This window comes from Grampus griseus (genome assembly GCF_964374135.1).
Source record: "Grampus griseus genome assembly, chromosome: 7".
NCBI lineage: Eukaryota > Metazoa > Chordata > Mammalia > Artiodactyla > Delphinidae > Grampus > Grampus griseus.
Genome location: NC_139001.1, coordinates 6665444 through 6899440, shown reverse-complemented (window position 1 = coordinate 6899440; position 233997 = coordinate 6665444). Strand labels below are relative to the sequence as shown.

General features: G+C 47.5%; 3 protein-coding genes and 1 pseudogene across 9 annotated transcripts; all 4 read left to right on the top strand.

Moving 5' to 3' along the window:
* The first annotated feature begins 27163 nt into the window (after positions 1-27163).
* ATG16L1 (autophagy related 16 like 1) lies at positions 27164-73803 on the top strand. Of its 2 annotated transcripts, none has more exons than XM_082658049.1 (18): positions 27164-27399; positions 31246-31339; positions 35593-35698; positions 36409-36482; positions 37344-37595; positions 41252-41317; positions 43703-43789; positions 44446-44502; positions 45390-45492; positions 48406-48511; positions 53155-53225; positions 53882-53953; positions 67752-67872; positions 68139-68244; positions 70176-70325; positions 70469-70516; positions 71366-71467; positions 72282-73803. In XM_082658049.1, exons 1-18 carry the CDS (start codon positions 27285-27287, stop codon positions 72373-72375), a joined length of 1824 nt encoding a protein of 607 aa, XP_082514175.1. In that variant the 5' UTR covers positions 27164-27284; the 3' UTR covers positions 72376-73803. The 2 variants fall into 2 exon arrangements, with proteins under 2 accessions (XP_082514175.1, XP_082514176.1); XM_082658050.1 differs by lacking the exon at positions 27164-27399 and adding an exon at positions 28088-28180.
* On the top strand, positions 38345-38905 carry LOC309824842 (large ribosomal subunit protein uL22-like; annotated as a pseudogene). Its single transcript has one exon. The product of its transcript is annotated as a large ribosomal subunit protein uL22-like (transcript).
* A 10510-nt stretch (positions 73804-84313) lies between the features above and the next one.
* SAG (S-antigen visual arrestin) lies at positions 84314-114593 on the top strand (the record flags this gene model as incomplete). Its single annotated transcript, XM_082658730.1, has 15 exons — positions 84314-84388; positions 88616-88676; positions 91729-91773; positions 93920-94113; positions 96246-96305; positions 99045-99121; positions 100072-100207; positions 101094-101178; positions 103067-103139; positions 105685-105822; positions 107231-107308; positions 108452-108475; positions 110296-110351; positions 113438-113453; positions 114461-114593. The coding sequence occupies 15 exons, from the start codon at positions 84314-84316 to the stop codon at positions 114567-114569; spliced, it is 1227 nt and encodes a 408-aa protein (XP_082514856.1). The 3' UTR covers positions 114570-114593.
* Positions 114594-121808: 7215 nt separating this feature from the next.
* Positions 121809-231777, top strand: DGKD (diacylglycerol kinase delta; the record flags this gene model as incomplete). 5 transcript variants are annotated; one of them, XM_082657812.1, is made up of 30 exons in its annotated part: positions 121809-121964; positions 151929-152039; positions 153582-153662; positions 195961-196065; positions 196320-196452; positions 197237-197343; positions 197670-197795; positions 197945-198047; positions 198730-198892; positions 201372-201480; positions 204086-204225; positions 205144-205228; positions 206341-206435; positions 206519-206618; positions 206695-206974; positions 209494-209655; positions 210462-210590; positions 211806-211902; positions 214119-214229; positions 215876-215972; positions 216114-216221; positions 217177-217290; positions 218306-218440; positions 218702-218853; positions 219798-219909; positions 219994-220086; positions 220995-221114; positions 227917-228034; positions 229158-229288; positions 230021-231777. In XM_082657812.1, 30 exons carry the CDS (start codon positions 121809-121811, stop codon positions 230108-230110), a joined length of 3663 nt encoding a protein of 1220 aa, XP_082513938.1. In that variant the 3' UTR covers positions 230111-231777. The 5 variants fall into 5 exon arrangements, with proteins under 5 accessions (XP_082513938.1, XP_082513937.1, XP_082513935.1 ...); XM_082657811.1 differs by having other exon boundaries at positions 219741-219909; XM_082657809.1 differs by having other exon boundaries at positions 219798-220086.
* Between the last annotated feature and the right edge of the window lie 2220 nt (positions 231778-233997).

Below are 233997 nucleotides of genomic sequence, written 5' to 3'. Positions count from 1 at the left end.
AGACCCCCACGTTCAGGGGCAGCTTGCACTGCTTACGGGTCAGGGGGCAGCACCCAGCCCAGAGGGCCAGTGTGGGTGCTGCCTGGCCCTGCTTCCAGGCTGCCTTGGTCTGGGCTGCTGTCCCCACCACCTCAGGCTACTCGGCCTCTGCTCCTGTTCACAGATGCCAGGCCTGGACTCCAGGCAGAGCCTGAGACAGTGGTGTTCTTGGCAGCCACGGAGCAAACCATTCACTGCCCTTCAATGATAGCACGTGGAGGCCGGCAGGGGCGGGGCTGAAATCCCAGCGCAATCGAGGCTCGTCATCCACTCAGGTGCGATACCCTCACCCCGAAGGCTCACTTCCTGGTCCCTACGTGGAACTTGACCCGAGTCCCCAGGCACCTGCCTTCTGACCCCATAGGCCAAGGGCCGAGGTGGAGGGGCAGCTGGAGGTACCCAGACATCCTTTAGGCCAGCCCTTCCTACACCCGCCACCCCACAGCTGAGGACCGGGCCACTGATAGCCATGGCATGTGGGGAATCCACCGCTGCCAGGGGGGGCTGGCGTGCTATGAGGGGCCTGCAACTCCCACCCCTACCTGGAATGGACACCCAGGCCCTCCTCACCATTTCTGAGGGGTCCCAGGAGAAGCGAGTCCAGGAGCAGCAGTGCTCTGAGTTCCGGCGGCCTGAGCAGGTACAGCGCCCCCCTCGCCTCTCCCCCAGGCTCCAACGCCGGCTGTGTCAGCACCAAGCAGGCTTGGGCTGTAGTGGGATGGACAACGGGGCCCACTGTGATGCCTGGAACTGGACACTGGAAATTGTGAAATTGAAGACGTTTTCCTCCTTGTCCTTCCAGCTGCTCAGCCCTGCGCCCACCCTTCGAGGTCCCTGACCACGTTTCTCCCTGGGCTCTGGTCCACCACCGTCTCTTGGGGCCAGATTTTTCCGCCATGTCTGCTTTGCTCCCAATCCTGGGCCTGCCAGACACCCAATTCCCCTTCCAACAGCAGGATGAGAGGGGAACCCAGAAATCCCCACCTCTTTGTCATCTAAGTAATTTACCTCTATTTTGTTTCCGCCTTTCTTCACCAAGCCCCCTAACCAAGTAGTTGAATTAATAAGATTTCCTCACAAAAGTGTCCCCTAACCCCGACAGTGAATTCCGTGGTCCCTGAGGTTACAGAAGCTGCTGGAATCACTTTTTCTTTAAGAAGCAAATTTTTCCTTCTTTGCATGACATGAAAGCTGGTTGAAAACAGCAGATTTTTGGGCAACAGAAAGGCGTTGTTGTCCTGATGGCCTTTCCCTAATAGCAGCCCGCGTTCAGCATCCCCAACGCCAGCGCAGCTGCTGCAGCTCCAAGCTGTCTGCCCAGGGACCGGGGTCAGGGGCAGCTGTGCCGCTCCTCCTTCCTGGGCTGTGATTCTTTTTCCACGCCATTTTTTCCACCCGATAGGAGGGAAATTAGTGAGTCATTCAGAAAAGCTCTCTCCCACAGCTACCTTCCCTACCCCAGCCTACAGGGTCTCTCTCTTCGCATGTCCTTAAAATAGTTTCTTTCTCTGGCAAACTAATTTCCATGGAGATCCAGCAATCTGAAGGTCTCGAAGCCTTCTGCAAGCCCCAGCTCGAAGCCTTCACTCTAGCAGAAAGAAACCCTTTATCATGCAAATGTCTGCTCTCAGCCCCACAGACACCGCCCCACCACCCCTCGACCCCCCACCCCACCAGGGTCCTTTTTGGGAAACCTGCACTGTGCAGGGAACAACGCCGGCAGGCAGAGTCCGGGCAGGGACAGTCTTCTTTGTGGTCTGCACTGGTCAGCTCTTGTCGCTCAGATCCCAGCACCCAGCCGCTGGGCCGGACTGGGAGTGGTTTTACACGGGTGTACACAGCTCGTGGTCTTCTCTCAACCGCGTGCTGATGGCGTGTGCTGGGCTTTGGAATCAGCACATTCATCAAGGGGGACCATGGCGGGGAGGGCTGGTATATCTTGGGCTGTGGCATCAGAAGGAATGGGGTTTAAATATCTTGTCTTTCATTTCCTAAAAATACGATTTTGTACCAGGCACTTAGCTTTTCTGAGCCTCAGTCTCCTCATCTATAGAACGGGGAGAAGGGAGCCTTCGGCAGGGTGTGGTCGTACGGATTTGGTGGGCTCGGGTCTGTGCCTGGCCTGTCACAGGCGTTCATTGAACCTCAGTCCCCTCCCTCTTCCTGGGAGACAAGACTGTGTGGGAGGGCCCCGTGGGGATTCTCCACACAGAGCAGGAGGAAAAGGTCCAGGCCTGCAGGGAAGTCCCGGAAGGAGGTCGGTAAAGGCCTCCCCCCGTGTGGGCAAGAGTATCACTGACAAAGAAGGACGGGAACCAAGGGGCAGGGCGAGCCTGGGCAAGCCTTGAAGACAAGAGACCTTGAGGCCAGATGGGCTAGTTGAGGCCAGGGAGACTAGTTGAGGCCAAGGGGACCAGTTGGGTCTCTTCAGCTACACAGACCAAGCTACTCCGAGAACCTGAACCAAGGGGAGTGGACCTGGGGACATGCAGGGAGCCCCTGAGCTGGCACCCGGCCGTACTCCACAGCGGTGCTGGCCGGGGCACCTGGCCACTGGGACGAGCTGGCAGTCGTCCCGGTCACCACACAGCAGCTCCGTGACCCACGCAGTCCTGGGCTGGTCTGACCCGGTGAGACTCGGCTCCGGCACGTCTGTTTCTCCCTCCATCGGCTTCTTCCTACTTCCCTAACCAAGTAGATGACTCATAGCCCATGCTTTACCCTGCAGGGACGCGAGCAGACAGGGACACGCAGCTGTTCACGTGTTTAGGAAGGTCAAGAGTGGGGTGAGGCAAGTGAGGGACCCAGCGCAAGAGGTGAGAGGCGCTCACTCTCAGGTGCCCACCTGGACGTGCTCCACCTGGAACTTAGCGTCCCAGGGCCTCGCTTGCCTCACCCCAGCCCTGGTCAGCAGAGCAGGTGGAGGAGGGGTCACCGGATGCCAGGAGGAGTGACAGGCAGCGACACACTGACCTGCAGCTCCGGCAGGGCCCCTGGGAAGGAGCGGGGGTGGGCAAAGGGGCAGCCAGGAGAGGCCATCCTCTGCATTAGGTGGAATTGGGTTTTAGTGCACAGGATGTAAATTGAATATTCGTACCTAATTTTGAGCCTATCCCCAGGAATGGTTTGTCTCACTTGAGTTATTTTAAAAGAGCGTTCAGTGTAGGTAGTGGCTGAGAGCACAGACTCTGGAACCGGACTGTCTAGGTGTGCCAAAGTGTGCCAGTCTCTGTGCCAGGCCCTGAGGATCTGTGAGGAATAAGGAAATAGCCCCGGCTTCCAGAAGAGGCAAATGCACAGGCCAGAGGTTATATTGCCACGTGTGCGGACAACGGGTGTGTGGACAAAAGACCACGCAATGATTTCCTCCAGGGGCTGCTGGGAGAACGTTTTATGATTTAGTGTTTAGAACGATCGCCGCCGTGGTGCTGAGGATCTTGGACTCTGGGGGACCCGCAGCCCCACTGACGACCCACTTTACTTGCCGACCCAAGTACTAAGTACTTATCTAAGTACTCAGCCTGCCATTGCCTCCTTTCTTCATGTGTACAAAGGAGAGAAGAATAACATCAACCTCGTGGGGTCCTTGGGAGGAAGAGAAGACCTACTAGTGATAACTAACCCCGGCTGCACGTCCACCCTCAGCAAATGCCAGTTGTGATCAATGTGCTCATCTGACAAAACCACATAGTTCTTCCCGTTTCCGTCTCAGCCTCGGATGCTGCAAAGGTCACAGATGTAGAAGCTGCTATGAGCCACTCAGAACTCCACCACTCCTGGCTTCTCAGGCCAGGTCCCGGCTCCAGATCTGACAAGCTGCATGGTGTTGACCAGGTCACTTCTGCGAGTCGCACCCAAGACGCCTGGGACAGGAGAACCCAAGCCACCAAGCCTGGCCTCGGCGCCAGCGCCCAGTGCCACAGAGGCCCCATCAACACCAGTCTCCTTGCTCTTTTCCCTGGTCCTCCTATGTTTTTTTCCAATTTGTCGCCGGGAATCTGTCCTGTCCAACCGTGGATGGACTCGAACAGAGCCACAGCAGGCCTGGCACAGACAGGCCTCCGTTTGCAGGTTGACTCCTGGAGAAGCTAACCCTTCTGGAGCTAAAAGTAGAGAAGAGTGCTGCTCACCACGGGGCCAGGCTCTCGGCCTTAGCACCATTGACATTTGGGGCCGAATCTCTCTTTGCCGGGGGCTGTTTGTGCATTGCAGGATGTTAGCAGCACCCCGGCCTCTGCCCACTAGATGCCAGTACGCCCCCCACACCAGACACTGCTAAATGCCCTCGGGGGAGGGGAAGGAGCAAATCACCCCCTGCCATGCCACGCTTCCCCCGAGACTGTTTTTTTGGGAGATAAGAACACTAACAACCACCACTAAAAGCAGGAAACTAGGAGGAAGGACGCGCCCCCAACAATATTATAGACGCATCACCAGGCCAGTTGGTTCCTTCCATTTCAAGGGACAAAGATGCGGAGGCCACCTCAGGGGGTGGGGTCTGCCACCAGGATGCATGGGAGGGGAGGGAGTCGCACAGCCCTGCACCAGGGAAACGGGAGCAACAGCCCCTGAGCGGACAGGGTACAGAAGACCCTTGTGAGCCCAGCGTCAGCCCTGGGGTCCCCTCCCTGATTGATGCACGTCTGCTGCTTTTTGCCTCTCCTTGGTCCACAGTCCTGGCCCTCACTTGGTATACCTGACATTCAAAACTTTCAGGGAGGCCAATTTAGGGTCAGCTAATCTCCATTAGCTGTCTTACGAGTTTGGATTCCCCAGAAACAGACTCTGAGACAAAGCTTCAAGTGCAAGGGAAGTATTTGGGAGTAACTCCCAGAAGCACTAGAGAGGGAGTAGGGAATTGAGACTAGGAAGGGAAGGAAGCCAGTAAAGGATGCTCTCAGAGCGGGTAGCCACTGTGGCCAAATGGGGCTTAATCTGCGGGTGCCAGTGTGGAACACAAGCCTGTGTTATCCCATCCAAAGAGGAGAGAGCTGGGTGCCTACACACCCTCTCTCATGAGCCACAGTTAAGGGCTGCCTCTGGGGGGTGTTAATTCCTCAGCCGATAATATAGCCTATGCAGCAAAGGCGTTTCCGACGACCAGAGAGCGCTCTCAGGCCCGAAGAGCCACACACGGGCGTGATGCGGGTGGGGTCCCAATGTGTCTCTTCTGCCACCTGATAGGATCAGTGCTACCGGACAGAGCTCTAGGACCATGCCAGCCCACCAGCACTGGCCTCTCCTACTTTTCTTCTGTGCTGAGATTCCCGAGTGCTCAGAAAAACGTCTCTGAAGAGACATTCAGTGTAAGTATGCCCCAAACAGTACAATGAGAGACTGAATATACACACAGATAATGGTCAGACCATGTATAAAAGCAGATCTCTGACCCACGACCTGCAGCAACCTGCCCGGGAAACCAAGCCCAGGAAGGCAGCCTGCTGTAAGCCAGACTTGGGGGAAGTGAGACAGCTGTCTCTGCTGACAATGCAGGAAGCCAAACAACAACTCCTGGCCCCCAACAGCCAGAAGTTGATTACTAACGGACAGCTTCCCAAAGTTTGTCCCCATTTCCAACTTCAGACCAACCAGAGGAAGCCAACTATGGAGCCCTAAGCCAGCCATGTAACACACCTCCCTCGTAGTTGGCCACCTCCAGCTTCCCCAGGCCCACTGTCCCCCATCAGTCCCCACACCCGAAGCCCTCCCTTTTTCCACCAGAAAGCTTTCCCACTCCTCTGTCTGCCTGTGGGTTGCTGCCAAAACACAGGTGATGGTGGCTGACCCTCTTGCCGTAGCCAGCTCTGAATAGATAGCCTTTACTTTTCTCATTTGATTGGTCTTTATTTCTACAATAAGTATGTCTCAAGTAAGTTACACTAAAAATTTATGGGGTTTTGTCTGATATTGAAATTGAACTGGGCATCCTGAATTTTATCCGGAAATGCTAACGCTGCTTCATCTACGTGAGGATCCAAGTCAAGGCTCCATCCCCTCGGGTTGGAGGACTGCTGTGTTTCCACAGCTGGAAGGAGGGACTTCATAAGGTATGTGTCTGTAGCAAGCAAAGAGCAGAGACAGTAATTACCACCAGCTGCAGACTGTCTTCCCATCAAAAAGAACCAAGTGGAAGCTAAGGGAGTATTTGCTTTAGGGTTGAACTTTTAAACATAAATGGAAACTTAGAGCAGTAAATATTCCCTGTCAAAGATGCATTTAACTCATAAGTTATCTAACACTAATTACCTATTGGCTGCATGACTTTGGACAAGCTACTTTACATCTCAGGGGAGAGAGGTTTTGCAATCGGAGTTCAGCCACATGAACTACCTCTTTTTAAAAAAAACAGTCAACACTCTTCAGGGGAACATAACAGAATTCTGAGGATCTGCAATTTATCGTTCACAATATCCAGGATACGATATCATTCATCATGTCCAGGATATAATCCAAAATTGCTTTATATAAAAAGAATCTGCAAAAAAAAAAAGAATCTGCAAGATTCTTAGAGAAAAGACATAGAGATCAACCCCATTCCAGATACTGGAATTAGCAGATAAAAATTTACAGCAGGGCTTCCCTGGTGGTGCAGTGGTTGAGAGTCCACCTGCCAATGCAGGGGACACGGGTTTGTGCCCCGGTCCGGGAAGATCCCACATGCCGCGGAGCGGCTGGGCCTGTGAGCCATGGCCGCTGAGCCTGCGCGTCTGGAGCCTGTGCTCTGCAACGGGAGAGGCCACAACAGTGAGAGGCCCACATACTGCAAAAAAAAAAAAAAAAATATATATATATATATATATGTATATTCACAGCAGTTATTATAATTACTCCCAAGGACATAAAGGAAAATATTCCTGAAATAAATTAAGAGATAGAAAAATCTCAGCAGAGAAATAGACATTTAAAAAAGTCTACACAGAATTCTAGTTGAGTAAAAATATCCTTCAAGAATGAACATGAAATACAGACATTTGCACATAAGAGAAAACTGAGAGAATTTGTTGCTATCAGATCTACAACCAAAAAAATGCTAAAGGAATTTTTTAGGCTAATGGGATATGATAATAGGTAGAAACTCAGTTCTTTAGGAAAGAATGAAAAGCATTGGAAATGTTAAATATATGGATAAATATAAAAGGCTCTTTTCTCTTAATTTCTTTAAAATATACTGTGTAAAACAATAATTATAACATGTTATTGTAGGGTTTATAAAATATATAGATGAAATACTTATGATAATTGCAGCTTAAAGGTAGCGGAGGGTGGGAAATGGAGCTATATGATTGCCAGGTTTAAACATTTCACATGAAGTGGTACAATATTAACTCTAAATAGACCGTGAAGTGTTAAAAGATATATGTTTTAATCTCTAGAACAACCACCAAAGAAGGGGATTCTAAGGGAGCTATGTGTCTTCCAGTGGCCTCCAATTCCGCCTCCATATTTCTTCCATATTTCTGGGTTTTGATCCTTTTCTGTCCCTTGCTGGTCCCTACCCCAGTTCATTCACTCGGCAAAACACCACCCATGAGTGAAAGCCCACGTGTAAGACGGACTTCACTGAAATTTGGGGGCAGTGTTTTGTTGCCACATCACAGACAACGATTTACAAATAACTATTATACATCTTTGTTCTTAAAATTCTTCAGTCACCTGGCCACCCGAAATTTCTCTCTGAGCTACTTTCTCTGGGGTGCCCCCGCACCCTGCACTGGCCCTCCCTCTGCTCAGAATTCTCCACAACCTTCTTATTTTGTCCTATGGAACCACATGGTTCTCCGTTGCATTCAAAGCCCATCCTTGCCAGGATTTGGGGGTCACTACTTCACAATAGCCATGACCTTGCAAGGTGCAAGAAGATAGTTTTCCCTTTGAAAAATTCCACTACTAACTTTTAGACACGTTTTCCTCTTTTTGACATATAGATACACAACTGAGCTGTCTCCCAGCTCCCTTCTCTATTACATAGAACAGACGAGCTCCAATCCAAACTTGCGTCGTCCACTCATCCAGGTTCTGAGCCAAAGAAACCTGCCCTCGACAGCCATTGTTACTGAAGTAACTTCTCCGGGGCCCCAGGCCCCACCCCACCTGGCTTATTTGCTCTGCCAGCATATAAATGTATTAAGCATGTCCCACATGCTAGGCACACAGTGCTTGTCGTAATATTGTCATAATATTACATATGTAACTCTCCCTAAGAGGGGTTTTTCTGCAGGCTGCTAAGAGTATAAAAAATCTTCTCTCCGTATCATCTCCTTGTTACTGATGGACACTGAGCCACCTTAAGGCCTGTTTGAGAAACCTTAGTCTGACCGTTGCAGTCATCCATTGCCACATAATAACACTCCAAAACTCGATGGCACTTATTTGGCTCATAAACCTGCAATTCGGGCAGGGCTTGTCGGGGACAGCAGAAACCTGCTTTAAAATCCTCAGTGCCGTCCTCCCCTACCCTCTCCACTTCCTGGTCCTCTCCTCTCTCTCCGTCGCCCTCCTTCCCCTCTCCACCACCCACCTCTACACCCATCCTTCCTCACTCCCCTCTCTCTGCCCTAGTTCGTGCAATCCCTTTTTTATCAAGTTAAATTTAGATTCTCACGTTTTTCCTTTCCCCGTGGTCCATTTCTATCTTTCCTCAATGGAACCAACAAAATTTTTCCTCGTTAGGAAGGTGGAAGAGGGTGGGTCGTCACTCTTTAATATTTTTCATATATATAGATTTGAAAATAAACCGAATAATTTTAATTCAGTAATTATATTTGCAAATTAACCTAGTATTTTGGGTAGACTAGACATCTTTGTATGTGCATAACCCATGATCGTAAATAGATGCACCTGAACGTATAGGCTATGGCACACTCAAGAGAGACATTAATGAAGAGATTATAGGGGTGCAGGCATCGAAGACAACTAGCAAAGGATGTTGAGGCACCCAGGGATTAGCAACAGCAGAAAGCCATCACTACCCATAGATCTGAAGCGGCGTGGTGTTACCCAAGGCAGTGAGAGCTTGAGCCGGAAGAGGGGTTCCTGTCAGAAGCTATAGTCACAAAAAACAAAACGAACAAACAACAACAAAAAACCCCACCAATAACAACAAAGAAGGACATGGGTTAAAAACACCTTGACTTCCCTCTTCTCCTGCCTTTTTATTCCCTGCTGGTTCTTCCCATTGGCCAGACCCAGCCAGAGGCCAGAGTGCAAGGGAGCTCAGGTGGTGATGCTGTCACAGGGGTCAGCCTCCAGACATGGAACACACTGAGAAGGGCAGAGAATGGGGAGGAGGGTGGGCAAAGGGAGAAAACCCAGCACAACTTGTTACAAAAATGTTAGATTTTTAAAATGTTAGAGTTTTAAAATGTTAGATTTTTAAAATGTTAGAGTTAGATTTAAAAATGTTAGAGTTAGATCACGGTAACTCTATGCATACATCAACTATGTATCAACTATGTATCAACTATGTATCAACTATGCATACATCAGGAGTAAAAGAAGGCGAGGGGAGGGGGGAGGCACATGTCCAAACAATTAAGAAAAATAGACATTGACAGCAATTGGCATGACAGTCATTCTTAATTACATGAGCTAACAAAGTGGGATTCCTGGCATGACTTACTACAGAGGAATTTATATTTGGCTTGGAAAGCAGAATGGTTCTTATAACAGATTCTTCTAATTATGTTTTGCTTGTGCTAATACGAAGATTTGCTTCCTCAAGTAAATACCACCTGATCACAAAGCAAGATGGCTCAAAAGTACACTGAACTCCAGGTGGAAGCCAGGCTGGGATTTGGCAATTTGCAGCAGATGATGCTCAAGTAAGTGGAAGTTGTTGCTTTGGTTTCATGGGGGCTGTTCTCTCCAGCTAGTCTGTCAAAGCACCAGAGGCAGCTACTGTATCTCGTGCTTTTTCTGGGTGCCTCAGAAATAATGGTACTCAAAGTTCACTAGGCATGAGAGTCACCTGAGGAACTTGTGAGAGTGCAGATCCGAGGCCCACCAGAAGGAAGGATTCCCTTGGTCTAGATAGTGCCTAAGAATCTGAATTTCAACATTCATTCCAGACCATTCTGATGCTGGTGGTCAGGGCATCACATTTAGGGAAACGCTGTTCCAAAGGCTGAACACACGATTCATATGCCAAGGAGACAAAGAGGTGTAATAGACAAAGTGGGTATCATAGATGATAAAGTGGGTATAATAGATAAAGTCAGGAGATGATTTGGGTCCAGAGCTGGGTTCAGATCCTAACTTTGCCCTTGATTAGTTGAGGCCAATTACTTTCTCTGATTGGCATTTTCAAAAAGAGTAAAAAACAGGGGCTTCCCTGGTGGCACGGTGGTTGAGAGTCAGCCTGCCGATGCAGGGGACACGGGTTCGTGCCCCGGTCCGGGAAGATCCCACATGCCGCGGAGCGGCTGGGCCCGTGAGCCATGGCCGCTGAGCCTGCGCGTCCGGAGCTTGTGCTCCGCAACGGGAGAGGCCACAACAGTGACAGGCCCGCGTACCGAAAAAAAAAAAAAAAAGTAAAAAATGTACCTGAGAGTACACTTGAAGGTAATAAATGGAAAGTGAAAATCATGATTAATATCCAGTGACACTCACCATTTGTACCCAGAAGCTCCTTGAGTGAGGTTTTCTCAAGATGACAGGGCTCTGGGGGTCCTACCACAAAAGACCCATGAGGACGGCATCTCTGAGGCCCAGGACTATGTCCTTGTGCCCACGGAGCACCATCCTGCAATACGGTAGTTCATACATTTCATAGATTTTTAGGCTTTGCTCTTTCCTTGTTTCCATTCAGGAAGTTATTATTCATCCTGCAGCATATGGATAACAGGTTTTTCTACCCATTTTCTCTCGTCACTGGCATTACACCATTAAACAATATGGTGTTAACAAAAAAATATTAAAACTAGCCATCTTAGTTTTTTGGTTCTGGGTCATAGTATAGCAAAATGAAAAGGAAAATCTTTCACACAGTCCCAGTGGTGCAGAAACATTTAGAAATGATTCTAAATATAGATTTCCAGCTGACAGAGGGGTTGTTTTATGTCATTCTGTAATTTCCTTTTCACAGCGTGTTCTGTGTGCCGGGGTAAAGATTTTTAATGAAGTCAGAATGCTAAATTTAAGTGAACCTTTGCTCTCCGTTCATTGCAAAAGCATTTCGTTACCATTTAATTGGCTGCGCATCTTGGCATCAGACGCCCGAGCAGCAAAACAGACATCAGACCTCGTAATGCAACAGTCTTGATGATGCCCAGATTCTAACTATCACTGTGGGTCTTTCCTAATCTTTCACTTAATAGACTTTCAGTGAATACATGTACAAAGAGTTTCCATTGTTCCTATTAAATCATCCTAATTAGACATGAATATGTGATAATATGACTTGAGGAATATTTTACATAATGTAATTACCAATATTAGATGACATATAATAAGCTCCAAATTTTGTGGTCAATGAATAGCCTACGAATACCGCTTATTGTCGGGAATAAATTTAAAACGCAAGCTGTCCCAAGCAAGCCATACAAAACGTTTACTTATAACTCAGGTCCCAAATCTACAGTCACCTGTTAGTGACTGTAAAATCTGATGGAGCTCTACTGGACCTTCAAACTTAGGTGTGCATGAGAATCCCCTGAGAGGCTTTTAAAAATACAGGTTCTGGGGCCACCCACGGAGGAGTTGATTCAGCAGCTCTGAGGGTGGGGGAGAGGTAAAACGTGCATTTTAAACATCTCCCCAGGTGATGCTGGTGTAGCTAGCTGGGAACTAACTAGTCCATTTTTCCTGGAGGCCCTCCTCTCTCCTTTGTTCCTACCCTTGGGCCACTCCCAACCCAGGTATCCTTTTCAACACTGGCCTGGAGGCAGGTGTGTATCTATGATCAAGGAATGTTCTTCCAGCTCTCCAACTCTTGGCTTGACCCCATGGCAATCTAATCACTAACAAGGTAAATTCACACAGATCCAACAGGTTACCCCCAGAGAACGCTCAGAGAGGTTCTGGATGCCTTTGGGCCAAACAAAAATGCACAGTCATGTGCGTTCTTTTCTTGATCCTCTCTACTCTGTAGGGTGGGTCTTATGTGTACTTTACAGAGGAAGAAGCTGAGATTCAGAGAGGTCAGGGCACTTGGCAAAGCTCACACAAGAAAGGTGGAGAATTCTGAGCCTGTCTCAGGCTCCAAACGTGTGCTTACCTTGTCAAGAGCTCAATTATGTTGCCAGGATATGTGGAGGTGGGTTAAGCATTTTACATAAAAGAATAAACCAATTACCTCTCGGAATTAATTTTCTATACAAGAGGAGATTACTGTACATTCACAGAATAGCAGCTACACAGGAAATGATTAAAATTCTAAGAAACATCTCCCTGTCTCTAGCTTCAGACCTTTTACAATGCTTCCATCTTATGGTTAGGTGTGAAAACAGAAAATTAAGTCCTGGTTTGTCTCCCGTTTTCAAACCCTCTATCAATGGCCCAAGGACATCCTGGCTTGGGTGGGGGCATTGCAGGAGCTATTTCCCAACAGGATCAGAAAAGTGATCTTCATAAACGTAAGGCTGGAATTTTCAAAGCTAACTTTTGCAGTTTTGATGGGTTTGCAGTTTTGATGGTATTCTCAGACTCCATAACAAAATAACATACCGTTCATTTTCTGGTGAGAGCCCATTTCCTGGTTCACAGACGGCTGTTTTCTCAGTCTTCACATGGCAAAGAGAGAAAGAGATTTCTCTCTCCCTTCTTTTTCTTATAAAACCTATTGGATTAGGGCCCCATGCTTATGACCTCATCAAAATTTATCTCCTGAAAGCTCTATGTCCAAATACAGTCACCTTGGATTTAGGGATTCAACATATGAATTTGGGGGGCATACAATTCTGTTCAGAGCAGATGGATTCAGTAATTTTCTAGAAAAGCAACTTTGGAGAGAGGCAAATAGGCAGCTTTTCCTAACTGAAGACAGTAAGCTCTGAGAAGGTACACTTCCAACGCTTTTGTGGAAAAATGGATGGTGTATCAGGAAGTCAACACGTGGGGTTACCAGGCCTTAGGCCGGAACCCTGAAAGATGCTGTGGCTGCTGAATCCGGTTCCATAGTGTCCGAGGCAGAATTGTATGCAAATACCTTTGAATATGGACATTTCTCAGGGAGGTATGCTCTAGCCACAGTGGCTTCCCTGCTGAGTTTTGGCAAGCTATGGTGTTAGGGCTGTCTTAGGCTGGGTTCCCTAGAAGCAGAGCCTGAGACTGGGATTCGTGTGCCAGCAATTTATTGACAAAATGCTCTCAATCCAGACATCAGGATAGGCATTGAGGAAAGGAGGATAGGTCAGGGGAAGAAATTAGGCAGAATTGTAGTTTTTGGAGAAGTCTGTCCTCAGTCTGTCCCATGGGGCACTCCGGAAGATATATTGCATCACAGAGAGTGTCCTGTTCAAAGGCAAGGGCACTGGGCACCCAAGCCTCCTCCTATCAGTTAGTCATTGACCACCTTCTAGGCATCTCTTGGAGGGGAGCTGGCTCTGGTCAGCCAAGGGCAGTCCTCCAGAGAAGGGGACAGTTGTGAGCCTTTTGCTGTCAACACCCACTTCAACACAGGACTGGGTGCACTGGCTGCTGCAGAGGACCAGGTGGGCTCCAAATGCACCTGCTACAGAGCCTGCTCTAGCTGAGCCCTCTGCCTGGATGCTCTTCCGCCAGATAACCTTTTAGCAGACTCCCTCCCCTCTGTCAGGTCTTTGCTAAAACCTCACCTTCTCAATGAGGTCCACACTGGCCACCCTGGCCACCTTACTGATGTGCAAACTGCACCTCCACCCCCTCACCAGCACTGTGACTCTGATCCACCCTTTCTTTTTGTTCACAGCTCTCATCGCCCTCAGACATACATAACTTACGTCTTTCATATGTTCAGTTTCCTTATGGTCTGTATCTCCCATTAGAATGGAAGCTCTTCATAAATACTGGTCTAGCTTTAGCCCCGAGAATACCGCCTGGCATATGCAAGGCACTTAATCAATGCTTGCTGAGTTAATTATTTAAGTCACAAAGGGACCCAGACCAAAGAAGAGAGGAGGTCAAGACTCCAAAAGAAGAGAGGAGGTCAAGACTCCAAAGAAAAGACGGTCTAAAAGTACAGTAGCCAATCCAGTAGGGTGCCTCTTGGGTCCTACAGGAGGGGTAACACCACCTCCATCTTCGGGTCCAGATGAATGTAAAGTGGTCATTAAAATGGCTCTGTGTGGCTGCTCAAAGCTGTCTGCCCAATACGGTTGCTGTAGTGGAGGACTTACTAGGCTACTACTGGCACTTCTGAAATAACTTTGTCGTATTCTCCCTCAGAAGACCACCCTGATGATAAGACCTTAGTTAGCAGAATTTTCATCCTAAGGTACGGAAATGCTAAGATATGGAAACACTCAGATATGACAGTGCTTCATAGATACCACATGAGGAATTTTTACAGCTTCCTTAGAAGATGCATGCTAACGTGCACACTCCCATTAGTTCCGTGACAAGGTCCACCACGTCCTATCTGCCTCATAAAGAAGAGATCTTGGACAAATCGTGAAAAAAATTTTTTAATCATCTCTTCCTTGCCTTCCCCCCCCCCAAAATTCACAGGAAATGGTTTATTCCTTGCCTAGACAAAATGGGCAAAAGATTTAGATAGAGATTACCCAAAAGAGAATGAATCATGAGTAACCAAATAGATGGGAAAAAGTTCAATTTTACCAAATTAAAACAACAGTCAAATACGATTGTCATCTATCAAATAGCAAAGTTGTTTTTCATTTTTCGTTTTTTTTTTCCTATTGTACTACCAAAACTGGCAAAGAAATGGTTCTACACATGGATGGAAGTATAAAGTCGTAAAAGCCTATGGAAAGTTATATGGTCAGATGTATTTAAAGACTTTGCTCTCTTCATAACCTTTGACCTGTGAGAGTCAGAATCCTGGTGGAACCCAATCCTACCAAAATAATCAGAAATTCTGGGAGAGAAGAGCCTTTTGAAACCAGCCATAGGGGTTTATAGCAGGACTAAAATGCCAGGAAGAGGAAAGAAGAGAAGGAGACTCCTTGGGTAAGATGCTGATAGATTCCCTCAAAATTTCTCTTTGGTTTAACTTTCTATCGCTAGGACAAATTTTCTTTAACAAACCTGTCAGTAAAATGTACTTCTGATAACAAGTGTGTTTTCAGGTCCCTAAGACATTTTACAAATCCCCACATAATTGTGTGATGAAAGGTCATTTACTCTGTCAAAAATATATTCTATTAACTCAGGCTGAAACGTCACGTACGCATTTTCTACATTTAACTTGACTTTGCCCATGAGTTGGATAATAGATCTGAACCCAACATCGAAATATGCAAATCATCCCACCTGGGATGCAAATGTCAAATATGCAGAGACAGACTTCAGAACACATTGTGTGTGTGTGTGTGTGTGTGTGTGTGTGTGTGTGCGTGTGTGTGTGCAAGGACAACTTTTGTCACATTTACCCTGTGGCCCAATAAAGAGACCACTGGTATTTAGTTTCATAGTTGTATTTGCTGCTTTCATGTGCTTCTGACTTGAATCTTGTTTCCGATAGTTCCCAAACCTTCCCTGTGCATGGCTCTTAGTAACTTGGAGCCATGTTAATAAATTTTATTTTCAAAATTCAGAAATTCAGAATTCAAAACAACAATTTAAAAAATTCTCTGTGGAAAGGGGCGGGGGTGCAATGAATTGGGAGATTGGGATTGACATATATACACTATTTATACTATGTATAAAATAGATAACTAGGGCTTCCCTGGTGGTGCAGTGGTTGAGAGTCCGCCTGGCAATGCAGGGGACACGGGTTCGTGCCCCGGTCCGGGAAGATCCCACATGCCACGGAGCAGCTAGGCCCGTGAGCCATGTCCACTGAGCCTGTGCGTCTGAAGCCTGTGCTCCGCAATGGGAGAGGGCACAACAGTGAGAGGCCCGTGTACCGCAAAAAAAAAAATAATAATAATAACTAATGAGAGCCTACTGTATAGCTCAGGGAACTCTACTCAGTTCTCTGTGGTAACCTAAATGGGAAGGAAATCCAAAAAGGGGGGGATATATGTATACGTATAGCTGATCCACTTTGCTGTATGGTAGAAACTAACACAACATTGTAAAGCAACTATACTCCAATTAAAGTTAATTTAAAAAAAAGGAAAAAAAACATGAATCAATAGACAGGATGTGTTCGTTTTGTAGCCTCAGCAAAAAGGACTCCTATGTCTTATGGAAATGATCACAAATTTCAAACAAATAAAGTGAAAATTAATGAGAAAAAACCAAAAAATTCTTTGGGGACTTCCCTGGTGGCACAGTGGTTAAGAATCTGCCTGCCAAAGCAGGGGACACGGGTTCAAGCCCTGGTCTGGGAAGATCCCACATGCCACGGAGCAACTAAGCCCATGCGCCACAACTACTGTGCCTGCACTCTAGAGCCCGTGAGCCACGGCTACTGAGCCCGTGAGCCACAACTACTGAAGCCCACGCGCCTAGAGTCTGTGCTCCTCAACAAGAGAAGCCACTGCAATGAGAAGCCCGCACACCACAACGAAGAGTAGCCCCCACTCACCGCAACTAGAGAAAATCCACACGCGGCAACGAAGACCCAATGCAGCCATAAAAAATTAATAAATAAATAAATTTATTGGAAAAAAAATGGAGATCCAGGCATCACCCACCTTCTGACAGCCCAAAACACTGTGGCTCAGGAGGTAGCCCGCATATCCTCTGAAGAGCACCCCTAGGAGAAACAAGCTTGACCACTATGCCGTCATCACGTTCCCCTCACCACGGAGTCAGCCATGAAGAAAATAGAAGACAACAATGCACTGGTGTTCATTGTGGATGTCAAGGCCAACAAGCACCAAGTTAAACAGGCTGTGAAGAAGCCCTATAACATCCACATGGCTAAGGTCAACACCCTGATCAGGCCTCATGGTTAGAAGAATGTATATGTTCGACCGGCTCCTGACTATGATGCTTTGGGTGTTGCCAACAAAATTGGGATCATCTAAACTGAGTCCAGCTGGTTAATTCTAAATATAAAAGTCTTCGCTATTAAAAAGAAAGAAAAAATAGCTTCAGCCCATAAAACACGTGCTCACCCAAAATGGGATTTAAGGGTTTTTTTTTTTTTTTTTTAATCTTTTGGCCATGCAGTGCGGCAGGTGGAATCTTAGTTCCCCGACCAGGGATCGAACCTGAAACCCCTGCAGTGGAAGCGCGGAGTCTTAACTACTGGACCGCCAGGGAAGTCCCAAGTTTTTGTTTTTTAAATTTTTAGCGGAAAAGCTGCTTAAAAGGTTGTTGGCAGTTCCCAGTTTCTGAAGGCGGAGCCTGTGCAGCAGAGATGTTCCCTGATTACTCCATGAAAGTATTTACCCAGACTTCATTTACTTTGGAAAAATTAATAGAAATGGGCTATTTAGTTACCCAAAGGTGAAGCAAATTCCCGCCCATTGATCTTGGAGATGCTGTGAAATCATAGCAGATGGGAATACAGGGTTGCTGGGGAGGAGCGGAGAAGATTCCATTCACCCCCATCCCACCACAGGAGACCTGCCTTCACGGCCCTCGTGTGAGAAGTCACATGGGGTCTGGCAGAGAGGGCAGGCAGGCCCCCCACGTTGCAGCAGGAGGGGCTGTCACCTCCCCAGTCATGAATCCGGGCCTGAGAAAGGACACAGCAAGGCCGTCTTCCCCCAGCTAGAAGCCCCCTTACTCCAGACCCAGGACCTGCAGCAGCGCTTGGTTCATTCCCTCAGATCCTGGCAAAGGCAGACAGGACCAGGAGGGAATTCCCTGCTTTGAGCCTCTGCCATAAAATTATGTTTAAGGGACTTTCCAGCTGTCGAATTCTGAATTTCCATTGTAGTCAAGGATCTCTGCTTACAAGGAAGAGAAACGAGCTACAGGTGGAGATGGAGCAATGGCAGAGGCCAGGGAGCACAGATGACATGCAGGCTCAGACACATGGTGGCGTGGGGAGTGGGGCTCTTCCCTGGCTGTGGTCTTCCCCAGACGTTTCCTCTGCCCACTTTCCTTGCTCCCCTCTCCTTCCTGGTCTCCCTGGCTTTGCTTTGGCTCCACATACCTGCTCGAACCCTGAAGTCCAGCTCCCCATGCCTGGACCCCTGGAAGAGGAACCTGGCCCATCTTGGGTGTCCACAGCTGCTCCAAAGAGCGATGGGTCACATAGGTCCATTCCCGTGGTGGAAACATAAGCACCCACACCCATGATGTTATTAGAGGGAAAGCAATTAGACTTGGGGGGTCAGGACCCCCAAAATGTCTATAGCAGAACTGGCAGCTCCCTCCTTCTCCCATTCTCTCCTGGTACTTGGGTTTCATCACAACCTCTGGTTCCCTGACGAGCACATGCCAAGGCAGGATTAGATGTAACAGATTTACTGACGGAGACACCTGGGAGAGGAGATGGAGGAATGGGGGTCTCTGGATGAGGCTAGAAGAGCTGTCAGACCATGTGCAGGCCAGACCCTGGGAAGGAGAGAGGGAGGAAGGGAGGTTGGGAAGGAAGGCCCTCAGCCTGCAGTGAGTTCTAGCAAAGTTTCAGCAGGGCTGATAGGGCGTCTGTCTTAATCAGCTCTGGCCTCTTTAACAAGATACCGCAGACTGGGCACTAAATAACAGATATTTATTCTTCACAGTCTGGAGGCCAGGAAGTCCAAGATCTATGTGCCAAAAGATTCTATGTCTGGTGAGAGCCCTCTTCCTGGTTTGCAGATGGCCTGGCAGAGAGAGATCATCTCTCAGGTGTCTCTTCTTATGAGGGCACTAATCCCATTCATGGGGGCTCCACCCTCCTGACTTAATCACCCCCCAAAGGTCGCACCCCCTAATACCATCACATTGGGGGTTAGGGCTTCAATGCATGAATTTTGGGAGGACACAAGATTTAGTCCATAACAGTGTCCTTGAGGCAAGGTCAGTCAGAGGAGTCTCACATGTCTCAGGAGTGACTTTGCCTTAGTTCCCCTGCTGTGCTTGGTCCCTGGTTGAGGTTTCCATCAGAAATGTGGACATGGCTTTATTGCAGCGGTGGATTCAGAGAGCAGCAGCAGTGGCTGTCAGTCAATTTTGATTCCCCAGTAGGAGATCTGAAGGGCATAAGTTCAAGGCCAACACACAGGCGCTTCTTTATTTTAAGAATGCAAAAACTCTCCTTAGCCTGAAAGCCTCACAAAAACAAATAGGCTGGATCTGGCCCACCTGCCATATTTTGCTGACCCCCCCCCACCCCCTGCCCTTGGTTTAAATTACAAGTTAAGGTTTCAGTTGTTTGCATCTGAAATCCTCCTAACTTCCACAAGTGGGGGAGTATTGCTGACACAAGAATGCTGACTTAAGGCTGCTTGTCCTTCTAATTCCCCTTGTAAATTAGTCCATTGACACTCAGACTTACTGCATCTTACTTTAATTCTTGCTTGCATGAGAGAATGAGTGTTTTCCTTTTCCTCCTGTCCACTCCTCACCTCCTGAAGCAGGTAACTTTTAAGTTTACAGTAATGGGTGTGGGGTGGGGGCAGGGCTTCTGTAACAGAAGTCAAGACCTGAGAGGAGAAAAATAATCTTAAAAATAATCTTACAGGTTTTTTTCCTTTTGTCCACGACGTTCAGCATGCGGGATCTTAGTTCCCTGACCAGGAATCGAACCTCTGCTCTCTTCAGGAAAAGCACAGAATCCTAACCACTGGACCACCAGGGAAATCCCAATAATCTTACGGTTTAATAAGGCACTGGAGAGGCACTAGCAAGAATCAAAGATCTGACAGTCTTTTAGATCCATCCCTACCAACCCCCTTCCCAGCCAGACCAGAGGGTCATTCACTCTTTCCTGCAACACCCGCCCCCCACACACACACACCCCAACTGACAGGAAATGGGTGGAGCGCAGAGTGGCTGACAAACTTAACCATCACAGGGGTGGAGCTCATATTGGACACCAAAGGGATGGGGCCTTGAGGGAAAGAGAGCTAAGAAAACTAGAGGGCGGGAGAGAGAGAGGTAGGGGGATAGGTTGTGGAAGGGAGAGGCGGAGAGGGTGAGGGCCACTCTGCCCCCAGGGTGTAATCCTGTGGTGCAGCCCCAAGGTCTAGGGCAAGGCCCAGGCCCACGGGAATCACAGGCTGTGTTGGAAAGACCAGAGAGGACACCCCTGACTCTCCACCTCAATGCAGACTATGTAAGGGCTGGACCGGATCACATGAACCTGTCGGGAAGGCCAGTTGAACGGTTTCCTAGGTGTACTTCATGGCCAGACAATTCTGCCTGGACTGGACTGCCCCACACCTCCAGAAGAACGAGGGCTGTGCTGGGATTACCCAGGCAACTGGAGAAGCCGTTGATCCAGCATACTCTTTGACAAAATTAAGGGAGCTCTGCAAGGAACCTTTGGTTGTGGGGAAGTTTAAGAGACTGAGGTCTGGTGCATGACCTGGCATAGAAAAATGTCCTTATTGGAAAGAAGAGGTTCAGAACCAAGAACTGGAAAGTGTGTGCAGTCACACAGCACACAGAGTGGCCAGCCCTGAGCCCCGTCTCTGCAGGACGCTGCATCCCTGGCTGGCCCCTCCTTATTTAGGGATCAGCCTCCCAAAAGCAAATTGTCTGGGCATCCGGATTTGCAGAGCAAGTTCAACACACTGCTGCTCCAATTGTTGGCTTTTTTAAAGACAGAACGTCAACTTGATGCCTCAGCAAGGAACCCCATCTCATGATATGCAATATTTATTTAGTTAGTTATTTAATCAAAATACTATTCCACTGCTGTGTGCTCTCTACGTGGTTCTACTGCATGAGGATGCAGTGGTGGTTAAACACTCTGAAAAACTATTAATATCCCATGAGTCATCGAAATGGTGCTTTTCCAAATAGTGTCCCTTCACTTTCCGATGAGGGGGAAATGACAATACAGTTCTAACATATGGCAACAGTATTTTCTAATATCCCCAGGCTGACTCTAATCACTTTGAGGTTATTAAAATTTTCTCTGACCAGCAGACACTATTATTTAGAACAGAGCTTCACTTAGACGTTCATGAGATCTCAGATCCAGAAACCTTTCCCCAAGAATTTGGAAATGGATTGCTGATGAACACAAAACATGCATGGTGAGAAGAGTGGGTTGACCTTCCTCCTTTTGTCAAGATTTTAAAGTGGAAAACCCAGCCTTAGTGACCACCTGTGGGGACACTACCGTTCTGTCTGCCCAGCCCTAGTGTTTTCTTGGGCTGGTCTGCTGTCTTCATCAGGACTCTTGGGAATTCCCTGGCAGTCCAGTGGTTAGGACTCTGCTTTTACACTGCAGAGGACACGGGTTCAATCCCTGGTCTGGGAATGAAGATCCTGCCAGCTGCATGGCGTGGCCAAAACCAACCAACCAACCAACAAAAAATCAGGTTTCTTGGGTGGCAAGAGAAAATAAAAGCCCAGAGTAAACCAGCTTTAGTGAAACACAGGAATGTATTAGCTCATGTAACCAGACTGGGAAGGTAGGGCTGGGCTGCTTTCAGGACTGGCGGGAACCAGGGACACTAATGCCGTCAGAATTTGGGGTTTCTCGTCTCCTCTTCTCCCTGTGTGTTTGCTCCATTTTTTTCAGGCTAAACTCTTCATGAGACCTGGGAGGGGACGTGGCTACTAGCATGGCCATGCATGGCCTCACTTCCTAACGGAAGGAGAAAAAGGGCCCCCCTCTCCCAGATCCAGTTTAAAAATCCCTGTGGAGGACAGTGATTGGCAAGGGTTCCTATACCCGCCCTTGGGACCAGTTTCTTGCCCAATGGGGCCAGGAAAAACCATGACTATAGTCAGGAGGGTGGATGTGTTAATAAAAGGATGGCGGAGGGGAGAACATTTAAGATCTACTTAATAAATTTCAACTTTCAACAGTCTGAACAGACGTGTTCTACACCTACCTTCTTCTGGGACCTGTCCCTTCCCCTCCATCCAGAGGGAACCACCCTGGGAGACTGACCCTGCCTCTTTGCCACATAGATTATTAGATACGGGCACCTGCCAGTCCAGTAGCCTCCTCTCCCAGAAATTTTTTTTAAGTTATTTGGGGTTTGGGGGGCTTTTTTTGTTTTTTAAAATTTATTTATACTTTATTTACTTATTTTTGGCTGCGTTGGGTCTTCATTGCTGCACATAGTGTTTCTCTAGTTGCTGCGAGCGGGGGGCCACTCCTTGTGGTGGTGCACGGGCCTCACTGCAGTGGCCTCTCTTGTTGCGGAGCACGAGCTCCAGGCGCGCAGGCCTCAGTAGTTGTGGCGCACGGGCTTAGCTGCTCCGCGGCATGCAGGATCCTCCTGGACCAGGGAGCGAATCCGTGTCCCCTGCATTGGCAGGCAGACTCCCAACCACTGTGCCACCACGGAAGTCCCCTCTCCCAGAAATTTATTAGACCTGGGACTTGGATATGCCAGCTTGGTCTGCTGCTGGCTTGTACTGTGGCGATGCTGGAGGAGCTGGACAAAAAGAGCTGGACCACAAGACAAAGGATGTGGTAATTTACAGAGGGAGGCAGAGGCAAAGAGGTGAGCATTCTGACAGGATCTGCATCTGGGTCCCAGTCCAGCCACATCCCTGCTGCCAGCCTGGTGCAGCACCCCATATCCATATAACCTCCCCTTTCCCTTAAGGAAGCTCAAATTGCACTTCTATTGCTTGCAGTCAAAAGCATTCTGATACTCTATCTCATCCTAAAAAACAAAAACAAAACAAAAAAACAGCCAGAACCTTTATACCCTGATCCACAGCAGAGGGACATATGGTCATATGGCTGGGTTCTGGCACCAGCCTTCCTCAACTGAATCCGAGTTCTGCCTCTTACTAACTCTGTGACATCAGACAAGCTACCTGACCTCTGCGTGTCAGTTTCCTCATCTGCAAAAGGACATACTAATAGTACCTACGTGGTAGTGTTTTGAGAATTAAATAAGTTAATCCATGTTGAGCAAAGTATCTGGCACGCAAAATCACTCATTTAACATTAGGTATTATTCATAGTAGGAGAGGGCAGTAGTGTCTGGGAGAAATTTTATCATCTCTTTAAAGAGCAAAGAGGCAAACCAAGGGAGATAACTTCCCACAGAGACACTCTCTCTCTCTAGCCATTGTCCCAGCTTGTTAGATGTGCCATGTTGAATCCTCCAGCCACCATTCCAGACACTTGGCTGTCAATTTATAAAAGGGATAACAAGGACTTTCTCTAAGAAAGTTAAAGTTTACTGTAATGCTTGTATTGGGGTACAGGGATAAAACCTACGTCAGACAGTCATTTTTAAAATGTGAAATCTAAGTGTCAACATATATGGAGTGGGTGATGAGACCTGTATGGGTTTTACTCCGCGTGCACAGAGAGTCTTTATAATGGAAATGTCAGGTGGTATATATTCATATGTCTGCAAACACAATAACTAAAGGAAACAAAGAAAAGCCAAGGGGTAAAAATGTCCAGCGCCAAAAAATGTGACATTTGGAAGGATCATCGGTGTGTCTGAAAATCCACGTCGGTTGGATTCTTGGCTATCCTTTCATTTACTCCAGCAGTCACTAGGTTAACTAGGTTACAGCAGTTAACACAGGAACATGGTTAGCTTATCTTACTTTCATTTTTAGTGATCTAATTTCGAGAACAGCTGAAAAGGAGTGGAAATAAAGATCGAGCCATATTTTTTTAAAACAGGAAATTATATTTTAAAAAAAGAATAAAAGCAAGAGAAAAAAAGAACAGAAGGGAATCAAAAGCCCTGGGCGCTGGCTGGGTCTTTTTGACTTTATAATTCCGTACATTCATACATAATCACATTCAGATCTCCCTTCCTGAAGAGTGAGCTCCTTGAGGCCAGGATCCAAGTCTGGCCATCTTTGTCTCCAGGCAGTGCTCACCCTGTGCCTGACCCACACCAGGACCCAGCTCTTTGACCACTTGCTGATTGAAAGATAAAGGAAAGCAGGGGGACCAAAAGGGAAAGGACAGAAGTAAATAGGACAGTTCTTGGAAGGTTGCACTTGAGTTCCTCAGAACTGGAGCATCACTTCACATGTATCTTACATCCATTACAGGCGGGCAGAATCCATTCCATAGATATCGCTATCCAGCAAAGCTGCTGCATCCTTTAGACACTCAGTATTTACCAGAACAAATAAAAACGCTTCTTTTAAGATCCATGATTTGTCTCCGGAATATTCAGACAACCTCATTTCCTCCTCCTTCCTATTACTCATTACTCATCCTCCCTCCAGCCAGTCCCCTCAGGGTCCGGGGAACACACCTGAGGCTTCCGAACCACCGACTTTGCTGACTTTGCTCTTTGATGGGATGCCCTCCCTATTGGCTAATTTAGGAATTGATTTCAAATCATTTCAAATTATTCTTTGTTTTACGTATTCTCGTTGAGCCAAACTACAATGTCAGCAGAAACAGAAACTGCACAATGGAGTGCAATAGTTAAGTCACAGATGCTAGAGTCAAACTGCCTGTGTCTGAAGCCAGGTCTGGCCAATAAATAGCCAGGTGTGCTCAGGCCAGTGACTTACCCCTGCGGGCCTCAGATTCCTCATTTGTAAATGAGGATAAAGATGCTAAGAGTAGCTAATAACAACCTTACTGAGGAGGGTTGTTGTGAGGATTAAGAGAGTGACAACACGTGAAATATTCAGAAGAGTGCGCGGCCCATAATGTTGTTAGAAGTGTTCCCGCTTATTAGTTATCTCCCACAGAACCTAGCACTCTGCTGAAGAAATGGTTTTATCGATAAATCTATGTTCGTTTCTATAACTTTTTCTTGCATATATAGTATGTATATAATGGATAACAATTAGAAAATGCATATAAGATATAGAAAATACATACAACAAAAGAACACCAGCAATGCTACTTCCCAGAGAAAATATTTTCATATATTCCATTCATTAATTAAACAACATTTACTGAGCACCTAATATATGAAAGACTTCACGCCCTTGCTGGAGGTAAAATGATGAAGAAAGACAGAAACGGCTCTTGCTGTGGAGGTTACAGTCTGTGGCGGGGAGACACGCCTTAAGCAAGTAATGATAAAAAACATGTGAAGCTGCAACTGTGATAAATGCTAGAACGGAGAGGTCCACGTGTCATTGGGCAATCTGACCTACTTGTGAAGGTCTGTTACTTGAAGGTTGTGAGGAAGTGACTACTGAGCTGAGAATTAACTCATAGGAGTTAACTCATAGAGGTCAGAAGGGAAGGGTTTGCCCAACAGAAGCACAGTGAATCCAAAGGCCCTGCACTGGGAGGGAGAGTGGTGAGCAGAAGAGAGGAGGAGTGCCCACGGAGGCTGCAGTGCTCACTGGGCAAAGCTGGCCGGGTAGGGAGAGGGCAGACCTACAGAGTTTAGTGTCCTTAGTTTAGAAATTATATTCTCTACTCATTCAACAAACTTTGCCTGTGAGATCCAGGGACATACTAATTTTACATCAATTAGATTTATATCATATACTCCTTTTATTACGAACTTTTTTGAACAATAAATATACAGTAATTTAATTCTCATTGGTGGAAATCAATAGATATTTCCCAACTCTCCATTATTTCTAACAATGCTGTGACAGTTTTCTCTGGGCCTTTGTCCAAATATTTGTTGACATACATTCCTGTAAGGGGAATTGCTGGTTCTGCAAATTTGTTAACATGGTTTAATCATAATCTTGTCTGGGAAATCAGCATATTCAACTGTCAAGATTTGATTCTAGGCTCTTTTGAGGTTGGTACCACTGTTACATTTAGAGGCATTCTTCGTGACTTTCAGAACCTGCTTCTTCATTTGCTTCAGTGTGTGAGGAAGTCCCTTTTATTTCTGATCCCCATGGGTCTTTCCCACAAATTCAGATCACTCAGTACTGGCTGCTGACAAAATATGTTTACAGGTCTAGAATCCTAACTGTCCTACTCCTGGGTTCCACAGGAGAGGAAAGGCCTTCTTCTCTGTCTGTGAAGGATCTTCCTCTGGACTTTAGACACATTGAAAGAGAAGGCAGATTCTGACATTCCTTTCTTCTCTTCTGCCTCCTGTTTTGTCCGGCTCCATTTTCATGCAATAAATTTACTAACTTGTTAAATGCAGATGGAACTCAGATGATTCTACTACAGACCAAGGTTTCCCATTCTACTGAGTTGATAGATGTCATCTTCTCCCGAGTCTGTGTTTCATCTTCTGCTTTCATCTACTGGCAAACTGTCCTTTTTCTCTTTCAAAATCCTGTTTTTATCCTAACCCTTAAATGACCTTCTAAGGACCCATTTACTTTTAGGTCATAGATAATTTCTAGGTTTCTGATGATTTACATAGCTAATCTATTCGCATTTTCTTTAGCGGTTCTTTGCATTCCATTTCTTTATTGCAAAAAAAACCCTTTTCGAAGGTCAATGGGTTGCTCTTGCTTAAAGCAACCAATCTTTGGTTAGGACTTCGACGGATACCAAGTGTCCAGGTAAGGTTAGTCTTACTATGTACAGGCGCAGTGTGAATTGCATTATACAGTTTATTACTTTTAATCCTCACGACAATCCTGTGGGATAGGTATCATTCCTTCCCCGTTTAGGGATCTTCCCCATTTTACAGATTAGGAAACTGAGGCTTAGAAATGCTGTCTCTCATCTATAGTCACACAGCTCCCATATGAGGAGTTTACTTCTGCTTGCAAACTGACATGAAGAAAAGGGAGGCAGGCTAAGAAAGAAAATATAAAACGGGGAAAAGCAAGCAAAGGAAACAGCAAGTGGGCGGAAGCCTCCCTTTTGCCTTTTCCTTTCTCCGCCCCCGACCCCTCAAGGCCGAGCCTCCAACGTGGCCCGCACGCCTCCTAGCGGCCGCATCTCTGCGGCCGGCACTTCCGGCCTCGGGATGCTATCATCAGCCAGCGCCCTGAGTCGGCGCCGGACATGTCCGTGCGTGTGGCGTAAGACGTCGGATGAGGAGGCGGGCTTTCTGGCTCTGTCCGAAGCCATTTCCGTCAGGAGCCGGAAGTCCGTCCTGGATTGCATCGGGGGAGGCCTGTTCGTGGACCTGAAACCTGGGGCTGCTGGTCCTCCCGCGCCCGCAGGTTGCCTCATGGTGCGGGCCGCGGCAGCCAGCCCCCGTGCGGATTGGCGGCGCTAAGGCGCCGGGGCAGCGCACGACATGTCGTCGGGCCTCCGCGCCTCCGTCTTCCCCCGCTGGAAGCGCCACATCTCGGAGGAGTTGAGGCGCCGGGACCGGCTGCAGAGGCAGGCGTTCGAAGAGATCATCCTGCAGTGTGAGCGGCTGGCGGGTCCCGGGAGCGGGCGGGTGGGCGGGTGGTCCCAGCCGAGGCATGCGGGGCGCCAGCGGGAACCCGAGGCCGAGCCCCCCGCGCCGCCCGCGCGCCTTGAGGCCGCCCCGGGTACCCAGCGCCTTGGACCCCCAAACGCCTTTTTAGATCTTTTCCTCTTTCACTTTATTCTTAGGTGTGACTGTGCTGGGTTTTCCTCCTCAATTGGGTATTCTTCACGGGCAGGCACCGTTCATGTCTGTGTTTGTGAATCCCAGCAGCTCACATAATGCTTGTGTTACTTAAATAGGCCGGTTCCAGAAACATCCTGTTTCGGGCATCGTGTTGTTACTGACACGGGCACTGACTTTAAGCAGTAACTCGCTCCGTTACCGTCGTCTTCAGAGTGTAGCGAAATGTTTGCCTTTCATTCCTGAAGATCTGTTGTTCTTCCTCCACTTTGGTGTGCTTTGACTGTTACATATTACACATCTTGAGTCTTAACGTACTTTTTAGTTGGGACATCACAGTCTTTACTGTCGTTGAAAACTTCAGTGTGAAAGAGGTGGCCCACACCCACCCCCGCTGCTGCAATTTGAGTACAAAAATGTTTGTGCCCTTAGATGTCTTCTAAAGAGCATTTCCTTGCCCCTCCGCCCCATTTTACCATAACTGACGACATATTTGGGGGAAGAAACGGGACACTCTTCGGACCTCTGGTTCTGTCTACCCCTTGAAGTAAGCCTGCAAATCTCAAATCATGTTGATGATGCAGTTCAGTGTAATGGTGGGTGCCCTTTATTGAATTCTGATTGTGCTAAATTTATGGTTCCTGAACTTACCGGCACATTAGAATCAGGTGGGGATCTTTTAAAAATTATAAAGCCCAGGCCACATCCCAGACCAACGAAACCCCAGTAGTAGAGGTGGGACCCAGGTGTCAGTATTTCTTGGTGATCCCCAAGTAATTCTAAGGTAGAGACAAGCTTGAGTGCTGTCGTAAATATTTGGCATGTGTCGTTTCACTTTATCTTTCCGAAAATTCTATGAAGCAGGTCCTGTTGCCCTTTATACAAATGAGAAAATTGAGACTGAGAGAGATTAGGTCATTTCTCTGGGGAGGTACAGCAGATTAATGATAGGGCCTGGATTTGGACACAGACTTGATGGCTCCTGACTTTTTTGCACTTTTGCCTTTCTCATTGGGTCCCCCAAGAAACGGCCGTCTTGCTTTCGCTGAGTCCATCCTCTTAACTAAAATGGGGAGAAAAGGGAGATGATGAATGTGCCACTCCTGTGCTGATTCCTTACACTCTTAAGAGGCTGGCAGCCCAGTGCTCTTTCAGAAAGCCAGAAGCACAGGAAACTCCTTGCTGAAACGATTCCTCATGGGTTACATAAATTCAGGTCATCGGGTATTTCATCATATGCTTATTCTTTAAAAGCTAATACACTGAAGGTCAAATTGGGTTGGAGGTCTGACGACACTCCCCTTACCAGCCTCACTTACCTGAGTCTGGTTTGCTGCATCTATAAAATAGGCGTGAAGCTCGCCTTGCCTATTTCATAAACACAGTGCTGTGCGTATAAGTGCTTTGAAAGCCATCTACGTAACTGTCTATAAATGGAAGGTGCTTGTAATCACATTGACACAATTGAGTGTTTTTCTGCGCTTTGAAAATGGACATCTTGAAGGGGTGGAGGATGTTGGAGGAAAGTCAGAAAGACAGGTCAGTCCTGGAGAGGGAACACGTCTTTAAAACAGCTATAGTGAGTAATGCATGCCTGGGAGCTAGGAGAGGAGGCTGGGGGCGGGGGGTGGGCAAGAGGGCAAGACAACCTTGGCCTGTTAAAATCTGCAGTTGAGGCAGGGGACTGAATTTGGGAGGTCACTTCTAGATGGTGGAACAGCCTCACTCTTCATTCCTAGCCTCCCAAAGCAGTCAACCAGAGTTTCCCGTTCAGTCCTGCCTCTGAGCCTGAAGAGAAAGATGAAAAGAGGCTCTGGGGACAGCAGGTGGCCTTTGAGTGAGAGGAACTTTTAAGAAGGATCCCTCTTGAATACCTCATGTCTTTGATATCACAGGGCACCTAGCTGTAACATTTTGAAGATCTTATTAGAGCCCTTTGACACTGGTGAACATTCAAGTTTGGAATCACTTCCCTGTTCTCTTGAGCTAATTTATTAAATTAATATTGATGAAGATAGTGTTTCTGTTTCTGCCCAGGATTTCCATTTTTAGATATCAAGAAGTAGGACTCAACTCTTTAAGAGGAAAGATAAGCTGTTCTGACAGGAATAGTCACTAGCATAAACCCTTCCAGCTTTTGCTGTGAAGCATCGCTAATCTCAGACGTTGGGGATCTGAAAGCCCCCGTCAGGTGTGGCTTTTCTGTAAGTTTCCTGTGGTCACTTTCTTCTGCTTTGTGCACCCCCTTCCACTTCTGATCTCACTGGCCCCCTACATGCACTTCTGATCTCACCGGCCCCCTACATGCATGTCATTTCTTGCCCTGACTTTTCTTTTGAATTTCTGCACTGTGTTCCCTGTCACATTTATTAAGTTCCAAGGACTCGTTTTCTTCCTTGAGCTCTCTGCTCCTGTGTTCTCCGGCATGTTAGGATCTTGCACCCAGTTGGACGAGCAGGGAACCTCAGAATAATCTTTGACTTCTTACTCATTGATATCTGTTCATGTCACTGCCTGCTTTTAAAAATCTGTTGTTTCGCTATTGCCAGTAAGAAGAGGTCTGAATTTCTCATCCTGCCCTCTCATGTGTTGGTGCAAACTTTTATTTCTAGCCATTTACTGAACAGCTCTCTAGACCTTCTGCTTGGACTGTCTGTTGTCTTCACCTGTGAAACCATCTGAGAAAATGAGTAAAAGTTCACTCTTCCTTTTTGTACTTGACCTCCACCCCACCCCCACCCCCATTACACTTTTTTAGCTCCTTGAGGTCAGGGACTCTGGTTTGTATTTGTATCCCTAGTGCCCTGATCTTAGATTAAATATTCCAGGGACTCTCTGGCAGTCCAGTGGTTAAGACTTGGCCTTCCATTGCAGGGGGTGTGGGTTTGATCCCTGGTCAGGGAGCTGAGATCCCGCATGCCTCGCAGCCAAAAATCCAAAACATAAAACAGAAGCAATGTTGTAACAGATTCAATAAAGACTTTTAAAAAATGATCCACATTAAAAAAATCTTTTTAAAAAAAATTCCAGGGCTTCCCTGGTGGCGCAGTGGTTGGGAGTCCGCCTGCCAATGCAGGGGACGTGGGTTCGTGCCCCAGTCCGGGAAGATCCCACATGCCGCGGAGCTGCTGGGCCCATGAGCTATGGCCGCTGGGCCTGCACGTCCGGAACCTGTGCTCCGCGGCGGGAGAGGCCACAACAGTGAGAGGCCCGCGCACCGCAAAAAAAAAAAAAAAGTATCTTCTTTCTAAAAAACTTCCAAATATAATAAGGTAAAGGTTTCCTCTCTTACTTAGAGATGCATAGCACTTCGCTTTTCCATTGTGTTTTGGTATGTTTGTTGCCTCTTTCCCAGGTAGAAACAGGTAGCTGTGGGAGTAGAAAGCATGGGCACGGGGGCGTTTTGGAGGGATTTTTCATAGGTTCCTTTGTCTGGGCTGCCTGTGCTTGGGCCAGGAAGCGTCTAAGGAGCGCATGTGCCTGGAGTTTGGACGATTGCTGTAATCGGTGGTAAAGTACAGTGCCTAGTACTTTGATACCTCATAAAAGTGAAACCTGCCCAGTCATCTTCTGGTTATTTCTTTGGTCCAAATCTTTATAAGATGTTAAGTAGTAATAAAGCATACCTGGGTTGTAATAACTTTTTTTTTTTCTTTGCTAGATAACAAGTTGCTGGAAAAGTCAGATCTTCATTCAGTGCTGGCCCATAAGCTACAAGCTGAAAAGCATGACATACCAAACAGGCATGAGATAAGGTATTCTGAAACGATCCTGTATTATTTGTGTCTCCTGAGATAAGGTATTCTGAAACTATCCTGTATTATTTGTGTCTCCTTTTTAATTGAAATTTGTCTCAGTTCAGTCGTCACTTCCCTGATTTTGAAGCAAACCAAGTACTGTGTTTGTGTTCCACTTTTTGTCAGTTCCTTTCAAATAAAAACTTCTGAAGCCAAATAACTAACTATTTAAGTTTTTTTTGAAGGTACGTAGCTACCCACCTAGAAGGCTCATCATCAGTGTGATGTGAGCTTGAGAAATTGCTTAAGACGAGTAACCAGGCCAGTTCCTCCTGTGGCCTGCCAGGGTTCACTTTTTCTGAATAATCAGACAAGTAAGCATTCTTGAGCAGATTTACATAGATCTTGTCAGTACAAGATTGACTGGCCTGTAAACATCAGCGCTACAGGTCTATGTGATCCTTTTTAGTTCAGTGTTGTTTCCATGTATCTTAGTGTGCAGTCAAACCAGTGGGTTGCAGAAAGCTTTTTTTTTTTTTAAGAAAGATTAGGCAGAAATCTGCATTTTATAGGAAGGCTAAGTATTGCTTCACTAAATATGTGAGTATGTGTTCATGGTGGGGAGTTTAGTATCTTTACTTGGGTCATTCATGTAAACTATCTCTTTTTGAGGGTCATGGTCCTAAAAAACCTTAAAGCCATACTTCATGCGAGTGGCTTAAATGGAATCATTCTGGAGTCTTACTGTCCTCCTTTTCCATTTGTTCATCACGTTTGCATATTAAATTTTGTGGTTTGTATGGGAACAGTACCCATTATTGTTCTAAAATCTACATGCTTTTTTGCATATCAGCTAACATTTAGCAATTGTAAAAACAAAGCTGATGGTAATTTAGGATTTTAGGAAAAAGACAGAAATGCTGGGTGTAGCTTGTCATTTACTCCTATAGCCATATTTGCTAATTACTTGCCATCCGTGTTTCCTCATCTGGCGAGGTGGTTCCGTTGTTGCTTAAGAACAATTCAGGAGATCGTGCCTAGCTGTGGTCCTGGGAGGCCTTCTGCAGGATTTAAAATATTAGTTGCTGTGTTCTGGTCAACTTTAGGTGTAGAGAATCCGTTTCGCCCTTTTTCATCTAAATTCAGTCAACTGAAACCTTGAAACATTTTATTTCTATCTGGTTAGCCTCTTGGTGACTATATTCCTGCATCCTTTATCTGTCAGCGAAACTCATTTGCTTGGAAAGGTGCAATAAATAAATATACAACATTCTTTTAACTGAGTATCACTGGGGTGGTAATTTAACTGGAAGTCCGTCCTTCCTGCAAACTTGTGTTCAGTCAGGCCTCTTCCTGACTGCCTTGTTTCTATTAATGGTATCCTTATTTTCCACAAGTCAGCTATGATTCCTTTTTCCCTTGGTGTCCTCCCCCTCCCCCTTTGCAGTTAGCCAGGCCTGTTGATTCTTTGCCCGAGTGTCCTGTGCATCTGTCCCTTGGTTTGCATTTGTGTGCCACCAGCTTCGTTGCTTCCATTCCTAGACTATGGCAGGGGTCTCGTTCACTGAGTCATTTTGTGACTACAGTGTGGGCCAGGCGTTGGGATACAGAGATGAATAAGCCAAGAGTCCTTGTTCGCAAGGACCTGAGCCTCGTGGGGGAGAGTAGCTCAGTGAGGCGTGTGCTAGTAGGATACAGGTATTCACAGAAGACGGGGATCTCATTGGCTGCTTTCTCTCTCTTCTGGGCTCTCAAGTCCTGCCCATCGCATTCTAATTAATCTTGAAACACACTGTGCTTAAAAAGCTTTATCTTGTCAATTATCTGACTCCTCTCTTAAGTGTTTTAATCCCTTTGCTTACTGAATAAATCAAAGTGAAACTCATCCCTGAGAAATAGTTGATTCCAACAGTTTTCTAAGTATGCCTGCTAGACCACAGCCTCAGAGATTTGTTAGAAATGCAGAATGTTGGGCCTCACCCCAGAGCTCCTGTTTCAGAAACTCTAGGGGTGGCGCCCAGTAGTCTGGTTTTAAGAACCTTTAGGTGATTCTGATGACCTCTAACATATAAGAACCACTGCTTTAGTGGCTACTCAGTCCTTGTGAAGTATCCAAGACACCCGGGACTATGTTAGAAATGCAGATTATTGACCCTTTTCTTCATCGACCTGATGAATCGTTCTGGGATGGGGCCCAAGAATCTGAAACCTACTCTCTAGGTGATTCTTTTTTTTTCTGCCTAGTGAAGCACTGTTATTGGGCTTTTGTAAGAAGTTTGACTTTTATTGTGAATAAAGTTGGAAGTGGTAAAAGGCTTTGAGCAGAGGAATGAGTGCCCTGTATCCTTGCCTTTTCTCAGGATTCTCTTCAGCTTCTTGGAGGAACAGACTAGTTTTATGTTTCGCATATTTCACATTGCTTTGCATTAAAATAAGGGGATTTGATAAAAAATTATTTCTTTTCCTTCTAATCCCCATATGCAATCAATCACCCAGGCCTGTTGCTTCTTCTGCCTAATTTAGGGTGGTTTCTTATAAGGTATGTGCCGCTTTCTAGTCTCTTGGCTTCTAGTTCATGGGCCAAGATTGGGGAAGCACTATGTTGCCTCAAAGAATGCAATATTAGTGTTTCTTAGAACGTGTAAGAAAAATGCTTTTAGAGATGGAGGGTAGATTTAGGAGGGAGCATCATTCTGCTGCCTTTTCCCTCTTTATTTCTTATCGGTCATTGGGAAGAGACAGTGCCCCCACTTCAGATGGTGGCATCCTAGTTTGCCAGCCATCTTCCTTTTCTCCATCTGTGTGCTTTCCCTGGGGAGTGGTTTCAGCTACTCACTGTAGTCTGATAATTTACACCTGTAGCTCCAGCCAAGCCCCCTCTCCTGAATTACAGATCCACAGTTCTGTTCACCTGCTGTTATTTCTGAGATAGTATGCAAACACCTGCAAACTTTCCCGAATTCCATTGACTCTCGAGGGGCCTGAGCTCCGTCCATGGCTTTAGATACATCTGTTTGCTGACAGCTTCTATATGTCAGCCTCCAGCTTGGACCTCTTTACTTGAAGTTCAGACTCTTAACAATATGCAGTTTCCACTTGACATGCCCACTTGGATGTCCACGGTGAACTCGCTCTTCAGGCCTCCCCCAACCTCTTGCCCCCGTCCTTCTGCCTCAGTAGGTGACGCCTACCTTTAATCAGCCACTCAGGGCAAAAGCCTTGGAGTTGTCCTCGACTCCTGTCTTTCTCTCATTCCCCACAACCAATTCAAAGGCAAGTCTTGCAGTCTCTCCAGAGTGGATCTAGCTAGGATCTGTCCACGTCTCACCGCCTCCGCTGCCGTCACCTTGTCCCGATCTGCACTTTCTGAGTCTGGAATATGTAATAGCTTGCTAACTGGTCTCGCTGTTTCTGCCCTTAACCCCTGCAGTGTGCTCTCCACCCAGCAACTGTAGCGATCCTTTCAAAACGTAAGTCGTTCCTCTGCTCAAAACCCTTGGCGGCTTCCAGTCATGCATAGGAAAAGCCACAGTCCTCGGGGGCCTGCGAGGCTCTGAGTGGCCTCCCCGATCCTCCCTGCACCCCCTGCCCTGGGCGCTGCGGTCACACTTGCCCCCAGCCTCTCCAACACTTGCTGTTCCCTGCACTCACAGGGCCCCGCCCCCGGGTCCGCATGGCTTGTTCCTCACTCTTTTCAGTCTTCAGTCAAGTGTCATCTCTCGGGATGCCTTTGATTACCGCACGTGGAACAGGAGCCCTGTCGCTCTGTCCCCTTCTTTACACTGCTTAGTTTTTCTTCACAGCATATCTGACCACCTGACTCCATCCATCTACTCATTTGTTGTCTGTCTACTCTTAGCCGATTGTGCAGCTTCCTGTTCCCTGCCTTTTCCCCGCTAGGCACCAAAACAGGGCCTAGCACAGAGCCGGCACTCAGATACTTGTCGGGTGAGTGGACCTCGTTGTCTCCTCCCCGTTTACCTGAACTTTATTCCGGAACCCATCCTTTATTCCTGACGCAGCTGGTGGTATGGGTTGTGGCTGGTTGGTTTTACCCTGTGTCTCATATCTCTTACTTTCTACTTTAGGTTTGTAGTGACTTATAACTCTATTGGCCTGGAGAACTGAACTGCTTTCTTGGCTATATTGTCATGTACAGGTTTGAAATTCTAAGGTTATTGTTCCAGTGCCTGATTGAAGGGCTCTGGGGTCTGATTTTTTTTTTTCTCTTGTTTACACGTTCTCTTCATCTGCCTGGTTGGGGCATTTAGTCCTGGACATGATGGTGCATGGAATGATAGTCAGCTGCAAGAAATGGCCCAGCTGAGGATTAAACACCAAGAAGAACTGACTGAATTACACAAGAAACGTGGGGAGGTAAAGATAGCTCCTCTCCTCGTCTGTCTTGGGGGTTGGGGGTGGGGCAGGCACTCCCACTGGAATTTGCAGCCATCCTGGCTACATACGGCATCACCAGCTCTATCTGTGGGAATGAAACAACAGAAAAGATGTGAGACCTCTGTCAACAGGTGGGCAAGCCATTGAGATAACAACCAGGTTGTCATGCTCCAAGATGGCATGAAAGGTACAAGTGGAGAAACATAAAAAGAAAGAAGCTTACTCCTTGATTGACTGAAAGTCTTAACTAATACCTTCATAAACCGTGAAACCTGCAATTTCAGAAAAATTCATTAGGAAGAATCAAGTCCTGGGCTGTGTTTACACTGGGTGGTGGTCTAATGGCAAGTTATGAAAAAGTGCAACTTACCATTACTTCAGCTGAATTGATTATCAGCTGAAGAGTCGGAAAAGGTAGCTGGGGTGGAGGGGTAGCCAGGCGTTCTCAGCAGGAACCTGGCGGTCACCTGGAGCGTTGCTCGTCTATCCAAGGCTGCCTTCAACAGGGAAAGCGCACGCTGTGCCCCCGCGCAGCCCCTTCTCCTCTCGGCCACCCAGCTCGTTTCTTCTTGGTGCCTTGGCCCCACCGCACAGGCACCTGTTTTTTCTTTAAAGTAAACCGCAATTATGAGTTTCCAACTGAGGTCCTAAAATCTCTTGTTTATGAAAGTGTTCTTCTTTACCCCCAGTTAGCTCAGTTGGTGATTGACCTGAATAACCAAATGCAGCAGAAGGACAAGGAGATGCAGATGAATGAAGCCAAGTGAGTAGAGAGCACGCTTCCTTCGGGACTGGTCGTGGGATCTCACCGCCTGTTTTACTGTACTCTTGTGAGCGGGGCCAGTGGTGATCGGTGGCAAACAGTAGCCACACTGGGCTCAGCACAAGTTTCGTTTCTGTGCATACATAGCCTAGGGTCCTTTTCTACCCTCTGAGGATGGAAAAGGCAAGAAGAGTGCCCTCCGTCCTCCAGGGCCCCAGCACACCCCTGAGAAGTCAGCTTCGCTCTTGGAAGTGTCCCTGAGGCATTCACAGTTCTCCCCATGGCCATTGCCTGGGGGAGCGGGTGTCTTCTGTGGTGGGGATGGGACCAAGATAGCCCAGTGCCCGGCCATTGGGAACGGGGATGAGTTTGTGGGCAGGGTTGTTCTTGATCTGGGAGAAGCCTACCGGTCAAGATAAACAGGGACTCCAAATCCTAGGATCTTTGAGCTGGAGGGGAGCCTGGGTTTCATCTGTGCCTTTTCCCTTACTCCGCAGAGAGGGCTCTCTAGAGGCTTAGAAAGGTGGGGAGCCTGCTCAGGCGTTCACACTCAGTGAGTGATAGAGCTGATGGAATGCACAAGATACCCAGCCTCCTTTTAATCTCCCATTACTACACTATTTCAGCATCAAAAGCTCCCTCTTCCTTCCCATCCTGCTTTTCTAAAAGATACTTTAACTAGTCATTCATAGTCTGGATGAATTTTGCCCTAGGTGTTTCCTCTCCATTAATGGGATTGTCCTGTAAACCCCTGGGGCTGGGCTTGGCCAAGTGAGGTGCCTGCTGTGATGGCTGAGGTCATTGTTGGTGCCCAAGCTCACACAGGTCTTGTGCAGTATCCCTCTCCCGTCGTGTTTTCAGAATTGCAGAATGCTTGCAGACCATCTCTGATCTCGAGACCGAGTGCCTGGAACTACGCACTAAGCTTCAGGACCTTGAAAGAGCCAACCAGACCCTGAAGGATGAATATGATGCCCTGCAGATCACTTTCACTGCCCTGGAGGAGAAACTGAGGAAGACTACTGAGGAGAACCAGGAGCTGGTCACCAGATGGATGGCTGAGAAAGCCCAGGAAGCTAATCGCTTAAATGCGGAGAATGAGAAGGATTCAAGGTGGGAGATGAATCGGCAGTCAGTGATTTCCATTGTTTAATGAAGTCGCACCTAGTTCTTAGAAAAGAAAGAAACCAACCTGGCAGCTCTGACCACAGGGTGGGGGCACCAGGAAGCACTAACAAAATTAGAAATAGTGGTGGTGGGTGTGAAAGAGATTTGCATTTATAAGAACACTTTTACAGCTGAGCAAAGGATTACCTCCCAAAAGGGCTTTGGCCCGTTGCTATTTTTGCCAGCAAATTCTTTCCGTGTTTCAAGAAGAAAAGCTAGTTCTTGAACAGTGTAAATTAAACCAGAGTTAGAAAAAGCGTATAATCCGCCCCCCCCACCGCCCCATTTTGTAAAACTATTCCAACCCATAGCAAAAACTCTGATCTGGCTAGCGTACAAGAAGACCGTGAGCCAGCCTCACTAGTAATGAGTTCAAAAGATTAGCACATTTTATTTTAAATCCCCACATCAGTAGTTTAGAATTTGAAAAGATTATTGTAGTTTATCTAAAAGAATAAATGCATGGAATAGGAAAGAGCCTTAAAGAATAACAAAGAGCCCTAATCCTACCAAATAATATATGCAAAAAGATTTTGAAATCTGTGTAAAAACGGAAACCAAAAGGTAGAAGCAAAAAATGTTACTCTCTGCTGTTTGTTTTATGAAAAATTCCTAAATAGGAGTATTGGAGGACTTTCTAAACATTAAACGTAATGGTAGCTTTTCCAGTAAGCAGCCTGAGGTGACCTCTAAACATGGTTCGCTATTCACTTGACCCAGAAAACCCCACAAAATCATGCAAGTCAAGAGGTTCAAATCTTCATGTTCACTTTAAGAACACTTGTGAAACTGCCCAGGCCATTAAGGATATGCACATCCAAAAAACCACCAAGTATCTGAAGGATGTCACTTTAAAGAATCAGTGTGTGCCGTTCCGTCGTTACAGTGATGGAGTTGGTAGGTGTGCCCAGGCCAAACAGTGGGGCTGGACACAGGGTTGGTGGCCCAAAAAGAGTGTTGAATTTTTACTGCACATGCTCAAAAATGCAGAGTAATGCTGAACTTAAGGGCTTAGATGTAGATTCTCTGGTCACTGAGCACATCCAGGTGAACAAAGCCCACAAGATGCTGCACAGGACTTACAGAGCTCATGGTCGGATCAACCCATACATGAGCTCTCCCTGCCACACTGAGATGATCCTTACTGAAAAAGAACAGATTGTTCCTAAACCAGAAGAGGAGGTTGCCCAGAAGAAACAGATATACCTGAAGAAACAAAAACTTATGGCCCGGGAATAAATGCTGCAAAAAATAAATGCAAATAAAGGTTAAAAAAAAACACACACCCCCCCCCAAAAAAAGTAATGGTAATAAAGAATGGACTGTATAAAAATTGTAGGTTTCTTAACATCGAAGAACACTATAAAACAAGCAAATAGGCTATGCTATTATAAAATATGTATCCTTAGTATAGAGTCAGTAAGGAACAGGTGAGCATTCAGACAGAGGGCTGTAACATAGATAGTTCATGAAAGAAGTGGACGAGCTCAGTGAATCTGGCAAAAAGGATTGTTGGGAGGAAGGTGGGACAGGCCCCTCACATTGCTGATGTGAAGGCTGTTTCCCTAACCCCTGGAGGGCCCTGGGGATGGCAGGCACCTGAAAATGGTTCCCACTTGTTGGCCTTTATCCTGAGTGATGAGGTTCATTCACAAGCACGATTTTGTGATAGTCCATTATTCACAGTAGTGAGAAATTAGAAGCGGTATATCCCTTGGTGGGGGGAGAAATTGTGATACTTTCATACAGTGGGATTTTGCAAAGTCTTTTCAAAATATATATACGTCTTAAGTTTGTATTAAGAAAACGTGAGCTGTCCTTATATTCTTTCTGTCTCATGTTTAAGTAAAATTGCGTGGCTTATATGTGGAGCTCTTGGGCAGCTTAGGGGTGGTAAGGACACCGGGGCTCCGTGGAAGTTGTTAGGCTTCGGGCTGAGAGCCTGCCTGAGGGAGAAGTGGGCAGGCGTGTGGTTCTGCAGAGGGAGAGCCCTTGATCATCACCGTGGGCAAGGACAACCCAAACTTTCTAGTGAAAATGGGGAGTGAGGCACGTTACATACCTGCCCTTGTTCTGTCCTTTGGAATGTTATCCTAGGAATATACCATTGCACGTATAACCATCTGATTGCACGTGTGGGACCTGGGGATTCTTTTCGTTACTTGACTCAACTAGTTCCTCCTTCTTAGAAGCCTTCCCCCTTCCTACCTATTTCCCAGATTAGATGTCCTTCCTCTCCTAGCAGCTTTTGTTTACCTGGGTCATAGTGGAGCGCTGTTTTTTGAAATAGCTGCTTGTGTTCCGCCTCCCTTGCAAGGCTGGGGTGTGTCCCCACAGGCAGGCACGGTGGCTGCTGTGTAAGAAGCTGTCAGCATTAAAGAAGGACATTTCCGCTGTTGTAATGAAGCCTGGGCTGCGGGTGTTTTTTTCTCCCCGTGACTCCAGCTCTGTCCTTTACCCACTCCTTGCAGACAGGTGCCTTTCCTTTAGAGGAGTGTTACACACCCCGCACCGGGATTCTGCTTTCCCCTCAAAGATAGTTTATAGGTCATCTATTCCAGCTAAGAAAAATTTGTTAACCTGTAATTTTTGTCACTTGTCCTGTAAAACTGACTCTTCATCTTCAAGGTATAAGATTAAGAGTGTAAGGCACTTTTTCAAGCTAGAGCCTCATCCCATCGCAGATTCTGATGTGCCACCTACAGGACTTTGCCCTATTTTGAGAATTATCACTATAGTAGAAACTTTTTTAAAAACTTAGAAAAGTTGTTTTTTAATTTAGAAAAATTTTTAAAAATTCCAGCAGAACTCTTGACCTGAGCTCAGTAGCAGTGCTAGAGTTCTGGGTTGGGGGTCCTCCACAGCGGGGGCAGAAATGACAGATAGAGGTGAACTTGCCATGGAAAAGAGAGGGAGGCCAAGGTTTAAAGGTTAGGAAGCTCCTGAATTGAGGACTTGGGAAGGAAAGACAAAAATGATTCTGAGAGGGGAGAGAGTGGAAGCGGCGACATTAAAATTCTGCTGCAGCCAGGACTTGTGTGTCCAGCCCTAGTAAACTGAAGCCTTGTACATTTTGATGACTCAAGAATCTCACTATACCTCAGTTTCCTCGTCTATAAAATGGGAATCATAGTACTTAACCTCAAAAAGTTTGTTATAAGTGTTAAATGAGTCAAATTCTGTAAAATAAAAAAACCGTGCTAGGTACAAGTAAATTTTTATTATTATTCATGCTCTTGATATGTTAGCGTGAGACTGTTTACTTCAGAAAACTAAGTCTCGACCATGACTAACCCTGGATGAACCTGATGCATGTTTCTGTCCTGAGAGGCCCCGGGTCCCCACAGGCAGGCTTCTCCCTTGCTGGTTCACTGCTCTCTCTAATCCCTCCTAGGGCTTTGCTCTGAAATCCATTATAATAGGATCCTTGCTGAAGTTACAGTTGTGGATTTGGGACTTCGGGTATCTTTGTCCAGGGTAGTTGTTACTTTAAGTGCATTGAATATTCAAATGTGTTACTAAGTAGTTTTTTGAGAGACAAAACCCCATGCTTTCTTTAAATAGACATAAATAGTGGGCTTTTTTTTTTTTTTTTTAAATAGGAGGCGGCAAGCCCGGCTGCAGAAGGAGCTCGCAGAAGCAGCAAAGGAACCTCTCCCAGCTGAGCAGTGAGTAGAGATGTACAAATCGAAACTATGCTCGTAGTAATTTGATTTGCTGTTTTGAAATAGTCTTACAATATTCTGTTTCTATAAAACCATTTTACAAAATGTAGAAGGAAAACGAAAAGACTTAGGGCAGCAAATAAAAAACACCCATTACCTTCCAGAAAGTTGTTCCAGTTTATACTCATTAGCTGTGAGTGTGAATTCTGACTTCCTCCACCCTTAACCAGTGACAGCCTCGCTGTTTTCCTGTTGAGACCGACCTGTTTTCTGCCTCTGGTTGGAGCTGTTGCAGTGTGATGCTGGGCTGGGGTTCTGTCTCTTGCTCTCTTCTTGGTTTGTGGCTTCAAGTGGAGCTTGGGCAAACCTTTGAAGCCTAAGTAGAAACTGGGATTTCCTGGAACAAAAGCAATTGAGTCAATATGGAGTTTTTCCTAATCTGAAATTGGGTGGAGGGTCTTCCCTGAGATTTGAAGCTTTGTTTTCAGAGCAGTGGGTATTTTAGTGACTAAATTCCCTTTGCTCTGGTTCAGGATGTGGGGTCTTCTCCTCTTTAAAATGGACTCTGGAATATAGTATTAGAGTTCTGATCTTCTGTTTTTTTAAATGTTGCTTGCTTCCTTGTAAATGGAGGGGAGTGATTTAAATTCACTCAGGAGTCATCTGCCAGACAAAGGTCTTGATTTATAAGAAAACAAATCTCATACCAAGCCTTTGCTTTAGATGTAGCATATGTGCATAATTTCTATACTCTTCACATGTCGAAAATGAATCTCAGGTGTATTTGCCCAAAGCTACAAAGTAGCTAAATAGTCGACCTGGAAATGAGATTTGGTTCCTTAAAAATAACGGCTTATAAAAGCATCATTTGTCTGCCTCTTATTGGCCAGCATAAACAGGTGACTAGGTGTAGAAAGGTCCAGCATCCTGCCCCATATCAGAAAAGGCAGAGACAGGGTGGAAACTTAAGGGTGTCTGACTGTGAAGTCCTGTTCTTAATCTCTGGTCTTTCCTACAAGTAGAGTTTCTAGGTGAAAGGACATTAACACCTTTGAAAGGTTTTGATAACGCGTTACCAGATACTGGTATTTTCTCGTGGTCCTGGGCCTTTGCACTGTTCCAAGTACCTTTATAACTATACAACTCTATCTTAAACAAACCATTTACATAGGCTCAGCTCAGGTTTGTTACCCTTGCCATGTCTGCTGTTCTGTTGTTACCCTTGTGCGGACACAAGTGACCCGCAGACCACGACTGAGAAGAGAAGAAAGCCCAGCCTGTTCTCTGTCTTCAGGCCTGCCTTTGTTCTCTAATCCTGGCCAAGACTGGGTTCAGTTACACGGGACCCTAGAATCAATAGCCAAGGAAAATAAATTTACTTGAACTTGGTTTAACTTGCTTGGTAACAAGTTCTGAAGTATATATTTACATAATCCAGATAATTAATCATGGAAAAATCTCTCAAGTTCTTATGAATCCAAACATTTGGTAATAAAGTCTTGGGTTATTAGATTTTATTATTTTGCTTCTCCATGAAGATTGCAACTTGGTAGGACGTCATTAAGACCAAAATAATTACTTGCCTTCCCTGCAACCAGGAAAACGGGGAGGAAGGGGAATTCCAGAGGAGCTTTGCACCAGCAAAGGAGCATGGTCCTGTGACTTGATTATCTCATGTGTAATATAATGGACTCTCTAAAATGTCAGAAACAGCAAATACCCAGAGCTATGCTTAAACATATAAGCCTCAAATACCCAGTCAAAAATGAATTGTGTTTAGATCTTGCTTTCCTGTCTTTTACTATTACAGTAATATTTAGAACTGGGTTGTTTAGGTACCCGTTGACTTCATTGCCCTTTTAGCAGTCCATTTCCTTATTGACTTGGATCTTCTCCCTATCCTGGCAGTTTCTTGTACACCATAGCTGCCCCTAGCTATCCTCTATGTTATTCAGCCCGTCTCATGGGAACTGTTTCTTAGTGAGTGCTGCAGTCCAGTTGGCATGCGGGAGCCCTTGAGCTACAAACCAGACTTCTGATGAGAAAAATCGACCTTAATGCTGGTTATGTGAATATAGGCTTAATAAGCCATTATGTCATTGCTTTCCAAGTGGGAGCTGTGTTTAGACCTAAAAAGAGCAAAAGCTCACTTGTAAAGTTGTTTTCAGTTGGAATTCTGGATTAGACTTGAACAGATCGTTTCTTCGCTGTTGCTCAGATGGCAGCTCCTTTTTCTCCAGAGAAGCCTTGACTGCTTCTGTCACAGCCAAGTCACATAGCCCGTGTGTGATTAGGAGGTGGTGTTGGTGTCGGCCTTTGCAGAGCAGACTCATCACAAAGCTCCTGTTCAGCAGCATCAAAGACTCAGCCTCTTGCCCTTCTTTCCAGAGATGATGACATTGAAGTCCTTGTGGATGAAACCTCCGATCACGCTGAGGAGGCCTCTCCGGTGCGGGCCGTCAGCAGAGCAGCCGCGTGAGTAGACGGGCTGTGCCAGGGGCGGAGCAGCCCGGCAGCATGCTTGTGGGCGGGGCCAGGGAACGGTGCGGCGCCCCCAGCTGGAACGTGCAGCCCCGCTCGCTCAGCCATGGGGCTCGCGGGCTCCAGGGTGTCTCCGTCTTTCTCGGGTCACCTCTGCTTAACAGGAGGCTAGCCGTCCCTTAGTGCCACCACCAGCTGTGAAGAGAAGCAGAAAAAGTGTAGTGGCTTTCGGAAAGATGGACCTTGTTAGGCAGGTGATTGTTTAGATCATATGCTTAATTCTTACCAGGGCTCCAGGAGTTCTTTTCTTTTCTTTTTTTAATTTGCCAAAACAGGATGAAAAGAATGGGCTTGGTCATTAACCACTAGAAGTTGTTGTTAGGTCACTTAGACAGTTCATCGTCTAAAGCATTATTTCCAGGGAAGTTAATTTAGTGCTAGGGAACCGTGTTTCTTTTGAAACTTCAAGGCTGGGTTTTCCCTCCTACCTTCCCAATGCTTTCTGGTGGTTCAGTACTGTGAGGGGTTCTCAGCTGGGGTTTGGGAACTCATTGGGAAATACACTCCCAGGTACTTTTGTGGACTGTTTTTGATTGATTATTTGGGCAAAATGTTTCTAAGGTTTAAACCTATCCTCCCCTCCTCTTTAGTAAGCGACTCTCGCAGCCTGCTGGAGGCCTTCTGGATTCTATCACTAATATCTTTGGGTAGGTTAGAAAACCTTCACCTTTCCTTGTTAATATGTGTATAAATATACCTGAGTACATGTACATGATTTGTTGTTTTTTAAACGTGCGCCAGAATTTCAGTGCAGAGTATACAGATGCCTTAATTTCAGCTTTTCATTTAGCTTCTTCCTTTTTTCCTCAACTTCCTTTTTCTTAATCTCGCTGCGTGCTGATCTCTGGCCTTACCCTTTAGTCTGTCCGAGTCTCCCCTTTTGGGACATCACTCTTCTGATGCTGCCAGGTGAAAATATTATCCTCTCTTAGCCCAGCATGCAAGTGTGGGTCGTTGATAATTATGCTGATCACTGCTTCACTACACCAATCATCACGTGTACATGTGCTAATAACCAGGACGCTTTGCATGCTCCTAGGAATGCTGTCAGCCCTCTGAGACGGGCGAATAGGCTGAGCTCTGTACAGTAATCAAGGCCGGGTCGCTCTTTCTTTTGGCATGTGTTCAGCTCCACCTTGACCACAAGTGTATGCTGAGGATGATTGTAACCAGGCATAGGAATCATCTTAAAATAGTTTTATGAAAATACCAACGAGCTCCCTCTGAGCTAGCGGTTACATTAAGTTGAGAACATTTGTAGCTGTTTATTGACGGGGGCAGCAGTTGTTCAGGATTGCTTTTCAGTGTTGAGTTTTGGAGTCCATGGGTTAGCGAAAAGGAGAGTACAGGTAAGTGCTGTCTTTCCAGTTGTCACTGAGTGAGGTTGCTTCTGATTTGGGGACTCGTTCTGTGGTTTGGAGGGTCTAGAAGGGAAAAGAAGCTATTGATAAAAGATGTCTTTGAATCCCTTCTGAGAGTTTGGTGGACAGTAAGCCTGTGCCATCCTGATGTTTTCCTTTATGTTACTTCTTAGGAGGCGCTCTGTGTCTTCCTTTCCAGTTCCCCAGGATAACATGGATACTCATCCTGGCCCTAGTAAAGAAGTGAGGGTGCCAACGACTGCAATGTGTGTCTTCGTAAGTATGATTTATCCCCACAGCCCACCAAGCTTCATAAAGAAACAGAGCCTGACAAGGGACCCTTTCTCCTGCTGCAGCTAAGCTTTCTATTATTGTTTTATTCATAAGGGACTTTCTATCAGACGACCTGTTGGCTGTCTGATAGAAAGGATTGATTGTATTTTGATAAGCAAAGCAAAGTTGCTTTGATAAGGTGAGTAAAATTAGTGTATTTTGCCGCTCTTCAGAGAACAGAATTTATTTGCAGCCACCCTCTGTAATGTAGGACTGGCTGAGATGATGGGTAGCATGAGGGGGTGGGGCAAGGGGAGAGCTCATTTGGGATGGTGAGGTATTAGAGAATAATTCATGCAATTGTTGTCACCAGTTGGCTCCAATTTAGAGTTTCTAGTCAGTGGTCTGTTTTGGAAGGTCAGTAGGGCAGCTGTTGGCTTCACAAATTATACTCAGGTCCATGTGACTTCTGACCATTAGGAGCACATAGTTGGAAGCCGGAGAAACTCCTGGGCAGAAGCCACTGTGATACCATGGCTGTCAGCTGGAGTGTGGAGCTGGATCCTAGTACTAAAGGATAATCCGGATCCTGGCTGGGGTAATTGAGCGGACATGCAACCGGCCTGGGGAATTGTAGAGTCCCTGGCTCAGGGCTAGGAAATGGGGTGGGGGATGGAAGAATAGAGCAAAGCCCAAATAGTTGGGTTAACTCTTGTGTTGTGAGGGGTGAGTTGGAGGAGCTGACGTTCGGGGAGAGAAAGGCTTGCTGTAAAAATGGGATGGGGCTTCCCTGGTGGCACAGTGGTTGAGAGTCCGCCTGCCAATGCAGGGGACGCGGGTCTGTGCCCTGGTCCAGGAAGATCCCACGTGCCGCGGAGCGGCTGGGCCTGTGCGCCATGGCCGCTGAGCCTGCACGTCCGGAGCCTGTGCTCCGCAACAGGCGAGGCCACAACAGTGAGAGGCCCGCGTAGCGCAAAAAAGAAAAAAACAATGGGATGGAGTTTATATGGGGGGAGCTTTCAGTTCCAGGCATAAAGAGGAACTTTAATAGTTATTTCCATACAATGAACTGGCTGAGCGATTAGCCACCTTGGTCGTTGTAAAGAGAGTCCTGCTATGGGTGAGGAGTTGGACGGGGGACCATTAAGGCCCCTTCCCACTCCACTCCTGTGATTCTCTAACAGGCCTGGGCACCTCGGAGGTCGATGATGATTGGTAAAAGGTCTGATTGCACTTAACGTCACATTGCCTTCCCTGCCCTCAACTCCCAGCAGCCCATTTTTTCCCTCCTGTCACATTTAAGTCGTGTGTATGGGGTAATGGAGCAGCTGATAATTGGGGATTCTGTCAGTGTGTGTCTCTGAGAGTGAGCAGTGCACAGCTGACAAGCGTCCAACAGAACCGGCCGCACAGGAGATTGACGAGAGGCAGCCATGGTTGTGATGGTGCGTGATCTCAAGTTTTCAATCTGAGACCTCCGAAGTAGAAAGGTACCATTACAAAGAAAACGGAATTGTATGGAGGTAAAAAGTTTGCTCCCCTGTCAGACGGCTTTTCAGCCCTGGGACACGAGAGGGTGGAGAGAAAGCAGATCAAGCAAAGTAACAAGAAATCATGTTTCTGTTGCAGTCGGTTCATGAGTCACGTTCTCGATACTTCGGGCGCCTTTTTCAGTCCCAAGCAAATGTGAAGATCAGAGTTTGTATTCCCAGGGCGACCTTTTAGGCAAGTGATTGATGATAGGTTTAAGGATCCAGTATTTATCATTCATGTATTGCAGGGTCCCCCGCCCCTGGCTTTTGATTATGGAAATTTTCAAATATAAGCAGAAGTAGAGAGTAAAAGAACTTCCCGGACGTCCTCCTGTCGGGCGGCTTCAGTCAGTCACGTTTGCCAATCTTATCTGCCCCCCACCCCACGCCCACACTTTTGCTGGAGCAACTTAAAGCAAATCTCATGGTATTTCATTCATAAATATTTCAGTATCCATGGTCTTTTAAGAGAGGAGATTATAGTCATGTCTAGTGTTCTCTCTTCCCATTCTGGGATGGGGTGCTTTTTATTTGGTTTCCTTTCTCATCTTGAACACAAATGCCACCACCTTTTCAGATCATGTGTTCCAACGTGGATGCCATTCTCAGACATCTCCCTGTGAAGAATTAGGTTCTGCCAAAATAACACCTGCTACTTTTGTCAAAGGCCGAGTCATGGTCGGACATGTTCCTAGCTCACAAAACCTGCAGAAGTCTATTTTCATAGACGAGAAAACTGAGGCTTTGGGAAGTGAAGGAACTTGGCGGAGACCTCACTGCTAGTACATGTAGTGCCGTGTTGTTTCCAGAAAGAACTACCTGGGATTCTACTCTAACACTGATGGGTGGCAGTAGGACCAGCATCTACTCATATCAGGATGTATTCGTATTAGGGAGACCAAAAGAAAGACTTTTTAAAAAAAGAAAAGGCTTCTTTTTTTAAAGTCATGAGAAGCCACCCTGTACCTTAATTTGATACGTAGTTTAACATGTGGTATTAATGCAGTCTGGGCCAGAAGAGGCAGTTAACCATAGGCTTACTTTTAAGCTCTTAAGATCATAGTACAGTATAGATTGAAATTACATTATTCTTAGAAGAAGGAAAACTAATGCAAAGACAAACTTTAGGCAATTAGTTTACACAGATTCTGAATGCTTTTTAAGAAGGTTGCACTGCATTTAAAAAATAGAACTGTAACTATAAGTATTTAATGATAATAGAATCAGGAGACTCTGGGCTAGGAACCCAAGTTTGTGATTGGGTCCCCTCTTTAATGACAGGTGTTTAACCTTTGGTTAGGGGTCCAGAGTGTTCATCAGTATTGGGCCCTTTCTTCTTGGGGATGACAGGGGTTGGGTTTGAAACAGGGCACTTGTCTTGCAGGACGCTCATGATGGGGAGGTCAATGCTGTGCAGTTCAGTCCGGGTTCCCGGCTCCTGGCCACGGGAGGCATGGATCGGAGGGTGAAGCTCTGGGAAGTGTTCGGAGGTGAGATCTCGCTGGAGTGAGAAACAGAAGGAAGCTGTGTTGGTGACATCTGGTTGGCCCTGCTTTCAGGCAGTCTTTGAATTGTTCATCTTCTTGAAACATACAGTATTTTGTGTGAGGAATCATCTGACCAAAGCATTATTACCCTCTCAGTTATCCTTTACAGCTGATACAGCCAAGTAGATGTTTGCTCTGGGTTTCCAAGTAGACTAGAGAATGCTGTTGAGTTACAGATACGTTAGCGTTTGTGTTTTCTCAAATACGTACTGACCAGGGGATCTTCCAAGATAGTACAGGTTTTAGAAGGAAAATAAAAAATCTTACAGTCATGGACTCTACAATTAAATTACACATCAAGCTGTGGTTTATGCATTTAATAATACCAGTGGCCATAGCCTAGCAAAAAATGACTGACATCGTATCTAAGCTTGAGAATAAACAGAGGGGTGTATCATCTAGGAAAATGTATTTAACAAATAGCTTATTGGACAAGGATTCTAAAATCAAGACTGAAGTCTCTTTGATTAGACATTGTTTCAGGAATGACCTCAGAGTACTCAAAATGGGATGACATTAGAACAGGAAATGAGAGTTAGTGAAATCCTCTCCCAGAATTCTGAACATGGGCATAGCCCACTTTCAACATTTTGATATTCAGTTGAATATACATGTATATTTAGTAAGGCAAGTTCAGGGAATTCCCCTGGAAGTCCAGGGGTTAGGACTCCGGGCTTTCACTGCCAAGGGCCTGAGTTCATTCCCTAGTCAGGGAACCAAGATCCCACAAGCCACACAGCACAGCCAAAAAATAATAATAGTAAGGCAAGGTCAAAGAATAGACTGAAGGGTTTTATAGGAACCACTTTGTCCGGTTTCCATACTTGCAGCACATACGTGCTCACTCTCCAGCAATAAATAGCACCAGCATACCTTTCTCTACTTTACTTCCTCGGATCCTCACGATAGCCCTGTGCCGTTAGGTGGGTATCACCCCTGTTTGACAGGTGAAGACTCAGAGACACTACTTGATTTACACGGTTGATTTACGTGGACAGGGAGTCGTGAAACCTGGGACCTGAGCTTGAGTGTTAAGACTGTAGATGCCTTGCTTTTTCCAAAACATCCTCCTCTGAGCTGTAGACCTGCTGAAGAAGCATGTGTGTTACTACTACTTTTTTATATATATAAATTGATTGATTGGTTGATTTTTGGCTGCGTTGGGTCTTCGCTGCTGTGCACGGCCTTTCTCTAGTTGTGGAGAGCGGGGGCTACTCTTTGTTGCCGTGTGCGGGCTTCTCATTGCAGTGACTTCTCTCGTTGCGGAGCACGGACTTCCCAGGAAAGTCCCTGTGTTACTACTGCTGATGTATTTAGAGCAAGAGCAATCTACTGATCCCTTTGCTGGAACACGTTGTCATATAAAGCACCCAGTTTGTCTACCCTGGCCTTTGATTTTCATGAAAATGACTCAGTACATAAATCCCTGGCAGTTAGAGCTATTTGAAACCCATCAAAATTTGTGTTTTACCAAGAAACACCTTATGAATGGTAATTGCTGAAACTTACAAAACAATAATAAAACCATATCATAAGAATAGAAATTTTGGGCTTCCCTGGTGGCACAGTGGTTAAGAGTCCGCCTGCCAATGCCGGCGACAGGGGTTCGAGCCCTGGTCCAGGAAGATCCCACACGCTGCGGAGCAACTAAGCCCGTGCACCACAACTACTGAGACTGCGCGCCTAGAGCCCGTGCTCCGCATCAAGAGAAGCTACCGCAATGAGAAGCCTGCACACCACAACGAAGAGTAGCGCCTGCTCGCCACAGCTAGAGAAGGCCCACATGCAGCAACGAAGACCCAGTGCAGCCAAAAATAAATTAATTAATTAATTTTTAAAAAAAAGAATAGAGATTTTGTGATAAAAATCTACACAGATAGTCTGTTTTGATTATGCCTTGCAATTAAATACAGATAGCACTAAAAATATTTTCGTTTTACTCCTTGGTCAGTAAAAACACCTATAAGAAAATTAAAGATACCAGGGATTAGTAATAGTGTTACTTTTTTGCTGCTAAAGAGGAAGTAAACACTAACCAACATTAATACTGACATAATTTGTGCCAGAACATAATTTGTGTTAATAAAATGAAAAATTTCTACTAGGTCTACAGAAATAACATAGTGTCTGGCAGCATTTTTTATAGTTTTCAGGAACAAATATTAGTCCTATATATATATCCTATAACTAATTATAGGATCTTTCCTTCACAAATGGCTTACTTGGCCTATAATTTTTCCCCCTTGGCTAATATTTACTGAGTCTTGGAAGAGACCAAGTCCAAGAGGCCTTTTATGAAATAGTTCGGGGGTCCTCTTTTTTACCCTTCCACCACCACTTTGCATCCAGTAGGAGCACCTGTCTTTGCTTATTCTGTCAAAAGCAGCAGCTCTGCTGGGAATTACATAAATACTCTTGACATAGTCTCCCCAGTGCCTTCTAAATAAAAGAGATTTTAATAAGATCTTTGGTCTTTTCAGATCAATCTCTTGTGTAGACTAGCACTTACTGATCATTTCTTACATTTTGGCACTTTGTCACCTGCCAAACAAATAGACCAGTGTTTTAGGCATAAGCCAAAGAGATATCTTTTAGAATTTGCAGTAATATTTTTGTCTATAAAGATCTAATCTAAATAAAGTCCTAAATTAGTAGGTGTTGGCCTTTTTTTGACTTGTGAAAATCTATTGAAAGCTAGGATCCAGGGAAAGGCATTAAATGTGCCATATTTTGCAAATTAATTCAGGGGTTCATCCACCAGGTTAATAGTCCTGGCCCTAAATGTATTTGACAGCTCCAAACCAGTATTTTTTTTTTCAGTATTTTTTATATATATATGTTTATTTATTTGTTTGGCTGTGCTGGGTCTTGGTTGTGGTATGTGGAATCTTCGCTGTGGCATGTGAACTCTTAGCTATGGCATGAGGGATCTAGTTCCCTGACCAGGGATCGAACCCAGGCCCCTGCATTGGGAGTGTGGAGTGTTAACCACTGGACCACCAGGGAAGTCCCCAAACCAGTATTTATATTTATTAGCATCTAGAAGTCCTAAGAGAAAAGGCTGTTAATTGAAATGTATACTATTCTGTGCTCCTATTTTATGAGTTTGATTTGAATGATTCCCTAATTGTTTTCCTGGCTTGTCTATATAGGTTATCCTTAAGATACCCTTTAAAAGAGTCATGTACCAAAACGTTCATTGCAGCTCTATTTACAATAGCCAGGAGATGGAAACAACCTAAGTGTCCATCATCGGATGAGTGAATAAAGAAGATGTGGCACATATATACAATGGAATATTACTCAGCCATAAAAAGAAACAAAATTGAGCTATTTGTAATGAGGTGGATGGACCTAGAGAGTCTGTCATACAGAGTGAAGTAAGTCAGAAAGAGAAAGACAAATACCGTATGCTAACACATATATATGGAATTTAAGAAAAAAAAAGGTCATGAAGAACCTAGGGGTAAGACAGGAATAAAGACACAGACCTACTAGAGAATGGACTTGAGGATATGGGGAGGGGGATGGGTAAGCTGTGACAAAGTGAGAGAGTGGCATGGACATATATACACTACCAAACGTAAAATAGATAGCTAGTGGGAAGCAGCCACATAGCACAGGGAGATCAGCTCGGTGCTTTGTAACCACCTAGAGGGGTGGGATAGGGAGGGTGGGAGGGAGGGAGACACAAGAGGGAAGAGATATGGGAACATATGTATAACTGATTCACTTTGTTATAAAGCAGAAACTAACACACCATTGTAAAGCAGTTAGACTCCAATAAAGTTGTAAATAAATAAATAAAACTCTTAGAGGAAAAAAAAAGATACCCTTTAAAGAGGAAACTGAATCACATCATCATTGAGACTCATACGCTCATCTTTAAAGTTTCATTGCGGGTGGCCAAAGCTGTTTGAAAACAGCCTGGGGGTATATGCACGGGCCTCTTGGTGGAGGAGACTTGGCAGCGGGAGGGGGGAGCACTGGCGGGCGATTGGATTGCCAGAACCTTAGACTCACGTATATAGAGTGAACAGAGAGGTGACCGAAACTCCAAACGAGCTTTACTAGAATTCTAGGGACCAGCCAGTTTATGTAAGTAGAAATTTCTTTTCCTACTTGGGTTCTGAAATTCTAATGGTCAGGTTCTACGAAAGTGATAGTTAAGTTGGCAAATATTGATCAAACCCAAAGATGTATTTATGGAAAGTAGAAAATTTTACTGAGAAATAACAAACTCGGTCTCTAGGGTCAATTGACATGTTTTTAAATTCCTGCACTTATCTTTTGTAAAGGAAATTGATGACACTGAATTTCTTGAAAAGAACAGCGTAAGAACCCACAGGAAAATGCTGGGCTCTGCACCCGCTTGTACATTCATTGCTCTTGGAACTGACCAGCCGGATATTTTGGTCTCATTATTCCATTTGTCCTGCTACTTGATTCTGTAAAGATGCAGGAAAGCTGTTTTTGACCATGTAGTTGGCTTCCATTGTGTTTCAAGTGCCTCATTTTAATTGATATGTTGGATTTGCCATCATTTGTTTTTAAACCTTCCTTTCTTAACCTTTGTTTGTATGCAGACAAATGTGAGTTCAAGGGCTCCCTGTCTGGCAGTAATGCAGGAATTACAAGCATTGAATTCGATAGTGCTGTAAGTACCTAATATCCACGGAAATGGGTGAGTTTAGAGGGTTTTAGAAACAGTTTTAAACATCTGGTTCTTGAAATTTAAAAACTTACCTGGTTTCTCTGCTATTTTCTGTCTTAATGTTAGAGAAGGATGTAGGTAGATTATAAATTCTGTGCTGATCACAACCGTGTTGAAGACTGGGTAGGGGGACAGGTCTGGGATACCCCAGCAAGGCAGTCGCCAGACTTGATAAAGGCCCCGGTTTGGGCCAAGGCAGTGCAGGTGGAGAGGAGAGGGTCTAGCGAGAAGCACCAGAGACAAGCAGGTCTCCAACGGGGGCAGTTGGGAGGTGTGGCTGGGGAGAGTCGGTGGTTCTGAGCTCTTGGACTTGGACAGGTGCAGAGAATTAGTACTTGCTGTTACTGAAGGTGGGAGGTGGTGAGGAGTGAACACAGGAGGAGGAATTCCATTTTGAGCTGGAGGTATCTACAGCTTACAGGTGAGGTCGAGCAGTCTCGGAGGAAGGTCTGAACTTAAGGGGGAGTGATAAATTCACAGAATGCTGGTTATAGCGGTATTCAGCTCAGGTGTATAGTTACAGGCATCGGGGAATTTGTATCATGTGAACTGAGTTCTATTTTGGCTAACATTTCTTCTCCTCCCCTTTATTCCTGTAGGGATCTTACCTCTTAGCAGCGTCAAATGATTTTGCAAGCCGCATCTGGACTGTGGATGACTATCGGTTACGGGTAAGACCCAGTGAGGAAAGTTAATGTAATCTCCAAACTTCACGTGGTTGCTTACCGGTCACATGATGTAGGAAATGGCAGGTTGATTGATTAGAAGAATTGTATGTTGTCGTGAAACTCAATACTTGATTGCCCCTGCCCTTTCCTTTCCTCCTTAGGAAAATTGATGTTTCCACTTTACATTCTTACTTTGTCCAATATTCAGTTGCAGAATATTTGCAATAGGAAACCATTACGTTTCCATGAAAGACTTGGGACACTCCTGTTCATAAAAAGTAAATATTTTTGGTAGGTGTCAGTTTTAGCTTATCTTCAGCTAATTTAGCACCAGAGTGTAATCTGTGTTTCTTAAGCACCCCAAGACTAAATCACCTCACAAAGTAGAACTGGAAAGTAGGCTATAGAAGTATATGTGGGTACACTTATGAGAGAGATAAAACAACTTAAAGCCAGGAAACAGGTGTATGGGAAAGCAAGAACAGTGGGATCAGATGTTGATGAAATCTGCATCTGGACCCAAACCTACCAAGAAGACGCTTGGATTCCAAGACAAAGACAAAAATTAGATGGTTATATCACTTTTGTTCTAATAGAAGACGTAGCTTAATTTAGAGACGTGTTTTTCTCCTTAAGCTTGAAGCAACCTTCACATGAGCTCATTAAATAAAGGCTACTGAAAGATAAGATGGCGGATTTACTTGACATTGGTAGGTATTTTACCCGCAAAAAAAAGCTTGACGCAAACTTGTGTGTCAACCCACGTGAAAAGCAGAGAGCATGATGTTAAGGTGAACTTCATAAAGAGAAATCTACAGGGAGGTGGGGAGCTGCAATAGAAGTGGTCCATTAGGTAGTTTCTGATGGTCTGATTCGATGGTGCAGGGATGCAGCTAGAAGAATAGTTAGAAACACACGGTTCACTTATCACTTGGGCTTTCCCTTTTCTTGAAGGAGCTGTGTGGAAAATGGCCAGTGTTAGATGCTAGCTAATACCTAAAGGGTGGTAATTCTTGATTCTTAGTTGAAAGAGGATCCATGTGCAAAGCATGAAATGTGAGGATGACAAAAGATTACGTTCTCTTCTGAAAGCGGAAGGGTCTCCCTGGTGTTCTTGTTGCAAGGAAGGAACAGGGAGGTGGATGCCTGCGGGCAGGGCTGGACTCCTCTTAAGCAGTGGTACACATCTGTTGAAATGCTTGAACGAGTTCTCAGTTGAAGCCCTATAGTCCTGCACCGTAAGCATGGAAAAAGTTCCATGTAACAGCCTAGACTATTCTCCTGGCAGTGTTACAGTCCATCCTGTGGCATGCCTTCTCTATGTACCCATCAGTTGCTTAGCAGAAATTTAAGACAGGGTTGAATACTTCTGCAGTCATTATTTTTCCTAAAGCAAAGGGGCTTTTACCTGAGTGGTTTCTGTGTTTGACCCAGTAGTCAGGTATATTATATATGTTACTGCTTTTAATCCTCAGGGGGAAGCAGGTGAGGTAGGTAGATGGGGAAACTGAGGCTCAGCTAAGCCCACAGAATTGCCCGAGGTCACACAGTTAACAAATAGAAAGATGAGACTTTGGATTGAGTCCTGTGCTCTTTCCTGTGTTCAGTTGGCCTGGATTATTCTAGACTGAGATACAGTAAAACTGTGTAATTAGTGAAGAGTGACATACAGGATTCCTTACATTTTAGGCCCTTTGAGGAGTAAAGCAAGGAGTTGAGTGCGGGATGATATTTTTTTTTCTATTTTATTTTATTTCTTTATTTTAATTTTTGCATTTTATTTTTTATACAGCACGTCCTTATTAGTCATCAGTTTTATTCACATCAGTGTATACATGTCAATCCCAATTGCCCAATTCATCACACCACCTCTCCCACCACCGCTTTCCCCCCTTGGTGTCCATACATTTGTTCTCTACATCTGTGTCTCAATTTCTGCCCTGCAAGCCAGTTCATCTGTACCATTTTTCTAGTTTCCATATATATGCGTTAATGTACGATATTTGTTTTTCTCTTTCTGACTACTTCACTCTGTATGACAGTCTCTAGATCCATCCATGTCTCTACAAATGACCCAATTTCGTTCCCATTTATGGCTGAGTAATATTCCATTATATATATGTACCACATTTTTATCCATTCGTCTGTTGATGGGCATTTAGGTTGCTTCCATGACCTGGCTATTGTAAATAGTGCTGCAGTGAACATTAGGGTGCATCGTGTGTCTTTTTTTTTTTTTTCTCTTTTTGCGGTACACGGGCCTCTCACTGTTGGGGCCTCTCCCGTTGCGGAGCGCAGGCTCCGGACTCGCAGGCTCAACGGCCATGGCTCATGGACCCAGCCACTCCGCGGCATGTGGGATCTTCCCAGACTGGGGCATGAACCCGTGTCCCCTGCATCGGCAAGTGGACTCTCAACCACTGCACCACCAGGGAAGCCCCATGTGTCTTTTTGAATTATGGTTTTCTCTGGGTATATGCACAGTAGTGGGATTGCTGGATCATATGGTAATTCTATTTTTAGTTTTTTAAGGAACCTCCATACTGTTCTCCATAGTGGCTGTATCAATTTACATTCCCACAAACACTACAGGAGGGTTCCCTTTTCTCCACACCCTCTCCAGCATTCGTTGTTTGTAGATTTTCTGATGATGCCCATTCTAACTGGTGTGAGGTGATACCTCATTGTAGTACTGATGTGCATTTCTCTAATGATTAGTGATGTTGAGCAGCCTTTCATTTGCTTCTTGGCCATCTGTATGTCTTCTTTGGAGAAATGTCTGTTTAGGTCGTCTTCTGTCCATTTTTGGATTGGGTTTTTTTAATATTGAGCTGCATGAGCTGTTTATATATTTTGGAGATTAATCCTTTGTCCATTGATTCATTTGCAAGTATTTTCTCATTCTGAGGATTGTCTTTTCATCTTGTTTATGGTTTCCTTTGCTATGCAAAAGCTTTGAAGTTTCATTAGGTCCCATTTGTTTATTTTTGTTTTTATTTCCATTAGGAGGTGGATCAAAACAGATCTTGCTGTGATTTATGTCAAAGAGTGTTCTTCCTATGTTTTCCTCTAAGAGTTTTATAGTGACAGGTCTTACATTTAGATCTCTAATCCATTTTGAGTTTATTTTTGTGTATGGTGTTAGGGAGTGTTCTAATTTCATTCTTTTACATGTAGCTGTCCAGTTTTCCCAGCACTATTTATTGAAGAGACTGTCCTTTTTCCATTGCATATCTTTGCCTCCTTTGTCATAGATTAGTTGACCATAGGTGCGTGGGTTTATCTCTGGGCTTTCTATCCTGTTCCATTGATCTATGTTTCTGTTTTTGTGCGAGTACCATATTGTCTTGATTACTGTAGCTTTGTAGTATAGTCAGAAGTCAGGGAGTCTGATTCCTCCAGCTCCATTTTTTTCCCTCAAGACTGCTTTGGCTATTCGGGGTCTTTTGTGTCTCCATACAAATTTTAAGATTTTTTGTTCTAGTTCCGTAAAAAATGCCATTGGTAATTTGATAGGGATTGCATTGAATCTGTAGATTGCTTTGGGTAGCATAGTCATTTTCACAGTATTGATTCTTCCAATCCAAGAACATGGTATATCTCTCTATCTGTTGGCATCATCTTTAATTTCTATCATCAGTGTCTTATAGTTTTCTGCATACAGGTCTTTTGTCTCCCTAGGTAGGTTTATTCCTAGGTATTTTATTCTTTTTGTTACAATGGTAAATGGGAGTGTTTCCTTAATTTCTCTTTCAGATTTTTCATCATTAGTGTATAGGAATGCAAGAGATTTCTGCACATTAATTTTGTATCCCGCAACTTTACCAAATTCATTGATTAGCTCTAGTAGTTTTCTGTTGGCATCTTTGCGATTCTCTATGTATAGTATCATGTAATCTGCAAACAGTGACAGTTTTACTTTTTCTTTTCCAATATGTATTCCTTTTATTTCTTTTTCTTCTCTGATTGCTGTGGCTAGGACTTCCAAAACTATATTGAATAATAGTGGTGAGAGTGGACGTCCTTTTCTTGTTCCTGATCTTAGAGGAAATGCTTTCAGTTTTTCACCATTGAGAATGATGTTTGCTGTGGGTTTGTCGTATACGGCCTTTATTCTGTTAAGGTAGGTTCCCTCTATGCCTACTTTCTGGAGAGTTTTTATCATAAATAGGTGTTGAATTTTGTCAAAAGCTTTTTCTGCATCTATTGAGATGATCATATGGTTTTTATTCTTCAGTTTGTTAATAGGGGTTATCACATTGAATGATTTATGTATATTGAAGAATCCTTGCATCCCTGGGATAAATCCCACTTGATCATGGTGTATGATCCTTTTAATGTGTTGTTGGATTCTGTTTGCTAGTATTTTGTTGAGAATTTTTGCATCTCTATTCATCAGTGATATTGGTCTGTAATTTTCTTTTTTAGTAATATCTTTGTCTGGTTTTTGGTATCAGGGTGATGGTGGTCTCATAGAATGAGTTTGGGAGTGTTCCTTCCTCTGCAATTTTTTGGAAGAGTTTGAGAAGGATGGGTGTTAGCTCTTCTCTGAATGTTTGATAGAATTCACCTGTGAAGCCATCTGGTCCTGGACTTTCGTTTGTTGGAAGATTGTTAATCACAGTTTCAATTTCATTACTTGTGATTGGTCTGTTCATATTTTCTATTGCTTCCTGTTTCAGTCTTGGCAGGTTATACCTTTCTAAGAATTTGTCCATTTCTTCCATGTTGTCCATTTTATTGGCATAGAGTTGCTTGTAGTAGTCTCTTAGGATACTTTGTATTTCTGGTGTGTCTGCTGTAACTTCTCCTTTTTCATTTCTAATTTTATTGATTTGAGTCCTCTCCCTCTGATGAGTCTGGCTAATGGTTTATCAATTTTGCTTATCTTCTCCAAGAACCAGCTTTTAGTTTTATTGATCTTTGCTATTGTTTTCTTTGTTTCTGTTTCATTTATTTCTGCTCTGATCTTTATGATTTCTTTCCTTCTGCTAACTTTGGGTTTTGTTTGTTCTTCTTTCTCTAGTTCCTTTAGGTGTAACGTTAGAGTGTTTCTTTGAGATTTTTCTTATTTCTTGATGTAGGCTTGTATAGCTATAAACTTCCCTCTTAGAACTGTTTTTGCTGCATCCCGTAGGTTTTGGATTGTCGTGTTTTCGTTGTCATTTGTCTCTAGGTGTATTTTGATTTCCTCTTTGACTTCTTCAGTGATCTCTTGGTTATTTAGTAATGTATTGTTTAGCCTCCATGTGTTTGTGTTTTTTACATTTTTTTCCCTGTAATTGATTTCTAACCTCATAGCGTTGTGGTCAGAAAAGGTGCTTGATATGATTTCAATCTTCTTAAATTTACTGAGGCTTGATTTGTGACCCAAGATGTGATCTATCCTGGAGAATGTTCCGTGCGCACTTGAGAAGAAAGTGTAATCTGCTGGTTTTGGATGGAATATCCTATGAATAACAATTAAATCTATCTGGTCTATTGTGTCATTTAAAGCTTCTGTTTCTTTACTTATTTTCATTTTGGATGATCTGTCCATTGGTGTAAGTGAGGTGTTGAAGTCCCCCACTATTATTTTGTTACTGTCGATTTCCTGTTTTATAGCTGTTAGCAGTTGCTTTATGTATTGAGGTGCTCCTATGTTGGGTGCATATATATTTATAGTTGTTATATCTTCTTCTTGGATTGATCCCTTGATCAATATGTAGTGTCCTTCCTTGTCTCTTGTAACATCCTTTATTTTAAAGTCTATTTTATCTGATATGAGTATTGCTACTCCAGCTTTCTTTTGATTTCCACTTGCATGGAATATCCTTTTCCATCCTGTCACTTTCAGGCTGTATGTGTCCCTGGGTCTGAAGTGGGTCTCTTGTAGACAGCATATAGATGGGTCTTGTTTTTGTATCCATTCAGCAAGCCTGTGTCTTTTGGTTGGAGCATTTAATCAATTTACGTTTAAGGTAATTATTGATATGTATGTTCCTGTGACCATTTTCTTAATTGTTTTGGGTTTGTTTTTGTAGGTCCTTTTCTTCTCTTGTGTTTCCCACTTAGAGTTAAGTTCCTTTAACATTTGTTGTAGAGCTGGTTTGGTGGTGCTGAATTCTCGTAGCTTTTGCTTGTCTGTAAAGCTTTTGATTTCTCAATTGAATCTGAATGAGATCCTTGCTGGGTAGAGTAACCTTGGTTGTAGGTTCTTCCCTTTCATCACTTTGAGTATATCATGCTACTCCCTTCTCACTTGTAGAGTTTCTGCTGAGAAATCAGCTGTTAACCTTATGGGAATTCGCTTGTATGTTATTTGTCATTTTTCCCTTGCTGCTTTCAATAACTTTTCTTTTTCTTTAATTTTTGTCAGTTTGATTACTATGTGTCTCAGCGTGTTTCTCCTTGGGTTTATCCTGCCTGGCACTCTGTGCTTCCTGGACTTGGGTGGCTATTTCCTTTCCCATGTTAGGGAAGTTTTCAACTATAGTCTCTTCAAATATTTTCTCGGGTCCTTTCTCTCTCTCTTCTCCTTCTGGGACCCCTGTAATGCTAATGTTTTGCATTTAATGTTGTCCCAGAGGTCTCTTAGGCTGTCTTCATTTCTTTTCATTCTTTTTTCTTTATTCTGTTCTGCAGCAGTGAATTCTACCATTCTGTCTTCCAGGTCACATATCCATTCTTCTGCCTCAGTTCTTCTGCCTCAGTTCTTCTGCTATTGATTCCTTTTAGTGTAGTTTTCATTTCAGTTATTGTATTGTTCATCTCTGTTTGTTCTTTAATTCTTCTAGGTCTTTGTTAAACATTTCTTGCATCTTTTTTTTTTTTTGCGGTACGCGGGCCTCTCACTGCTGTGGCCTCTCTCATTGTGGAGCACAGGCTCCGTACGCACAGGCTCAGTGGCCATGGCTCATGGGCCCAGCTGCCCCGCGGCATGTGGGATCTTCCTGGATCAGGGCATGAACCCGCGTCCCCTACATCGGCAGGCGGACTCTCAACCACTGCACCTCCAGGGAAGCCCCCTCTTGCATCTTCTTGATCTTTGCCTCCATTCTTTTTCGAGGTCCTGGATCATCTTCACTGTCATTATTCTGAATTCTTTTTCTGGAAGGTTGCCTATCTCCACTTCATTTAATTGTTTTTCTGAGGTTTTATGTTGTTCCTTCATCTGGTACATAGCCCTCTGCCTTTTCACCTTGTCTATCTTTCTGTGAATGTGGTTTTTGTTCCACAGGCTGCAGGATTGTAGTTCTTCTTGCTTCTGCTGTCTGCCCTCTGGTGGATGAGGCTGTCTAAGAGGCTTGTGCAAGTTTCCTGATGGGAGGGACTGGTGGTGGGTAGAGCTGACTGTTGCCCTGGTGGGCAGAGCTCAGTAGAACTTTAATCCGCTTGAATGCTGATGGGTGGGGCTGGGTTCCCTGTTGGTTGTTTGGCCTAAGGTGACCCAGCTCTGGAGCCTACCTGGGCTCTTTGGTGGGGCTAATGGCAGACTCTGGGAGGGCTCACGCCAAGGAGTACTTCCCAGAACTTCTGCTGCCAGTGTCCTTGTCCGCACGGTGAGCCACAGCCACCTCCGCCTCTGCAGGAGACCCTCCAACACTAGCAGGTGGGTCTGGTTCAGTCTCCCCTGGGGTCTCTGCTCCTTCCCCTGGGTCCTGATGCACTCACTACTTTGTGTGTGCCCTCCAGGAGTGGAGTCTCTGTTTTCCCCAGTGCTGTCAAAGTCCTGCAGTCAAATCCTGCTAGCCTTCAAAGTCTGATTCTCTAGGAATTCCTCCTCCTGTTGCCAGACCCCCAGTTGGGAACCTGACGTGGGGCTCAGAACCTTCACTCCAGTGGGTGGACTTCTGTGGTATGTGTTCTCCAGTCTGTGAGCCACCCCCCCAGCAGTTATGGGATTTGATTTTACTGTGATTGTTCCCCTCCTACCGTCTCATTGTGGCTTCTCCTTTGTATTTGGATGTGGGGTACCTTTTTTGGTGAGTTCCAGTGTCTTTCTGTCAATGATTGTCCAGCAGCTAGTTGTGATTCTGGTGTTCTCCCAAGAGGGAGTGAGAGCACGTCCTTCTACTCCACCATGTTGGTTCCTAACAGGATGATATTTTTAATTGGTAGAAGAGTTCTCAACAGGTAAGCGTCAGCTTTAGGCCTGAAGTAAGAAGGCCCTGGAGGCGGAGATAGACCTGGATGATAGAGGTCATAATGTTGGTAACTGTTTTCAAGTGAGCTGGTTTGCAAAGGTGGGCTGAGTCTCACTGGAGAGGGTGCTGGAGCACCAAGCTGTGGGTGCTGACGAGCCAGGGGCTGGTGCCAGGGCTGTAGCCTCCTTTGCTGAACCAGCTGGCTCAGAGGGCCTCTGGTCTGCTCACAGCTGTGTGCTATCACTTGGTAAATGTGTGAAGGAGATCAGGAGGCCCTTTTAACAGGTTCTCCATTCCCACAGAAACCGCATGAACCCTTACCAGGGCCCAGGATGTAAGTAGGCTCCCTGTCTAGGAGGCTCTGGCTTCTACCGAGACCCTCGTTTACAGAGGATGTTGGAGGACATAGATGGGCATCTCCATGTTCTGAAACTCAAGATCCAAGCCCTGGTCATTGTCTCCTCAACTTGAGGTGGGTGGTGTTGGGTGAGACCAGAATGCAGGAGTGGCTGGTCAAGTGCTTGCTTTAAATCCGTTTAGTAAAGGGTCCTAGAAATAGTCTCGTGTTGAAAGGGGCCCGTTCCAGAGGACTTCTTTCTTTACAGGATGTTTTCGATTCTCTTAAAAATGTAGGGGCTTCCCTGGTGGTGCAGTGGTTAAGAATCCGCCTGCCAATGCAGGGGACACGGGTTTGAGCCTTGGTCCGGGAAGATCCCGCGTGCCGCAGAGCAACTAAGCCCGTGTGCCACAAATACTGAGCCTGTGCTCTAGAGCCTTCAAGCCACAACTACTGAAGCCCATGTGCCACAACTACTGAAGCCCACGTGCCTAGACCCCGTGCTCTGCAACAAGAGAATCCACCACAGTGAGAAGCCCTCACACTGCAACAAAGAGTAGCCCCCGCTCTCCGCAGTTAGAGAAAGCCCGCGTACAGCAATGAAGACCCAGCACAGCCAAAAATAAATAAAATAAATTTTTTAAAAAAAAATCTAAAAGATTACTGCAAAACTGAGGAACTGGGCTGAAGAACCCATCCTGCTCACGTCTGTAGTGCTGGTGTGGAGAAGTGGCCTCAGTGAGGACTTGCTTTCATATGATGGTTTTTATTTCAGAAACCTCCTTATCAAGTTCTGCATTTTTCTGAGGTCACTTGTCTTTGGTTGGTGTTAATGGTAGCTGCTACATGGTGGGTGGCCCTTAGGGTCTGCCCTGCAGCACCAGGGAGCCTGTGCAGAGCCTGAGGGAAGAGAGCTCTAAGCCTTCCCATTCGGGGACTCGGGGCTGCTGTGACATCAAAACCCATGCCCCGTCTCTTAAAGAGGAAGATAAAAGCCTTAAAGTAGTGTTAGAAGTTAAATATTAACTATTAAGAATAAATTCAAAAACACCGAATGGGTAAAAGAATTTAAAATAAATCTGATCCACTTAAAATGACTTAATAATCAGTTTTTACGTGATAAAAGTGAATGCTTGCAGGAGGCTGAATTCCATACCACTGAGAGCATGAAGATGAAACTACTCAGCCCCAGGCAGGGCCGGTCAGGCTGGGTTTCCACCAAGAACAAAATAAGCAGAAATCCAGACTTTTTTAAAAGCAAGGTAACACATGTGAAAAGCCAGGAAATAAAAACATTCCTTTATTCCATTAATCCAGCAGTTTCATTCCAGGAAGTAAGTCAGGGGAAAGCCATGTACTCATACATGTTCACTGCAGCATCATTTGTGATCGTGAAACTTTCAAAGGGATGTAGGTGTGTGCTAGCCAAGGAAATTTCTATTAGGTTGTAATCTCATTGCTTGGAGACTGTTTAGCTATTATAGAGTAATTACAGAAACTCTTAAGGAAGGTGGTGCAGAAAGGAAGAGAAAGAATGCAGTCAGCCATGGGCCTGGTGCGTGGGTCACCCTCCTAAACAGAGTGAGGAAGATGTTAGTCTTTTACAGACGTTAGAGAGCCAGGGTGTTCAGGCGCCAAACAGCGTGACCCCAAAGCCCGTGTATTTTCCCGTCACATGAAAAACTGCTTGTGCTATGAAGTTAAAAGTGCGGTGGATAAATTTGTAGGGGTGTTTTCATGTGAACTATATGAGAATATTAACGTGCATTTAGAGTAAGCAAAACGAGCACATTTGCATCGCCCATTTGTGGGCAGTGTCTTTTCCTCCCTATGTTTGTGAAACATGATTTTACTTTTACATTAATAGTAAGAAAGAAAACGGTGCATGTACACAAAACTGAATTTTTTGGTGAAGTAGAAGTACCTACACAAGTTTTTGGTCTCTCCCCATGGTTTGTGCAGATTGAATGATTTATACTGAGCATTATTCCTATACTGTATTTAGCATAAACTTTGTTGCTGGAACTTTTTTGATCTTTCCAGAAGGATCAGTGGGAGGTTGTCACACAGCCACAGCACAGCTGCCACCTGGCTGGCAGCGATTGTAAGATGCTGTTGCAGTTTCAGAGCGTTTTAAATGTGAGAAGGAGTCTCGGAATTCGTGCAAACTTCTTCTTAAAGGGGAAGTACATGTGGCCCTGAGTTTTCTCTTCCTGTGCTAAAGTGGAATTGTTCTCCTGAGCAGAGAGGAAAGATTGGTTTCTAAAGTGTTAACTCTAAACTGCGAGGTCTGGCTTTGGGGGTCAGGGTTGAAACCCAGTAAGTTGACAGTTATAGTAAGTATATTAGGGTCTTTTAAAAGCTGCTCATTTTTGGGGGGGGGGGTTGGGGGGAGGATTCCCTGGCGTTCCAGTGGTTAGGACCCCGCACTTTGGCTGCCGAGGGCCCGGGTTCAGTTCCTGGTCAGGGAACTAAGATCCCACAAGCCATGCAGCGCAGCCCCCACCCCCCAAAAAAAGCCTTTTCTTTTTTTAAAAAAAAAATTATAGGGGCTTCCCTAGTGGCGCAGTGGTTAAGAATCCGCCTGCCAATGCAGGGGACACGGGTTCGAGCCCTGGTCTGGGAAGATCCCACATGCTGCGGAGCGACAAGGCCCGTGAGCCACAACTACTGAGTCTGCGCGTCTGGAGCCTGTGCTCCGCACCAAGAGAGGCCGCGATAGTGAGAGGCCCGCGCACTGCGATGAAGAGTGGCTCCCGCTCGCCGCAACTAGAGAAAGCCCTCGCACAGAAACGAAGACCCAGCACAGCCATAAATAAATAAATACATTTATTTATTTAAAAATTACACAGAAATCATTAGTGAATACCTGTATATCTTCTGAGCCTTTGAAGTTTCCACACATGAATATGTTGATCCATATTGAAAAGTAGGGAAAGTGCGGCATCCTCACCATCCCCAGCCGCCTCTCTCCCATTGGGCTCCAGTAGTGCTGTGGCGGGCAAAGGGCACTGACGTTCGGTTATGACCCAGTTCTGCGTTGCTTGGCAGCCCAGGAAAGACGCCATGGTTGGCATCTCACAGCTAGTCACGAAAAGATTTGATTGTTGGGAATGCTGGTGTCTGTGGTTATGATCTGACATTTCAAGCGGAGACCTCTGATTGAAAAACCCCTAGGAGTTTTAATTGTTTATTGAAAGAGTCCTGATGGTTCCTTTTAGTTTTTTAAGAATCTTTTTTTTTTTTTTTTTAAGCTGTGTTGGGTCCTCATTGCTGTGTGCGGGCTTTCTCTAGTTGCAGTGAGCAGGGGCTACTCTTCGTTGCAGTGCGCGGGCTTCTCATTGTCATGGCTTCTCTTGTTGTGGAGCACGGGCTCTAGGCACGTGGGCTTCAGTAGTTGTGGCACATGGGCTCAGTAGTTGTGGCTCGTGGGCTCTAGAGCGCAGGCTTAGTAGTTGTGGCGCACAGGCTTAGTTGCTCCGCGGCATGTGGGATCTTCCCGGGCCAGGGCTCGAACCCGTGTCCCTTGCGTTGGCAGGCAGATTCTTAACCACTGTGCCACCGGGGAAGCCCCTGATGTTTCCTTTTATATTGATAAATTATGCCTCTGGTGAACCTGTCCATTCTGACTTTAAATAGGAGATTGACTTTCTGAGACATTAGTAAAATCCAAGATTTAAAAATTTTGTAATTTGATATAATTCAGACTTACAGAAAATTGCAAGAGCCATACAGACCGGTATCTGTAATAGAGCTTATTTCAAGAAGGTCCTCTGGTTGCCCCCCGCCCCTTTTAAGTTGTGTAATTAACAGCTTAAAATGTGACAAGCCTCAATAAAGAATACAAATTCAGGAAATGTCTACATGTATTTTTTAAACACTTGGGAGAAGACAAACATGTTATTTTTCTATAACATGTAAGATTAACGTGGCAGCACAAATCTAATAATATTAAATAGATACCGTTAGTATATACATTGTTCTTTTCCATTTCATTGGCTAATAAGACTAAATACAGATATCCTATTTGTGTTCTGTATACTTTCTGTAGTAGAGCCTTTACTGAGTACTTTATTATACAGTTTTTGTATATCCTTTTTTTTAAATTGAAGTAGAATTGACCTACAACACTATGTTAGTTCCAGGTGCGCGACATAGTGATTTGTTATTTCTGTACATTACCAAATGATCACCATGGTAAGTCTAGTTATACCTGTCACCAAAGTTACTACAGTATTAAGTGTACTCCCCATGCTGTATGTACCTTTATCCCCGTGACTGTTTTGTATCTGGTAGCTTGTACCTCTTCATCTCTCACCTTTTTCACTCAGACCCCCACTCCCACCCCACACAACCACCACCTTGTTCTCTGTGATTCTCTTTCTGTTCTGTAAGGTGTTGATTTGTTTTTTAGATTCCACGTATAAGTAAAATCATATGGTATTTGTGTTTCTCTGTCTGACTCATTTCACTTAGCATAATACCCTCTACATTCATCCATGCTGTCACAGAGGGCAAGATTTCATTCTTTTTTTATGACTTATATTCCACTGTATATATGTACCATGTCTTTATCCATTCGTCTATCATTGGACGCTTAGGTTGCTTCCATATCTTGACTGTTGTGATTAATGGTACAATGAAAATAGGGGGGCATATATCTTTTCAAATTAGTGGTTTTGGGGTTTTTTGGGAAAAATACCCAGAAGTAGAATTGCTGGATCGTACGGGGTTTCTATTTTTAATTTTTTGAGGACCCTTCATGTTGTTTTCTATAGTGGCTTCAACCAACTTACTTTTCCACCAGCAATGTACGAGGATTCCCTTTTCTCCACGTCGTCACCAACACTTGTTACTTGTTTTTTTGATAATAGCAGTTCTGACGGGTGTGCAGTGATAATCTTGTTGTGGTTTTGATTGGCATTTCCCTGATGACCAGTGATATTGAGCATCTTTTCATGTGTCCGTTGGCCATCTGTATATCTTCTCTGGAAAAATGTCTGTTCAGGTCCTCTGCCTGCTCCTCCCTTATTTTGAGGGCGTGGTCATGTGAAGTTTGTGCTGTGGTGTTGGATCTTTCATTTATTTTTTCATTACCTTTTTTTTTTTAGTTTTATTGGCGGTGGGAGGTTTATCCTCTTCCTCTTGAGACCTCACCCCGGGCAATGCCCAAAGACAGGCTTTCTGGGTGTTTTCCCTGAGCTGCTCCTCCTTTTCTCTCTGCGTGTTCCTGACCAGATCTCAGGGTGTTTGGAGAAGCTGGCTCCCTGGCAGTTTGCCGCTGACTCTCCCGGTGTGGCGCCCTGGAGGTTTACCCTGGTTGTGTTCTCTCCCTTAGCATACACTCACGGGACACAGCGGCAAAGTGCTGTCTGCCAAGTTCCTGCTGGACAATGCGCGTATTGTTTCTGGAAGTCACGACCGGACCCTCAAACTCTGGGATCTACGCAGCAAAGTCTGTGAGGAAATTCAGTCTCTCTGTGTCTATGAACGATTAGATATTAACCTCAGAGGTGTTTGTTTCCACGTTAAAGCCTGCATTTAGTGTGATAAACTTTGAAATTCCAGTCTCACGTTGAGTGGCGCTGACGTAGTGACTATTTTTCAAGTTTGAAGCTTCATTTAAATAAGTAGTTCTGATTACTTAGGGTGAGAGTGCAGCAGTGTTGCCTGCACAGCCGCAGAGGGGCTTCTGCTTGATTATTCGTGTTCGGTTGTCTTTCAGGCATAAAGACGGTATTTGCCGGATCCAGCTGCAATGATATTGTCTGCACAGAGCAGTGTGTGATGAGTGGACATTTTGACAAGAAAATTCGTTTCTGGGACATCCGGTAAAACACCCAGGAGCTTGGTGGGGAGGCAGATGGGAGGGTCTGTATGTGGCAGAACTGTGATGGTGTCTTGTGTGTGGGTTGTGTTTTTAAAGTCCCTGGAAATGGCAGAAATGAGCTCCAGTCCACATTATCTTCCCAGTTTGATATTCTTTACCCTGAAGTAGACGGTCACATTCAACAGTCACCTCTGAGCATGCCCTGTGTACTTACAAACAGATGAACAACGAGGTTGCTAGGTGGTTTCAAGTGTAATCGAGAAGACAGATACACAAGTCTGCAGGGTGTGTTGCAGTAGGGCCAGGAGCCCTTGTCCAAGGATGTTAGAGACCGTCTGTCAAGATGAGTCTTGAGAAGTGAGTAGGCTTCACGTTGCAGAAGAGCCACTGAGGGACATTCCAGGCCAGAACAGGGCAGTCTGGCAGGTCAGGCGAGGGCAGATGAGACCGATAGGGTGGGGTGGGATCAGATTGCTGCGGGCTTTGGACGCCATTGGTAGGTGACTTGATCTCATAAGTTGGGTGTTTAGGAAAGGATTGCTTCATGAGAGTGTGGTAGATTACATTGGTGGCAGTTTTAAAGGGTGTACTGGGGAGCGGGAAATCAGTAAAGCATTGAGGATCTGAACTCAAGGCAGTGGAGGGGGGATTTGGATGGGGTTTGTTACAAGTTGGATGTGGAGGGTGAGGAAGGAGAGAAGTAAAGTAAGATGCAGAATAAATGACAGATTTAGGAAGAGGATGCAGTGAACATGTTCAGAAAAGGACATAAATTTGAGGTTTCTAATGGACATTTGGAAAAACAAAAGTTTTGAGAGGTTGGCTGGGAGAAAAAACGAGACGTCCTCACAGGAGGACTTTGAAGACATGAGAGTGGATTAGTCAGAGCCCACCTGTGAAGCAACAGGAGGGCAGTACAGGGAGCTGCCCAAGGAGGGAGGAGTGGCAGAAAGGGAAAGAAAGCTGGAGTCCTGTTGATGGGCCAAGGTGGGGGCAGTAGAAGGGACAGGAGTCCTGTTAGGATGAGGACAGTTGGTTAGGAGGTAGGTAATTGGTGATTAGTTTCAGGTGTACTGGTTGGCAGAAATTTGAACTGGGAGTAAGGAATTTTAGAGCTAAGCTGGATGTTAGAAGGCTCCTCCTGGTCTCCCCCCTAATTTGACAGATGAAGACCCCAAGTCCCAGGGAGGTGGAGCGGCAACAGTAAGATAAACTGTCTTACTTGGTTATGGTTTGAGGTGGGAAATCATTTCATCGAAAGTTTACAACAGAATGAATGAGTCCAGAAGGGTCTGCACCTCCTTTGGCTGTATCACCAACAGGGCCCAGCCCAGGACTGCTGAGCACAGACCTGGGTGTGGACCGCGGCCCAGAGGAGAGCTGGGAGAAGAAAAGGAAGGAGAAGGGGTTGCCAGGGTGCCCCGGTTCCACATCTGGAGTCACCGGGATGAGTTGGAGGGTCCCCGAGCTTTACTTTGTATGACAGGAAGCCTGGAGAGCCCACACATTTGTCCATATAAGGCAGCCCAGACCTGCTAAAGCGGTTTACATCCCTTTGGATAAGTTGAAATGATAAAATTGAAGTAATACTAATTAAATAGTAGCCCTGCTTAGTTCATGCTGATCAGAAGCTCTGATTGGCAATTACTGTATCATTTCAGAAACAGGCAAGGAAATTAATCCTTACCAGTTTTAGAGTTCTAGTACTCACAGCTCCTGATAGAATCTGTTGATGGGAAAATAATAAAAGCCAGGGCTGAGATTATTTGTGTGGGCGTGGGAGCATTTTCACTGTCCTTGAGGAGTATTGTGTTCTAGTTCAGTTGCCTTTTCTCCTTCCTCCTTTTCTCCGTGGCATGCCATCCTGGTTGAAATGGGGAAGTTCTGACCTTTCTGTGTTAGGTTTTCTCAGACTTTCCATCTTTTTCCTAGATCAGAGAGTATTGTCCGAGAGATGGAGCTCTTGGGAAAGATTACTGCCCTGGACTTAAACCCAGAAAGAACTGAACTCCTCAGCTGCTCCCGAGATGACCTGCTAAAAATTATTGACCTACGAATAAATGCCGTCAGACAGACATTCAGGTAACTGAAGACACTCTGGTTGGGTTTCATTTGAGTCTTGCTGATTTTTCAGAGGGTTGTGAGAAGGCCAGAAGCCTGACTTGCCCGCGCATCCCAAGTTTGCATGGACTCGGGGGGTAACGGTGCCCTGTCGTCTGTTGCAGCGCGCCGGGCTTCAAGTGCGGCTCCGACTGGACGAGAGTTGTGTTCAGGTTAGTGGTGGTGCTCCTCCCGTCGCGCCCGCACCCCCAGCGTGGTTCACCGCAGAGGTTAGAGCAGAGGCCTCTTCCCACTGGGGAAGCGAGCTACATCTGTACGGTGCCTCCACGTGCGCAGGTGTCCAGGAACGAAGCTGCACGTTCAGTCCTAGAGGTCACTGTCACTGTTTCCTTCCTTTCTAAAGTGTCCCTTCTGTGATTGCGTGAAACTGTGTCCCAATTCAAAAACTAATAATGGCTAGTTGGTTTGTTCTGGGTATATCAGGTTCCCCTCTCTTTACTCATTTACATGAGAACTCTTCGAGAGCTTTTTGGGAAGGGTGGTGTCCCCTGGAACAGAGCAGAATAGGCTCTCTGGAGAGGCGGTGGTTTCCCTTTCCTGTTCTCCCTTCCACGCATGGCTGTTCTCCCAAATACATTGCCATGGTCAGTGCCAATATCGTGGAGAAGCTTCTCTACAGTCGATGCTTCCTTCCTTTTCTGCTTTCACTGCACCATATAATGAGGCAGTCCATCAACTGAAAGAAACCCTTCACCATTTGGGGGTTGACTTTGACCTCCCTATGTGCTATGTTTGAGTCTGAGAGATGCTTAGGGACTTGTGGCCCCAAGAAGTAATGCAGCGGCACCATTTTTCATTAGCTGGTGAGGCCAGATGATAGGGTGAAGCGGCTTTGGCCAAAGCGGTTGTGAAGAGCATCTTCTGGTTTCTGGGTACACGGGAATGGGCACGTGTTTGACTCGTAAGTGAAGAGTAAACATGACTTCCTGGGGAGGGGTCCGGGAAGACGCTGAGTTGGGGGTGGGTGGTAGACGCCGTTTCTTGTCTCATGTGTCCTGCAGCCCTGATGGCAGTTACGTGGCAGCAGGCTCGGCCGAGGGCTCCCTCTACATCTGGAGCGTGCTCTCAGGGAAAGTGGAGAAGGTCCTTTCAAAGCATCACAGGTAAGATGTCAGCCCCTCTGAGGTGGTGAGCAGGCCTGTGACTCCATCCCAGGGGTCACATCCTCTTCGGGCGTGGACCCGAGTCGACCCCACGAGGTCAGTGTCCACTCACGCACTCTACTGTGAGCCAGGTTAGTGGAGGGAAGCCGGGGCCCTTCTCCCCGGACAGCAGACAGCAGCGTCCTGCTTATTGACATTTCAGACCGTTCCAGCTAGAGCAGTTAGGGTATGGCCACTGGAGAAGGTTAGAGCCCCGCGTTCTGTCTCTCGTCTTGTGGCGTCTCCTGTCTTGATCTTGCCCCTCACCGCTCTCCTTCCTCTCTGGCTCCCCTTCTCCCCCTTCTAAGCCCCTTTCCTCAGGAAATCGACTGCTTGTAAACGCCGATTTTCACGTGCTTTTTACTTTCATCCAGGCCCCTTTTCCTCTCGGCTTTGTTGTGTCCCCCAAGCCCAGCTGCTCTTAGAACCCAGGCCCAGGGCCCCCCGGGACCACCCCTCGCCGTCCTCGCTGTGGTGGTGCCTCCCCGCTCCTCAGCCAGTTGCCCTGAGGTGCTCGTCAGAGGCTCTTTGCTTAACTCAGAGCTACTCCCTTAGGGTAGACTTGATAAGGCCTGATTCCTTTCATTCCAAACTACCTCCTAGAATCAAGGCAGGGTTCCTCCAAGTTCTTTCGCTCTCTAAGTGCCTGTCTGTGCATGGGAGCCACACCGACGAGTAAAACGGGCGCTGGGACAAGCCTGACGCCCTGATGGCGAGGGAGCCCTGCGCTCGGCCCACGAATGTCTCACCCGTGTTCCGACCTCTCCCTTTGAAGCTCAGCGATCAACGCCGTGGCCTGGTCGCCTGCCGGCTCCCATGTCGTCAGCGTGGACAAAGGAAGCAAAGCTGTGCTGTGGTCAGAGTACTGAGGGCACCTCGTCAGGAGAGAGCGGATCAGAAGCTGGAGGGGCACGCGGGCCCCACGGCTCTGTCCTGGCAGGTGGCGCCTGGACTGTGGCTTTGACCTCCAGAGAAGAGCTCGAGCCGTGGGGTGCAGTAGCCTGCCTTCGAGCAGGGCTCCCGAGGGTCGTGGCTGAGGTCCCGTGGCCTGAAAGAGTAACACTGAGAAAAACCTGATGCTGCGGTTGCTCAGCAGAGGTTCAGGTTCTTGCCTTGATTCAAGTGGGAAACACTACTGGCTCTGATCTTGCATACCTCAGCGGGGGGAGCGCAGGCACCTGCTGGCTTCTTCCCTGGGCGGTGGTGCCGCAGACGCCCCCTGCACCGGGTGTTGCTTCTCCCCTGTGCTTTCTCCCGTCCTTCCAAAGTCGGTTCTGGCCTGATGAAGGTCCTGTCACCTTGGGGTCATTTTCCCAGGGAACTTGCTTTAATCATGGATTAACAGAAACCCAGGTGGGATTACCCCTGCCCTCAGGTAGCCCACGGGGACGGTGGGACTGTGGTCCCCCCGCTGGTCTGTGTCTTTACTACGAGGCTCTTACTCTGACCTCACCTGATCACAGTTGGAATTTCCTTAGGTCTCCTAAACTGTTCTTAGAAAGCAACTGTTCTTCAAAACTCCTTCCTCCCTCCCCTCCCCCCCCAGTTCTACATATCTATCTCTTGGTCAAGAAAGAAATCTCAATTTGGTTAAAAAAAAAAAAAATTGGCAGTGGGTAGGAGAAGAAGTGCACAACCCTTTTTCCAGAGAAGCAGGTGAGCTGCAGGAATAAAGACTGTATTCCCGGATCATCTGTAGCTTCTCAGAAGGTGGGCCGCCCCCTTCTTCCCGGCTGTGCTGGGGTTACAGTTGCCGGTGGTGTGGGATTGGAGGCCTCCAGTGTATTACCCTGGAGCCAGTAGTTCCGGGTCGCTGCCCCTTTGCCAAGCCTATGTGCAATACCCCCTCGGTGCTTTAGTGCAGGAAGCCCATTCCAGGAAGCATGGGAATGCCGTCTTTCGATTTCGGGACTTGCGAGTAAGGCCGGGAAGAAACTGGCCTATGCATTTTTTTTTTAAACGTTTATCTTTACCATCTTACTCGTTTATAAAATTATAGTTCCTTGAGTGACTGAAACACCAATATTTTTATCACTTACTCATTCGCACTTTAATTTTCTTCCTTCCAGACTTGTTCTCTGGACATCTGTGGGAGCGAGGGCTAGAGCAGGGTGAGGACGGGCTGCGCGCTCCCTCTGATGGTGTTGGCGGCTCTGTTCTCCCCTTTCCCCTGCCCTCGCCTCCCCTTTTCAGTTTGCTGTTCAGGGAACTCGTGCTGAGGGGAGTTGAAATTCACAGGCCAGGGCATGTCTTTTATTTATTTAATTATGTTGCCCAACAGAACTTGATTGTAAATAAAAAAGAAATCTGTTATGTACTTTTCACACTCCATGCCTCTTGGTAGTTATTTTATTCTTCTTTATCCTTAAGGGCGAAAAGCTGGTTTTTTTTCATTTGTTTTCCTGGTATTCATTCATTTGTAAATGATGGTTAATACTGTCCCCGTGCCTTTCCTTATTGTTCATCATTTAAGCCCAAGGTATTACTGTCTGTAAACATCAGCGTTCCAGTTTCACGTCATTTGCAAATCTTAACTGGAACCAGAAAAGGGTCTCTTCGGAATTTCGGCAGCTGTGCGGTCTGCTCCACGCTGCAGCAGTACGAGCTTCCTGTCCCTGCGCTGCAGACTTTGTTCACAGGATTGATAGTGAACTGTATGTGTCTCCCAGCCGCCAGGCCTCTTCTTTGCTGAAGGGGCATGAATTTCCTCATTGAAGAGTGATTTATTCGTAGCAGCTCAGATATCTAGCAAGCGGCCGTGTGCCATAACAAATTAGGGTCTCCCTGATGTATCCCACCCCCACCCCCAAGGACCCCTGTCCAGCCCATTACCAGACGGTAGTCCAGCAACTTGAGTCAGGATTCCATCATGATCTGGAGTCTCAGAGGCAGCCAGCAATCTCCAAAAAGCGGAAGGTGGGGATCCTGTTGCAGTCACCTTCAAGGAGGTAAGTCTCATTCTTCAAAAAGGCTGAAAGTAAACATTGTCAAAGCCTCTGATTATCCTGGGGTTTTTTTTTTTTTTTTGACCTTGGAGGGAAGCAGGACTGCTCTCTGCTCTTAACAAAGATGTTTCAGTTTGAGATCCATCCATACTGTAAAGCTCTCTTCAGGTCACCTGACTGCCAAGGCTGGGTTACAGGTGTGGCTTCCATTGGAACCACATGTGGAACATGGCTTCCATTGGAACCACATGTGGAACATGCTTCCAGCCAGCTCATGGTCTTCATTCTCTTTTTCTCAGATCATCTGGGACCCTCCTCCAGTGCTGCTGGTTTCATTGGTCAGGGTGGGAGGTGGGCATGGGGGTTTTTAATTTCCCAGATGAATCCCGACTGGTTAGAGCTAGCGTGCTCCCCTGCAAGTGTTGTGGGCTTTGATCCAGACGTTAGCATATCTCAGGCTGAGAATTAAAGACTTTTAAAATTTATATTTCCTAGGTTGTTTCCCCAAATAGTGTGATATATCAAGTTCTGTGCCTTATTATAGCACATACTGTGCACACATTCACTTTTACCTTTATCTTGTGAAGCCCCAATGCACCTTTCATATCACAGCGCACAGGATATTTTGCGGGGACGCTGGGGCAAGTGGATGAAGCTGCTCTCAGCTGGGAGGGGCCAGCCCAGGCCCCAGGGGCGTGTTTGTTGGGAAATTCTAGGGTTTGGAGTGTACCAAGGTGTGCAGAGCTACTGTGTGTCTTCACATCTATAGCACAACCGTGATCAATCGTGATCTTGGGGAATCTGACAATTTGAAATGTAGACCTGAGGCTCGCCGCCTGGGTGCAGCACTGGGAGAGAAGGGTGGCGGTGATGAAACCTCGTGCAGGACTGCTTGCCAGGCTGCAGAAGCCACAAATGTTTGTTTTTATGAGATGTCTTGGATAGTAATAAGGAAGCTATGGCGCTCAAATTCTGTCAGATCTGAAGTGTATCCCATTTCACAAATGGGGGAAAGTTTCCCAGTGAAGCAAGAGGCTGTTCCGGAGTCCTGGCCCCCAGGTGGGCATTGGTGCCCCATCCAGCCCTCCACGTGAGCCAGCGGGAAGTGCCTCTTCGGGGGCGAGGACGAGCTGCCCGTGTTTGTTTTTATTCCACTGCGTCTTTTCTCTTGTGTCTTACTGTAAGGCTCATTCTCACTAGAAATCCCAAATTTTCAAGCCAATAAACTTTGGGAATCTTGAATAAAGTGAAATATATCTGTATTTGCATAGATTGTGTAGAAACACGTAGGATGTGTGGTACGTGCCAGTGAAAGATTGGACTCTGATCCAGAAAGTGATTCTTGCCTCCCTCACCTCGGCAGAATCGGATTCTCTCACCTCAGGGAGCCCTGGTTTCCATCTGTGCTGCTGAACTCTCCCCTGTGTTCACTCCAGACGCTTCTCGCATCCTGTCTGTGCTCTGGCCATGGTGGACTCTTCAGACACTCCAGCTCTTACTCATCTTGCTGGGGGCCAAGCTGCCCTCTTCCAACCCTGAGTGGCAGGCATGATGGGAACATCCACGTCTCTGGGGGTCCAGAACCTGAGGAGGCGAAGGAAACACCAGTGTAGCAAGGTGTACCTACCTGCCACTCAGTAGTACTCATTGCCAGAGTACTTTACAGCAAGGTTCAAGCATGTCATTTTCCCTATGAATCAGCATGCATCCCAACCTAATAAGGACACCATGCCGTAATTACACCTCACCGAATTAAGTGACCCTGTTATCCACTATCCAGTCTCTATTCAAATTTTCCTGACTGTTCCAATGTTTTTTATGATTGCCTTGTTTATGATTACAACCTCTTAGAACCAGGTGGTTCTAAATAGTCGTAAGCCAGAAGTCTTGGGATCAGCCATATCCTTGACACCTTGACATTTACGTAGTGCTTGGCACACAGTGGGCACTCAAAGTTTTTATTTAGTAGAACTGAATCAGCAAAGAAACAAGTGAATCAGGATCAGTGAGCTTTTTGCTGCATAACAAAACTGCCATGACATGGAATGGTTTAAAACAAGTACTATTTCTCCCGATTCTGTGAGCGGGCGTAGCCGGCTGGATTGGGGGCAACTGGTAGAGGGTGGCCTCACTCGTATCTGACTGTTAATGTGACATCAGCAAGGGGAACAAGGATGATACGGCAAGAAGTCAAGCGTCTGTGGGACCGCTTGTCGCTCTGCCTGGTCACCTCCGTTACACCCTGTTGGCTAGAGCAGGTGGCACGTGCAGCCCTGCCTCTGAGTGGGACTGCGGAGCAGAGTGGGGACAGGGAAGGGACTCGCCTTGGCGGTTCTGGCAACTGATGTGCCACGCTGGATTTGGTTGACTTTCCTCATGTAAGCTCTGTGTCCCACTTGGGAATGTAGCCCTGGAGATTGCTATGTGCCAGGCTCTGGGGATTTGGTCCAACCCTAGGACCTGGAGAAGAGAGCAGGGGAATTCAGGCTTTGGGTTTCATTTTTCCAGAGAAATGGACTTCAGAGACAATGGGAAGGTATGCTTGTGAGCCAGGCCCATAGGAAGACAAGCTGTACGCGGTCTAGTTTCTAGATAGAAAGCCATACATTCCATTGCTCCCCGGAGTACGTGCCCAGGTGCTTCTAAGAGGTCGTAAGCCAGAAGTCTCAAGATCAATCATATCCTTGGTATCTTGACATTCACGTAGTACTTGGCACAAAGTCTTTATTTAGTAGAATTGAATCAGCAAAAACAAAGTGAATCGTAACCAGCTATAAGGAAGAGTAAGAGGGAGAGTAGTTTAAAAAAATAAGAATAAACCACTTAGCAAGGGTAAATATTGTTTCATAGGAGTGTTGTGTATATATGTGAGTATGTACTGGGTCGCGATGTAAAAAATGTATTTCTTTTTCTACTATTTTTAAATGTACTGAGTTGAAATTCAGCTAACATAAAACTAGCCATTTTAAACTGAACAACGGCATTTAGCACATTCACAGTGTTGTACGAGCACCACCTCTACCTAGTTCCAACAAAAAAGCGTATTTCTTAAACTGGATTAGTGTCCATTTTTTTTCCCAAACTTTGGATCGATAGCAGTTGATCTGTCTGTAGAAAAGCGCGGGCCCTCGTCCTGCTCAGCTTGGGCTGCCATAATGAAATACCGTAGCCTGCATGGGTAGATATCATAGACCTTGCATTTGTTCATGCTTTTTTTTTTTTTTTTTTCTTCTGTACGTGGGCCTCTCACTGTTGTGGCCTCTCCCGTTGCGGAGCACAGGCTCCGGACGCGCAGGCTCAGCAGCCATGGCTCATGGGCCCAGCTCCTCCGTGGCATGTGGGATCTTCCCGGACCGGGGCACGAACCCGTGTCCCCTGCGTCGGCAGGAGGACTCTCAGCCACTGCGCCACCAGGGAAGCCCTGTTCATGCTATTATTACTTCTTTAATAAACATCATTGAAATTTTTAAAAAAGAACAAAAAAAACGTAGCCTGAGTGGCTTAAACAACAGAAGTGTCTCACACTTCCAGAGCCTGGAGTCCGAGCGGCAGGCACTGGCGGGGTAGACTTCAATTCATCCTGAGGCCTCATTGCCACTAAGCTGTGTGCTCATGAGACTTGTTTGTGCACAAGGAGAGTGGAGAGCCTGTCAGATCGGAACCACACTGATGACCTCATTCAAAGGCCCCACCTCTAAATACCATCACACTGGGCGGTAAACGGGCTTCAGCACGTGAATCTGAGGGGACACATTGTGTGTAACAAACTTCTCCAGAAGGCTCTGCCTAATTTTGCTCAACTTCAGGTGTAAGCAGCTCAGTTTGTGGTCAACTCCAAGTTCCTTACCATCGAAACCCCCTCTAGCGTCAAGGCCCATGTGGCAGGACCAGAGGGTGAAGAAGCTCTCACCTCAGAGAGGACGAAGGAACATCCATCAGGATCCTTTTCAAGACCTTGTCTGCACATTTGATGCATTTCCCTGACCCTGCAAGCCAGGGCAGCTCGTGGGCTCCCCTTCTACAGATGGAGAAAAGCAAATAGCAGTGAGGCCAAGCTAGTTTCTCAAGATTGCAGTGGATTCGTCAGTGAGCGACGGAGCCCAGGACTCCAGTCTGGGGCCGTTTGTACAACTTACTCCTTCTGCACAGAAACCTGGAGCATTAAGTACTGATGTCAGTGTGATGCTTCAAGATGGACATTTGAAATCTGTCTGGGTGTGAGAGGGTTTCAGTGCCCATGAGGCTTGAGCACCTGTGTTCTAATCATGAAAGACTGACGTGTGGAAGAGATTGGATTAACTTGGAGCAACACAGAGAAGTAGAAGGGAGGCTGATTTCCATCCTACAAAAAATTTTCTCACACTTCATGCTATTTCAAAGAAAAGTGGTAGTGATTTCCCTGTCCCTGGAAGCATTCAACAACTTCTGTGGCTATTGTAGAGGAGATCAAAGCAAGGGATGGAGTATAGACTAAATGTTTTTCAAGGGTCTCTGCCCGTTGGGTTGCATTTATGATTTCAGACATTAGCCAGCCCAGCCCATAACAACAGCCCTCTGTTCTTAAGGCCAATTGACTAAGAGGTACATGTTGAAATGAGGGTGGCTTTTAAAAGCTCTGATTCCCTGGCACTCTGCATAAATACAGTAGCCTCAAACTCGTCAAGTGCTCTCTGCTTCAGTAAAACTAAGACAAGGTTTTCATTTTGTAGTTGACGGTTAGCAGACTGAACCAGTTTTCCTCATGCGTGTGCCCTAATAAGCCCCTAAGATGATAACCTAGCCCCAAAACCCCTAAGCTTCTTAGCTGCATATCCCGACCCCCCACCCCCTCGAGCTGGTGCTGCGTTTGATGTTGGAAATGAAACACAGGACTCACAGCTGCTTCTCGCTGGATGCTGACTCCAGAGAAACAAGTATTGTATAGCCAGTGAGTGGTTCTTAGACTTTGAGCATTAATAGACCAGTAGGTTTCTAAAAGAATTGTAGAAAGAGGTGGATAACTTTTTATTTTGGCCAAGTAAGGGTTTTTTTTTCTAAATTGCCATCTACACTCATCTCTATAAAAGGAAGGACACTTTGTCCTTATGCTTAGCGGCTGCATTCTGACGTTTATTGATTGTCATGATGTCTGCAATTTACTTTCAAATGGTTCAAAAGGAAAAAAGCAATAGAGATAGATGAGCACATGCAGCGAAATGTTCATTGTCGAATCTCCATGTTGACTATGTAGGTGTTTATTATACTATTCCAGCTTTTCTCTGTATACCTAAATTCATAATCAATTGTAGGAAATGCAAAACTAGTGGCAGAAGGCAAATCATTGGTTACCTGGGACCAGGAGTTGACTGAAATGGGTGCTAGGGAACTTTTAGGGGTGATGGAAATGTGTCTTGATCATATTGGTGGTTAAAGTCATCAAACCACGCACTTAAAAATGGGTAGATTTGGTTGGATGTGAAGTATATCTCAATAAAGATTGGGAGGAAGAAGGACATTTTAATATTTAAAAGTTTAAAACTTCAAATAAAAAAATAGAAAAATTTAGAACTTCATAACCTTAGAACAAAGAACAGTCCTTTATACTGAATAATTTGGTTCTATGAAAAAACTGACAACAGTGTCCTTATTTTTCTCATTTCTCCACCAAGCAGAGAAAAATGCATTACAGACCAGGGGCTGGGAATGACTACCAGAGACTACCGTTTCCAAAAAGAGTGAGGTCTGGCATGCAGTCCACCCCAGATTTTCCTACCTGCCCAGCATTGGCAGGTCAGTGACTGAGACCTGCACCCTTGGGGGCCTGGAGCTAACACAGCTGCAGGAGAACGGGGGTCCCAGGAGCACCCACAGCTCAGGGCAGCCCTTCTGATGGGGACACTGGATGAAGGGCCCCAGTCATTTTTCTTCCTTTTTTTTTTTTAAGGGACAAGAAAAGATTTCTTCAAAACAAAACCTAACATTCCCTTCACACAGACCACCAGTGTCAGCTCTTTGGTGTCTGTCCTCGTAGATTATGCATATAATGTGTACGATAACACACATGTGTGCATGTATATCCATACATAGACTTGTGTGTTTGCAAAATGTGATCATACTGTACATACCATCCTATGACCTTCTTCATTCAGTCACAATCTCTACCTTCCTAGTCCAGTAATTTCCATCCTACGTGTCAGAGCTCATATGACATATTACTGATACATTATTAGAGCATATTCAGATTTTCCCAACGGGCCAGAAATGTACATCCTGTTTGTCCATTTGGGACCACACGGTACATCTGGATGTTGAGTCCCTTAAGTGTCTTAACCTAATGCATCTCCTTTCTATGACATTTACTTATGAAAGAGATCAGCCACTTTCTACATTCATCTGGTAGCTCTCTTGTGGTCTCATTTAACTATTCCTTGTATTTCCTAAAAACGAGAAGTGATGTCTAAAGGCTTGATGGATTCCAGCTGCTGCAAGGTGACACATCACATTGGTTGACACCGTTTGTGATGTGAAGATTGACATTAGACTGTGGCTGATCCCCTGTTGTATAGTTTGGCTTGCACCTTGTGAAGAGTCATAATCCATATGGCATCACTTTGGTGTCACAGGAATAGCCATTTCCCCTTCAACACTTCACCTAATGATTTTCACACCAATAAAGAATCCTTGTCTGAGTCAATGATGTCATCAGTATTTTAAAACGTAAGTTTTACTATTATTCAGCTATGGCGAGGTCAGCAGATCTGGAGACAATTGCCGTTGAAAAGATAGTTTGTTACAGTTACCAAAAAGAGGGGGCAGGCCATGCGGGGAAGCACCAGGGCCAGTCAGGAGGTAGAAGGATCAAGGAGAAAACATGGGCAAGAGTTCGTTTGTGGTTTCCGTGGGAAAGAACTGGTGAGATAGGGTAAGCAGACTTAAGATTGGCTATTTACTTCAGCAGGCCCTGGAGTGCAGGGGCTGTCTCCCGTTGTCTGATACCTGGCCCCAGGGTGATTAGGGCAGGGCAGTAGTGGCTCAGAGTGTCAGAGCCCAGCAAAGGAGGAAAGGAGGCCTTTGGGGTGTATGGGCTCTGAGTTGGTTGGTTTGCATATGAAAAGCAGTCATTTATTCTCTCTAGGAAAGAGCTAGCCCTGGGATGGCAGTCTCTCCAGGGTCAGCAAAGCCTCAGATGTCAAAGCATCAGAATTACAGAAAACAAAAAGGCATGATTAATACCATCAGAGTTCGTCAAATGATGTTTTTCCAATTCTGTCATTCCCTTTGCATTTATTAGCTGGCATTCCTACGTTAAAAATTTTCAAAGTTTTCTCCCTTAGAAATTAAAATTTTTCCCAACTTTAGCTATTGCCAGCCATTATACTGTTGCAATCCAGTGACTCATTGATTTGCTCAAAAGTCCACTGAGGCCCTATTCTAGATCCTGGAGATGGGATAGGAACAAAACAGTCATAAATCTCTGCAGTCCTGGAACTTATGTTGGGGTGGGGGACAGACAATTAACAAGATAAATTATCTTGTATGTCAGATGCTGATAAGTGCTACAGAGAAAGGTAAGGCAGAGAAGGAGGACAGAAGTGTTGGGTGAGATGGTACACAATAGGATATAGATAGATAGGGTGACATTGAAGTAAAGACCCAAAGGAATTAGGGGAGTGAGCCAAGTGACTATCTGTGGGAAGAGTGTTCCAGAAGAGGAAACGGTAAATGCAAAGGCCCTGAGGCAGGTTTGAAGAAAAGCAGAAGCCAGTGGACTGGAGCAAAGTGGGCGAGGTGGGAAGAAGGGGGCCCAGATCACGCAGGGCCTTGCAGACATTATCCAGACGTAGGTGGGAAGCCCCTGGAGTGTTTCGATAGATGCTAACAACCCAAACGTCACTTTCTGCTTAGACTGGCTTCACTCCCGGACACCAGCTCAAGTCCAGTACATATATGTGTTAGTGGCCACGCCATCCCATGCATTCATTCGCTGAGTATTCTGTTCTGGGCACTGGAATACAAAAATAAGGGAAACAAAATGGCATGGGTCCCTGACGTCCTGAAGCCTGGAGTCAAGTATGGGAAGAGAGACCATAAAATCATCTCCTGTACAAGCATCGAATGCAATAGTGCCTCCACCCTAGTCGGAGAGGTTGGGGAAGGCTCTCCTGAGGAAGTGACTCTTGAGCTGGAATCTGAAGGATGAAAGGAGTCAAGGAGGAAAGGAGAAGAGGATGGTTCCAGGCAAAAGCAAACAGCGGGAGGCAGTACAGGGAGATGGGGAACAGCAGGCGGAGGAGGCTCAAGCGTGTGGCTTTAAAGTTGTGTGCCTGTAGCTGAGAGCAAGGCGAGATGCTGAGAGCAAGGCGAGATGCTGAGCGGGAGGGTGACTGCTCAGGGCTTGGAAGCCCCCTCTGCAGCATGGAGAAGGATGTAGTCAGACCAGGAAAACAAAGGGGCTGGTATGGACTCAAGAGGGGCGCTGGGGATGGGAGACTAAGATTCTGGAGACACTGGGGGCAAACTGACAGGACTCGTGATGTAATCAATAGCACATAGGGTAGAGGAGAGGGACATGACTTGTTTGGCTTGCATAACACCAGGGTTTATCTTGAGGCTGACATTTCTCCTTGACCTTTTTGTTTATATCCCCACCCCCAAGGTTGCGTTAGCTGCCTGCTGAGTTTAATCAATTTTGTTGAGCTCTTGAAAATCCCTTCTCCTGGTGAAACCAGGAGTGAAGGGATAATCAGTCTATTTCCAGAACCCAAAGTGGATTAAGATAAAATAGCTTTCATTTAGCTGTCATCCCTCCCCTAAACCTTCCCCACTCAAGCTTGACAGCTCCTGCACTGGGAGCCCCTCTGGGCCCTTGTCTAATGCTTTGAACTGCTGAAACTACCATTTCTCCCGTCTCAGCACTAATCCAGTTGCCACTCTACTCCTTAAATGGGATTTGGCTTCTAGACATTAAGACCTGGGTGTGGGCACCCTCTCCAGATTCCCTACAAATTCCCCACACAGTCAGCCAGGGCCCAAGTGGGGTCATCTGTTTAGACAGAGCAAGGGCTAGCTGCCTGCTCACCCCGGAGGACACAGAGACCCTCTCCTCACCTCCTGGGACCGTCCCAGCTGGTTGCCCAAGGTATGTGGTCACCCTCGAACAAGCCTTCTCAGAAACTCAGGGCAGGGCGCAGGGAAGAGCCAGCGCCAGGAAGACTGACATTTTCGTGTAGTCAGTCTGTCCCAGTTTCACCTTTTCTGTGTAGTTTTCATGGACGTTGCTTGTTAAGGAGCGCACTGAATTCCAGACAGCTCCGATGGCCTCTTTGTTGTGGGGAAAGCTGGGGAGTGGTGAGAGACGGCAGGAAAGGGAAAGCACTGCTTAGTGTGAATTGCTGAGCAAAACTTTTGGGGATTTAACGTATTTTTAAAATGATATTCGTGAAGTGGTTATGCTGTGGTTTGCAGGGACTTTTTCTATTTTAATTGCCGTAATAGATCGTCAAGATAGAATTTTAAATTCATTCTGGCTTAATGTGACGATACCAAGGCTTAGTCTCAAAGTAAAACCTTCTCACTGGAATCTATCTGGACGTCCTGGTGAGCTTTGCTAAGAAATGTCTGAGGCTTATCAGGAAAAATAAAACACCTTTAAACAAAAAAAAACACACTCTAGTAAAATACAAACTAGACGAAGGCCTTATTTAGTCAAATGTGGGTACTGAGGCAGGTAGAAGGAAATGTCTGATGGATGTACAGCATCTCATGTATGGGTTTTATTCACAGAATGGTCCTGACTTTATATTTAAGATGATTTTACCTTTTCCTAGCCCTCTAAAACCTGACACAACACCCCAAAGGGAAGAAACTGCCAGGGACAGGTAACATGGAGGCTAACGCGCAGGACAGTAAGTCTACACCAAACCACGTCATCTTCAAGAAGATCTCCCGGGACAAATCGGTAAGTAGTACAGAGGTGAGGGGCTTAGTAGTAATCTTTTTTTTTTTAAAGGAACTTTTTCGAATAGACATAATCAACATCAAAATCTTATGAGGTGAATGGAAGCTCTATGTCTATTTTCCATCTCTGTCTGAGATGGATGATAAATGAGATATAAATGAATGAGTAAATTGCAGAAATATAAATTCTCTTTGATCTCAACAAGACTTTAGTCCCAAGACCCTTAATTTTCTCCTAATCTCTCAGTCCCCAACCCCTCGACCCCAGTTTTACCTCTTTTCCTAGCCTTGAACCCATGACTTAACCATTTCAAACATTGGTCGGTCAGTATCTATAACTTCCTTGACCCTTTTTCTATCATCTCACCTAACTGCCTGGTGAAAGCCCTGATGCTGGATCAATGGATCAATGCAACTCTCTACCTTCTGTCACCCACCCCAGCTGCCATGCTCTCAAACCTTGCTGGGCCTCCAGGGCCAGTGGATAAGGGAGCATCTCTCGCTGCTCCCTTTCTGCCCCTCTGCACGGTGGCTGCATGGCCACCCAATATCCTGGCACTCCGCATATTCGGCAGGGATGATGCCATTGCTAGCTCCATCGGGGGCACGTTAGATAGTCTAGATGTGCCTGTGAACTTCCTAGCCTGGGACACCCTATGGAGAGCCCACCCCACAGCCTCCGAGGATGGGATCTCCTCGCTCCACTCTGGATTCTTAGGGGCTCATAATCTAGTTCAGCACCATCCAAAGCAAGCCACATATCTAATTTAAAACTTTCTAGTAGCCATGTTAAAAAAGTAAGAAGAAACGGGGAATTCATTTTAATACTATATTTTATTTAACCCAATATATCCAAAAAACTATCATTTCAACATGTAAATGATATAAAAATTATTAACGTATTTTACCTTCGTTTTCTAAGTTGTTCAAACCTGATGTGTGTTCTACCTTTATAGCACGTCAGCTTGGAGTGGCCATATTCAAGTGCTGGTGGCCACCTGGAGCTAGTAGCTGTCGTATTGGACAATGTGATTCTAGGTCATTCTTCTAGTTGACTTCTGAAGCCTGTACATACTGCGCCCGAAAGGAACTCTCCGATGCTTTTGCGCCTCACGAGAGAATCGGGCTTTGCACGGACACTCCCTACCTCTCCTCTCCCTCGCTGAGGATCTCCATCATTTTCATCAAGTCCTCTGATTCTTTGGGGAGACAAGTTGGGTGCCCCTCAAACTTTCATCCTCCTGACTCTCTTCCAACTTGTGTCTTTCCAGTGCACTTTATCTTGTCTTCTGGCAAAAGAAGAAAGAAAACACTCCTGCTGGGCCATATCATTTTCTCACTTTTTTCTTCCTCACATCCAGATAGACATCTTTGACCTGGGAAATTTAGAACTTTTATATGTAGGAGGAAAACATAATTCATCAGTTAACGTGTCACATATTAGGATCATTTCAGTGGCAGGTTTTGCCTGGCTGCAGGTGTGGGTGCCAGGGCCCTGGCTGTGTCTCTCTGTGAGTCTTTCCACTCGTCCGTCTTTGGTGATCTTCATCCTCTGGCTGGTGGCAAGACGGCTGCCCCAGCTTCAGGCGCCTTACCCTCACTTTCTTCTAGAAGAAGGAAAAGGCTGTTGCTTCCTGGGGTCTCTTAAGGGTGAGGTTATATTTCTCCAGCAGACTTCTCTCATATCTCATTGGTCAAAACTGGGTCACATGCCCACCTTAAAGCCATCCCGAGCCAAAAGAATAGGATCTGGCCAATCAAGAATCATCCTCGGGCTTCCCTGGTGGCGCAGTGGTTGAGAGTCCGCCTGCCGATGCAGGGGACGCGGGGTCGCGCCCCAGTCCGGGAGGATCCCACGTGCCGCGGAGCGGCTGGGCCCATGAGCCATGGCCGCTGAGCCTGCACGTCCGGAGCCTGTGCTCCGCAACGGGAGAGGCCACAACAGTGAGAGGCCCGCGTACCGCAAAAAAAAAAAAAAAAAAGAATCCTCCTCTGTGATGGATGTTAACTAAATTTATTGTGGTTATTGCTTTTCAATTTATACATACATCGTTATGTTGTACACCTTAAACTTATACAATATGTCAATTATATCTCAATAAAACTGGGGGAAAAAAGGAAAACGAATCATCCTCTGGGGTGGTCTCCTCTTACTATACAACCACATGGGACCCTGGACACAATTGGTGACTTTTCTTCTTTTTTTCTTTTGGCCTCACCCTGTGGCTTGTGGGATCTCACTTCTCCGCCCGATCAGGGATTGAACCCAGGCCGCGGAAGTGAAAGCCCGGAATCCTAACCACTAGACCACCAGGGGACTCCCTACAGTTGATGACTTTTATCCAGAAAGATGGGGCACGTGGCTATGGGGTTTGCAAGCAGCAGGTGGGCTGCAGCCTCACATCATCCAGCCCCACTTCTCTACCTGCTCCTGTCTCTTCTCTCCTCTTCCAATTGCAGCAGAAGAGGTGCTGTTTCTTCCATGGAGGTTCATACTGCTTACAGCCTGGGTCATGGTCCACCACCTTCTTAGGGTCCTCCACCATCAGCCTCCCTCTGGGGCTATGTGCAGCCTCTCCCTCTCTACCAGTACTTGGCCTGAGCATGACAACAAGTACCCACCTCATGCATCTTAAAAACAGCAACAACAGCAACAAGAGCAACAAACTCCCTCTTGACCCCGTCCCCTTTCTAGCTCTCCTTCCTTCACAGCCAAAGCTTGAAAAAGAAGACATGTGCTCTCCAGCCACCTTCTCCCTTCCGTTCACTCTCAGTGCTCCCTCCTCCAGACCACTATCAGCTTTCCCTTTTGCTGCCAATGCAACCAAAGTCTCAGTGTTCTCTATAAAATGGGCGTAATCCCTAGCTCAAAGAGTAGTTGTGAGGATTAAGTGAAATAATGTAGTCAGTGTACTTAGCTTGGCGCCTGGTACATGACAATCACTACATGCCGTTTAATTGCAGGCCTTTCATCCTGCTTCAAATGCTTCCATGTCCTCCTAGATTCTTTAGGGTCCGGTCCTATAAGACCCTTTCTGGCATCAGCTTGCATGCCCATTTGGAGGCCATTCACCCACAGATGAAACCATTGGCAGTTCCAGAAGCATTCTCTTGGCTCTGGGCTTTGTACACACTGAACTGTTTTGCCCAGAAAGCATCCTTTCACCATCTAACTCCCCGCCCCCATCCCGATCACCTGTCTATGCTGTCCTTCAGGTGCTTCAACATCAATAACGCAAATAACCTGGAAGCCATAGAGATCCACTCCAGGATACGGCCATGAGGGGGCAGATACAGGAGATGATACAATGCCAACAAAAACTATCTTGAGTGTTCTTGGAAATAAAAATATGAGTTTCAGAGGCTTAGGGAAGAAGGAGGCTAGCCAGGGTCTATGCACTCACTCATTGGCGTACTTAGCAAATGTTGATTTAATTCCTGTATGTACCAGATACTATACTAGATACTGTGATGGCTGAAAGATGAATAAGAGAATTCTTACCATCACGGCAGTCACAGTGCTGTGGGTTAAAGTGGTGAGTGGTGGTGAACCCAACCCATGCTCTCCCACAAAGGGGGTTGGTAAAGAGACCTTTGCTGCCAGGGGCATTGAAACAGATAGGACAAGGACTGAGACATGGTCATCTCTTCCCATCCAGGACCCCTTCCCCCATTCTTCAGGGCATGGGTTCAGGTTTATCTGTACAGATGCTCACCTGAGAGGATTTCAGGGACTCCAGAACATCTGCCTCTTAATCAGAAATTCTTCTAACAAGGAGGAGAAACCTTTCATTCACAGCTAGAAATAAAAGGCTTAACATGCAAATAGCTGACAGGCGCCTCATATGCATAGGCGTAACTTTCCACTAAAGTATCATCAATGAATTCAACAAGTTTACCTGGTTGATATCAGACCTGGGCTTGATGGGAAAAGGTGGGGAGAACGGGGAGCTATCCAAGGGGTGGGAAGAATTCCTTGGAGCACTTTATGAGGTTGAGGAAGGATCACAGCTTGCCTGCAATCCACTATGTCTGCCTACAGCCAAGCAGGGAGAGAGGAGGTTGTGGACAAGCTGCAGAGCCAGGCCGCTCCTCTTCTCAGGACTGGTCAAAATGTTTCGGCTGTTCCTAATTTTTATTTATTTATTTTTATTGGTTGCTACTGATTTTTAACATGAAACCTTAGTGTCCTTTGGCCATTTAGAATCCATACCTGTTCTCCCCACAGGTGACCATCTACTTGGGGAAGAGAGACTATATAGACCATGTTGACCAAGTAGAGCCTGTGGGTAAGTTGAGTTTGGGGTGAGTTTTTTTTTTTTTTAATTAATTAATTTATTTATTGGTCGTGCCGCGTGGCATGAGGGATCTTAGTTCCCCGGCCAGGGATTGAACCCATGGCCCCTGCAGTGGATGCGCAGAGTCTTAACCACTGGACCGCCGTGGAAGTCTCCTGGGGTGAGATTTTAATGCTGGTTTTCCTTTAAGTCATCAGACAACCACTAGTTTTGTGTTATTTAAATTGACTTCATTAATAATCCAATCAAAGAAATGCAAATTAAAACATCATCAAGGTGCCACTGGCTGATTGGAGACAAGTTTAAATGAGACAAAGGACTCATTTCTAGATAAAGAACATTCAAAACTCACCCGTTAAAAAAAAAATCCAATTAGAAAATAGACAACATGAAAAGGCATTTCATTAAAGAAAATATATAGGTGGCAAATGAGCATATAGAAGAGTGTTCAACAACAACAACAACAACAAAAAAGAAAAATGTTCAGGACTTCCCTGGTGGCACAGTGGTTAAGAATCCACCTGCCAATGCAGGGGACACGGGTTCAAGCCCTGGTCCGGGAAGATCCCACATGCCACAGAGCAACAAAGCCTGTGCACCACAACTACTGAGCCTGCGCTCTAGGGCCCACGAACCACAACTACTGAAGCCTGCACGCCTAGAGCCCATGCTCCATAGCAAGAGAAGACACAGCGATGAGAAGCCTGTGCACTACAATGAAGAGTAGCCCCCGCTCACCGCAACTAGAGAAAGCCCGCGTGCAGCAACGAAGACCCAGCGCAGCCAAAGAAAAAAAAAAGACCTGATTTCATTTCTAAAAAAAAAAAAGAAAAGAAAAATGTTCAACAACATTAGTTGTTAGGGAAATGCAAATTAAAACCACAATGAAATATCATTATATGCCTGTCAGAATGGCTAAAATTAAAAATAGTGACCATACCAAACGCTGGCAAGGATGTAGAGAAACTGTATCACTCGTGCCTTGCTCGTGGGAATGGGAATGTAAAGTGGAGCAGCCACTCTGGAAAACAGTTTGGCAGCTTCTTTAAAAGCTACACATCCACTTCTCATGTGACCCAGCAGTTGCATTCCTGGACATTTATCCCAGAGAAATGAAAACTTACGTCCACACAAAACTTGTACGTGACTGTTCACAGCAGCTTTGTTTGTAATAGCTCCAAACTGGAAAGAACCTAAATGTCTCCAGTAGGTGAATAAGATTAAACAAGCTGGGGCACATCCATGCCTTGGAACACTACTAAGCAGTGAAAAAGATTGAACTACCAATCCATGCAACAGCTTGTGGGTCTCAAGGACACTGTAATGAGTGGAAAAAGCCAATCTCAAGAGGCCATGTACTGTATGATTCCATTCATATAACATCTTAGACATGACAATGTTATAGAAAAGGAAAACTGAACAGTGGTTGCTGAGGGCTAAGGATGGTGGGGAGAGGCAGCTGGGCGTGACTACAAAGGGATAGCCCAAGAGGGAGATCTTTATGGTGAGGGAACAGTTCTGTATCCAGATCGCAGTGGTGGTACACAAATCTCCATTTGATAATATGACTTAGAACCATACACACATTGTACCCATGTCAACCTCCTGGTTTTGAGATTGTACTGTCATTATCTAAGATGTAACCATTGGAAGAAACTGGATAAAGGATACCTGGGGACCTCTCTGTACTATCTTTGTAAATTCCTGTGAATCTATAATTACTTCAACTCAAATTGTTCTTTTTTTAAAAAAAGAGTGTAAAAGACTGGCATTTTTAGGCACTAGGATGAGAATGTCCTTTGGCAAAACACTTTCTAGAAGGTCATTTGGCAGTATGTTATCAAAAGCCAAATTCAATTCTGCCGTGGATAGAGATTTATCTATAAGCGTGTTCACTGCAATATTAATTATAATGGGGAAAATCAGAAACACCCTAAATGCCCTAACAACAGGGGGTTGATTAAATAATTTATGGTGCCCCTGGTCAATGGAGCAAATGTGTGGCCATTAAAATGATTCGTACATGGGACTTCCCTGGTGGCTCAGTGGTTAAGAATCCGCCTGCCAATGCAGGGGACACAGATTCGATCCCTGGTTCGGGAAGATCCCACATGCCACGGAGCGACTAAGCCCGTGTGCCACAAACACTGAGCCTGTGTTCTAGAGCCCATGAGCCACAACTACTGAGCCCACGTGCTGCAACTACTGAAGCCCACGTGCCTAGAGCCCGTGCTCCGCAACAAGAGAAGCCACAGCAATAAGAAGCCCACGCACCGCAACGAAGTAGAGCCCCTGCTTGCCGCAACTAGAGAAAGCCCGTGCACAGCAATGAAGACCCAACGCAGCCAAAAATCAATCAATAAATAAAATTTTAAAAAAAGATTAGTACACATTATATGTGTGTGTGTATGTATGACTAGTATGAATATGTGTTTTCAATATATAGTTGAATGAGGAAAGCAGTTAACAACATATATAAAAAAAAATTCATATAAATGTATATACATCTGGAGGGCTTCCCTGGTGGCCCAGTGGTTGAGAATCTTTCTGCCAATGCAGGGGACATGGGTTCGAGCCCTGGTCTGGGGAGATCCCACACGCCGCGGAGCAGCTAAGCCTGTGCGCCACAACTACTGAGCCTGCGCGTCTGGAGCCTGTGTTCCGCAACAAGAGAGGCCGCGATAGTGAGAGGCCCGCGCACCGTGATGAAGAGTGGCCGCCACTTGCCACAACTAGAGAAAGCTCTCACACAGAAACGAAGACCCAACACAGCCAAAAAAATAAAAATATACATAAAAAAAGAATATTAAAAAAAATGTATATACATCTGGAAAATCATTCTGTACCGATATGTTCACAATGGGTATCTCTGGATATCTCAAGTGGAGGTGGCTTTGTTTTCTCTTTGCTTAGCTTCCCTTTCTAGTTTTCCTGTAATGAATATGGATTACGTGTGATATATATATGTATACACACACACTTCAAGAAGCTTCCAGTCTCTTTCACATCCGCCACCCTCACTCTTCTCTCTCTTTTGGTTTAGATGGTGTCGTGCTGGTGGATCCTGAGCTTGTGAAGGGAAAGAGAGGTGAGGCAGAGCTCGTCGTCCTCCGGGGAGCGGTGGTCTGGCTGCGGGAAGGGGGCGTGTGTGTGCAAGGAGGGGCGGGGAAGCTCTGGCACACCCATTCTCTCTGCCAGGCCCTTGCACCCACATTCCCTCATACGATCCTCAGGACACGGGCCCTGTTCCCACCAGAGCTCACTGTCCGCATCTTCCAGATGGAGGTGAAGACTCGGGGAAGCCACTTGTCAGAGGTGGCAGGATAAGGAACGGCAGACAGAGCCCGGAGCCCCAGTCTGCAGGCTCTGCGGACTGCCTGCTTGCCCCGTGTCCTGCCGTTCTATGTCAGGGCAGACTCAAGAGGGCTCCTTTCTGGGTTTATACGAAAAGCGGGGAATTGAGGCTGCGGGAAGGCAGGGTTTTTATGCTGAGCCTGGTGTTCTGGACCACGGCAGCACAGCCCCCTCAAAGATATCTGGCAGTTGCGATGTGTGGCAAGCAATTTGGTACTAATAACAGTTGTGTAGGGAGTTCCCTGGCGGTCGAGTGGTTAGGACTCGGTGCTCTCTTGCCGGGGCCCTGGGTTTGATCCCTCGTCGGGGAACTAAAATCCCATAAGCCGTGCCATGTGGCATGTCAAAAACAAACAAACAAAAACCAGTTGTGTAAACTAAATTGGAACCAAGTTATCCTTATGATAATGTCACTGACTCAGTTCCATTCTAAATATGCCTTTTAGAGTGGTAGCTACCAGCACCCAACAAGGAATTGTTCCTAACCCTGGACGTGCCCATGGAGTATGTCAGATGTAGGGCCCACAGCATCCAGGGGACGTGGCAGAAACAGGCTGAAAATCGCCCCACTCTGCTGTCTCCAGCTTCCTCCTGGGTACTCTGCTCCTCTCTTACACCAGGCGGAGCCCAGTTCCAGTCCCTACAGCCCATGCCCTTGGCCAGGAACGCGCTGCCTGGAGAGGGAGGCATAAAACCAGGTCATCTCTGGGCACCTTCCTCTTACAAACGTTGAATGAGGGATAAGCAAATGATCAGTGGCTTTTCTGAGCTTAGCGCCGAGGGACAATTACTCTTGAGGCAGACACAGACAAAATCCTCAACCAACAGCTACCAAGGACTTGGGGGGACCACTTCGTGTGGTTTTATTTACCACATTAAGGACAGTTGTAAACAGTCCATCCTCAAAACATGTGTAGTTTCATATAATTCTTTTGGTCCACTGGGGGCACAATTTACATCTGTTTAACCACAGTGAATTTTCAGAAGCGCTGATTGATTTAGAGAAAGCTCAATTAAGTTTCTGAGCAGTGTGAAAAGAAGGCTTCCTCTCGGAGTTGGTTTCACCTCTCCACCTGGTCCCTGAGCCCCTGCTCAGTTCCCTCGAGGCCCCGTCCAGCTCAGGCACTCGTCTGTTTTACTCTCTAGCACGGTTTCCCTCTGCTTTTCTATTTTTTTTTAAATAAATTAATTAATTTATTTTGGGCTGTGCTGGGTCTTCGTTGCTGCGCACGGGCTTTCTCTCTAGTTGCCACGAGTGGGGGCTGCTCTTCGTTGCGGTGCGTGGGCTTCTCACTGCAGTGGCTTTTCTTGTTTCAGGGCACAGGCTCTAGGCGCACAGGCTTCAGTAGTTGTGGCTCGCGGGCTCTAGAGTGCAGGCCCAGTAGTTGTGGCGCACGGGCTTAGTTGCTCCATGGCATGTGGGATCTTCCCGGACCAGGGCTCAAACCTGTGTCCCCTGCACTGGCAGGCAGATTCTTAACCACTGCGCCACCAGGGAAGCCCTTCCTCTGCTTCTTACCTTCGCTCTCAACTCCATCCAGACCTTCCGCCCTCAGAACCCAAGCGACCTCACACTGTTTAAAAGCCTCCTGAGCTCACTGAACTGGTACATCAAGAGGAGGGGGTGGGAGAATGAGGGAAACAGTAGAGGCAGGAGGCTAAATAATGTGGCTCATGGGAGGAGCCTCCCAGCACTCAGACACTGGCCCTTTCGAGTCATTGACGCAAGCCAGAGGGAAGGGCCAGCTGGGTAGTAAGGTTCTCAGGTCCTTACTGAGATGCTGAAGGTGGGATGTTGAGACTGGTAGGCAGTGTCAGCCCAGGCAGGGGTGCCAAGCCCGCCAACGGGGCAAGCCTACCCCCTCTTGTCTCCCTTCCAGTGTATGTCTCCCTGACCTGCGCCTTCCGGTACGGCCAGGAAGACATCGATGTGATCGGCCTGAAGTTCCGCAGGGACCTGTACTTCTCCCAGGTCCAGCTGTTCCCTCCTGTGGGGGCCTCGGAAACCCTCACGAAGCTACAGGAGAGCCTGATCAAGAAGCTAGGGGAGCACACGTACCCCTTCCTGCTCAAGGTGGGTGACGACTCGACCCTCCACTTCCTCGCATTGCTTCCTTCACCCACCACACCTTATGATGGGATCAGCAGCGAAGGCAAGGGGCCAGAGTAATGACGTCACATTTGCGGGCCTGCAAATTGCACCCTTGGAGGAAATTCTAGATTGCATGGGCTGTGATTGTCTTTTTTTAAGTCCTTGAAAACAGCCTCCCGGCCTTGGAAGGCACCGTTTCAACCTACGGTTTAAATATTTGCCTGCATCCGACCACCTAATTATATGTGCATATTATGCCTTCACTTGCTCGGCTATAAAAAGAAAGAAGTGCCCCTCGGTTGCCTCAAGGAGTTTCTAAGCAGGAAAGAGTCCCTGCCAGACAGGAGACCTTAGTGAAATGAGTCATCCTCTGTAGCCTTGACCAGAGCTCGGTGGGTCACTGTAGAGAAAGCCCTTCGCCCCTCTCATGGCCTGAGTCTCCCCTGATGGAACCTGGCTACCACGGGGCCAACGTTCCTGCCTCTGAAGACTTGGGCCTGAGCTCACTGTCGGGGTAGCTGCTGTCACCCTCTTCACTCGCGTGTTTATGGGTCTTAAGATTATATATTCCTCCAAAGTTATATGGTTCAGGCTTAAAAAGGCAGGAAATTCTGACACAAGCTACAACATGAATGAACCTTGGAAACATTATGCTAAGTGAAATAAGCCAGCCACATAAGGACAAATACTCTGTGATTTCACTTATATGAGGGACCCAGAGGAGTTCGTAGAGACAGGAAGTAGAATGGTGGTCTCCAGGGAATGGGGGAGGATGGAATTGGGTTAATGTTTAATGGGTGTAGAGCTTCAGTTTGGGGTGATGAAAACGTTCTGGAAATGGGTGGTGGGGATCATTGCAGGACAATGGGAATGTGCTCAATGCCACTGAACTGTACACTTAAAATAGTAAGTTTTATTTAGGGATGGATATATATTTTTTTTTCTTTTTTTTTTGGCCATGCTATGCAACATGTGGGATGCAGGATCTTAGTTCCCTGACCAGGGATGGGACCTGTGCCCCCTGCATTGGGAGCATGGAGTCTTAACCACTGGACCACCAGGGAAGTCTCTATGTTAGGTATATTTTATAACAGCTTTAAAAAAAAAAGCACTTAAAGTTTTGTGGTCCTGGGTGCTCCCATGTGCTGGGACTGGGAGTTTGAAGTGACAGAACCTTTTAGAGATAACATGTCAACATGTATCAAAACCTTAAAAATGTGATTTCGACCTGACCGTTCCCTTTCTAATAGTGTAGCCTATGGAGTGAATGGACTAAAACTGTGCTAAGGTGGCTGAAGGATGTTTATGCAGCCTTGGTGACAGTGGCAACAAAGTAAAGGCCACTTGATGGAGGGCAGCCAACAAAGGAAATGGGCTGAATTCAATGTGGTGTCACGGGGGAATTCCCTGGTGCTCCAGTGTTTAGGACTCTGCTCTCTCACTGCCAAGGGCCCAGGTTCAGTCCCTGGTTGGGGAACTAAGATCCCGGCAAGCCATGCGGCAGGGCCAAAAAAAATAAAAAGCGGTGTTACTGGAGCCTTAAAAATGGTGGCGCAGAACTACATCTCCCAGCATTGAAAATGGTCACACTCATCCTGAGCAGGGTTAGGAGCAGTGATGGGAGCAAACTAGACTGCAGGACACGTGCATCACTTGTCTCATTTCTGTAAAACTAGACAGGCACATACGTGTTTGTGTGAGGCTGACCTGGGACCCTCGGGAGGCTGTGTTCACGCCACTCCGGCTGTTGGGAACAGACGTGAAGATGTTTCCCTTTTTCTTGCTCCACATCTTCATTCTTCAATTTTTTTTGTTTGTTTGTTTGTTTCGTTTTTTGTGGTACGCGGGCCTCTCACTGTTGCGGTCTCTCCCGTTGTGGAGCACAGGCTCCGGATGCGCAGGCTCAGCGGCCATGGCTCACGGGCCTAGCCGCTCTGCGGCACGTGGGATCCTCCCGGACCGGGGCACGAACCCGTGTCCCCTGCATCGGCAGGCGGACTCTCAACCACTGCGCCACCAGGGAAGCCCCCATTCTTCAATTTTTGTGCGATGAAGGTAGAACACACGTGGAATAACATTCTCTGAAAGAAATGATCTGTTGTTTCTTTCCACAGTTTCCTGACTACTTGCCCTGTTCGGTGATGCTGCAGCCAGCTCCACAAGATGTGGACAAGGTTGGTTCCAGAAGAAATGCCAGGGATTCATTCATACCTTCAAAAGACTTTTTCTTTTTTTTTTTTTTTGGCTGCGTTGGGTCTTCGTTGCTGCACGCAGGCTTTCTCTAGTCGTGGCGAGCGGGGGCTACTCTTCGTTGGAGTGCGCGGGCTTCTCATTGCGGTGGCTTCTCTTGTTGTGGAGCACGGGATCTAGGTGCACGGGCTTCAGTAGCTGTGGCACACAGGCTCAGTAGTTGTGGCACGTGGCCTCAGTAGTTGTGGCGCACGGGCTTTTACTGTGGGAAATTGCAGACATATGCAAAAGTAGAGAGACAGTATAATGAGCGTATCACTTGTCTTCAGCAATTCCTAACCATGAGCAACCCCGTGAACGAAATAGTAGGTCTCTCCCCTCGTGGGTCTCACTTGGGGAGAGAAGCAGACAAAAACCAAATAGCAAGTCCCTCTGCAGCCCATCCATGGAGAACAAGAGGCTCGGAGAGCTAAGGGAGGACCTGGTGGTGCTTGTCCGGGGAGCTTAGGGAAGGCCTCTCTGATGGGGCAAAGGAGGGGCCACTCCAGCCTCGGGAGAGCCATCCAGGTGGGCGGGCGCACCATGCACAGTGGGTGCTGCTTGGAGAGCAGGCGGAGCTGGGGTGAAGGGTGGGGGCAGGTCTGAGAGGGGCGGGAGGTGTGACCAGGTCAGGAAGGGCCTCGTACATGTTTCATGGACTGGGACTTTCTCTGAGCGAGATGGGAGCCGCTGGCGGGCTCTGCACAGTAGGTTCTTTTTTTTTTTTTTTGAATTTTTATTGGAATATCGCTGATTTACAACATGTTAGTTTCTGCTGTACTGCAAAGTGAATCAGTTATCCATATACATATATCCATGACAGAGTACTGAGTAGAGTTGCCTGTGCTGTACAGTAGGTCCTTATTAGTTACCTATTTTATATATAGTAGTGTGTATACGTCAGTCCCAATCTCCCGATTTATCCCTCCCCCCCCACACACAGAAGGTTCTGACTTGGGTTTGTAGAGGATCCCTCTGGCCACTGAGCTAAGAGTGGGGTTGAGCTCTGAAAGGCGAGAAGCAAAGGGGCCATGTGTGCAAGAGAGCTGTGACCCCGGTGGACTGGGGACTCTAGGCAGGGAGGGAGGGCAGTGCGGACACGAGGAGAGAGGAAAAGGTGCTGGGGTCCAGGGACTACAGGCCTGAGGGAGTCACGAGGGAAGAAGCTGGAAAATAAAAAGACAGCAAATGAGGGCTGAGAATGGCAGATCGGTACCTGGATTACCGAGGGTCCAGGGCCATGATTTTCAACTTGGGGGTCCTACCCCATTAGTGGTTTGTGAAACCGGTGCGGTGGATCCGAGATGGCATTGAAGAAAGAAAATGGAATGGCATGAAGTGGAACAGCATGGGAGCTCAGAGCACATCGCACACAGCGTAGATAAGCGCTAGTTCACGAGCATTGCTTCACGCATGAGCATCTGTTTACCGGGCCTCGCAGTGAACTTTCCTACTTACCGTGGGCGGTGGCCTGAAACCTTTGAAAGCCACCGGGCCAGGAAAACAGGGGTGTGGGCGGGAAGGTGGAGAAGGCCACTCAATCAGAGTGGGGGACACTATACCAGCCAGAGGGCCACCCTTCCCTCTGTCCCTGGGGAGGAGACATCAGTGCAGCAGGGGCCCTGTGGGCCTCACAGCTGAGGAGGCCTGGGAACTGGGCTAGTATAAAAGGAGAGAGAGGCGTCAAGCATTTCAGAAGGAAGGAACAGCACGTGCCCAGGGTAGACAGGTGGAAGGGCTTGGCTTCTGCAGGGGGCAGCAGGAGGTGGGGGTGGAGGGGGCTGAGCAGAGAGGAGGCGTGGCCAAGAGCTCCAGGTGCTGGAGCGTAACGATGTGTATTTATTTTCAACCCAGGTTTTAGAGTTGTTGCGATTCCACAGTTTTGCAGAACCAGTAAGACTGTGGCTTATGCGCTACTGTCACTCTGTGGGCAGCTGGTGGAGGGCCCATCCCCGGCCTCTGTGCCCTCACCCCTGCCCCGCACACCTCATGTTAACACAACAGAGGAACGAGGTCACGGGGGATTCACTCTGGGGCTGGGGGCTGAAGGGGCCTGCAGATGCATTTGTTCCATCCATGCAACATTTTTTAATCTAGTTAATTTAAAAATAAGGAACCTTCATTCCAAATTCTATTTCCAGCTTCTTTTCAAAAGTTGGGAGAGCTGCCAGCACCGGGTCCCCGTGGCAGCCTGGCCACGCCTGGCTGCAGCGGCAGAGCAGCTGCCCGCTGGCGTAGGGCACTGGAGCCCCAGCACAGGCGGCCACGGACCCCTGCCAGCCCTGTGACCACTGCTCCCGCCCCTGCTGTAGGCAGTGGACCATCAGTTACACGCACACAGGGTCACTTCTGAGAAGGACAGCTAAATGGGGGATGGGCTGGCCGCCGTGCAAGGTGGGGAGAGGCTAGGACCGTGCTCTGCAGCTACTGGCGGGGCTCATCCTGCTGGCTGGGGGACCTTCACTGGGGCCTTGGAGCCCGTGGCGCTCTCCTCGAGCTAATGCCACTATTTCATCACTAGCACACTTCCAAAGCTAGTCATAATGGTGCAACTCCGAAAAGGATATGGCCAAGACAGAAAAAGAAGTAGCCACGTAACATCCCCTGCGGGAGCTGTGACCCCCATCCTGGCTCCCGGAAGGGAGGTGCTGACCGCAGCCCTGTCTGTTCTCTTGCCCCTGCAGTGCTGTGGGGTCGACTTCGAGGTCAAAGCCTTTGCCACACAAGGCACAGATACGGAAGAGGACAAAATTCCCAAGAAGTAAGAGTGTAGCTGTGGGAATGTGTGAGGGTGTGAGGAAGGGCTGGGGATAAGAGACCGCCCCTCACTTTATGTCCCAGTGGCAGAATCTTCCCACAGGGCCATTGTGGTGGGGTAATGGAGCCTCCCCAGGTCAGGACCGTCAGGATGAACCATCTCCACATGGGGTGGGGGACAATGGCTGACCATTTGGGAGAAAAAAAACAAAAGAAAATGACAGGGGAGTTGGCAACCTCAAGGGCTCATGTAAGTCCTTAAAAGCCTCCAGATCCCCTCTTTCTTTAGTTTTCTTCTTCTTTTGTAATTTCTTTGTTGCAGTAAAATATACATAACATGAAGTTTACCATTTTAACCATTGTCAAGTGTACAATTCAGTGGCATTAAGTACATTCATTACGTTGTGTAATCAGTTACACCACTATCTGCTATCCATACCCCAAGGTATCTATACCCCAAATGCTGTCATCACTCCAAACAGAAACTCTCTGTGCCCATTAGGCAGTGACTTCCATTCCTCCTATACTCTCAGGCTCTGGTGCCCATTTTTCTTGTTCCTGAACAAGGTTTCCAGTTGTGCCCTCAACACTTTCTCTACATACTCAACATTCACACCTATGGACACTTATACCAAACAGCAATAACAGGGCATCACATCTGTAGAGAGTTTTGAAGCCTGTCACATAGGCACACATCCCCACATCAGCTTCACCCGAGAGGAGGCCACGCCGGGGTCCTAACAGAGGGTGAGAGGGACCCTTGGAGAGCTGACTGGTCCACACCACCCACCAGGCCCCGCCCCCCAGACCTGATCCCTCTACTGGTCCATCCTGCATCCATCGGCAGCATCCCTGAGGGATCCCGGCCTGGGGATGGGCAGGGGGACCTGGTAGGCCGTCCTGAGGAGGCCCAGGCTCTGACCCGGGGAACCATCGGTGACTTTTCATCCACAGGAGCTCCGTGCGTTTACTGATCCGGAAGGTACAGCATGCGCCACGAGAGATGGGTCCCCAGCCGCAAAAGGAGGCCTCCTGGCAGTTCTTCATGTCCGACAAGCCCCTGCACCTCGCCGTCGCCCTCAGCAAAGAGGTGACTGTGGAGCCGGCCTGGGGACAGCCTGCCAGGCCCTCTGCTGGGGGTGTGCTGCAGGCAGTCTTGGGGGCAGCGATAGTTAAAGCACCAACATTTGGGGACGACTGGCTTTTTTCATAATTTGGAGCCAGTAAACGTGACCCTTAGGATAGGACCAAACTGGCTTGCATTCCACTCACTGTGGGTCCCGACAACTTGGAGGTGGAGGGTTTCCCATACCCCCAGCCCAGGCTGTCTTTGCCCCCTGTCTGACCCCAGGGGCCTCTTTACTAGTGTGTCATCAGTGGGTGTGGTGTTAACAAATTGTTCACTTCCGTGCAAACTTAAGTTTGGCAGTAACGGTGAGGGGGTGAGCATGTCGTGTGAAAATCACGGCCGAAAAAGGTGAAACTGGCCAAGGCCGTCTCTGGTCGACAAGAGTCGTGCACACACATTGCCAGCAGACTGTGTGTGTGTGTTACTTCACACACACAAGTGGTGTAACTTGCGCGCACACGCAAGGACATGAGCACCTGGGCTAGATCACGCAGAGTCACTGCTGGGCAAGCTCTACCTCTGGGCTTCCCCACTGATTTCCCCTCATTTCACTTATTCTGCCCCCAATAACCTCATGATTCCACTCAACACCCCCGGGGCTAACTCTGAGTGACCCTCAGGACTCGGGCGTTGGGGCCGGAGGCCCCATCATCCGCCTCAGCCTCCCACAGAGGGGGTAGAACCTGCTCCAGACCCTTCTCCACAGGAAACGTGATGCCATCACCCTGTCTTCCTTGAAAGTGTGGGCATTCAGCCACTTGTATTCCAGTTAAAGGACTGAGATGAAGTTAACAAGATATGGCCACACTCTCTTCCCCTTTTCTGACGTATCTGCTGACTTCTTCAGCTCTATTACCATGGGGAACCCATTCCTGTGACTGTGACCGTGACCAATAATACAGAGAAGACGGTGAAGAAGATTAAAGTGCTAGGTAGGACCTTCTGCTCGAACCCGGACAGCAGAGTCTTCCAGGTTCCCAATCTAGTCATATTTCCCAAGGGTCTCTCCTCTGGTCAGTAAGGCCCCCCGGGGCCTTGGAACTGCCCGTTTGTCTCTGTCGTCACACGGCAGGACCTTAGAGGAGGAAGGTGTCCTCTCCTGCAGCCTCGTGCCCAGCTTAGGGTTGTCTTCTGTCCTGGGACAGCATCCCCGACAGGGCATCTTCCCGTCCTTCCTTGTCACGCCTTCCTTGAGGGGCCCCTGTGCCAGGTCTCGGGGTAAGTGCGGGAGGAGTTTTCTTTCTGCACAGTGTAGTGGGGAGTCCTGGCCTGGGAACTCTGGGCTCCCCTGTGGGCTCGAGCTGTGCACGTCCTCTTGGAATTTAGCGGGCAGCCACGGCAGTGTTCCCGGACTACCTTCCCAGGTTTCGTTAGGTACTGATTGATCACACTGGACATGCTTTGTAAGTGGTAATCCCTACGTCACTGCTACTGTTGCGTCGCCGTGATGTGGTGGCCAAGCCTCCTGAACGCTCAGGAGATGCGCCTCCCGCTTGCTGGTCCTACACACTTCCTCAGCTCAAAGGACGTCAAAGTGCACGGGATGCTCCTAGATCTTGGTCTTATATGGGTGATGTAAAAAAGACATGATAAAATGACCTTGGAGGGAGACCTCTCTGTTCACTTCTCCCTCAGACACTCGATGGCTGAGACAGAGTTAGACTCACAGTGTGTTAGGGTGACCAACCATCCTGGGTTGACCAGGACCAAGGACGCAGGACTTTCAATGCTAAAATGGGGCCAGTCCCAGGCAGACCAGGATGGTTGGTCACCCTAAGTGCCATATACCACGTTCCTCTTTCCCTCTTATCCATCATAGAGAAGACTCAGGAATTTGCTGCATACATACTAAAAAATTCTAGATTTTTCTTGATGCTAATATACATGCTTACTTTATGGCTTTGTTTTTATGTTGGTTTAAGTTCCTATGCCTTTAAGTCTTTGTAGGACCTGGCATTATTTGTTTAGCATGTTGTATGTAGTGTCAATACAGTATTCCACAAAGCAGTAGGATTGAGAAAGTATCATTTGATACTTAAATTTTAAATTATTTCTCAAAGTTTTATGAATCCTAACATCGAAGCCCCTAATTTTTGAAAGAAGCTGTTGAATTTCTGAAGCAAGATGTTAAGAACTTTCTATAGGCTGAGTACTGTGCTGAGTGCTTCACACAAATTGTTTTTCTGATTCTCAAATTTGATTTTAATGGAGATTAAAAATCATCTTTTTAATCATCACAACAACCATATAAGTTAGATGCAATTAGCATTCTCATTTTGCTGATGGGGAAATTGAGGCTTAGAGGAGCTCAGTAATTACCCCACAGCAGATGGCTAAGCTGGGATGTGAACCCAAGTGGTCTGGCCCCAGAGCCCACCTTCCTATCCACCATGCTACACCCACAGATCAACCCTGTGCTGCCTCCACGTGGTTTCTAGCTTGGACACCCGAAGGATATGCTCACTGAATAAGATAGAGAAGGTTGGAAGGGAGTCTATTTGGGGAAAGAGAGCACATGGTGAGTTTTGGGAACCGGGAGATTGTGTGTTTTGGAAGGATACCCACAGATGTGCCCTGAGCTCAGCAGGGAGGATGAGTCTCCCAGGAGGTGCAGTTTTAGGAGACTGGCTCATGGGTAGTGTTGACACAGAGCAGGTTATTGGTGAATGGAAGTGGCCTGAGGACAGAACAGAAATCTCAGCCTTAAAGCCGAGCCTGAGAGGTGCACTCAAATGGCCGTTAGGGAAGACCAACCATGTCCCCTGGAAGGCACCACGCAGGACTCCGCACCGAGTCACCCTACCCTGTCCCCCTTTGCAGTGGAACAAGTGGCCAACGTGGTTCTCTACTCGAGTGATTATTACATCAAGCCGGTGGCCATGGAGGAAACACAGTGAGTAGTGGGTTGGGCTTCTATTTCCTGGGCAGCTCCAGCTTCTTGGTCAAGTTCCCATTTTGGTCATCGCTGAAGACGGAAGTAGAATGGTCAGCTAGCTCCCCAGCTTTCCACTTCCTTCCCCTGTTCTCACTTCAAGGACTGCAAAGAAAGTTAGCATCTTGATCCTGTGCTCGCTAACAAGAACTCCGAGAGCTGGGTCAAGCTAAGGAATGACGGAGAGGAGAGAAATAAAGGCTGAAATGTCACAGTGGGAATGTCTAGAACTTTCTATTGATCCTTGAATAAGTGGGTAGGAATTTGATACTGTTTCTGCCCCCAGAGCAGAAAATCAAATGACCTGTCAGCCCAGTCAAGGGTTCCCTATCTTTTGATCTTCTCCATAACTTGAAAATCTGATACCAGTGACAACTGGATTAGGATGATATATCAGTTCTCAGCCACTTGTTGTTAGTGACTTTTCTCCCTTCATTAGAGTAAAAAACAAATGGGAGGATTTCCCAGGTGGTCCAGCGGCTAAGACTCCGTGCTCCCAGTGCAGGGGGCCCGGGTTTGATCCCTGGTCGGGGAACTAGATCCCACATGCTGCAGCTAATAGTTCACATGCTGCAACTAAAGATCCTGCGGGCCGCAACTAAGTTCCAGCGCAGCCAAATAAATTTTTTTAAAAAAAGATATTAAAAACAAATGGGAACCCTGTGATGGCTTCTTCATGGTGGAGCGAGAGATCTCACCAGTTTTGCTTTGTGCTAGGCGGTCAGGTTCATGAGGCACACAGGCTTCTGGGGATTATGCCTTCCCCCAGAGAGGATTGCTTGGGAAGGTTTTTTTCTAAGCATTGTTGTATGCAAAAAATATTATCACGGTTAGAGGAAGGAGGGTTCGGGGAGCGGGGTGAGGAAAGACAGCTGATTCAGCAAGATAACATTACATGATATTTAAAAGGCGACTTCAGGATAAACTGTTACTTAAAGCAGATCCTGACCTAAGTTGACTTATAGGTCTAGAGAGGAGAGAGGAAGGAAAGAACCATAACTCACTGACTGTCTCCTTGGGGCCAGGCCTGGGGTCTACTCTACCTTTTAGGCTGTGTCCTCGAACATCCTTGTGTCCTGGGCGTCTTCCTGGCTCACCTTTTGGCACGCGCCCAACAATGATAGGAGAAACTGGTCCCCAGCTGAGTTTTCCCCTACTGTACCCCATTACCTGGGCCTCTTTACGGCTCTTGGATACATTTGGCATCAAGGACTCCCAGAAAACTGGGAACCATCCTCGGATACCCTCAGAAGGGTGGGAGGCAGGGAGGTTGAAAGTGGGGCGTCTGGGGCCCTGGTGGGCAGGCCTCCTGGGAACCAGGCCAGACCTGACACCCAAGCTGCTGCCCACCATCCAGTCCCAATCCCAAAGGCGCTGGGAAGTGGCCGGGCGGGACTTTGGCCCCAGGCCTTGGCATAGGCCTTCGGCAAGGGCTGCTGCGGGAAAGGCCATCGTCCAAGCCCCATCCCGGGGGCCCCTTCCTACTACAGCTACCTTTCCAGTGTAATTTGTGCTTCTGTCACTCTGCTGCCCAAACTAAGCTCATTAAGAGAAGTTCTACCAGGGCCCAGATGCAGGGATGTGGGCCACCTTGGGCTCAGGCAGGGTTCTGCATGCCCGGGGGCCTCCTGTGTGCACTTGGAGGCCAGGGAAGACACAGCCGCCTTCAACTCCCCAGGGAGATGGAGGAGGGGACCCGTTCCGAGGGTGGCAGTGGGACTCCCCGTCTGTTACAGAGCAGGCTGGGGAAAGGGCCCGAGGCTGGCTCCTGGACAGTGTTTTCAGGGCCCTGGCTGGGCACAAGGACAGAGGGTGTGCCAGGAGCACGGACACGGCTCGCCTGGGCTCTGGGGTCGGAGAGGGCAGGCAGCTGCATGGCGGCTGTGGGCACAGGCCAGGGGTCAGCACGTGGGTGAGTGGCAGAGCCAACTCTCCAGCCTCAGATGCTGTTCGGTGAGCCGGGATGCTGCCCAGCCTGGGGAGACCGCGCTGCTCTGCCCCCAGCTGCACCCAGGCCCACAGAGCCGCCCAGTCTGAACAGCCCACAGTGGAGGACCCGGCCCTTCTCGCGCCCCTCCTCCCTGGGCACACGCTGAAACCTCCCGACAGTGACGACTCCCAGCCTGGGCTTGTTGCTGGCACTGGCCAGTTGGCCCTGCAGCCCACTGCGTGGTTCACGAAGCCTCAGGAGGAGACTGGGTGTGGTCCCTGACTCTTGGGCCAGTCTCACTTCACCCCACAAGACATTCTAGAAATTCAGCAATCAGAACAGGCTGAGGGACTTGAGAAACGTCCTAACGTTGCTGCCAGCCTGTTTTGAGACGTCACTAATGCTGTTCTTCTCACAAGGCAAAGGCACAGGCACCTGGACTGTCTTTCCCATGAGTCGCAGGGAACGTGGGTTCTAGAAAATGCTTGACGGCACACAGGGTCTCGTGGGGGCGAAGGTGGCTTCAAGGCTGTAAGAGCAGCCAGCTAAATCTGCTCTCTGTGTCTCTTCCTGCAGGGAAAAGGTACCACCAAACAGCACCTTGACCACGACGCTGACCCTGCTGCCCTTGCTGGCTAACAACCTCGAGAGAAAGGGCATCGCCCTGGACGGGAAAATCAAGCACGAGGACACGAACCTTGCCTCTAGCACCATGTGAGCCCCGAGACTCAGTGCTGCGGTGGCGCTGGTCTACGCCCCCTCCTCGTCCCAGCCCTGGGCTCGCGGCCTGCACACGCAGCCTGGTGGCAAAGCGCGTGCTCGGGGCCCCGGGGCCCCAAGCAGGGACCCCACTCCCACCCCTGGTGTGACACAGTGGCTACAGCTCTGGACCTTGTGCTGAGCCCCAACACCCCTGCTTGCTGTCTGGGCCACCCTGGGCAGATAACTGGAGCTGTCTTGAGAACCTCAGTTTTCCCGTCTGTAAAGTGTGGGAGCGACAGCTCCTCAGAGAGAGGTTTTGAGGGTTATGTGAGACAGTCCATGTAAAATGTGGTGCCTGGCACACAGTAAGTGCTCCAGAAATGTCAGCTATTACCTTCAAAATCGTCATTAGCTAGTGTAGAGCCCTGAGCATACGAACTGAGTGCCCCAGCTGGCTCCATGAATGATGGAAAGGTCGTTTATGCATTTCCATCAGGAAAGGTAAAAACAGGAGGTCCTGAGGGCTACAGAGGTCAGTTCAATTTAAATGAAAATAAGCACTGATATGCTGACCCTGCTCAGAGAACCATGGCCGAACTGAGCCAGCAGATCTAGTAAAAACTAGAATGAAGCTTCTACGTCAAATAGCCCTGTCACTCCTCACCATCCTCCGGGGCTTCCATTCCCAGCGGTGTGTCTGCTGGTGAGCCCTGAGGGTTTGGGGTAGGAGCTGCCACCCAGGCTCGGGCCCTTCGCTGCCATCTCCCCCTCCACCCCTGTGTGTTCCAAGGCCCCAGCGATCAGCTCCAGGCAATGCCATCGAGAAGAGCTCTCGCGTTTGCCCTCCCTGCCCCCGTAGCTCCGAGACGAACAGCGGGGTCAGCGAACGTTGGGCAGAAAGCAGGATCTTGGGAGTCAAAGGATTTTCTGAGGTTGATTTGCCAGTTGGTGTGTTAGATTCTAAAGCACATCTGTGATGCTCTGGGAGAGGGCCGAGCAGGGAGATTGATGCCCTAGATCCGTGAACTCGAGGGCAAAGGAATCACGACATCCACAGCGGCGCACTGCGTTTGTAAAGATCTTTTGTGGTTCATGGAGTATTTTATAAACCTGCCAGTCTCTCCATGCTTTTGTGAGGAAGGTGAATTTATACTCATTTCACAGATAAGGAAATTGAGGTTCCACCAGAATGAGAGCTTCAGCCAAGGTCACCGGGTCAGTTAATGGCAGAGCAAAGCCCACCCCGAATCCCGAGCCCCCCTTTCACCCAGCGTCAGGGCTGCCTTCCAGCGCCCCAGACAGTGAGGACACAGCAGAGCCTGGATGACGCAGTGGGGAGAGGTGGGGTTGATTCACCCGGTTTTTGCTTCCCGCTTCTCCCCTCCCTGCATTCTTCTGTTTTTCTTTTCTGTTTGAGCAGCATAAAGGAGGGCATAGACAAGACCGTCATGGGGATCCTGGTGTCTTACCAGATCAAGGTGAAGCTCACGGTGTCAGGGTGAGTGTCCAGCTCCAGCACTCTGCCTGCTCTATCTTGGCCGTCAGTAGTCTGAATGGTTTCATTCCTGAGTGACTGGGAGACAGAAAGCAAGAAAAGTCCACAAATTCTATCGATTACATAGCAGAGTTTTAGAGAGACTCTATTTGTCTAGTTTCACAATTCTACCTGATATAACATTACGGGGGAAAAGGTAGAAAAGCAGACTACGAAACACGTGCACTATTGGTACCACGTGGCAAAAATGGGTGTGCCTGTGCTCACATATGGAAGCTGATATAAAACAGGAGAATCAGTTGAGCGTCTGACTGTACTTAGGAAAAGACTGGCGGCTGTGAAATGAACTCGCAGGGCATCCTGGTTCACCTGCCTCTCAGGAGGCGTCTATCCATGACGGAAAGGGCCTGCCTTTCCTCCCCAACGAGCAATCACAGGACTGGGGAGTCTCCTTTTCATACAAGAGCATGACTGTCTCAGAGTTCTGAGGAAATGGTTTCCCATCTTTTTTGAAATCAATTTCTTTCCATTTAAAAATCTTATCAGAAGGGAAAAACTCGACTTCTCATTTTCCTTTTCAAATTCCATTGCCAGAGGCTCTGGCCTTGTACCTTGATCAGCCTTCGGTAGTTCAGCCATCAAAGCAAATCCATGTGTATATTCCATAGGGCTCAGGAGGTGAAGAGTTCCCCAAATTTTGGTTGGGGCAACAAAGTAGAACGTGGGTTGATTCTGCAAATTTCGTTAACACAGTGTGTGTAGCTGTGTTTCTCAAAGTGCATAGTGTTTTCTTTCATCTTCTCTGAGAGGATCTAAAACAGGGTCGAGTGCAGCAGTCAAGGTAAGTGATCAGCAGGTAGTTCACCGTGGCCTTTGTGGCCCAGAGAGAAATTCTGGACCGAGGTTTATTCTTGAACATTAGGGCTTGAACCTATGTAATTCCTCTTTTTAACTAACCCACTTGAGAAAGAGATGAAATCACAAGTAGAGAGGAATAGCTGAGTTGGCTGTTAGGGGTGCGAAGATCCTGAAAGTTGTGAGTGAGGAACATGGCGGGCACGTGTCCAGCCTCTGAATAACGGCAAGTAAGGTTGTGTTACCACTGTGGAGAGTCACCACAGCCCTGTTTGCTTTTGTGTTTCCTAGCCTCCTGGGAGACCTCACCTCCAGGTAAACCCCTTCATCTTCCTTCTCTGCTTGATTCTCTGCTTGATTCCAAGATATCAAAGGGGACAAACCGGGGCTTCAAAACAGTGACAGTGAAGTCTGGTTTCCCGGCTCTCATGCTCAGAGGTCTTAGGAGATGATGCCCCTAACACCCTGCAGACCTTGGTGTGAGGTTGGGGATGTTCCTTTGAGACCGTAGCTGGGCCTGCACCTGGGCGAGGACACACACATACACGCACACTCAGAAAACTGGCACACTCCTTGCAGCTGCCCGTGTGTGTGTGTGGGGGGAATATACATAACGTGAAGTTTACCATTTTACCCTTTTAAAAGTGTACAGTTCAGTGGCATCAGGGACATTCACAGTGTTGTGCCACTGTCACCACTCTCTAGCTCCTGTACACTTTTCCCATCCCAAAAGGAAACCCCTTACCTATTATGCCGTCTCTCCCATTCTCCCCTCTCCCTCATCCCTGGCAACCACTAACCTGCTTGCTAGCTCTGTAGATTTGCCTAATCTGGACATGTTATATGAATGGAATCAGGCAATATTTGTGCTTTTGTGGCTGGTTTGTTTCTTCCCTTGACATCATGTCTGCAAGGTCCATGTTGTAGCACGTGTCAGCACTTCATTCCTTCTTATGGCTGAGAAATACTCCGTGGTATGGATGGACCACGTTTTGATTGGTGGACATTTGGGTTGTTTCCACCTGTGGGCGATTGTGATTAGTGAGAGCCGCCATTTAAATCATGCACAAAGAGGCAGCAGGTAAGACAAGTCTGAGGCAGGCACTGACCTTACATATTCCTTCACCGACTCTTATCACCTCCCCTCACATGGAGCCCAGGCTGTGCCTTCTCTCCTAGACTCCAGCCATATTCGGGTCCACCAGGAGCACCTTAGCAGCAGAAGTGCTTTGACCGAAGCAGTAACCCCAGGGCGGGAGGTGATGGGTCCTGGGTGAAACAAGGAGTAACCCTTGTTTCCCACACCCCTTTCCATTCTTCCTGCGCCTAGATTTCCCTTCCACCCCTTCCTGACTCCTCGCCTTCCTTTTTTTAAAATTTATTTATTTATTTTCGGCTGTATTGGGTCTTTGTTGCGGTGCACGGGCTCCTCACTGCGGTGGCTTCTCTTGTTGCAGAGCACCGGCTCTAGGCGTGTGGGCTTCAGTAGTTGTAGCACGCGGGCTCAGTAGTTGTGGTGCACAGGCTTAGTTGCTCCGTGGCATGTGGGCTCTTCCCAGACCAGGGCTGAAACCCGTGTCCCCTGCATTGGCAGGCGGATTCTTAACCACTGCGCCACCAGGGAAGCCCTGTTGCCTTCCTTTTTTAATATAAATTCCAAGTCGCCTCGAAGCCCTTTAGCCTCTGGAGTTGGGTAGACCGTGCTCACCCCTGTTCTGCTCTCTGCAGAGGGACTGTGTGCGGCCTTAACACAGATTTAACACGTAAAAAGTAGTTACATTTTGCAAAGGATATTTTTCAAAGCTATCCTTATTCTCCAGGATTTCACCTCTTCTCTACCCATAATATCATGTCCCTGAAACTAATAACCAGGAGGAAGGGGGACCTAAAAATCCTAGCCGCCTCAGCTTCTCGCAAGTGGAGTTTCTAGACCACATTCCAGGGAATACATTTAAAATTCCTTCTTGACCACTTCCTGATTTCTGCTTTGTTTTGTTTTGACTCTCACTGAGTCCTCTTTCAGCTGGGGCCTGGGGACCTTTCACGAAGCTCTGCAACCCCAGCTCCCAGCTCTTGGCTGTGCGTTTACAATTGTGTGCGTGTTCTCACCGCTCTGCATCCTTCTTCCTTTCTAGTGAAGTGACTGCTGACGTGCCGTTCCGCCTCATGCACCCCCAGTCTGAGGACCCAGGTCAGTCTCGCATTATCTTGCCTTTTTCTAGTCCTTTACCACTCACAGATTTATTACGTACTCACTGCTAGTCTTCCTTGACCGCATATCTGAGCACAGGCAGGGCCAGGTGGCCGAGGTTCCAGGCCACCTTCAAGTGCCTGGGCCCCCCTCCCAGAAATGAGTGCTCGGCTACTAGGTCCTGGGCCGGGTGGCTTGTCCACTTCCAGTGAGTGTGTGGAGGACGTAGCATCCCTGCTTGGGTGCGGGTTGTCTCGTTTGGTTTTATCAGGAATGATTTAAAAGCAGAAGCTTTGCTGTGAACAGACACGGATTCTTTTTTTTTTTTTTTTTTAGTGTTTTTGTCCTTGTGATGAGAAGTCTTAGGATCTACTCTCTCTTTTTTTAAAAAAGAATTTATTTATTTGGCTGCATCTGGTCTTCGCTGCGGCATGTGGGATCTTTTAGTTGCGGCATGCATGCGGGATCTAGTTCCCTGACCAGGTGATCGAACCCGGGCCACCTGCTTTGGGAGTGCGGAGTCTTAACCGCTGGACCCCCAGGGAAGTCCCCAGACCTGGATTTAGATTTAAATAAAATTTGAGTGAAAAGTAAATTTGACAAAAAAAAAAAAAAAGTAAATTTGACAGCCTGAGGCTTTTGCATTTCATTTGGAAGCATTAATAGGAATTTAGAAGATGATGAGTATTTCTGACAATGGCAGTTATGATGAGAATACAGAAAATACTGGAAAAGAGGGTCGGGCTGGGTTCCTAATACCTTGGCTCCTTTGAATTGTAAATCCGTTGGCTCTTGTATGGATGTTAAAAGTACATTAAGTAATGGTTGTACAGCTCTGTGAGCAAACTAAAACCCATGGGCCTGTACGTGTAAATAGGTAAATTGTATGATATTTGAATTAGATCTTAATACAGCTCTTTTAAAAGGATAAATGAAGCAGCAAAAATAATGTAGGTGCAATCTCAGAAATTCTGAGGAAAAATTCTCCTCTGTGTGTTAAGGTGGCTTAGTTGGCAGGAAAGTAAAATGGACCTGTCTGGATGAGAACCCTCCCGAGTTATAGTAATTAAGAACATTTTAAGTAAAAGTGGTATAAACAAGCAGGGTTTTTTTTCTTATATTTTATAAAGAGCTTTTCTGTGTTTTTAATGAAATGGCATTTAAACATTAGAATGAGCCCCATATTCATTTTGGCTTTGTCTCAAAACTATTTTGTCTCAAAGTGTCTCTTCCAAATATTTTAGATTCAAATACTCAAAACTTTTGGAAGTTTGACAAAAACTTCCCTTGGGGGAAAAATACAGTCTAACCATATTTTTTTTTATTCATTTATGCTTGTATCATTAAAATACTATTTTTAACTACGTGAGATTGAGACACATTCTGGTCCCTTTCAAGGACATTCTAAAAGGCTATTTTAAAACTATGACTGGAGGAGATGTCATAGTTTGTGTCAGATCATTTTCTGGCCCCGTGAACAGACTTTATGACTTCACTTGGGGGAAGTGGAGTGATTCCTTTTCTGGGTATGACATTTTCATGTTCCAGTCATTATGGCCCTCATGTTGAACATATCATAACATCAAGGCTAAACCAATGATCTTTTATACTGTGAGATTTTGGGGAGAAAGGACAAATCACACCATGGCCTCAAAATTTTGATTTCCAGAGGTTTATGAGTCCCAAGTTTCATTCACAGATGCATGCTCACATCTTACCTGCCTGGTCCCCGGTGCCCCGAGTTGAGACGGGTAGATGCTAAGCAGAGAAAGCATAAGTTGGAGTTAAGAAACCCTGCCAGGGCCAGGGGCCAAGTAATTTGTATGTAATAAGTTCTGGAGAAATGCTACCAGAACTTATTACATACAAGGGTTGGGGGGAGTCCAGGATGGTTCTTGCCCAGGGTCATTTTGATGAGTCAGCCTCTCTGTAGGTCCCCTGTGGTTAGCAGCCCACACAGACACTTCCCTCCTGGTACTGCCTTCCAGACAGGCACAAGAGATAAGGGCAGTGGCTCAGCCCCGCCACAAGCTCCCCCAAACCCCCTGGAGCTGTGTAGCCTCACTTAGTTCTTCCTGGCTCACCATGGTGGGTGGTGAGGCGATTACACTAGGACTTTACTAGGTGGGCAGCAGAAAGCTAAAAACAAAAACAAGGGGCTTCCCTGGTGGTGCAGTGGTTAGGAATCCGCCTGCCAGTGCAGGGGACACCGGTTTGATCCCTGGTCCGGGAAGATCCCACATGCCGCAGAGCAACTAAGCCCGTGCGCCACAACTACTGAGCCTGCGCTCTAGAGCCTGTGCTCCACAACAAGAGAAGCCACCACAATGAGAAGCCCATGCCTCACCACGAAGAGTAGCCCCTGCTCGCCGCAACTAGAGAAAGCCCGTGTGTAGCAACAAAGACCCAACGCTGCCAAATAAATAAATAAGAAAAAATAATTAAAAAAAACAAAAACAAAAAGCAGAAAACCTCACAAAGAATTAGCAATAACCCTGGGTCTGCAAAATATATGTGAAAATCTAACCCACTCCCCGCACCCGCCCCCTACCCCAAGATCAATGTGTTAAGAGAGAAGTCAAACTCCCTGAGGGGCCAGGGAGTGGTTCTCAAGCTTTAGTCACCCCCTTCCCCCACTGGAGTACTAGTTCAATGTCAAGTCCCAGGACTCACCCCTAGAGAGCTGGACCGTGGAAGTCTGGGTCGTAACAGCTCCTGGGGACTCTGATCTGGACAGGGTCCAAAGGGCACATAGGGAGAAAGGCTTAGAAAGGAGAAGCACAACATCAGAGGGGCTGAGGCTAATCAGGGAAAGGGTCCTAGAGGCGAGGTTGTGGCTGATTCCGTCTGGGGAGGTGAAGGTTGTGGTGGCAACTTTTAGAGGAAGTGATGGTTAAAAATGCAGGGAGAAAGGCCCTCCGAGTGGGAAATGGCAAAGAAGCAGGAATTCCACGCCATTCTCATGAAATGCATATATCTAGGCCTTTTATTCCTCCACCTATAAAGTGACCTAACAAAGGAAGAAAATTTCCGGTAGACAGGATTTATGCTAATAGATCTCTCTCTCCTTTCTTCCATGCTCACAGATAAGACCAAGAAAAGGTGAGTCCTGCCTGGTGTTATCCCGTTCTGTGACCTCCTTCTCCACAGCCCTAATGTGACCCCTCACAGTTGTTTTTGGTTTTTCTTTTTTTGTAATGCAAGTGCCTGACTTAAGCTTTGATTGCCGAGACATCCTCTTCAAAGAGGCATCCACTCGAATAAACACATTGCCAGCCACCAGACTCGATCAGAGCCAGGCCGGCTCTCCCTCTCCTTTGTTTTAGAGTTTGGTTGATTTCAATAGCAGATCATTTGAGCCACTTGTTTTTTGTCTTTCTGCACTTTAAATTCCCGCTCTTCTGTTTTAAATTCACCAATAAAGAGTGAGCCCTTGAAACCCTAGGCCCCCACCTCCAACCCCAGTAAAGGCAGAACCCCAGGCCTGTGCGGTGTGCTCTCCCTCGCTACCCACGACCTCGCTGTGTGGCCCCAGGTATATGCTGTGTAATTTCCAGGTTCTGTAAGTAATAAACCTTTATTTTCTAAAAGTTTCTGGATGGTTGTTGCTGAAGGGCATCTTACAGTCGTAACAGGAACCACAAGGGCCAGTCCAACCACAACAGTGGTTATTGATAGGCTGAGATCTGCACAAGACAAGCGCAAACCCCTTTTTGGGTCTTTCCATACACGCCCCATGCTCTCAATACCGGCGCAGGGCCTGGCTTTCCTTTTGCTCTCTAGTACCAGGACATGCACACACGCATACACACACGCACACACGCGCACACATACGCATACACGCGCACACATTCACATATACACACACAGTTATTCCGGGCATGTATGTCTACTCTGTGGGTTCCTTCATTTTCTCTGATTTTTGTTTGTTAAAGAGATTTTACTTGAAAAACTATGAGGAGAATGGCATTGTCCTGTGTTCCATCACGTAGGAAAATCTTGATCGGTTCCTGTGTTGCAAAAGGGAGATCAAAGATCTTGTTTTCCTCAAGATCTCATTGAAAGCTTCAAAGAACATGCCATGATCAAAGTTCTTTGTTTCATTTTAGTTTCCAGGATGAAAATTTGGTTTTTGAGGAGTTTGCTCGCCAAAATCTGAAAGATGGAAGAGAAGTTAAGGAAGAGAAGACAGACCAGGAGGCGGCTGTGGATGAGTGAAGAGGCCGGCTCAGGACTCGGGAAATGGGGTCGTTAGCAGCATGGTAGCAGTGCCCCACAGTTAGCCCTTTAGTTATGCTAAATACCAAAGTGCGGGTCTTCTTCACAGAAATAAAGTTTGTCTCTTCTGTCCTGGTTGTGAGTCAGGCTGACTTGTTGGGGAAGCTGAGTGACGTCAACAGCACGCAAGCTGCAGCCTTGAGGGGCCCTGAGTCTGGGCAGGGGGGAGGGCAGCATCTAGAAAGGAGACCCATCAAGGCGAGAAGGCATCCTGAAATCAATGCACTCACTTGAAGGGGCCTGGTGTGTCCCGGGCTTTCTCCAGGACCCCTGGGGTAAGCTGTTTCCCTGGAAACTTGGAGGGGGAGCAGTGTGTCTAATGACCTGAGCAATCCTAGCTCCAGGGCACCCAAAGAGCCTCCCAAGAGAAACAGGGCAGTGGACACATGTGGGTAAAAACACTCTTCATCTCTGATTTAACTTTTGGGTCTAAGTCCTGTTTGAGCTCTGGGCTGTTGGTTGTTTCCATTGAATGCAAACAATGAACTGCGAGTTGGCTGGTTTAAAGGGGAAAAAAAGGAATGCATTGGAAGGACCTCAGAGTGGCTCAGAGAACTGACTTAAAGGAAGAATCTCCAGTTGCCACACCTGGGCTGGGTGGAAATCAGAGAAGGTTCGGGGTCCCAGCCCAGGAACTCAGGGTCCTGCCCTCTGGGGTGGCCATTCACCTGGTGGTGGCTCAGAACAAAACGCTCCTAGTCTCTGAGCCTCTGGTTCCCGTGTGCCGTTTCTGGGCAGGAGAATCTGGCCCAGCTTCAGTCAGGGGATCAGTGCCCTGGGGCCAACAATGGCAGAGCCCAGCCCCGGGAATGGGTTGTCCCAGAAGAGGGAGTTCACTGTGAATCAGACAGGCTTCTTGTTTAGACTGTCTTCATCGAGATTGGGCATAGAAGCGGTTGGGGGAAAGGATGCTCACGTCCGGGAGTAAAGGAGGAGACGTAACGGAGGTGATGCCAGGGCCCTGTCCTTTGCAGAGTCCCCTTCTTGGCCCATGGTACCCCGGCCCTGGGGCCTGCTAATGATGGCAGAGAGGCTGAATGGCTCTCTTGGTGGCCACGGAGGGGCTTGGGGGATGTGTAGGCTCTGGTCCATGTCTCAAGGGAATAGGATGAAAGGGGGTTGGAGAGTTCTGTACAGTTTAACCGGCTCACAGGAGGTACGAGGGTGAATGGGAGGGGGCATGTGTGGGCTGGACACTCGGGGTCAGGTCTCCAGGACAAACAGCAGTGGCGGAGGGCCAGACACAGTGTGGGTTCCGTGCATATGAAGGCTCCCACATCTGGGTTTGTTCAGCAGGATTCCAGGCTGGTTTGTGTCCTGGGGACTGGGGTTTAGACCGGAGGCTCCACTTGGGAACCTTGGACAGGATCCCATACACACAGAGCAAGGTCTGAACTCGAGTGTTGGATATGAGGCATTCTGATATTGACAGGGGTGAGGATTCATTTCTGGAGGAGGAAGACTGATAATAACAATACAGGCATGGGGCTTCCCTGGCTGTCCGGTGGTTAAGACTCTGCACTTCCAGCGCAGGGGGCACGGGTTCCATCCCTGGTCAGGGAACTGAGATCCTGCAGGCTGTGTGATGCGGCCAAAAAAAAATTAAGAAAAAAATACAGGTGAAAAGATGTGGGTTTGCAGGGTAAGACACGATTTTCCCATCGGCAGGCTTCCACTCCAGCCACACCCCTCTCTCAGGATACTCAGGGAGGGCGGCATGCTCCTCTGGGAATCTGAGCCCGTCTGCTGCCCTCCTACCCCACAAGCCCACAGGTTGGCTGTGGTTGGCTCCCGCCCGAGATGCCGGGCAAGCCAGGGACTTGGGAGTCTGCCTGGCAGGGCCCGGTGAGAGGATCAGCCAGTTGGTTCCTGCATTGCTTGACCCCAGGATATCCTAAGTCAGGGTGGGCAGGAATAGGTCAGACCTTTGTGCGGGTGTGAGAGCCAGAGAGAAGAGCTGGAAGGCCAGTCCCTGGAGAGCAGAGGTCAGGACAGCCCTGGCCCTCCAGGTTATTCTGGTACCAAAACGCCTGGCTTTCGCGTGCTGGCTAGTTTACGATCTGCAGCTGGCCGCCCCTACAAGGGCGTGCGGGTGTGAGCAGGAAGTGAGCAGCCGCTGCCCCGAACGGGACATGGAACCTCAGCTCGGCTGGGCCTGCGCACTAGAGGCGTTGTGTCTGCTCTGGCGTCGGAAGGCAGGATGTCCCGTGTGCAGGTTGGAGGTGCAGCCCAGGGTTTTCTAGGTAGGTGCAGTGGGAGAAACAGGGTGCAAAGGAGCTGAGGGTGCTGCATGGAGAAAGCGGCAGCTGAGAACTTGGGGCAAAGTTCTGCAACCTGCAACCAAAGGAGAAGTAGGGGTCCCTGCTATTTCCTGGGCACCTGCCTTGTGCTAGGCACTTCACCTGTTACATCTAATCATTCCAACCATGCTTCCCATTTGTTAGATGAGGAAACTGCAGTTCAAAGAGGTTATGTACCTTACCCAAGGTCACACAGCTAGTGAGAGTTGGAGTCAAGACTTAAACTCTGGTTTCCCTGAGTCTATAACAACCAGAACTTTGCTCACCATTTTTTTTTTGGCTACACTGTGTGGCATGCGGGATCTTGGTTCCCTGACTAGGGATTGAACCCATGCCCCCTGCAGTGGAAGCTCGGAGTCCTAACCACTGGACTGCCAGGGAATTTCCTTTGCTCACCTTTTGTTGCTGAATGTGTATATGAGAGTCTGGGGGAGGGGCGCTGTCGGAGCATTTATGATTCAACAATGGCTGCCCTTAAGTTATTTTTTAAGTTGAAAATATTATTGAGATAATTATGGATTCACACGTAGCTGTAATCCACCCATCTTTTTCAGATTTCCCCCCTTTTCACTTGTATTCGTGTGTGTGTATTTAGTCTACAGTTTTATCGCAGGTAGATAACTTCGTTTTAGAGTGTCTGTTTTCCTTTAACATTTTTCACTGCTTGCCTCCCAGTCTAATATCACAACCCTAAGGGTTTAGTTTACTTATGCTTGGGGGGTGGGCAGGGAGGGGGCGGAAGCTGGGTGCACTTGGAAATGTATGGGGGTGGTATTTGGTTGACACAGGTCCTGGGGGCCAGGGGAACTACATGTCGCACACAGTAAAGCAATGTCCTGCTCCAGATGTCAATCATAACCGCAGTTCAGGATAAAATAAGATAATTCCCATGTTTTCAAGTGCATCCTTTGTCTATTCTAACGTGAAGCGGTTCTTTTTGACAGGAGGTGCACTTCTACATTGACAGGTCGAGAAGAAAGATTAGGTTGGATATGAAGTGTGTTATTACTGCCACCTTGATATGCCCTTAAGGTGGGGTAAACTCGGGGAGCAGCATATTGTTAGAGATGATTCACAGCGTGACTCATTGCATAAGGAGGTACGGGTGAATGTGCTCTTACAGGCGTGCCACCTTGGGGGTGGTCTCCAAGGGAACAGTACTCTGCAGCCACCAGAGAACACAAAGGCTTCTTTGCTCATCAGAGAAAATATGGCAGTTATGTTCCTCTGATTTAAGAACATAATATAGTTCTTACTAAGCCTAATAATCTTTTTAAAAATATACTTTTTATTTTCAAATAGTTTCAGATTTACAGAAAAGTTGCAAAGAAAGTACAGTGAGTTCCCCCATACCCAGTTTCCTCTAAATTATTAACATCTTACATTAGGATGGTGCATTTGCCACACTGAATGAATCAATATTTACGTATTATTATTAAACTAAAGCCCATTCTTTATTCAGATTTCCTTAGTTTTTACCTAATGTCCTTTTTCTGTTCCAGGATCCCACATGACATTTAGTCATCACATTCCCTTACGCTTCTCTTGGCTGTGACAATTTCTAGTACTTTTTCATAATTGCAAATAGACTCCTATTCAGCCACAGTCTCTGCCTCCCAACTCTCCCTTGCGTTCACGTTCATGCCCTTGGCTTTTTGCCTCTAAAATGATGGATTCTGGAACCCTGGTATCCCCTGAGCATCTAACGGGCATAGGCAACAGCACACCCAGGCATCTCAAGCTGTTTGCTCCAAACCAAGTTCATCTTCTCCTCTAGGCCTACTGTGCTCAGTGGGGCGTTCTTCCCTGGAAAGCCCCGTATCTGGGAGGCATTCCGACTTGCCCCGCTCCCTAATCTCCTGCCAGGGAGAACCTGGTCCCTATTCTTCCCTCTACTACGTCTTCTGTCTGTCACCTCCTCTCTCCACCTCCACAACTACCTCCTCGGTTCTGGCCCAAATCGGCATTGCCTGGATTGCTAAGTCACTTTATTTTATTTTTTAAAATATTTATTTATTTAGGCTGCACCAGGTCTTAGTTGCAGCACATGGGATCTTTAGTTGTGGCATGCAGACTCTTAGTTGAGGCATGAGAACTCTTGCGGCATGCATGCGGGATCTAGTTCCCCGACCAGGGATCGAACCCTCCTCTGCTTTGCAAAAACCCTTCAGTGGCTCTGGTGCCCAGAGGATAACGTCCTTGCTCCTGAGTCAAACAGAGGCTGCTTTGAGTCCTGGTGCAGCTCACCTTCCAGACTCCCCACCACCTGACCAGTGGCTCAGCAGCAAATGCAAATCCCCGTCATCCTCCCAACTCGCCTAGTAGTCTCCTGCCTTTTTGTATTTTCCTGGAAAATTCCCTCCATCCCCTCGCCTTTCATTTCAAATCTCCAAACCAGGCTGGGGTAATCCGTCCTCTGGAGAGGCTCCCCTGACACCTCCGGCAGAGTTATAACTTTTTCTCCTGCTGTACCGTCCCTCCCCCCATAACACCCTTAGATTTTTACACTTATGTATCACACTACATTGTAATTAATTGATACAAAAATCACCAATCTCCATGGAGATGCAGGACACCCTCCCCTCTGTGCCCTTATTAGCCAGCTCCTTGCTGTCATAACAAGGTACCACAGACCTGGAGGCCTAAACAACAGAAATTTATTTTCTCACAATTCTGGAGACCAGAAGTCTGAGATCAAGGTGTCGGCAGGGTCAGATTCTTCTGAGGCCTCTATCCTTTTCTCGCAGATGACTTCTCTGTGTGTCTTCACATGGTCTTCCCTTGGAGCCTGTCTGCGTCCAAATGTCTTCTTATTGATGTAAGGACACCAGTTGTATTGGATTAGGGCCCATCCTAATGGTCTCATTTTAACTTGATTACCTCCTTAAAATTACCTCATTTTAACTTGATTACCTCCTTAACTTGATTACCTACCTGTCTCCAAATACGGCCACATTCTTAGGTACTAGAGGATTAGGACTTCAACGTATGAATGTTGGGAGGGGGGACACAAGTCAGCCCATAACAAGACCCTTCTCTCCTCTTTCTTCCTCTGAGCTCCTTCGAGCCTCAGCTTCCTGGGAGGCCTAACCCTGAAGGGTCAAGGACTTGGGAATCACGTAGTCCAAGTTCAAATTCTGCCTCTCATGAATTCCTTGGGAGACGTATCTGAACCTCAGGTCTTCATCTCTAGAATGAGACCATCAAGCTTGCTCTGGGGGACATGTGTGTGGACTAGAGTCGCTGGTCAAGTGTCTGGGGTGTGGCCGGTGGGCAGTATACAGGAGCCGTCACTGTCCTGCATTGCGGAACTTTCTGTGATGATGGAAATCTTCTATATTTGTGCTGTCCCGTGTGGTAGCTGCTAAACCACATGCAGCTGAAATGTGGCTAGTGTGACCAAGGAACTGAACATTTAATTTTAATTAATTGAACTTGAAATCGAAGTAGCCACATGTGGCTAGTGGCTACAGCACTGGGCTGCACAGCTGGGTTCACCAGGGGTCTCCAGCGTGTCCCAGAGTATTCCTGCATTATGCCCTGGTATACTCTGTCCTGGCAGTGTATCCATTCCCCTGGCCATGTCCCCACACCAGATGCTCCTCTGTGGCCCCTGGGGGGGGGGTGTCTCACTTATTTTGCCTCTGGAAAGCATTGCCCAGTGCAGTGGGGGCCAGAGTGTGCTGACCCGCAGGCAGGACAGGAGCCACTGTGTTTCTAGGAGCAGCCCTTTGAAAGGGCAAGGGGAAAATTGTGCAGCCCCTTAGTACCTCAGAATGTGGCTGTATCTGGAGATAGGGTCTTTAAAGAGGATTTGCCCTTCTCAGGTGGCACCAAACCCTTCTCCACCTGGAGGTCCCATAGGGCAGCAAAAACTCACCTCCAATTTCACTCCCTCTCCTCCAGCTGTCTTAGCTGGGAAGGAGGGGCTTATCCCAAATTGCCTCTGCCTCTCCTCCAGCTACCCTCCGAAGTCCACTTCTCTGTCTCCCCAGCCCCTCCCAGTAATCCAGGGCAGCCACCTGCCCAGATTGCTTCAAAGCCTGGATCACAGTCCTCAGCTTTGTCACTTAGCCTCGCCCAGGGTCGAGATGGCTCAAGGGCTTCCTGTTGCCTTCAGGACTCAGCCTAAAAGACCAACCCCCTTATCAGGTTTACAAAGGCCCAGTCTGACCTGCCCGCCCCCAGGCTCATCTCTTCAAGTATTTTCCTTCCTTTAGGCTACAGTTTCCCTTTTTTCCAGAGATATGTGCTTTCTTGCCTCCAGGTCTTTGCACAATCTCATCTCTTGGCCTGGAACAGGGGTCCCCGGTTAGGGATAACTCCTGCTCACATTTTCCGTCTCACTTTATCTTTTTCTCCAGGAAGCCTTCTCGGATGGAACTGTGTATCCCTGTTCCGGCATCCCACAGGCCTGTCCAAGTACTTTCTTTCCTGCATTCATGCATGCATTCACCCACTCCTCGAACTGTTCGTCGTGCAACTAACTACTAAATGCCAGACGCTGCTTTAGATGCTGGAGACACGATGCAGGGCAAGAAAGACAGTCCCGAGCCGCCTGGAGGTCACTTACATTCTTGAAGGGGAACATTAAAGATGAAAAAGAGTGAACACAAAAATAAAAAACCCCATACAAATTGTGTCCCAGGAAGAAAAGAAACAGTTGCTAAAACCTGTGGTTCTGACACCACCGGTGGGGGCGAAGAGACGCCCGGCAGGGGCGCCACCTCCGGCTGCGCGCGCGGCCGGCAGGGGGCGCGGAGGGGCGGAGCTGGAGACAGCGGTCCAGGCCCCGCCCCTCCGGGCCCCGCCCCCCAGCCCGGCTCGGCCCCGGCCCCGGCCCCGCCCCCGCCCGCTGTGCGCGCGCTGGCCCGGCAGCATGGCGGCGGCGGCGGGTGCCCCTCAGCCGGGTCCGCCGCAGCCGTCTCCGCCGCCGCCGCCTGAGGAGTCGTCCGACAGCGAGCCCGAGGCGGAGCCCGGCTCCCCGCAGAAGCTCATCCGCAAGGTGTCCACGTCGGGCCAGATCCGCCAGAAGGTGAGCCCGCGGCGGCGGCCCGGGCGCGCGCCCCTCACGCCGCGGCAGCCCCGTGAGGCCCGCAGTTCGGCCCGAGCAGCCGCCCAGGCCCGGCCCGGCCCGGCCTAGGGTCCCGCCGGGCGCCGCTGCTCGGACGGAGCGCGCTCCGCGGGGTAACGGACCAGGCGCCAGGGGATGAGCGCGCCTCCCGGCGGGGCGGCGGCGGGGACCCCCGGGCCGGGGAGCAGGTGGGCGCCGCGCGGGGCCGGGCCGGCAAGGCGGTTGGCGGGGCGGGCCGCGAGGAAGCCCCGTGCCGCGAGGACCGGGAGGGACAGGCCTGCAGGCTGGGGGGCGAGCGCACCAGAAATGGGGACTCCTGGCTGCGTCCGGCCGGCGAGCGCTCCCCGACCCGGGTTCTGCACATTTCTGAGGACGGATCGGGCTGTTTCTCGCTGGGTGCTCTGCACTCACCTGTGACCCCTGAGAAATCCGATTGGACCCAGGTGTGGGGCTCTTCCTTCCCCTCGCGTGGATTTTCGTGCGGGAAAGGGCAGGTCCCGTGACCGTCTCTCTCTCCCTCCTCGGGAAAGCGGGGAGAGGGGGGCTGTCCCTGGCTGCGCACCCGCTTGGCATCTCACTCTCGGTGGAGAACTCCAGACGCGAAGTATTAGCTGCAGAAAGACGCATTTCCTTTCTGCAGGAGTAAAGTTGCACCCTTTGTTTTCCCATTGCGGTTTCTGTTGCAAACTGCTTTTGGGTTTTGCTGCAGGTGAGCCCTCTGTGTTAGCACACGGCTTCCTCAGGCAGGTGGTTGGACAGGTGGCTGAGGGCAGACTGGGTCTGTGGGCAGCCTGGGCAGATCCAGCTGGCACAGACTATCTCATCCCGCTGCAGTGCGCTTTTCCTCCAGGGCCAGTGAGTTCAGCTGGTACTTTTACCGTGGGAGCCGTTTCTTAATCTTATGTCAGCCTCTGATACCTGGGATGGGGTAACCTTTTGTCCCAGTGTTACAAACAGTTTTACTGTGAAGTGCTCCAGTTATTCAGCACATAGGTATTGAACACCTCCTTTGTTCCAGGTATAACAGTAATAGTAGTAATTATAACGCTAGCAATTCTCCAGTGCTTACTGTGTGCCAGGCACTTTTCTTGGGCTAAGTTTACGGCACTTTCCATGGGTTAACTCATTAGCACTGGTGATAACCCACCGTGGTGGGTGTTGTCTGTCATTCCCTTCTTACGGAATTGGAGGTGGAGAGGGTAAGTGTCTTGCCCAGGGTGTCACTGGTAGTAGCTTGGATCTGGATCTGAGCTATGGTCAGGATCCCAAGATGGAAGGCAGTTTCTCCATTTCGGGGTTCCCAGCCTGTAGGAGGTGGACATCTGTCCATGTGACAGTATGATGTAGTAAGTGCTGTGGAAGCTTAGAGGACTGAGACTCCAGCTACCCTGGGAGGCAGGATCTTGCAAGAAAGAGTTTGTCAGGCTAAGTAAGGAAAGAGGGACTTTCCACCTAGTTGAATGTTGTATCTACAGGTTTAGGCACACCTGGGAATGGTCAGAAGGTGAGTGGGTCAGATTGAGAGGAATGAGGAAGAGGCTGGAAAGGTAGATCAGGCTGGATTTTGAAAGGATAGCCCTGGAGTTGAGTTTGTGGCCTTGGGCAAGAGGGAGCCACTAAGGATTATTCAGAGCCTGAGAGTGATGGGTCAGAGGTGCTTTTAGAAAGATCTCCAAGTAGCCCTAAATGGTACTGATAGGAGTTGTTCTCACCTGTTGCTTGGTCCTCAAGCATGGTGTGTGCCCAGTATAGGGTGGATCATGTGATTTACAACTGTTATTAAGATTTGATCTCTCAGAGATTCCACTGTTTGTCCAGAATTCTGTTCTTAAGGAGTCTTTTTTTCCCCTCTTAAAACAATAGCTGTTACACCAGCTGTTCTGGCTGAGGAGTGATGGGTAGAGTGTTAAAAATACACCCCGAGGACTTGAATTTCTGAATACAGTCACATCTGCTGTACAAATAGCTTAAGGTTGAGTTTTCTTTTGGGTTGTTAGAGATTGGTGGAATGTGAGGTTTACTGTGTGTGTGGTAGCTCCCAACCTCCCTTCCCCACTCCCCCTTTTAAAGCAGATAAGCCATTCAGAAAATTCCTCTGGTATATGTGGTGCACAGGGGAAATATCCAGAATGGTATGGGGTATCATTCTGAGTCCAAAAAGGAACGACCCACTTTAAGTATTCAAAACAGAGGGAGTTCAATGGGGAGTGGTCGCACAGGTGCTGAAGAATTGAGAATGCAAACAGTGGGCAGTGAGGTAACCCTGCGATGAGGCAGCAAACAGGAAGCTGGAAGACAAGCCGGGAGGCAGCATATCAGGAACAACTACGACTCACCAGAGGCTGGAACCACCATGGGTCATCTGGTGTGGGCTGGAGGCTTGGAAGGACACAGCTGCTCCTGGAGACTCACCCCATGCCCCCTCCTGCCTGGGAAACCCAGCCTGCAGGGATCAGCAATTTGGAGTAGAGCAGAAGAGTGAGGAATGGAACTGAGGACAAGCTGGCCCAGGACCAGAGCTGTATGTATGTCAAGTTTTTGAAACATTAGTCCAGTGCAAGCTAGAGCTGTCTTAATGGAAAAAGAAAAGGAAGTATCTTATGACAGTGCTTCTCGAATTTTCATGTGCAGACACGTCCCCTCGGGATCTTGTTAAAATGCAGATTCTGGTTGAGTAGGTCTGGAGTGGGGCTAGAGGTTCTGCATTTATCACCTCTCAGGAGATGCTGCTGCTGCTGGTCATGGACCAGACTTTGAGGAACAAGGCCATAAGGACATGTGTAAAGAGAAGCCTTACCAAACGCCAAAAAAAATCTTTATTCGTGAGGTTCTTTTAAAACTTTTTCCCAAGTCTTTGATGGGGAAAGTCTCTGAAAATTTGATGTGTATAGATTTTAGATGGTTGTTTATTAGTTTAGAATTTCATGTACATCTGATATTTTCATATATTCCAACTGTCCCCAGCAAACACATTACTTCATTTCCTTACCATAGTACACAGTAGTGATTTTTTTTTTTTTTTTTTTTTTTTTGCGGTAAGCGGGCCTCTCGCTGTTGTGGCCTCTCCCGTTGCGGAGCACAGGCTCCGGACGCGCAGGCTCAGCGGCCATGGCTCACGGGCCCAGCCGCTCCGCGGCATGTGGGATCTTCCCGGACCGGGGCACGAACCCGTGTCCCCTGCATCGGCAGGCGGACTCTCAACCACTGCGCCACCAGGGAAGCCCCACAGTAGTGATTTTATAGGACCACGTAGCTAGTGTGGAAAAAAGAAAATGGAACTAATACACTGGTAAATTAGCTTATGAACACATTATAAGGTATTTTGAAATCTGAGTAGAGAACAGTGTGATTCTGTGAAGCCTTATCAGTTAAGATGGAGCTTAATTTATTTAAAATTTTTTAAAAAGTTAACATTTTTGGCTTTGTGCATTAAAGTGCTTATATTCTTAATTTCAAATTTAAACAAAGTATTTTTTCCATTGTGAAATGAAGACTAGTAGAAATTAAGTAAAATGTTCAAGTTGTAAAATACTTAAAAAACAGCTTTACTAAGATAAAATTCACATACCGTACAGCTCACTCATTTAAAGTGTACAGTTCAGTGTTTTTTAGTATATTTACCGTTGTGTAATCATTACCACAGTCAGTTTTAGAACATTTTCATCACCCCAAAAAGAAACCCATGGGACTTCCCTGGTGGCACAGTGGTTAAGAATCCGCTTGCCAATACAGGGGACACGGGTTTGATCCCTGGTCCAGGAAGATCCCACATGCCGCAGAGCAACTAAGCCCGTGTGCCACAACTACTGAGCCTGCGCTCTAGACCCCTCGAGCCACAACTACTGAGCCCACATGCCACAACTACTGAAGCCCGCGCACCTAGAGCCCATGCTCCGAAACAGGAGAAGCCACTGCAAGGAGAAGCCTGTGCACCACAACTAGAGAAAGCCCACGTGCAGCAATGAAGACCCAACGCAACCAAAAAAGATAGAAACCCATAACCATTAGCATTTACTCCCCGTTTTTTCCCAACTCTCTCAACCCTAGGCAACTGCTAGTCTGCTTTCTATTTTGTGGATTTGCTGATTCTGGACATCTCACATAAATATAATATGTAGTATGTACCTTTTGTGTCTGGTTTCTTTCACTTAGTAAAATGTGTTCAAAATTCATCCATGTTGTAGCCTGTGCCAGTACTTCTTTTCGTTTTACTGCTGAGTAATATACCGTTGTATGGATTTACTACGTTTTATTTACATTCATCTGTTGCTGGGCATTTGGGTTATTTTCACTTTTTGGCTATTCTGGATAATGCTGCTGTGAACATTTATGTACATATTTCTGTGTGTACATATGTTTCATTTCTGGTGGATATGTACCTAGGAGTAGGTTTGCTGGGTCACATGGTAACTCTATGCTTAGTCTTTGAGAAACTGCCATACTGTTTTCCAAAGTGACTGCACTATTTTACATTTCCACCAGTAAGGTATGAGGGTTCCAGTTTCTCCATGTCCTCAGTTGTTTTATCTTTTTGATTATAGCTATCCTAATGGGTGTGAAGTGGTATTAAAGTTTTTGTTTTTTGTTTTTTTAAATATTTATTTATTTTTTGACTGTGTCGGGTCTTAGTTGCAGTATGTGGGATCTTTCGTTGTGGCACGTGGTCCTCTCTCTAGTTGTGGCTCGCGGGCTTAGTTGCCCCGAGGCATGTGGGATCTTAGTTCCCTGACCAGGGATGGAAGTGGCATCCCTTGCATTGCAAGATGGATTCTTAACCACTGGACCACCAGAGAAGTCCCTAAAAGGTTTTTTTAAAGCTAGTATGTAGCAGTATTTAAGAGTCTAAACTTTGATGTCACGAACAAGTCTCCAAACCTCTTAAGACTTGGTTTCCTTATCTGTAAATAGGGAAAATACTAGTTTTTGGGTAACGAGTGGTGACAGTAAACGTTAGGTGTGTGTTCCTGAGCCTCAGTTTCTATCTCTGCGAAATATAAATGATAATAATAGTTCTCAGATCTGTAAAATAAAAATGATGATGATAACTCATAGAATCAAGTGGAGTAGTCTTTGTGCAATACTTATTTAGCGTCGAGCCTGGCTTATTATGAGCATTCAATAAATGGTTGCTTTTATGATTATTTCTGTCTTTCTGATTGTTCACTTTTTATATCTTGACCAGTAGCCATCCCCCTGAATCCCTCCACCCCCAGCTCAAGCTGATCTGGGTGAGTCTCCATCTCTAGCAGCCAGAATAGCAAATAAAAACAAATCTGGCAGACAATTAACAGTGAGTATCTTTTAAAAAAATTGTTAATTTATTGAATACTAGTGGGAATAGCATGGGCTAGGTGTTATTTTCTTTATTTCACAGATTCAGTTTAACCCAGCAAATAGTGGAGACCTTAAAATTGTTCTGTGTGCTGGCACTTGGGGGGCCTTCCTGAGCAACAAAGAACACCCCTAGAGCTAGTAGTCTGAAGAAGGCGTTAATAGAATAACCACATAGGTACTGTAGGGTTGTTTTGGTGATGAAAGGACTCTAAATCTAATGTCTGGTGTCTTTGTAAAAGAAAGAGGAGGAAGATTTGGACACAGAGGAACACACAGAGAAAAAAGCCATATGAGAACAGAGCCAGCGATTTAGACCTGTGCTGTCACAAACCAAGGACCAGGTGGGGCCACTAGAAGAGGTAATAGAATCTCCCCTGGATCCTTTAGAGGGAGCGTGGCCCTGCTGACACCTTGATTTTGGACTTCTAGCTTCCTGGATTGTAGGACACCAAATTTCTGTTGTTTAAGCCTCCCAGTCTGTGGCCTTGGTTATAGGGCAGCCACAGGAAACTAATGTAGGGCATATACTGACTCTGGAGGGGATGCCGAGGGGCTGAGCTCTGTGAAGCAGTCAGAAATGCCTGTGGGACCTGAGGTACTGGGATCTGCCAAAGGGCAGCAATCCTTGGTGAGCTCCCTCAATTTGGTTTAGGATTCCAAAAAGCCACTTCCAAGGAATGAGGAGGATTAGAAGTAGGACTTCCAAAGGCCTGCAGTCATGCTTCATAGCATGTCAGTTCTCTGAAATTAAGGTAATCCCAGAGTGCTGTTGTTTTTAGGTGCTTAACAGAAGCAACTTCAGTCCTCTGTAGAGGGAGATGACATCATCCAGTCGTCCAGTTATTTTCACAAGCCATGTTGTAAATTCATTGTTTTGTGTTCAATGAAGAACAGACACACGGGGAGGCAAGGCCATGTGAATTAAAACCAATGGAAACGGCAGACTATAAAGACAGATAAACAGGGGCTCTAGACATCAGACACAGATATTGAAACAACTATGCTTACTATGTTTAAGGAGATAAAAGACCAGACTGAGAATTCTGGCAGAGAACTAGAAACTAATAAAGAACCAAATGAAAATTCTAAAACTGGCAAATGTAATAATCAAAGTTAAGTTCTCAAAGGAAGGGTAGAATAGACACGGCTGAAGAAAGAATTCAGTGGCCCAGAAGACAGCTCAAAAGAAAATTACCCATAAGGAAGCCTGGAGACATAAAAAAATGGAGAAATTAGCAGATAAGGCGGGAGTCAGAGATAATAGTGAAAAGGTCTTTTATGAGAAAATTGGGCAGAAACAACATTTGTAAAGATAATGCCTGAGAACTTCCCACAACTATTAAAAGGCACCACCCACAGATTCAGTAGCCTGTGAACACAAAGAAAGCCTCACCTATCACTTAATAAAACTGCTGAAAACCACAGATGAAGAGTCTTGAAAGCAACTGGAGACAGATTACCCTCAAAAGAGCAACAGTGAGACTGACAGCTGTGTTCTTAACAGAAGCCATGGAAGCAGAAGTCAATCAAAATTTAAGTGCTGGAAGAAACTGCTAACCCTAATTCATTACTCAGCCAAAAGATCCTTCAGAAATAAAGCTGAAATAAAGATGTTTTCAAATAAACAAAATCAACTTTTTGTGTGCAGACCCATAATGAAGGAAACATCAGGGAGTGTTTTTGTTTGTGTCTGGCTAAAGGAAAATGATCTTAGGTGAAGGGTTAGTGTTTCAGGAAGGAAAGAAGAGCAAAGAAAAGGGCACTGAAATGGAAAACTGAATGATTATCAACTGCTAAATTTTTTTTTTAACATCTTTATTTGAGTATAATTGCTTTACAGTGGTGTGTTAGTTTCTGCTTTATATCAAAGTGAATCAGCTATACATATACATATATCCCCATATCTCTTCCCTCTTGCATCTCCCTCCCACCCTCCCTACCCTCTAGGTAGTCACAAAGCACCCAGCTGATCTCCCTGTGCTATGTAGCTGCTTCCCACTAGCTATCTATTTTACATTTGGTAGTATATATATGTCCATGCCACTCTCTCACTTCTTCCCAGCTTACCCTTCCCACTCCCCATGTCCTTAAGTCCATCCTCTACGTCTGCATCTTTATTCTTGTCCTGCCCCTAGGTTCTTCAGAACCTTTTTTTTTTTTTAGATTCTATATATGTGTGTTAGCATATGGTATTTGTTTTTCTCTTTCTGACTTAACTTCACTCTGTATGACAGTCTCTAGGTCCATCCACCTCACTACAAATAACTGAACTTCGTTTCTTTTTATGGCTGAGTAATATTCCATTGTATATATATGTGCCACATCTTCTTTATCCATTCATCTGTTGATGGACACTTAGGTTGCTTCCATGTCCTGGCTATTGTAAATAGAGCTGCAATGAACATTTTGGTACATGACTCTTTTTGAATTATGGTTTTCTCAGGGTATATGCCCAACAGTGGGACTGCTGGGTCATATGGTAGTTATATTTTTAGTTTTTTAAGGAACCTCCATACTGTTCTCCATAGTGGCTGTATTAATTTGCATTCCCACCAAAAGTGCAAGAGGGTTCCCTTTTCTCCACACCCTCTCCAGCATTTATTGTTTGTAGATTTTTTGATGATGGCCATTCTGACCGGTGTGAGGTGATACCTCATTGTAGTTTTGACTTGCATTTCTCTAATGATTACTGATGTTGAGCATCCTTTCATGTGTTTGTTGGCAATCTGTATATCTTCTTTGGAGAAATGTCTATTTAGATCTTCTGCCCATTTTTGAATTGGGTTGTTTGTTTTTTTGATATTGAGCTGCATGAGCTGCTGGTAAATTTTGGAGATTAATCCTTTGTCAGTTGCTTCATTTGCAAATATTTTCTCCCATTCTGAGGGCTGTCTTTTCATCTTGTTTATGTTTTCCTTTGCTGTGCAAAAGCTTTGAAGTTTCATTAGGTCCCATTTGTTTATTTTTGTTTTTATTTCCATTTCTCTAGGAGGTGGGTCAAAAAGGATCTTGCTGTGATTTATGTCATAGAGTGTTCTGCCTATGTTTTCCTCTAAGAGTTTTATAGTGTCTGGCCTTACATTTAGGTCCTTAATCCATTTTGAGTTTATTTTTGTGTATGGTGTTAGGAAGTGTTCTAATTTCATTCTTTTACATGTAGCCGTCTAGTTTTCCCAGCCCCACTTATTGAAGAGGCTGTCTTTTCTCCATTGTATATTCTTGCCTCCTTTATCAAAAATAAGGTGACCATATGTGCGTGGGTTTATCTCTGGGCTTTCTATCCTGTTCCATTGATCTATATTTCTATTTTTGTGCCAGTTCCATACTGTCTTGATTACTGTAGCTTTGTAGTGTAGTCTGAAGTCAGGGAGCCTGATTCCTCCAGCTCTGTTTTTCTTTCTCAAGATTGCTTTGGCTATTCAGGGTCTTTTGTGTTTCCATACAAATTGTGAAATTTTTTGTTCTAGTTCTATGAAAAATGCCAGTGGTAGTTTGATAGGGATTGTATTGAATCTGTAGATTGCTTTGGGTAGTATAGTCATTTTCATAATGTTGATTCTTCCAATCCAAGAACATAGTATTATCTCTCCATCTGTCTTTGGGTTTGAAATATATATAGAATTAAAATACATAGCAATGTTATGTAAGTCAGAAGGGAGGTAAATGGAATAAAACTGTTTAAAGTTTTCCTTGCAATTCCAGGAAAAAGAAAAAAGAACCAATTAATATTAGACAAGTCAGGGATACATGTTGTAATCTGTGCAGCAGCCACTAAATTGTGAAAGATGATATGGTATCTAAGTTAAAAGGCAAGAAAAATTGAATAATAAATTCCAAATCTGAAAGAAGGCAAGAAAGGAGAGAAAAGGGAGAGGGAGGGATTGGGGGTTTGGGATTAGCAGATGCAAACTGTTATGGATAAACAACAAGATCCTGTTTTATAGCACAGGGGACTATATTCATTATCCTGTGATAAACCATAATGAAAAAGAATCTAAAAAAGAATGTGTATATATATATGTATAACTGAATCACTTTGCTGTACAGCAGAAGTTAACACAACACTGTAAATCAACTGTACTTCAATAAAATTAAAAAAAAAAGAGAAAAGGAAACATTGATCAAGTGGAACAAAGAGAAAGCAAACAGTAAGTGGATAGACTTAAATCCCAATATAGCAATAATCACGTTAAATATAAGTGAATTTGAATGCTACCATTAAAAGTCAGAGATTGTCAGACAGGTAAGAAAACAAAAGCAGACCAGGTTATTTAAGAGAGATATATTTAAAACAGAAGGATATAAAAAGATTGAGGGCTTCCCTGGTGGCGCAGTGGTAGAGGGTCCGCCTGCCGATGCAGGGGACACGGGTTCGTGCCCCGGTCCGGGAGGATCCCACGTGCCGCGGAGCGGCTGGGCCGGTGGGCCATGGCTGCTGAGCCTGCGCATCCGGAGCCTGTGCTCCGCAGTGGGAGAGGCCACAACAGTGAGAGGCCCGCGTACCGCAGGAAAAAAAAAAAAAAGATTGAAAGTAAAAGAATGGGAAAAAATACTATGCACACATCAACCTAGAGAAAGTTGCTATAGTATTTTAATGTCAGACAAAATAGTCTTTGAGGGCAGAATTTATTATTAGAGATAAAGATATGATACTGATAAATGATAAAAGTTTTATTTTAGATATAATAATTTAAACTCTGTATATACCTAATGTAACTTCAAAATATTTAGAAGAAAAATTAATACAACTGTAATGGAAATAAATCTATGATCATAGTGGGATATTAAACAACCTGTTTCAGAGGCTGTTATGATAAGCAGACAAAAATTTGTAAAAATAAAGAAAAATTGAACAACAAAGTACTAAACTTGACCTAATGGACGTATATAGAACACTGTACCGAGCAATTGCAGAATCGAAATTCTTTTCAAAAGCACAGGACACATTGGTCAAAATTCACTATGTGCTGGCCACAAGGCAATTCTCAGCAAATTTCAAAATATTGAAATTATACAGACTGTGTTCTCTAACAACAGTGGAATTAAGCTAGAAATCAGTAAAATGAAAATCCTCATGTATCTGGAAATTTAGAAATTTGTTTCCAAATAACTTATGAGTCAAAGCTAGAAAATGTTTTCAGTTGAATGATAGCAAACTACGTATAACTAACGGGATACAGCTGAAGTCATGTTTAGAGGGAGGTTTATATCTTTAAATGCATTTATGTTACAAAAGAAGACTGCTGAAAATCCATGAGCTAGGCTGTGTATTAGGTGATTAGAAGGCTAGCAACACATTAAATTCAAAGAAAACAGAACGAAGGAAATAATGAAGAGCAGAAGTTTTTTTTTTTTGTTGTTGCCGTACATGGGCCTCTCACTGTTGCGGCCTCCCCCGTTGCGGAGCACAGGCTCCGGAAGCGCAGGCTCAGCGGCCATGGCTCACGGGCCCAGCCGCTCTGCGGCATGTGGCCTCTTCCCGGACCGGGGCACCAGCCTGTGTCCCCTGCATCGGCAGGCGGACTCTCAACCACTGCGCCACCAGGGAAGCCCTGAAGAGCGGAATTTAACGAAATGAAAAATATTCATTAGAAAGGATAAACAAAGGCAAAAATGGAGTCTTTGGGAAAAAAAAATTGACAAACCCCAGCAGGAGTAATCAGGAAAAAGTTAGAGAAAGCAAATAATTAATGTTAGGAATGAAAAAGGGACATCATTGAAGATCTTGCAGATGTTAAAAAGAGTAGGCAGGTATTATAAACAACTTTATACAAGTACATTTGAATCTTTAGATGAAGTGGACAAATTCCTAGAAAAACACGACTTAAAGCTGACACAGAAATAGAAATGTAAATTGTCTTTATAACTATTAAAGATATTGAATCCATAATTTGAAATCTTCCAACAAGGAAAACTCTAGGCCCAGATGACTTTACCAGTGAATTCTAAGCATTTAAGGAAGAAATAATACCAGTTTTACATAAACTCTTCCAGGAAATAGAGACCCCCCAACTTACCCCCAGCTTCCTAGGAGTAGAGTGGGGCTGGAGGTTTGAGTCATAAAATCTCTTTAACAAGGAGATTCGGGGAGCTTCTGGGTTGGTGAATGCATTAATATGCTGGGAGGGTGGCACACCCAGAGCAGGCATGGATGCTCTACCCCCCGCCCCCCAGTATCTTGCCCTATACATATCTTCCATATGGCGTCTCTTCAGGTATGAGTGAGGATGTGGAGCAAGGGAATGCTCTGGTGGGAATATTAAATTGGTAACACCACTTTACAAGATATTGTAGCAGCATCTATTAAAGTTGAAGGCATGTATACCCTATGTTTCAGCAATTCTGCTTCTGGGTATATATCTAATAGCTTATGTAAGCAAATGTACTCCAAGAGGCATGTACAAGAATATTACTAGTGTATTATTTGTAACAGCTCAAAAGTGGAAGCAACCCAAGTGTCTGTCAGCAGTAGAATTGATAAATTATAGTATGTTCTTACAAGAGGATGCTGTACATCAGTGAAAATGAACTACTGCTACCTGCTGATTTAAGGATTAATCACAGCCATTAATGCTGCAGGCCAAAAAAGCCAGACATAAAAGAGTACATTCTGTATGATTCCGATTACATCCAGTTCAGAACAGGTAGGACACTAAGGAGTTTAGACTTGCCTGCTTGTGTGTTTAAGCTACGAGCAAGGAAGACGATTACCAGAGAAGTCGGGGTGGTGGGAAGTGGTGGGTAGTGACTGGATGGACCTTGAGAGAGGGAGCTTCTGTAGGGCCGGTAGTGTTGTTTCTTCACCTAGCTGGTGGTTGATTGGGTTCTCAGCTTGTGATAATTGTACATTTTTGTTTCATGGAGTTTATGTGTGCTATTTTGTAATGCAAAAGATTTTTTATGTTGAAGTATAGTTGATTTACAGCATTATATTAGTTTCTGGTGTACAACATGGTGATTCAATATTTTCATAGATTATACTCCATTTAAAGTCATTATATTCCCTGTGCTGTACTGAAAAGGATTTAAAAAAAAAGATATGGAGGAGGTAGTTGGTCAAAGAGGTATGCAAAGGCCCTGTGGCCAGGGGGAGCTTGGCGAAATCAAGAGGCTGAAAGAAAGCTGGTGTGGATAGAGTTAGCAAGAGTTGAGGAGACCTTGATTGTGCCATGAGGCTGGGGAGCTGGGTAGAAGCTCTGTAATAGTGGGATACTATTGCTTTAAGATTTTAGGAAGGAGTGAGACATCTGATCCAGGTTGGAAAGATTTCTCTGGCTGTGTTGTGGCCGCCTGAGTGGATGCTGGCTGACACATGTGGTGAGAGATGATGGTAGCCTGGGCCAGGGTTGTGGTAGTGGTGATGGAGAGAATTAGTTGGATTTGACATTGTGAGAACTCGGTGATGGTTTGATGGGGGTGTTGGAGAGGAGGGGGAGGGGAAGGAGGGGGAGGAGGAGGCTCATGGTTCACGTGACTGGCTGGCGAATGGAGCTCTTTCCAAGGAGGAGCTGTGGCTGAGGACCAGTGAGGACCAGCTCTGGGGATTCTGCTCTCACTGAGCTCTGCTGCATGGTGTCCAGGATCCTCTTCTTCTCAACCACACCAACTTCACAGATGAGGGACACAGAGGTAGTTAGGTGGCTTGTGGGTGTGCCCTGAAGCCACCTGGGTCTCATAGATTCCAGATTACACCTCTTCCTGCTGTGTTCTGTCCAGCCCCATAACAGTCATGCGCAAACAGTAGGAATGGTTCCTCAGAGCCTGAGAGGGAGAATAGTGGATAGTGGAAGGGGGTCTGGGCAGATCTGGGGCCACTGGCTTTTAGGAAGTGAGTAGAGGAGGAGGGCCAGTCTGAGAAGGAAGTAGGAGAGCTGGGCGAGGGCTGGGGAAGAAAGTCAGTCACTGATTTCAGCACCTGGAGGTCCACCGGCGCTAGTGTTATTGTTACTTCGGTGTTTCCTTCTGGACTATTTTTCTGGATGTGTTTAATTTAGTTGAAATGAAACTATATGTAAGTTTTCACTTTAATGTTATGAGCATTTCTCCATGTTATTACAATCTCTTTTTTCTTATCCTTTGTAATGGTTGTACCACATATTCTGTGAAGAATACCTTTGCAAGGAAGGCTCTTCAATTTTTTATTGTGAAAAATTGAAAAGGTACCTAATATACTTACTATCAAGATTCAGCAATTGGTAACATATTGCCAAATATGCTTTATCTATATGTATTAAATAGAAATAAATGATTTACTAAACCATTTGTAGGCATCATGACAGTCTATCCCTAAAGAGCTCAGTGTGTATCTTCTAAAAATGACATTTCCTGTATGGTCCATTTTTACACCTAAACTCCTACAAATAAGTACTCCTAAAAATAAGGACATTTTCTATATACCATTATTATTCCTAAGATATTAATTGTAATTTTCTAATATCTATATCCTTTTTAATTTTCCCCAGTTGAACCCAAAATGCCTTTTATAGCCTCCCTTTTGGGAACCATGTACCAATCAAAATTCATGCATTGGTTGTATCTCTTTAGTCTCTTAACCTAGGACAGCTGCCCTCAGCAACCTTCGCCCTCTCTCCCCTCCCCTCCCCTCCCCTCCCCGACATTGACTTTTGGAATAGACAAGGGCAGTTGTCTTGTAAAATCTGTTTCTGGATTTGTCTGATTGTTTCCTCATGGTTTCTTTTGCATCGTTCTTTTATACTCTGTATTTACTATAAGCTGGAAGAGAGGTTTGAAGACTCAGTTATATTCAGGTTGATGTTTTGGGCAAATCTCCTAGGTGTGGGATGTTACATGTCCTGTCAGGCAGGCAGTCTCCTCTGCTGTGTCCTCATTTGGTTTATGTGGAGAAGCTAGATATTTCTACTGGAAATGTGGATTTCCTTCTTTGAGATTAGGAAGTAATCTGTGAGGTGATTCCTAGATACCCTGCAAATAATCCTTTTATCCAACAACTTTTTACCAAATGATTTTCAGCATTTATACATAATTAACTGGCCTGAGTCAGTTTTATTAACAGAGCTTGAGAGTTTGAAAAATGGACCTACCCCCTCCCTCAGCTTTCTGTCGTTTCTTCCACAATTATCTGTTGGTATTTGGTAAATTTTTCCCAGTTCAGCTGGGGAACGACTACATTTCTTACTACCAAAGGCAGGGTAATTGCTGGATTCTTTCTGTTTAATTACCAATTTTCAAAGTGAGGGTTTGGTAGAATAGTCGTCCCTAGTGGAGGCAAATGGTTTTGTTTTGTTTCTCTCTCTGTCTCTCTGCTGGGGGAGGGGGGGTTATCACTATGGATTCATGACTTTTTATTCAGTTTTGTAATCAGTTATAGTCATTCTTTTTCATGCTCAGATTGTCCCCATTTTCCCAGGAGAGCCCCTTCAAGCTGGCTCTTTGGTCTTTGAGAGCTTGCTTGCTGTGTCACGATCTGTCTTTTAATCTTCAGGATGGAGCCCAGAGGTGGGGTTGCAGGGCAGAGGGGATGGCCCCTGTGTGATGCTGTCCTTCTCTCTCCTGTGCCTGGGACAGACAGTGCCCAGTGATTTCAGCACATCAGCCTGGCAGCTCTTTGCTTTCCTTTTTGGGGCAGTATTAATAAATGAGGTGGAAAGCTTTTGTCTTCTCTACCTCTGATTATTGCATCTCCAATTATTTTGTGTTCCTTTTGGGTGGTTCTTATTATTTGTAGGTTAGATAATCTGTCCCTTCATCACTCTGTCCATGAGCTTTTCTCTCAGTCTTTTCTCCTCTCCACTGTATCCAGTAGCATTCTGTGGGCACCTGTTTTGTCCTGTGCACCATCAATGACATTTTCAGCAGTGTGCATTTCCCCTGTAGCCCCTTCCATGTGGATTTTAATTCTGCTGTAGTGTGATTATTTTTGCTTCCTATCCTAATCATGGCCTGTATCTTAGCTTGTTGTCTTTCAATTTCATATTGTTCACATTGGTGCTCCCTGTTCTTTAAAAAAAATTTAACTTTAATTTTTTAGTAGAGGCAGTGTCCTCCTGTAATCTTTTACAGGAAGCACATATTTTCTAAAAAGGTGTTCCGTTTTCTGGAATAATTCATTTCAGATTTATGTATGTGCTTTATCGTATATCTTCAAACTCCCACCTCCACTTTTTTGTTTTTGTTTTGATTTATTGATCCTTGAATGGTATTTTCTGGTCTGTGGGTTTGAACTGCTGTTAGCTGTGTGCTTGGCTCTGGAAGAAATGTGAGTCCCATATGAGACTGGGCCCAGGTCCAGTGACTCTCCCCGCCATCTTGGTCTGAGTAGTGCGAGGTTTTGGGTCACCTGCCACCCATTTCTGGCTGGCTGTGTTCTTCTGCATCTGAAGGTGAGGGTGCCTGGTTTGTGGTGGTTTTCCTGGGCCTGGCTCCTCAGGCTCCAGGATGAGCAGTGGTTTGTCCTTGGGGTAAGATGGAAGAGGGTCACCCTTCCATCACCACTTTCACTTCCAGAACTTCTTTATCCCCCACATTGAAACCCCTTCCGCATTAGGAAGTCATTCCCCACTCCCTCTTCTTCCTCAGCCCCTGGCAGCCACTACCCTGCTTTCCATCTCTGTGGGTTTGCCTGTTCTGGATATTTCACGTAAATGGAATCATAAAATATGTGTGTGGCCTTTTGTGTCTGGCATCTTTCCCTTAGCATAATGTTTCAGGGTTCATCCATGTTGTAGCGTGTGTCAGTACTTCAGTCCTTTTTATGGCTGAGTAACATTCATTGTATGAAATAATACTCCATTTGTTTTATCTGTTTATCTGTTGATGTATATTTGAATTGCTTCTACCCTTTGGCTACTGTGAGTAGAGCTGCTAGGAATACTGTTTGAATGTCTGTCTTCAGTTCTTTTGGGTGTATACCTAGGGAGTGGAATTGCTGGGTAATTATGTGTTCATCTTAGTTAGGAATTTCCAAACTTTTTCACAATGGCTGCAGCATTGTACATTTCCAACAGCAATGTTTGAGGGTTCCAATTTCTTCACACTTGTCAACACTTGTTATTTTCTGCCCTTCCTTCCTTCCCTTCTCTCTCTCTCTCTTTTTTTTTTTTTTTTATTACAGACATCCTGAAGGGTGTGAAGTGGTATCTCATGGTATTGATTTGCATTTCCTTAATGACTAATGGTGTTGAGCATCTTTTCATGTGCTTATTGGCCATTTATATATCTTATTTGGAGAAATGTCTATTCCAGTCCTTTGCCCATTTTAAAATTGGGTTATTTTGTTGTTGTTGAGCTGTAAGAGTTCTTTATATATTTTGGATAATAGACAGTTATCAGATATATGATTTGCAAATATTTTCTCCCTTTCTGTGGGTTGTCTTTTCACTCTATTAATTTTTTAAAAATTTTATTGAAGTATAGTTGATTTATAATGTTGTGTTAGTTTCTGGTGTAAAGCAAAGTGATTCATACACACACACACACACACACACACACACACACACTTTTTCAGATTCTTTTCCATTATAGGTTATTACAAGGTATTGAATATAGTTCCCTGTGCTATGCAGTAGGTCCTTGTTGTTTATCTGTTATATATATAGCAGTGTGTATCTGTTAATCCCAAGCTCCTAATTCTCTCCTCCCTTCCCCTTTGGTAACCATAAGTTTGTTGTCTGTTTCTGTTTTGTAAATAAGTTCATTTGTATCATTTTTTTAGATTCCACATATAAATTTTATCATATGATATTGGTCTTTCTCTCTCTGACTTACTTCACTTAGTATGATACTCTCTAGGTCCACCCCTGTTGCTGCCAATGACATTATTTCATTCTTTTTTTATGGCTGAGTAATATTCCAGTGTGTTTGTGTGTGTGTGTATGTATATACCACATCTTTTTTTTTCTTTTTTCATTTATTTATTTTGAATCCCTGAAGACTACAAATCATATTGACCGCATTGAATTTCAGTGGAATTCGCCCTGACCTTCAAGAGTAGGCCTTTCAAAGTTATAGTTTTAAAGAGAGAAAAAAATACAGTGAAAGTATTTTTTTTTATTTTATTTATTTTTTTAAATAGCAGGTTCTTATTATCCATTTTATCCATTCATCTGCTGATGGACACTTAGGTTGCTTCCATGTCTTGGCTATTGTAAATGGTGCTGCTGTGAACATTGGGGTGCATTATCTTTTCGAATTAGAGTTTTCTCTGGTTATTTGCCCAGGAGTGGGATTGCTGAATCATATGGTAACTCTATTTTCAGTTTTTTAAGGAACCTCCATACTGTTCTCCATAGTGGCTGCACCAATTTGCATCCCCACCAACAGTGTAGGAGCGTTCCCTTTTCTGCACACCCTCTCCAGCATTTATTATTTGTAGACCTTTTAATGATGGCCATTCTGATTGGTGTGAGGTGGTACCTCATTATAGCTTTGATTTGCATTTCTTTAATAATTAGCGATGTTTTATTTTATTTTACTTTTTATTTTTTTCCTTGGTCACACCATGCAGCTTGTGGGATCTTAGTTCCCCAACCAGGGATTGAACCTGGGCCCTCAGCAATGAACGCATGGAGTCCAAACTACTGGACCACTAGGGAATTCCTAGTAATTAGCAATGTTGAGCATCTTTTCATGTGCCTGTTGGCCATCTGTATGTCTTCTTTGGAGAAATGTCTACTTAGGTCTTCTGCCCACTTTTTGATTGGGTTGTTTGTTTTTCTGATATTGAACTGTATGAGCTGTTTGTATATTTTGGAAATTAAGCCCTTTTTGGTCACACTGTTTTCAAATATTTTCTCCCATTCTGTAGGTCATCTTTTTGTTTTCTTTATGGTTTTGTTTGCTGTGCAAAAGTTTGTAAGTTTGATTGGGTCCCATTCATTTATTTTTGCTTTTCTTTCTTTTGCCTTGGGAGACTGACCTAAGAAGACATTGCTATGATTTATGTCAGAGAATGTTTTACCTGTGTTCTCTTCTAGGAGTTTTATGTTCTCTTCTAGGAGTTTTATGGTGTCATGTCTTATATTTAAGTCTTTAAGCCATTTTGAGTTTATTTTTGTGTATGGTGTGAGGGAGTGTTCTAACTTCATTGATTTACATGCAGCTGTCTAGCTTTCCCAACACCACTTGGTGAAGAGACTGTCTTTTCTCCATGGTATATTCTTGCCTCCTTTATTGAAGATTAATTGACTGTAAGTGTGTGAGTTTATTTCTGGGCTCTCTGTTCTGTTCCATTGATCCATATGTCTGTTTTTGTGCCAGTACCATGCTGTTTTGATTAATGTAGCTTTGTAGTATTGTCGGAAGTCTGGGAGGGTTATGCCTCCAGCTTTGTTCTTTTTCCTTATGATAACTTTGGCAATTCTGGGTCTTTTGTGGTTCCACATACATTTTATGATTATTTGTTATAGTTCTGTGAAAAATGTCACAGGTAATTTGATAGGGCTAACATGAAATCTGTAGATTGCTTTCGGTAGTGTGGCTGTTTTAACAATATTAATTTTTCCAATCCATGAGCATGGGATACCTTTCCATTTCTTTGAATCATCTTCAGTTTCCTTTATCAGTGTTTTATAGTTCTCAGCATATGTGTCTTTCACCTCCTTAGTGAGGTTTATTCCTAAGTATTTTATTTATTTATTTTTTGATGTGATTTTAAAAAGGATTTTTTTTTTTACTTCCTGATATTTCATTATTAGTGTAAAGAAATGCAGCTGATTTCTGTGTGTTAATTTTGTATACTGCTGCCTTGCTGAATTCATTTAATCAGTTCTAATAGTTTCTGTGTGGTGTCTTTAGGATTTTCTATATGTAGTATCAGGTCATCTGCAAATGATGACAGTTTTACCTCTTCCCTTCCAATTAGATACCTTTTATTTCTTTTTCTTATCTGATTGCTGTGGCTAGGACTGCCAGTACTATGTTCAATAGAAGTGGTGGGAAGACTCAGTTTTTCACCATTGAGTACTGTGTTGGCTGTGGGTTTGTTGTAAATGGCTTTTATTATGTTGAGATATGTTCCCTCTATGCCCACTTTGGTGAGAATTTTTTTTTATCATGAATGGATGTTGAATTTTATCACGTGCTTTTTCTGCATCTGTTGAGATGATCATGTGGGTTTTGTCTTTTCCTTTGTTGATGTAGTGTATCACATTGATTGATATGTGTATATTGAACCATCCTTGTGAACCTGGGATGAATCCAGCTTGATCAGGATGTAGGATCCTTTTTATGTGTTGTTGGATTCAGTTGCTAATATTTTGTTGAGGATTTTGTCTTTTCACTCTTGATGGTGTCCTTTTATGCGTAAAAGTTTAATTTTGATGGTCTAGTTTATTTTTTCTTATTTTGCTGGTGCTTTTGGTATCATATTTAAGAAACCATTGCCAAATCCAAGGTCAAGAATACGTACGCCTAAGTTTTCTTCTAGAAATTTTATAGTTTTAGCTATTATGTTTAGTCTTTGATCCATTTTGAGTTAATTTTTCCATATGGTGTGAGGTAGGGGTCCACCTTCATTCTTTTGCATGTGAGTATCCAGTTGTCCCAGCACCGCTGGTTGAAGAGGGCCTCTTTTTTTCAACTGGATTCTGCTTCTGAAGCTCTGTACCTTCTAATACATAAAACTAGCTAATGAACTTTTTAGGATTGGTTGGTAGTCTTGACCATTTTTTTAAAAAAATTATTGTTTATTTATTTATTTTGGCTGTGCTGGATCTTTGTGTGGCATGCGGGGTCTTTTAGTTGTGGCATGCGGGATCTTTTAGTTGTGGCATGCGGACTCTTAGTTGCGGCATGCATGTGGGATCTGGTTCCCCAACTAGGGATCGAATCCAGGCCCCCTGCATTGGGAGCGCAGAGTGTTACCCACTGGACCACCAGGGAAGTCCCAGCCATTTTGGATTGGTCTCAGTAAAGTGGTTCTTAGTAGAATCATTGTTATGGATGATTATAATACATTTACACATTTAAAGGGTTTAAAAGGAAATATCTGCATTTCAGAATTTTTACTGCCATAGAACTCTTCTCCATTTCACGTTTGAGAGTGAATTCAGTTCTTTCTGTGGTTTGGGAAGATGTGAAATAAATACTCACCTCCTTAAATCCAATCCCATTTGATAGTTTTTGTATTTGAACTCTTTGATAAAGATGGACTAGTACTCAGAAGCGAGTGAAAAGGAAGTCTGGGAAATTGTTCTTTATCGCCGTTCTCTCTGTGGTGGCTCAAAGTTTTCACGTACTTTAAGAGGACCCAGGTTTGTCAAGACTGAGGTGTGAGTCTAATCGTTTAAGTGGTTTTTTACAGTCTACTTGTAATATGTTCTGTGTGTCTTTTTGTATTTAACCAGTATTGTGTATGAGCTGGGATTTTGCTGTTTATAGGAACCTTGTAGCTGCTTTGCCCTCTGGCAGCACATATGGGTATAACATAACCACTTGGGGAAGCGATTTGGTGACACAGTGAAAAACTCCAAGAAACTGCAAACTCTTGCCCCAGTAATTCCACTGGTGGGACCCTACCTTGAAGAACTAATCTTAAATATGAAAAAGCATCATGGGCAACATGTTTATTGCACCATTAAATATAAAAAGTTGCAAACCCGTAAACACTTCAGGTTAACAACTCAGTGAGTTAATGACATTAGCTGACACCTGTTTGGTGCTGGTCCTACACTGAGTACCGTGCGTGGGTGGTCTTACGAACTTCACAACTGCATGAAGGTTGCCGTGGAGGGGCTGAGGCACTCAGCAGCACGAGGCCACACAGCCGGGAAGTGGCAGAGCAAGGAGCTGCCCTTGGCCTCATCAGCCATTCAGGTGATGAAGGAAAACAGTACTTTGGACAGTACTTTGTGATGTCGGGAAATCAGAGCGGCAGTGTGTATAGACGTTCAGCTGTGTGCCAAGGACGTGAGAGTTTCCAAACTGATGTCAGGGATCGTGCTGGTGGTGCAGTTGGGATTATTTTTATTTCTTTTCTGCATTTTCTAAAATGAGCATTATTATTTTATACTAAAGAAAACAAAAAAGCATAACATGTTACCCTTCAATTGAAGATTCCTTACAGTAAGAGCGTCTGTCTTGCCACGGATGCTGTGTGTTAGTAGAAGATGGAGATGAGTCTGCCCTCAGTTACTTCTCTGGAATGTCCTAAGACACAGCTGAACAGTTTGAACTGTTGGGTCAAACAGATTACATTTAAGGAGCCAGATTTGTGAAAACATAGGATTTAAATTTCATAGTATCCTAATAAATGTGTATATTATGTGGAACGTTTTAGTTATGTTCCCATTTGTTTAAACTTTTAATTCCTGTGTTGAAAATAAATCCAAACTTATGTAAGCAGAGAGTTCAAGGTCTTGGTGTAAATGAGGTACAGTTTAGCTTGGTTGAGACAGTTTGATATATGAAGCACTCAGTTTCTTAGATTTGTTCATAATTATGTCAGCGTCCTTAAGCATCTAAATAAATGAAGTAGAAGTAGGCTGTAGAGAAACAAAACATAAAATAAAAGCAGATCTGGTCACAATGTATCGTTTGGAAAAGCAGGTTATTAAATAATCTGTATATTATATAACCCCACTTTTCTGTTTTATTTATATACTGAAAACACACTGGAGGGATATTATCTCAGGATGTTAGTGTCAGGTGTTAGCAGTGGCTGGACTCTTGAGTGTTCTCAAGTAAAGAAAAAGTAACCTCCAGGAAGCCCGTCAGCCCCGAGTTGGGCTGTGTAACGCTAGACTTTATTTCCACCTAATGTCTGAAAATGGGTGAGGGAACAGCGGGTTGAGCGTGTGCCCAGGGAAGAGGAATTTGAGTAATGATGGTTAAGGTACTGTCTTACATTTGTGTCTAAGCCCTTTGCAGTGTCTAAGCTGTTTTCTCAGGCATTTTCCGCTCTGTATAGCACCTTCTGGCGGGGATTGAATGATCAGGAAACTGCGGTAAGGCAGTGGCTGGCTTTAGCCTAAGAGGTAGCAGCTTCAGGCCTTGCGTTCAAGCCTGTTGTGTTTTGTTCACATCTGTGTTTCCAGAGCACCCTGTCTGTACCCCTGTAATGGAAATTTCCAAACATACACAAAAGTAGGGAGAGGAGTTTAATTAATCACCAGTCCAAACAGTTGTCAGCCTTGCACCTTTTTTGTGTCATCTATCCCCAGCCCTGAGCCCTGCTTTTTTCTGAGTATTTAAAAAGCAAATTCTAAGGGTCCCTTTTACTTTGTAAAAGTATCCCTCTACCAGCATGCAGTTTCTTTAAGGGTCAAGGGTCCTGTCTTTTTCATCATCATATTCCTAGCAGTGCTTGCACTAAGTGTTCAGTAAATATTTGTTGGAACAAAGTGTGCATTTCATTCCACAGGTCCGTGGGGAGATTGATTTTACTGTCTAGGCTCACAGAGGCCGGGTGAGTCTCTGGTGCCTTAACTGAGCCTCCGCGTGTGTTCAGAGGCCAACCTTGTGGGTAGGGGAGATGGCTGTGCCTTGAGACATGCACGTCTGTCCATGTGCTCACCCTGGAAGAGTGGGTTCCTTTCACTCAATATGGAAGTGTGGAGAGAGTTGGAATCAGACACACCTGGGTTTGAAGCCCCATCTCTGACCCTTCTCTGCAGACATAGGTCCTCTCTGGACCTCAGTTTCTTTGTAAGTGAAAGGGTGTAGTAACTCTTCACAGGGTGGTGAAGACTGGATGAAATACTGATGAGAACTAAGTTCCTGGCACAGAGCAGGCACGGCATGGGTACCGACGCCGTCTTCTCCTTGCCTGTCTCTGTGAAGTGGGAATGTTGGCAGTGCCCCCCTTAGGAGGTGGTTGTGCGGATGAAGTGGGGCCGGCCTTGGAAAGCCGTGGGGGGTGGGCCAGTGTTAGTGCCCCTAGGTGCTGCTGCCCTGCAGGGGCTGCCCTCCTGTGCAAGTCCTTTTTAAGATGATGTACCTTCCTCCCCTGTCTGCTCTGCTCTGTCCTTCTCTTTCCCCATAGGTAACCATTTTTATTATTTTATTATTTTGGTTTATTCTTTCATTGTTTCTGTTTGAAAATTTAAAAATAATATATGCACCTATTTGCTTTTAATTTTATTTCTGTCTATACACACACACACAAATATCCTTTTTACGCAAAAGGTAGCATACTCCTTACATGTTCTGAACCTTTCTTTTTTCACTTAATATAATCTGGAGATCATTCCATAGCTGTATAAAGATCTTCCTCATTCCTTTTACAATGGTGTAGTATTCTGTTTCCTGAATGTACCATAGTTTATTCAACCATTTGGATTATTTTCAGTCTTTTGCTATAATATTTTGTAGCAAATATCCTTGCACAAACCTCATTTTATATTTTTACTAGAGTGTCTGTGGGATAGTTTCCTTGGAGTGGGCTTACTGGATCAGAGGGTAGATGCACGTCTGATTTGCTGGGTTTTGCCAGATTCTGGTCCTCAAGGTTTACCTCATCCTGCAGTCGGACCAGCCTGTTTCTTCACAGTCTCGCCCAGAGTGTGTTGGCTTTTTTTGTTGTTGTCAATCTGATAGTGAGAATAGTAGTTTAGTTTAGTTTCAGTTTGTTTTTCTCTCATTATGAGCTAGGTGGAGCATCTTTTCATGTATTTAAGGGCCATTTAAATTTATTTTTTGTGAAATGCACTATTTTAATTTTTTTGTGAAATGGCTGTTCATATTTTTTGCCCATTTTTCTATCAGGTTGTTAGTTCTCAATTTTTAAGAACCTTTTTATAGATTAGGGATATTAGCCCTTTATGATATTTTGCAGAAAGTTTCCTCAGAATTCTCAGTGCTGGGCACTGGGTAATTAAGATGAATAAGATCAATAAGACAGCCATAGCCCTTGGGCCTCTCTTGATCTGGCGAGGGACACAGCCTCATGATGGAGGGTCATAGACTTGCCAACAGATAATTTTGGCCTGACTAGGTTCTAGGTTTGAATTTCAGGTCTTCCATTTACTAGCTATGTGGCCTTGAGTGAGTTACTTAATTCTTCTGACTCTCAGTTTCCTAGTCTATAAAATGGGAATATTACTACATGCCTCCAAAGTCGGCGTGAGGATTAAAAGGTGAAAATGGCTTGTATGTTATGTGGTAGATACGGTGGGCACTCACTTAGTAAGAGTTTGAAATAATCTATTGGTCTTGGGTATGCTGTACATGCCTGTGTTTTGTGAGCAAATTATTTTCTGGTTGTTCCCTGTTTATTTATTACGGTATTCCTAAACCTTAGAAGGAGGTTTGAGATAAGAGTAAGGAGGCCTGACATTTCTTTTGTGGTCTGTTGTTAGCTGTTTAACCTTGGACAAATTACTCAGTGACCAGTTTTCTTATTTGTCACTCAGAATATTAGTGTCTCTCTCATAGACCATAAGTGTTTGTTCTCTTAAGAAGGCAAATAGATATAAAAATGCTCATGAAAATTTCAAGTGATGTGCAAATTTAAAGTAACACTTTTTTTTTTTTAAGTTTATTTTTGCTGCGTTGGGTCTTTGTTGCTGCATGCGGGCTTTCTCTAGTTCTGGCGAGTGGGGGGCTACTCTTCGTTGCGGTGCGCTGACTTCACATCGTGGTGGCTTCTCTTGTTGCGGAGCACGGATTCTAGGTTCGCGGGCTTCGGTAGTTGTGGCACACGGGCTTCAGTAGTTGCAGCATGTGGGCTCTAGAGCGCAGGCTCAGTAGTTGTGGCGCACGGGCTTAGCTGCTCCGTGGCATGTGGGATCTTCCAGGACCAGGGCTTGAACCCGTGTCCCCTGCATTGGCAGGTGGATTCTTAACCACAGTGCCACCAGGGAAGCCCCTCTCTTCTGTTTCTTTATAAGGTGTCTGATGGCCAGAGTTTCTCAGCGGGAATTAAGTTGGTTTCAGCAATCTTATAGTTTATGTTTAGTATTTTAAAAATCCTATTTAAGAAATTTTTTCCAGTTCTAAGGTCATAAAGAAATTATCCTATATTGTCTACTGAAGCTTTTAAAGTTTCTCCTTTTGCACTGAATCTGTAGGCCACCTGGAAGTGATTCCTGTGTGGTGTGTGGGGTACGGGACCAATGCACCTTTCCCCTTAGATGACCTGATGTCTCAGCTCCACCGACTAGTCCCTCTCTCCCCCAGCCTGCTGTCACACATCACGCTTTCAAACCTGTGAGCATCTGTTTCTGGGCTTGGATCCCCAAGTTCTACTTCTAGTACTTTGCTCTAAGGAGTAGCTCAGGACATGTGGGGATATTCCATTATAGCACTAATCTTTGAAGCATTGTTGATAATATTGAGCAGGAAGCGTTCTAAATGTTCCAGCAGTGGGAGTGTGTTGAATGATACACGCACATCACTACAGTGAAACACTCTGTAGCAGACAAAAATATATTTACTAATATGGAAGGCTGCTGACAGCACATTAGGACAGAAGGAATAGGAAGTTCAGGTACAGTATAATTCCAAGTTCATAAAAAGTTAAGAAACATGCAAATTAAAAAAAACAACCTACCATCTTTGCTTCCTCCTCCCATCCGGGTCACATTCATTGCCCTTTGATCTGGCTTTGCCCTGGGTCAGGTCGAGAGTCTGCTCTGGCGGCGGGTCCTCAGTGACTCCTCACGGACCTCTCGTCTGGCTTCTCCTGGGCCCCACTGATGACCTCACCCGTGCACTCGACCTCAGCCCTTAGCAGATGTCATCCACGATGACTTCTCGGTGCTTTCTCATCTGCTCCCCTGGTTTTGTGCCACTTCCTTCTTGTCTTCCGTTTTGGACTCCCACCTCCTCTCTGCACCTGATGTTCGTGTCCTGGGGTTCCCAGTTCCTTGAGCCTCTTCTCATTCCATTCCTTCCCCATAAGGGACTTCATTGAGGTGTCTCCCCCTTAAACTTTATCTTGTGCCCCAACCGCATTATCTGCTGCTGGCCCTCCACTCAGCTCCCCCAGGCGTCTCCGGCGTCCTGAGTCAGCACGTCTAAAACGAAGGCCACATCCTCCCCCAGGAGACCCCTTGGGATCATCCCCTTCACCCCGTCTATGGTTTGTCTTCTTTCAAATGCTCTCATGCCTGTGACTGTGCCTCATCCTCCCAGGTGCTCCTGTCGGTTGCCGTCTTATAAGAGTTTCTGGAGTGTCCTGCCTGCCTCCTCATTTCATCCCCACTCCCTCTTCTCCACATTGTGGCCAAAATCATCTTTCTTTTTTTTTTTTTTTTCAAAATCATCTTTCTTAAGTAAAATGTACATCCTGAGATACCGCCCCCTGATTTGGGGGCCCTGTGACTGGGAGGTCTGGCTGTCAGTGATCTGGGCCCTTTGCCCACCTTCCCAGCCCTCTTGGGCTCTGCCTGCAGCCTGTAGGAGGCTGTGGACCTCTCTGCCTGGCCTGCTCAGACCCCTGCTCATCTTCTAAGACCTGTTCTGGGAAGCCTTCCCTTGTGGGGGAATTGTTCCCTCCCTGGCGTCCTGTGTCCTCTGTCCTCCTCTGGTCTGAGCTGTCCCTGGAGCCCTCTGAGCCACTGCTGCTGCCTGTCTGGGGAGGGCACAAAGGGAGGGTGAGAGCAGGAGCTCCCACTGCCTTTGCAGAGAGGGGTCATCCTCCCCCGTGACTGGTGAACAGGGCCCCAAGGCAGGCCTGACCTCGGCTTCTCTGCCCACTGGTTTGCAGGCTTTGGAAGGGCCTTTCCGGAGCTGCCTTACTCCGTTCTTTGCTCCTGAGCAGGATGACTAGGATGCGAGCTTCGCCTGTGGCAGGTGCCTGGGCCGCCTCACCTGTGGCTTGGGCGTGTCTCTGTCAGTCAGTGGGCGGCTTTGGCTCAGGCTGAATACCCTGCCGTCTTCCATCCCGCAGCCCAGCTTGGGATTTGCATCCTCTCCGTTTGGAGGGGGGCCACATGCTCCACTTCCCACTTACTTGCCGCTCGGATTCTCAGTGCCTGTGTGTGTTGCAAATCTGTCCTTTGTCCCTGATGGTAATGAAGGTGCCCCGGATGGCTTGAAGGACAGAGTTGGCCCTGTTGTTTGTGCAAAGAACTTGACAAAATGATTCTAAGAGCCTGGCTGACCAGCATAAGCGACCAGCCCCTCTTGGGTCTGGGTTTGGGCTTCTGGTTCTCTGCTCCGGTGGGCGTGAGGAGGAGCCCTGCCAGCTGAGCAGTTTCCTGTGGGTGCTGCTTACAGGCTGCCAAATGCAAAGCACAGCAGATTAGTCAGGGGTGTTCTTTTCTTGACCACTTTTAGTGCATTGCTTTTGACTGAGTGTTAAAAATATTCTGCAGCATATCTATAGTCTTCCACTAGCAGTGAATAGGAGAAGAAATGCAGTTTCTGAGAAAGCTTCAAAGAAATACTGGTCTTTATCTTTTCCCCAGCCGTTTCCGCTGAAACCCACCAGAGTCTTTTTCTGAGCACTGTTGTTCTATAAATAGAACAGCAGCTCTCCTTGGGTAGCCCAAGATCGCAGCTCTCATCCGCTCTCTGAAAGATTTGTGTGTGTGTGTGTGTGTGTGTGTGTGTGTGAGAGAGTGGATTTTGGTTTAATTCTGCTTTTCTTTTATGTGTGACATGTGTAGCGGGAGATGCAAGAAAAATACTCTAGCATTTATCCTTTAAAGATAACTTCTTATAACTTTTCTGGGTCTGGGCTTGTTGGTTTTGGTGCCTTTTTTTTCCTATTTTCCTTTAATTTGCATTTGGGAAAGAGGTGGAAGTGATGACTTCTTCTGCAGAGGTAAGGAAGACGTTTGGGGGTGAGGAGAGGTGACTTGGTCTGTGAGCGGGTCCTGCGGGGTCCAGAGGAAAGGCTCTCCTGGAGAGCTGAGCAGGCGTCTTGTGTGTGCTCCGTTGGGCAGTCAGCTGTCCTGTCTTTGAAGAGCACATTGAAATAGCATCACCATGTGCACTTGGGTCTGAAAAGAATCTTAGGAAACAACCTAGCAGTCCTTCTGTATTGCAGGAGCTCCTGGGACCAGAGGTTGGGACTTTCTCTCTGCCTTGGATCGGCACATATCTCTTACCTTGATCTTGGGTGATGTGTTCCTCTCTCCTTAATTACCTGGAAGAACAGTGGGTGGCCTCCTCAGAAGTAAAGGTGAAGGTGCATGCCACAGAATGAGTAGGGCGGTTCCTCACTAGTCCGTCCGTCCGTCCGTCCCCCCCCCCCCCCCCCCGCCAGAGTTGATTCTCTAGGGAATTGGAAATGGTTGCTCTTTGTGCTGCTGGGCCAGCCCTGACTGCACAAATTCCATCAGACCCAGCATGGGGTCGCAAGCTGGCATGTGCAGCCCACCGTGCCCAGGAAGCTCCAAGAGGACGTTGTGTGGCAGGGATAAGGGGAGGAGCAGTGCTGCCGGCCTCCCAGGACACCTGGAGCGTGGGCTGTCACGGGGGGGTCCTGGTGCACAGCCAGATGCTGGTGGTGTGTGTAGGGGGTTGTCTTCAGCATTCTTCTACGGGGGTATCAGTGCATCGCAGGTTCCACTCCTGCGGAGGGACCAGGCAGCACAGACTTCTGCTCTTGCCTCTGACACATTGGGGTGACGTAGGGTTTCTGTGTCTTGTTTCATCGTATGTCGTCTTAAGTGGCCACAGACGCCCAAGTGCTCTGTACAGCTACTTAAAAAGTTACCTAAAGTGCAGAGCTGTAGGGGATTGGGTAATTAAACAAAAGCTTCTCTGGACCCATGTTCTTGTCCTTGAACAGAACTTTATACATTCTGCCTCCATCGCATGGTGGGCCTCCGTGTAGAATGGACATTTGTTGAGGTGTGTGCAGATGCTGGAAGCCAGGCACTTGTTTCAGGGCACCTTGTTTATTAGTTTTGACTGTGTTAGTGGCTCTGCGTAGTTCAACGCATCTAACGATCAGGTAGGTCCTTGAACTTTTAACTTGTAAGTGGTGTGTAGGGCTCCCTCCTCCCGTTTGGTAAGTGCCCGGGAAGCAGCCTCAGGAGAAGCCATGCCCCCATTCTTGGCTTTAATTGAGCTGAGCTGAGTGGACTGCTGTTCACCTCGTGATTGTCTTTGAACTCCTGCTTGGTGGGGGTTGGTCAGATTTTGGGGGTGGAGGAGTTTTAGTGACTTTGGCAGTGGCTCTTCTCTGTGTTACAGTGTGGGTAGATGCACATGCCCAGCCTGTGAACAGGGGTGAGGGCCCAAGGGGGCAGGCCTGGAACTGCACTGAACCCCATAGCAACCTACATCGACAGTTTTGGCAACAGGATCCTGAGAAATGGCAGGAGGCCAGAGAACACGGAGACGGGGCCAAGAATAGCTGAAAAATACCAAATGCTGAAGTTGGAGAGAGCACTGGCCCGGGGCCACTAATGGTGGTCCTGCGCCCCGCTTCTGCTAACCACCCCCCCCCGCCCCGGGGGCATATGCAGGGCACACCTTGGGCCTCTGACACACTCCCATGCCCCTCCCCCCGCCACTCTGGCACACCATCGCCCCCTGGAGAATTGTGTCACCCTCCCCTGGCTGTGTGCTCAACCTGTCCATAGGTCAGGGTCTGGGGAGAGTGTGAAATAGTTCTGTTAGGCCATCAGCCCATTAGAGACACAAATGCACTGGAGTCAGTGGACAAGCGCATGGCACCGCGAAAACATGCTCATGAATCCGTTTCTGTGCTTTCAGACCGTCATCAAAGAGGGGATGCTGACCAAACAGAACAATTCATTCCAACGATCAAAAAGGAGATACTTTAAGCTTCGAGGGCGAACGCTGTACTATGCAAAAACTGCCAAGGTGAGATGCAGAGGAGGAAACTTAACGAGAGAAAACTATCTGAGGAGCTGCAGGGAGAGACTGGGTTCTGTGTCCTCATCTTGGGAAAAACCTTCGATTCTAGATCTGTTATTTTGAGCAAGTTTTGTAATACTCAAGGGTGCTGGGTTTTATTTGTCTCAAGCATGTTTTATTTCTTATGAACTGATTTTTTATTTCTTATGAATTGATTTTTTAATTCATTTTCTTTAGTGTTATGTGTAACCAATGGGGAAAGGAGAAAAGGTCACAGAAGTAACCACATTACCATTAGATATCTTTTTTTTCAGAGAAATCGGGGGTAACTGGCTTAAAAATCTCTTATTACAGCCTAAGTATCTTTTTCTTAAAAACACTTTAGTAAGGTATAATTGGCCTACAAAAAGCTGTACAGATACTTACTGTATACAACTTGATGAGTTTGGAGTTGAGTGTATGTACCTGTGAATCTAACTAAAAGTATTTTTAAAGTGTGTTGGGCTTTTTGGTGTGTGAATAGAAATTGCCTCTGGCTTTCTAGCCATGATCCTTCTTCCCATGTGCCATGTGTGTAAGATTTAAAGCTAGAATCACCAGGCAGATGCCAGTGACAGAGGAGGAGCCACTGAGAGTCCCTGAGTCACTGCCCAGTTTAGACGATTGTGGTGTCACACACTTCAAACACTAGCGTATCTGCAAACCTAGTTTTTGGTGTTCTGAATACCAGTCTTTTTGTATCAGTATTGCAGTCAATACTAATATTTCGGCATTAAAAATAATCTGGAATCTGAATAATTTACATTTTGAGATGTATCCCTAGTGAGTTAGTGCATTAAAATTTGAAATTGAACAGAGTAACTTGTTTAGATGGGGTTCTGACCACATCCTTCATTAAAAAAAGACAAACCCTTACAGTTATTTTAGTTGGAGGGGTGGGGGAGTTACTTAAAAGACTGAATCTCTTTTCTAGCTTATTAGCGTTTCCTCCAGGGGTTTCTGATGGAGTCCTCCTCCTAGAGGGGACGGAAAGGTAAACAGGAGGTGAGGGCTATGAACGGGGGGATTTGGGAGAGAGAGGAGAGGAAAATGGGGAGGAGGGCATCTCCGACCTGGTTCCCAGCCCTTCTTCTGGAGCCTGTCTCTCTCTCCAGGACTAGATTCACTCTGCTCTGCTCCCTTGTTTTCTTTCATGGCTGGGTCCCTTCTATTTAGGTCAGTCTCTCTTCCCCTAGAATTGTTTATTTTAGCCGGGACCTCTCCCCCCAAATGTGCGAGGTGGAGAAACTAAAGTCGGAAGGACAGAGGACCTTCAGTCGGGAACCTGCCCTCTCAGGTGGACTCGTGTGAGGATATATTTTTGGTTCCATTAATGCAATCACTGGAGAACTCCCTGGACTAAAAAAAAGTCTTGCGCTATACCTGTGAGCTCGGTGCTTTGTCAGAAGCAGGTAGGGTGAACTCACTCAGCGTTCATTTAGTTCTCAAGTGCTTGCCTGGGGTCGAGGCACCTTACCCCCACTGACTGCAGCCCCTGTGTCTTTCCAGTCGATCATATTTGATGAGGTGGACCTGACAGACGCCAGCGTGGCTGAATCCAGCACTAAAAATGTCAACAACAGCTTTACGGTAAGTCTTTGGACGCGCACCTTTCTTGATTCTTCACCACATTTGGCTTTCCTGTTTAATTTGAACAAATGTGTGTGAGCAGTTCAGAGTTTTCATCCTTTGCTCTCTGATTGGAACAATTCGTGGTAAATTTTGAATTTAAGGTTCAAAATAATGCTATGGTTGGAGAATAACTGAGAATTTTGCACATTAAGCACAAAAGAACAAGAGGGACCAAAGGAATTTTTAAAACATGTTGTAGTTTACATTTACAATTTTGCACAGAGGTTTGTTTTTCATGATTGTTATAGAAAATTTGGAAAATACAGAAAATGTTGAAGCAATTAAAAAACAGCCATCAGGGGACTTCTCTGGTGGCGCAGTGGTTGGGAATCCGCCTGCCAATGCAGGGGACACGGGTTTGATCCCTGGTCCGGGAGGATCCCACATGCCGTGGAGCAACTAAGCTTGTGCAACACAACTACTGAGCCTGCGCTCTAGAGCCCGCGAGCCACAACTGCTGAGGCCTGCGTGTTTAGAGCCCATGCTCTGCAACAAGAGAAGCCACCGCAGTGAGAAGCCCGCACACTGCAACGAAGAGGAGCCCCCGCTCACCGCAACTAGAGAAAGCCTGCGCAGCAACGAAGACGCGACGCCGCCAAAACTAAATAAATTAAATAAATAAATAAATTTATATGTTAAAAAAGCAGCCATCGTTCAGCCACCTCAAAACATAGAATGTTGATATTTTTCTTTTTAAAACTCCTCCCCCCACCACATTTATAGAAATTATGTTGTACTTTCTGCAAAAGTTCTAAATGCATAAAATCGTGTGACCTCAGTACCCAGAGGTAGCCAGCTGCTCACTTTAGAGTGATTATCTTTATGTCTAAATATCTATGTCTTTACCCTCTTTACCCACATATAACATGAGATCGTAGTGATCCTTTTGTTTTACATGTTTAGTTTTATTTTTTTCTCTTGACAGTTTATGGTGGACATTTCCCCATGTTGATTGATCTAAGTGTTCATCACATTTTTTAATAGCTGTACAGCATTTCTTGTATGACTTTACAGTTTTGGCTTCGGGGGCTGACTTTAGAACCTGATGTGTAAGGTATGACTCTAATAGCAGGAATGGAATATTTTAAAATATTTTTCATTGTGTTATTAAGTGAGCTTATCTAGAAATACAGTATGTTCCCTACCTTTTTTCAATTCTTTTATAACTCAGTCAAGGTGGGTAATTTTCTTCATTTTTTTTTTTTTTTTTTTTGCGGTACGCGGGCCTCTCACTGTTGTGGCCTCTCCCGTTGTGGAGCACAGGCTCCGGACGCTCAGGCTCAGCGGCCATGGCTCACGGGCCTAGCCGCTCTGCGGCACGTGGGATCCTCCCGGACCGGGGCACGAACCCGTGTCCCCTGCATCGGCAGGCGGACTCTCAACCACTGCGCCACCAGGGAAGCCCTCTTCATGTTTAGGATCTAAACATTTTGGGTTAGTATTAGTTTTAGCTACTTTCAGGTTTTTTTTAACTTGTTTATTTATGGATCGATTATGTTGCTGCTCCAAATGGGATTTTCCTTCCTTCATTTAAACTTCTACTTATTTTGTTTTGGTGTAATTAACTGCTCTTGGTTTTACTTTGTGGCTTATCGAATTAGTCAGACTTCCCTGACGGCCTCTTTTATTTTATTCCTCGTTTTATTTGGACTGTTTTTACTTTTTCTGCATTAGTTTTATCATTTACTTACTGGCTGGGGAGACAACTATGGAAGTGGATTATTCTTTGATTTATGGCTTCTAGAGTGTTTAATAGGAGTAGGTGTTGAATTTCACTGGATTGTTTTGAACATTAATTTAGATGATCAGTTTGGTTTTAGGTATTTGTACATTTCATAATAATAAATTGTTCCTGGTAATGTTGAATGTTATACCCTAATTTTGGATTTAGAATTTTCTGAAAGCATGTGTGTGCTTTTCTTTGGGTAGGAGGTAGCCTTTGTTGTGTTTTGATTTCGGAGTTAAACTAGCTCCATAAAATCCATTTAGTAACTGTCCATGATTTTTTGTGCTCTGGAACATTTTTATAGCTTTAGAGTTGATTATTTCTTGAAAATTTGAGAGAATTTACTTTTCAGGGAGGTAATAAGGCTCTGAATAAACCTAAAAGGTTTATTTCAATTTTAAAAAAATATTTATTTATTTATGGCTGCGTCTGGTCTTAGTTGTGGCACGTGGGATCTTTTGTTTTGGAGCGCGGGCTCTTCCTTGCAGCACGCAGGCATCCTCTCTAGATGTGGCGTGTGGGCTTAGTTGCCCCGCAGCATATGGAATCTTACTTCCCTGACCAGGGATCGAACCCACGCCCCCTGCATTGGAAGGCAGATTCTTAACCACTGGACCACCAGGGCAGTCCCTAAAAGGTTTGTTTTTGCTTTTTGATCATAGGAACTTTTTTACTTCTTGAGTCCATTTTTGTATTTACTTTCCCATTTATTCCACACCTTCAAATTTAGTAACATTTATTGTTTGCACTTTATTTTTATTTATTTATTTTTGGCCATGCCGTGTGGCATGCGGGATCCTAGTTCCCCGACCAGGGATTGAACCCACGCCCCCTGCATTGGAAGCACGCAGTCTTAACCACTGGACCACCGGGGAAGTCCTGCACTTTAAACATAAATGTCTCTGGTTAGATCCCCTTTCACATACCTAATTTTACTTGTTTAGCTTTTGTTTTTCTTGTCATATTTCTCTCTTTTTAAAAATTTTATTGAAGTATAGTTGATTTACAATGTTGTGTTAATTTCTTCTGTATAGCAAAGTGATTGTTACACATATATATATTCTTTTTTCATATTCTTTTACATTGTGGTTTATCACAGGATATTGCATATAGTTCCTTGTTCCTATACAATAGGACCTTGTTGTTTATTCATTCTATATATGATAGTTTGCATCTGCTAATCCCAAACTCCCAACCCTAACCTCCATCCCTCCCCTACCTACTCTCCCCTTGGCAACCACAAGTCTGTTCTGTATCTGTGAGTCTGTTTCTGTTTCATAGATATGTTCATTTGTGTCGTGTTTTAGATTCCACATATAAGTGATGTCGTCTTGTATTTGTCTTTCTCTTTCTGACTTAGTACAATAATCTCTCGGTCCATCCATGTTGCCGCAAATGGCATTATTTCATTCTTTTTTATGGCTGGTTAATATTCCATTGTATATACATATCACATCTTCTTTATCCATTCATCTGTTGATGGACATTTAGGTTGTTTCCATGTCTTGGCTATTGTAAACAATGCTGCTGTGAACACAGGGGTGCATGTATCTTTCAAATTATAGTTTTACCGGGGTTGATGGATTATATGGCAACTCTATTTTTAGTTTTTTGAGGAACCTCTATACTGTTTTCCGTAGTGGCTGCGCCAATTTATATTCCCACCAACAGTGTAGGAGGGTTCCCTTTTCTTCACACCCTCTCCAGCATTTGTTATTTGTAGACTTTTTAATGATGGCCATTCTGAGCGGTGTGTGGTGGTACCTCATTGTGGTTTTGATTTGCATTTCTCTAGTAATTAGTGGTGTTGAGCATCTTTTCATGTGCCTATTGGCCACCTGTATGTCTTCTTTGGAGAAATGTCTGTTTAGGTCTTCTGCCCATTTTTCGATTGGGTTGCTTGTTTTTTTGTTATTGAGTTGTATGAGCTGTTTGTATATTTTGGAAATTAAGCCCTTATCAGTTGTATCATTTGCAAATATTTTCTTCCAGTCAGTAGGTTGTCTTCTCATTTTGCTTATGGTTTCCTTTGCTGTGAAAAAGCTTATAAGTTTGATTACGTCCCATTTGTTTATTTTTGCTTTTATTTCTATTGCCTTGGGAGACTGCCTTGTCATATTTCTTAAACTCTATCATTTTTGTCTTTTAAGAGATCCAGTTCTTAGATTATTGAACAATTCCATTTTTCTATTACCTAATTCACCTTATGCATTTGTATTTATTGTCTTCTGTCTGCTTTTCATAACTTTTTAAAACAACTTATTGATTAGTTCATTTTTATTTTCATATATATAAATAATTAAAAGACATTAGGGACTCAGAATTTAACTGAGTGCATTTCTGTTCACATTCCAACATTCCAAAAGTTGTTTTTTCTCGCAGTAGAAAAATGTTAGTCAAGATAAATTACATTTCTGATAAAGTTATTAAAGAAAATTTTAAAGCGTATAGATAAAATAGGAAATTTAAAACCATCCACATTCCTACTACCCAAAGATACCTAATAATATATATTGATTTATGTCGTTCCCACCAAATGTGTTTTATAAAGTATAGTTTTTAACCTCTTTCTTCAGTTAACAATGAGCTTTTTTCTTATAATATCCTTCAAAATCTTGTTTATTCGTGTTGCATAGTATTCCATCATATAAATTTATACATTTAACCAGTTTTTGATAATTAAACATGTTTATATTAATCTATGAAAACTAGAAGGCTTTTGGTATATTATTGCCAACTTGCCTTTAGAACTTGTATGAGTAGGACTTGATGAAGTGGTTTTTTTCTATCCTTTTACAAATACCATGTGTTAAAATTTTAGAACATCTTTGCCGCTTTGATAAAAATGGTAATTTGTTTTATTTCGTTGATTATCCAAGTGATGTCAAACATTTCTCACAGTCTGTTGGCCATTTGTATTAATTTCTTTATGAATTGATTTTTCATGTGCTTTTGCATAGTCAGCTCTGTATTTTGGGGGTTCAAAATTACTCCTTTCTCTTATTCTATTTATCTACGTAAGTTTGCCCCCATTGGCTATGCTTGTTTCAGTGATCCTTTTTTTTGTTTTTTTTTTAAAAACTAGATTTCATACACTAATAATAGGCCAAAATTGTCAGGTTGTCCATTTTTTTGTATAAAATAACACTGTGCTGTACACTTGCACACAGATACTTTTGTATATTTCTGATTATTTCCATAGCCTAAGTTCTTAGAAATGGAATCCCTTTTGAGGTAGAAAGTGTGAACTTTTAAAAGGCTTTTGAAAAATAAATGAGGTACTGATACGTGTTACAACTTGGATGGGCCTTGAAAACATGCTGAATGAAAGCCAGACACAAAAGACCACATATTTTATGATCGCATTTATATGAAATGCACAATAGTCAAATCTGTAGAGACAGTAGATTAGTGGTTGCCAGAGGCTGTGGGAAGGAGGAGTGCTAATGGGTACCGGATTTTAGTTGGGGGTTTGTGGCAGAATGTTCTAACATTAGATAGTGGTGATGGTTGCACAACTTTATGAATATGCTAAAAACCACTGAATTGTATACTGTAAAAGGATGAATTGTATGGGAATTATGTCTCCATAAAAAATAGTATGCCACTGTGCTTTGGTACTACATGAGTTATTATGGAGCTTTGTCAGTCTGATTTGAGAATGAACCCTGATTTATATACTGTCTCTATGGGAAAATGTGTGCCAAATAGTTGACTTCCAGATGTCGAGCCAGTTCCTGTGGGGCGGTCATGGATGGTTTCCCAGCTCTTGGGGCAGAGGCACTGATTCTTTCACATTTATTTTAGATTTTGTTAGTGCTGTAAAAACTGGTTTTTCATCTGAGGATGTGCTGAAAGGACAAGAGAAAGATTAATAATGAGGTTCCCCAGAAATATCCCAAGATAAGGAGACCATTTCTGAGCAATCCGTGATGGCGTCTGGAATTTGGGGATACATGGGGAGTGTTTGGAGCCAGTTGACCGGTGCCCACTTCCCTGAGGCATGCTTCCACAGAGGGTCCGTAGGTTTTGGACTCTCCCATTTCTAACACCCTGCCGTATTTACTGTCTGAACTCTGAACCTGTCACTTCCCATACAGCAAACTGCAGGAATCTGCATGCAGGTCCTAGGAGGCAGGGCCTGGCCTTGGACTTTGCCAGTGCCTGGCCCATGTGTCCAGGGAAGTGAGTGCAGAATGGATGAATGCATTTGCTCAGAAACTACTACATTTCCTGGGATATCTCATTTGGTTTTCCAGCTATTCCGGTAGTAATTTCCAAATTCCACAACTTCTATTAAAATTGCATGCCTGATACAAAGAACAAGGCAGTGAAAGTTGCTGTTATCATGAATCAGCCAACAGATGGGAACCTTTTGTAACTGGAAAAGAATGAGTAAATTTGCTCCACATTAGAAAAGACTCCATTTTAATTTCTCCCTAAAATGGCCAAAGAACTGTATCATAAAGAAATAAGGATCTGAGGGACAAGAGACTTCCAAGGGAGATGGGAGGAAATATTTGGGGGAGAGGAGAGATTTTTATACAGGTTTGATGGAAGAAATGGTACGAAGGAGGCTTATGTAACTGGAGACGGGTCTGCTTGTTTTCTGTTCTTTAAGAACAAAGTGAAGGTGGGATGCAGCTAAAGACACAGATGTGCCTTTAGATGAGGTGGAGCTTTGGCCGTGGGAGCTTTCAGAAGATGGGGAGTAGAGCAGACAGAGTCCTCTGCATTCTTACCTTCAAGTGGGGTCTACAAGGTCAAAGAGCATAACAGCAGCATGAAGAGGAAAAGGGGATTTGCCAGCTTCGTGTCCCAGCCTCTGAAATAACATGAAATAGGTTTTTGATAATTAAACATGTTTATATTAATCTATGAAAACTAGAAGGCTTTTGGTATATTATTGCCAACTTGCCTTTAGAACTTGTATGAGTAGGACTTGATGAAGTGGTTTTTTTCTATCCTTTTACAAATACCATGTGTTAAAATTTTAGAACATCTTTGCCGCTTTGATAAAAATGGTAATTTGTTTTATTTCGTTGATTATCAAAGTGATGTCAAACATTTCTCACAGTCTGTTGGCCATTTGTATTAATTTCTTTATGAATTGATTTTTCATGTGCTTTTGCATAGTCAGCTCTGTATTTTGGGGGTTCAAAATTACTCCTTTCTCTTATTCTATTTATCTACGTAAGTTTGCCCCCATTGGCTATGCTTGTTTCAGTGATCCTTTTTTTTTGTTTTTTTTTTTAAAAACTAGATTTCATACACTAATAATAGGCCAAAATTGTCAGGTTAAAATACTTCTCATTTTCCCCTTATATTTCTTTTCATGGGATAATTTAAAAATTATTTTCAGCCTTATCAAAAAATTTACAGATTTGTTCTGAACGTATATTTTAACTACCATGACTCTTCAAAGGAGTTTGTCAAAGCAAAGCAGCATTTCTGCTTTACTGAAAGTTTTTATATTCTAAATAATTAAAAAAATCGAACTATGACTTCCAAACTGAAAAGTGCACAGATGTATGTACAGAGCTTGATGTGTAACCGTCACCCAGATCAAGCTGTAGAACATGTCTAGGCCCTGGGACGCTCCCCTTGCGGTATTGCCCAGTTGTTCCCCCTCTCCGACCCCCGGCCACATGTAACCACCACCCTAACTTCTAATACTGTAGATTCGTGTTGGCTGTTTTAGATATTTGATGTAAATGAGCTCATATTCTTCTGTGTATATTCTTTTGTGTCTGTTTTCTGATCTGTGTGTTTCCTAATTTCATGGCATTTGGGTGATTTTTCTAGTCTTTTTTTTTTTTTTGCTGCATTGGGTCTTCGTTGCACGTGGGCTTTTCTCTAGTTGTGGCGAGCACTACCCTTTGTTGCAGTGTGTGGGCTTCTCACAGCGGTGGTTTCTCTTGTTACGGAGCACGGGCTCTAGGCATGCGGGCTTCAGTAGTTGTGGCACGTGGGCTCAGTAGTTGTGGCATGCGGGCTCAGTAGTTGTGGCTCACGGGCTCTAGAGCGCAGGCTCAGTAGTTGTGGCACATGGGCTTAGTTGTTCCGCGGCACGTGGGAACTTCCCGAACCAGGGCTCGAACCCGCGTCCCCTGCATTGGCAGGCGGATTCTTAACCACTGTGCTGCCAGGGAAGTCCGATTTTTCTAGTCTTTACTGTGATCAGAGAACATACTCGGAATGATTTCAGTCCTTTAAAGTTGTTGAGACTTTATGACCCAGTAAGTGGTCACTTTTCATAAATGTTCCATGTGCATTTGAACAGAACTTGGATTCATTAGTTCTTGTAAGTTGATTAGGACAAAAGTTTAATCATTTTTCTCAAATCTTTTATAACCTTCTGACTAGTTTTTCTGTTTGTCCTATTAGTTATTGAGTGAGATTTATTAAAGTCTCCTACTGTGATTGTGGACTTACCTGTTTTTTGTTTTCATTCTGTTAATTTTTGCTTTATATATTTGAAGGCTTATTATTAAATGCATACAGATTTAGAATTATTTTATATTCTTACTAGATTGACCCTTTTATTATGAAATAACCTTTTATTTCTCTTAATGTTTTTTGCCTTAAAGTTTACTTTGATGTTACTCTAGCTACAGTAGCTTTATTTTGGTTAGTAATTGTATTGTAAGTAGTGGTATATAATTTTCCATCCTTTTACCTTAAACCTTTTTGTTTATATTTAAGATGTGTCTCTTGTAAGCAGCATAAAGTTGTGTGGTTTTTTTAAACTGTCTATTGGACTGTTTAATTGGATGGTGCCTTTAACTAGATTATGTTTAATCTGTACTTAGTTTTAGATTCTCTTGTATTTGGGTACAAATCCAATACATTATTACTTGTTTTCTCTTAGTCTCACATTTTATATTTTTTCACATCTTTCTTTTTAAAATAGATGAATTATTTCATTTTCTCCTCTCTTTTAGCTTGTTTCATATACATTATTTTAGTGGATATTTTATAGATTGCAAAATATATCCTTGACTTATTAACTTCTACTACAGATTAGTGCTTCTACTACAGATTAGTACTACAGGGATCTTAGAGCATTTAAACTCTCTATGCTCTTCATTGCTATTGAAATTATAATTGAAATTTCAATTAATTTCTGGTACTTAAGAAGGAAACCTCTCAGGACTTCCCTAGTGGCGCAGTGGTTAAGAATCCGCCTGCCAATGCAGGGGACACGGGTTCATTCAGTCCCTGGTCTGGGAAGATCCCACATGCCGTGGAGCAACTAAGTCTGTGCGCCACAGCTACTGAGCCTGCACTCTAGAGTCCGCGAGCCACAACTACTGAGCCTGTGTGCCACAACTACTGAAGCCCGTGCTCCGCAACAAGAGGAGCCACTGCAATGAGAAGCCCGCGCCCCACAACGAAGAGTAGACCCTGCTCACTGCAACTAGAGAAAGCCCGCACGTAGCAACGAAGACCCAACACAGCCAAAAATAAATAAATAAAATAAATAAATTAAAAAAAAAAAAGGAAACCTCTCTGTAGTCACCTCTTGCCTTTGTGCTGGTTTGTTATTTACTTTAATTTTACATATATTTGAAACCTCATAAGACATTATTATACAGTTGACAGTCATTTAGATTTCTAGTGAATATTTGCCTTTTCTGTTGCCCTTCATTTCTTTCTGTATTTCTGTGATCTATGGGGTAATATTCTTTCTGTGAAAAATTCTCTTTAATTTCTTTAGTGTTGGTTTCTACTTTTGTTTTATTTTTATTTATTTATTTTTTGCGGTACACAGGCCTCTCACTGTTGTGGCCTCTCCTGTTGCGGAGCACAGGCTCCGGTCGCGCAGGCTCAGCGGCCATGGCTCACGGGCCCAGCCGCTCCGTGGCATGTGGGATCTTTCCGGACCGGGGCACGAACCCGTGTCTCCTGCATCGGCAGGCGGACTCTCAACCACTGCGCCACCAGGGAAGCCCTCTACTTTTGTTTTATTTCATCTTTTTGAAGGTTATTCTTGCTTGTTATACAGTTCTAGCATGGCAGTCATTTTCTTTCAGCAATCTAAAAATGTCATTCCATTGTATTGTAGCTTCCATTATTTTTGTTAAAAGTAACTTGTCAGTCCTATTGTTGTTCCTTGGATGATAATATACCTTGCCCCCCCCCCCCGCCCCCACCCCGTCTGACTACTTTTAAGATTTTTCTTTTCCTTTGGCATTGTGCTGTTTTACTGTGATTTTTCCAGTCATGGTTCTTTGTGTTCATCTTGCTTAGTGTTCCTAACACTTCTGAAATCTGCAGCTATATGTCCCTTCTTTTGTCAGTTTGGGGAAAGTCTTGGTTATTATCTCTTCAAGTATTGCTTCTACCAATTAATTTACTTTGTTTTTATCTTGGCTTATTCTCGTTTGATAGAGAAAATATTTTTTAAATGTTTTCTGTTTAACATTGTCATTTTCCTGCCTTAGGGAAAGATTGTCCTTTGAGCACGTGCATTTCCTCTTGGGTATCCAAATGTCTTCACTGACTTTGGACATTCCCCCTCCCTGTTCTAGTCATCTTTGAGCTTTCTTTAGTGATTTTAGTTGTATTCAAGTCCTATGATGGCTTCTTTTATAACCTTCCTACAGCAGCCTAGAGCTATAGCCTAGAGCTATAGCTATTCTTTTATAATCTTCCCACAGCAGCCCAGGAATTGTAGGGCCATTAGAGTTGAGTGCTTTCGTTTACTTATTTCTTCAAGTCAGTGTTCCATCATTTTAAACCTGTATTCTATTTTGATAAATATTTGATGAAATGCCATCACACTCCTTTAAAGTTATTTGAAGTTTCAGAATGCAGCAAAAACAAATGAAAGCAGTGGGGCACAGCAGAGCTCTGTTCTCATACACCCCCCCCCCCACATCCCTCCCTTGAGGGTCGCTGCTCCGAGTCCATGCAGTTTTGTTTACTTTGTTAAATGCTGTAACATGCTGCGTGAGAGCAAGGATTTTTGTCTGTTTTGCTCACTGCTTTACCCAAGTGCCAGCACACAGTAGGTGCTCATAATTATATGTTGAAGAGTGACTTGATCACTAGTTCCAGGATGATTTTGGCCCTGTTCCTCTCACTGATTTCACTCAGTAGAGCACTTTCAGTGGACAGGTGCTGGATAGCAGTAAAAGAGCTCCCTTCATGTAGTGAACAGTCCTGTGTGAGTGGCAGGTACTGAGCAGTTAGGAGCAGCAGGCCAAGAAGGAAGTAGCTTGGCTGTAGCGGCGAGCGGGTGTCAGGGCAGGCCTTCCCGTGGCTGCGACGCGGCCGGGAGAGACGTGCAGAGACCCGAGGCTGAGGGGGGCTGTGGCCAGCAATACCAGGTGTCTGGGGTTGAAGTGGTTCCTGTCAGAGGGAGTGGAGCATGTGTTAGGGTGGCGAGATGGGCAGAGGGCAGAGGGGAAGTGCTTTACAGGCTGTGGGGAGTTTGGACCTTTTTGCCGTATGTATTGGGAAGTTTTTTAAAGCCTGTGGGTTTTTATTATGGCAGCTGCTGGAGAATAGATCTGCAGGGAAGAGGTGGCCAGAATGGGTGTGAGGAGGTTGGACAGGTGGCCTTTTCTGTGGCAGGTGAGGGAGGTGGAGCGGGGACAGGGCCTTGCAGGCAGTTTGGTTAAACACTGTTCTCTTTGTTAGCAGCGCTGCTCTTTGTTCTGCGTGATTCAGGAACAGCACTGAAGAAAAACGGGTATTGAGCAATCAATGAGAGATGCTTCTAGACGCTTCCTAGAAAGCAGCTCTGCACATATCACGGTTACATTGCACAGGGCAAGCCTCTGGCAGCTCTGTACTTTCTCCCTTTACCAGGGTGTGTTGCTGGCCGCTTCCATTTTTAGAAATTTCACCCCAGACACTGACTTCATGGTGGCTGGTGTCAGAGGCTCTGTCCCTTTTGAGGGAGGCAGAATCAGAGCCAAATTCAATTTAGTGAAGATATTCACAACGAGTAGGATAAAGGGATGCGTCATCTGAGGTGGACACGTGTGTTCCTGATGGACGCTGGGGAACAGGTTGAGCGCCGAGCCCTGGCCGTGTCCCCGTGAGGGCAAGGAGCCTGGAGCGTGCCGGGCTCACAGACTCCCAGCCTGCGTTGCCTCTCGGAGAGGATAGTATGTTTCCCCAAGCCCCTCACCTCAGTCAGGGACGCCCCGGGCACCTGCGGCCACACCAGCACCACGCGCGGCTCGCTGGTTTGGCCGAGGCAACACCTCTGAATCCTGGGGCTGGTGGGAGCTCATGACCCCCCTGGGTGGGGCTCTGGGCCCCCACACGGTCAGAGTTGGGCAGGGACGGAGGCTGCCCTCAGGGGAGAGCCAGGCCCAGCGCTGTGGAGAAGGAAGCAAGGAGCCTGAGGGTTCCACCTGTGTGTTTGCTGTGACATGGTCAGTTACATTTTGCTTCATTTATGGGGGAAGTTACGTGCTATGTGGAATTTCCAAATTTCGGGTTTCCCAGAGGAGTCAGGGACTCTGTCTTTGAATCTGTCAGGATCTGTGTTTCCTCACTCAGGTGTAAGAGCCTAGACAGCAGGGCTGGGTTATGGTTCTTTCTTTATCTCTGAAAGTGCCCGCACAGGGCCTTGCACAGAAGCAGGGTGCACAGGCAAGGACTGGGAAGCCAGGGCGTGAGTCTCAGCTTGGCCTCTCACCGGCTGAGTGACCTTGGGCAAATCACACGGCTCTGAGCCTCAGTTTCCTCGTCTGAGGAGTAGGGATAATAATAGTACCTGCTTGTGGGCTGTTGGAAGGGTTAAATGAATTAATGTAATGTAGGCATGATGAAAGTGGTTGCTATTAATGACAATACGATTATAGGCACTTACTATAACAAGTGAGTATTCGATGAGTTAATGATGGAAAGCAATGGACCAAATTAATTTACTGTGTCATTGGTCTTAATTAGAAAGTTTTCTTTGGTTTGGTATACTTGTGTTTCTTAAATGGATCGTCCTGCGATCACTCCAGATTTCACTGGCCTGGAGCAGTCTGTTCACTCCTACCCGGGCCATAGGAGCAGCTGCAGTGGAGTTGGACCTTGAAGAGGAAAGACGAGTTTTACTGGAATATACCTGAATATAAAACCATTAAAAAGAGGCATCTTCTGCCCATTTTTAAAAGTACTGTAAGTCCTCGAGTGCCTCCTCGTTTCTTATCTAATGCCATCCAGGGGATCTGGCACTCTCTGACCCTCCCAGCCTCTCCCCGACACGGACCTGCTCCAGTCCAGCCTGCTCTTTTTGCAGGGAACAAATGCCCTGTGCACGGTCGCCTGCTGGCCGTGGTCTCTGCGGGGCCCCTCGGTCTGAGGCCCTCTCCACAAACTCTCCCTGTCAACCTGGTCCGTTCCTCAAAGGTAGGGTGAAAACACCCTGTTCCCTAAGACCTTCCTATTTATGCTGTGGTCAGAAGGGAACGAACCCTCTGCCGCCTTCTCCCTCAGGGCGGTGGCTCCCAGCCTTGGCTATGCCTGATCACCCTTTAGAACTTAAAAAAAGGGTTCCTGGCACCATCCCCAGAGATTCTGCTGCTGATTTGCAAATGGGTGATTTTTCAAAGCTCTCCTCGATTTCGAGGTGCAGCCACATTTGGGACCCACACTTCTGCAGTGCTGAGTGCAGCCTCCTTAGTAATCTGGGCACGTGGTCTCACCTTCTGCGTCTTGATTTGAGGTCAGGGGTTCTCTTTCACAGCTTGCCGTCCCAGCGCAGGGCACGTGCCAGCTGTGCGAGCGAGCGGGAGCCAGGAAGTCGGTTCTGCTGCCACTTGCTGTTCAGAGAATTGTTGCTCCTTTGTGAAGCCCAGTGGAACAGACGTCCATTATTGTAGGTGGTCCTGTGGGCCGGGCCCCTTTTTGTTACTGGGAGTGAGCAGGACCTAGGAGCTCCCTGGAGCTGTGTGCTTCTGGATTCTGGTGAGTAGCTTCGGCAGGGGCTGGCACCTTTGCTCTGTGTGCATTTCCAGGTTTGACAGCTTGAAAGCTTCTTGCTTACCGCTGGAGAATATAGGAATAATTTGACAAGTAAGACTTTACCCTGGCAACCTTATTTCTGAAATCATGTAGAGATCAGTTGGAAAAGATGCATGTTTTAGAAAGACTCATCTTCCCTTCTTTCAAAGGGAAAGAAGTCCCTGCTGTGGCAAGCTCCGTTAGGTGTCTGGGGGTGGACGGAGGTGGAAGATGCGTTCCCTGTACCTAGAGACTTCTTACGGGCTGTTAGACGTGAACAGAAATCATGATTGGACCCTGTGACAGGTGTAATGCAGAGGAAGGTGCAAAAGGCCGTGAGAGAGAGGAGAAAGAAGTGTCTCAGTCGGCCCGGGGAGTGGAAACTTCTGCTGAGAAGGGGATGTGTGAGCGGGACCTGGGGGACAGGCCTCTTACAGAGATGGCATGGGTGAGCCCGCACGTCAGATGCGTTCCAGGAATAGCACCTAGGAGCTCCCAGTCACTGACAGACCAACAGACCAACAGTGTGCAGACAGCTTATTAACGTAGTTCTTAAAGTGTTTGAATTGTGATAATGATTTTAAAGGAAATTTAAAGTGGAAAAAATGAAGATCCTGCAGTAGCTCAGCAGCTGTTTTCTTTTTTCATGTTCCCTTAAGACTTTTTCATAGGCAGACATTAAGTTTTGCATATGTTTTATATACATCAACATATGTATAGTTTTATATTTTGGCTTTATTTATTATTTCATCGTATAAATGTTCCCACATTGTGAGCCTCTATAATGACCACCTCTCTAGTTGTGGGTATTTCATCATGTAGATGAGTCATAGCTGATCAGTTAAACTTCATTCACTCCTGCAGTATTAGGGACTTAGAATGTTTTCAGTTTTCCTGTTGCAGATAATGCTAGCACAAGCGTCTTAGATCACAGGAGGGACATTTGGGAAAATGAGTGTGGTCTCTCCCTGCAGAGTAGCTCCCGTGCTGGGTTCCTTTGCTCAGGAGAGGCTGCAGGTTTTCCTGAGGGTGGCCTTTGCTCGGTCGTGGGGCCTTTCTCACCTCTGTCGCCTGACTTGAGGTTGAGAAGATAAAACTTCCTTCAGCTCTGCGTGATTCTGGTTTGGTTCTGGTTTACAGCTTCATTTCTGAGCATGAGGACTTCTGAATTTCAGCTTCTGCTTACTTCACATTATTTTAGATGGGTCACAACTGGAACTTTAACGTATCCTATACCCCCAGAATCTCTGGTGAGTGTGTCATGTACCTGTAGTAAAGGAAAGGAGGAGGCTGGGCTGGGTTTCATGATGAGGAAGTGGACAGACAGCTCAAGAGACCCTGGTGTCAGTGACCGAGCTGGTGGAGGAAGAAACGTGAGCAGAAAGTTGGAACATCTGCTCTGCAGGCAGTGCAGCCTGGAGAAGGGCAGTGGAGAAGTCGAGAACACGCTGGCGTGAGGGGTGAGGAGTGGTTGGGAGGGGGCGGAAGAAGCTTGGGCAGAGGGCAGGAACCAAGAAGCGAACGCTTAGTGGCATGATATAAGAATAGAGTGGAGGCAAGGACAGGCCCTCGGTTTATTCTTAAATTTCAGGAAAATGGATTGGCCAAATAATGGGGATTGAAAATAGAGAGTTTTCAGTATACACTGAATGAGAATTAAATTTAGGATATATGGCTTCCCTGGTGGCGCAGTGGTTGAGAGTCCGCCTGCCGATGCAGGGGACACGGGTTCGTGCCCCGGTCCGGGAGGATCCCACATGCTGCGGAGCGGCTGGGCCCATGAGCCATGGCCGCTGGGCCTGCACGTCCGGAGCCTGTGCTCCGCAACGGGAGAGGCCACAACAGTGAGAGGCCCACGTACCACAAAAAAAAAAAAAAAAAATTTAGGACATACGTGTTTAGAGAGCTGTTTCTGCATAATGCCATATACAGCATTGCATACCTGAAAGGGAGTTTACATTTAATTTTTAGTATTTAATGTTTAGAATATCATAAAGGTGTGTATATTAGAAATAGGTTTGGCTGCTAAATTAGTTTCCTGGGGCTGCCATGACAAATTACCATATGGCTTAGAACAACAGAAATGTATTCTCTCACATTTCTGGAGGCCAGAAGTCTGAAATCAAGGTGTTGGCAGGCCTGCACTCCCAACCGAGGTCTTAGGGGAGATTCCATCCCATGCCTCTTCCAGCTTCTGGTGGCTCCAGGCACTCCTTGGCTTGTGGCTGCATCACCCCCATCTCTGCCTCCATCTTTGCAGGACTTTCTCCTCCTTCCCCTGTGTCCTTTCTTTTGTCTCTTATAAGGACACTTGTCATTGGATTTAGGGCCACCCAGATAATCCAGGATGATTGCATCCTAAGATCCTTAATTATGTTTACAAAGACTTTTTCCAAATAAGCTCATATTCACAGGTTCTGGGGATTAGAACACAGGTATATTTTTTTGCAGGCCATCTTTCAACCCACTACATCTGCTTGTAAAAAATAGTTGTCAAAATAAAAATGGTGTGAACATGTAAAGTTTTATTTTTCTATACAGAAGTAGGCAGTCCTTGATCAGTATGGCAGTTCTACAGGGTCATCTGGGTCCCTCCAGAATTTGATTCTCCTGGTTCAAGATGACTGCTAGAGGGCCAGTGTCCCCCTTATCTCCTTTTGGGAGGTGGGGGAGAGGGAGGAGAAAAGAAAGGGTGTTGCCTGGCAGAGGTTTTTTTATCTAGGTTCATGGACCTTCTTCCCCACAAGGGGTCAGTGGGTTTGACTATAGTTTATTAAAACTGATTTTCATTGCAATGGTACTTCATTTTCTGCATTTAGAGACATTCTGAGAGGGTCCATAGGCTTCACTAGACTGCCAAAAGGGGTCCATGGCACAAAAAAGACATTCCAAGTTTCAGTATAATTTCAGTAGAAATTGAATGAGAATTACATTTAGGATATACATGTTTAGAGGGTGGCTTTTCTGCAAAATTCCATATTGAAATTTTGTGTGGTTTCCCAAAAATGACTTAGCACTTCTGTTAGTCAGATGACTACAGCGTATGGCCATTGGCATAGGGATCTAGCAGGCTTCGCTCATAGCATCATCCTGATGGTTGCCCTGAAATGACCATGTCAGAATAACCATGCCATACATAGAGAGGAGTGATTTTTCATGTCTGTATTTATTACTTCCTTTCCTCCCAGTACTATTGTTGAAATGTTTTATGGTATCCAGAAGTTTTGTGAGGTACATTATAAAGGTGGTCTTCTTTTTTTAGCTCTATGACTTAGGGCAAGATACTTCATCTAAGAGTTTTCTCATCTGTGAAATGGGGATAATACTAGACTCCATCTCATTGGTCATTGGGTTGGCAAAAAAGTGCCCTCTGAATGTTTCCTAGTTTTTATCTCCACTACCAGTTATCACTACTAGTAGGAAAGTAATAGGGGTCAACTTGCTAACACTTAGCAGTTATTCTGATTTGTAGAAATTCCAAAGGATTTCAGATGAGATTAATTTTCTTGGCAGTGTTAAAAATAGCATCTGCAACTGAAGAGTAGGTATCAGGAAAGAATTATTGCCCTTAAGAATTATCAGGCAAATAACTAATAAAAAGAGGAAAAATAAAATATAAAGGAAACACAAATGTAATTAAAAATATAAGGTATCTTTGTTTAATTTGCTTATTATAAATCACATTTGGTTTTCCCTTATATTTTATGTTTCCTGTTTCTATTAGTTATAGCCTGATAACTCTAAATAAAAACGAAGCTACAATATATGATGGATTTATGTAGTATTTTTAGTTGTTTTAAATCTTACCTATTTGGCATTCAAGTTTGTTCAATGAATGAGAGTCCCTTTGTAGGCCTGCATGAGGTGAAACCATGGACCTGAGTTTCTCAGCTGTTTCCAGCAGATGTCAGCCTGTGGGGTGGTCAGGCGCCGCTCCTTTGGTGAGCAACCATGACCTTTATCCAGATTTCAACATCAGTTTTCCTTTTCAGCTTGTTTGGAGCTCAGATATTTCCTGGGCAAAACCCCTACACCAGTCACTTTGGCTCAGAGAGAGGAAAAGCTATATATATAATTGGCAAATTTCCTTGCATGGAAAAAACTCTTCCCAATTTCTGTGACTGCTGGCCTGGATCTGGGATGGGGAGGGTTGTACTTGTGGGTTGAGGCTGTCCCGTAAGTCCTTGTATAGAAGCTGTGCCAGACGGGAAGCCCCATGTTAGGATAGCGGCTCCTGCCGCCTGAGCACACCGCCTGGTCCCTCCCCAAGCTCAGAGCTCCAGGAGAGCCTGACCTCATGTCCTGGCTGTGTCAGCCGTCAGCTGTGGGATCTCAGCTTCTTATACCTGTAGCTTCATTCTCCTATTGGAAAAGTCGGGGCAGTACTTTCTCACACCTGGGGAGGGGAGGGGCAAGCACCTGGCACGTAGTAGGTGCTTAGTGAATTAAATGCTCTGATTGTTAAAACACCCCTTGGACAGTGGAGCAGGACTAGGAGAGCAGCTGCAGGAGGAAGTTAATCCAGTGAATTCCATGCTTTATAATCCACTCTGTGTTCTCAGTTTCAAGAAGCGGGAAGAAGCAGGCTTTGAGCCAAATTGGTGGCTGTGTGTTTGCTAAGTGTGGGGTTTTGCTGAAGGCAGCACCTGCTCTGTGACACAGATGGTCCAAAGAGCCGTGTACTCCACGTGAGGGCTTAGCATTTGGTTCTTACAGTCGTTCCAAGCAGGCAGAGAGAGAGAACACTGTCTTCTGGCAGCCTGGCTGGTGAGTGGTGGAACTAGTTGTGGTGTCTGTTAAGTATATTTAGAATTGGGGTGCGGGAGGACGCTGTTACTTGTCAGGGCTGTGTGTTATTTTTGAGTAGGGGGTTGCGTTTATGAAACTGAAGCCATTTTCACAATACTGTTGGGGGGTGTGTGTGTATGTGTTGTGTGGTGTGTATGCATGTGTATATATGTGTGTGTTAATTGTTAACGCTTCTGATTGTCTTTATTTACAAGTGATAGAGGAAACAAAAAAGGACAGTTGAGAGACTGTAGTTTGACTATAGTAATTTTGTAAAGTTCTTTGAGAGAAGAAACAGTGGAGAAACATAGATTTGATTCAGTTTTTCTTGGGGTGTCCAGGAAATGAATAATTTTAGCCATTCTTTTTTTTTTTTTTTTTTGTGCGGTACGCGGGCCTCTCCCGTTGCGGAGCACAGGCTCCGGACGCGCAGGCTCAGCGGCCATGGCTCACGGGCCCAGCTGCTCCGTGGCACTTGGGATCTTCCCAGACCGGGGCACGAACCCATGTCCCCTGCATCGGCAGGCGGACTCTCAAACACTGCGCCACCAGGGAAGCCCAATTTTAGCCATTCTTGACCCAGTGTTCTTTGGTAAATGTTCAGATAAATGTCCAGGTTTCATAAATACTTGGTAAATGTCCCAAGGATATGATTGAGCCGTGTCCTCTCTGGTTTTTTCCTTGAAAGTTAGGAAAATGGTGTCACTCTGTAGGGTATTACGTTTTAAAAAAAAATCCTGCTTTTCTGTTCCAGAATAATCTGGTATTTCAGAGTGCATAGAGTGGTGGGATCTTTTTATTTTCTTGAAACAACTTGTTATCAAGTTAAGATAATTCCCTGCTTGCTGCTGGGGAGACTGTGCTGTTTTTTGACTTAATAATCCCTCCTCCTCCACAGCTGAAGCACTTAGTTTGCAATGTAGACTCAAAAAGAAACATGTGATCCTGAGCTGTTGTACTGGTTCTTACAGGATGTTTAGCTAAACCTCAAGACTCAGCCAGGTGCAGAGGTGCTCAGGTAAGGCCGGGAGCTCCCCTGCGCCCAGCCGCTCTGGGTGCACCCAGGCTCACCTCCATCCAGAAAAGCCGGTTAGTGTCAGGGCACTGTCTTCTCTGCTTCCTAATTGTTCTCAGTCTGCAAAGGTCTAACGATGGTGAATCAGAGTAATTAGACATTTGGAAAATAGTTAGGAGTGGGGGTGGCTCCCCCCTTATCCTTGGAGGGGCTGAAGGGACACTGACCTTGAGGCAGGAGGCTTGGCGTCTGTCCTGTCCCTGACACTGAAAACCAGGGCTGCTTCCTTGACCTGGGAAATAAGGGTCCAGGATAGCTGACCTTTGAGGCTGTTGCCAGCTTGGCTCTCTGTCTTCTGAGGAATGAACTTTATGGTTTGCTGTATGCAAGAGGTATCTAATCACACCAAGGAATAGATTAGGTATTTGTTGTTCCCAAAGCTGTAAGTGCTGGCTTTCCTGGGCACTGCCAGTTTACACACCCTGTTGTAGATGAGTTAACACTTGTCAATTATTTTTAGCACCCACTTGCAGAAATTTCCTGGCTTTGATGATAAACCCTCTGGTCATCTAGTCATTTAGAGAAAGGTTCAACCCTGTAATTTAAAGAATATTCTAGTGCACTAAGATATATTAGCATTAAAAATATTTTTATAGCTTACTTGAGGCCTAATTGCTGTACAATGAACTGCACTGTTACAGCTTTATGAGTTTCTCTCTCACACACACACACACGCATGTGCACGCACACACACACACATACCTGTTGAAACTGTCGCCACAGTCAGAATAACAAACATTTCCATCCCCCTGAAAATTTCCTTGTAATCCATTCTCTCTCCATATCCCTCCTCAGGCAAACAAGGATCTCTTTTCTGTCTTTGTAGATTAGTTTGCATTTTTTAGAATTCTGTATAAATTGAATAACGGTAGTGTGTCCTTTTTTTTTTTTTATGTCTGGCTTCTTTGGCGTAGCATAATGATTTTGAAGTTTTCCATTTTGGGTGTATCAGTAATTTGTTTTTTTTCCCCAATTTGTTGATCCATTTACCTGTGGTGGCCATTCAAGGAGTTCCCAGTTTGGGGCTAATGCAGACAAAGCTGCCACGAACATTCGTATACACGTCTTTGTGTGGACATATGTTTTCATTTCCCTTGGGTAAAAACTTACTAGCAGAATTGCTGGGTCATATAGTAGGCGCTATGTTTAACTTTTCAAGAAACTGCTCAGCTGTTTTGCAGAGTGCTTGGAAGTTTACATTCTCACCAATAGTGCATGAAAGTTCCAGTTTTCCACATCCTCACCAGTACTTGGTGTGGTCAGTCTTTTTATATTATCTTTTTATTTTACATGTCCTAATAGATATATAGTAGTGTCTCATTGTGGTTTTAATTTCCATTCCCCGATGACAAATGATGTCAGCATCTATTCATGTACTTATAGACTATTTGTATGTCTTCTTCTGTGAAGCATATGGTAGAATCATCTGTCCATTTTTGTACTGACTTGTTTGTCTTATTATTGAGTTGTAAGAGCTCTTTATATATTCTGGATATTGGTCTGTGATATACGTGTTATGAATGTTTTTCTTGTTCTGGCTTGCCTTTTTCTTAATGGCATTTGTAGAAGAATGGAGTCTTTGGTGAAATTTGTGTTCTATCCAAGAAACCCTTTCTACCTCAGCATTGCAAAGATTTTTCTTCTAGAAGTTTTGCAGTTTTAGGTTTTACAGTTAGGATTATGGTTAAATTTTATGTATAATGTGAGATAAGAGTGATGTTCATTTTTTTTCCCCCATATGGATGTTCAGTTGTTCCAGCAGCATTTGTTGAAGAGACTTTCCTTTCCACATTGAATTACTTTGACACCTTTGTCACAAGTCAGTTGACCATATATTTGTAAATCTATTTCCAGGCTTTCTATTCTGTTCCGTTGATCTATGTCTGCCCCTATCCTAACTCCATACTTTCTTGATTACTGTTACTTTACAGTAAGTGTTGAAATCAGACTCAAGCCCTCTTAACTCTGTTTTTCTTTCTTAAAATTGCTTTGGTTATTCAAAACCCTTCGCATTTTTATGTAAATAAAAATTAATTGGTCAGTTCCTATTTAAAAAGGGCCTGCTGGAATCTTGACTGAGGTTGCATTGAATCTATAAATCAGTTTGGAGGGAATTGATGTATAAATAACATTGGGTTTTCCCATGAACATGATATATCTCTGTATTTATTTAGGTCTTCTTTAATTTCTCCCAGCAAAGTTTTGTAGTTTTCAGTAGTAGTTTTGTAGTTTTCAGATATCTTTTTTTTTTTTTTTGTGGTACGTGGGCCTCTCACTGTTGTGGCCTCTCTCATTGCGGAGCACAGGCTCCGGACGCGCAGGCTCAGCGGCCATGGCTCACGGGCCCAGCCACTCCGCAGCATGTGGGATCTTCCCGGACCGGGGTGCGAACCCGTGTCCCCTGCATCGGCAGGCGGACTCTCAACCACTGCACCAGCAGGGAAGCCCTTTCAGATATCTTTAATGTCTTTTCTTAGATTAATTTCTGTGTAGTTTGTTTTTTGTGCCTATTAAATAAATTAAATAGAAATATTTTCCAATTGTTTGCTGCAAACAATGGCTTTTGTGGTCTTGGAAAATAACTTCATAGTTCTAGTAGTTGTTGTAGATTCCCCAGAAATTTCTATGTAAGCAGTCATATCATCTGCAAAGTAGGGACAGCTTTATGTCCTTCTGACCCAAATGCCTTATATTTCTTTTTCTTGTCTCATTGCAAAAGCTTGGACTGCCAGTGCAATGTTGAATAGAAGGAGTGAAAGCAGAAATCCTTTCATTTCTTTGAGTCTTAACAGGAAACAGTTAAGCTCTTCACTGTTAAGTATGATGTTAGCTGTAGGCTTTTTTAGGTAGCCTCTATCACTTTGAGGATTTTCCTGTTTGTTGAGAATATTTGTTATGAATGGGTGTTGAATTTCATCAGATGCTTTTCTGGTATCTGTTGAAGTGATCATATGGATTTTCTCCTTTATTATGTTAAAAGGAGAAATGAAATTGACTGATTTTCCAATGTTAAACCAACCTCGCATTCCTGGGATAAACCCTGTTTCCTCATGATGTATTATCCTTTTACTTATTATTGGATTCAGTTTGCTGTTATTTTGTTAGGGGTTTTTGCATCTCTATCTGTGAGAGATACTGATCTGTAATCTTTTTGTTTTTGTCAGGTTTTGGCACTTAGAGTAAGCTGGCTTTATAAAACATGTAAGCTAGCATTATAAAACAAGGAGGATCATTGTTCCTCCCTCTGTTTTCTGATACAGTTTGGTGTTACTTCTTTCTTAAATTTTTGCTAAACTTACCAGTGAAACTAGGTGTGGATCTCTCTATTTGGGAAGGTTTTCGATAATACCTTTTGAAATTTTTGATAATAAATTAAATTTTTAAATGGATATAGGCTCCTCAGGTTTTTTGTTTCTTGTCTACATTGACATTTTACGTACTCCTTTTCCCCTCCAATTTCTCTCTGTTGGAGGGAGAGGTGTCAACTTCTCTAGAGAAGGGATGTCCTGGGCTTGCTGACTCTCTCCATTCTAGCACCCTGAGACATACTGGCACAAAGTAGGCGTTCTAGAAATATTTGTTGGGTTGATTGGTTTGTTGTTGCTGTGTCTCCATCCCTCGGCATCTCTGTGAAACTTCTCGCTCCTCCATCCACATGGGACTGTGTCATAGCTGTGTCATGACAAGGGGAGGTGGCTCCTGAGTCAGGCCAGCTGGCCTCGGCTGACCGCATGCCTTGCGCTTCCACTGCAGCTGTCCAGATACATGGGGATGTGTCCACAGCTCTGGTAGACAGACCCTCTGAGTCAGGGCTTGCCGAGGGAAGAAATATCTTCAACCTTTTTCTGTCTTGGGTTTTTTTTTTTTTTTAAATGTTAAATCCTGTGGTTGGAATTACTTCTTTTCATTTTTGAAATATACTTGAAATACCAGAGGAATATAGGAAGCTTGGTCAGAGGAAAGGGGTAAACTGTCTAAAGTTGAGGGGGAGTGGTTGTAGGTGAGGGGGGATTATCCTGAAAGTCACCTTGCCTGTGACCTACCTGCCCGGCTGGGATGGGTCTGAGATGCCCTGTCCTGGGCTGCTTACTAGTGACAGCCCTGGACTGAGTACATTAGTCAGGGAGTGAGAGAGAGCAGGTGGTCTGGACTGGGCATCTCTGAGAGGACATGAGCGCTGTGGCTGTGTACTCCATTCAGGTCCTGGCACTGGAAGGGGGTCTAGTGCTCACGCCCCCCTTTGCATCTTAGGGTCTGGGTCTTTGTGTGCCTACAGTGCAGCTACAGAGGTTGGGTGTGGGAACCGGGGCTCCCTTGGCAGAACTGGGAGCTGAGAACAAGGGCTGTGCTTCTCAGGGTCCTGTCTCCATCCTGGGTCTAGATTTGAAGGACACGGCCTGCCGTGTTAGTTAGAGTGCCGCATCCACGTGCCAGCCGGCACAGCTCCCCTGAGCCCCAAGGTCGGTGGGTACTTCATCCCTCCAGGAGGGAGCTCCACAGGCCACGATGTGCCCTGGACACGTGTTGGCCATCTTCTTCTGGTCCTGGCTCTGCCTCCTACAAGCTGTGTGGCCTTGGGGAGCTACCTTCCCTCTCTGGGCATCCGTCGCCTAGTGTGTGACATGGGGTTAGAACAGATGGTTGTCCCGTCACGGGCACTTGTGCAAGTCTGTGACCTCACCTTCCGGCTGAACCCAAGCAGGACCACGTGATGGCTGTGAGCTGTGCGCGAAGCAGCTCGGGTCCAGCCGTCCTCACCTCGTCTCCTCCTCCAGCTTTGCTTCACACCATCAAATTGGAAACCTTCACGTTGTGGTGTTTACTTTTTTAATGCAGTGGTAACATGTCTGAAGACATTTTCCTTAGAATCAGTTCTGAGAGGAGGGGTTACCACCCCTTTCATTGCCTGGGGGTGGTGGTGGTGAGGCCATCTCACTGCCAGGGTCCCCACCCAAGGGGACTGGGGAGGGGCTGAAAGGACCCACACCTCGGTTTCTTCTCCTGCTGGCCTAGTCCTTTGCTGGGAGCAAAACTTGAGAGCATCCTCACGTATGTAGCAGTGTGACCTCAGCGTGAGATGTGGTCATTTTCCCAGAGTGAGTCACAGTAAGGTCAGAGAACCTGGGAATCCTCAACCCACTGGGTAAACTACTTTGAAATAGTCCAGATAAAATGGGGGAGGGGGTGTTAGGGGAGGTTTGCAGAAGTATATATTGTTGTGGTAGTTTTCACTTTGTAAGGTTTTTCATCCTACATTGCTTAGTAAGTGTGAGCATATAAACACAGTTTTCAGAGGTGACCCTTCATGTTAAGGGCAAGTGTTCCATTCCGTCATTATTTATTGAGTGCGTACTATCTGCCAGGCACTCAGGGACTCCTCTGGGAACAGAGCAGAGACCCCCTCCTTAGAGGAACCAGAGTCAGAAAAGGGACAAGGTGCAAATTCCATCTTTTATGCAGCAAATTGCATTTAACACCTTCACATCAAATTCTTTTTTTTTTTTTTAAACAGTTTTGAATTGAAGTGTAGTTGATTTACAGTGTTGTGTTAGTTTCAGGTGTACAGCGAAGTGATTCAGTTATACATATTGACATATATCCATTCTTTTTCAGATTCTTTTCCATTGTAGGTTGTTACAGGATATTGAATATAGTCCCCTGTGCTATACAGTAGGTCCTTGTTATTTATCTCTCTTATATATAGCAAATTCTCTTTATGTTCCTCCTAAGATGTATGGAATGACGTATATCAGAGGTCAGCAGCAAAGTTCTCTAAAGGGCCAGGCATTTCAGGCCTTGGCGGCTGTTGGGTCTTTGTGGCTGTCTGCAGCAGCCAGAGACAGTACGTAAATGAACAGGTGTGGCTGTGTTCTAATAAAACTTTATTTCAAGAACAGGTGGCAGGCCAAAGTTTGCCCAGCCCTGATGGAAGTCGTCAGATTTGATTTGTGGTGTCATTATTTCAGCCTTACTGTTACTCTGTTAAATCAGGCTCCCTTGGTGCTGCTGCCATTTGAGTGGACAGTTTTCAGTTCTCATGTAACGAAGTAAATCAAGTTCTTTACCTGGAGCGTGAAGAAGGCTCAGTCTCTGTGCCATGGTTTTCTTCTCTGTGTGATGATAGAGATGGTAGTCTTAATTCAGTTTAGGTCTGGGGTGTTTAACAGAAAACCCAGGTGACAGTGGTTTAAATACGGCAGAGGTTTGTTTTTTTCTCCTTGAAAAGACTAGGGCCCAGCAGGCTTAGCCAGTCTGGAACCCCACAGTTGGCAGGGTCACAGGGCCCCTCCCGGGGGCCAAATGCCAGGAGCAGGGGCCGCAAGGAGCGGGTGGGCAGAGGCTGCCACTGTGTCATCCTCTCAAAGAGCTTTCCTGGGAGGTCCCCCCACCAGCCCCAGCACGTCAGCTTGTGTACCTCTTTTGTGTCCCTAGGTCAGGGGCGGTGGAACGTGCTCTGTCAGCTAGGCCGAGCTAGGGGCCATCAGGAACAGCAAGGTCAGTTCATGAGGAAGAAGGGAAAATGCTAGTTGTGTAGGCAACTAGTAGTTTTTGTCCCAGATGTTGATTTTGTAGGAAAAAAAGAAACATAGATAATTTAAAAATACCCCTTACTGTAGACATTTTGGAAGATACAGAAAACCAGAAGGAAAAGAAAAAAACCTGAGGTGTCAACTTCCAGTTTTCCAGCCTATGTGTGTCCCTTCCTTGAAATATATATATTTTAAACACAGAAGTGTAATATAAACATGCCCTTTAATAAATTCTTTGTAAACCTTGTTTTTTCCTTCGGTGTTTTGTTTGTTTCTGGCGGCATGGCATGCTGCCTGGTAGCTAGTCTGTGGTTTACTTAACAAACAGCCTGAGATCAGCTCATCAGTAAAGATGTGCACAAGACTTTGTCCCAGGGACGGACACCTGGCGAGTCAGCAGATGCAGGTGTTCTTACCTCAGGCCACTTTGCTCTTGGAAGTCTGACTGCCTAATCAGCTTGACCTTCAGTGATCAGAAATGTGCATGGCAGGCAGACCTTGGACTATAGAGGTTGCTATGCGTCTCCTCCCCTCCCCTCCCCTCCCTTCCCCTTCCCTTGATAGTTGCTAACTGTACGGTTACTGTGGATACACCTGGGTATATGCAGATTTATCATCAAATAATCCCAGAGGAAAACAGATAAATTGTGACAGCATGGTGGCCTCTAGATTAGATTGCCAAGGCACTCCCATTCCACTCCCTCCATCCCCACGTCCCTTCAGGACCCACTGCCAGGGTACTTTGGTTTAGAGTTCATTATCACTGGGATAATAATAATTCTAGGTGTTTGAGCTAATCGTTCCTTTTGTGCAGTAACCAAGAGGGAGATGCAGTTAAAGTCCTTTCTGCTGTGGTGTGTTTCCGTAACAAAAAGTGTACTGACCCAGCACGGCCAGCCAGGGAGGAGCACAGCCCTGCCCTCGAGGCCTGCAGGCTCTGCCTGCAACTTGCTTATTGAGTCTTGGTCTCTGTGCGCTTTACTGTAGTATTTCCTTATGTACTTTAAAGTTTGTACAGTACTAGTGTTTTTATTAAGATTCTTGTTCTGTTAACGCTTGGCTACAGCATTGCCTAGGTTTTGAGTGGTCTGCTCCAGCTCATCCTTTCCCACGAGGCTTAAAATTTTTATTGTGGGGCTTCCCTGGTGGCGCAGTGGTTGGGAGTCCGCCTGCCGATGCAGGGGACGCGGGTTCGTGCCCCGGTCCGGGAAGATCCCACATGCCGTGGAGCGGCTGGGCTCATGAGCCATGGCTGCTGACCCTGCGCGTCCGGAGCCTGTGCTCCGCAACGGGAGAGGCCACAACAGTGAGAGGCCCGCGTACCGCAAAAAAAAAAAAAAAAATTTTTATTGTGCACTTTTGTAGAATGTGAGGATTTTCAGCAACTCAAATTTTACATTATAGCAAAAACACCTGTAATGTTTTACCAGTGCTCAGATTGTTCTTTTATTCGGTTTTTTATACAAATAGCCCATTCCTTATAAATAATTAAGCACACATAACCAAAATGAACAATAAACACTCAGTAGTCTTATCACTGAGATCATAGATGCAAACACTGTTGTAGAGCCCTGTGGTTCTCAAACATGGGCGGGACTAAGGAGTGGGGAGGTGAGGTTCGCCCACAGAAGGACATTTGGCAGTTGGAGACGTTGTGGCGTGTGACACCTAGGTGAGGGGGTTGTTGAGGGCATGCTACTGGCGTGTTCAGGGATGCTGTTCAGCATCCTCCAGTGCTGTGGGGGACAGTCCCTGCAACAAAGAATTATTGGGCCCAGAGGGTCAGTAGTGCTGGGGTTCAGATATAGACATAGATTTAGGTATTTTCCTGTGAATATCAGTACATACACTTCAGTTTTTACAAAAAATCGGACCAATTATGCATACTAATTTGTAGCCTGCTTTTAAAATTTATTATCTCATGAACATCTCTGTACATAAATACGCGCTGTCGCCGCCCTTTTTAAAGTTGGCTAAATGGTGTCCCACCGTGTGAAACGTCATTATTTATGTATTTCACCACTCCCCAGTGTTTGGAGATCTAGGCTGTTTCCAGCGTTTTGCTATTGGAGGCATGTTAGATTTTGTTTGTATTTTGCCTTCTGCTTGCCGTCTCCTGTTTCCCGCCTCTGCGGCACCACCCCCATACCTGGGTGCCCTTCGTGGGCCATGGTACCCCTCCCCCCAGGGGCTCTCTGCCTCTGCCACCCTGCTCAGGGCCGCCTCTCATCTCCAAGGTTTCCCTCACGTTGAACACATTTCAAAGCTAATGAAGCACCGTTGAAATGTTGACTAGATGAGTAACTTGAAATACTGTCATCCCATTTCAGTTGTAGGTATAACTTTTACTTTTTGCTTCATCTTACTTTTTGTTCCTTTTGAAAAATCTGTCTTCTGGTAAGTTACATGTGAGTTTGACCTGTGGCCCAGTTGGCTTTGCTCCCTGCCTGGGCGTCCTGCAGTCCCTGTGGCCAGTGTCCTCAGGAGGGCTGGCAGGTGGGCAGGGAAGAGGGTGCTTGGCTTTGACTGAATGAATGCCTTGGGCCCCCAGGTAGGTCGAGTAGCAGTGGTGGTGGGGACCCCTCTTTGCCCCCAAAGCTGCCCTGTGACTGGAGGTGAGGTGCAGCTTCAGAGAGGAGGGTGTCCCATCAGCAGTCGAGGCCTGGTTCCTTTCTGGAGGGCAGATGCGGGGCGGGGAGCCTGGGTGTCTGGACCAGCATCCTGGGCTGCTTTCCCACAGGGCCCTCCAGGAGCTTGTTTGCGTGGTGGTGTCTATTTTTGTGTTTCGTATGATACCATGTGAGGAAGTCCCTTGTCTACGCACATCCCAGCTGTCGTGAATAGTTTGTATATCGGGGCTTCCAGGTGGGGATTGTGTATGGCGAACTCAGTGTTTCGGGCAGCATCGGAATGGCAGGACGTGAGTAACAGGAAGTGACAGAAATGACTGAGCGTGCCAGATGCTTATTCTTGGCCACCTTTCCAAGCCCCGTGGACCGGGGAGCTATATTTAGCCGAGTATTTCCAGGTTCCTAACCCTGTGTGGACACGGCCCCTTTGCTCCTCTTTGGGTCGGTGGCTAAACTGCGCCGTGCTGATGGGCTTCTCTGCGTCTCTGGTCTACTTTGGTGACCCACAGGTTCTTGCCCATCGGCTTTAAAACTTGAGTTTTGTTTTTGCTGGGCCGCTTCAATTCTGATCCATTTTGAGCAGTTGGAAAACGTTCTGAAAGAGGGAAGAGTGGAAGGTAAGAGTTCCAGGTGATGGTGGGTGATGAGGCTGTGGGAAGCTGCGTGGGGAAGAAGTTAAAATTATAAGGATTTAGAATGAAGTAAGTGGAGTGAATTGTAGGTTATTGTAAGTACCTCTAGAGGGCTGATTTATGTCTTCTGTTTCTTGGAAGCAGAAGGCTGGGATTTTTAAAGCCATAGGCTTGGTGGTGTGACTTCACCCACATGCTAGAAATGCTCTTTGGTCACCACCTGGCCGAGTAGAAAGCCTGCAGGTCGGATAAGCTTCTCGGTGATGAATTCCTGTTGTCTGAGCTTTGTCACAGGAGAAGTTTCACCCAGATCCCCAAGTACCACGGAGCCTCAAGTAGTCTGCGCGTAGATGCGGGTGATTTTTGCCCAGTGGCGTCAGATGGCGCTTCAGGCACGTGTTGACCAGATGCCCCCATGGGCTGCTGGGTGTCTCTTGTACCCAGGTGTCTGCTGTGACTGCCGTCTCTCTGTGGGAGCAGCTGGGGAGCCAGCCTTTTGCTCTCATCGTTGCCTCACATGCCCTGAGCTGTGCTGGCCTTCGGACCAGCGCCTTCCTGCTGGAGGACAGCAGGTGACAGCTCCAGGCACAAACAGCAATAACGGCCTCTCTCATTCACCGGGGCCGTGACCCTGAGGTTAAGAAGCTGAGGACTAGAGGACCAAGGCATCTGTCCCAGTGTCCCTCTGATGGCTCAGTCTGTTGTAACTGCTGTGCTGTACTGTCCTCTCTCCACACCTCTCATTCTATCACTGGGCTTACTGAGCTCGCTTGGCCTTTGAGCAGCAGGATGTGTGCCTCTGTGTGCTTTGAGAATCCTCAAAAAGGAATTTTCTGGGGTTTGATGTTAGCTTCTGGTAGCTGCCACCCCAGTGGTTGACCAGGGGGTGTGTTGGGAGAGAAGGTTTTTTTTTGGTCTCTAAAAGCTTCGTTCTGAGCCGTCCAGCCAGCGCGCCTCCCCCTTTCTCCCTTCATAAAGCATCAACTTCATTTTCACACACTCAGCCAGCTCTTTTAGGATTCAGAAATCTACTTTGAGATAAGAAATTTGAGAGGCAAATTAGGAACAGTTGTGTCTGCTATGAAGTGCATGGCAGCCAGCAGAGGTGGGCGGGGAGTGTGACTGCCACGCGAGTGCCCGGAGGGGGGCGTTCTGTGTGGTGAGTGAATGAACGCATGATCGCCAAGTTCAGGCTGCTGGAGATTCCCCGGTTTTACCAGCAGAATCTGTCTGCAGGCTGACACAATTCCATTCTGTGGGGCTAAGCTATAACCACAAGGCAAACTATAAATTTATACTGTAAACCATAAGTACAGTAAATTGTACGTACTCTGTATGTGTGTGTGTGTAAATACTATAAACTATAAGTACAAAACATAGTGTATGTCTCTAGCCCTAGCTTGGATATTTTAGCATATTTTTGTGCCAAAACATTTAACATTTTAAAAAATTATTAAATATTTCAGGCATTCAAAAAGTAACATAGTGAACAACTGTGTACACTTCCCAGCCCGAGAAAGAAACATTATGGATGTACTTGGAGTCCTTTATATTCCCTTTCTTATCCCGTTCCCTTCCTGCCCTCCCTCCCCTGAGGTCACCCCCATTCTGAGTTTGCAGTTTATCATTTGTTTGTGTCCTTTTTTATACTTTCTCTACTCATATATGTAGGTATAAACAATACATAGTATTGTTTAATCAGTTTAAAAACTTCTAATAAATGGTGTCACACTACACACCTCCTGCAGCTTGCTTTTTTCTCACCCAGTATTGCGTTTCTGAATTTTATCCATGTGGATACATTCATCTTTAGTTAAGTGGTTCAAGGTTTAAAATGACAGATTCCTGATTTCTAGAATTAAATCAGAATTTCCAGGGAGTGGGACATGAGCCTCAGAACTTTTCGCAGGTACAGTGAGTTGAGGCTCACGATGCTCCAGGGTTGTTTTTGTGGCTTACATTGGGGTCCAGTGTATGACGTGTCCCACTGTCGACTTGTTTCCCAGATTTCAGCCTTGCAGACAGCGCTGCCGGGAACAGTCTTATACTAGTCTTCCTGGGCACACAGCACGAGTTTCTTTAGAGTGTGCTTCTAAGGGTAGAATTGCCAGGTGTGCACGTCTTTAGCTTGATGCGATATTGTCACATTGCTCTGCAAAACTTTAAATTTTTTAAGCGACCCGCCAACAGTGGTAACTTGGGAGTGATGTTGTTTCCTTTTATAACGTAGCCAGGCTGATGGCAAGGTGATGAAGTCTCATGAACGAGATAAAATCTTGGCCACGCCCAGCATCTGGATAGGCACCCCAAGCCCAGCACGTCCAGAATTGCCCTGCTGCCCCCCACCCCGGCTCCCAGCTGCCGAGCCGGCTCAGAGCCGGCCCCTCCCGGGGTGGCGGCCTCTCCCCCGCTGCTCCAGGGGTCTTTGTGGCTCCTGTCTGTACATTCTGTCAGGAAACCCCTTGTCTTCAGGAGGCGTCAGAGTCCCGCTCTCCCCTCCCCTTCATCTCTTGATGGGATTGCTGAGCACGCTCCCACAAGGTTTCCCGACTTCTGCCCTACCTGCTACGCCCAGTTTTCAATAATGCAACCAGAACGATGCTTTTTAAACCCAAGTCAGATGTCAGCCTTCTGCTCAAAAGCTCCACGGCCCCCATTTCACTGGGGCTAAAAGCCAGAGCTCTTACAGGTGCCCCCAGGGCACTCTGGGCCCTGTCGCTTCTCCAGACTGCCCTGCCTCTCTCCCCAGCGACCTCTCTCCCCGGCTCACTCGCTCCAGCCACTGGCCGCGCTCCTGCTTCAGGCTCTTCTCTTCCACACCCTTCCAGTCTTTTCCAGTGAGGCCTACCTCAGTCTCCTGACCTCCTTCTTCTGGTCTCTCTCCTCTCCCCATAGACTTTATCACCAGTACTACTCTCTGTGCTATATAATTTACTTCTTTATTATGGTATTTATTTCCTGTCTGAATTTGAATGTAAGCTCCAGGGGAACAGGGATCTTGTCTGTTTGTTGGAACGGAAGAGTGACTGAATTTATTTCTGAGAAGAAAGGAAGAATTTGGAACCTCCAGATGAGGGTTGAGCATGGGAGAGGAGGTGAGGTTGAGGCCTCCGGGGGTGGTGGGCAGTTGGTGGGAGGACTTGTTTTGGTGTGTGCGTGGGCCTGTCCGGTGGGCAGTGGGATCTGTGGGTCTGGAGCGGCGGGGCAGCTTGTCTTGAGGGTGTTTCTGGTTGCTCCCGGAGAGTACCTGCTGTCTGCGGGCGTTGGGGCCGGCCCACCGCAGAAGTACAGAGCTGTTTGCAGGCAGGACTGAGGTTCACAGCTGACGTAAGGTGTGGCTTCACTGATTTCTCAAGCACTGTTGTGTACAGAAGCGAGTCCTGCCATTTCCGGTGCTCTGTCTTGTGCAGGTGTGACTACCAGCCCAAGTGTCACAGCCGGAAAACAGCGAGCACTGTGACCCTCATGTCACGTGGGGAGGACCCAATTTCGTTTTCTTTGAGATTATGTACCCAGGGTATGTCCGCATAATATTTCCTTGGCAAATCAGATGTGAATTGCATGAGTTTGTGCCACCTACAAATAAAGGACTTTAGCAAGGTAAGATTATACTTTTAATCAGTGCTGAGTGAGACCACACGTGCCCCTGTTCTTAAGAAATACAGCATTGTTCTGAATGCTTAACATTTAATTTAAACATATTAGTTATTAGAAAATGTTGATTGTGGTTACTTATTTTTAATTAAACCTTTTAGTTCGAGATCATTGTAGATTCACATGGAATTGAAATAATACAGAGATCCTTTGTGTCCTTTACCCAGTTCCGTCCGTTGGTAGCATCTTGCAAAACTAAAGTAAAATATCACAGCCAGGAAGTTGATATTGGTACTGTTAAGATCCAGGTTTCCACCTCCACAAGGATCCCCTGGTTGTCCTTTTATAGCCACACCCACTCCCGTTCTTATCCCCTGGCAACCATCAATCTGTTCTGTATATCTGTAATTTTCTTATCTCAAGAATGTTCTGTAAATGGGATCAGGTAGTATGTAACCTTTCGGGATTGGCTTTTTCACCCAGCAGAGCTCTTTGGAGATCCCTGCAGGTTACTGTGTGTATGATAGTTTCTTTTTATACAGAGTGGTGTTTCATGGAATGGGTGTGCCACTGTGAGTTTAATCATTTACCACTGAAGGACATCTGGGTTGTTTCCAGGTTTTGGTGCTTATCAATAAAGCTGCTATAAACGTTCATGGACAGGTTTTTTGTGTGAACATAGGTCTTCATTTCTTGGGAGAAATGCCCAAGAGTTGTAATCCCAGGGTTGTCTTGTAGTTTCATGTTTGGTTTTTAAAGAAACTGCCGAACTGTTTTGCAGAGCGGCTGTACATTCCCCCCAGTATGCGCCAGTTTCTGGACATCTTCATTTGGTGGTGTCACTTTTTTCTTTCAGCCATTCTCGTAGGTGTATAGTCATATTGTGATTTTAATCAGCATTTCCTGAATGGCTGTTGATGTTGAATTTGCCTCTGTATACCCTCTGACACTGTGGGGATGTGGCTGGCAGGGGTGAAAGTCCCTACCTGGTGTTCTCTGGGCAACACGTGGCCGATGCTGGAGCCTTATTGCTGCCTTCGTGGTGGGCGTGGGGGCCACAGTTGTTTCCGTTTGGCTGGAGTAGAGTGGTTGTTGGCTGCTCTCCCACTGTTGATTCTGCCTTGTTAGGCTCCCCTTTCCTGGAGCCATGGCCGGAGAGGGCAGGCTTTTGGTGAGCTTTTAAATTCTTTCTGTACTCCTTGGTGTTTCTGGCTGGTCTTCTTCAGCTCCATGTTTAGGATGTCAGGGGCAAACAGAGACCCGAGAGAACTCAGTGCCTTGTCATTCCTCAGGCCCTCTTCTCTCCACCCTTCAGAGCCTTTGCATATTTTTTTATATCTAAGTCCAGGGTTTTAGCTGTACTTAGCCAGAGGAATAAGGAAAAGTATGTCTAACCGTCTTCCCGGAATCAGAAGTCTGCTGGTTACTCTTATTATTTTTGGATCTGTGAAATCTGATGACCCAAGGCTGCGTGTCTGCCCTGCCTGCTTGCCCTGCTTGTTGTGGCCTTTGGCCCATCCCAGGCTCAGGGCCTCACATTTATTACTGCTAAGGTGGTTTGGCTTGGCCTGTAGTCCCAGCGTGACAAAGTTTGCAGGAGCTCCATCTTTTTGTCATTTAAGGTCTCATTTACAAATGAGAGGCACATCCAAATCCGTGGTAAGGAATTGCTGGACGGGACTTTGCTGGTGAATCGTGGATCGCCCTTGTCATCGTCCCCCAGATCGTATTTCTCCACCCTCTATTTTGAACTCTTGGGAAACCTGGTTGGAGTGGGAGGGGCAGCGGTCGGGTGACTCAGTGAGATGTCCGTGTCATCCTTGCACTGATCTTCCAGGCCAGTATTCCTGTCAAAAAGGAAATGCAACGCACCAGACGTTGCCTGCTCCGAGTGAGCCTAGGAGAGCTCTTGGCGACTGCCGGTTCCTTCCCTGCATTCAGCCCCTCCATTCCTGGCATCGCTCACATGGCAGTCTTGCCTGGAATCCAGGTGGGGACCCGCTGCCCAGGGTCCTGGCCCCCTGCTTCATTACTTGTGGGACTTTGGGCAAGTCACTCGGCAGGCCTCAGTTTCCTCTCCTGATAACCTCCTCCATCACGTGGTGGGGAAGCTGGGACAAGCAGACACCTGTCAACACCTAGCAGATTTCCCAGCATTGCCAAGCGCCCGGCCAAGGGGAGCTGCTGCTGACATCCTCTTGGTTGCTTCCCTGTCCTGTCCGCTCCTGTGTGTGTAACTCAAGCGTCCACCTTCTCCATTGAGACATCATATCTGTGTGTTTCCAGCATGTCTCCTTTTTCTCCTTGATTTCTCAAAGATCACTGCCTGGGGTTTAGTAACCTCCCCGGCTAATTCTTCCCAGGACATTGGAAGATATTTGTCTGACTTGGGTGTCTTAGATTCATTTAGAGTATCTAGCATTTTCTCATATTTCCAGGAAGATCATTTCTATGAAAGGATGGGAACAAAAATTAATAAAAAATATAGAACTTAAAAAGTTCTTTTTTTGTTTTTAGCATATATTATAAACTTAAGGCTTTATTTTAAAATAATTATAATGAATACATGCGCAAGGTAAAGAGCTCAAAAGGATGAAAGGTATAAAGTAAGTTTCCCAGCCCCTCAGAAGCCCCCTCCCAGAGGTGACTAAGTTACTTTTTCCTGTACACCCAGACTATTCCTGCAGTTTGTTTTGAGCATTTAACAATGTATCTTAGAGGCTGATCCCTGTAAGGGCATGAAGAGTAAGTAGCTTCAGTCTGTTTAAGGCTGTGTAGGCTGCCGATATATGAAGGTGCCATGATTTATGTCGCCAGCATCCTACCAGTCATACCTTGATCAGTATTTCAGTTGTTCCTTTTGTCTTTACAGTGAACTTTCATGAATTACCTCGTATACACTCCATGTCAGTGCTCCTGAAGGCATATTTGTAGAAGCACTATTGCTATGACAAAGATGTATATTTTAAAGTTTGCTAGATTTCACCAGATGTTCTCTGTAGGAGTCTATTTATTTACACCTCGATGTATGAGACTCGACAGAGCAGGTTATCAAACTTGTGTAGGTAAAAAATAGGTATCTTGTAATTTTAAGTTGCATTTATCTTATGAGTAAGGCTGACCACTTTTCCTGTGTTTAAGATCTGTCCACTATTTTAATATAGCTCTGCCAGTCTCTCATGTTCCTGTATACACTTCTGTCTTCTTTTGCCTCTCTTGTGCATTTAGTTTTCTAAACAGACTTTATCCAAGGCTCTGGGTAGCTATGCCGTTTGTCTTTTTTTTGTTTGTTTGTTTGGTGCAGGGTGCTGTGTTGGGTCTTCGTTGCCACGCGCAGCTTCCTCCAGCTGTGGCGGGCGGGGGCTGCTCTTCGTCGCAGTGCGCGGGCTTCGCATCGCGGTGGCTTCTCTTGTTGTAGAGCGAGGGCTCTAGGCGCGCGGGCTTCAGTAGCAGCACGCAGGCTCAGTAGTTGTGGCACGTGGGCCCTAAAGTGCGCGGGCTTCAGTAGTTGCGACACCTGGGCTCAGTGGTTGCGGTGCGCGGGCTCTAGGGTGCGTGGGCTTCAGTAGTTGTGACTCACGGCCTCAGTAGTTGTGGCGCACGGCCTCTAGTTGTGGCTCGTGGACTCTAGAGCGCAGGCTCAGTAGTTGTGGCGCACAAGCTTAGTCGCTCCGCAGCATGTGGGATCTTCCCGGCCCAGGGCTTGAACCCGTGTCCCCTGCATTGGCAGGCGGATTCTTAACCACTGCGCCACCAGGGAAGTCCCTGCCATTTTTCTTTTGATTCAGTTACATGGTTAGTTTTATTCCGAGTTCTATATTCTTTTACTGAAGTATAGCACACGTATGGAAAAGTGTATTGATTATAGCATCTACAGGTTGATGAATGTTCCGGATCAAGGAACAGAACGTTAGCAGCCTCCAGTAGCTCTCTTTTGTACCCTTCTCCCCAAAAGCAACTCCTGGAAGTAGCTAGCTTCTAACCCTATAGATTAGTTTTACTTTTTTTTTTTTTTTTTTTTTTTTTTTTGCTGTACGCAGGCCTCTCACTGTTGTGGCCTCTTCCGTTGCGGAGCACAGGCTCCGGATGTGCAGGCTCAGCGGCCATGGCTCATGGGCCCAGCCGCTCTGCGGCATGTGGGATCTTCCCGGACTGGGACACGAACCCGTGTCCCCTGCATCGGCAGGCGGGCTCTCAACCACTGCGCCACCAGGGAAGCCCTACTTTTTTTTTTTTTTTTAACTTTGTACGTGCATAATGAACTTATATGAATAGTATATATATATTTTTGTGTCTGGCTTCTTTCAGCATTGTAAAACTCATCACATTATTACATGTAGCAATAGGTGGTTCATTCTCATTGCTCTGCAGTATTCCATTGTACTAATACATTATAGGTTATTTATCCACTTTACCCATGCAGGGCATTTGGGTTGTGTCTAGTACGGGCCTCTTAAGAGTAGTGATGCCATGAAGTCCTTGTCTGTGTCTCGACGAGGAGATATGTTTGTATTTCTGTTGGGCCGATGGGTGGAATTGCTGAGCCATAGGGTGACTGTACCAACTTGCATTCCCACCAGAACCGCGTGAGAGTTCTGGTTGCTCTGCATCATCGCCAGCACTCCATACTGTCTTTTGACACTGAGCGCTTTTTTTAGCTCAGCCACCATGAAAGGTGTACCACATGGGGGGTTTTAATTTCTACTTCCCAGATGACTAATCAAGTTGGGCACCTTTTCGTGTCCCTTATTGGTGACTTGTGAAATAACTGTTGTGAGATAACTGTTGAAGTCTTTTGTCCGTTTTCCTGTTAGTTGGTCTGCTTCTCTTCTTACTGACTTTTAAGTTTTTCTACCTCAGGAGAATTCCAGCAAGTGTCTAAGAATTCAGATCTGTTTATTGTGCTTCTGGCCTCCTCAGAGGATTATGTGAGAAATACTTCCACTGTTTTCCCTGCTCTTCCTCTGGGATACCCTTTCTGTTTCATTCATGTTCTGACTTCAGGGTATGTGGTGTGCTTTCACTCTTCAGTTTGTGGGTTTCCACGTGGCTGTCTGTCTTCTCGCCCCATCGTATTCCTCTGCTCCGTCCCTTAATACCACGTCTGCTTATTCCAGTCATGGACCTAGCCCGCTGAGTCTCTGTGCTGTCGCTGATTTGTTCTAAGTTCACGTTATTACCCTACTTTTAATTTGCATTTACCTTCTAAGTTCATTGAGTTGTGTGAACTGTTTCTTACCATACAAATTTGCTTGAAAAATTTAGAGTATCTTTTAGTCTCTAAAGTCTTTTCTGTGTGAAGGCTAGGATTTGGAGATAGTTCTAGCTTTTTCGCACCATTCCTTGGTTTCTAGGAGTTACAGTATTGGCTGCAGCCCAAACAAAGGGACACTCTTATTATTCCTTAGGGCATCTCCCCTGAATCCTGCCTTCTTCCTGCCTCGGACTCATCCAACACCTGCTTCTCTCCTGGGTCCTGTCCTGCCTGCTGTGTCTCCAAAACCAAGGAGTTCATTCAGTAGGAAGTCCTGTCCAAGGCTTCTCTCTCAGAAACAGCCTCCCCTCTCCCTTCCTCCTGAGGAGACCCTCCCAGCCTCATCTCTCCCATGAAGCTTCCCCAGGGCTGGAGGACTCTTGAGGAGCTTGCAGGCGACCAAAGGGAGGCGGAGCCTCCAAGGGAATGGAGTGATGAGCCGTCTTGTTGGCAACTAAGAAATACGGCTTCTGTCTCAAGGTGGCAGGGCGTGGTCGGAGAGAAGCAGAGGTTGATTTTTATTTGATGGGCGTCCTCTGTGATGATTCTCATGATCGGGAGGTGGACTCTTGGCACCAGAATGGTCTCAGGGAGATTTGCCCACATGAAAAGCCATCTTTTAGTTCCATCAAAGAGAAAATACCCTAAGGTCAGGACCTAGAGCCTGAAGTAGCACCAAGAGTAATGGTGGTGGGGTGTTTACGTACGAGGCGCTGTTCTCAGCACCTTACGTGGTCCCTGCCCCACACTTCACAGCACCGCTAGGATGTGACAGCACCATTAATAGTGCCGGTTTTCAGGTGAGCAAGTGGAGGCACAGGCAGCTGCTCCACGTTACACATCTCACAGGGCTTCAGACCAGGGGTGTGTTGGGCCCCCTGCTGGGTCCTGTGCACATTTGGCCCCGTTCAGTCCCGTGACAACCCTGGCAGGTGACTTCTAACACCTCTCCTTTTCCAGAAGGGAAACGTTTCCCAAACAGTCAGTGGCCAGGTGGGATTCTGTCTGAGGTATCTTCAAACAGGCGCAAGAGTTTAAACAAAGAAGGCTGAAAACCAGGTTCTTGGACATTCATCTGTTGGTCAAGACCTAAAATAGGATGGGCATAAAAAATCTCATTGTTCTCTTCTGTAGATATCATAGTAACTCCTAATAAATCCCTGAGTTATGCAAAATAAATGTACTATTTTTCTGTAACTGTATTTATTATGCTCATAAAAATGTTCAAGTATGAAAACTCACCCTGGAGTGAATTATAAAGAAGTGTTTGCTGAGATCTTATAGACTTACAGATGCTGATGAAAATTCCTTATGCACCGACCCCAGGCCATTGGCGGTTGCCAGGCTGCCATGGCCTTCCGTGACCACCTGGTCCAGAGCACCCACCAGCCCCCTTGCACATGACCCGCTTCCTGTCAGTGTCTGAAATTGTTTTGTGGTTTGTCTGTCTCTCCTCAGTGCAAGTTCTGTGTGAGTAGGAACCTTGCCTGTCATGGCCTTGGGAGCCCATGTCCAGAGCAGACACTTGGCCTGCGTCTGCTGGGAGGGTGGGGTACAGCCGCCTGCCGTGCTCTCCAGGAGTGAAAGAGCAGCTCCCACCACCTGACCCCAGGAGGGTGAGGCTGCTCCAGGCCTCTGTGTTCTGTCTTTCTGTCTCCCTGCACCCTCTCCTAGGCTTACCTCTTTTACACCCAGCCTGGTCCCTACGTGGAATTATCGTGGTTACCCCGGTCATGGAAGAATGAACAGCACCGTGCATTTGTGACCCAGTTCTATTTACCCCCTTCTGTGATTAAGCTTTGTAGGTAGTTTATGGAAATCACGGAAGAGATAATCTATAAAATACTATTTCTAAATTTTCTGAGCCAGAAACATGATCATCTAATAACTTAAGTTGGGTATTCCTAAATTGGATCTTTCTATATAAATTAAAGCTCTAAAATGGGCAAACATCTAAAAGTTAAATAACGTATTTTATAGGTGAATCCGTGAGGAAGCAGACATTTTCCTAACACTGCTGGTGGGAATGCGAAATGGTACAAACCCACTGGAGGGAAATTTGGCAATAGCAGCAAAATTACGTATGCATTTATTCTTTGTCAGGGCAGTTCTACTTCTAGGAATTTATTCCAGAAATACCCCAGTAAAAAAATGAAAAGATCCACGTAAAGGCTGTTCATTGTGCTGCTGTTCGAAATAGCAAAGGATTTTCAGTAACATAGACCTTCCGTGAACAGGGACTGGTTGAACAGACTCTGGTGCTTCTATGCAGTGGAGCACCGGGCAGCTGTTGGAAGAATAAGGAATCGCGGTCTTTTGCTAAGGAGTGATGGCCAGGATGTGTGCAGCTGACCCTTGAACAGCGCAGAGGTCAGGGACCCTGACCCTCCGCGCAGTTGGAAGTCCAGGTATAATTTATAATCGGCCCTCCTTTGCTGCGGTTCTTCCCTAGCCATGGTTCACATCTGTGGATTTAGCCAACCATGTGTCATGGAATATTTGCTGTTGGAAAAAACCTGCGTGTAAGTGGACCCTTGTAATTCAAACCTGTGCTGTTCAAGGGCCAACTGTGATTAAATTAAAAAAGCAGAGAGTGGACAGAAGGGTCTCTGGTATGCTACTGTTTTGAAAAGAGAGAATATGAATATATACATGTATTTGCATGTATCTTACAAATGGGAGGATAAACCATACTTGTATTTAGTTTTCAAGCTGCCTTTTGGGAAGGGAGGGAACTAGGATGAGGGACACATAAAATCAATGCCTTATTTTGTCAGTTTGACTTTGGGTCCATGTAGCTATTTTACAGCATTATAAAAATAATTAGGTAAAAGGTTTTGACTTAAAAAAATTTTGATAGACATTGTCAAATTTTTCTCTAAAAGGTTTATACTCTGTTTCCCTCCTATGAGTACTTGAAGAGAACTCTCTTCTCTCACACCTTTTCCAACACTGGATTATTGTCTCTAAGAACTGTGCCAATCTGATAGGTGAAAAATAGTTTGCTGTTTTCATTTGTGCTCCCCAGTGATGAGAGTGATTAAGCATCTTTTCATTCCTTTATTAGCCATTTTGTATTTCTTTTGTGAAATGCAAGTGCATAGCCTTTTTTTCTATTGATTTATAAAATCTCTATATGTTGTAGGTATAATTTTCATTTGTTGATTATTACCAGGTTCATGACCTCATTTCTAGTTAAATTGTTCAGGCCTGACTGTAGTAGCTGGTTGTTGTTCTGTTGTCATACAGTAAAAGGTTTTTTTAAAAGAACATTTATGTATGATAGGCTTGAAATGCACAGGAAATTCCTCCAGTAACTGTGGATCAGACTTCCCTAAACTGTTCAAGTGCTACGTGTCAGCTTGTGAGCTCTTTGGTGCAATGGAAACTGTGTTTTCTTTTCCTTTAAAAAAAATTGCTGGTACTTTCCTGGTGGTGCAGTGGTTAAGAATCCGCCTGCCAATGCAGGGGACATGGGTTCGAGCCCTGGTCCGGGAAGATCCCATGTGCTGCAGAGCAACTAAGGCCATGCGCCCCAACTACTGAGCCTGCTCTCTAGAGCCCACGAGCCACAACTACTGAGCCCATGCGTCACAACTACTGAAGCCCGTGCGCCTTGAACCCGTGCTCCACAACAAAGAGAAGCCACCGCAATGAGAAGCCCGTGCACTGCAAGGAAGAGTAGCCCCTTCTTGCTGCAACTAGAGAAAGCCCACATGCAGCAGTGAAGAGCCAACGCAGCAATAAATAAATAAACGAATAAATAAAATTGCCTATGACTGATTACCGTGTCTCAGTAGTAGATAGTTGGTAAATGTCCACTTGAGTTGATTTTGGTGAATCTGTAATCTAAATTTGATTGTCTTTTTGGTTTGAGATTGTTCTTGCCTTTTAATGACCCATGATAACCATCTTTATGTTCTGTTCAATTGAATACCTGAATGAAACAGTACTTTTTCATGAAAAAAGAAAGTATATAGTGAAGGTAGGTTTTTAAAAAGTTTTCATAGTTGCTAGCATTTGTCTTCTGCTCATGGACATGTTGCATGTTTCTTGTTTCTTTCTCTAGGTCATCACTCCATGTAGGAAACTCATCCTATGTGCAGATAACAGAAAAGAGATGGAAGACTGGATCGCAGCGCTGAAGACGGTCCAGAGCAGGGAGCACTTTGAGGTTAGGGGAGGAAGCCCTCCCTTTTTGTCGCCCTCCCCCTTGTATTCTGCCATATGAATGTCCCCCATGCTGGGCCGTTATGGTCTGGAGCTCACTTTCTCAGCGTGCTCCTTGCAAACTTAAGGCTTGTTGCTCATCTTTGGGCCATCGGGCAGTGACCCTGTCTGATTTCTTATTGAATCTCGTCCAAGTTACTGTGTTTAGGGAGGTCAGAGGGTTGCCTCATCTTTGCCATCTTTGTTCTTTGTTTGCAGCCTACCCAGTACAGCATGGACCACTTCTCAGGGATGCACAACTGGTACGCCTGCTCCCACGCGAGGCCCACCTACTGCAATGTGTGCCGAGAGGCTCTGTCTGGGGTCACGTCCCACGGACTGTCCTGTGAAGGTACGAACGATGAGTTTCCCGCTGGGAAAAGTGGCCTGAGGTTTGACATGACAGAGCCTTAGGAATCCAAGCACAGTCCCCTCAGGTCAGTCAGGAGTAGAGTGGCTTGTATGACTCCACCCTTGTTTACTGTGCCTGCTCAGGAGTCTTTGATAAATTATTATTTGTAGTAACGGAACAAAGTAAAAAGAAGGGAATTGGTAGTAATGAGACACAAAGAGGAAACCTAGAGGACACAGGGAAAAAGGAGTTAAAGTCTCTCTCAGCCCTTCTCTGGGTAAATGGTCCTCCAGATCTAGAGGATAGAGCCCTGGGCTTGGGCAGGAGCAGAGAGAGGTGGACCGTGGCCTCGGGCCCAGTTCCCACCTGCCGCCTGATGTCGTACAGCCTGTGAGCTTAAGAATGGTTTTTACAATTTTAAAAGGTTGAAAAATATCAAAAGAAGGCAACTGTTTTGTGACGCAGAAAATCCCGTGAAACTTAAATTTCAGTGTCCGTATGTGAAGTGTGGCCACGGCGGCCCTTGTGCTGCGGGGACAGAGCCGAATGGTTGGCCCGCGGAGCCTGAGCTGCTTTGTCTCCGGCCCTTCACAGAAAGCCTGCCGCCCCCTGGCCAGGCTGGATGCCTGGTCTCCCTGTGAGCAGTCTCTGCACGCATCCTGGTGGTTTCGTTTATGAGTAAACTAACCATATATGTTGGTTCCCAACTTTCCCAGGAGAGCAGGGCAGTCCACCCCAGACCATGGCCGCAGCTCCGAGGGTTAACGTGTTCATTCTCTCACAGTGTGTAAGTTTAAGGCCCACAAACGCTGTGCTGTGCGTGCGACCAGTAACTGCAAGTGGACCACGCTGGCCTCCATCGGGAAGGACATCATCGAGGACGAGGACGGGGTATGCCCGGGGACCCTGCACGGCCCTCCTAGCACCGGGGCGAGAGGCACGCCCACCACCTCCCGCCTGTGCTCAAGTTTCTTTCTTGAGGACAGTGAGGGCAGGGTTTCCCTTGGTTGGTTACGCTGGTGTCTGGGGGCCCCGAGCTCTGGCCAGTCCCTGTGAGTTGTGGATGCCGGCAGGGAGCAGTGGGCTGGACAGGGCTCTGCAGACCCTGCCCCACCCCCTCGTGGAATTCATTTTGGAGCATTTTTGCCTGAGGGTCCCCTTGGCCTGCGTGGAGGCTGTGAGGACGCCCCCGGTGCATGTCTCTGTGTGGCTTGCAGATCGCCATGCCTCACCAGTGGCTGGAGGGGAACCTGCCCGTGAGCGCCAAGTGCACAGTGTGTGACAAGACCTGTGGCAGCGTGCTGCGTCTTCAGGACTGGCGCTGCCTCTGGTGCAAGGCCATGGTGAGCGAGCGCAGCTGCTGGGCAAATGCCAGATGGGCACAGGCTGGCCGGGTCCGAGAGCACAGCTCCTGCAGAGGCAGGGCTGGGGAGAGCTCTGGGGTGTGGGAGGGATGCCGGCACCCCCTGTGACGAGCGGGTCCGTGTTCCAGGTGCACACGGCGTGTAAAGAATCCTTACTGACCAAGTGCCCGCTGGGCCTGTGCAAAGTGTCGGTCATCCCGCCCACCGCTCTCAACAGCATCGATTCTGATGGTGGGTACCACACGCTCTCCCGTCTCAGCCATTTCCTCATGCTTCCTTCTCCAGGCCTTCTCCCCTCCCCCGCTCTGGAATTGGTTATGTCAGTGATTTTGAGATGCGGTCGGGAAGAGGTCAGGCCCAGCCACTGTGGGGAGAGGAGAGGAGGTGATGAACAGTGTCCTGACAGCTGGGCTTCTGGGCACCTTGGACTCAAGGCCAGGACCTTACTTGAAGGTGGGTCCATTGGCTATTGAGTAGAAACCGAGTCTAAGATGCTTCTCCGTCTTTGACATGGGCTGTCCGTCAACTAGGCTCGTCTAGTAGCTGATATTACACGCTCTTCCGCCTCTGCGCTCGCTTGTCCAGATGGTACATGATGATGCATATTAACAAGTGTTGGTGGGAACTTGGGAACCGGGACACGTGTCTCAGGAAGTCACCTCTGCTAGATTGAGAGCAGTGTCTGACATTTAGAGTCCTGCAAAGGTGAGGTCAGACCAGATGAGGACTCACTTCCCTCTACACGGGGGATGGCGTTGTGGAAACGTGGATTAATGTCTTGCTGGTTTCCTGGGTGTGTATGTGTAAGTTGTAGGTCCCACGGGGGGTGTCTACTTGGTACACGGTTGAGGGCGCCCTGATGTCTTTCGTGGCTTTCAGATTTTCTTGTGTCCTTTTCCATCCTCACACCTAGGCTTCTGGAAGGCCACGTGTCCTCCATCCTGCACGAGTCCATTGTTGGTCTTCGTCAATTCAAAAAGTGGGGACAACCAGGGTGTGAAGTTCCTCAGAAGATTTAAGCAGCTGCTGAACCCTGCCCAGGTCTTTGACCTCATGAATGGAGGACCACACCTTGGGTAGGAAGCTTGTAAAATATATCTTTCTTGGAGTTTAAAAAGCGTTCGAAGAAAATGCGTGCTTATTTAAAGATTCAAAGATACAGAAAATTTAAAATAGGAAATAAAAGTTACCCTTCCCAAATTCCACTGGCAGAGGTGTCCACTCTGAATGTTTCATAGAGTTGTGTGTCCTTCCAACATTCCAGTGTGTGTTTCAGTCGTGTGCACACACAGATTTTGAAACCAGGTGGAGGCCTAGGTTACCTGCCCTTGTGCGGTGTGCTTTTTATGGGTGTCAGCCAACAGCAGTGTGGATGTGTTCTGATGTCAGTAGTTACAGATCTGCCTCATTTTTTTGAACGGCTGCTTAGTATCGAGTAGGAAGCTTTTCTCCAGTGAGGCCAAAAGGGAGATTTTTCATTTTAGAGGGCACTTGAGTTTACTTAAGTTGCAGGTGCCATGACATGCAGATGTGCAAGGCCCCATGTATCTGGCAAAGTAAGAGACCTGATGTGTGCTTTCTAGTTTTATACGATCCAGAGGTTTGTGGAAAACGTTTGCTTTTGTAAATTCTGGCATTTGAACCAACTCCTTCCCTGTTTGGAAGCACCGGCTCCAGGTGGGAGCTCTGCGAGCCTCGTGGCGCGTGCGGGAGGTGGTGTAGGATGTTTGCAGCGGACAGTGCCCGCAGAGCCTGCTCTCTGGGGTGGGGGTGGGGTGTGCTCCTGGGAGGTTCCCTGGAGGGTGTTGGTTTTGGAGCTGGGTGCTCCTGTGACCTGAGCCTGGGTCTGGTTGGAGAGACCTGCTGTTGGAGAATGGTCACCGGCGGCAGCTCTCTAGCCTGTTTCCTTGGTGACAGCACCCCCTTCCCTGGAGGGACCCTGGAGGTGCCCTGCGGGGATGCACCAGACAGGTGCAGGCCGCTGCTCCCCGAGGTGCCAGGGATGTTGGAGGAATGCCACGAAGGGGTGTTGGGCAGGGCGGGCTGCACAGTAGGACGGCGGAATGAGCATGTGTTCATTTGGAGAAGCATGCAAACCCCACAGCTAGTAGTAGGCGTTAAGGACGAGACAGGACGATTCAGGTGTAGACCTGCAGAGGTGCGGTGCGCTTGGCTTAGACAGGTCCCGTTTCTGGGAAGCAGCCTTGCTCTCACACTGTTCCTAAGAAAACTTAGAGATACTGCTTCATTTTCCTGATTCCTGGCCTTGACGTGTCCCCTCTTCTCCAGAGAGCGGGAGGCCTGAGGGAGGTCAGTGTTCTTAAAGGACACGTGTGGCTGCTTCTCTCCCAGCCTGAAGGTCAGGTGCAGCCTCGCCCCTCTGTTACGTCCCGAGTTCCCTGTCACCTGGTCCTGTTTGTTGTCTGAGGCCTTCCCCCGGCTCGGTCTGTGCTGGATGCAAAGCCCGGCCAAGGGGGCGCCCTGCCTGCCAGAGACGGGTGCGGACGGACAGTCCAGGCCCAAGGCAGGCGATCTGTCTCGTTGGCAGTGTGGTGTGCAGGTTCTTTGGGAACCAGGAGAAGGGGCTTATGAGTCAGATGGGGGTCTCAGTTTCCCCGCCGAGCTAGCATTTGAGGAGAGTTCGTGGTAATGGGGAGGGAGGCAGGGAGCCTTCTAGGCAGAGGGTGGGCTGTGTGCAGAGGTGCAGACACATGGTGGCAGCTCCTGGCCAGGGAGGGCCGTGGGGGCCGCTGAGAGGTTTGAACCTCTCCTGGAAGCAAGCGGCCCCTTCCAAAGCCGGACACCTGACGACACTGGTTTTGGGAAGATGAGGCTGGTAGCACGAATTGGAGGCATCTTGAAGGAGACGAGAGGCAGGTAGGAGGCTCCTGGAGGGGTTGCGAGAGGGGACAACGGGGCTGCCCGGTAATTGGGTTGGTGGTGGCTCTGCCTTTCTCTGAGGAAGGAAACGTCGGTCGAGGAGGCGCCCGTGCGACACCGAGTGGCACGTTCTGGTAGACAAGGGCAGGTGTCCTTCAGGAGAGCCGAGGGATCATCGTCAGGGTCATTCAGGGTCATCAGCGTCTGTGTCGTCCCTGAAGCCAAGACGCGGATAAGGCCACCCAGGAAGCGGCTGGGGAGTGAAGGGGGAGTGAACAGAAGGCTGCCGGGTGTCCTGGGAGGAACGCTGTGAGCGAGGGGCAGGGCCGCCAAGAGGAGCACAGGAAGGAGACGGAGCTGGAGTCACGAGGGGCGCGGGGTGGGTCGTCACCTGGGTGGGCGGAGTGGCCCAGAGGACAGGGACAGCGTGGGCAGGATCCTGCAGCCCGGGGCTCCTGAAGACACGTGCGGCCTTTGCTCTCAGGCGCCTGGCGGGCCCCCAGTGGGCGGAGCCTGAGCACAGCCGGGCTCCGGCCTCTGAGAGGCTTTTTCGCGGGACAGGCCGCAGGGTCGGCCTTGAGCACAGAGGGTGTCCCCCAGCCCCAGACTGACTGGCCGTCGGCTACCTGTCCTTTAGATGGACCTCATTTCATTGACGTTCTGTTTTCTCTGCAGCCTACGCTTATTCCAGAAGTTTGATACGTTCCGGATTCTGGTTTGTGGTGGAGATGGCAGTGTTGGTTGGGTCCTCTCTGAAATCGACAGCCTCAACCTTCACAAACAGGTACCTGGGTTTGGAGGGGCCGGCCCCACGGGAGAGCGATGCCACCGTTACAGAGAGGCTGGGTCATCTCAGGGGGTGCTTCTCGTCCCCTTGGGGTGGTCTTGGAGGGAACAGCAGGTAGCCTGATGGCGTTATGGGCCCAGGGACCCAACAAAAAGAACACTTCCATCCCTGCAGGTTCCAGGCACGGGCAGATCTGGGTGCGGCTCCTTATTGGGTAGTGATGTCGCCTACTGCCTGATGCCTCCTGCTGGCGAGCAGGGCTCAGAAGTATACTTGAGCTTCAGGTCAGAGTAGGGTTGTTTTTTAAGTGTTGATTTATTTTCTGCTCCAGCTCCCTCACACCCCCGCCCCCAATAATTAACCGCTGCCAACATTTCAGTAACTATCCTTCAGACCTCTCTCTATCAAAATGTATATATAGTACAGTGTGCAATGCAGTTTTAATTTAAATGGACTCATGGTACCCTGTCAGTTTTTAATCAACACACTGTGGGCACTTTTCGATCCATCAGTTTAAATGGAGGCCTATGTGATGGTTTTCCACTGGGCAGGGCTGCGCCAGCCCTGGGTTTAGCTCATCTCCCCCCATGGATGGACACTCAGATTGCTTCATAATGACAGTGCTGGTGAAAACCATGTATACAATGTCCCAATTATGTTCTCTTTTGAAGAGCGCCCAAATGTAAATTTTGGTGATATTGCCAGACTGCTCTCCAGTTTCTATTCCTAATGCTCATAAAACTGTCTTTTCGCATATGCTGTCCACTGTACATCTTAAGGCTTTTGCCCAACTTAGTAGACAAAAAATGGTATGTTTCATTTTTATTTAATACTGGTGAAGTCAAGCATATCCTCAATTAACTATGAAGTTTTAAATGAATCATCTGTTCATGTTTTTTTTTTAACCTAATATTCTATTGGGGTATTTACCTTTTTAAAAAATTGATTTCTAAGGATTATTGTTATATTAGGGATGTGAACTCCTTGTTGCCCATATTTTTCCTCATTTGTCACTTGTCCTTCAACACGTTGGTGGTCTTTGTAGGCAGGGTGGACCTTTTGCTGTCAGCGTTTAGCTCCTGGAATGACGTTGGAGTGGGGACCCTGGGTGTGCAAGTAACTGCTCAGCTCTAGGGAGGCCAGTTGCTCGGGAAAGAGAGCACTGCCCCCTCGTGGTAAAGTTAGAGCAGTACACTTAGGTCCAATTTTAGGTTTTGTTCACTTCCAGGATTGTTACCAAGTTCATTATCACAAGTCAGGAAGACAGGTTTTCATGCATTCAGCTGAGTTCAGGGAGCATCATTTCCTTTGACTTCTCTGTGGCCCGTGATCCTACCCGATATCCAAGCCGGAGATCTGACAGTAGTTCTTGAGCCTTCCCTCACCCTCCCTCCTCGTCCTGGTTAACCTGCCGCCCTGGAGTGTCCAGCACAGCAGTGTGTGCTGCTGAGCGCGTCTGGCTGGCCCCGGGCTCCATCTGTCCACTCCTCGAGGGGGCCTTCCCCTCGGGCCGTTCTGCTCACGCACCTCCTTGAGCCTCTCGGACCGCGCCGGTCCCCACCTCCCCAAGGACCTTCTTTGGGACAGCTCTGCTCCTGCACCCTTGCTGAGCGCTCCCCGGTGGCTCCTTGCCTTAGGAGAAGGTCCGGACTCAGAGTGAGGCCCCAGTTCAGCTCCTTCCTCCTCTGCTTCTCTGACTCCTCTCTCCTCACTGCCCTTCCAGTCTGAGCTCTGACTTGGTGGGGGGTCACCTCTCCCGGAACGCCACTGTCCCTTCACCGTGCTGCCTGCTCCTTTCCTTTAAGGCTCCCGGAAGCCGGCGCCGGGTCGCCTCCCCCCGGTGCTGGGGCTTCCTTGTCCTCCTCACCTGCTCTGTCCAGCTTGCTGTCCCTGGCAGGGTGGAGGGCCTCCCTCAGTGGCTGCGGCAGGTGACCGCGGGCTGTGCCGTGCTCAGGGGGGACCAGGGACCCTCCCCCACCCTGCGTGTCAGGCTCGGAGGTCGAAGGCTCTTGGGCAACTGGTGTCTGGGGAGCTTCCTAAGCACTGAACTGACGAGGTGGGGTTTCCACAGGGGGCTCTGGGTGGGAATTCCAGGTGGAGGGTGGGGCCTGAGCAGTGCAGGGGGTCTCTGGGGAGTGACGGGCAGGGGGGTGCAGGCCGAGTGCCAGGGTGTGCTCCAGTTTGACGGCCAGACTGGAAGTCCTGGCGCCTGTCTTGATAGGACTTAAAGCCGTGGAAGGTGCTGTGAGGGGAAGGAAGGTGTTAGTTAGTGTGGTGCTGTAGAGGACGGAGAAGCAGGAGGAGGGGAGTCGTACAGACTGATTCTTCGGGGGTTCAGATACTCAGCAGTCAGCACTGTGGCCACAGCTGTGAAGGTGGGAATGTAGATCGGGGAGGTTGTAGAGGATTGATTGTCAGATGTGGCAGCAGATGAGAAGCAGGCCTGTGGGTGGGAGAGGAATTTTCTGTCGGATCGGAGAGACATCTGTCCTGCCTAGTGGCTCTGCCTGGAATGCGAGCACCACACCGTGTGAGATCAGACCTCACACCTTGTAGGTGAAAAGGAGGGTGTTTGATGCCATGTCTTCCCCCCGTGTCTCAGTGTCAGCTGGGAGTGCTGCCCCTCGGCACAGGGAATGACCTGGCTCGCGTGTTAGGCTGGGGCTCGGCCTGTGACGATGACACCCAGCTCCCGCAGATCTTGGAGAAGCTGGAAAGAGCCAGCACCAAGATGCTGGACAGGTGAGTGGACCGCACGAGTCCCCTTGACTAGGTGTTCTCAACCCAGGGTCCCTGGAAACCATAGGCCCTCTGCAGTTACTTGTAAAAATTCGGCCTGAGCAGGAATCCTTGTTTCTGGTGGGCTTTACCTGGCGATCAGATTATGAAAGAGCTGACGAGCAGAACAGGTTGGCACTGTGCCCTCGAGCGGTCAGGTCTCATCAGCCAGGCCCGATCCTCTGGGCCGTTAGAGAAGGTGGCCCTGTCCGCTTTGGCCTTTGCAGCCTTGTCTGATACCTGTCAGCAGAGTCTTGCAATAAGGAAGACTTATTGCACAGCTGAGCAATCCCGTGTTCCCAGAAGAATCTCAGTTTTGGACAGCTCTCCTGTGTGTGTTTAGAAGTAACTTGGGTCTTCTCGAGCGAGCTGCTCTTAGTGCTGAGCTCACGTATGAAAGCCCCTGACCACAGCCTGCGGGACCTGGTATTGCTGAAATGCCCGTATTCTCTCTTAGGCTCCTGCGCTGCAATAAGCAGGTGTGGTCTTGAACCCTCTCCAGCTGCCTCTACCGTTTCTTCTCTATTGAAGGGAGGCCTACGTGCCTTTGGAGGCTGTGAAATGCTCAGCCCCCACGGGAGAGCTGGCTGCTGGCTGAGTGATTTTAGCTCTGAAGAGGGGAAGCCCATTTTCCCAGAAGCAGCATTATGGGATGCCTTTGACCACCTTCAGTGGAGCTGCAGTGTCCAATGGGTTGTGACGTTTGTTCTCAGCTAAGTGAGGAGCCAGGTTAGGGACACGGGAGTCAAGATAAATGCTTAAAAATGAAGTTAGGGCTGTCATAAGATCAAGCCCCCAGGCCATGAGTCGGGGAGGTGGGAGAGGCACGGGGCCTGCCTGGGGGTTCGAGCCGACCTGCTGAGAGCTCCTTTGTATGTGCAGGTGGAGCGTCATGGCCTACGAGACAAAACTCCCCCGGCCAGCCTCCTCTTCCACTGTCACCGAAGACTTGAGTGAGGGCTCCGAGGTATTTCCAGTTGCCCTGCCGCGTGCTCACACTGTCCTCACCACTTTGGGGCCCTGCCTCCACCCTTAGACATCCTCCCCTAGGTTAGACCCGCACAGGCGCAGGGCCAGCCGAGGTGGAGCTGCAGCCCATGGCCTCTGCCCCACAGGATTGGTGGTCGTCTGGGGGCCTCCTGGGGTGTTGCTGGATTTGGGGTCCTCTGTGATGATGGCCCTCTCGGACTTGCCGCCCCTGCTGCTGGTGCCCCCGCCCAGCCCAGGCTCCCGCTCTGGGCCCGCCTCCTCCACTTCCTACCCTTGCCGTCGGTCTGTGCTAGTTCAATGTTCAGCTCTTCTTTTCACTTTACGCTGGTTTTTGTCATCAGTGGTTCGCTCAGGGCCCAGACGGGCGCAGCGCTGGGCGCCCAGCCATGCTCACCCCACTGGGCGAGCTGGCTGCTGGCTGACCAGGAGAGAGGGCTCTGCCAGGGCCCGTCTGCCCCTCAGGAGGGTCAAGGGCAGCAGTTGGCAAACTACAGCCCCCCAGGCTACACCTGCCTGGGCTGCTGTGACCTGGCCTGAGAGCAGAGAATGGTTTGCACGTTTTAAGAGAGGGAGCGTACGTACGTATACAAAGCCTAAATATTTACTCTCCGGCCAGTAGTAAAGTTGGCCAACCCCGGGCCAAGGTCTAAAGAGAGGGCTCGTCACACAGGGTGAGCGACCCCAGTTCTGCAGGCAGGGGTGAGCGGTGAAGGGGGTGATTTGTATCGAGAGGTAGAGAGGGGCCCGGGCCGAGTTCCAGCCAGGCAGAGAAATGCGACTGGAGCCTCAGCTGAGGACCCTGCCTGCTGCCTGTACTGCTGAGGAGGACGCGGGATTCAGGACTCCAGTCCAGCACAGGCTGGCGGTGTTGAATCTCCGACGAAAGCAGCACGAGCCATTCACGAGGTTTTATCACCGTGTTCTTTTCTGTTAAGATCCCTTCATCCACAGCTCTGTGAAGCTTTTGAAATCTGTCAGATTAGCGTGAAGTGAGCTGGGGCTGGCCGGCAAGGGGCGGGGGTTAGTGTCGAGCTCACCGGGCTCCATCGTGGGGCTGACAGTCGCCCGCCCTGTTTGGGGCAATGGCAGGTGCAGCAGATCCTCTTCTATGAAGACTCGGTCGCGGCCCATCTCTCTAAGATCCTGACCTCCGACCAGCACTCGGTGGTGATCTCATCAGCCAAGTGAGTGCCCAGCGGCCTCAGGGGAGTCAGGGTCCCAGCCAGGACTGTCTCTCTAGAAGCCTCTTCCCGCGTTCCCCCCACAGAGTGCTCTGCGAGACCGTGAAGGACTTCGTGGCTCGGGTGGGGAAGGCCTACGAGAAGACCACCGAGAGCTCAGAGGAGTCAGAGGTCATGGCCAAGAAGGTGCGTCCTGGGCACCTGGGGTGGGTGTCAGGGCGGGGCAGCAGCCCCTCCACTCCCTCCTCTGTTCCCCGCCCAGTGCTCTGTCCTGAAAGAGAAGCTGGATTCTCTCCTCAAGACCCTGGATGACGAGTCCCAGGCCTCGTCCTCTCTGCCTACGCCGCCCCCCACCATCGCCGAGGAGGCGGAAGACGGGGAGGGGGCGGGCGGCAGCTGTGGCTCCAGTTCCACCGGGGACCGTGCCGTGGGGTCGGCCTGCCCAGCCCGGCCGCAGATATTCCGTCCTCGGGAGCAGCTCATGCTGAGAGCCAACAGCCTGAAGAAGGCGATTCGCCAGATCATAGAGCACACAGAGAAAGGTAGCCGGGCTCTGGATGCCGCGGGGCTTTCTGCAGGCCAGCCCCGGGCGCTCCCAGTTTCCCCCTGAACGTGGCGCGAGACACAGAGGGACCCACCGTGTAGGCCAGAGCCGCTCTGGACCGCCTGACGCAGGCCAGCGCCTCCTTCCTCAGGGCCTGTGCCCGATGGAAAGACACTGAGCGGACGGCAGAGCCGAGAGGGCGCCCCCAGCTGGTGGAAAGGTGCCTCGCGCGGGCACACGCGGGGAGCGTGTTGGGGGACCCACTCCCTGGAAGTGTCCTCACCTGTGGCAGCTCTGGCAGACCTCGGGCGCAGCCGGGCCTTGTCCGCTTAGAGGTGGGACTGTCTCTGGGGGCGGGGGGTCCGAGGAGAGCCTCCGTGCTGAGACCTGAGGTGTTCTGAGGACACCCGCGGAGGACGGCCCCGTGCCCAGGAGGGAGGTGGGCCTGGGCCAGAGGTGGGGGATGAGGCTGTAGGACGATGTGAGGGACAGAGAAGTGAGGATGGGGTCGGAGGCCGGGCGCACCGGGGCGGTGCTCAGAGACGGGGGGACACCTGACCGCAGGAGCGCGGGTGGCTGCCCTCCACCCCCCATTCTGCCAGCACGTGGGTGGGCGGGTGGGCAGCCCCGCTGCGAGTCTCTTTCTGCCTCAGGTCTGACTTCTGATGCCAGAACCCCCGCCTGGCCGCCCACCCCCACCAGCCCCCAGCTCAGGGTCCCACCCCCGTGCGTCCTGTTGAGCATCCGCGGGTGTCTGGGGGAGCAGGTGTCCCGCAGGGGAGGCTCCTTCCCCCGGGTCTAACTCGGTGTGTGCCTGCGGTGCTGGGCGATGCTGATGATTGTAGGGGACGGGGCAGGGGGAGTCCACCAGCTGTGGAAACGCGAGTGGGGCCTGGGGCCAGCGGGCGCTCAGTCCCCAGGGGCCCTGCCTCTGCCTGGGGCGCCCCCCAGCCCCGCCGCTGCCTGTCGGGGGGGTTTCCGGGGTGCCGCTCAGCACCCCTTATGCAAACCGGGACGTAAGGGGTTGGGGGCTGAGTGCTGTCCACTCCAGAACAGGCGGGGCTCAGCAGCACGCTGATGGTGGGGACCCCCCAAACCCGGGGTGGAGAGGGGCTCCAGGGGCCCCGCCGTTCTGGAGGTGCTTGTGGATGAGCTGCTTCTAGAGGCTTCCTTGTGACCTCCAAACCGGCCGCAGGGCTGTAGCTGTCCGGCTCTTGGGGGGGGTGGTTTGCTTGTAACAGTTGTGCATTTGTACAGCCCCTTTTCTCACTGGTAGCATTTTTGCCCACTACCATCCTTTCTTTCTTCCTCCACTTAATTTTGCTTCTGCCTTTTTTGTTGGCAAACACGACTTCAGCCTTTCTTTCCTGACATGTGAAATTTCAGTTTCTCTGGGGTTTGTCAGAGGGCGTGGGGATGGCGCCTGAACTCAGGTTAAAGGGAGAAAAAACTTCCAATAAAAAGATGTAAAACTACCCTCTACCTCTGGCCGGGCCCAGCCTGTTGCGCCCTGGCCATGGTGGGGCAGCCTGTGACGATTTATTTCAGTTTTTGCAGGACATTCAGGTATTGAAAGGGAGGGGGGGAAAAAAAGACCAAAAAAAGAAAAAAAAAAGGTGTGATTTTGAAATTGAAAAGGACACTGAAAGTTTACATTTTATAACATTATGTGCAGATTGTATTTAAAGCAGAAATATTTAAGACAGTTGTAACCCTATAAAGCTGATGAAATATTAAAACAAGACAAAATACTTTTAACAGAAAGAAAAAAAAAAGGCGGGGGGGGCGTCTGCGCTGTGGTGTCTGAGGCAGGCGCCGGCTCCAGTGGTCGAGGGGCCCGGGGCTTGGACAGGTCATCGGCCCTGGTGTCCCCTGATGCCACTGCTGAATGTCCTTAGTCGGCCTGGGGGAGAGAGGCACCCCTGCATAGGGTTAGAGACTCGCCCAGTCGATCGCTCCCTTTTCCTAGACTCTGTTTGCTAAGCTTTGAAGAGAACACTGTAAAACCACAGTGACTGTGAACTGCATTACCTCCACCCTCACCCAGACCCTGAGATCCTCCCCAGCAAGTTTTCTTGTCTTATCTCTCGGTACCTTCAGAAACCATCTCATACCTTTTCTGCTCTCATCAGACCCTTTTCTCTCTGAGCAGATCGACCTGCTGCTTCTTACAGTGAGAATAGTGAGGTCGTGACCTGCCCCTGTGCACTGGCGGGTGCACTGTTCCGTCCGGGCTGTGCGTGCTCTCGCTCGTTACTCCCCTCCCCTCTGTCTCTCCCAGCCCTCGGCCCTCCTCCCCAGCCAGCTGGCACGAGTGTCCCGGTGCCCTGTGTGCCGGGGCCGGGGAGAAAGTGGGACGGGTCGGAGCTTCGGGTCTAAGCCTTCAGCCGAGACGACGTTTGAAAGGAGATGAGTGAGATGAGGGGGGGTCCGCGTCCAGTGGGAGCCCCGCCAGCCCGGTGATGCCTGCGGGGTAACGTCCGTGCGCTCAGCCGCAAATACCCTTGCCTTGCACAGCTGTGGACGAGCAGAACGCCCAGACCCAAGAGCACGAGGGGTTCATCTTAGGTCTCTCCGAGTCGGAGGAGAAGAAGGACCTGAAGTCGGACGACAGAGTGTGCCACGGCGAGGGCCACGGCGAGGGCCACGGCGCTGCCAAGGGCAGGAGCCTCCGCAGAGGTACAGTGGCCCTCGTGACCCGCGGCGCCGCCATCAGGCCTTTTTGTCTGCGCTGCTCAGAAGCTTGCCTTGGGAAGCTTACGGGTGCTTTCTTACGGTTTCTGTGGCCACTTGGAGGTGTAAAAAGTCTCAAACAGGTGACCTGTCTCACATACCACCTCCTTTCGCCTGGTGCAGGCCTGACGGGACCCTGGGCAGGGGGCGACCTTGCTGCTGGGGCGGCGCTTCCCTCTGAACCTCCCTGCGCGCCCGGGGTCCTCACCCAGGGCTTGGGGCCTCCTGGCTGCAGCTGGCCACATGCCACGTTTGCTCCAGGTGGTAAGGGACCACCCAGCTGTACGGGCCACCACCTGGGGACCCCTAGCCCTCCTGGAACAGCCCCAACTCTGTGCGGCCCCCTCGCTCGTGGCCTTTACGAGCCACCGGGAGATCCTGCCCCAGAGTTTCCTCCACCACGTTCCTGTGCAGGACTCCCCTCTGCCTGTGCACAGACCCCGCGGCCCGACTGCGGTTGCAGGCCGCCCCTCCCCCTCCCTGGCCTCGTCAGGTCACCTCACATCACCGCGGCCCCAGCCCCTCAGGGGCCTGTGTCTCTTTGGCGGGTGCCCGAGCCCGCTCACCTCTGCGTCCCCTTTCTCGTTTCCCCTCCTTGCTCGCTGCCTCGCTCCTCGTCTTGCACACTCGGCCGCGGCTGGTGGCGCTTGTGCCCACTCCTCGCTTCCCTTGGCCCCCCTCCGCCTGCTCCTTTCTCTGATGAACGCTGCCAGTAGCTCAGTCGCATTCTGTTTTCTGTTCTGTTCTCATAGTGTCCAAATCCCCGTGTGAAAAGCTGATAAGCAAAGGAAGCTTGTCCCTGGGCGGTTCTGCCTCTCTTCCTTCGCAGTCAGGAAACCGGGACAGCCTGCCAGCACTGAACACGAAGATCCTGTTCCCCAGTGAGTGCGGCACCGCACTGTGTGTCTGGGGGAGGGGCGCAGGCAGGGCGCTAAGCTTTCCAGCTCAGCGCCCAGCTGTCGCTCTGCCTGGCAGTAGTCTGAGGGGTTAACGAGACCAGGCCCCTGTCTTCCAAGAGTTCACAGATCCATGGGAAAGATAGGCAGAATTTCAGAGTCATGTCACGGTATGAAAAGTGCTCTTGTTTATTACAAAGAGCAGACGGCATTCAAATCGTTGCCCTGGGGTCCCAGGAAGATGTCACTGAGGAGGTGATACTCGAGCTGGGTGCTGATGGGTAAATAGGGGTTGAGCTGAGTGAAGAGGGAAGGGCCGGCAGGTCGTGCCGGGGAGCCGGTGGATCACCCCTTTGTTTCCAGCATGATTGCAGAAGGAGCACAGCTGGCCACCGGGAGGGTCGGGCCCAGTGCCCTTGCCTTGCCTTCATTTCGCCCAGGATCATGTCAAGGCAGCTCCTGTTGCTTCTTCCCTCAGGGGGAGTCACGATAACACTCTGTGTCTGTAGTAGGAGGGAATGGTCCCTTAACCAGCTTCCTGAGGCCGCTTCGTGAGGCCTGCTGGGCAAAAGCTAGAGCACACGCTGCTCCTGTAAGTGATTGGCAATCGCTAGGTGAATCTCATTTGAATAGAAAGAAAATTGCGGAAGCTCTAGGGAAAAGAGGCTGAGACAGATTTGGTTAATAAGCAGCAAAGATGTTACTGGAAGGGATGGATTGGCAGAATGTTCAAAAGCAGGGCTCCATCTCAGCCTTACTGTTTATAATTTAAATTTTTTAAATTGGTGCAGGTATCTTGAGGGTTCTGGTCACCTGGAGGGTTCCTTGTTTAACCTTTTCTCGTGAATTTAGCCTTATAAAGTTGTATGACTAGACCCTACGATTAGTTGCAGTAGGGATCATTTTGGTGGAGTTTCTTAAATTAGTGAGAACTATCTTTGTAAGGTCTTTTCTGATGTGTCTCATAGGTGTTGGTTACCACCCGGTGTTCATTTTTGTTCTGTGAATATGGATTTATGACAGCGATTTTTGCCCTGAGACTATTAATTGTCAAAGTTTGGACATTTTTATGCGGTATTTTAGAAACATCTTATTATAATAACCTTCTGAAGAACATGTGGACCATTAGCCTCAAAGACACGATGGCCTCTTCATTTGGGAGCCGCCAGGCAGTACTGTCTCCTGTTTTCTCCCTTACAGATGTTCGCGCCGGGATGTCTGGTTCCTTGCCTGGAGGTTCAGTCATCAGTCGATTATTAATTAATGCTGATCCCTTTAACTCCGAACCAGAAAACCTGTGAGTATGGGGTAAACCAAGGGGGCATGTTGTTAGCTGAATGCTGGAGCGTAGAAAACTGGCTTGGAATTAACTAGAGAAATTCGTGAGCAGCTGCCTGGGTGACCCTTTTCCAGCTGGTGTTGGCCAATAAGGAAAACCTAGTAGGTGTGAGGCGTCCGGGGCAGAGGGTGGGTTGGGAATGTCTGGGAAGGGAGGCGCCGTCCTGGTGCGTGCCTGACCTTCTGGGGCCTCGGCAGGCTTGGAGACTCTGCCCGTGTCCTCGGTCGTCCTCCCCGCGGTCCTTGCTGGCCCTGCGTTGGCGCCGCCTCCTGACCACCTTCCTTCTGACGGGTCTGCCGCTCCCGTTAGTGTAGCTCCCAGGCTGGAAGCGCCTTCTCGCCGTGCCTGGGGAGATGCTGTCCTCTGGGGAACGAAGTCCCGACGCTGCTCTGCGCGCCACGTGCTGTGTCCACTGCCCAGCGTCAAAGGCAGTGAGGGCTTTCGCGCAGCTTGTTCTCGTGTGTGTAGAGACTGTTGCGGGGACACATGGTATTTTGAAAGCCCAGCCTTCTAGATTTCCCTTCCTGTTGGCTGATAGCAAGTTCTGGGCAACTAGTGGCTAGTGGCAGCTGGTTAAAAGTTGTCCACCATGTGTGTCCGGCATGGTGGGGAGAGTAACAGTGAGAAAGGTGCGGTTCAGAGACTCTGGCTTTCGGGAAGCAGAGCTGCAAGCCTGCACAGTGGCAGCCAGTTTTCCTGCAGGGTGGCCTGGGTTCCCACACCTGCTCCAGTGCTGGCCCGCGTCCTTGTCCCCAGCCTGGCACCACCCTCCTGTCTGCTCCTCACGCCGGGGCCTGTCAAGGCCTGTGGTCCTGACCCTTCCTGAGTTGTTCTCCCCAACAAGGCCAGAGCTGTAGGCTTACATGAGCAGCGCCCACAGAGGCCTCCGGAACTAGATGTGCTGTCTCTTTCTGCCACCTGAGGTCCCTGCATTTCCGCACCTGGCAGCGAGGGCTGTGGTCTCTTCCTTCAGGGAGAGGCTTCTCCTTCCCCTGGGGAGACACAAGCTGCTCTCCTCTCCTCCCTCCCCAGCATGGTGTGCCGGGCCTCGTTCACGGGGGTGAGGGTCCGGAAGGAGTCTTACCTGCAGTGGACCTGGGACGTGGGGCTGGGCTGGACATTTTCAAATTGGGGACTTTGCTTTGATTGGGTCTAGGGACGTTTGAGGGACGTTTTGGGATCCAGGGTGTAAGCACGTGTGAGCGTGTGTGCCACGGATGTCATCAGGTTTAACGTTGCTGATGGGAACGTGAGGTGATGCAGCCACTTTTAAGACAGTCTGGCGGTTCCTCAAAACCCAGGGTTTTTGGGCTTCCCTGGTGGCGCAGTGGTTGAGAGTCCTCCTGCCGATGCAGGGGACGCAGGTTCGTGCCCCGGTCCGGGAGGATCCCACATGCTGCGGAGCGGCTGGGCCCGTGAGCCATGGCCGCTGAGCCTGTGCGTCTGGAGCCTGTGCTCCGCAACGGGAGAGGCCACAACAGTGAGAAGCCCGCGTACCGCCAAAAACAAACAAAAACAAACAAAAAACCAGGGTTTCCACGTGGCCCAGCAGGTCCCTTCCTAGGGTTACTCCCAAGAGAAGAGAAAACACGTCCCCACTGAAGCGTGTGTACGAGTGTTCACAAATCATAGCTCAAAAGTGAAGCAGCCCAAAGGCCCATCAGCCAAGGATCCCTGCAGTGGGTTGTCGCTGTTCCCCATTAACCGGGCTGAAGCCCTGAACTCAGGTGAACCCAGTGTTCGTGGCGTGAAAACGTGCTCAGTGATGGGAGCCAGAAGCAAAGGGCCACACACTGTGTGATTTCATTTCTAGGAACCATCCAGAATCTGGAAGTCCGCAGAGGACAGAAAGCAGAGTAGGGGTTGCCGGCGCTGGGGAGGGGTTGGGGCTCCTGGCTGAAGGATGTGGACTTTCTTTTTGGGGTGATGAGCTGTTCTAAAATTGATTGTTGTGACTCTGAATACGTAAACAATCACTATGGAGTTGGACATTTTAAATGGGTAAATTGTATGGTATGTGAGTTATATCTCAGTAATGCTGTTACCTCCCCGCCACCCCCCCCAAAAAAAAACAAAACCAAACAAACAAAAAAACTGAGTTTTGCCCTCAGGAAGAACTGCTTAGAGGCTGGCATGCAGGGTTGTTCTAAATGGCGTGAAACGCTCCTTTGCAGAGAGTATTACACAGAGAAGTGCGTCATGAACAATTATTTTGGCATCGGCCTGGATGCGAAGATCTCCCTGGACTTCAACAACAAGCGTGACGAGCACCCAGAGAAGTGCAGGTGGGTGCCGGCTCCTGCGCACGCCTGTCCTTCGGGTCTTGTGGTGGTTTCTCCTTCCGGCCGTGGGGTAATTTCTGGGGCGCACAGAGCCCTCAGGCAGAGTACAGACACGGAGCCCGAATGCCTTGTCAGAAAGCGGGGTGCATCTGTGTGTCATGGCCACAGCAGTGGCATCTCCATGTCACCCTCAGGTGGGGTTAGGGCTTGCTCCCCCGCAAGGCCCTCGAGCAGGCAAATGCCACAGGAGAGGCCCCGGGGGGGTGTTTCGCTGGGGGTGTTCAGCTTCTCCCCTAAATCACCACGTACTGTCTCCCCCTGGTCGGGGAGAGGACGGAGAGAAATGGGAAGGTTTCCTCCTGGCTGAAGTAGAAAGTCTTCTCCTCCGGGGGAGACGTGACAAGGGAAGAAGGGAGTTGATGTCTCCTGCCCCACCCCACGGTGACCGTCACCTGGAGGGCAGACTGTTCAGCTGTGACTTTCTAGAACTAGAGGCAGGAAAGCTGGTGTGTAGTTTGGGCGGAGAACAGCCATTGATGCAGGAGGAGGGGGCCCCTTGCTGGAGAGCCTGCAGACCTGCCCCCGCCAGGTGCCCTTGTCACTCGGAGGGAGGCGGTCACAGTGACACCTGAGGAGTTGCCCGGCAATCCCCCGACTCCTGTATGGTTGGACCTTTCTCGGAAAACAAAATCAAGCATAAGAACTCAAAAACCTTGGAGCTCTGAGGCTCGAGTATCAGAAAAGGCTCAGAGGTCCCCAGGGGGCATCCCTGTTACACAGTGCATGATGGGAGCCCAAATCATTTGAAGATACCCCTGTTAGTCTGAATACAACTGAAAAGGCATTGAAATGCATGTAATTTATCAGAGCAGAACAGGTGAGGAGCAAGGCCACATGTGACATATTTTTAGAAACTTGGGATCCTGGTATATAATCTTCCCTGAGTTTGTATCTTTGAGAAGGTCTACTTAGAAAATGCCGCTTCTACAAATCTACCCTTAAAAAGTAATTGGGAACTTCGGCAAAGAGGCGTTTACCAAGGGCCACTGCCATGTACGTTATAGAGCTCAGGGGTGGGAACAAGTAGAGACCCGTCAAAGGGGTTAATTCAGCGAGTGCTGGTGGGAAGTGCCCCGTTGTGGTCATTCGTGCTCAGGACACAGGGCGGTGCTCTCCGTGCAGGGCGAAGTGCACAGTTACCGCTATTTCAGCTGTAAATCAAGTTCCTAAGGGAATACACGGAAGCGTTTATCGTTAGTACTTACAGATGTGGGGATTGTGAATTCTCCTTTGTGCTTTTCTGCCCTTTCCAAATTTTCTGTGGTAAGCATAATTTTATAGCTGGAAAAAAATTGTGATTTATACTTTTTTTTGTGAGGTTCTGTAATGTCTTACCTTTTTTACCTCTCAGGGTATGATTACTTTCTTGGCAGTGTTACTCTTTAGCAGAATTTCTGGTCAGTGAATGTATCTCTTTAGCCCGTCTCGCGTGGACATGTGACAAGGGCATGTCCTCCTCATCTTAACGGTGTCGCTGCTGGGAGTGATTGCCCGGTGTGACCCATCTGTGATGAGGTGGCAGCAAGGGCCGTAGGTAGCTGTGTAGAGAAAGCTGAGACCCACGTCCGTGCTTTGCTTTCCACCCCTAGGAGTCGAACCAAGAACATGATGTGGTACGGAGTCCTCGGCACCAGAGAGCTGCTGCACAGAACCTACAAGAACCTGGAGCAGAAGGTCCTGCTGGAGGTGAGCAGGCGGCCCCCTGCCGGCCCCTCTGCTGACCCGGTGGCCCCTCGGCCTTAGCCCAGGGCGGTGTGCTGGGGGGAGGGAGCCCCCAGCTGACGCCTGGATCTCTCTTCTCTCCTTTTACGCATTTCTACCACTCAGTGTGACGGGCGACCCATCCCACTGCCCAGTCTCCAGGGAATTGCTGTCCTCAACATTCCCAGCTATGCTGGAGGGACCAACTTCTGGGGGGGCACCAAGGAGGACGATGTACGTACGAGGGTGCTGGGCGGCGAGGGCCCGAGCCCAGGGAAGGGGATGGGGGCGGGGTCCCGAGAGGCGGCCCCTTCGGGAGCCATGGAGGAGCCTCCCGCTCTGGGGGTGCTCTGTCAGTGAGGCGGAGGGACGGGTGGAGCGGGGCCCCTGTGCCGGCAGCGGGGGTGCAGCCGAGAGCATGGCAGGCAGGCCCCGCTCCCGCGGCCTCGACAAAGGGATGCCAGGCAGGACAGGCGTGGTCGCAGGCGTGGCTTGGAATCCGGGCCCGTATCTGGGAAGGCTCCTAGGAGGAGGGACACCTACACTGAGACCTGAGGGTGATGCGGGGTTGGACAGGTCAGGTGGGTATGGGGCAGGAGGAGGGCGCAGCGTATGTGAAGGCTTGGCGGCCGGGCAGGGCCGGGTGCGGACAGGAGGCTCGCTGGTGTGTGCGTGCTGGGCGGAGCACAGAGAGGGTAGAGCTCCCGTGGGGCCGTGTAAGCCAGGGAGGAGTTCGGAATTTGTGCCGAGAACTCTGGGGGCATTGATAGGTTTTAACCAGGGGCCTGACTTCCTTCGTACATAATAGCTAATAAAAACAGTTGACACCGGCTGCACACTGAGCGTGTGCCAGTCCTTCTCAGCACTGTGCCCGTTGACGGCCCTCATGAGAACCTGTGAGGAACGTACCTGTGTTAGCCCCGCTAACACAGGGAACCCGGGTAGAGACAGTAACTTGCCCAAGCTCCCACGCTAGTGAGTGGCAGGCCTGGGGTTTGATCTCAGGCAGCTGCTCTCAGGCTCTGACGTGGAGACCCGTCAGCAAGTGTTCACCCCATAGCTTCTCCTACTAGTGGGCCTGTCGGGCTCTCGCCAGTGCAGCGGCCCCCAGGTGAGAAGGATGCGCGTGGCGGGGGGCGTGTTCAGGGAAGCTGGGAGCAGAGGTCAGCTCTGACGCCGGCCCTTCCAGACCTTTGCAGCCCCGTCGTTCGATGACAAGATCTTGGAGGTGGTCGCGGTGTTCGGCAGCATGCAGATGGCCGTCTCCCGTGTCATAAAGCTGCAGCATCACCGCATCGCTCAGGTACCGGCCGTGGTCCTGGAGGCTGGAGGGGCCTGGGTGGAGCTGTGGCTCACACACGTTTGGGGCGGCAGGCCTGGCCCAGAGCCGCGCTCTCAGATATATGGGCCCCCGGAGTGCGGAGCCCAGGGGAGGAGGCGCTTTTCCAGGATCGCCCTGGCCTCCGCCTGGTCCAGAGCCTGCTCTCACCTGCCGTGTTTTGACAATTAAAAAATACTTTCGAAACTGGGGCTGGCGTGTACCCTCCCTGAGCTCCCTCCCTGACTCACTCTGTGGGTACCATCTGTGTCCTGCCCACCCCTGCTGAGGTGGGGTGAGATGAGACGGGCCTGGCTGACCTTGGGCCCTGGGCCTGCAGCTCTTAGAAGCCACAGCCTGAGTCTGGGAGCAGAGGCTGAGTGCGTGGCCTCGCCCGGCTGCTCGGAGGCCCGGCTAGCAGGTGGCAGGGTGGGTTCCCCATCCGGTACTTCTGGTAATGGGTTGGGAAGGGTGTGTCTGTCGGTGGGGTTGGGGAGGGCGATGTTCTCAGGCACAGAGATGGGGAGTTCATGCTCCCCTGAACCCCAGTCCTTTCTGTCCCCACCATGGGCTGCTTGAATTTCACAATTTTAATTCCTTGGCAGTATTTTTTGTTGAAAAGAGGAGCACTTGTTAGATGTTTGCTCTGTTCTGGGAGTGTCCTCACGTGCCCAGGGACCCAGCAGCTCTTGGTGGTCATGTGTCCCCGCCCTGGGCCTGGTGCTGGTGTCTGAGCACAGAGTTCCCCGCACTGCGATCACAGATGGCGGTGCTGGGTGCAGGGCAGTGGGAGCGGGGTGGGGCACACCCCCTGCGCTCCATGAGCTGCGCTCTAGGCGGGGATGCTCTGACCCCAGAGGCTGGGGGGGGCGGGGTATGGTGTCACCCCAGGGGTCAGCCGGCCAGTGCAGGGGTGTGTAGGGCAGGACGGTGCCTGTGGTGCTGACAGCACTTGAAGGCTCCTGGGTGCAGCTCGGTGACGGCTGTGATGTTTGCTCAGTGTCGCACGGTGAAGATCTCCATCCTGGGGGATGAGGGCGTACCTGTGCAGGTGGACGGAGAGGCCTGGATCCAGCCGCCAGGGTACATTCGGATTATCCACAAGAACCGGGCACAGACGCTCACCAGGGATCGGGTAAGACAGACTGCCTGTGGCGCACATGTGCCCCTTCTAGGAGAAGACCTGGAGTTTTTAATGTTTTGTTCCAGGAATTTATTTTTTTTGAAGATTAAGATTAAGTGAACAGGGCTCTAATTCCTAGAACTGCTCCCTCTCCCCCCAGCGTTAAAAAGAATGTCTCCCTTTCTAGCCGGTTATCCCGCTAGTGTCCCAGCAGTGATTATTGTTAGATGTGTGCTCGCAGGAGAGAGTGTAACACTGGCTTCCACGCCCTAGGCCTTTGAGAACACCCTGAAGTCCTGGGAGGACAAGCAGAAGTGTGAGCTGCCCCGCCCTCCATCTTTCTCTCTGCACCCGGAGATCCTGTCCGAGGAGGAAGCCAACCAGATGGACCAGTTTGGGCAGGCAGCGGGGGCCCTCATCCACAGGTGGGTGCCGCCTTTCCTCCGTGGTCCACTCCTCCGCGAGAGCGCCCGGGCCCCCTGACGTCACTGGGACGACCCAGGTCCGTGGCTGGGCCGCAGGCGTTGAGATGCCCCTGCCGGATCTTATGTGCCGTCTGCCTCCTTCACGAGGGCTCGGCCTGAGTTTCTGCTAACCCCGGGCTTTGGTATTTTCACTGACGGTCTTCCAGGGATTATTCGGGGTTTATGCAGGTGGGAGCTTCACACCACAGGCGTTTTCAGAGGCAGCTCATAGGTTTTACAGCCTATCCCGGATCTCTGAGAATAGTACCCCTCCTGCCTCCTTTAGCCCCCAGAGAGCGGGTTTGCTCTTAAGAAGCAGACCTTGTAGTTATTTTGAAAAAACAAAAGCCAACAGCCAAAGGCGTTTCCTTCTACTCTGGACCTTCCAGCACGGTGGTTGCCGCTCTGCCCACTGTCCATTCTCCCCGCCCCCTGCTGTGTCCACCCACCTGGCTCCAGCATGGCCCTTCTGCCTGGTGACCTCTTGGTGGCCACATCCGCTGACCCCCTTCAGCCGCTGTCTGGCGGTGTCTTTGCATTGTGCCTCCCCTCCCCCTGCTGGGAGCCGTGCGCAGGCCGGGGGCCCCTCCATGGCCGTCTAGCTTCTTCCTGGCTTTCTCCTCCTCTGCCTCCTGCTACTTACCCGCTCGCTGTTTTGCAAGGTGTAGGTCTCATTTTGGGCATTACCTCCTTGGCTGAGTTTCTAGAAAAGTTTGGGATTTTGTTGTCAGATTTCCCATTTAAGGCCTCCTCCGCCACCGGCCAGGAAACGATCGGCCGTCACGGGTCACCACGGGCAAGTCGTGGTCTTGTCGGCCCTCTGGGCCGAACCTGGGCTTGTGTTCCAGCGAGGCGACTCGCAGGCTGCTGCTCTTCGGTCTGATGAGCGCCGTGTCTCCCTCCAGCATCCGGGAAGCAGCGCGGTCCCACCGAGATGTGGAGCAGGAGCTCGCCCACGCCGTCAACGCCAGCTCCAAGGCCATGGACCGGGTGTACGGCAAGCCCAGGGCCGCAGAGGTGCCTGCGCTTTTCCGGCCTTTCTCCTGTGGGCCCCTTTCGCCCTCGGGACGTCTCCACGGTGTCTGTTCTGATTCCTCCCAGGGGCTGAGCTGCAGCTTCGTGCTGGAGATGGTGAATAACGTCAGAGCTCTGCGCAGCGAGACGGAGCTGTTGCTGGCGGGGAAGCTGGCCCTGGTGAGCTGGGGGGCCGCTTACTGTGCGCACGGAGGGCAGCCCGCCTCAGCCCAGGATCCCCGGCCTTGAGAATTCTAGGCCCCCCGTCGGAGGGGCCTCAGAGGCCATCTGAGCTGATGGTGTGGTGATGCTCAAGCCCTCTGGCCGCATCTCGCCACGTCATCTCCAGGGTGTCCGAGACTGGCGGACGGGACCTCCTGTATCGTAGACGGCGCTCTGCCCCAGACCCTCCAGGTGCGCGGCCACCGCCGTGGCCAGGCTGGCCGGCCTTTTCCCTGCGCCCAGAGTCGGCTGCCTTCCTCGCTCAGCCCTGCAACCTGGCTCATGAGTCAGCCCTGTGGAGGCGTGCGGCTGGAGTTCGATTGAACCGCAGAAGCTAGCTCAGGGCAGACCTGAGAGAGCACCTGGCCAACCTCCTTGTTTTAAAAAACGAGGAGGTGGGAGGTCAAGGAGGCGAAGTCACTAGAGAACTGCCCTAAGAGTCCAGTTCCACACTCTCATTCCAAAGTACTGCGCTGTCCTGACACGTACCAGCTGCTGCGTCCGTGGCCCCACCATGCTTCCTGCGCTCTGGTGCAGGCAGGCTGCTCCCCCGCTTCCGAGAGAGGGTCCCGAGGAAACCAGAGCAGGTGACCTGTCAGCCCTGCTGATGAGATTTTAGACAAGCTGGGTCTCCCCCATCATTTACGAGAGGAGAGTTTAATTCTCTCACCTGACACTACTTACGAGGGGAGGTTCTGAGTCTGGCCCTTCAGTGGCGTGGGACTCAGTTTCCTTGCAAGTTTTTAGAAAACTCTCTGAGAGCAGCCTAGCCCCTGGAGCAGACCTCATGTCTGGGTGGGGCTCTGCCATGGCCCCAGCTCCCTGCCGGTAACCAGCTGTGTCTCTTCCCTCTCTGCCTGGAGCAGCAGTTGGATCCCCCTCAGAAGGAACGGCTCACGGCTGCCCTCGTCGAGATGGACCAGCAGCTCAGGAAGCTGGCGGACACCCGCTGGCTGTGCCAGCCCGTGGAGCCTGGTGATGAAGAGGTATGTGGGTCACGGGGCTTCAGCACGGCGTCCCTGGACACACTGGCGCTCCCTTCAGTGCCTGAACCCACGTGCTCTGTGCAGCTTTGGGATTAAGATGGTGTTGGTCCTGCAGCCCCTGATCTGGCCTCCCACACTTCTCTTTTAAGATGCCTTCAAGGCACAGAGATGAACTTCGGCAGGTAGGAAGGAATTGGGAATTGCTGTTAAGAATGACCCTTGGTGACTGGGGCACAAGTTGCCCTCGGCAGCAGAACTGCGGGGCTGTCCAGGACATAGGTGGAAAGAAGGCTGAGCCCAGCCCCACTATTTGCCCCCAGTGTGGAGGCACATCAGTTGGCTAAACAGCAACTTCTTGGGAGTTTGTTGTTGACAGGGGCAGAGTTGCTGTGTTCAAATCACAGTCATGCTTTTCTGTTGTGCGTATTTAGAGATGCCAGCTTGCACAGGTCTTATAGCTGGGACAACAGATGGGACCCTGGGCATATGTGCCCTGGGGGGAGTGTCTCCTGAAGCAGGAGAGGCAGGAAGAAGGCCCTGGAGAGGTGCTTGTTGTTGAGTGGTTGGTTTTTGCGGGCAGCATCTGGAGAGGGGCAAACCCTAGATGGCCTTCCTCTCAGGGGTGGAACAGAGGTGGGCCAGGAGAAAAGTTCACCAGGTAAAGAACTGCTAGACACGTTAGGCGCCCCTGCTGCTGGCTCGATTGTTAGGACCCATGGGCAGCAGTAGGGTGAGGGGACAGGGGGCCAGCAGTCCAGAGCTCTTCTTGAACATGCGGCGTTTGTTGACAAATGTGCACCCCACCTGGAAAACTGACTCAGAGGCCTTCCAGCCAAGAAACAAAACTCAGCAACTGAAGAATGAGGACATTTTGGTTCAGAGGGCCAGGCCAGGCTCATCAAAATTTGTAGCTAATTATAAATATAGAAATTTCATTTAAAGAAGATTACTAAAACAATACGTAAAATATTCAACAAATGTAGCAGTAACCTAGGCCTGTGATTCCAGATTATGTTGTCAAAGCCTGTGAAGTGTGGGCAGTGCAGTGGGGAGACAGGGAACAGGACATGGATGGGAGTGAGGGCACATTAAGTCCCTCCTCTTACGGTGGAGGAAGGTTCATGAAAGTTCTTGACTTTGATAATTAGAGAAAGGTAGTCAATTATGTTTTAAAAACTTAAATGTAGTTTTAAAGGTAGCTTTTAGTAAAATTGAAAAGGTGTATGTCTTTTTGAATCACCACAAAAGACACAAGCAAAGTGTAGTCTGTATCATAAAAGAAAATAAAAGAAGTAGTAAAGATGGAGCTAACAGCATAAAAATAAGAAAATAGGAAATAATATAACTGCTCCTCTTAAAAGCAAATTATTCTTAGATTGTGCTAAAAAAAAAAAAGAAATCTAACCAAATACTAGTCACAGGAGCCCAGTTTTCTCTTCCATACCCTCAATAAAAAATTGTGACCCAGAAAGATTAAAAATAAAACAATTTCAAGAAAACACAATAAAAAATCCAAAGTAACAATGTAAAAATAGAATTGCATACCTAAGGCAGTAAATGATAGAGGATCACTTTATATTGGTAAAAGATAATAACCATATCATTATACTATATATTGTATAATTCTGAGATAAACTTATGATGGTTATAATGATAAAATCTTGTCCTAATATAGCATTTAAATGAGTTGTATTTCCCAATATGTGAGATTTTTTTCTAGTAAGTTTTTTGTTACTGATTTTTAACTTAATCTCACTGTGTTCAAAGGCAGTTGTTTGTATGTTACCAGTCCTTTGAAATCTGTTGAAACTTACTTTATGGCCCAAAAGGTGGTCAGTTTTTATAAATGTACCTTATATCCAGTTGTAATTATTTACGTCATTAAGTCCTTACTTTGTTTTTTATTTTTGTGTCTTCTTGATCTGTCAGTTACTGTTGAACTCTCTGACCTGTGAATGTAGATGTCTCAATTTATCCTTGTGGTTTTGTGTATATTTGCGGTTATGTTATTGGATGCATACAAGTTTCATCACTATATAAAGACCTTTATTAATTCTTTTTGCTTTCAAGTCCACTTGTTTGGTATATTCTTTTTCATACTTTCACTTTCACGCTTTATTTGGAGTGTCGCTCTTACAAATAGCATTGCTAAATTTGGGGGTTTTATTCGGTATAATACTCTGTGTTTTGATTGGAGAGTTCAGTCTATTTACATTTATTATTCTGATATTTAGATATATTTTTATCATATTTTATGCTTTCTGTTTGTCCCATTTTTTTTTCTTTGCATTCCTCCTTTTCGATTGATGAGTCTCTCCCTCTTCCCACAGAATTCTGGTTGTCCCTCTACTAGTTTGGAAGTATGTACTCTTCTGTCTGTTCTTTTAGTGATGACCCCCCAGATTTTAATCTTTACATGCATAAAATATGTAAAGCTACAACTTCTTGAAATGATAGGAAGCGTCAGAATCCCAATTTTGTAGTGTGAGCTATCCCTATCAGTCCGTGATTAATCACATAAAACAAACTGTCACAACATCTGAACAAAGCAAGTTGGTAGAATACGTGTGTAGAATATATATACAAGTATATATCATGCTTCTCTATAGAGAGAATTTTATACTCTGCAAAGAGGGAAAATGCTTTCTTTTCTGTTGCCCATAGGACATTTTGAAAATCTGATCATTTTCTAAACTGGGACTACTACTGATGGTATGAAACTCTCTGTTATCGTTGTAGAAATTGAGAGGAAGCGTTTAGAAACTTTGAAGCACTTGAGAGGGAAACTTTATTTACGTTGAAAATAATAAATTTTTTTTATAAATTTGTTTATTCATTTATTTTTGGCCGCATTGTATCTTTGTTGCTGCACTTGGGCTTTCTCTGGTTGCAGCGAGCGGGGGCTGCTCTTTGTTGCAGTGCACGGGCTTCTCATCGGGGTGGCTTCTCTTGTTGCGGAGCATGGGCTCTAGGCACGCGCGGGCTTCAGTAGTTGTGGCACGCGGGCTCAGTAGTTGTGGCTCGCGGGCTCTAGAGCGCAGGCTCAGTAGTTGTGGCGCACGGGCTTAGTTGCTCCGCGGCATGTGGGATCTTCCCGGACCAGGGCTTGAACCTGTGTCCCCTGTGTTGGCAGGCAGATTCTTAACCACTGCGCCACCAGGGAAGTCCCGATAAAAAAACTGAGGTTTGTATTTTGTATGCCTTTTGGGGGTTTCATTTTTCTAGTAATTTGTTTTACTTTCTTTCATTCAAGTACCAGTCCACTATGGAATGGGAATTTTTAACGCTGGTTCTTTTCCAGGGGTAGTTTGAGCAGCACAGCTCTAGACCACAAGGAAGCCTCAGATACTAACTCAGAACAGAAATTGTACCAGCTGTAAACCATGGCCCCTGTGCTCCCAGTGCGCTGCCCTGCGCAGGTGGGTCGCTTCTGCCTCCGTGCAGATTCTTCAGTGAAGACAGGGAGGGCCAGGATTTTCTTTAGTTCACGGGCAGGGTAGCAGCTGCTGCAGTGGGAGGCCCACAGCCTGGTGCCCAGTTGCATGGTGACCAAGCACCTCAGTTTATTTGGGACTGTCAGGTCTTAGTACTAAAAGCCCATGTCTCAGGGATTGTGTGGTTCTAAAGCTTTAAGCCTAAAAGTGTTTTCAGAACAACTATCACCAAATGCCATGCAGCCACCATGGAAACAAACACAGAGCACCATGAGTCCCCCCTGGATGGCTGACCTGAATGCTGCCTGCCTGGTGAACCCTCTAAGCCACGTCTAGAGTGGCCCTAGTTTCCAGGGTTCCTAGATGTGGGCTGCTGAGACGGAGCAGATGTTAGTTCTTGCAGTAGTAGGTGGGAAATAGTACCGATGGCACCTGAGGTTTAGTTGCAACACCAGAAACCTTCTGGAACCAGCTGGGGTGGTGTTACTGCAGGCATTCACCCGATGGGGCCTGAGGCCAGAAACCGAGGGCCAGGGGTCCCGGGAGTGAAGGGAAAACCACACTGGCTCCTGGGCTCCTGGCTTCTCCAGCCAACTCCGCTGGTGCCTTCCAGCTCAGTGCTGCCACCCTCTGGGACTCGGGCTCGTCCCCCCCCGATGCAAGGCACCAGGAGGAGGTGAAGTGTGAAGGGCAAAGGGAACCTTGGAGGGGGAGGCACCATATTTCTACTGGCATAAAAATAGGAAAATCATTTATTTGAAAGGAAAAGAAGTGATAGGTCTTTGAGCTGGTTCTTTGAAAGGAAAGTAAAAAAAAAAAAAGTCTCCTCTGGCAGATGTAATGGGGGGGAAATGAACAAAATGATAAGGGGGCTATAACAACAGACACACGCATTAATCAAGTTACAGCATATACAGAGAAATGACAATGAATCTTACGATCTTGATGAAACTTGATTTTTTCAGAAAATATTTAAATTACACAAATTGAAACCTCAAGATATTTTAAAAGGAATAGTCACAGAACAACTTGAAAAAATAAATTTTACTTCCAAAGAGAAAATGTCAAGGAATATATAATTTCCATATATAAGAAAGTGTCAAAGCTGGAAAAAGGTGGACATTGTCCCAGTTCATTTTTTTAAATTGTGGTAGAAAAACACAATTTACCATCTTTGTCATTTTTAAGTGTATAGTTCAAGTAGTGTTGAGTATATTCACATTGTTAGGAAACAGATCTCCAGAACTTTAAACATTTGCTGTATGCGGGCCTCTCACTGTTGTGGTCCCTCCCGTTGCGGAGCACAGGCTCCGGATGCGCAGGCTCAGCGGCCATGGCTCACGGGCCCAGCCGCTCCACGGCATGTGGGATCTTCCCGGACCGGGGCACGAACCCGTGTCCCCTGCATCGGCAAGCAGACTCTCAACCACTGCGCCACCAGGGAAGCCCTAAACATTTCATTTTTAAAAAACCAGCACGTTGGATTCCAGACTTCAGTATTATCAGTAGATCCCCTGAAGTGATTTCTTTAAATCAAATAGTTGATGAAAGAAGTTCTTTATAACAGAATTCTAGCTGGAGTGTAGGATTAAAGCACCATTTTGCACCCCTGGGGACACGAGATTGATGGAATCAGCAGCTCTGGACCACACGGGGAGTGGGGAGGCAGGGAGACGCCCGTCGGAGCCAGAGCGCGAGTTGTCCCGCAGGGCAGACTCCTGGTCTCTCTACAGGTGGCCCCGAGGAGGAGAGACTGAGCCACAAGAGCTGGGTGTCCCCTGTGAACCCCGTCAGGGTCCTGATTCAAAGGTTTGCTCCAAAGGTTTATCCACACATATCCAGCTGTGAGGATAAACCTTTGGAGCAGTCGGGGAGGTCTGATACAAATGGATTCGTGAGAGCCAAATGAATTCTTGTTAGTGGTATCAGGTGTGACAGTGGCGCCATGAGTATGTTTCAGAAGAGTATTCTTAGAGTCGCATATACTGAAGTACTTAGGGGCGGGGTAATTTGATGTCTGAAATCTGCCACATTCTACTAGTCTCCTCGTCCTACCAGTGGAAGGAAATATGCATAATGAAAAAGTTAGAAGTAAATTTAAAGCTCATGTTTGCATTGAAGAAAGAAATTGTAGAGTCAGGAATCGGATTTCGTGTGGGTTCTGGAGAGTACCTGCTCACACGTGGCCGCCCCTCCTGCAGGCGGCGCTGAGGAGTGAGGGGCGGCTCGTCTTGGGGCCGGAGAGCCCGTGACTGTGCTGACCGCCTGGGAGCTGGAGTTCTTGCATGGAGCAGCTGTGCAAGAATGGGCGCTTGATGGTTTTGCCAAGAATAAGACATCTGTGAAAACAAGTTTCTTCAGTACTCACAGTCATTGACTAGAAAATGTCATTGTAAGAGGTCTTTTTCCACGAAGATGACCGTGCAGGGGCATGAGGAAGATGGAGGGTCACGACAGTCTGGGTGTGGACATGCTTAGTATTTCCAGGCTCTAGGTTGGGTACGATCCCAGTGAAAATGCCGGTGGAGTTTTTTCAGTGCGACCCGATGTCCCCGTCAGATCTGAAAGTGTGTCATAAAGCTGCGCAGTCCTAACTGTGCCGGTCACAGTGGGGATGTAGGTAGACAGGGCCCAGGGGCAGAATCCAGGCCGGCGGGGCCAGGAAGAAAGTGGCACACCTGAAAAACAAGGAAATTACGCTTTATTTGGGAATAGGTTTATACACATTATCAGAACAGGTACGTGTTTGTGTGTGCACAAAATGCTTTACTGGCGGAGACCCCTGCCCTAGCTTCTGTGAGAATCAGCAGAGAAGGTCCACAGACCCGTGGGGAAGGGGCAGCGATGGCTCTGCCGTGCCCTGGACTGCTCTGTGGGGAGGTGGCCACCGAGCAGGGACCCCGTCCCCGTGGTGTCCCTCTGACTCCCTTCCCTCCTTGATTCTGCCTCAAGGAACAGATCGCAAGGAAACAGTGCAAAGTGCAGGAAAAGCTTTATTTAGAAAGATACTCGTGATACTGATAGTCAAAGCGCGCCAGTGCAACGCTGGAAGAGTGGCTGATAACTTACCAATCTTGATATGGTCCTGATATTTAAATAATGTATAGAGAGCTTTCTAGTCACATGAGAAATAAACACTGTAAAATGAAAAAAAAAGAATATGAAAATAGATACTTATCACTGTGAAACCGCTTTTTAAAGGCATTAAAAATCAGCAATAAACACAAGACTAAAAGTCAAGGAAAAGCCCCGGAGTAAGAGTATCAGGAACGACGTGTCTTCCCAGCTCTGTGCCTGTCTGCTCGAGGGGTGGCTGAGGTCTTGGTGAGCCGGGGTCTGACTCTCACAGTTTCTCGTTTGCCACACAGAACGTGATGCTGGATCTTTCCAAGCGCAGCCGCAGCGGTAAATTCCGCCTGGTGACCAAGTTTAAGAAGGAGAAGAATAACAAGAACAGAGAAGCTCGCAGCAGCCTGGGAGCCCCGGGTACCTGCCCTCTGCTGTTCTCCTGGCCACCCGGGCTGTGTGGGGCCCAGGCTCTGCTTTCTCCCTGGCCTCGTGCCTGTCCCCGTTGTCCCGGGGCCACGGCCTCCGGTCATGCCCTGCGCCGACTCGTCTGGCTACAGAACTGCACCCCGGCTTTCCCGCTCCATGTGGGAGGCTCACTGGTGTCACGCCCTGCCCTGAACTTGCTCCTGGTGCAGATTCAGGGTGACAGACAGGCCACCGAGCCGCCTGCCTGCGCTAGATTGGGGCGCGAGGTGGGGAGGAGACAGCAGAGGTGACGAGACAGAGACACAGCTCACACTCCGGCCACACAGTGGCCCCCCTGTGCCTGCTTCCTCTGCGGGGCTGCTCGTCCCCCATTAATCAGTTCATTGATCAAGGCTGCTGCGCCGGGAACCTGGGCTGCCAGTGGCCCTGGGCCGTGAAATCAATAGAAAATGGCACTAAAGGATGTTTCTCCTCTGGGTCAGTAAACTGGGGCTTTAGAATCTCCATTCAAAGTGTCGGCCCTGAGCACAGCTGCCCCCAGGCTCTCAGGTGCTGGGCGGCCCCAAGCCTGGATTGGGGGTGGCATTTGCTGCCAGTAAGGGTAGCTCCCTTTGATTTTTCTTCTTCGCATGTTTGTCCAGAAATTGGGTTTCTTTGAATGATGGTGGCTCTGACTCCATGGAATCTCTGCATATGTTTCCCTTCCCGCTGTGGGCTGGAAGTGAAATGGACCCCTCTAGAAGGGAGAGGGAAGCTGACCTCAGCCGCAGTCAGACCCATGTGTCCCTCCTGGCACAGAAGGCTGCTGGTGACCTGGCAGGAACAGACACCAGCTTCTGTGGCAGCTCACGCCCCCGAGGGCGGGCAGCTCCCCTCCTCTTTCTGCACAGCCTGGGGCGGCACCTGGGGCTGGGTGGCGGGTGCCTGCCGCTGGGGTGTCTTGGGCGCCTGCTTGCTGGGGTGTCTCGGGCGCCTGCTTGCTGGGGTGTCTCGGGCGCCTGCTTGCTGGGGTATCTCGGGCGCCGCCTGCTGGGGCGTCTCGGGCGCGGGCCGCCGCCTGCTTCGCGCTGGGCTCTGGGCACTCATTGCACTCGTGCTTTTCCGTCTCTGACAGTTCACCTCTGGGGCACAGAGGAGGTTGCTGCCTGGCTGGAGCACCTCAGTCTCTGTGAGTATAAGGACATCTTCACGCGGCACGACATCCGGGGCTCAGAGCTCCTGCACCTGGAGCGGAGGGACCTCAAGGTACTTCCACAGCGTCTCCTGGGAAGGTGCACCTGCGCTCCCCGCGGCTCCCCTGTCCCCTCCCTCTGACCTGGCCTTGTCCCAGTGTCAGCAGTCTCCTCACCGTTCTTCTCAGGCCTTTGTGCGTGACCCGGGGTGACGACCTGGGGGTGATGCGACCTGGGGGTGATGCGTGGCGGCTCCCAGATGTGATGTCTCTCCTGCTGGGGAGCCTCGCTCTCTTAGTCTAACTGGACAGTGGGCCATGTTAACGTTAAAAACCCTTTGGGGAATGCAGCCCTCCGCTAGTCAAGCTGAAGTGTTCTCTGTGATGACAGCCATCCGGGTGAAGGGGACCCAGCGGACGGGGTTCCTTCCCCAGTTGGCCGCTTTCTGGCTCCCCCAGTGGCCCCGCTCGCCCATCTCCCTCCCCTCGGGAGGACGCGGGGCGGCGTGACCCGGGGCTCCCGGAGCTTGGCTCTCTGTGCCGCTCAGGCCGCGTCCCGTCCGGAGAGGCTGAGAGGCCGCCAAGGGCGTCGGGACGGTGGCGCCCTCGGGTCGCCTCGCTCGTCTGTGTTTTGCTCCGTGCGCCTTTGACGACTCCCGTCAGGGACCGGGACGTGGCGGGCGGCCGCGGGCTGCTGGTTTCGGGCGCCGTCTCCGGCCGCGTCCCCTGTTGTCACTTTCACCCTCACTCGTGTTCGGACGCGGGTGGCAGCGCGCCGGGGCCTGAGCGCTGTCCTCTCCTTGCAGGACCTCGGCGTGACCAAGGTGGGCCACATGAAGAGGATCCTGTGTGGCATCAAGGAGCTGAGCCGCAGCACCCCTGCCGCCGAGGCCTAGCCTCCGCCCTCTGGGCCTGCGTCCCCCGCGCCTCCCGCGACTGAGCCGGCTCGGCGCCGCTCATGGTGCTACTCCCGCCGACCCGGCCCGGCGGCCTGGGCCCCGGGTCCCGACCCGCAACACAGCTACCTTCCAGCCAACGCCGCCTCCCGCCCTGTCCCGGGCCTGGGCCCCTCCGTGTGCCCTCAGCGGCGCAGCGCGGGTAACCGTCTCCCGCCCCTGCCGGCCCGCGCTGTGTCCCCGCGCGTCTGAGTGCCCTGGTGTGAGCGCGGCCTGGCTGCCTTCCGTCCCGCCGGTTCATTTTGACACGAAGGCGACGCTGGGTGCCCCTGAAGCCGAGCAGACGGTAGTTAGGGTGTGGGGCTGACGAGCTCGCGCCCCGACCGTCTTGGCCCCTCGTCCCTGGGCCGCGGGCGCGGGGTCCCCTCTGTGCCCAGGACGCCTGGCCTGTCGTCTCCCCGCCGACAGAGGCTGGTCCGTGTTTTCTGTGTGGAGGAGGCTTCCCGGGCTGCCGAGGGCGTCAGGGGCCGCCCAGAGTTTCTCACCCCGGGGCGGAGCCGCCAGGTCAGCGTCCCTCCGCGGGGACGAAGCTGAGCCGGAAACGGACCCGGCGGTACCCCGGTCCTCACCGCCTGGCACTTGGCCCTTTTCTCCGCTTCCGCCTCCCGGGGGCTGTGCGCCGCCGTCCCGAGGGGCCCGGGAGCGGGGGCGCTGTCGTCCCGAGGGGTCCATGGGGCGCACGGCGGAGCATTGACCTGCCGCTCGCTTCGCACATGCTCTGCCGGCTCCCCGCCGGCGGCGCAGTCGGCCGCTGCCTCCGGCCGGCGGGGGCTCCCACTGGCGGGCCTCCCGGCGCTGAGCTCGGCCGAGGCCCTGCCCCAGGCCAGCTTGTCCCCGCGGGCGGGGTGGCCGCGACCCACCCAGCGGTAGTGTCACTCTCCGCGCCCCCGAGGTTCCCGCCCATCAGAGCCTCCGCTGCGGGTGGAGGGAGGTGGAGGAAACCCAGTCACAAGTCCCTGGGTTTCAAAGTAGAACAGGCTAGCCCGGCCCGCGGTGCCAGACGCCGTCTGCTCTGTTGCTTCGGGCCGGGGGCACCCTGGGCTCTGAGGCCTTCAGGCCGACGCACAGGAGGGGACTCGGCGGAGGAGGGCGCACGTGGGGTTTGGTGGCCGGTGCTACGGGGCCACCGTGGCCCTCAGCGCCCTCCCTTGGGAAAGCCTTAGATTTAGGTCAAGCGTGGTGTTTAAAGGTAACGTGGTCAGTGATTAGAGCAACACTGTTTACGTGAAACCACTTTCTGAGGGTAGTGAGAGCGAGTGGAATAAGCACGAGCGTTGCGCGAGGCCGCGTTTGCAGGGCGGCGTCCCACGCGCATTGTGGTGCGTGTTGCTGCGCGTGGGGCTGCCCTCTGGGCCCCCGCCCCCGCCGTGAGGCTGGACGGCTGTCCCTCGGGGGTCCCCGGGGTCTCACGGTCCTGTCAGTGTAGAGGGAGGGAGGAGGGATCCCTGGAGTCTTGGAGAAAAGGTTTTGTGCCCTCTGGTGGGGCTTCCCCCATATTTATGATCTTAATTTATACAGCTCCCACCGTGGAAGCAAACGCCTCCTGTATCGCTATGTACATATCCACATCTGGAGTTGTAAATACGTTGTTCTGTGTATAAATAAAACAAGCCTGTTTTTGATCTTTCACTGTCGGGTTTCTTGTTATCGTTCCTTGCGCTTGGACGAAAGATGTCGTTGCCAAAAATCTTCCCGAACTGGGTTCAGAATTACGTTTTTCAGCTGCTCTAAAAACAGGTTGAATTGGCGGTGGCTGAAAAGCAAAGTGGGATGAATGCCATTGTATTATTTAGGGTGTAGGTTCTAGGATCTATTGATTTAAAAATTCAGCGACCTTGGGGCCAGGTAGCACCAAGGTTCTCAGGCTTAATCACATGCAGCTTCAGCCCAGCCTACTGAGGGCCGGGTCATTTTAGCTAATATCCTAACTTCCTAAGTCTTTTTTTTTTTTTTTTTAAACATCTTTATTGGAGCATAATTGCTTTACAATGGTATGTTAGTTTCAGCTTCACAACAAAATGAATCAGTTATATATATACATATGTTCCCATATCTCTTCCCGCTTGTGTCACCCTCCCTCCCACCCTCCCTATCCCACCCCTCCAGGCGGTCACACAGCACCGAGCTGATCTCCCTGTGCTATGCGGCTGCTTCCCACTAGCTATCTACCTTACGTTTGGTAGTGTATATATGTCCATGCCTCTTTATTGCTTTGTCACCGTTTACCCTTCCCCCTCCCCATAGCCTCAAGTCCATTCTCTAGTAAGTCTGTGTCTTTATTCCTGTTTCACCCCTAGGTTTCTCATGACATTTTTAAGTCTTTTACATGTAACTGCAAACCGGAGCTCTACTTACCGCTCTGTTTAATCATAGTACGTTTATTACAAGGGAGCTGCCTCTCCAAGCTCAAGGTCACTTTAATCATCCCCCAGTTTCCTGGGGTGAGGGATGGGGGCTGGGATCACGGAGTCGAAAACCAGGCAGGGTACCATAGGGCTGTGTGGGCTTTGGATGTGTAGGTTGCCTCCCCAGCAGCTTTCTTCTCTCTCCTTTGCTTAGCAGAGCCCCATTTTTGTCCTGGTGTGCATGCTCCTCCCACCTGGCCATCCAGGATCAGGCCTCATGCTTACAGAATAACTGCCACTATTCCAGGGATCACATCCAAACATGACCACGTCCAGGCTAAGGTGTGGGTGTATAGGGGCGTTGTCTCTTCTGCGTCTCTTTTTAAGGAAACCTTTCAGAAAGTCTGGCTTCCACTGACCTCCCCTAATGTCTCATTGTCTAGAATTGTATCACACACTCATGACTAAACAAACAGGTGGGTGCAGAGGGAATGGGGCTATGCCAGTGATGGCTGATCACGGTGCTGCTGGTCTAACACATTTCTGTTATTTTATGCCAGGTGCCGGCTTAAGGACTTTACACATCCTAACTCACCTGTGTTCCTTAGCAAATCTTATGAGGTGGGTATCTGCACTTTACAGATGAGGACACAGGCTCAGAGAAGATCATGACTTGTCCCAGCAGCACGTGGCAGGGACGGGAGTCACGGGGCAGTTGGGTACCAGAGATCACACCTCGAGGGCCATGCTGGTCCTGTGTCCCAGGCCTGACACCAACCCCAGCCCACGCTGGGGGAACGGCCTAAGTCACACACAGGCATCCTGGCCTGGGAGCCTGTGGTCCCTCTCACACTGGGATGGCAACTGTGACCGTGCTGGCCGCCCAGCCCAGGTGCCGGCCTCGGAGCAGCGTCTGTTGCCACTTTTGATCACAAAAGCCTAATAAGCAGGTTGTAAAACTCGCAGAGGAAAACCCGCCAGCTGGGGACCTGAAGGCTTTTTTGCTCGCGCCGTGGACGGAAGCAGATCAACCAAAAAGCTTGCTGCGCTTTCTGGTAAGTCATGTTGCCAGCCGGGCCCCACGCTGAGAACAAAATTGCCTGTGGTCCCAGGTCTCCAGGACGTGTGCCGCAGGAGGAAAGTGCCCCAGTGTGGCCGCCGCCAGGTGCACCCTCGGGGCCGGGCGGGCCTCCGCGGTGCCAGGCAGGGCCGTGTGCAGCGCCCATCACCGTGGAGGCCGTGACCGCTCGGGGTGGCCTCGACTTCCAGAAGAGCCGTTGTATCGTGGTCCCCACTCCCTCAGTACGCTGGTTCCAAGTTAAATCATTCATGTCATTGAGCTGCTGTTGGCCGAACCGCGAGGCGCTCCATCCGTCGGGCCCAACCCAGACCCCAGGCTGCAGGTAGGAGCTGGTGGGCCCGAGGGCCCAGCCCCTGGGCTGTGGGGGTTGGGGCTGCTGATAGGAAGGTGGGGGCCCCGCA

Excerpts from the sequence above, each read along its gene's own strand:
- ATG16L1 (XM_082658049.1), top strand. The coding sequence starts at position 27,285 with ATGTCGTCGGGCCTCCGCGCCTCCGTCTTCCCCCGCTGGAAGCGCCAC. Across the intron at positions 35,699-36,408 it reads TACACAAGAAACGTGGGGAG|TTAGCTCAGTTGGTGATTGA; the intron begins GTAAAGATAGCT and ends CTTTACCCCCAG. Across the intron at positions 53,954-67,751 it reads TGGATGACTATCGGTTACGG|CATACACTCACGGGACACAG; the intron begins GTAAGACCCAGT and ends TCTCTCCCTTAG.